We start from the raw sequence: 288,358 nt of genomic DNA, 5'->3' as shown, positions 1-288,358 counted from the left end.
CTTAATCCCTTGAGATCTCTCTCAGAGACTCTCCCCAGTTCTAGCCCCTCAGCAACTTCAAGGACAGCACATAGTCCTTGAAAAGTCAGAGTCCAAATGGTCCATAGAAAGCATTGGGGGCAGGATGAAAGTTAAGTGATTTTCCTCTGATGGGGGATCTCTCGTGGTATTATTATACCATAATTATTATATAATTATGTGGAGATACCGACCAGTGTAATTGCAGGGACTAGTACTAGCTGAGTCCTTGCTTTGGGCCAAGCACTGTGCTGTGGTGCTAAATGTTTGACTAGAGTTTTCATTTAACACTATCAGCAGCTCTCTGAAGCAAATATTAATATCATTAATTAATTATTAATATCAACTGTATCATATATAATAACCTATATTATATTAATATAATATGTTAATATACTTTATTAATATGATATAATCATACATTGCCAATTATATAATATCATTATATTATATATAATTTTATAATATATTAATATTATATTATTATATATTTACAGATACAATGGTATATAATATAGTATAATGTATATCATTAATATTGATAATAAATTAACATTATTTTATTAATACAATAATATTAATATTATTTCCATTTCATGAATGAGGAAATTGGGGCCTAGATAGTTTAGATGACTTTCCCAAGGTCTCTGAGCTATTAAATGGCAGGGCTTGAACTCAGGTCTGTCAAAGTGCAAATGCTTAACCTCTGCATGCATTGACCAATTGCTTTTGGCCTCGAATTAGGAGGAGTGATTGAGTCCAGCCCACTAACAGCACGTGGAGGCATCAGTTATACAATAGGAGCCCGGGCAGGTGGTTTGACCCTATTCTCTTCCAGTTCTTAGGGGTGAGCTCATTGCTAAACACTCTCTTTGCCTAAAAATATCAGACAGTCCACACCCTAGAGCCCCACAGCTGCTCACAGCAGATGCTTAGAGCTAGAAAGTGCTTCCTAAAGCCTTTGGAAGGGCTTCTTGAGCATGGTGCCGGTGCGGGTAGTGAAAGCAAAGGGAGGGAAGTGGAAGCAAGAAGACCTGAGCCACAGTGAGATCATGGAAACAAGGCACGGACCCGCAACAACTGCTTCCCTAATGAGATGGGCTGCTAAGTGCCGAAGTCCCTCCTAGAGGGGTCAGTCTAGGCCAGCAAGACCAACCACCTTCCCTCCCTGCTTTCATGGATTCTTTCTGAGTCCCAAGGGAGAGCTAAGGGTGGCCCAACCATCCAACAAATATCTATTAAACTTCTACCATATGCCAGGTGTTATGGATTCTGGAACGACAGCAACAAACAGCCAACACCTCCCCTCGCCCCCCCAAAGAGAAACCAAATCCCAGGCAAATTGCATTCTGGAGGAGAATGAGGAAATCCAACAGACAATAATAATTTGTAAAAAGTACGTATCATAGGTCAGATGTGATAAGGTCTATGTAGAGAAAAAGAGCAGGTAGGGAGGATGGGAAGTGAGGCAGGGGGCAGGGAGGAGAAGGAGCAAATTGCTATTTCAGTGAGGGTGGGGCAGGGAGGGCCTCCTGTGACAGGTAGCCCTTGTGCAGAAACCCAAGGTGGTGAGGAAGTGGCGTACTGCTTCCGAAGAATGTTTGGTGGGAGGGAGCGGATAAGGTGGAGGCCCCAAGGCAGGGACACACCTAGCTTATATTAGGAGTAGCAGTAGGTCAGTGGGTCTAAAGCGAAGTGAGGAAGGGAAAATGAGAGGACATAAAGTAAGTGAAGTAAGTGAAAGCCCAGTTAGGTAGCACCTTGCAGGCCGAGACTCTGGCTTTTGTTCTGAGCAGGTGGAAGGCTATTGAAGGCTCTGGGCAGAAAGGTGACATAGTCTTGGGCTTTAAAGCGACCACTCTGGCTCTTCTACCAAGGGCAAGAGAGACCAGCAGTAAAGGCATTATAATTGTTCAGATGGAAGATGACGGCTTGTGACCAGGGTGACAATGGCAGACGTCACACAGAGTGATGAGATTTGGGCTGTAGCTGGGAGGCAGGGCAGAATTTGCTGAAAGAAAAGCTGTGGGTGTGGAAGAATGAAAGGAGTTAAGAAAAACTCCAAGGTTTTTGGCTTGAGCAATCGGAAGAACAGAGTTGTCATTTGTAGCAGCTGGAGATTGCCAGAACTATTTGAGAATGAAAGAGGAATTTGGTTTTGAAAATCCAAGTTTAAGATGTCTAATTATTAGATATCCAGTGAAGACCTGCAGTAGGTAGCTTGGCATTCAGTGAAGCCTGGGTCCAAGAGCGTTACAACTGCACCCTGTGTGTGTTTGCCCAGAAAGATACCTATTTTCATTCATTCTCACTAGCACAGCTATTGATTAATTTTGTTGCTAGGTGTGTCGGTATAAAAAGATTCATTATTGTTGTATTTCACCACAGAAGAAATATTTCCCGTTTAGCCTTTATTTTTTGCTTGAGTTCAACTTATCTGATAATAGTGTCTCAATCTCTGCTTCTTTTGTTTGTCCACATTCTGAGCACATCTTTTCCCATCTTTGCATTTCCCATTTTTCAGAGTCATTATGCTGTAAAAGTGTCTCGAATAGATAGCCTGTCTGATATTGTTTAAAAAATAAAAACTCTGGGGCACTGGCTGTCTCAGTTGGTAGAGCATGTGACTCTTGATCTCGGGGTTGTGAGCTTGAGCCCCACTTTTAGTGTAGAGATCACTTCAAACAAATAAATCTAAGGGGCACCTGTGTGGCTCAGTCAGTTAAGTGTCTGCCTTCAGCTCAGGTCATGATCTCAAGGTCCTGGGATGGAGCCCCACATCAGGCTCCCTGCTCAGCAGGAAGGATACTTCTCTCCATCTCTCTCTACGCCCCCACCGCCACTCATGCTCTCTCTCTCTCTCAAATAAATAAATAAGATCTTTTTAAAAAGCATAAATAATGAATCTTGGAACAATGAAAAAATAAAATTAAATTTAAAAAAGAAAGAAACACTTTTAAAATCTTTTAAAAAATGAAAATATCAATAAAATAAAAAAAAATAAAACCCAGTCTGTGAGTCCTTTACTTTTACTAGGCAATTTTACCTCATTTACATTAATTGCAGTTAAATCAGAACAGATTCTGGCTAAGATTTCCACTAGTTCATTTGTGATGAGGAACAAGAATTTAACTTCAAACCCTACCAAATATATTTAGGCCTAAAAGAAATAAGATTATATAGTCTCATTTCAGAATACATTAATAATTATCAACCCCTTTGTTTCTTTGTAATATCTGGCCTTCCAGATATTACAATACATACATCTGTGGGTAGGAGGTCACCACGCTGGCCATTGCAGTAAAGGTCCTGGGTCCCAGCACTGGCAAAACCTGGTAAGTAGTAGAATGCTTAGCTGAGCTCATTTTCATCTGGGCACAATACATTCCAGGAGTCATCAGTTAAATCCAACTGGTTGGGAGGGATTTAAGAAGGTTTTCCAAAGGAAAGGGCATTTGAACCAGGGCATGGAAGATGTTGAGACTATGCATATGGAAAAGTGAAGGGGACACCATGAATGAAGGCATACTGCTGCGATCTATTTGGAGAGTTCAGGGTGGCTGGAAAGTGGGGTAATCAGCAAAGTGTTGTGGGGCTACAGCAGGACAAAAGGTTAGATAGGGAAAGCCAGAGTGTGATGGCTCTGAACATCATGCTAAGGTCAGACTTCTTAAGTAAGAACCAAGGAGCCATTAGATGTGTATGAGGGGGGAAAGCAAATATTCCTAACTATTTTAGGAAGACAATATTATGCAGGCAAGAGACTAAAAGTAAGGAGATAGTGGAGAGGTTGTTAAAATACCTCGGCCACGCATGGTACGTGCGTGTACCATGTTGACATACTGGTCCTCCCCCCTTCTCTACAGGAGACCTCATCAAACAATCTTAACCTTCTTTCCCTGGGTACCAGCTCAATAACCTCAGAATCCTTTCCAAAGCAGTTCATTTGAACTGGCACAGGAATTAAATTTGTGTTCTATTCCTGGCGTAGACAAGAGGTATAGAGAGTCTGAGCTGGGCAGATCTAAGATATAACGTGTTGGTAAAATAAAAAAGAATTGCAAGAAGTGGATGAGGAAGGAAATGGTGCCCAGGGTGAGTGGAACGATATTTGCCTTGCAGAAATTCTACTATAAAGCGTACCGTGAAGACATTCTCTCCAGGGCTCTCATTCTGTGTTGTGAATGTATCGGGCTGCGCTGGGGCAAAGAGAATTGTGTTCAAGAGGAAACCAGCAACTCATTTTGAAATTAATTGGTATGAAAATGCAATGTGAAAAAAAATTTAAAATTATTTTTATGTCTCTGCCAGTCTGTAATTGATTCTTTCATTGAGTGTTTTATGTTAAGTGCTTTATGACAGGGGGTATTAAGGATATTGCGTAAAAATAAAATGGACTACACTGGGTAGCCTCATATACATAACCCAAACCCAACTCCATTTGTCATTGATTTAAATTAGCTTCAGCTAGTACAAATTTTCTTTCTTTCTTCTGTAGCTCTTCATTGATTTTTTTTTCTTCCGTCTCCTCTCAGTGACCTTTATTACACAGTCCTTTCTGATGCTAGTCCCTCCTACTCCATTTCATCTTTTCAATTTCTCCCTGATGAGATAACTTATCTTGCTGGTCCTGTTTCAGACAGAGACTGAATTATATAGATTCCCCAGAGAGCCTGCATCGAACCAAGGAAGTGACTGATATTTCTACAGTAATATACCTGCGTTTGTAAAAATAGCCCTCCACTTCTGCCCTATTACTGAAAATTGGCTATCAATTAATTTATTAACTTAGCAAATAATTATTCGGTGCATTCTGTGTGCCAGTCACCACCCTTGGCAATGGAAATGCATGTGTCTGTCCACAAGCTCCACATCACAATTTTTGTGCTATTGACATTTGTAATGGACTCAAAAATCTATTCGTGTTCCAGATCAGATGTGCAAAGGGAATGTTGCTTTGTGGTGTTCTCCGTAACAGATCTTCTTCCTGAGATCCAACCCGCTGGGAAGCCAGAAAAACTCCTACATTTTCTGGTCTTTGGATTAAATCTGGTGTGTCAGTACAATCTTGTAAACAGTATCTTTAAGAAAATGCTTAATTCCTTTAAAACATGTTCTGCCTCTCAGATTTCCAGCTGTCCTCCCCACTTCTCTACAAGATGGTGTCCAGGCTTATGAGGAAGGAGTATGGCTGAGTCACCTGGGCAGCAGGAAAGAAGATCCTAGGTCCAGATCTATGTGTATGTATGGCTCTCTGAGTCACAGCTGGCCTCTGTGGTAACAAGGTCTCTTTCTGGCTCATCTCCATGTGATCCATGAGCCTCCTCTGCCATTGTCTGTGATGGGGTCTTCAGCCAGACCAAGCCATAGTGGTCCTCCTGGATGACTGGCTCCTCACCTCTTATAGGCATCGCAGATCCTGCCTGAGGTTCTGCCTCATTTTCCACCCAAGCCCCAGACAATCTCTTTATCCCTTACCATCACAGGCCCCCCCTGCAGACCCATGAGCTCGCAGCTCAGTGATGTTCCAGACATGCTCCCACTGAGTTGTGTGGGATCTTCTAGGTCTTACCCGTGGCTCACCAAAAGCAGCAGTTATTCGGGAGAACCAAACTCCAGTTCTCACCCTGTTCATCACTCTGCCCAACCACGTGTCTTCTAATGGGACCCCAGAGGCTAGGACAGAGCAACCTTGGAGGTGAGCTTCTTCTAGAACTTGCCTCCTTCCAGACAGGAAGCAAACCAAGATCTCATCTGCCTCCCCCTCTTATTCCCTGTAACCCATCTAACGCTCCTCATCACTTTTGAGCTGAGCCCTCCGTAGAGATTTCTGGGCACACTCTCCATTCTCTCGTCGTTCTCTCCCTTCTTCTTTCTAGACTCCTATGCCAGTGGAGGAGGTGTTTCTTTTACTCCCTCTTCTTGTTTGCACAGGACTCCCATCTCGGGAACTTGGGCCACCTGGATACCCCCTTCCACTTCCTCCATATAATTCTTCCTCCTTAACCCAGCCTCATGGCTAAGCCTTAACTGTAAGTGGGGAAGGTGGGGAGAGAGGAAGACATAATAATGAAGTAACCTAAATTGAGAGGCGTTTTGAGAATACTGTTTTGAACTGCCAAGAGATTGGGTCACAAAAATTTTGCTCTGAAATTCTGGAACAAAGACTATGCCTCTGAGATTTCCGTGTGATTCAGATCCTCCATGATACATATTTCTAAGGCAGCATGGTCTGATTACATATAAAAGCATTATCTGAATTTGAATACTAGAATGTTCCAGTTATAAAATTCCATCCTATAAAAAGGAAAGTGGAACAGAAATCATGAAGTTAGAAGGAACATTAGAGATCATGTCATTACTTGTTCCCTCCAAATAGGAATCCTGACCTTTATCTCTGGAGTCTCTGATAGCACAGAAACTCTAAGAACTAAGACTCATCGGCATTCTCCCTCACAGCTAAACAACCCCTATGGTGAGAAAATCCTGCCTCAGGTTGAGTCAGATTTGTCCCCCTGAGACTTCCAGGCGTTATTGCTGATCCTGCCCCTGGAAGCTACAGAGGCGAATTGTAACATCTTTTCTCCATCGTGCCACTTAAAATATTCTAAATCTAAAATATTCTGCCTCTTTCTCAATCTGGCCTCCAATTCATGGTGTGGGTGTGTTTTCGTTCTTTTTAATTTCTGCCACCTGGATACTCTTCCCCCAGATGCAATTCATTCTCTCGCTGCAGTATCTCTCTTAAAATGAGGTGCCCGGATGGGAGCTCGATGCCTCCGTTGTGGTCACACACATCTGGATCACAGATTTCTGATGTCAGAGTCTATTAACGGAGATTAATAAAGTTTCTTTCCCCCTCTCCACCCTCAAGACCCAGTGCTTCACCAAAACTCCCAGCTTGGGCCCTCAGATGCACCTGCTGTCTCCAACTCTTTTCTCCCGCCCGCCCCTCCTCCTGCCTCACTCTACAGTTTATGAAACTCAGGTGCAGGACCCATCCAGGCTGGTCTGGTTAGTAGCGGCAGAGTTATAAAAACAAATACTGAAACAACAAAGCTTAGGACTGCTGCACTTTGTGGCAAAGAAATAATAATGTGAGGTGCGGTGGGGAAAGGTTAAGAAAAGAACTACAATTTTATCTTTTCCTTTTTTTTTTTTTTTTTTTTTTTTGGTATTTTGTCTCAGTATCTCAGCATCAAAATATCTTTTCATGTTTGTAGGCACTATGCCAAGACTCCTTAAAAAAACTAAGTTCCTGATGTCCCACTAGGAGAAGAATACCGATACGGTACTACATTTCCTTAAAATGAGACATCATTATGGCTAGTATGAACCATTTTGAAATGGAGGTCAGCTCCCCATACCAGGGCAATATTAAGGTGGCCACCGTTAGTAGGCACATCTGTAAATACTTAATTCAAGCCTAAGGAAATATTAACCTACGACTATTGCATTAATACATGTAAAGTAGAAAGAAAGCATCTTAGATTACTACTCTGCCTTTCATGTGACATACCTTAAGTGAATGCAGAGATGGTGATGCGGTATTTCCCCAAGAGCTGCAAAGTTTGCATTTCCTGAATGGGATAGGTTTCTAGTTACATCATTTACTCTGAAAAAAAATATAGAGATGGTTTCTGGGTTAGCATGGCAGCAGAATGCTGTTAAAATGCCACGAGCAAAATGCAAAACTAGCAACCATTAGAAACTATAAATAAGACAATGTCGTCGGCCTGCAGTGGGGCAGACAAAAAGGAGGATTAGGAAGCATATGATTTGATTTGCTTCCTGCATGCTCCATCCTCTGAAGGCAAACAGGGCAGATGGCCCTAGAGAAGGAAGGAATTATTTAGAATCTCCCTTTATTATCTATACATAATTCAGGCACAGATCAGACAATCTAGACAAACGAATTGCCATTTCCTAACTGTGCTGGAGTCAGGGACTGGTTGAGCTAGGCTCAGCCCCCTACAGCTTTGTCAGCATTGCTCCCCAGCTCCCTGGGGACCATCACCCCCCAGTATGCAATAAGACAGGAAGTGGTAGAAAGAAGCTGAGAAGCACCACATTCTAGACGGAGCCACCCCTACCTTGTGAGCGGGAGTGGCAACTAGGAAGACTGTAGGAGGAGTGTGGCCTTCAAGTCGGACACTATTTAAAGAAAAGCCACCCAGGCATTTGCCCTCTTGTTGGCATGGGTTGCAGCTTGATTGGCGTGTATCTTTGGGCCCAGCAGAAATACACCAACAGATGTCTGGTACAGGCTCTTCTATCAGTCCAGTCTTTGGGTTTTGAGCTGAACGAGCAAAGTAAACTTGTAAACAAGTGAAGATATTTTGTCTGTTGGCAACCCCTGAGTCGAATCTATTTACTTCACTCACTTTACCACAAGGTTTATGATCTTGCCATTGATAAAGAAAAAAGGATTTAAGGATTACTTTTCTCAGCCTAAAGACATTAGTAAAATAGTTAAAAATAGAATTTCTGAATTCTAAGTTACCATAGAGAATTCAAGCACATAAAACATTTCTATTATTTTAATAGGACATAGAATATAGAATAAAATGTAGAAAACAAAGGAAATACCTAGATAACACAAAAAGCAGAAAACATAAAATAAGTTGATAGAAACTATCTCTTTGACAAAAGTGTAAATAAATATTTATGTATTTAATTTCTGTGAAGAAAACAACAAACTTAGAGGTCATGGGAAAACACTTGCCTAATGAAGAGTCTTGCTATCTTGCTGATGAGAGAAATTGACTTTAGGAGATACTAAACATTTTTCAAAGTCACGGAAATTAAAATTGTCTGGTTGTGGTATAAAGACAGATAAATAGAAACAGAATTGCAACAAATGATGTTGAGACAGCTTGCTGGCCAGCAAAAAAAAAAAGAGAGAGAAAAAAGACTGGATCCACACTGATCTTCTTTATATCAAAGTAAATGTGTGAGAGATTACAAATTAAGAATGTAAAAGCTTGAACTGTAAAGATACCTAAAGAGCAAATGGAAATGTTCTTTCTGATGCTTGTTACTAAAGGTAGGTAGATATCCTAAAACTAAAAATTTGTAGGATGGGAAAAACACTCCATAATCGAAGTTAAAACACAAATATGTGTTTTATATAATATATGTAACAAGGAACTAATACCTTTAATATACAGTGTTCTTATCAATTGATAAGAAAAAATGAGCACCCAAACATAAATACAAGCAAGGGACATTAACAAACAATTCACAAAATACAAGGGACCATTAACCATACAAAACGATGTTTGCCTTACTAGTAATCAGATATACCAATTGAATAAGCAGTGAGGAAATATTTTTCTAGCATGTTGGCAAAGACGAAAAAGACTAATATTCTTCAGTAATGTCAAGGATGTGGGAAAATCGAATATAGTTCTGTTGCCATCTCTGCCAACATGACACCATGCCTCCTCTGGTACCAGATGCCACTTTTGACCTTAATGCCTCTGGAAACAGAATGCTATTTCTGCTGAAGGAGCTGACCTATGAGACCCCAATATTGTCGAGTGATAGTTACAGTGGGAGTCATCAGAGGAGTAAGATGGAAGGGTGAGAGGTTGTGGCTGGATAGCAGGATATTGAAATTAGTGGCAGGTCAGTGGTACAGTTTCTTAAAAATGACAGGATCCAAATTGAGACCGTGAGAGGAGATGGTGGGGTGGTATGGGAGGGAAGGCCTTTGGTGATGAGGGAGTCAGTGACAGAGAAAGCAAGATTCTGGATGGTTGTTCATGTGGACTTTGAAGTCCCCCAGGATGCTGGCATGAGTTGGGATGCAGAGTCGGGGGTAAATGTCACCTGCGAATGACGGGGAGATACTAGGAGGACAGAATCAAGATGAGGAGAGGGGAGTAGAGCCCCAAAGTGGGGCTTTTAGTTTCACAACAGAGCAAGGAGATAATGATCTAGAAGCAGCATTTTGGAAAAAGGAGAACTAGATGTCAATTTCTGACTCTGAATTACGTGAAACGTATGTAAATGAATAGCCACCACGTAAGATAGAAGCAGAAGAAGTGATGTTCCTGGGACAAAGTTTGGTTCCAGTCAAGACTGCAGATGGAGGAAATAAATGCTCAATGAAAACACTGAAGACACAGAGAAATTTGGTAATGAAGGAATGGGAGCTTCAGAGGTAATGTAGAGCTTGAGTATGAGTAAGCTGTGCAGGGGTGAGGGGCAGGCAGAGAACTTATCCTGGGAAGGAACCACAAACTTACCCCCAGCCCATGTCTTTGGCCAGTGGCGATGGTGAGTGATGGCTCAGTGTGGTGGCATTCACCTGGGTTTATCTCCTAGCACAGCCCACCATGAACTCAGGTATGAAGAGAGGTGGGAGTAAACACTGAAAGAGAGGTGTCACAGTGTGGTAGGTATACTTGGCTTACAGGTGACAGGAACCCAAATTAAATTAGCTTAAGCAAGTTTGACTCACATAACCAAATCATTGGAAGGGTGTAGCTGGGTTAAAATCCAGGTCTTGGCTTCTCTCTGCCTGTTGCTTCTCTCTGCATGTTGCTGCATCTTGTCTCAAACCAGTTCTAGAAATTTCAATGCCAGCAGCTCTCAAGTTCACATTAGATTTACCACTCTAGACGCCAGAGCTCTCCAAGTTCAAGAATTTCAGGGAAGAGCTTTGATTGGTTCAGTTTGGACCAACTGCCCCGTTTCTGAAAACACGACAAAGTGGGGGAGGCCAGCAAGGGAGAGTTTTTCCCCTAGTTTGGAGTAGAACACGGGGGTAACCATGCACCAGCCAGCGGAAACAGCCTCAGTGCCCAGCTAAATGCCAGTGCTGGGGAGACTGGAGCACCTCAATGGAAGGATATACAGTGGACCTAACCTATTCAGAAGGCATGAGAGACACCCCAGGTAAACCCAGAAACACTTGCCAATTGAGAGGCAACTTTGCACTTGGGTCCAGAGGTTACCATTGGAACCAGTTAGCAAAGCACAGGTTATGGTCAAAGCAATCTCCTATGTAACCACAAGTGGGGACGATATCAGGAAACCTATGCTACAAAGAGATGAATTAACATATGAATGGTTGTTAACACACTTTTCTTATAATGAAAAAGACAAGTTATAGGTAAATAAGGAACATTTTCACTTAAACTAAACACCTCCCTCTTGTCCTTTCCCAGAAATGTTTTTCAGATCCAAGCCTTTTTGTAGGTGTAAAAGGGTGCCTGAAAATCAGCCCATTTATTTAAGAGCAGGGTCTATCAGAGAGATGAGCTGTGTATTCTGAATCTCTCAGCTGGTTGTCCTTTTTCTTAAATGAGAAACACACCCCACATCTTACTGAATCTAAAATACCATTGTTTGTATGACACACTATTGTTTCGTGTTCTGCTAAGAAATAATGAAGGCTGCCAATTAAATTCTGATCTCATGCTGTTTTCCCTTGAATTCTTTATACTTATTAAAAGAACTCTTTAAACTTATTTAGACACAGATTCTTTCCCTGCATTACTCTTGTGTGTATATTTTTAAAAAGGTGGGGGGAGAGGAAAAAAAAAAAAAGGAACAACCTGAGCAAAACAAACTGGTTACAGTATTTTTTTTTAAAGATATTATTTGTTTATTTGACACAGAGAGAGATCACAAGCAGGCAGAGAGGCAGACAGAGGGAGGTGAGGGAAGCAGGCTCCCCGCTGAGCAGAGAGCCTGATGTGGGGCTCAATTCCAGGACCCTGAGATCATGACCTGAGCCGAAGACAGAGGCTTAACCCTCTGAGTCACCCAGGCACCCCAAGGTTACAATATTCTTAAAACTTTTTCACATTTAGGGGCTTCTGGGTGGCTCAGTCGGTTAAGCCTCTGACTCTTGGTTTCCACTCAGGTCATGATCTCAGGGTCCTGGGATCAACCCTCATGTCGGGCTCAGTAAGTCCGCAGGAGATTCTCTCTTTCCCTGTCCCTCTGTCTCTCACCCCACCCCCACGAGCTCTCTCTCTCTCAGATAAATAAGTAAATCTTAAAAAAAAAAAAAAACTTTTCACATTTAAAATTTACCTCTCCTAAATCATTTTTGGAATTAGAGTTGAAGGCTGCTTCTTTCCCCTCCTTACACACACACACACACACACACACACACACGCACACACACAATCATCTTTGGTGTTACAACATTTTTTGCTGTTGTTGTTGCAACATTTTTTTTTATTAAAGAGTTCTTTAGTAGTGTCTCCTGGATTTTCTTCCAAGTCCCTGACCAAATTTTGTCGTGCATGTGCAGGCAACGACATCCCCCTCACCAACTGCTACCTGGCCCACACATCCTGATTTCCGAGCTGTTAAAATGTGACCGCCAACAAGAAAGAGTGTTTCAGAAGTGCTGAGGCATACAGCATTTCTAACAGGGTATGCCGGGATGCCACAAGTTATAGAGGGAAGTGCCATGTTAATGTCAAGGGCAAAATTTCTAGTGACATTGAAGATTCCAGACAATGCTGTAGTAACATCGCTTGAGTAGGGACAATGTTCTCCAGCACACTGTTGCGGAGTCTGTGACTTCTCCATAGGCATTTTCTGCGAAGACTAACCCTTCCCATGATATTGGGGCAATAATTCTTGAAAGAAGCTCTTGTGCCCTGAATCAGGAAGACAAGTCGTGCTCTGCATACCTTGCTTTTTCTCACTCAGTAATATACTCTGCAGACCTTCCCATTTAAGCCCTTATAAAATGAATTCATTTTTGTAATGTCTATATAGCCTCCCATTGTAAGAATGTGATTTCTTTTACTACTGCACTACCAAAGGGCACTTCACTAACTTCTAGCTTTTTGTTATTACTAATGCTCCAGTAGGCATCTCTGGAAACACTAGAAACCATTAATGGAGGTTGTCTTTCAAAAAATGGGCCCAGAGATTTGGAACAAGAAGGAGAGTTCTTTCTCAATGTGTATCCTTTTGACTATATTTATTTTTTGCAATATATTGTTTTGATTTATTTTTTAAAGATTTTTGTTTATTTATTTGACAGAGAGCAAGATCACAAGTAGACAGAGAGGCAGGCGGGGTTGGGGGGGTAGCAGGCTCCCTGCTGAGCAGAGGACCCAATGTGGGGCTCGATCCCAGGACTCCAAGACCACGACCTGAGCCGAAGGCAGAGGCCCAACCCACTGAGCCACCCAGGCGCCCCTATTGTTTTTATTTTTAAATTAAAAGTAAACACTAAAAAAATGTGTGCTTTGGGGGTGAGTGTTTTTTCTGGTTGTTGTTCTTTTTGCTTTGGTTTTAGAACGAATGTTGGTCTTAGCCTCCCCACTGATCCTGCTCTGATCTGGGAAGCCACTGGTTCCCTGCTGCTTGGTTCTTTGCCTTGTCGGACTTTTCCAAAGAACAACTGGTTTCTGCAAATCCAGCTGAGTGCCCTCTTCCAACCTGAAGTGGCAAGAGGCACTTTTCTTTAAGAGAACCTCCAGGATGCTTATGGTATCAAATGCTGCATTTTTTTCCTATATTTCCAGATAGTAGAAGGGTTATCTCTGGCCTGCAATAGCTTCTTGATTCTGCAGTCAGTTTTGTGTAGGACTTTATACCTTTCTCTTTCTTTTCTGTTTAACCCTGAGAATTAGTGTTCATACTACATAAGAAACAGTATCGTTTTTGCCCTGAAAGTGACCCTCTGCAACCTTAATTCAGAAGTAATCCCCAGTCCTTAGCAAGGTTCGCTGCGATGGACATCTCGGGTTCAATATCCTTTCTAATAATGAGGACATATTAAAAAGCAGTTCAAGAATCTGTTCTGTTGGTACAGTGCATTTTGATGCATTTTTTAAAAAGTCTCCATTATAAATTTCAAAATGCTGTGATTTTCTAAATTTTTTCTTTAGATGAGTACTCAGCATCTTTCCCTCTCTTTTGATACTCTTGTCTGAGAGTACTTGACTTTATTTCAGACCAGAAACATTGAATTTACAGACTGTGTAATCATGATTTTTAAAGTGCATGTCTCATAAATAAATAGGGGAGAAGAGACAAGTCTTTCCAAATAATATATGTAGATACTCTCGCCTCTCATCCCCCACCACCCAGGATGAGCTGGGCTTAGTGACCCATTTCCAAAGAAAGAAGTATGAGAAAGGAAACATAGTAGCCTTCCAATGAAGAAACCGGGCAGGCATCACCTTAACCACTTGACCAAGGCTCCCATCACCGGTGATGTCATGTGGCTATGGAATGATGAGAAGGGCACATGACCTCAGCAGTATTCTCTCCAAAAAAAACCAAAACAAAAAAACACAAAACAAAACAGAAAGCCTCCATAACCCCAGTTTTTTCATAAGAAAATACAACAGACAAACCCAGATGGAGAGACATTCTACAGGATACCTAACCACTATTTTTCAAAAAATATCAAGGGTATGAAAGACAGGGAAAAGCTAAGGAATTGCAACAGATTAGAAGACCCTAAGGAGATGACAGTTAAGTGTTTTGGATCCTGGGATGGAAAAAGGATATTAGCAGAAAACCTGGCAAAATCTGAATAAAGTGAGAGTTTGGCTAATAATAAAGTACCAATTTGTTAATTTGACAAGCATACCTTAGTAACATGAGGTAACACTAGGGAACGTTGTAACCAGCCAAGGGGTTCGCAGAATTCCCTGCGCTATCTTTGCAATTTTTCTGTACATCTAAAATTATTCCAAGATTAAAAGTTTATTTAAAAATCTTTATGTTTGATTTCCCCCTCTCCCTCTGCCTGCTGCTCTCCCTGCTTGTGCTCTCTCTGTGTCAAATAAATAAATAAAATCTTTAAAATAAAAATGTTTGTATTTTTCCTTTTTTTCTTTAAAAATTTTTAAATTCTTGGGCGCCTGGGTGGCTCAGTGGGTTAAGCCGCTGCATTCGGCTCAGGTCATGATCTCAGGGTCCTGGGATCGAGTCCCGCATGGGGCTCTCTGCTCAGCGGGGAGCCTGCTTCCTCCTCTCTCTCTGCCTGCCTCTCTGCCTACTTGTGATCTCTCTCTGTCAAATTAAAAAAAAATTTTTTTTTTAATTCTAGTATAGTTAACATATGGTGTTGTATTAGGGTATTATAGGTGTACGATATAGCAATTCAACAGTTCCATATGTCGCCCCGTGCTCACACCCTCCTTCACCCCCATCACCTGTGTCACCCATCCCCCATCCCTCCCCTCTGGTGACCCTCAGTTTGTTCTCTAGAGTTAGGAGTCTGTTTCTTGGTTTGCCTCACTCCCTCCCCTCCGTGTCTTTTTTCCCTTTCTCATTTGTTTTGTTTCTTAAATTCCGCATATGAGTGAAATCATATGGTATTTGTCTGTCTGTGACTGACTTATTTTGCATAGCCTGATACCCTCTAGCTCCGTCCACATCACCACAAAAGTACCATATTGTTTTGATCACCACAGCTTTATAAAATAACCTAAGGTCTAGAACTGTGACGCCTCCAGCTTTGCTCTTCTTTTTCAAGATCTCTTTGGCTATTCGGGGTCTTTCGTGGTTCCATATAAACGTCAGTATTGTTTGTTCTAGCTCTGTGAAGAATCCCCTTGGCATTTTAATAGGGATTGCATGAAATCGGTATATTGCTTTTTAATTACGGACTTTTAAAAGAGATTTTACTTGCTTATTTGAGAGAGAAAGGGAGGTGCACTTGGGTGCATATGCACGAATGGGGGAGGGGGAGCAGTGGAGGGAGGGGGAGCCCAACATGAGGCCTCGATCCCAGGACACCAGGATGGTGACCTGAACTGATAGCAGATACTTAACCAACTGAGCCACCCAGGCACCCCCAGAAGTACAGACTTTTTAACAGTCTTTGTTCTCCCAATGTAAGAGTATGGATTGTCTTTCCATTTGTTTGTGTCATCTTCAATTTCTTTCATTGGTGTTTTCTAGTTTTCAGGGTACAGGTCTTTCACCTCCTCAGTTAGGTTTATTGCTGGGTATCTTGTGTTTTCTCTTTTCAAGATCACAAGCCTGTGAAGCTCGGATTTTGTGTAGCTGCCTATGTTTATCCGTAGCCTTGCACTGTAGCATGGAAAGCTATTAACAGCTACAAAACCGAAACATCGTCTCTCCCCTCAGCCTGATGACAAGGACATAACCAGAAGATGACATTAAAGCCAGGGCAAGAGTGAGGGAGTGTGTGTGTTCTGGAAGACCCCGTGTCTGAGCTTCCTGGACGCTGGGGTGCTTGGGTACCACCTCAGCAGCAGCTTCTGCCCCCTGTAGTGCTGGAGTGTCCGCTAATAAAGGGGGTTCACTTCCAAGTCTCCAGCTTTTGCCTTGCTCCCCAGGAGCACAGGCTGCTGGTAACTGTGTTGCCACACAAGGCAGAAGCAACTTCCTCAAGGGCATTTTTAGGTTCATCTTTACTGTCTTTCAGAACAATCATGCTCCTTGTTTGAAGACCATTAAAATGACAAAGATGCTATAAACCACAAAGTATCAGTGACTTCTTTCAAAGGATTTCAATCCACAAATGAGAGAGGGAAACACAAACAGATTTTTATCACTGGGCCACATTTCCAGCCCCACAGCTTGAAGACTGACCTCCCTCTGCAGCTAAGGGGAACGTGCAGGGTTTCTGAGGGAGAAGATTTTGCTTCTCTTCCCTCCATCCTGCAGGAGAATGAAGGAAGTTGTGATGGACCCAACATTCATATGTTGAATTGAACATACAAATGGTCATATGTGCATATGTTCCTATGGCCTCCCAATTCATATGTTGAAGCCCTAACCCTCTGTGGGATGGGACTGTTTGTTAAGTGAGGCCAAGAGAATGGGGCTCTGATTGGGTAGAACTCATGCCCTTGTAAGAGGAAGAGACACCAGAACTTTCTCTCCCCCATGTGAGGACACAGTCAGAAGGTGGCTGCAAGGCAGAAGAAAGCCCTCACCAGAACCTGTGCCAGCCAGACCTCGATCTGGGACTTCCTGGCCTTCAGAACTGGGAGCAATAAATTCCGTTGGTTAAATTACCAAGTCTGCGACATTTTCTTTTGGAAGCCTGAGCAGACTGACATAGTATACTATGAATAATTTCTCTCTTGACCAGAAGGGAAAAATGTTATAGGCAAAACTCAGAATGAAGTTGTTAGAAACAAAGAGAATTACATCAATTTTAATCCCAATAGGGGCCATTAGAGAAGGGACAAGAATGATAAGAGAGCAGGAGGGAGAAAGAGAACCCATCACCTTTTCTGGGTTCCACTCAAACTCTCAGGCACAAAGATAGAGGTCAGCTGGCCAAAACCCTCACTCCTGACTTATTGATAGTGATAATAATAATATGAAAGACTGCTGTTTGGAATTTTCCCACTTTTAAAAAATTTTTATTTTTTTAATCATACTAAGTCAATGACTTGGAGTTTCTTCTTGGGATCTTTAAAAGCATCTCAAAAAGAACTCATAGAATTTCCCTATCTTTTTCCCACTAAAGAGGTCTCCCAAGGCTCTGCTGGGGAATCGCATGAGGTAATGGATGCAAAAGTGTTTTGTAAAATACAAAGAATTCCACCCATGCAAGCTATTATTGGAAGGAAGCAGAAGGATGAATTTAAATCCCAAGATTCCCCTGAAAAATGTGTGAAAGGTGGCCCCATTTAGATTGTCGCCCTCACTGTGAATTTACAGACCATTTAGCAATTTCTCCAAGTGCTCACACCCGTTCCCCCGGTGACATCCTTGCCCTGTGCTCGCAAGAGTAGGGAGAGACCGGGTTCTCCCCAGACCGGCCTGGTGGGCAGCAGCCCAGCAGCGGAGCCTGCGGAGGAAGGGGCTCGGTTGCTAGGAGACCAGCCAAAGTGGGCAGCCATCTCCCAAGCAGGTTAGAATCCGCAAGGAAGGATTTTAAAAGCCTATTTCCGTCTGCTTCTGGGAGAATTGAAATTCTCTTCAGGGTCCAGCCACCAGTGATACAATCTGCTTTTATTACTGGTATTGAGAAGCTCTTGAAAGAGATCTCTCTGGCCATTTCTCGGGTCTCCTCCCTCCCACAGTGCCTAGAAAGACAGGCACTTAAAAAGGGGTGGGGGGGTGGGGGGGTAATAGGGTGGGAGTTGGTGGAGTCCACAGCAGAAGCTGAGAAGTGACAGCAAGAATTAACCCAAGCACATCTGATCACGACCCTTACACCCTAAAGAGGAAAAGATTGTGTTCAAGCCATGCGCCATTGCGGCGCACCTTTCCCGGCTTCCACGAGCATCAAGGTAGGCGGCCGCGGGCCACTGGAAATGGTTTTCGAGTCCACGAGAGGTGGGTCAAGCAGGTCTTTTCTTCTGGAGTTTATCTTCCCAGAAAGGGCCTGACAGTGCGCTTCTGGACTAATTAGATGAGGTGGGCCCTGCCGCTAAGTCTTACCTTTGAGGATTCTGAACAGATGATGGTTCTCAAATAAGAATTGTTTGGTGTGCACGCAGCACACCCAAGAAATCAAATGCTTTTTCAAAGCCCGGGAGCCTTCAGCAAGATATACTGATGCGCACAGCCTCCAAGAACAGAGTATTGAGCTCAGGAGAATCAGCTGGAAAAACAGTGGAATAATAGGTGCATTTAGAGTCATTTATGGGCTGAAGCTTGACAGTCTTTGTGCCTTGTTACTGCCGGAGCATTGAGAGCAAAGAGGCAGTGCTGATTCATCAGGAAGAAAGAAGCTCACCGGCGTATGAAAATAAACCATCTCTGAAGACGTTCCAGTGCCCTCAGCAGACACGCTTTATTTGGTTAAAGCGTAATGTCTAATGACAAAATGCAACAGCGATTTCAGTATTTCCCGAGACGCTCTGGCTTCCAGCCTGCTTTTATAGGCAGGTGGGGGTGGGGTGGGGGTGGGGTACTTCCAGGGGCCACAGTAATTGGCTGAGGAAAGAGAGACTCAGGAAAATCGAGGACATGCACCAGGCAGTGCCTGTTTAATGGGGGTGAAGATGAGGGCAGCCCTGAAATCTGAGAATAGTGTGTATCTAGAAAGACCGAAGACCCTTCGTTGGCTAATTGTAGGATGTGTGAGAAGCATGATGAGGATCTACTGCGGGGAATTCCAGCAAGGTGGGGAGATGCATGTCATGATTCTATGCATATAAATGAGAAAGCGCTGAATCTCATCTGTGCGTCTGCGTCTAACACCCTGAATGAAGTGGGCAGGCGCTGGAGCCATTTCCCCCTAATTTCTCCATTGTATAAAGTGGAGAGAAGTGCTTCGTAAATGGAGACTCTTTTGATGAGCGGAACAGTCATGGGCTTTGGGACCACACAGACCCGGGGTCAGATCCCGCCTCTGCCATTTATTAGTGTGGGACCTCAGAAAAGATGTTTAATTTTCTGAGTCTGTTTTCTCATCGGGAACACAAGGGAGCTGCTGCTCCCCTCCTATGCGACAGTATTTTGGGACAGCTCAGTTCCATCTCTCTCTTGACTCCGTGTTCTGGCTTTAGACTCAAACACCGGCGGGAAAGGGTCTGAGTGGGGACTGTGGTGCATGGGGCAGGGCCTCGTGATTTGTAGCTTTCTACAGAATCACATAGTGTGAGAAAGGGGCATTTTCCCAAAGGAAGATGCCTGGCCGACAAAAGTGTAATTCAAACAAAACGAGTTAAAAGGGATTTTTGGACATCTTAGACTGAAGACCAGGCATGACTCTACTTCTTCAGAAGGATGTAATATGGTGGGGCAGCTTTGCGATTTCAAAGAAACCGCTCTAGGATTTGGGTCACCCCAACAGTATTGGCTACATCTCCTGGGAGGAGAGCCAGGAACCCGCCATCAGGTTCCCCGGGTTGTTTCACAACCAGCCCAAACACCAAGATGCCCTCCCTACCCCTGGGCTCCAAAGGGCAAACTTAATGCCTTCTGCTGAGCAGTGGAACCCATAGATCCAAGTTTCTCTGAGGGCTGCCTTCTCCTCCTTCTTCCATGAATGGACATGGCCCTACATGCGCCTGGCTGCTCCCCTTACAGATTCAGCTTTGGGAGCCGTGGGCACCTTGGCCAGATGGGTGAGTAGGAGCAGATACAGCTCTCAGCAAATGCTGCACTCGGGCCTAGTTAGCAGGTGGGACCTCGGCTCACTTGTTTTTTCCTTTTCAAACAGTCCAGGACCCTCAGGGGAGCAGCTGAGTCCAGGCCAGAAGGCCCCCCAGTGCTGAGCCTGGGGCAAGGCTCTAACTGAAAAAGGAGGAAGGGGGCAGCTCCCCAGCTTTCTGGAGATAGCCACAGGTCAGGTCTTTCTGGCTCCAGCTTCTCGGCCTTGCCACCTGACCAGTGGCTGGGGTTGCTTCTGGAAAGAGTCTCACTTGTCTATCTCCCCCTGCCCAGCATGAACCTGGTGACCTCTTGCCATGTCTAAGGGAGCAGGTTGCCAAATAAATCCTACATGTCTAGGGGCTCGTGAGGATGAGGAAACCCAGGAAGGCCACTGGGATGGTTAATATGTGACAACCTGGCTGGCCATGGGGTGCCCAGCTTAAACATTTCTGAGTGTTGTCTGAGAGAGTATTTCTGGATGAGGTTAGCATGTGTGTTTGGTGGAGTCAGACCAGGTGAGACGAGATGTAGAACTGGTTCAAGGCTGGAGAGGGCTGAGGTGAGGCTGGGTGGGGAGGACGGGGCACAGGCTTCAGCTCCCAGAGGCTGAGCCCTGGGCAGGTGTGGGGGTGGGGGAGGGGGCACCTGACAGACTGCCAGCAGTGGGGCGGCTGCAGGGCTTCTCAGGCTGGGCTACCAGAGTCAAAGAACACCTGCCACGCCTGAAGTTACCTTTTAAGGAAAGCGGCCCAAACCGGTTCTTTCCTGTGTCAATGGCTATTGCTTATGACATGTTTTGAGTGAAACCGACTCAGTGCCCTCACCATAACTGGCTTTACCAGACACCGATGCCAAGCTAAAGGCAGCCCGTCCCCCGTGAGCTGGCCACAGCAACTGCCTCAGAGGCAGCATGGCATGAAATCCGGCCAGGGAGAGAGCACTTCAAGTTGCGGGCTGAACCGCGTCTTCCCCAGATTCCTGGGTGGAAGCCTTAACCCCTGCTACCTCAGAATGTGATTGTATTTGGAGAGAGAGCCTATAACGAGGTGATTACGCTAAAATGAGTTCGTCTGAGGGGGCCCTAAGCCGACTGACTGGTATTCTTACAAGAAGAGGTATTTGGACACGCAAAGAGAGACACACCAGGGGTGTGTGTGCAAAGAGGAGGGACCATGTGAGGACACAGCAGGAGGTGGCTGTCCACAAGCCAAGGAGACTGGCTTCAGGAGGAATGGAACCTGATGACACCTTGATCTTGGACTTCCAGCCTTCAGAATTGTGAGGAAATACATCTCTCTCACACTAATATTCAGTTCTCCCTTTGGTGGAAACTAAGTGCAGGGTTAGGATCCTCATGGTCCATTTGGAAGTACTGGAGTCTAGACAGGGCCCTGCTGAGAAGACATGTCCCTTATGACCTTGCATTCTTAACTCTGTGGCCCACCAGTGCTCATCACCAAAGATCAGCTGTGCTGGTCTTCTGCTTGAAACATGATGGAGATGGGTTAATACACAGGAAGCTCTTGAGAGGGAAGACCGAGAATGCAGGTATTGGGCTCCATGTGGTCGACCAGACTAGGCCAGGCTGGGGCAGGCAGAAGCTGACCAAATCCCAGGCCCTGGCCAGGAAGAGGAGGCACTCTCAGAAAGAGAAACGAGAGAAGTAAAAGACTGAAAATGTATCCTTCTATTTATAAGAACCACTAGGATGTTAATGGGGCTCTTGCTAGACTTCCAGACTTAGGAGCAAGCGAGTGTGTCCCGAATCAGCCCTGAGCCAGGGGCCAAGGTCCACAGAGTGCGGACATTTGAGCCTTGGGGTTGCTGAGGCTCTGGGCTGGTTCCTGGAGGTAGAATTTCTGCATCAGATGGGGGGTGAATAGGTCCTGGCGAGGACAGGGCTTGCCCAGGGGCAGTGTGGATTCCAACCCTTCAGGCTGAATATCACCTATTTGCTTCCCCACTCTTCTGCAGAAAGAATGAAATTAGACTGCTTTTTTCTATAATCAGTTCACACAACAGTGAAGCAGTCCTTTGAGCAGACTTGTCTTTCTCTTTCTTACAGTGTTGTTTATATGTTAAAACTCTCTGTGGGGAGTATTGATATTTTGTTACTCCACAACAGGTTTTCTTCTGGACAGGGGAGGATCCAGGGAAAGGGAGCCAAACTCCAGTTACCCTTCCCAGTGAATTCCGGCTACTGCGTAAAGGAATTTAAGAGCATGCGGAGCGTGCGAGCGGACGGTCAGGCAGGGTGTGGAAGAGCGTCCTCGCGTTCTCCAGGCTCCCACATGTGGTCGGCAGTTTTGCTTTGTCGGCTTTGCTTTGGCTTTTCTCAGTTTGCTCAACGCGAGGAGGGACCAGCAGGAGGACTGGAAGAGGGCGCGGGGAGGGGCCTGCTGGGCTGACCGTGCAGGGTCAAGAGGACCGTCTCCATCACTCCCTGTGCAGTCTGTCCTTCCCCTTCTCCTCTCTCATTCCTTGAGGAATGGGCCAGTGCCCCGGGCCAGTGCTCTGGGGGCCCTATATCTGGGGTGGGAGGATGGGCGGGGAATGAATAAAGTGTAAGAGTTCATCTGGTTTGCAATAGACTATGAGTGTCTCAGTTCCAACTGGGGGCCCAGAAGAGCATAGAACTCTTGCCAACAGCTGAATTTATTTTTGTTCTGCCCTCCCAGAAAACTAAGATCTCTGGAAATGGCCAATGGTCCCATGGACAAGAGGCATCAGGTAGATAATCAGCCTTACCCCTTGCACAGCTGGGCTGTGGTCGGCAAGCACCTGAGGACCCTTGAGGGCAGGGGGAAATGGGCCTGGAGGAAATAGAGTTGGCCCCATGGACTCGAGGAGGGTTTGACAGAGTTTCTGGTCAAGTTTTCTTTTTTCTTTTTTTAGATTTTATTTATTTGAGAGAGAGGGTGAGGAAGTGACAGAGAGCGAGAGAGCGAGCATGACCAGCGGAAGAGGGAGAAGACTCCACACTGAATAGGAGGCCTGATGCCGGTGTGAGTGCTGGGCTGGATGCAAGGCTCAATCCCAGGGCCCTGGGATCATGACCTGAGCTAAATTCAGATGCTTAACTGACTGAGCCACCCAGGCGCCCCATCTTGACAAGTCTGCTAAGATCATATGCCTAGTGCCTACCCTGGGAAGGAAAACAAATATGATCCTCCTTATTTGTGGGAATTCCCAAGGAGCTGTTTGTTTGGTAGTTGAAAAAACAACTTTAGATATGTAAATAAGCTTCATGGCAGAATAGAGATCTTCAATAAGGGAACATCAACTCTTAATTCTGATAAGTTTAGACATTTCCTCCACTTTCAGATAGATAGGTACATTGACAAGATGGATCTCTTGAGAATTCTCTCAGATCTATGGTATCATATTTTCTCTGGATTGAGTAATAGTCCAGTGATCCTGCTTGAATTTATGATAAAGGAAATGAGTGACAAGTATCTTTTTTATTATGTGTTCTGTGTAAATACATGTGCTATGTAGGCGTACTGTATTGTAAATCTGCTTGCCTACACATTTACTTTTCACTCTGGAGGGAACACTGTGACCATGCATTTCAAATGACCTAAATAAAGATAGTTTGGAGGACGTGCATGCATTTCTGTATCAGCATGTGGAAGAATGACCTCTTTAAAAGCACCAGTTCCTCTGGAAGCCATTTATTTCAGGGGCTCCCCGTGGGCTGCACCAGTTCCGTGTGTTACAAGGGACGTGAAAGGCTGTGTAGGGCTGTTTAAATCAGAGTTTGTTAGAGGAATGTTGGGGAAGCAGCAACGCCAGGGGAGCGGTAATCAAAATCCAGAAGGCAGCCAGTAGCACGTCACACTTGAGCACCAGAAGCCAGGGGACTAGGAGCCCATCTGCCCGGATGTCACCACAGCTGCCCTGTCTCCTCCAGGAGAACCAGATTTCACGGTCCAGGGACACAGCTGAGTTTAGGACATTTGTCCTGAACTTCCAAAGAGCATATAAAACACAGCGGAAACTAGCCAGAGGCAGTATGCGCAGAAACCAGCAGGAACACAGCAATGCAAGGGGGCAGACACAGCAAAACAGAACGCCCAGCGGGAAGAAAAAGGGAGCTGAGGAGTTTGCACTACAAAGAAATCGGTAGGTGTGTACACACCGAAAGTGCAGCGAAGGAGGAAGTTACTCTGAGCGGGATGGGAGGATGGGAGCGCACAATAAGCCCTAGAACTGCCGTCAAAGGGCTTGGCCTCAGTTTGCCAACCACTGGCTCTTTGATCTCAGGAAAATTGCTTTACCTCTTGTCACCACTGCTTCGTCAGCAATAAAACAAGAGAGGGAAAGAGGAAAGGCAACCAATCCTGAGCACCTGCCGTGAGCAAATGCTTTAAACACACTTTAGTTCAACCTCATGTAGGGGATATTATCATCCCCATTTTACAGATGAGGACTCGGGAGGCTTAAAAGCGGCTTGCTTAGGAAGGTCAGAGGGGTTAAGTGATCTCCCCAAGTTCACATGGCTCGTATGTCACCGAATGGAAATTTGCACGCAGATCTACCTGGCCGAGGTCCGGGCTCTTGCCACTGTAAGATGCTGCCCTTCCCTACCTTATAGAAATGAGAATTTTGGCAACTGTGAAAAGCTTAGAGATGTAAAGAATTTTTATTATTTAAAGTTAAATCTCTCCAGACAAGCCCGTGATGAGATAGTGGAAAACTGTGGTTCAGAGAAAGGTTCTCACTTGCCAAGTCAATGACACTCCTTCCCAGATCACCAACAGTAATAAAGTGAGTTAATGACTGAATAAAGCTTTTAATGGTGGGTTGGGCTAGATGACCTCTAAGGTCCTGCCAAGTCAGTGTTTCTGAGAATCAGGAATTTTATCAAAGCAGAAACAATGTAGCCCTGTGCTGAATCTGACCTCAGAGAAAACTGGAAAGTCAGCAAAATGTTTCTTTTTCGTCTCTCATTTCATTGCTCTGTTTTTATCCCTTCCATTTCAACCCTCTTGCCAAGCAGGCATCACTCTCAAGGCTATCCTTACTTAGGTTTTGTGTGCCACAGAGGAAAGGAATTTGATAAATGAATTCAGACTAAGGGAGAGAAAGATCACTTTTGACTACTGGCTCCAGCGTTGAAGGCTGTGTGATCTGGGAGTTTGTCATTTAACCTCTCTGGACCCTAGATTCGTCATCAGCAACATGAGAAAGCCTACTCTTAGAGATCAGTGTAGGAAGTAACCAATGTGGCATGTAAAGTGCCTAGCCCATAGTTCAAACCCTTTCAGTGTTAGTTCCAACAATCTAACGGATGCCCTGGCTGTTAGCAGAGTGTGACAATCTTCCAAGAGATGTCTGCATATTTTAAAAATGATACCTAAAGAAGGCAATTCGGTACGGGGTAATAACCAATCCAATGATGATTTTTTTTTTTTTCCCTGCAACGTGACATCCGGGTAGGAGAGAGAGACTAGGGGCAGTAGGGAGAGGAGAATATGGGTAGATGGGACTTCCCTGGCCTCTCCCAGTTACTCCATAACTCGTGCCATTCTCCAGCATTGTACTTCCAGGAACCATGCAGGTGCGACAACGTGAGAAGATCTCCTTACTTCACTTGATTAAGTTTCAGTTACTGAAACTTCCTTTTTGTATGCCAGAGATGTTTAAAGAAGTGTTGTTGCATGAGGACAATCAGACAAACCTGAAAAATTGTTATTTCTATAAAGAAATCATTCCAAGGATACGGATGTTCTTTGTCCAGGAAGGGACCATCTGTGGTTACAACAAATTACTGATGGGTTTAACAAACACCAGCCTGGGAAGAGGAGGAGTTAGGAGATGAATGCCTCTCAGTCCTTCCTCCAGGAGGTACCACCGGAAAGAAATTTACAGTCTGGCTGGGGAAACCTGGATTTCTTTGGATTCTGGCAATCTTTTATGTTCTGTACTTCCTTTTAATAAATGGGTACTGTTAAAGAACCGAGAGTTTCTTCTCACAGCTGTCAAGTGCAGGGATTTTTCTCTATTCTGTTTAATCCTATATGTCCAGTGTCTAAAACAGTGCCAGGCAATAAACATTTGAGGAAACAGGTGAATTGTGAAGGTGATACTTACAAGAAACATTTCTTCAGATTGATGGTCGAGATGCTTTTTCCCAGGCACTTAGTTAACAAATTCTTAGATATATAGTTAATGTGGCATAATTTCTTTGATTTCCTTTTTTCCCCTAGGCTTAGGGATACTTAAATGCTTTTGCTAAGAGCTCATGTGTGTGAAAGAGAGCCTTCTATCACAATCTTTGCCTTTTTTCTTGAGAAATAGTAAGTAATTCCTTGGAAACATCTGCCCTTTATGGGTAATTGGAGAGATGTTTACTTTGGTGAGAGGATGAGAAAGATGCGAACTTGTAACTTTTATTAAATTGGTAAGTGAAGAAAAAAAGGAAAAGAATCATAAACTGAAGAAGATAAATATTCTGACAAGCTTTCAAAAAATGAAAAACCAGGATATACGGTCCCCAAACTTTGTAGGTTCCAGCTCTTTTTGGCAAAAAAAATTTTTAGGTCAAAACAGAGGAAATTGCTAAAAGAATTCACGAGGCTCTCTTAGATATCAAATAGCATTTTAAAATTACCTTATTAAGTGAAAAGAGATGATAATCATGATTGAATGTCCTTTGAAGCCCAAGATTAGGAGACAAATTTTAGGAAGACCACAGTTTGCATTCTGTTGAAAACCAAACATTTGAAAATAGTTCTAAACGGTTGAATACATAGCTCTGCCATTGATATGGCTCCTTAACATACATATATTGTTTTGCAAAACAACACAGCAGTTACTGCAGATTTTTAAATTAAAAGGGGAGGGGGGGGTGGTGCCTGGGTGGCTCAGTTGGTTAAGCAACTGCCTTCGCCTCAGGCCGTGATCCTCAAGTCCCGGGATCGAGTCCCACATCAGGCTCCCTGCTCCTCGGGGAGTCTGCTCTTCCTCTGACCTCTCCACTCTCACACACACTCTCTCTCTCTCAAATAAATAAATAAAATTTAAAAAAAAAATAAAATAAAATAAAAGGGGAGGAGGCTTCACATTCAACAATAATTTAGGTTTCTAGGTTTTTCCTATAAAAGTACCAAAGCTGCTTTTGGGGTGGGACTCAGGGAGTGATATAAAAATTGACTTAAGTAATTTATCGGCCTATTTCAATAAATATATATTAGATAGAGTTCTTTAGCTTTATAACTACTCAGAAATATGTGCTTCCTTAAAAAAATTTTTTGTTGTTGTTTTAATGAGACAGGAAGGTAAAATGTCAGATTGTCTGGTTTAATACCGGACACCTGGTAAGCCTATTATAAGAACTTTTATACGAACTTTGCCAGTTCTTATAATTCTTTCCCTGGAAACTGTGAATTTGTTCTGTGCCACCTTAGCCGGCGGGGGTGGGGGGGATGAGTTGAGGAAAAGCAAGGCCACCAAAGCCAAGAGACCTCTGAAATAGTGGCAAACTTGACAGCAAGTTGCAGAAGCTAGGCCCTAATTCTGAGGGTCAGTATTCCAAAGGCAGAACCAGGTCCAAATGGACCGCTGTCAAACCGGCAAGTGTTAAACTCGCCAAGGAGCAGACAGAGCGCAGACCAGGAAGAACTCCAGAGCTGAGCTGCGTGTGATTGGCCATCTCCCTCTTATGGTCAATCTCCAAGGCCACGATGGTGCTAAAAGCATTGGTGATGTATGGACACTTTTGAGAATTCCTTATGCATTGTGTGAGGACCCCATTTAAGGACAGTGATTTGATGACATGGGACCCACCATGCTTGGAGAGCAGTCCAGGCAGGATGGAAGCAGCGGGGTCTCCCCTAAGGAGGACAGGAGCATGGGTCCCGTCCTAGGGAGATGGGCAGGGCCTGGCTTCAAGAAGTGTATCCAAAACAGGTCACCAAATCTAGGAAGGGCTAAGGTGAGTCTGGCTCGTTTGCTGAGGGGCTGAGAAAACAGGAGGTTGATGAAACAGGAGACAAGAGTATGGAGTATCAGGCTAAATGGGCGAAGTAGGAAGAGGCCTCGGTGAATTCTGAAGATTGGGCTAGACCTGATGAAGAAGATCGTACTGACAAGATTACCTATCAGGGACAAAATTAGATGCTGTTCGGTGACTCTTGGGGTGGGAATAAGAATCCCAGAGAGTGGGCTTCCATACTAACTGGTGGTTACTAACTTGCCTTCAAAAAGGGGTGAGGGGGGACACCTGGGTGGCTCAGTGGGTTAAAACCTCTGCCATCCCAGGGTCCTGGGATCAAGCCCCGCATCGGGCTCTCTGCTCAGCGGGGAGCCTGCTTCCTCCTCCTCTCTCTCTGCCTGCCTCTCTGCCTATGTGTGATCTCTGTCTGACAAATAAATAAATAAAATCTTAAAAAAAAAAAAAAGTGCGATAGGCCCACTAACTGCCAAGCTTTTACTGAGGGGGACTGTGCCACTTGGGGGCAGAGCTGAATTTAGGGGGGCATGGGATGAAGGGTGGAAGAAAACTGGTAAAGAGAGAAACACAATGCTCAGATAACATGAGAAATGATGACTGGTTGGGGGCACTTCTGGGGCTTATAGATTCCTTCTCTCTCCCTAATGAAATCTTCAGCAAAGTGTATATTACTCACTGGGGTTTTTGTGCCAGGGGATGAAAAGGAGGGGGCTGGGAGAACAAAGAAGTTGCTGTAGCTGCACCAAAATCATATGTGGGGGACCAGAGCACATGCATGCTGACAGCAGGCAGAGCAGACAGCCCTCTTAGCCCAAGAGCCCTTTTCCTTGGATGAGGTTGGACTAGGGTTCCACCTAGAAACACAGGTGTTTCCAAATGTTCCCCAGGACAAGGGTCTCACCACCACTTTTCTGGCCCACGTTCCCCCAGCAGTCCAGACAGAGAGCTGGCGGAGGGTCCCTGGGGAGTTAGCAACTTTTCCATGACAGTCATCAGGCTCCTTATCTCAGTTCACTGGGGGACATCTTTGGTTATTGGTGAGCTGAATGCAGAAATGAATGAAAATGAGATGAACGTGCCTGGAGGGGGCAACTGGTATTTTAAAATGTGGGACTTTCCTTACCTCAAAGGGTCTATAGTAGGCTCCTTCAAGTATTAGTTTAGGCAGACCGAATATGCTGTGGCTTTTGTTTTGTTTTGTTTTGGGGTTTTGTTTGGGGGTCTTTCTGCTGCAATGAGATTATAATCTCTTCTGGATAAAGAGAACAACCTGGTGATAATAGCTTCCAGACAGGAGTGCAGTAAGTGAAGAGCCAGTCCTTGTTAAGAAGTAGACGATCCAATGCTAGGGAAGTGGGTTGTTTGTGCCCATGAGTTGTGTTCAGCCATCAAGGACAGAACACATTTATCCCCTCCCCCACAGCCTCCTCCTCAGTCCATGCAAAACAAATTGGAGTGAAACAACACCATCTGCTCATTTCACACTCAGTGAAGAAGCACGTCAACTCCTTCTCAAGGTTAGGAAGTCCAAACTCAAAAAGACACTTCTAGTTATGCAGTAAAAATGCCTCCTGAAAGCAGGAATGCTGCAATCTTGGAAGAGTCCACGGTTTCCCCAAACACAACATGGAAAGGGCTGAGCTGATCAGGGCTAAGAAGCTTTCTTACAGGAGTGTCACACGGAGCTTTACTTAGTGGCACAAAGTCCTGTTTCGCTGGCCAATTGATTTCCATAATTTGCAGCCTCTGATTTCGATGAGAATAGCAGTAGACAAGACCATCGTAATCACCCTGGTTCTAGCATCCTGTGGCAGGAGGAAGAGGAGGAAGTAGAAAGATAAGTCTTGCTCAATCCGAGATCCTATTTTGTTCTGATATTTCCCTTTGGTGTAGCAACTCCCCACACCTTTTTTCCCCCTTTTTTCTGCAATCACTTAAAAAAAAAAACTAAATCCCTAATTAAACTCTGTTATTCAACCCAGACATGATGCTTTCAATTAGAGAAGAAATTTACTCGTTTGATTTTACCCCTATTTCCTTTACTCAATTAAACTCTGGGTTCAGAAATAAAGATAAGGGAGGGCTCTTGGGTATACGAATGCCTTCAGAGATTAGAAGGAGGGCAGCCCTTCGGCTTTTGCAACAAATATTAAATTCCACACAGTTCTAACTGACCACCAGTAAATAATGTTTCTCCCAAGAGAACCCCTGGGACAGTAAGTGACTGGACTTGTCTTAGAGATCAGACACTCACAACACAAAGTCTGAAAGACTCAAGTCTCACGTTACATACAGCACGCCTCACTGGGATGTGTGTCGGCAATTTACAATCTCCTGGGAGAAACAGGAAATTAATATAAAAGGATCAATTGTGACATGCCAAGTACCAAATAAGTGTACATTATGTAAAATTATAGCTCTTTTTATTCATAAAACTTTTGTACCAGACTTTTGAAATTTGGTGAGCAAGACTGCATTAACCTGAATTCATTCATCCATTCAACCATCTGTTGGTGTGTCCATCGGTCCAACAAACGTTACCCTGGTGCCTACAGTGCCAGCCCTCCAAGTTACCAAGACAAATAAGGCATGGTCCCTGCCCTTGTTGGGGCTCAGACCTGCAAATCATAATACAGCAATAAGTGCAATCACACAAGTGTGTTCAAGGTGTAAGGTAACCAAAAAGGAGGAAACAGTTGGCTATATGAGGGCGGGATTGTGTGGGCATGGGGTTCCAGGCAAGAGAAACTTCTCAGAAGAGTTGAAACATAAAAGAGGAATTGGAATTTACCAGGCATATTCTAATCAGAGAGCATAGCTTGAGCAAAGGCATGGAGGCACGTGAAAGCCTGGAGTATCCAAGGAGCTAGAAGCCATGTAATATGGTGGCAGGGTTTTGTGTGGCTGTGACAGATGAGCCTGGAGAAGTAGACACAGGCTAGAAATAAGACAAACCCTACAGGTCATGTTCAGACATTTCCCTGCCGACAATGGGCTTCGCGGTGGGATTTCAGAAGGACATGTATTTAGAATAAACTTTATGATGGCTAGAGGGAAAATAGAAGAGAGTGAGAACAGGACAAGAAACCCAAGAAAGGCAAGTTGTCACTGTGTTCACACCATGCTTTTTTAAGAGCTTTGTTCCTTTAAAAAAAAAATAGATTTTCTTTTTTAGAGCAGTTTTTGAGCAGTTTGCAGTGAAATTGAGGGGAAGGTCCATGGGTTCCCCACATACGTCCTGCCCCAGACATGCACAGTCTACCCCCTTACTGACACCCACACCAGAGTGATACAGTTATTACACTCAACAAAGCTACACTGACTCAACAAAGCCCAGAGACCTTGTCTATCTAGACTGAGAAATGCCACTGTTAGTGAACCCAGTATTTTTTAATATCATGGATCTTGTAGAAGCTGGTCTTATTTTTACCATGTCTGGTGTTTTTGCCACAAGCGTTTTCTCTGCAAACATTTTCACTGCATAACTAATTGGCCATAAGGCAATTCTGCCATAAAAAATTAAAAAAAAAATAACTGGTTAACAGTTTGGTTTGACAGTTTGTTGGTTTCATCAACTGGTTGACAGTTGGGTTTCATGTCTTCATTGACATAGGACTCCCGTTTTTATAGTACAAACATCTGAGTCCTCATAACGGTCTGAAGGACAGTGCGGAGTTTTGAACCCACATTTCCCATAGAACTCGGGAACGTCTGTCAGTAGACTTGTGACAATATGCCAAGAACAAACAACAACGTAAAAGGCTTTCACAACACAATGCAAGGCTCAGTTACAAATATGCATTCTAGAAGGATGAAATTTTAGTGAAAAAGGAAAAAGTGCAGCGTTGAACGAGCAAAAAAAAAAAAAAAAAGAAAAGAAAAAGTGTATAGTACTAAGAATGAAAGACTTTGAAGATATGTGATTAGGTACCACCCATAAAAGAAAATCAGCTATCTGTGCACTATTGCCATGACTCTAAACTACACATTTTAAATATATCAAATATTTGGTATTTCAACAATCAAGTCTTTTTAAATTTGCTCATTTTTATGATTCATTATATCCCTTTGAATGAATGTCCTTTTTTTAAAAAAGATTTTATTTATTTGACAGACAGAGATCACAAGGAGGCAGAGAGGCAGGCAAAGAGAGGAGGAAGCAGGCTCTCTGCTGAGCAGAGAGCCCGACGTGGGGCTCCATCCCAGGACCCCAGGATCATGACCTGTGCCAAAGGCAGAGGTTTTAAACCACTGAGCAACCCAGGTACCCCTCTTTTATTTTTTTATGATTTTATCTCTTATGGTACAATGCCTTGTAGCCAATTATTTATGCAGCAAAAATGTGACAAAAATGCTTGTGGCAAAGATGCTTATGGCAAACTTATGTAGAACCATGTTCACTGCATACTGGGGTTGAGCATGCTAACTGAGCTGGCTTGTGGCCACTCGGCCAGTCCAAAGGCTGAGGGAATCAGCAACAGGACCCTGGTATCATGACCTGAGCCGGAGGCAGACACTTAACCAACTGAGCCACCCAGGCACCCTGATGACTTTCTATATTGATTAGACCCACACTGTTGTTCATAGTTGAAGTATCCCTGGGAACTGGCACATGTAGACAGAGGGATTTTGGATACTCTATGAGGAACTAAACTACTGAGTAGTAAAGCTAGGAACAAAAAAATGTCCAATTCTTTCAAGTTACAGCTGAAGTACCCTATTTGCCATGGTTACCCTTTCTTTCTCTTTATTTAGAATTTTTGTGTTGGCAAAAAAAAAGGATCATGCGATAATGTTATTTTTAAGTTGCTACTGGGTCTATGAATAATTCATTTAAAGTAAAATCTCAATATCTTGTGAGCTTATTTTTGGGGTCCTAAACATTGATTAAAATATCAGCCTGTTTAACATAACAGCGTGGCATGGTGCATGGCAATCTTTAGGAACACGTCTTCCCTCTCAGTGCTGTTACACACTTCTGGTGGATTCCTTCTGCATTATATCCCATTGCATTCTATTACAAAAGTTTCTTCTTGCCATTATCTTTACAATCCAATTATCAAAGGAATTTTCTAACTTCTTGCCTTAATGTTTGTTTCATTGGGATTAAAAGAGTTAAATAAACTGTGGTTTTTTTAAAAGATTTTATTTATTTGACAGAGAGAGAGAGAGAGATCACAAGTAGGCAGAGAGGCAGACAGAGAGAGAAGGGGAAGCAGACTCCCTGTTGAGCTGAAAGTCCGATGCAGGGTGATCTCAGGACCCTGAGACCATGACCTGAGCTGAAGGCAGAGACTTAACCCACTGAGCCACCCAGGCGCCCAAATGTAATGTCTTTAAGGTAACTGTCAAGTTGACAGAAATCATAAAAGTTATTCGTCCTCACCTCATTTTTTGTCTTCAAATCAACAGATCGAGCTAGGAGTAAGGAAGGAGTGTACGCTATTGGTAACATTATACCTAGTTGTCCTGCTGACTGCCAATACAGTAGCCAAACAACCGTAATAATTTCTGGAAGTCACTTGTGACACTGACACTCGGCCCGTTATGAACTGCACCAAACCCCTGGAATCATTGCATATGGGTCTGAAAGCTGCTGTCAGGCTATAAGAGCTCTCAATTGTTACTGACTTGTGCTAGATTTGCGTTCTACTTACAAACTTCTTTTTGGTGTGTCTGTTTGTGTTTGAATCAGGGCAGAGTACATTTGGACCCTTAAAATTTATTCCGTATTTCTTTTAATCAATACAAATCAAAAGCAGTCTCAGAAATGCCTCGTTGTCAATTACATCCAGCCACGTCAGAAGTAAATGTCATGTTTTCTGAGGGTTGCATTTTCTCAAGGAAGCAGTGTTCAGGCATATTTGTTACCTCAATTAGTCTGATTTAGTGGCTCAGTCAGTGAGCTAGTTACTCTGGCAGTCAGCAGAGTAATTCAATTTCTAAGCGGCTGGTAAGGGACTAAAAACCATCCAAAAACGCTAACTCCACGTTCTGAAAGCAGATGTACAGATCCTGACGTTCTTGGTGGCACAGCTGTCAGGGAAATGTGCTGGTCCCTGATACAATCTCCATCTAGGGCTAGAGCCCCTTGATGTCACATGCCTGGAGATTCTGCCAGGAGGTAACAGGAAGGGTGTTCCTTTTTGAAACCTAGTGCCTGAAGTGATTTTTTTTCTTCTCCACTGTCTTTAGCTGGCAAAAGGTGGAGGCTGACAGCCCTGAAGATAGTACTGGAGGGTCTATTTTAGAAAGGGAGCATGTTATGCTCTAAGTCTATCAATCTCGTCTCTTTCCCCCATACTCCAGAGGCCATGAAACTAATCTTCTATTGCTCAGATAGGTGCTTTGGAGAAGTGGTCACATTGTGACTGGGACTCCTTAGGACCTCAACCCAGTGGCAGAAACGGTGGCCTGCATTATCTAGATAAGAGATGAGGGGCGTGGCTACCAAGATAACCTTACCCAATGTATTGTATTTTCCCCTCTCTAAATTCCCTGCCGAAGTGATCCAGCCAATGTAACATCAAAAATAATTATTTATCACCGCTAGAACTTAGAATGCTATCTGGCCTGCATTCCCGCCTCAAGAGTAAATCTCAGCTGTTTACAGAAACATATATTATATTCTGGGAATCTTTTGGTTGCAAGTGACAGAAAACCAATGCAAATTCCCCTGAGCTAAAGAGGAGGGTTTATGGGATCAAGGCTGAAGCATTTCACCAAACCCAAGGTATAGCTGAACAGCTGTGGGTGCAGAGAGGCGGCTGGGTCTCAGGAACACTAGAAACTGAGGACTTGGGTGACGTTCAAATACTGTCTCATTCACTGCGGCTGGGATTCTGGGCGTGGCTTCATCCTCCTGTTGGTTGCTAGTTTTTTCTACGGGTGGGAAAGCAAGACCTTGTACACTTTCTGGTTTGAACAGTTTAGACTTTAAACCACCAGAAAGAAGAGGCTCTCTCTCTCTCTCCGCGCATTCTCCAAGTCGAAAAGTCTTCCAGGCTCAGCTTGCAGCCGGCATTCCTGACCCAAAGGAGGGTGGCCGGAGTGATTAGGGTAGCGTGATTGGCCAGTCTCAGTCCCGTGCCCACACCAAGCCCAGTCAACTGTGGCCAGGAGGTGAGATGGCCCCGCAGGAACAGACTAGCTGCAGTGGGAACCAAGGGGTGGCTGACAGCCATTCCCACAGGTGTCCACCAACAACAGCTAAAACAAAAAGGATGAAGTTGAAAAATAAAAGCAACACGAAGGTAGATTAAACACAAACCAAATAAACATAAAGAAAGTAAAATTTAAGACCAAAGCCTTTTAGCAAAGAGCATTTTATTTTGATAAGAGGTGTATTTCAGAATAAAAACACAACAGTAATAAATCCTAAACTGTCATGTAACATGCAGTAAAACCTGTTAGAAATCGTGTATGAGGGAAAAGAAATGATACATCTCTTAAAATACATGATACGTCTCTAAAACCAAAGAGATGCCATTAAAAAGCTATTTGAATTGATAAAAAGTTCAATAAAATGGTAGAATGAGATAAATACACAAAAATCAATAGCTAGCCTGTATAATGGCAATAACATATTAAAAATGTGATGAAAAGGGAAATCTCATTCCCAACAGCATCAAAAATACAAAAACGGTGGGCAGCAGACTGGAATGAAAATTTGATGAAATTAGCATAAAATTTATTTAGAAGAATAAATCATTAAGGATAACAAAAAGAATATATGTTAAAGGTAAGCATAATGAGGGAGAATTAGCTCCAACAGGTATTAGAGTGTCTCATACTTAAGTAATTACATAGTGCGGTATTGATGCAAAGTAGACAAATGAATGAACCAGATAAATAACTTTGACACAGATTCTGATATACTTTAAAATGTTAATACATAATAAATGTAGCTGCACAAACCGTGTGTGAGGAAAAACTCATTCAGCAAAGAGTATTGGGACAACTGGTAGTTATGCAAAGAGAGGGGCATACCACCAAAGATAGGAGTCAATCAAGAATCTGGAAAAGTGATTTGTAGCAAATAGGATAAAAGTTAAATTTTTCCTCTTTTATTTTTTATTTTTTTAAAAGATTTTATTTATCTATTTATCTTCGAGGGGAGAGGGGCAGAGGGACAAGCAGACTCCCCACTGAGCATGGAACTCCGCCTGGGTTTCCTGAAGAGGCTAGATAAGAGGCTCATGGGAGGTTGGAACTCCTTGTGGGGCTCCATTTCACAACCCTGAGATCATGACGTGAGCTGAAAAACCAAGAGTCAGAATCTCAACTCACTGAGCCACCCAGGTATCTCTAACTTTTCCTTTACTAAAAGCTCATTCAAATCAATAAGAAATTCAAACCAGTCAAGATTACAAAATAATGTAAATACCCCTGAAGCTAATAACAAAAACCCTGAAACTGATAATACATTATATGTCTAAATTTAAGTAAAAAATCTTAAAAATAGTATAAATACCCAGTGATCCTACCTCAAAGGTGGGAATGCAAATTGGTCCAACTCTTTGGAATGTCATTAACAATATGTATCAGTGAATATATTCATACTCCTTGATTTCATAGTTCTTTCTCCAGTGAAGTATCTTGGCAAAACAATTTGAAAAACTTAAAAGATTATGAATCAATGTACTCATTGCAGTATTATTTGTGTTAACCACACTATATAAAATAGCAGCCCCATCATCCTTTATCCCTTCCCTGCCTTTTTTTGGGGGCCGGGGGAGGGGGAGCATTTATTATCACCTGACATTTATTTACTGTTAGTCTCCCTTTCACTAGAATGTAAGTCCTGAGAGAATTTGCCTACTTTCTTCATGACTGTATTTCTAGACCTGAGAGCCCTGTCCAGCACATAGTAGAAAACTGATAAATATTTGCAGATGGGAGCACTTGGGTGGCTCAGTGGGTTAAAGCCTCTGCCTTTGGCTCAGGTCATGACCCCAGGATCCTGGGGTTGAGCCCCACATGGGGCTCTCTACTGAGTAGAGAGTCCGCTTCCCTCTCTCTGCCTGCCTCTCTGCCTACTTGTGATCTCTCTCTGTCAAATAAAAAAAAAAATAAAAAAAAAATTGCAGTATGAATGAACAACATCAAACATCCAAAAATAAGAAAATGATTTAGGCAATTATGATTTATCTACTCAACCTAATATTGCAAGTAGTGCGTATATTTTTAAGAATAATAATTTATAACATAAGGAAGTATTTATGATAAGTTCAAGAAAGCAGGTAATAAGTTTAAGAAAGTAGAATATATATTTACACATATACTATGATTGTAAATTTTCTTACAAGCAGTTTCTTACAAAGTTACAAAGTTAAAAACTAGTATAAGAAACTATGTATAGAAAAAATGACAACTTTTTTTTCTTTTATAAAACTGCAAATATAGAAAAAAGCTTGGTGGAGAGAAATAAAAATGGAAGGAGATACAGCCAAACATTAAGAATGGTGTGGGAAGAGAGAATACAGGTAATTTTACTCTTCTATTTACTTTTGGGCATTTTCCACAGGTTCCATAACATGCATTCCTTTAATATTGGGAAATTTGATAAATGCAACATCGAAAGGGATGGTTTTCAAAATCACCAATGACAAGAGGGTATGATTTCAAACACAAATAATGACAAGAAGGAAAAAGAGAGGAGGAAAAGCCAAAGTGTTAAATATAGTGAGTTACAAGGTAATGTTTTGGTTTATTTTAATGTAATTAGAGAAGTTTAGGTTTAAGAATATGAAAATCTGTAAAGCTGATTATACTTTGAGTCACTGCTTACTTCTGTTAACTACATTACCACCCTTAAGTACCTTAAGTTAGATAGAAACTCCGAAGCCATCTAGCGATTTCTCAAAAACACGTATCCCTGGGGCCACCCCTGGGAGTTTCTAGTTCAGGAGGATTGGGGTGGAGTCTAGGAATCTTTCATGTGTTCAGCATATTCACTGGGTGATTCTATATTTGGGAATCCCTGCACTAAGCATCAGGGAAGCTTTCTGTCTTGAGAGCCCTTGAACTTCTTCAGGAAACTCTCTCTTACCTGCCCTTGTGTCATTACTGTTCCCGAAGTGTTGCTCTAGCTGCTGTGGTTGTGGCGGTCCCCTGGAGGGTTTGTGCGCAGAATCTAGAACCTTCAGAATCTAGAACCCAACAGACTGGCCCTTCTCCTCCCTTAGGCTTCCACGGACTTACTAGAACACCACAAGCTGTGCCGCGCTGAGCTGGGTTCCTCACAGGCCACAGTCTTCACCGTGATACATTGGCTTAGTGTCACCACTGATTCAGAGCCTCTCATCCAGTGGTCATTGTCATTCAGCCTCTTTTTATAATGTTCTGCACTTGCTCCCCATTGATGCAAGCTCTCAGAGCTTAACTTCTATTCTGAGCATTTCCTCTATTCCCCTGGAAGTCCCACCAGGTTGTAAACAAATGCCTCTATGTACCCTTCTCTGCATAGGCATCCCTTCTCTCTCCTCTTTTGTTTTGTTTTTTAAATCTGACTCTCTCCTGAGGCTACTTCTGTGGACCTCATATGTTCAGATCTCAAGTGACCAGTAGGTGGTGTTAATATTCATCTGGAATCCCACCATCATTTCCCACCAGATCACTTACATTTTGGAGCAGGGAAAACAAAAAAACAAAAAAACAAAAAAACCCAAGGAGAACGAGAACTCTGATTTTGGGAATCATGGCATCTAACTCAGTGTCTTTTTCGTTGTTGTTGTCATATAATGATTGACTTATAAGATATTTCTCAGATATCTTAAGTGTCAAGTGGCTTATATTCTTTCTCTCCATTCCAACATCTCCATGCCTGCCATCCTGGGTGACTTCCTTGGCTTTGTGGATGACCCATCTCTTAGCTACACTGATCCTGCCCTCCTCCTTCTCCATCATCCTACGGTTCCTATTCCAAGCTACAACCCTCCTACCCACCTTACCACCATCACACACAGCCAGTCTGCTCTCCAACACTAAGGAGCTGAATTTGATAACATAAAAACTTCAAGAAGCTCATTTATTCCTTTAGCTTAAGTCCAATATAAGAGCTACCCATATTTTGGTCCCTTTCTATTAGCCCTGAGAAACTCCCAAGCAGGAGATACCCTCAACCTCAAATGCGCCAAAAGATAATGCACCAAACATGTTCCAGTATGTCAATACTCTCATTTTACCCTAGCCATTCTAACCATTCTGGATTTATTTCCTTCCCTAGCTAGACTAGAGCACATGGTTTACCAGTTTAATAATTCACTTCTCGGCATGAGTGCCTCCATCCCTTGTCTTTTACTGTCTTGAGTGCCTCCATCCCTTGTCTTTTACTTCTTCACCCCCTCTTAGAAATTTCCACCTCTGGGTCAGTCCAACCATCCACATTCTCTCCTCTTAACTATGTATTGCCTTAGAAATACTAGATCAACAAAAATCACAAGTGTGTCATTAAGAATTTCAGCTGGACCCATGTCCACTTCCCTCTCTTAATCCCCTCTGGCTCTTCCACATATATGCTGCTCTCCTTACCAGACCCCTTCTCTTCGTACAGGAGAAGTTCTTGCTCCTACTTCGTGGAGAAGATCAAGACCCTCAAGAATGAATTTGGTATCCTCTTGCCTATGAACATATCTGCACAGTTGTATCTTTCCTTTCTTCTTTTCTGGCTCTTCTCCCCCAAGCAAATACCTTGACCTATATGTAAACTTCCTTCTGTAATTTGAAAAATCTTCACATCAACATCAAATACATTAGATCAGATATTTATTAAATACCAGGTACCAGGTGGGGCAATTGGGATATAGTGATAAATGGAATCCAGCTGCAATTGATGCCTCTTTTCCCATGAATTACACATTCCTCTTTTACTTACTTAATTACAGTGGGAGCTGCCACGTTACTGCCTGAATGGGTTAGAGTGGGCTAACCCAAGACTGACTCTCGGTCCTTTCACTGGGAAGTTCATAACTAAGACTGACAGTCAGAAGCAGACTGTAACAGGGTAACTGGGAAGTTTCTGGCAGTGGCCACTTTCTGCCATGTGGACTAGGACACAGAGCCATTGTGCAACAGATGTGAAATGGAGGCAGATTCAGAAAGATGGGCACAGACACGAGACTCTCCAAAAGATGATTTTCTGGGTTCTATAAAGCTTTCCAGTTTCTAGTTCCATTCCTGCGGTCTGACTGCATCCTCGTCCTGAGATTCCAGGGTCCTTTCCATAAAATTTCTTTCTGCTTCAGACAGTATTTTGTGTTGGGTTTCTGTTGCTGGCAACCAAAAAGAAAGATCCTGTCATTCTTGCTGGAAAGCTGGACTGCTTCGTTTGGTGACTGCTTCTGGTGGGACCCAGACATGTGTCCTTTGAGAAGAGAGAACTGGGTAGCCATTGTCAGGATGTGGCTTCTTATTTCCAGTCTTCATTAAGGTGTTACAAGAACGACACATGCTCAAATATAGCGGAAAGCTGCCTGAAAACCACAGGGCCAGGGTGTAACTCTATTCTGTGAAGTCCTTTTTGCATATTGCCGGTTGCTTGAGACTACTGAGGTCAGATAATCATGGGCCTTGCTGAATGACAGCTGCCAAATTATCTACTACAGTGTTTCAAAGCTATCAATTATCCCCTTGCTCTCTTGAATCTTCAACACTTCCCTCTCTATTGGCTCCTTGGATCAGCAGTTAACTTCACTCCACTCTTAACAAAATCCATTCTAGACTTCCCAACTCTTTCTTCCTATTATAAGTAAACACCTTGGGGAAGTTGTTCATACTCAGCGACAAGCCATAGCAATCAGGTGGCCTTACTCCCTGCTGCAACTGCTCTTGTTAAGGTTGTCCATGACCACCTTAGCAGGAAATGTAACAGATGTTTTTCAGGTCTTACCTTACTTGACCTCTCCATCACTACGGACCACTCCTGCATTCCTGAAGCACTTTCTTCCCTTGGGTTCTGTGACACTACATGCTTCTGCTTTTCTTTTTATACGTCTGTTTCTTTGCACGTTCTTTTTCTTTTCTGTACCTTAAATGTTTTGGTGTTCCCGGGTTTAATCCTAGTCCTAAATCTTCCTCTCTGGTCTGAAACTTTCCCAGGGCAATCTCAACCACTTCTTGGTGTTACTGTATATATTGGGGTATAATCCCAGCCCTCTCCCCACTATAATTAGAAGAGACAGAGTCATCTTATACTCTGACCTTTAAAAAAAAGTCCTTCATATTACTGGATGTTCTCTCAATTATTTTGAACATCAGAATGCTCTTTGGGGGAACATGCAGCAGCATGAAATAAATCCATTTTGTGTTCATATAGAAGCCACCTGACAGAATTGGTAAGAAACAAAGAAATTTTACACAGATTTAGAAATAAGTTCCAAGGAGATACCTTCAAATTTTCAAGTGTTGGATGTGCTCGAAAACAAGCTGTTAAGAGTCATCATGGAAAAAAAAATATATAGATGAATATGGGTATAGGATAGATGATGTAGTGTCATTAGATACTGTAACCTGGAATAAAATTCTCAGTGACAATGTCACATATCAAGTCAAAAATTGAGGTGGAAGTAAAGATAATCTGTCTTGGGAAACCGTGTCAGAGACTCAAAATGTAACTCTGGTGATGATAAAAAGCCTGTGAAGAGTTTCTAGAAAATCATTTTTTAAAATTATATTTCATTAATAGTTTAAAGTATATAAGTATAATTAAGTTAATGCATTAAATATTATCAGTAGATCTCTGATTATTTCATCTTCATCTCTTAAAGTTCATAAATTTAAGCTGGCTACAAAGTTTTATTGCGGGTGGATTTTAATTGGGAAAATGGGGCACGCTCTGTACTCAAAGGCGTCTTATATTTAGGCATAGATAGGATATGCTGATGACTCACCTCCTGTCCAGTTCTCCCTGCTAAACCCCAGACCCAAATAACAAACAGTTTACTGACACTTCTACTTAAATGTCCCTTAGGCACTTTAAATTAAACTCGTCCAAAGTTAAACTCACATTTCCTCGCATCTGCTCCTCTTCCTAATTCCCCTCTCAGTGAATGTCACCACCTTCATTCCGATGCCTAAGCTGAAATCTGAGTCACCCTCGCCTCAGGTCTCCCACACACACCTCTGTGGCTTCTATCTATCTCCTAAATCTCTCTCTTATCTGCTCACTCCTCTTAACTCCCTCTGCTTTACTCCAGGCCCCCACCATCTCCTCCCCAGACTACTCTGAACAAAACCGGAACTGGTTTCGTAGGTCTTGTCTCCTTCCAATCTACACTTCATGAAGCAGCCTGCGTGATTCTTCTAAAATGCAAATCCGATGTCAGTTCTCACTGCAGGATAGCTAACTCATCTTTGGCTCAGTTTAGAGACTGATGCTTCTTCTCTAATTCCCCAACCCCACCCTCCCTCTGCCCCCACAAACAATTTAGTCAGGTTAGATGCTCTTACTGTTTCCCACACTCCTTATCTTTCCTTACCATAACATTCTTCACACTTCTTTGTTACAACTCTTTCCTGCTAGACTGGGAACCTTGTCTATCTGGCTCACCATTGCGTTCCTTGAACACAGGGCAGAGCATGAGACACGGTGTTTTATAAATATTAAATGAACGAATGAATAATTTTATCTCAGCACCCAGCACAATATCTGGCAAAAAAAAAAAAAAAAAAGATTTTCAATAATATTTGGTGCATTAAGAGGTTGTTGTGGAACTACAGATATATGATTAATTAAGCAACATGTAATGAGCAAAATTAATATTGTGTAGGCTTTGTCCTTAAGGAGCACATAGCCTTCTTAATTAGGCTTAATTCAGAGACGGCTCTCTAGAACAGGTGGCTTTGGGAGGAGAAAGGGAGAAATAAAAGTTCTTACCTAGGGAAATGTAAAGGGTGAGTGTAAAAATGTCAACACTTGGGTAGGAGAAAATCTTGTGCCTACCACATGGGTAACTCCTAGTTAAAATTTTCTGTGTCTAGGAAGTGTTCTATATTCGGACCTACTAGTCAGGGGGCTAGCTTTCTTCTTCGCTACCTTGGATACTGGTATTTGGCCAGGGAATCAGCTGCAGAATCTAATTACTGCCAGCAATTAAACACTGAGATATATTGCCTCTCTAAAGTTGGAAAATAATCCTTTTACTACAGAGAATAAGATTCTTACCAAGTTTTATATTCATTGGCTTTATTAATTTTTCATTTAATTTTTATATCAAAGTACGCTTAGAATAAATTTCACAAGAATATTTGGTCTAGTTATTTTTGGCCTGCACTTTGATAACTTATACCAACATACAAAGGCCAGTCTGTTTTCTTTGCTCTAAAACTTTCTTTGTGCTCTATTCCTTGAACATGGGCCTCATGCTCTAACTTAGATGAAAAAAGTGTTAATTTCACAAATGGCTTAATATATCTCTGTAGATTAATAGTTTAGACTACATAAAATATGTTGATTAGCAGTATAAATGTGAATTGAAGTATTAGTTGAAAATCTTGTTGGGAGGATGAAAATGATAAATAAGAGTCCTAAGGAAAACTCTCAGAGATGCCTTATTAGAGAGAAGAGAGGTTAACGAATACAAATGTTGATTTTTTAGAGGGACTATCTACAATGTCAGTTACATTGCAATAAGAGGAGGAATCTGAATTCAAGTGTGTGCCTGGGGTTACTTTTCTTGAACTGATATAGGATCTATAACTTTTCATTTGGGGTTCCATCTATTAGTGGTTTATTAAAGTGAGCTTAATTAAAATTGTGGTTTAGTCACAAGTCAGAAGTACATGATTTAGTCACCCTATTTTACAGAAAGTGCTTTAAACTTTTTGACTTAACTCCAGTGTACATGATGGGCTGAGAAGTTAGTGGCACAGTTCACAAAAATGAAACATGAAAATCAGTCTGATATTTTACTAGCCACAACTCATAGTTCTTCTTTAAACTTCATTTTGGAAGTCACATACATTTTACAATTTTAACAACGAAAAATTTTCAGACTTAAAAAAGATATCTGAAAATTAACATTTGCAAGGCAATTTATGGTTTCCAAAGGGTTTTTCTCATTAATTATCTCAGAAAACTGAATAATCACATTATTCATGATGTGATTATTAAAGGTTAATTAAGCAAATACTTGTGAAGTAATTGGGAGGTAATCTATTTCTAATTTAACAGGTCAATCAGGGGTATTTAGGAAATATTTTTTCTGGTTAACAACTCTAACCAAAACAAAAAGATATTTAAACGGTTTCTCTGGTGGAAAACAATAAGCATGTTTGTTCTTTTAGGAGTCGATTGTTTCAAAGAACTGGGATGAGGGTTCCTAATTCCACCGTTTGGATGATCTAAGAGGTTTTATGAGGAGTCTGAGCTCTTCCCTCCTAATGTTAACGCAAACCTTATATTGCTTATTTTGGCGCTTCCCAATAAAAGAAAACATTTGAAGAAAATAATTACGAGAAGGCACGCAGGGATGTGGAAATCAAAGAAGTAGCCATCTTCTCGTGGGAAGCAACACATTTTGGTTATTGACTATGCAGAGCAGTGAACAAAAATCCAACTCGTGAACAAGGCAGGCTTGACTCTTCGAGCATTAACCACACAAAGAGATTTTCTTAAGTCTTCCATGGGTGCAGTTTATAAAATTAGCAGTATTCCCATCAGCAGTGTAACTACAAACTGCTTTCCCCTAACTCTGGGAAGCCTGGGTGCTGCCTCACGATGACCAAGGGTTCAAAATCACATTCCTCTCGCTCCCGGTTTACCGGCGAACCGAGTCATCTTCAGATTCGACAGAGCGAAGTGCCCCGCAGAGGCATAGGTAAAAGGTCTGCTACAGCTAGAGGATCAGCACCGGGACGCCCTCGGGCTCAGGCTCGGCCCCCGTTCGGGCTGGAGGGGTGGAAGCCGGGCACCTTTGTCTGCGCCCTGCTTCCCTGGACCGGGGCCGAGCGACGCCGGTGGGCGCGCGGGCCCGGCGGTCCGGGCGGGCCCCGGCCCTTCCCGGGGAAGCGCGCGGCGAGGGCGGCCCGGCCTGGAAGCCGGAGGTCAGAGGCGGCGCGGTGGGCCCCCTCCCACGGGAGCCGCGCCAGGTCCCAGCAAGAGCCGGGCGGGATCGCTATTGTTTTTGGCGAGCACATAAATCCCCGCGCCGACCCTCTGCGCACCCAGGTTTCCTCCCGGAGGCCATTCGGTTTCCTCTGAGGCCCTATATAGAGGCCCTGGGCCCAGGCTGAGGAGAGGTGCGATCCCGCTCCGGCCTCCTGGACAAGCCCGAGCTTCGAGCGCCTCTCGCCCCCAGTCTCCGCAGCCCGAGGTGTCAGGGGAGGTGAGAAAGGGAGCGATTTCTCCCTGGGGCGAGGAGCCCGCGGCTGGGGCGCGCATGGACTAGGGGCTGCGGCGAGCCGGCTGCCGCGGCGAGGAGGAGGAGGATCCGCTTCTCCGGGGTTTCCCTGACGCCAGCAGCAGCGCCCGGCGCGCGCGCCCCGCTCCCGTCCGCGGCTCCGGGGGGAGGGGGAGGGGAGCGCCGCCGCGGCCGGCTAGGCGGCAGCCGGGATTGGAGCAGGGGCGGGCCGCGCACGGAGCCGAGGGGGTGCGGGCGAGGGAGGCGCGCGCTTGCGCGTGCGCGGGTGTGCGCGCCCCGGGCCCCCGCCCCCCACCCCCGCCGCCTGCGGTCTCCGCCCCCCTCGCGCTGGTGTGTGGAGCCGGAGTCGGCGGCGGGTGGCGGCGCCTGGAACCTGGAGACCGACCGCCCCCCACCCGCCCCGACTCAACCCGGGCCCGGAATGTACTGACTCTCCCCCCTCTCTGCTCTCCTCCCCTCTCCGCCCCCCTGCAGGAGGGAGGCGCCCCCGAGTCTCCCCTCCCGCGAGAGGGGCCGCGCGGGCCGGGCCGGGCGGAACAGTGGCGGCTGCGGCCGCGGGAGCCGAGCCTGCAGCGAGGGACCGGCTGAGGCGCGCGGGAGGGAAGGAGGCGAGGGCTCCGCGGCGCTGCCGCTGCCGCCGCCGCTGCCGCCGCTCGCGGGGCAGAGATGGCGGCGGAGCGGGGAGCCCGGCGACTCCTCAGCACCTCCTCCTTCTGGCTCTGCTGCTTGCTGCTGCTCGGGCGTCCGGCGCCCACCGCGGCCGCCAGGAGCGGCTCCCCGCCGCAGTCCCCAGGTAAGCGGGGGCGCGGGCCCCGGAGGCGCGGGGTGGGGGCGGGGGCGCGGCACCCGAACCGCATCGGTGGCTGCGGTGTTTTTGTTTAGGATCCTGGAGGAAACGTGCAGGAACTTCTCTGCCTCGGCTCGGGTTGCCAAAGAGAAAGGGGGTAGCGCGGGGTGGAGAGTGAAGTAGGCGGGCGAGGGTGCCGCCGGGGGAGGGGCGGCCGCGGGGGCGCGTCGGGGGCTCCCGGGTCTAGTTCTGCGCTTTGTACCCGGAGGCAGGTTCACCCCTCGCCTCCCTCCCCTCCCCCAGGCTCATCCCACTTGTAAGAGTGGGACATTCTTGTGCTCACACAAGCACCAGTAGAGGCCACTACACACCTCATTAAATAAACAATCGCACGGCCAATTCATTAATTTTCAGGAAAGGAAGGGGGAGGAGGGGCTCGAACTCCGCATTCCCTGGCTAGGGATTTCCCTGCCGAGGTCCCAGGGAAGCGCTGGCAGATCTCGAGGGACACCTCGTGAGGGGATGGTAGCCCCGAGGCTGCGGAAGAGAGAGGGTGTCTGAGGGGCACAATTGCCCCCTCACAACCGCTAGTGTTGACTTAACGATGAGGGCGCCTTGGAGAACCGCTCCAACTGATTATATCTGTTAGTGTTTCCGTTATGAAATGCTGCTGCTTTCCTGGGGATTACAACTCTATTTACAGCCTGGTAACTGCTCTTAACCTAGGGAATTGTCTGAGCACCGGATTTTAAGTACTCTATGTTTCCGAGTGGCAATGTATGTATTCAGCCCGAAAAGCGCTTTTCAGGTGTTATTTTTAAATATCATAGATTATTGAAATTACCTGCGTCCCTGTTTAAGGAGGCCAATGAACAGACGCCAAGCCTGCCTGTTAGAAGACCTTACAGGGTAGTTGAGGAGCGGGACACACTCAGCAGTTGAAGGGCAAATTAGCATGTAATCTGACTAAATTGTTTGACCAAGGTGGTGTATTGTAAAACTTGACAAAACTCTCATCTACTAGTATGAGATCTGAAATTTTTGCACTTGAACGTCATCTGTTCAGGCACAGTGGCAGCTTTTAACCCCCAAGCCTTTACTTGTTTTTCGGATTCATACTGAATAATACTTAAAATCACACTGCAAATGTAACTTGACTGATAAACTTTCTTTTGATTTTCTTGCAGAGTGTTATTAGCTCAAAAGAAAACCTTTAAACCTGAATACCAGTGAGCTTTATCTAAACAGCCATATATAAACAATAGCGTTTTAGTATCAAACCTACCCTTGCACATTCAGCCTATACCTGGGTTAGAATACACATTTTGGGCCTGAAATGGAGGTTTACTGATCCACCCTTTCTAGTTTTGTGGATGGGCAAGAGAAATGTAACTATTTTGGAAGACAGATACCTTCATACTCATAATTTTATATGTCGTTCCTATTATGTTTGTTTTAAGTAATTGGTGGAGATTCTTTAGAATTTTGTCAGGAATTCTGTAAGTAAATAAAATGCTAATAATTTTATTAGGTTAATAAAAGTCATGTAAGCAGTCTCTTAGAAGTGGTTGAAACATGTATTTCAACACTGATTCAATTGATGGCTTTTATTTTGTGACGGTGAGGTGCAGGCATTGCTTAAATGTGTGTCCTGCTTTCATGGAGCTTCCAGTCTGGTGAACGGGTAGAAAAGATCTGTTAAACTACCAATTATGTAATTAAGCACTAGAAAGGAAAAGAATGGGTTTTGAGAAAGGGTATACTGCCAGGACCCAATCTAGTCTGGGTGTCAGGGTGTTGGAAAAGTGAGATCCGAAGGGGGAGGAGGTCTGGAGGTGGGGAGGCTCATAGCTAAGTCTGGAGGCTTAGTGGTATAAGTAGAGACTAGAGCACGTATCTTGATTCCTGGTTCAAAGTACTTTGCATATGCCATCCTGCTTTATTTCTCATTTCTGCAATAAGAAGGGGCTGGTCAGTTCTGTTATAAGCTGCAGGGAGATGGAGGAAACGGAGAACTGAGTTAAGTGGCAACTGAAACAAGGGGTCGGTAGATCCCGTGTCATTTGTCAGTGGTTTTAATTTTTTATTTTTGTGAAGGGGTAGACGCAAACCTTTCTGTGGGGGATTACAGTGAGTAGGTGGTAGGGTGATGGAGGTATTTGGTAGAAAATGGAGAAAATTAGGGTGTGGGACAGTGGGATAAATGTAGTGGTTTTCCAGTTTAGGGTAGACTTTGAGGAGGACAAAGGAGGGAGATGAACTAGTGATGAAAAATGGTCAGCTGTAGAGGGTTGGAAATGATTAGGCACACTGGCTGGTTTTAGGAAGGAAGGAGGGGAAGATTTCTGAGAATGAGTAGGGACATTGGGAAAGAAGTCAGGACAGAGCAGTCTGCCTGTGCTGTGCAAGGCTTCTCTAATCAGAGTGAGGGCTAAGGAATGGTGATGCGGTAGAATTGAGATGCAAGAATGGGAAAAGTAGGGAAGTCAGTATTGAGAGGTCAGATGAAATCAGTTTGAATTTAAAGTAGACCAGATGGCACCTGGGTGGCTCAGTTGGTTAAGCTACTGCCTTCTATTCAGTCCCAGGGTCAAGTCCTGCATCAGGCTCCCTAACGTTACCCCTCTCATGCTCTCTCTCCCTCATTCTCTCTCTCAAATAAATATATAAATAAAATCTTAAAAAAAAAAATGAAGTAGACTAGATGAGCTATTTCCAGTTTCTTCAGTAACTTTCTATATGCCAAGAGCAGAATTAGTGAAGTTTTAATCTTGTGTTGGTTTTTTTATGAGTTACATGAAATATGTAGAAACCTTTTAAAAAACTTTACTAGAGTAATTGAATATTCTATTCCTTGGTCAGAATGCAAAAAAGTGTTGGGGCAATGTCGTAATGATGGTGAGGCTAACCTTATTCTAGCCTTCAGGGGTGTACTGTAGCTACATTTCTCCTTTATGGGAACAATCCTCTTGTCAACATCCCACATGGATGTCACTATCTGTCTGAATCATTGACTTGATGATGTGATTTGTTACCTCACAGGGTGGTCTGTTCCTGTTTTGAATAACTTTTGCCAGTAAACACCGCTTTATGCTGCACTTTTAACTTTAATTTTCAACCTTCCCACTCTTCTTGATTTTTTTCCCCCCTTTTCTCACCTTTTTCGGCATCACTCTATTAATTCATCTTTTGTGATCAGTTCATTATTTGTTATTCAGGTTTTTCTTTCACTCCCTTCTTAAATGTTGGCATCAAAGATGATCTCCTGTCTTGTCTTTATTGCTGCCTGTAAGCTAATGACTGTCCTGTCCACTCTTCTTTATGTGCCATTCAGTAGCTTCTCTGAATAGGCACCTTACGTTACACAAGAACAAAGGTAAACTCATGTTTGCTCCCCTTCCCTCCTCCTTCACTCATCCCCTTTCTGTAGACAATAACAAACCAATTCCTGGCCCTGGGCTCTCACATTTTTGAATGATTGCATACACTTGTCTTCCTGCATTACCTGTTTTGGGCATCTCTGTGCGCCATTCACCCAAGCTGAGATCTAGAAGTCATCCTGGATCCTCCCCTTTCTCTCATTCTTATAGCCCATACTTCTATTTGGTTTTTACCTCCTAGATATTTCTTGAATCTGAATCTTTTCATCATCATCCCCACCTAGACTAACAATAGTAGCTTTGTAATTCATCTCTTTATCTCTGCTCTTACCCTGCAGACATCTGTCTTCCCACCGGAATGAGTTTTCCTATGTCCTTTTCTGAGTATGCCATACTTCTACTTAAAATATCTTATTAGTGTTCCACAGCTTGAGTGTCAGAGTCCTTGGCATGAGGATCGTGAGGCCTTTTGTGTTCTTTACCACTGGCCTCTCCCATCCTGAATTTAAAGCCTCATCTCTTGGCACCTCTAATGTGTATACCTGGTGTTCCACCGCTTTGGGTTTATTGCAGAGCTTCATGTCCCCATGCCTTTGACATGCTGTCCCTCCTCCTTTTCCTCCTCTTCCTCCTCCTCCTCCTCCTGCTGCTGCTTCTTCCCCCTCCTTCCCTCCCCCTCTCCTTTTTCTTCTTCTTTGTCCTTTCTTCCTGTTAATGCCACTTCTCACCTTGTCTACTTCTGAGATTCCTGTTCATTATTCAGTGAGTTTTTCTCTGCTATTCCCCTGCCCAAAGAGAGTTAGAGTTGTTATTAGCTGTGTTCTCATAGCTTTCCAAGTACTTGTCACTTTGAAGTCTCACGTCACTTACTTTCTTGACTTCTCAACTTTTCTGGACCTCTTGACGATTGGGACTTCTCTTATTTACCTTTTGTGTACCTGGTGTAGCAGAAGCATCTGGAACAGAGTGGATAACTGGTAAATGCTGATTGAATGTTGAATTGGCTTTGTTTTTATCCTTTAGGGCCATATATATGCACAAGTCTGATTTCTTTGTGTGATGGCCTTTCACACGTTTAATGACAACATTTGTGTATGTGCAAGTATGCCACTTTCCCTTCCTTATCTAAGTGAGTTACCCTTTGTTCCTTCAGCCACTCTTCACATTACTTACTTTTCTGATCCTTTGTGAACTTGGCCATCCTCACCTGGATATGCTGCAGTTTTAATGTTTATTAGTTTTGTCGCCTTTGGAAAGATGAGTGATTTTACTGAGTCTTCTGTAGACAGAGACTGATACCCTGCTCTGCTTGCCTAACAGGATGAGGTATAAAAGAATTTCTAGATTTCCAGGCAGAATGTTCAAAGGACATAAGAAATGTGGCTATTCTTACCTAGCACACTGTATGAAAATTAGTATGTGATGTGGGATAGTGAAAAAAGACCTAGGATATGTGGCAGAGGATTTGGGATTCACTCATGGTCCATAGCTCCTCTTGTATCTGTTGAGGGCTGTAGGTAACCTTGCTTACCTAAATGGATTGTCAGCAAAATGAAATATAAAACTGCTTATAAACTGTAAAGTGCTGTATCTTTGTGGGATGGTTTTATCATTTCTTTTTGAAACTTCAAAAAATACTATAATTCTATTAAACTTTTTGGAAGTGTAGATTTTTTTTCTGTTGGCTTAATTGATCATTGTTGGTTTATGGTTTTTCTCTACACTAATAAATGTTGGGGTAACATTAATCTCATTATATATGGTGCTCTAGGCCCTATTTAATAGTCATTTCCCTGGGGTGCTTGGGTGGCTCAGCCATTAACATCTGCCTTCACCTCAGGTCAAGATCCCAGGGTCCTGGGATCGAGCCCCACGTCAGCCCCACATTGGGTTCCCTGCTCAGTGGGAAGCCTGCTTCTCCTTCTCCCACTCCCTCTGCTTGTGTTCCCTCACTCACTGTCTCTCTCTCTCTGTCAAGTAAATAAATAAAATCTTAAAATAATAGTCATTTCCCAAACACTTTATTTTATTAATGACTTCTGCGTGATTGGGAGGTATTTATCATGTCATTGGTAGGGGTTTTGGCTTCTAGGTAAAATTGTATGACTAATAGGAGAACAGAAGATATGACCATAGATAAGATCAAGTTGACCAGATAGCTACCTGAGGTAATGAAAAGTCTAGTGTTGATGATTTTACAATATTGAATTTGTCATGGAACATAAGCCAGTGAAAGATATTAAAATATAACCCCAATTTTGGATTCATTAAAATGAGTTTTTTGATTAAGAAATTTTGGAAATAGAGACTAAAGTCATTTAGACCCACTAGTGTAATTTTGTCATATTTCTTTCTAATCTCTCTTAATATGACACATCAGTGTTACATTATAATCATAATGTATATCGACTTTAAATGTAGATGTTCTGTCTTAACATTATGCCAGCTTTTGGTTACTATATTATCTTTAAATTATTTTTAACATTTATTTTAAAATATGTAAATATATGTTTGAAGTAAAACGACATGGAAGTAAAGTATCACTTCTAAGAACCAACAAATACCTTTTTACCCATAAATAACCACTTTCAGTATTTTTTTCTCCTGCATATACGGATGTATGTATAATTGTATTTTTTACATATAAACAGGAACATACTATTTACTGCTTTTCAGCTTGATCTTTGTTTTAAACAGTGTGTTGGAGATCTTTCCAGGATGTATAGACTTTTCTATAACCATTATTGAAAATGTCTGTATAATACTGCAGTGAATGAACATGGGGTTAACAGCGACAAATTAGAGTAGTATTTATTGAACATTCACTGAACTCAAGGTACTGTGCCAACCTCTTCTACATGCATTAATTCTTTCACTTTGTGAGGGAGATGGTAACATACCCCCATTCTACAGATGAGGTAACTGAGTCTCACTTATTAAGTGACCAAAGGTCCCACAGCTCTCCTGTGGAGAAATTGTCATTTGAATCCAGGTCTTTTCAGCTCCAAAGCTTATGCTCTTTATTTTACTGCATGCTGCTTCTAATTATTTATTTTCCTGTTATGGGTGGATGTTGAAGTTGTTTTTGGTATTTTGCTATCATAAAAAATGCTATCATGAATATCTTTCTGCATATGGTGTTTCCCTTCTATTTTTTGGATCCCCACATAGGGAATTACTGGTGAAAGATCATTTTTGTGTGCATATGAGAGTCAAGTATCCATTTATTATAGACGAGTAATGATACCATTAAGAGTAATACCATTTGCTAGTACTTCTACAACTTTTTCAAGGTATATTCACCTTTAATTGTGAACTTTGAATACTTCAGTCCATTTTTAAAATGCAGGTCCTTAGCTTCTCTGCTTCGTCTATTAACTGCAGAGGTTAATTACCTAATTAATAGGTAATCTCAAAGGTCCCTTCTCCCTCCAAGTTTCTATAACTCTGAAGTCTATAATCTTGAGCCGTGGCTATCTAATTGGCGTCGGTTCAGTTCTTGTGTTTGAACACTGCTCCTTTCTGTTCTTGGATGCAAGAATTAACCTTTTGTCATTCTCTGGAGCTCCAGTTATGGCACATCTTCTTTTTCTGACATGAAGTTGGACGTGATTAGGGAAATCTTTTAAGTTGCTTGTAAACAGGATTGTGTATGATTTTGTATAAAAATAACTTTGTGGCCGATTTCAAGAAATAAAGATTTAAGTGTTGCGAAATTGTGAGATATTTTAAGTTGTAGGGTTCCTGGAAATAGTACATGCTTACTCTCAGGCTTTGTGAGTGATATATGTAAATTGCCCAGGTTATAGATGCTGGAATGAGCAGGTTGTGATTCCTTCTTTTGATACCCTCATGTAAAGAAAGGAGAGAGAGAGAGGTAGTAGTTATATATGTTTAACTTTATGGAAATCAGTGCTTGAATTCTCCTTGAAAGGAGTTAGCATTTGGGCAGTCCGAAAGTCAAATGTGTGGTTTTTTTTTTGCTTTTCCTCTTAAAAATAACCATGAAAATACCTTCTTTAAAATGGTTTCATAGCAAGAATTTTTTTTAATAGCGAGAATTTTTAAATTTAATTTTCCAGTCAGTTTATCTATAGCCAAAACCAAAAATTTAGGTAATTTTGGCTAGTTGCAAACATTTTATCAATGGTTAATTGTGCACAAAGCTATAAACTGTGGAGATACTAAGATGAATTGGACATGGTTTCTATCCTTAGTATGCCTTGGTCTAATAGCGGAGATAAGACATCCCCACAGGTAATAGATACCTTGATTTGGAGGGAGAAACGGTCATTACTGCCGTAGGTGGAAAAACAGATTCTGGAATCACTGCGTTCCTGTTAATAGAGTAATAGTTCTGCTTTCTTTCATAATTTTGGTTCGTAGCTTTTGAGTATTCCTACCTTAGTTTTACCAAGTCAGTAGACTAGAAGTCCAGAGGAAGTTGTTTTTCATTTCTTCTAAGTGAAATGGTTACTGGAATGTTTGAATATATGAGAATTCTAATAATGGCGCCATCTGAGGGGGCAGCTACTTCCATGTCTGTGGGAAATGTGGAGATTGATTATACTGGTTTTCAGAATTTATTATTGGTCAGTAATAGCCAGTAAAACTTGGTGATGAGTCCTGAGCAGAGTGAATTTTTAACATGATACTACATGGAAACTGGATACAGAATATTGTTTTTTAGCTGTAGAGGAAGTGAAAAAAAAAATCACCTGGGGGCGCCTTCATGGCTCAGTCAAGTCAGCATCTGCCTTTGCTCAGGTTGTGATTCCAGGGTCCGAGATCAAGCCTTGCATTGGGCTTCCTGCTTATCCGGGAGCCTGCTTCTCCCTCTCCCTCTGCCCCTCTTCCTGCTCATGCACGCTGTTTCAACACTCTCTCTTTCTCTCAAATAAATAAATAAATAAAATATTAAAAAAAAAAAAACCCAACTAGACTTATTTTGTTATATAAGGTCTAGTTAAGATAATAACATTATAATTTATAAATTTAGGGACAGAATCACAAATGATGTTCTATTGATAACGTTTTATTCATAGCATAACTTTTAATGCAGCAACTAAAATTTAAGGGATTTTTTGTTAATTCTTCAAAACATTTGAAATTTGAGGTGGCTTTTCCTAAACTATGTGTAGTATTAATATCTAAGGGATTGTTACACTTCTTATGGCCATAACCCCCTTATTAATAGCCTCCTCACCTACATAGAATTCACCCATATGCACCCTTACCTTTAGAATACAACTGAAGACTAGGGAATGAGAGAAATTAGTTTTCAAAGTCCGTGCACCAAAGTAAGTTTCTCGGAGTCCCAAAGGTTCTGTTTAGAGCCTATTTCTCTTTAATTCATGTGGATTTCTAACAGATTGTACTATCTGATTTCTAAGCCCGTTGCTGATCAAAAGTGGGTAGAGGCTATCTTGGGAATGCCCCCTAACAACAGCAAGTTGTGACCTTTGTAAGGAAGGAGATTTAAAATAAACATAAGAATGCACAGATCTTCCCTTAAACAGAAATAATTGTCTCAGCCATGTTGAAGAAAGTTTCTTTCCCTCTCTGTCACTGCTAATGGATTTTGCCTGCCCTTTGCCCTTTCTTTGCCCGTTATACTATAGATACAGTTGCTGTTTGGGAGATCTGTCCAACCTTCCAAATATCTGGAGTCTCATCTCACCTCAAAATAGTATGGGCCAGGTTGACACCTGAGGTGGAGAATAGGAAATGTGAATAGGAAGAGAGGTGAGGTGGCAGGACATGAAAATGAAAATGAAAACAGTATAAAACTTCAAACAATATGTAAAATAAAAAATGAAATCATACATTTCAACCTTCTCCCCAGGGATAATTACTTCTAATATCTATGGACTTCTTTCTTTTTTTCTTTCTTTCTTTTAAAGATTTTATTTAATTATTTGAGAGTTGAGTACGGGCAGTAGGAGAGGGACAAGCAGACTCCCAGGTGAGCAGGGGCAACACAGGGCTCTATCCGAGCACTCTGGGATCATGACCTGAGGTGAAGGCAGACACTTAACCAACTGAGTCATCAGGTGCCTTGGAATTTCTGTTTTATATGTACAGTTAAATATTTTAAACATATAATACATATATAACAACTAATGCATATATAAACTGACAGTTGGGTTATACTGTCTTCAAGCTTGTTTTAAAGACATCTTTCCATGTAAGTACATACAAATTTATCACAGCTATTTTGATAGCCGTATGGTATTTTATAAGACATATAATACTTAATATAACCGGTTCCAATTTGATGCTCCTAATTTTTTTATTGCAGACATATGCAGTCAACCCATTTTTACAAATATCTTTGTGTACATGTTCAAATATACTATAGAATGAGTTTGTAGATCTAGAATTGTAGGGTAAAAGAGCATGTGTATTAAAATATTTGATAGTTATTTACAGATTGTTCTCCAAAAGGCTGATTTACTCCTTTCAACAGCGAGTGAGAGAGTGCCTGTTTCCCCACACATTTGCCAAATAGTAGTTACTTTCAGACTTCTTAGTCTTGACAGTTTGATAGACAAAAAAAGCGTATCTCTTTGAATTTTATATTTTAAAATTGTTAATGGAATTGAGCATCTTTTCATATTTTTATTGATGGTTTGTTTCTGAAAACTGTTCAGGTCTTTTGTTCATATTCTTATATTCATTCTTGAATCTTAAGTTCATTTATAAATATAAATTAAACATACATAATTAAGAATAGGAACAATTTTAAATTTTATAATTTTCAAAACACTCATTGTTTGCGATTTTTAACTTAATGAGAAGCGAACTGAGTAGTTAAGTCAGTCTGCTTATCTGACTTCTGCTAACCACTGCTCGTGTTCACTTGATATGGATTCATAAGCTTTCAAGCTGTTCTATTTTATAGAACACTGATTTGAGTGAAAAATAGGAATTGAAACAGGTCCAATACCTCTTTTAAAACAGGATGAGAAACTTCGGCTTAGAGTAAGTTCAGTTAATCAAATACTTGAATGCCAGTTTGGCTCAAGGTACTGAAGTGGTTTCAAGTGGAAAATGGATGAAGAATGTAGCAGAAGAAACAAGTTCAAGGGACAGGATATTATTTCCATTCTGGACACCTTGAGTCTGAGATGCTAGCAGAACAACTCTGTAAAGGCCTCGCAGAATTAGGCTCAAGTGAGAAGTCTGACTAGCTGTCTTGGCTAGAAATATAGGTTCAGGAATTATCTGGATAGATGTTCGTCATGAGGGTAGATCATATCACTAAGGAAAAAGGAAACAGAGGGCAAAGACTGGAGCATACACCCATAGTAGGGTGTCCTAAGGAAGGGAAATACTACCTTGTCTACAGAAGAAAAGTACCTAGAGTCAACATAATAAAGCTGACTCCACTTACGGATATCTTATTCACAAATCTCGATATGAATAAATGGGATAGTGCCAAAGTAATACTGATTCTTTTCCTTACCCCCATGTGCATGGTGTGGCCCTAGGTTAGAGTGCTAGAGAAGGAAAGGGGAAACTTACAAGGACAACTCTGAACAACTTTAAGTTAAAAAAACCACAAACACGCATATTCATTTACCATCCTTTTGGACTGAGGTACGAGATGAATGAGTAGATACGTGTTCGTCTTAGAGCCTGGTTTATCTGAATCACTCATTAAATGTAAACCATTGTTATTGTTTTTTGTATTTTATAAACGATGAAGAGCCTCGCTAAAAATATATGAAATTAACTTGTGCTTATATAATTTGTTTTATATTTTTACTTGATGGATGTGTATAAATGTTAAATTGTTAGATTGTTAAATGAGGGTGCATATGTTGAGGATGATGGAAGATTTTAGTTTTGAGCAGTTGGTTAAATTTCTTAGAGGAGGTAGGACTTGACCTGGTTTTAAAGGCACGGAGAGGCATTTTAGATGGGTCGGGGTTTTTTTGACAAGAAGGTTGAAGTGAAGAGCAGTAAGAGTTGAGGCAAATTCAGTTGAAATGTTCTTGATCAGTGACCCATTTCTTGAAAGGTTCATTTTTTTATTCTGAAATTTATCACTTGTTATGAAGTGGAGGGGTGATTATTAGATGATGAAGTCATAGGCCAGATCATCTTTTAAAGATTGCAGTGCTGAGAAAGAAGCTGGAGACGGTGCTTGTTGCAATTTTTAATGCCTGAAAATTAACCTTATCATTCCATGTCTCCTTCTTAAGATTTTGTTTATTTTCTGCAAGACGTTGTGGGCATCTTTTGTGAAACATTGATTTCTCTGGAGTTCGTTCAAAGTCACAGAAAGAAGCTTTGGAATAATGGGTCTTATGGCGTTCTGAGGAGTTAATTTTTGCCACTTTTTGAAGAAATCTTTGCTTTCTAAAAAATTTTGTGGCAGTTTTGCGGAAGAGTGAATGTCTTTCTTCAGAGTAGCTGTAGTCAAGTAGAGATTTTGCAGCTTCAGAATCAGTCGTTAACATTTGTGGGAGGACATATCAGATGACTTGTGCTACTAACACAATTGTGCTGCTAGCTTGGTAGTTCCATTTTGTTCACACTTAAGTTTTAAAATTTGCCTCTGCATATGCATATTAACTTGACCTTGACATAAAATTCCTGTATCACAGTCTTTTTCTTTCAGAACTCAGCGGATAGTTCTCCCTATATCCCCCACATTCAATATTGTACATAGTTAATAGTATCTACTACATCTTTTTAATTTTTAAATCTGTATAATTGTAGAATTTTTTATTATTATTTTTAGTGTTGTGGACTTTGAGATACATAATTTTCACCAGGGTGAGACAAGGTGGGAGTTTATTAATTGATGTTTTTTTCCAACCTGGTACAGTGGAGCTGCATTTTAGTTAGGCATTAGATTTAAAGTCAGCAAATAATATGAAAACCACATATTATCATATTTCCCTTCAACATACGTTAGGAAAGTCCCACATTGGACTTTTGAATGAAGGGGAGCACTTGCATTGATATTGTTCAGAAACATTTTTTTAAAACTCTGGAATTGTGGTTTGATGAGATGGTCATACTAAGGCACACCAGAGCTGAGCTCAACTGGGAGAACAAGTTCATGTCTCAGATTGCGCGCTCCTACTGAATGGCAGGGAGAAGAGCTTGTTCTACCTAAATTGTTTCACATTTTCTCCTCATATATGGTTGAATTCTACTAACTTAAAATGTCTGTATGATGTGACTTCTCTGTTTAGTGAGTCTTTTGTTTTGAATGTACACGTCTCTATTAGGGTAGGACAATTTTCTTTTATTTCTTTATTACCTATACTCTGTTTTCTTTTCTTCAATTTCCAGAGATACTTGCTCTCTTGTCTCTTTCCTCTGTGACACTCTGTTTCTCCTTTTTTTCTGCATACACATTGAGAATTTTATTTTTCTGGTGAATGGACTCATCATTATCTCTAGTCATGCTATTTACCTTAAATCTACTTTTTCTGATACTAATATAGCTCTATCTGCTGACCTTTGGTTTGTGTTTGTTTCCATCCTTTTATTTTCAGCCTTTTATAATCTTATATTTATGTTGCTTATGTAGCATATCATTGGGTTCTCTTTTTGCTTTATTCTGACAGTTTTTGTCCTTTAATTAGAATGTTCAGTCTATTTATATTTAATGATATATTAATGATATATTCAGTTGTTATATTTGGCTTTAAATCTTCTGTTTTATTATTTACTATTTGTTTTGCCTGTTCTGTGTTCTCCTTTCTCTCCTTTCTTGCCTTCTTTTGATTATTTTCAGTTGTGCAGTTTTTTCCTGCCTTTTAGCTTACCAGGTGTATATTCTTTTGCTATTCATTTAATGGTTCCTAAATTCATCTTTGACTTCTTTTACTTTTTATTGGACAATGCAGAACCTTTTAGAATACCTTAATTCTATTTGTCCTTCTCCTCTGGTTTTTGTTATTCTCGTTAATGTATTTTAGTTCTCTTTATACTTAAGATTTATAAGATATTATTATTTTATAAGTCATTCATTTAGATCTACACATACTTTCTTAGTGCTTTTCATTTCCTTCTGCATCTCTGAACTTCTCTCTGGGATCACTTCTTAGGCCTGGAGTATTTAGTATTTAGTATTTAGTTGGGAGTTAGGTTTGTTGGAGGTGAATTCACTCATATTTTATCTGTTTGAAAACATCTTTATTTCACCTTCAATTTTTTTGGCAGGGGAGGCACTGGGTGTAGAATTCTAGTGTATAGAATTCCGCCCTTTAAATATGCTATTCCATTGTGTGCTGTGCTCCCATCATTTCTAATGAGAAGTCAGCTATAGTCTTAATTTCCTCTTTTTTAGATAATGTGCTTCTCTCCCTCCTTCCCTCTTTGATCACTTTTAAGATTTGCTCTTTCTCTGTGGTTTTCAGAAATGTGACTGTGATGTGCTTAGTTGTGTTTCTTTGTATTTATCCTGCTTGTTGAGCTTCTTGTATCTGTGGGATGATCACTGTTGTCCGTTTTGAAAAGTTCTTGGGCATTATCTTTTCAAATATTTCTTCTTTCCCATTGGAGAAGTTCACTTAGGTCTTTGAATCCTCATCACACTGAAGGGATCAGAAGGCCTATGGGTTTTTGTAGCTTCTCTGCCCTGTTTGGGTTGTTAGGTTAAGAGCAACAGTCTCTTGTGACTTTGTACATTTTAAACAGTCAGGACTCTTTTATTGATTTTACTATATTATTAGTTATAGAATTTCCATTCCATTTTCTTACATAGTATCTAGGTTCCTGCTGAAATTCTCCATCTTGCGTCTTTATTCTTTTGATCCATTCTGTCATAAATGTTTCCATTGAAGGTTTGCTTTTATGTCCTATTTGTCCTGATTGGGGAGTTGCTTTGTCTTTTTTTTTTTTTTTTTTTTTAAGATTTTATTTATTTATTTGACAGAGAGAGATCACAAGTAGGCAGAGAGGCAGGCAGAGAGAGAGAGAGAGGAGGAAGCAGGTTCCCCGCCGAGCAGAGAGCCCGATGCGGGACTCGATCCCAGGACCCTGAGATCATGACCTGAGCCGAAGGCAGCGGCTTAACCCACTGAGCCACTCAGGCGCCCCTGCTTTGTCTTTTTATGTACCTGTTTGTGACTGAGGGCCAGGAATTATGTATGAAAAGTTTTAGAAGTAGTCTGAATGATGCTCTTTTCTTCCAGAAAAGATTTACCATTGCTTCTCTTCTGGTAATGGGGTTATACTAGAGGCATAACAGTCTCTGTTCACTTTAACCCATTCAGGGATGGATTTGAGATTATTTAAAATTGGGCTTCAGACCCTATGAGTTGAAATGTTTTAGGTTTACCTTTACTTCGTGGATGTAGCCCTTTGAGGTCCTGATCCACAGCTTAAGGAGTTTACCCGCCCTCCTCCTTGGCGGGCCCTCATTTCGTTTTTGTCCCCTCAGGGCCTGAGTTTGTCAGAAGCTAAGCTTATCTTCTCAGGCTCTCCAACAGTAGTAACTTTCAGAGTCCGCAGACAGCTATAGACAAGAAGCCCCTTCGAATACCAGATCTTCTCTTTGGATTTTCTCATGTTCCTGGTATTGGTCCTTTAATTCCTCATCACTTTGGTTGCCTTTACACAGATATTTTGTATTTGGTCTAGTTCTTTTTTTCAGTTCCAGTGGAAGATTTGGTCCGAACCACCTAATCTGTCCTGGGAACTGAACTCTCACAATGCCCCTTTCATCTTTTCTCTTATTTGTGTTTTGTGAGAAATATTCAAGATTGTCTGTTTCTTTTTTATCATGTTCACTCTCCAGTTTATTGCTCCATTGTATTTTTAAAAACGATTTAGTTGTTTTGTTAAGTATTCTCTTAAATTTGGGGGGGGGTGCAGATTTCTACAGTTGGGAATTCTAATGATACCTCTCTCAGTGAGTGTTCCAGGGAAAAAATTTGCTCCAGTTAATAGAACAATCACTCCTTTAGCTTTTGGGTCTTTTCAGGTATCCATTGGAGCATTATTGTGATGATGGGATGGTGTCTATATGTGCTCAGTATTGCTGGTAGAGCTGGATTCTTTTGAACTCGTATGGGTTTCTGTTCTAACGTTTCAGATCCAGGTGAAAAAATGGAAAATTTTGGATTTGCAATAATTTTACATTGCTAGATCATGGTTTGCTGGTTTTCAGAGATTAGAGGTAAAGAATAGACAGCTATGAAACAGGGAGATTTACTGAGAAAGCATTTGTTTCAATGCAGAAATAAAAAATTTTACAATTCAGCATTAGTGGTTCGTTGTGGAGTTAGCAGTAGTGCCTCTCCTCTTTTTGCCTCATCCCTAAACTTTACCCAGCACATTATCTGCAACATGAATGCTTTGTTAGCCTTTTTTCTTGGAGGCTTTCTACTCCATTTATGGTTGGTACACTACTGTGATTTTCTGTGGGCCTCAGATTTTTTCCCCCAGATGTTTTGTTCTTTAAAAAAAAAATTATTCCTTTGGTTATTTCAGTGTACATTGGAGTGGAATGTCAGGTGGGGATTGGTTACATTTAAGAGCTTAGTTTTGCCATCTTGAATTGACAATCTATGCTGTGTATTGTTTTGTCTTTTTCACTTGGATTAGTTTGGTGTCTGACCCAATTAAAAAAAAGAATAGTTTTATTATTTTCTTTTTACTTTTATGTACATATAGGTTATTATTATGCAATTCCTGAAGGACTCTAATAGACTAGCTCTTATCTGATAGGAATTTTTTTGATAGACTTTTATATTGCCCATTTTTGCAGATGCTGACTTTGTTCCCAGGACTGTGCCAGGTTTTGGGATTACAGACATGGGCAGGTGTCTTAATCTTACATACCTATTCTTGAGACAGAGATACCTTTTTCTGAGGGGGAGAGACTTTTTTGGGCAGGGGTGGAGAATGAATGCACCAATGTTTAGTTAAAATTTTGATTTTTTTTAACCCCTTAGTTACATTGTTGAATATAAATGAGTATTTATAAAGATGCTGATAATTTTTATGTATGTAGGAAGTGTTCTGGTAAAATCTTATTTACAATTCCAGCTTTGTTACCTGTTTTATATATATACAGTAAATTTCAGTTTATTCTGTGACCAGGTGATCAAAAAGCAAGGCCTTATGCTATATATGTGATTGAGTTTACTCATTTGTTACACATATATGGGAAATAGGATGGCTTGGCTTTTTTTTTTCTTTAAATAAGGAATCTAATTCAGAATTCAGTAAGGTAGGACATGAAACAGAAAAGTAGAAGCATTATATATTCATTATGCAACTTTTTAGGGAAAAAATTAGGAATTCACTTTAGCTTAAATCTAGAGTTTGCTAGTCTGGAAACCATGCTTTGGAAGTAGTTTGATAGATTGGATATAGAAGGAATTAGGAAAAGCAGGCAGTTGGGGCCAAAAGGTGGGCTGGAAAAGGAAATAGCTAGGTTTGTTGTACTGTTCCAAGAGGAATAATGTTAGTTCCATTGTAGATATAAAATACATTGTAAGGCGAGTTGGCTCTCTTCTTTTTACTCTTTTAATTGTACTCTAAGAATAGTACAATTTGGTCTTCCTGACTAATGCTTTGTCATGATATGAGTTCATTTTCTTTATATGTTCATATTAAGTTAAATACATTTATTTATATTTTATTTATGTAATCTTAGAAACTTGATATGACAAAGTACACTTGCTGGTCAGATTTTCAGTTTTTAATGCAGTAGCTTTCACACTTGTATAAATGTTGGAACATCTGGAAGTAGGGGAATGCTTTGTGAGATGTTGTAAACTATTAATACCTTTAATTACATTAAGAAAATGAAATATAATTTTATAAGTTGTAAATATGACTTATGTGAATGCAGTCCATCTCCGTAGCTCAGTTCAGGAAACACTTAGTGAACATTTGTTGTGTACCATAACAAAGGATAATTTCATGATGAAAATGAATCATGGAAGAGGTAGAAGAAAAGAGAAGTGAGGATCCCCCTCCCCCCCAAACATCATTGAGTTACAGTGTCTTTTAAGATTAGTTTGAGATCTTCACAGGGGCTGGTTGTTGCTTCAGCTAATGGTGGCTGACAGAGTGATTCTTAAAGTGTAGTCCTATTTTCAGGGCATCATTATCTACTGAGATAAAATTTGTGGTTTGAGACCTGGGAAATCTGCATTTTAAGAAGCATCTGAGTGGTTTCTTATTCACAAAGCTTGAGAAATATTTTCTAAATTTGACTGAGGAAAAGCTCAGAATGTTGTTTCTGAATTTAAAAGTAATAGAACCTTAAGATGAACTTTCTCTCCAAGGAAAAACACAATGCATATGATGGGGTAGTTGCTATTTATTCATTTGTATTTAAGAAATGCCTTTTTATAGATAGGAGCATTTGGAATATTGAAAAAGAATTCCATTTCTCAGGAAGTCTTTTAGTTGTTTTTCCATGGAAATAATCACATTATCTTCAGTGACTTTCAATGGTTTTTCAACTACAAAATGTCATTAGAATTTGGTTCCATTAACATAATATCTGGAAGATTCAGAATTATAGTCATTTTTTTTTTTGAGAGGGGTGGGGATAAAAGAGAGTGAGAATCTTAAACAGACTCCTAGCTAAGCACAGAGCCTGATGCGGGCTTGATCTGGTGACCCTGAAATCATGACATGAGTCGAAATCAAGAGTTAATTAGATGCTTAACTGACTGAGCCACCCAGGCGTCCCTGAATTGTAATACATTTTTTAAAGTTTTAGTTTTGCTTTATTGACTGCTTCAGCTTTTGGTAGCAGGAACACAAATGAAAAGTTAAACTGGAAGTCTTAGGTATGTAAACTTTAAAACATTCTTTTTCCAAAACAGTGAAATTCAGACTAATTAACTCAGTAAAGTTTTATCAGTACATGCTGCATGCCAAGCTCTGTACTGGGGCCATGAGGATGATTAAAACTTAAACCCTGTCCTGGTAGAGTTCACACTATAGTGGGAATACGATAGGAAAGGACCATATATGAACAGGTGATTTGTGCTTTGCTTAACTGTAAGGAATTTGAAACTCCAGTAAAAGGTAATTAAATAACCTAATCATTATAATACATGCAAGGAAAAAAAGTATGTTTATGTGTATAGAGATGGTGATGGTCATGGTGGTGTTTCACACTTAGGCTGTTATAGTAATCTACGTGGTGTACAAAGATAACTTGGGTTAGGATGATGGAGGTGGAGAAAAGTTCATGGAGTGGGAAGATATTTAGGTGATAAAATAGAATTTGGTGATGGGTTGTATATTGTGGTAAGAGATGTACCCAGGATGGTTCCTAAGGTTCTTTAGGGTTTTTGTAGTGGTATGGATGGTGGTATTTTGGGAAAAAAAATTTGGGGGGCAAAAAGAGCATGAGTTTAATTTTTGACTTAATGAATTTAATATGTGTTTGAGTTATCCAGGGGACTCTTGGTTCCAATCTGGAACCAAGCAGGAGATGTGGGCTATAGATTTTTGTCATCTGCTTAGAGTGTGGTTGAGTTGAGGGGATGGGCTGTTAGGCAGTGAAAGGAATGGAGAAATAGGAAAACCAGGGGAGCGTTGTATCTTAGAAGTCAAGAAAGGAGTCTCAATTTTGCTGGAAGAGGAGAAAACCTTTGCATTTAGCTATGCGCAAGTCATTACTAAGAGCTTTAAGTAGAATTTGGAAGCAGTTTGAGGGATAAGTGGGAAGGGAAGAAATGAAGATTATGGAAAGTTCTAGAAATTTAGCTGTGAAGGACAACTACATGTAGTGGTTGAGGTCTAATGAGAATGGGGTGTGTGTTTCATGCGCAGGATTCTTGAACATATTTAAAGGGCAATGGAAGACTGTGGAGAGTAGTTTGAATATACAAGGAAAATGATGAAAAAAATTAATAGTGTAAGTTTCCTGGGGAACATGGGGTTTGTTCTGAGCACATGTAGAAAGATTTGGGATTAGATCCAGAGAGGAGTGATAAGGCCACTCTTTAACTGGAGGAAAGGAGCATGAGAATAGGTGAATATTCTTTGTAAGAGAGCAAGGCTTTCTGCTGTGCGAGAAAAAGGATTGGTAACTAAGAAATAGTTTCCAGGAGAGTTGGAGAGTTAGTTGATCAGAGAGGTAGGCTTATCAATACTTTTAAAAGTATATAAGAATACACCAGACAGGAAGATTTAACAAGATCTTGAGTTTTGTGGGGATAGCATTGTTTTTTCTTTTCTTCTTCTTTCTTCTTCTCTTTCTTAAAGATTTTTTGTTTATTTGACAGAGACTTCGGGAGGGAAACACAAGGAGGGGGAGTGGGAGAGAGAGAAGCAGGCTTCCCACCCAGCAGGGAGCCCCCTGCTGGGCTTAATCTCAGGACCCCCCGGGGTCACAAACTCACAAGCCAAAGGCAGATGCTTAATGACTGAGCCACTCAGGTGTCCCTAGGTAGCATTGTTTTCTATGCCTCCCCCCCCCCCCCTTTCATCTGCTGGGGGTCCATGAGCATCTTGGCAATAGTAGGTTCTCAGTAAATATTTATCCTAAACTAGAATCTTAAATGAAAAATGCATAAACAGTAACTACTCTTGACTGACAATGATAGAATTAATAAGTGAAAAAAGCCTCTTCCTATAACAGTGTTTAATACACCATTTCAACAAACCTCTCCCTGTAGCCTACTAAGCTTTTCTCTTTAATTAAGTACCTGATTTACACAACAGATTTTGCTCATTTGAGGACTCAATCCTTGTCTAAACAGATAAAGGTAACAGCTCAGGCATAGTTAAGATACATTGTAAATGCAATCCGAATTTCACCTCAGGGCAATTCACTTCAGACATCCATCTCTAAAACCTGTTGTGTCTAAAAGTGGGGACTTTTATAACCAATTCCCAGTTATTCAGGGGCTAATTAGCTGTTTTATTTGTCTCAAGATTAGGCAATCCCTTTGCTTCTAGCTCTCTTTTAACCTAGCCTTCTCTTTGGCCATTTTGTTATTCTAAACTCATGAGTAAGATAGGGAGAAGTAAAACAGAAAATGCAGATAAACTAATGGCTAAAATGAAGTGCTCTTTGGCTTGTTAGTTTTCCTTGTGCCTTATTTCTGTGGTTCTTTGGAAGCTGTCAGAAATGACTGTAATATTCAGTGTAATAAAATGGGGTTTCAATGTGTCAGGAAACCCTTATGTTATTTAGATTATAAAGACAGCTAACGGTTCCAGGCAGATATAATTATTTTCTTATGTTTGAAGCAGTACAGGCATATGGCCCTTTGGGGGGGGGGGGGGATTAGCCCTTTTCTCTATGTCACTTTCATACCACTCCCATTGTGACTGTCCCCTTTCTGTCAGTCTTTTCCATGGCCCCAGGCATCCTCAGCCTCCTTTTTCTTGTCCTGTTTATACTCGTTGCTTTGCAAGCATGTGAAATGCTGGCATCTCGTGACCTGGGCAAGCTACAGCCAAGCTCAGGCAAGGTGGCCAGGCTAGATGGAGGGATGCAAATTAGGATCACTAGACTATAGCCCTGTAGGTAATGGCCATAAGTTTGACTTCTGTATCTGCTGGACCTAATACAACAATACTTGGCATGTAATTTCTCCAGAAATATTTATTGTTGAAGGAAGAACTTTAGAAATTATAGAGTCACAGGAGGAATCATTTATCTTGCTGCTTTTATAGGTGAGAAAAGTGAGGCTTAGATTCAATAGCAGTTATTTACATTCTTGTGACGTGGCTAATTATACTTTAGACCATACATAGGGATAAGTGAATGTGATACACAGGCCCAGCCTTCTAGGAATCCCAAGTTAAGTAAAAAGTCAAGCAGCCATTTATCTTAGCAGAGTTTTTTGGTTTTGGCGTGGTTTTTTTTTTCTTTCTCTCTTTTTTTTTGCTCATGAGAATGGTTTGTGGTGGTTGTGGTGTTTTGTTTTGTTTTGTTTTTGGTGCCTGTATTTGCTGGCTACTGTTATGCCCGGTGCAGAGTTGCTTAAGATATAGCTTTGCTGTAAAGGAACTTGTCTAATGTAACAGGAGATAACATAAGAATCCATATTTCTCAAAGCAGTATAGGATTAAATATCAAATGAGTCATCCACTTACATATGCCAACTTCATAAGATGAAAAAAAAAAAGCTAATGATCCATCATCAGGTTAATGGGCATCTTTAGTTACTTTTCTAGAAGTGGGCACAGATTTGAGTTGGGAGAACTCTGTATCTGGAAGTACCTATTGGTGAATATTGCCTACTTGACAGAGATGAGGGGAAGGTGTTTCTTAGTGTAACTGTCAATCAGGAGAGAGAGCCAGTTGATGGCTGCTCTTGTGCCGTCTGATGCCTTGTTGGCAGCTAAGGAATTCATTTAGCCCATTCAGGTAAGTTGAATAGTGCTGACAGTTGTAAAATTCTTTCATCCCCGTGTATGTGCATTTGTGAGAACTCATAGATCCTAGAATTTTTTTTTAACTGGAAGGGGACCTTTAAGATCCTCTTCCCTCTTCTCTGGTCCAGAGAGGTTGCATCACTTGATTAGGTCACACATTAACTTGAGTTGTAAATGGCCCAGTGGCATGTCCTCTTGTTAAGTTGTAGCTTATTTTTCTGTTGAATTTCCTTTCTTGCTGTATTTAGCAAGACGTTCTCCAGGTATAAAATGAGTATCTCGTATTTGCACAAATTTGGGGAAGAGTTGAGTGTGGGGAGGGAAATGGTGAAATGTTGCTTCCAGTAAATTTTGCAGAAGTACAGAGAACCAAGGGTACTTGTACAGTTCCTGCCTCCCTTTTGGCTGCTTTGGTCTGTGATGGTTTGTTTGCCTGCAGATAGCCTTGGTGAATATTTTCCTTTTTATCAGTGGCAACATGGAGGTATGAATAGATCTTGTTACAGATCTAGATAAAAGAAGCTGTGAAGATAATGACACTTAGTTTATATTATTTACCCTGCTTTAAAGGTATTTGTAACTTAGTTGAGAGCTACCGCTTCCAGAAGGTTTGCAGTCAGATGAGGGGCTAGAACACCTGAAGAAGTTATGTAACAATTCTGTGTATCTTTGTGCCAAATGAATGCTCATTACACTTTTCCTAGTGCCTAAAACAGCGCCCAGACACATAACTTACTATCAGCATGTATTGGTTGGATGGATAGACAGAGGCACTGACAGTAAACATAGGGGAGCTTCTGAGGGCTATGGCAGTTGGAGAAGGCCTGGGATATTGTGCAGCTTTGCGGCAAGGTTAAGTAGTACACCATTCAGTCTGATCTTGTGTTTCTAACTTCTCCTCACCTTAGCACTTCCCTCTTACCTCTTCAGAACCTGAAGCAGTCCCTTCTTTTTGATAGCTGATTTTTTTCTTTAGAGACAAGGCTGACTTCTCTCACTTTTATTTTGCCACTGCATTGACCACCTCCTTAAGTCTTTCTTTTCTTCTCAGGTCTGCTTATCTCCTAAGGTTTAGAAGGATCATGTCTTGGTTTCTAAGTCTGAGTGTGTTTTCTTTGGTTCTAGTTCCTTGTTCCCCTGAAGAAGTGCCGTACTATCTGGGAAAGATCTGAGTTATCAGAAAAAGTTCAGGAGCATCTTCTATGATTATTAAGAGGGAAATTTTGTAGGATAGGTGATATCTTATAATAACATAGTATTTTCTTTGAGCCACGTTTTCAGGCTGTCATAACTAGATTCTAATTGGCTGCATTAAAAAAAAACAAACTAGTTATGTTCTCCACCCTCCCCAGTTTTGGCAGTATAAAGGCCTGTTTCACCAGGAACACATAAACAAGTAAGTACAAGGAAGCTTGTGTGAATGAAGTTCTGCTGTATAGTGTAGCGACTTTCTCTGATTTAAGATGTAGCTCTTGGCAACTTCAAATAATTTGTGTTCTCTGAGGGAGAAGTCCAGTCTATTTAGCTGTGTTTAAGGAAAACTGATTATGATTCTCCAATGGGAAATAGACTCTCAGACCCATTTCTTCTCTTAATATGCATTTATGGAGTTGCTACTGTGGGCAAGGCACTGTGCTAGGCAGCTTGGGAGATGGGAGAAAAGAGAGTTACCAGTCTGAGGAAGGGCTTATCATGTATAAAAATGATAATGCTATGTAGAAAGTCATGTATTCTGCGAAAGGGGTACAGAGAGCTCTGGGAGTTCTGAAGATGGAGAAGGTGCTTCCAGATGCAGTCACTCAGGGAGAACTTGGTGGGGGTGGTGGAATTTGAGGTGGACCTTGAAGGCTGAGTATGTGGTCCTGCATGGGCAGGTAGGGCAGAATGCTGCCCTGGCTGGGTAGGGAATGTGGACCTGCGGAGATGGGAAGGAAGAGAGGAAATGAAATGAGCAAACATCTGTGAACAGGAAAGCATTGGTGATACAGACAACAGAAAGTAGTGTGCTTTGAGGTGTGGCATATTACTGTGAAGTGGCATAAGATAGGGATGGAAAGTTGGGTCCTTGATCTGGCAATTGAGTATATTAGAAATTGGAGGAGTGGGTTGAGTCTGGGCTGTTGACCAAAAATTAGTGTTTTGTGGACCATTCATTGCTCTATGGATTTTATGAGTTGAAATTTGTTGTAAGGATGATGGAAGAACAGCAGTGTACGTGATTGGGCTAATCTCATTCTTCTCTTCTCACCTCACTGAGGGCTGTGGTAGATTGTGGCAGTGCTTCCTACCTTTCTGCTAAATAAGAAGTTCGGTACATAGTGAAAGGGTCTTACATGGTTTTAGGGACACTATGATGTAGGGTGTGCCCTAGGCAGCTGTTGGTTACACAGGTACAGTAGGTGCCCTGTTTTCCTGCTGTGTTAAGATCTAGGTGGCTATATTTTTCTTATGTCTTTCTGCAGATCTGTACCTCATGCCCAACTCACTAGCATTGTTCGGTGTTTCCAAGGTTCTGGGGACCCGAGGCAAGTTAGTTAACTTGTCTATGTCTCAGTTTTCTCATGTGGAAAGCACAACATATTGTAAGTCATTTAAACTGGGGTTCTGTACCTAGTAAGTGACAAGCAGGAATTTGAACCCAAACCAGGCTATTAACCAGTTGGCTTTACTACAGGATCCTAAACAGTGTGGTTTTCTCTCCTGGATTGCTGGCTTTTTCCCTCTCTAATGTGTACTTATTCCCCTCCCCTTTGTTTAGTCAAACCTACTTCCACTGTTAAAATGAGAAAGGAATGCAGATGTTTTTACTTTATTTTTTATTGTAGTGCCCACACAATGTTACTTCAGTTTCAGTGTATGACATAGTGTGCTTAGACAACTCTGTGTTATTATGCTGTGCTTACCACAAATGTAGCTACCATCTGTCACCAGATAACTATTACAGTACTACTGACCGCATTCTCTGTTCCGTGTCTTTTTTTTTTTTTTTAAAGATTTTATTTATTTATTTGACAGAGAGAAATTACAAGTACACTGAGAGGCAGGCAGAGAGAGAGAGAGAAGGAAGCAGGTTCCCGCCGAGCAGAGAGCCCGATGCGGGACTCGATCCCAGGACCCTGAGATCATGACCTGAGCCGAAGGCAGCGGCTTAACCCACTGAGCCACCCAGGCGCCCCTCTGTTCCATGTCTTTTATCTCCGTGACTTAATTCATTCAGTAACTGGAAGTCTGTGTCTCCCCCTTCACCCATTTTGCCCATTCCCTCTACCTCCATGCCTCTGTTCTATTTATGGGTCTGTTTCTGCTTTTTGTTTGTTTTGCTTCTTAAATTCCACAGATGAGGGAAATCCTATGGTATTTGTCCTTCTCTGCCTGACCTATCTCACTTAGCTTTATGCTGTCTAGAACCTTCTATGTTGTTACACATGGCAAGATCTCATTTTTTTTTATGGTTGAGTAATATTCCATTGTGTGTATATACCATGTCTTCTTCCATATCTTGGCCATTGTAAATGATGCTGCAATAAACATAGGGGTGTATATCTTTTTGAATTAGTGGGTTTTTTTTTTTTCCTTTGGGTAAATGCCCAGTCGTGCAATTACTGATTTGTATGATATTTCCATTTTAAGGAACCTCCGTACTGTTTTCATTCAGTGACTGCATCACTTTACGCTCCCACCATCAGTGCATGAACATTCTTTTTACTACACATCCTCACCAGTTCTTTTTTTTTTCTTATCTTTTTGAGACTAGCCTAGACATTCTGACAGGTGTAAGTGGTATCACTACGTGGTTTTGATTGGCATAAGAAACTCTTTTAAAATTGTTCAGAAGCACTTATGACAAAGAGAATGACGAAATAGATTTTGTTCTGTAGTCTTGTTATGAGTTATTTAATGCCCCAAAGCCTTTGCTCCAAAGAGCGGAAGTTATACTCGAAAATTTGGCATGTATTATATGTTGTTCAGCCATACAGTATGCCCATAATTGTGACTCTAGGAATACAAATGATGTATTAAAAAATCCTGAAGTTAAAACATACAAGGTAATTTCTATAAATACCTTCCCCAGAAGCCAGAGGTAGAAAAGAGTACCAATGATTTTTCTTGTTAGTGGGGCAAATTACCTAATCTTATTCTTGGAGTTTCTTTTTAATTTTATTTTTTTAATTCAGGTATAATTGAAATATAAATATAGTTGAAATGAAGATGTAGACCTCAGGTGTACTATTCAGTCAATTTTTGATGATTATGCCTTTTATTAATTTTTTGCATATTTTAATTGGTATGTGAAAATAGAAATAAGTTTAAATATTTAAATTATTTGTTTCAACAGTTGTCTTCCTTTGCTTTGTTTCTGTGTATTAATAAAATCCACATGTATTTTCAACCCATATCTTTTTTACTCAGATATGTTCTCAAACAATAACCTAGTAGTGGAGGTAATCTTTTATATGAGCTTCTGGTGTCCTTGAATAATTTCCCTTCAGAAATGGACTGTTAGTGTTGGAGCTACATGGAGTGAATAAATTTCCTGGGAGGAAACGATAATAAAATATTCAGGAAGTTATTAGGAAATGAGAACTTGTGTTCTTGTTCATTCAGATAAGCTACTGAGACCTTTTGTGTATATCAAACAATTTATATTAGAGCAAGGACTGAGAGGTTTGGCAACTTTTTTCTAATAGTGTTAGGGACTTTGGACAATAGAATGATGGAATGTATAATGCATAATTGAAAGAAAAATTTCCCCAAAGCTAAGTTGTTTGAGAATTGTTTTTTCTGTATTTGAGTGTTTCTGTCAGGGAAGAAAACTGAGAGCTTTCTGGAGCTGGGTTATGTGAGTAAGAACCCAATGGGGAACAGTGTTCCTGGGGGAGCCTGATGGCAGCATGCTTTTTAAGAGTATATACAGGAAGTGGATGAGTATACATTCCCCCCACTAACAGTTTTCTTCCCTGTGTTCCCCTCTCATGTCATCATTAGACAGTTTGGCTCTGTCCTTAATTTTAGCCACTTTGTGCTAAAGTAACTGGGATCACTATAACTCTCTAGACAGTATTTTTCCTTTTACTGACTGGAATTGGTGAACCATTTGTTTTGTTTTATTTAACAAACCATGTTTAGAGGTTTGTTTTTTTCCTCCGCATGTGTTCATGGCAGGAAGGATTTATCCTTAAGTTGATGAGTCTGGATCCCCTCACTTGGAGAGACCCCCTTCTAGGGCCTGGGAGATGCTCTAGCAATGTGTGCCATATTTATGTATTCTGCAAAGTCTGTAAAATTGAATTTTTTTCTTGTACTCTTTTTCCTTAAAAAGGATCCCCGAGTGATATATTCTTTAAACATCACAGAACTCACTTCAGCCCTGGTTCATGAAACAGGTTGAGTGTTAATTTCTAGTTGTGGCTGAGGTTGATTTGAAGGATACCAGGAAGGAAATATTACTGAGGAAGTGGAGCTATTGTCTGGTGTTTGTAGTAGTCAGGGGTCTTTCTGGAGGCAGAAGTAGGAATAGGAATGGTGGAGTGAGAAGTGAGAGTGAGATGATCAAGTGGTCTCCTTAGATTGAAAGGATGTGTTTGCAACTAATTTTCCAGTGACATTTCTGATAAAATAATGAAGAGTCATCCCAGGATAGTATATTTCATCTTAAATTTAATAACACATTTTTAGAATTTTAGAATAATTTTATTGAAAAATCTGAAAAGTCAATTTCTTAATTAACTTGTTGACTTGAGATTAAGGTCTTTATTGATTTGAAAACTACTTTGCTGGAAACATAAAAATGTCACTGGTTCTTTTGGGTTGCTCTTAACTCGGTTTACAGCTTCTAAGTTTGAGAAGTGCTTCTTCTTTCCTTTGTCCTTTTTTCTTTTCCCACTGTGTCTTTTTCCATACTTCCTTTTTATTTCTTTTCTTTTTTTTTCTTTTTTTTTACTTTTGTATTCGAAACTCGCTTTTACACTTCTGAGGATTTTGAATAACTGGACTGTGGATAACCACATTTTAAAATTGCATTTTAGTGTTTTTTATTTAAAGATAATTGTGTGCTCTACGTGGCCTGGAGACAGATTAAATAAATGTGTCATGTCGTGAGAAGTAATATGTAATATGTTTACAATTATCTCCCTTTTTCTAAATTTCTTTCTAATTGGATTTCTCAGGACTGATGAGAGCATCTCTCGAAAATTGTATGGATCTGCCACCTGGTGGTGAAATTACAGCAAGTACTGGATGTGTGAGGAGTTCAGTAATAAGACTCTCACCTTTGTGGGCATCATACTTAGATTAGAGTCTGCTTAGATTCTTTAGACATATAATGTTTTCCTCTCCTAAGTTTTTAAAATTAAGAACATGTTACTTAACTGTGATAGAATAGGGAAATTTTGGCTAATGTGTTTCTGTCTACTGTATTGTATAGGACTCTTCCTTGCTCATGAGGTGTGTTTATTACTGAGTTGAAATAAACTGTGAGCATTTTGAGAATGTACTTTCTTAAATTCAAAAGCTTTTGAGAAGATTGTTGTCAATTCTAAATCTTTTATAGGGATGGTCATTGATTTATAAGAAAAACAAAGAACATAGGACAAAGGCAGTTTTTTGGAGAGAGAAATAAAGCATTTGTTTATTCCCTTTAAAGACCAGCAGCAGGCATTTTAAAGCTTTATTTTTTAGTGAATAGAAAGATTAACAGTGTATTATAGCCCTCAATTGGAGTATTAATACAAGTAAGTAGTATATACTGAGCACTGTGTTAGGTATAGAGGAGAAAGTAGCAACACTGAATGTATTTTGTCCTTATGGAGTTTATGATCCTAGCTAGAGGCAGATTTTAAGTAAGTACTTACAGAAGTAATTGATTACAGTGTTGATAAGTGCTGTCAAGGACAGGTCCATCACAGAGAGACCTGTCTCTAGCTAGCATGTCAGGGAGAGCTTCTATAAGAAGGTGACATTTCAGCTGAGACCTGACAGATGCTGATCCCGTCAAATGTGGGTACGTATCCCCTGAAGTGGGAAGGAAGTTGGCAAGTATGAGGAGTTGAAAGAAGATCAAGACGGCTGGAGTAGTGAGAGAGAGGGATTGTGGTGTGAAAGAAAACAGGAAATGTAGGATGGAGTAGACCAGGGCCTTGCGGGTGTGCCTGGGGCTTTGGATTTCGTCATCAGAGTAATGAGAAGCTCTTGAAGTGTGTAGGCAAGGAGTGTTAGAATCAGGTTAATGCTGAATGAATTGGATAGGCAAGACTGAGGGGAGGGCCATTGGTTAGAAAGCCATTATGGTAGTTCTGGCTTGGACCAGAGAGTATTACTGATGTGGTGAGAGGCATTTAGGATGCAAGTGAAGTAGAATAGATAAGACTTGGTGAATGATTGGATGTGGTGGTCAGTTTTTGTGTCTTAGTTTCCTCATCTGTAAAATGAGGATAATAATATTACTTGGATTATAGGTTTGCTGGGAGGATTAAAGGAGTGAACTTGGGTAATATGTTCTATTTTGAACTTTTTCCCTTCTATTCAACATGGTGTTTTCAGGATGTATCTGTGCTGTTACATGTGTGCCTAGTTGTTGCTTCTGATTGCCATGTAGTTTTCATAGTATGTATCTATTACATTTTACTTACCTATTTTGCAAATTGTGATTCCTAGCTTTGCCCCAGCTTCCACTGCCACAATACAGCCATGCTCAGGTTTTATATGTGAATCCTTGCTGACCTTTGCATATGTTTTTCTGAGAAATCCAGGAGTGGGATTGTTACATCAAATGACATGTTATAATTTAATTTCACAAAATGCAGCCTGTTTTCTAGAATGTCTGCAGTAATTTATACCATCAACAATACATGTGAGTTCCTGTCTTCTCCATCCTAGCCAGTGTCAAATAGGACTTACCTTCTAAACTTTGCCATTTTGACTTGGGTATAAAGAGTTATTTTACTATCAGTTGAATTTGCATTTTTCTGATTACTAATGAGGCTTGCAGTGATTGTAGCCATTTAGCTGTTTGCTTCTCATGGCTTTCCTATTTATATCCTGTATTCATTTTTGTGTCATGTTTCTAGTCTTCCTTGTTGATTTCCAGGTCTTTGTATGTTCCTGATACCATTCCTGTTGGTTCTAGTCATTGCAAATCATTTTCACTGTCATTTGTCTATTTTGCCTGTTGTGTTCTTTGAACAGAGAGCCTTAGTTTTAATGTGGCTAAATCCATTGATTTTTTTTTTTAATTTCACCATACTTTTTTTTTTTTTTTAAAGATTTTATTTATTTATTTGACCGAGATCACAAGTAGGCAGAGAGACAGGCAGAAAGAGGGGGGAAGCAGGCTCCCTGCTCAGCAGAGAGCCCAATGCGGGTCCCAGGACCCTGGGATCATGACCTGAGCTGAAGGCAGAGGCTTTAACCCACTGAGCCACCCAGGCGCCCCTCACCTTACTTTTTTATGCTTCTTTGTGCTAGTGACCCTAGGTCTCCTTTGTTTTCTTCTCTCTTAATGTAGTTTTAGATTTCACATTTAGCTAACAAAAACAAGAGCAAAAGCTTTAAGTTTGTTGAGGCTCCATTTATCAGTTTTGTCTCTTTATGAATTATGCTTTTAGTGTCATGTCTAAGAACTCGGTCTGATCCAGATTTACAGAAACTTTTCTCCCTGATTTTTTGTAAGGAACTTTATAGTTTACATTTGTTATTAGATTTATGATCCATTTTGAATTAACTTCTCTATCAAGTCAAGGTGCCTTTTCTCTTTCTTCATCCCTCCAACCCTGTCTCTGTCTCTCTCTTTTTAAAAATTTTTTTGGCATATGAATGTCCCAGTTATTCCAAACCTTATTTGTTGAAAAGACTCTCCTTTCTTCATTGAATTCTTTTTGCACTATGTCAAAAATCAATTACCATAATTGTGTGGGTCTGTCTCTGAATTCTCGGTTTGGTTACAGGGATCTTTGTGTCTGTCCTTTTGCCAATCCAACATTATCTTAACTCCTGTAGCTTTGTAAGTCTTAAAATAGGGTAGTTTGAATCCTCCAACATTGGTTTTCTTTTTTGAAATTCTTTATTCTGCTTCATTTGCTTTTTCATAAAACTTTTAATTTTTTTGTCTTTATGTACAAAATTTCTGGTCAGCATTATGATTGGAATTGTATTAAATCCATAAAACAATTTGGGAAGAATTGGCATTTCATCTATATGAGACTTTAAATCCAGGTACATAATGTCTTTTCATTTATTTACATAGCCTTTATCAGAATTTTGTAGTTCTCAGATACCTAAGTATTTCATGTTTTTGGAGCTTTTGTAAATTTTTTCCCCCTAATTTTGATTTCCAATTGTTGATTGCCAGCATAGGAAAATATGACTGATTTTTTGTGTGTTAACATTTTGCCCTATGACCTTGCCTAACTCACTTAAAAATTCTAAAAGCTTTTTTGTAGACTCTTGACTTTCAAAGTAGGCAATCATGTTGTCTGCATTTGTAATGGTTTTCTTTCTTTCTTTTTGATCTGTATGCCTTTATTGAATTTCCTTGCCTTATTATTTTGGCTAGAATTTCCAGTACAGGTCTGAATAGTGGTGGTGAGTGTGGATATCCTTGCCTTGTTCCTGATGTTAGGGGGAAAGCCATTAATTTTTTCATTATGAAGTATGATGTAAACTTAAGGTTGTGGTTGTTTTTTGTTTTGTTTTGTTTTTTAGAAGGCCTTTATCAAGTTAAGAAGTTTCTTTCTGAGGTGCTTGGGTGGGTCAGTCGTTAAGCATCTGCCTTTGGCTCAGGTCATGATCCCAGTGTCCTGGGATGGAGCCCCAGATTGGGCTCCCTGCTCTGTAGGAAGCCTGCTTCTCCCTCCCCATTTCCCCTGCTTGTATTCTCTCTCTCACTGTCTCTTTCTGTCAAATAAATAAATAAAATCTTTAAAGACTTAAAAAAAAAAAAGGTCTCTTAGGGTTTGTCTCCCTCCCTGGTATCATTCAAGCAGACTTCTTGCTAAGCACAGAGCCCAATGCTGGGCTCCATCTCAGGACCCTGAGATCATGATCTGAGCCAAAATCAAGAGTTGGGCATTTAACTCACTGAGCCACCCAGGAGCCCACATGGGTCTTTTTTTTTTTTTTTTTTAAATTAACATATAATGTATTTATTAGCCCCAGGGGTACAGGTCTGGGAATCATTAGGCTTACACAATTCACAGCACTCACCATAGCACATACCCTCCCCAGTGTCCATAACCAAACCATCCTCTCCCTAGCTCCCTCTCCCTCGCAACCCTCTGTTTTGTGAGATTAAGAGTCTCGTATGGTTTGCCTCCCTCCTGATCCCATCTTGTTTCATTTTTTCCTTCCCTACCCTCCAACCCCACCACGTTGCCTCTCAGATTCCTCATATCAGGGAGATCATATGATAATTGTCTTTCTCTGATTGACTTATTTCACTCAGCATAATACCAAATGGGTTTTTAAAATGTAAAAACATTCATTATCAGAATAGTAACATTTCTATTGTAGAAAACTTAGAAAATATTGTTTAAAAGTTAGTAACTATAGAAACAAAGAGAATAAAAATCACATATCTCGCAATTCAGATGATTTTGTTAAAATTTTGGTGTTTTTTTTCTAGTTTTCCTCCTCTGCATATATACTTATACATCTTTAAACTGCGTGTGTGTGTGTGTGTGTGTGTGTGTGTGTATGTGTTTAAAACACAATGAGGGATCATATTACAAATACTGTTTTATACCTGCATCCAGTATGGCTACCTAATTTCACTGTGTGCCATAATTTCACATGAACATTACTCTAATATTAAAAATTTAAGTGTCTATGTTCTTTTTTATTTAAGATTTTTTCCTGAAAATTTACTTGAGATATATTTCTGGAACTGGAAAGGATTTGACGTATTGAAGTCTCTTTATACATATTGTCAAATTGCTTTCTAGGAAGGATATATACATTTTTACTCACTAATGGATACTTTAAAAACTGTGCATGTATTTATATTTTGTACATTTATATATAAATGCATGTAAAATATATTAATATATATCTATCTCTGTATGTATGTACATGGTTTATTTTAAGAAATGTTAAGGAGTGGAGTATATTATTCTTAAAAATTTAGTTTTCCAAATGAGTATGACTGTATGACTATACACACTTGCAGAGTCAGTTTTGATATAGAGTTGAAAGCTTTTGAATTATGAGTGTGCAAAAATACTGGTAAGAGGTTATTCTTATCAAAATAACAATGTGACCTGTGTGATTCAGTCTGTAAATTTATTCTCTGTTGATTTTTTATCATCAAATATAGTTTACACAAAATAATTTTAATGAAATCATGCTTGAAATTATGTGCTTTAAGTTTTTCACAGGAAATATTTATATAATTTGTGTCAGAGAGACATTTTGATTTACAAGGTTAGCGAAATAGAATTTTTTGGTGAAGAAGTATGCAAGATTCCCAAAATAGAAGTAGCCAGGAATTTTTAGGTGTATTTCATTAAGGTCACATATATGTAGAGCTACCATGGGTCCTGGTTTGCTTGTTGTTCCTGGTATAATTATTTTTAGCATGCTCTCTTGCCCTCAGAAATGTCCCGATTTGGATAATAAAGTATAAGTTAACCCTGTGTTAATGATCGATTGGGCCTTTCCAGAGTATAAACTTGTCAGAATCCTTGAACGAAGTTTAACTAACCAAGGACTTTAAAATTAGTGTTTAGGAAATTATGTGTGCTCAAGAAAAATAATATTTTCGGACTTCAGGTAATACTTTATCAACTTTTAGTGGGAGTTCTGAAAAAAATCTGGTTTTGTATTTGTATACATTTTAAAATTTGCTGTCTCAAAGTACGTTCAGTTCTATTTTTTTCCCTTTAACAAAGTATCAGGACAGCAATTACCACTTCGTCCCACTCACCGTAGACTGTGTTTTCAGGTCTTTGAGGTAGTTCAAAGAGCAGAGATTTTATTTCCATGACAATCTTGGTATATGTACAGATAGACTTCTGGACTCAGTAAATGAACTTAAACCATGCTGAATTTGTGACAGGCATTTTGCCAATATTTGCAAAATGAAAGAAGAGTCCAAATACAAAAAATGCTCTATTTCAGGACAGTAAGAAAAGAAAGATAGTCTGTATAACAAAATTATGGGACATTTAACAAATTTACTTTATGCATACTATGTTCTAGGTCTAGGCTCTGGGATAAGCACTGAATAAGACAGACACAGTCTTTGCCCTAATGGGGCATGAAATCTAGTGGGTAAGTCTGAACATTTGAACACAAAATTTTTTTATTAACATACAATATTTTATTTGTTTCAGGGGTACAGTTCTGTGATTTATCAGTCTTACACAATTCACAGCACTCACCACAACACATACCCTCCCCAGTGTCCATTCCCTTCCCACCCTTCTCCACTCCACTTCTCCAGCAACCCTTAGTTTGTTTCCTGAGATTAAGAGTCTCTTATGGTTTGTCTCCCTCTCTGGTTTCATCTTGTTTCTGTCCCTTCTCCTATGATCCTCTGTCTTGTTTCTCAAATTCCTCATATCCATGAGATCAAATGATAATTATCTTTATCTGATAGACTTATTTTGCTTAGCATAATACCCTCTAGTTCCATCCATGTTGTTGCAAATGAAGATTTCGTTTTTTGATGGCTGCATAGTATTCCATTATATATATTTTCACACACACACACCCCCCACATCTTCTTTATCCATTCATCTGTTGATGGACATCTAGATTCTATCCATAATTTGGCTATTGTGGACATTGCTGCTGTAAACATTGGTGTGCCCGTATCCCTTTGGATCACTACATTTGTATCTTTGGGGTAAATACCCAGTAGTATGATTGCTGGGTCATAGGGTGGCTCTATTTTCAACTTTTTGGGGGAACCTCCATACTGCTTTCCAGAGTGGCTGCACCAGCTTGCATTCCCAACAGTGTAGGAGGGTTCCCCTTTCTCTGCATCCTTGCCAACATCTGTCATTACCTGAATTGTTAATTTTAGCCATTCTGACTGGTGTGAGGTAGTATCTCTTTGAGATTTTGATTTGTATTTTCCTGATGCCCAGTGATGTTCAATGTTCATGTGTCTGTTGGCCACTGGATGTCTTCTTTGCAGAAATGTCTATTCATGTCCTCTGCCCATTTCTTGATTGGATTATTTGTTGTTTGGGCGTTGAGTTTGATAAGTTCTTTATAGATCTTGGATACTAGCCCTTTATCTGATATGTCCTTTGCAAATGGCTTCTCTCATTCTGTCAGGTGTCTTTTGGTTTTGTTGACTATTTCCTTTGCTGTGCAAAAGCTTTTGATCTTGATGAAGTCCCAATAGTTCATTTTTGCCGTTGCTTCCCTTGCCTTTAGTGATGTTTCTAGGAAGAAGTTTCTGTGGCTGAGGTCAAAGAGGTTACTGCCTGTGTTCTCAGGGATTTTGATGGATTCCTGTCTTATGCTGAGGTCTTCCATCCATTTTGACTCTATTTTTTTGGTGTGTGGTGTAAGGAAATGGTCCAGTTTCATTCTTCTGCATGTATCTGTCCAATTTCCCAACATCATTTTTTGAAGAGACTGTCTTTTTTTCATTGGACCTTCTTTCCTGCTTTGTCAAAGATTAGTTGACCATGGAGTTGAGGGTCCTTTTCTGGGCTCTCTGTTCTGTTCCACTGATCTATGTGTCTGTTTTTGTGCCAATACCATACTGTCTTGATGATTACAGCTTTGTTATAGAACTTAAAGTCTGGAATTATGATGCCACCAGCTTTGGTTTTCTTTTTCAACATTCCTCTGGCTATTTGGGGTTGTTTCTGGTTCCATACAAATTTTAGGATTATTTTGTTCCATTCCTTTGAAAAAAGTTGATGATATTTTGATAGGGATTGCATTAAATGTGTAGATTGCTCTTGGTAGCATAGACATTTTCACAATATTTGTTTTCTAATCCATGAGCGTGGAACGTTTTTTCATTTCTTTGTGTATTCCTCAGTTTCTTTCATGAGTATTCTATAGTTTTCTGAGTACAGATTCTTTTCCTCTTTGGTTAGGTTTATTTTGAGGTAATTCTCTGGTTTTGAATGCAATTGTAAATGGGATGAACTCCTTAATTTCATTTTCTTCTGTCTTGGTGGTGCTGTATAGAAATACAGCTGATTTCTGTGTATTAATTTGATATCATGACACTTCACTGAATTCCTATATGGGTTTTAGCAGTTTTGGAATAGAGTCTTTTGGGTTTTCCACATAAAGTATCATATTATCTGCAGAGGGTGAGAGTTTGACTTCTTCTTTGCTGATTCGAATGCCTTTTCTTTCTTTTTGTTGTCTAATTACTGAGGCTCGTACTATGTTGAATAGCAGTGGTGTTAGTAGACATCCCTGTTTTATTCTTGACCTTGGGGGAAAAAGCTCTCAATTTTTCCCCATTGAGAATGATATTTGCTGTGGGTTTTTCATAGATGGCTTTGATGATATTGAGGTATGTACCTTCTATCCCTACAGTGTGAATAGTTTTGACCAAGAAAGGATGTTGTACTTTGTCACATGCTTTTTCTGCATCTATTGAGACTATCATACAGTTCTTGTTCTTTCTTTTATTAACGTATTGTATCACATTGATTGATCTGTGGATGTTGAACCAACCTTGAAGCGCAGGAATAAATCCCACTTGGTGGTGGCGAATAATCCTTTTAATGTACTGTTGGATCGTATTGACTAGTATTTTGGTGAGAATTTTTGCATCCAGGTTCATCAGGGATATTGTTCTGTAATTCTCCTTTTTGATGGGGTCTTTATCTGGTTTTGGGATCAAGGTAATGCTGGCCTCATAAAATGAGTTTGGAAGTTTTCCTTCCGTCTGTTTTTTGGAACAGCTTAGGAGAATAGGTATTAATTCTTCTTTAAATGTTTGGTAGAATTCCCCTGGGAAGCTGTCCGGCCCTGGGCTCATGTTTGTTGGCAGATTTTTGATGACTGCTTCAATTTACTTACTGGCTATGGGTCTGTTCAGGTTTTTTGTTTCTTCCTGGTGTAGTTTTGGTAGTTTATACATCTCTAGGAATGCATCCATTTCTTCCAGATTGTCTAATTTGCTGGCATATAGTTGGTCATAATATGTTCTTATAATTGTTTGTATTTCTTTGGTGTTGGTTGTGATCTCTCCTCTTTCCTTTTTGATAAGTCTGGCCAGGGGTTTATCAATCTTATTAATTCTTTCAGAGAACCAGTTCCTAGTTTTGTGGATCTGTTCTACTGTTCTTTTGGTTTCTATTTCATTGATTGCTGCTCTGATCTTTATTCTTTCTCTTCTCCTGCTGGGCTTAGGCTTTATTTGCTGTTCTTTCTCCAGCTCTTTTAGGTGTAGGGTTAGGTTGTGCATTTGAGACCTTTCTAGTTTCTTGAAAAAGGCTGTATTGCTATATACTTTCCTCTTAGGACTGCCTTTGCTACATCCCAAAGATTTCTTTTCATTTTTATTTGTTTCCGTGAGTTTTTAAAATTCTTCTTTAATTTCCTGGTTGACCCATTCATTCTTTAGTGGGATGCTCTTTAACCTCCATGTATTTGAGTTCTTTCCAACTTTCCTCTTGGGACTGAATTCTAGTTTCAAAGCATTGTGGTCTGAAAATATGCAGGGAATGATCCCAACTTTTTGGTACCGGTTGAGACCTGATTTGTAACCCAGGATGTGATCTATGCTGGAGAATGTTCCATGTGCACTTGAGAAAAATGTGTATTTTGTTGCTTTGTGATGGAGTGTTCTGAATATATCTGTGATGTCCTTCTAGTCCAGTGTGTCATTTAAAGCCTTTATTTCCTTGTTGATCTTTTGTTTAGACGATCTGTCCATTTCAGTAAGGGGGTGTTAAAGTCCCTTACTGTCATTGTATTATTATTGATGTGTTTCTTTCTTTGATTTTATTAATTGATTTATATAATTTGCTGCTCCCATGTTAAGGGCATAGATATTTTAAATTGTTAGATCTTCTTGTTGAAGAGACTCTTTAAGTATGATAAAGTGTCCTTCCTCATCTCCTATTCTAGCCTTTGGTTTAAAATCTAATTTGTCTGATAAAAGGATTGCCATCCCAGCTTTCTTTTGCCGTCTGTTAGCATAGTAGATGGTTTTCTAACCCCTCACTTTAAATCTGGAGTTGTATTTGGGTGTAAAATGAGTTTCTGGCAGACAGCATATTGATAGATCTTGTATTTTTATCCAGTGTGATTTCCTCTGTCGTTTGATTGGGGCATTTAGCCCATTTACATTCAGGGTAACTATTGAAAGATAGGAATTTAGTGCCATTGTATTTCTGGTAAGGTGCCTGTTACTGTATATTGTCTCTGTTCCTTTCTGGTCTTTGTTACATTTTGGCTCTCTCTTTGCTTAGAGGACCCCCTTCAATACTTCTTGTAGGGCTTTTGGTCTTTGCATATTATTTTAGTTTTTGTTGTCCTAGAAGCCTTTTATTTCTCCTTCTATTTTTTTTTTTAACATTTTATTTATTTATTTGACAGAGATTACAGGTAGGCAGAGAGACAGGCAGAGAGAGAACGGGGGGAGCAAGCTCTCTGCTAAGCAGAGAGCCTGATGCGGGGCTTGATCCCAGGACCCTGGGATCATGACCTGAGCCGAAGGTGGAGGCTTTAACCCACTGAGCCACCCAGGCTCCCCGTCTCCTTCTACTTTCAGTGACAGCCTAGTTGGCCATAGTATTCTTGGCTGCATATTTTTCTTGTTTAGTGCTCTGAATATATCCTGTCAGTCTTTTCTGGCCTGCCAGGTCTCAGTGGATAGGTTTGTGGCCAATCTAATATTTCTATCATTGTAGGTTACAGACCTCTTGTCCCAGGCTGCTTTCAGGATTTTCTCTAGTAAAATTTGTAAACTTTACTATTAGATGATGGGATATTGACCCATTTTTATTGATTTTTGAGGAAGGTTCTCTGTGCCTCCTGGAGTTTGATGGTTGTTTTCTTCCCCAAATTAGGGAAGTTCTCCCACTATAATTTGCTGTGAGATGCCGTCTGCCTGTCTCTCTCTTTCTTCTGGGGTCCCAATTATTCTAATGTTGTTTACTGTTATGATATCATTTGTCTCTCGAATTCTCTTCTTGTGATCCAGTAGTTGTTTATGTCTCTTTTACTCAGTTTCTTTATTCTTCATCATTTGGTCTTCTGTATCACTAATACTCTCTTCTGCTTCATTTATCCTAGCAGTTAGAGCTTCCATTTTTGATTCCACTCATTAGTAGCCTTTTTGATTTCAACTTGTTTATATTCCTCCAGAAAGGGATTCTCTAGTATTTTCTGTGCTTTTTTCAAGCCCAGCTAATATCTTCATAATCATCATTCTGAACTCTAATTCCGACATCTTACCAGTATCTGTATTGATTAGGTCCCTGGCAGTTAGTACTGCCTCTTGTTCTTTTTTTTTTTTTTTGAGGTGAGTTTTTCTGTTTCATCATTTTTTCCAGAGAAGAATAGATGAATGAGAGAACAAAATGCTGAAAGACAACAATGACCCCAGAAAAATATACACTAAACAATTCAGAAGAGACTTGAAACTGGTGGGGGGTGGGGGCAGAAAGGAAAAAAAAGAAAAAGGAGTATGATCAGGCTGGTGAACAAAACAGAGCCACATAGTAGATTCTGGGTATATTGTGGTCTGTTAGAAGACATTGCTTCCCATAATTTTAAAGAAAGAAAAATATTTTATACAAAAATCAGGGTAAATATGTTGAAGGGATGAAATATGACTGTAAAAATAAAAAAATTTTAGAAATGGAATTGATACGTTGATCGAAAAAAGAAAGAAAAAAATTTTTTTTTAAAAAGGGAGAGAATGTGATCAGGCAGGAGACTAGAACAAAGCCACACACTGGATTTAGGGTATATTTTGGTCTCTTAAAAGAAACTGTATCCCAAAATTTTAAAGAAAGAAAAACTTATATGTATACGAAAAATAAGGTTAAATGCAATGAAGGGATAGAATATGACTGTAAAAATGAAAATTAAAAAAGATCTAAAAAAGGAATTGATAAGATGTTGGTTGAAAAAGGAAAGAAAAAATTTTTTTAAATATTAAGAAAATTTAAAAATTACCTTTAAAGTTATGAATTTTATGTGCTGCCTTCCCCTAGTGCTTGGATTTTTACAGTTCTTATTGATTGGTAAATTTGGTCTTGGCTGGATGTTCTTGCTGATCTTCTGGGGGAGAGGCCTATTGCAGTGATTCTCAGATGTCTTTGCCCAAGGTGGCATTGCACCATCCTTGCCAGGGGCCAGGCTAAGTAATCTTCTCGGGTTTGCTCTTGGTAGCTTTTGTTCCCTGAATGCTTTCTGTACCGCTTTGGAGGGTGGGAATGAAAATGGTGGCCTCTCAGTTGCTGGCCCCATAGTAGCCGAGAGCTCGGGGCCCCACTCCTAAGTGCACCCTCAGAGAAAAGCAGTCAGTCCCTTCAGTCTCCCTGGTATTCACCCGTGTTCCGTGCTTAGGCGGTCTGTGACCAGCATTTCTATCTCTAGCATATGGCCCCAATTGGAGTCTCCAAACCCAGCAGATTCTGCGGTGCGCTATTGCACCATCCTCCTGGGGCAGAAAGGGTAGTCTCCCCAGATCTGCCGCTTTTTGGGGTCCCTGCTTGAAGACTGGTGGCCTGACTGTGCAGCAGATAACAGTTTTTGGCAGCCCCCAGCTGAGAGCCCAGTCCTTGCCTCCGTCTTTGCAGCCAGCTTCCCCACTCTGATACTTGGGAGCGCTGCCACATTCAGGCACCAGTGGTCTTCCTGTGACTCTGAGGGTCCTGAGGCCACACTGTCCCAGTGAGGGTTTTACCCCCAGCTTAGCCACTGGAGTGATGTCCCACTACAGAGCAGACTTCTAATAGTTCTGATTTTTGTGCTCTGCTGCTCTACCACCTGCCAGGAGCTGGCTGACAGAGGCTCCCTCCCTTCTGATATATCTTCCCAGAGATCTCCTCGGATTTGCTTCTCTGCAGGTCCTACCTTCCAGAAAGTGATTGCTTTTCATAGAATTGTTACTCTTTATTGTGATCTCCTGTTGAGTTTGTAGGTGTTCAGAATGGTTTGATAACTATCTAGCTGAATTCCTGGAACCAGATGAAATTTAGGTCTCCTCCTCCTCCTCTGCATCTTGCCAAAAAGTCAACACGTAATCTTTTTAAAGGATTTTATTTATTTATTTATTTATTTGAGAGAAAGAGGAGAAAAATAGAGCTGAGTGTGGGGCCTGATGTTGGGCTCGATCCCATGACCCTGAGATCATGACCTGAGGTGAAATCAAGAGACCCTTAACCAACTGAGCCACTCAGGTGCTTGTCCTAAACACATAATTGTCATGAAATTGTAGATATTTACGATGATGGTAAAGAGATACTCAAAATGCCCAAACACTAATCATATACTTAACTAAAATTAGGCATTAAGTACCCAGAACTTAAGTCCTAAAACCCTAATATCATGGTGTGAGGTGTTACACATTCACTCATTCTTATATAATTTAAGTGAAGCTGTACAGAATAGAAGTGCCTAAGTCCTGGAATTTAATCAAGCTAGATAACATTTTTATGGTTGTTCTTGCTTACGCATTTTATGTAAATTGTTATATAGGTTTAAATGTAATTAAAATCCTGGTATTAACAACTTTTCTTATCAATGACAATTTATAGTGTTCAGTTGTAAGTCCAGTTACAGAGAAGTTTTATTCTGGATCTACTTAAAAGCAAGTTAATCTGCATGCACAAAGCAGTTCATTTGTCATTTAAAGATTTTTTTTTTACTGTGACATTTGAATGTGCTTATAGTTTGTTGCAGTATACATTTTATATTTAAAGACTACTGAATATTTTAAGAATTCTTGAGGCTGTGTTTAGTATAGTAGTCACTATCTGCTTATAGCTTTTGAACACTTGAAATGAGTCTAGTTCAATTTGTGATTTACTGTGAGTGTAAAGTATACACCAGATTTCAAAGACTTAATGGAACAAATGTAAAATACCCCACTAATACTCTTTATTGATCACATGTTTAAGTGATTTTTAGATACAGTTGAGTAAATATTATACTAACTAATTTCATCGGTTTTTTAATGTGACAACTAGAACATTTAAAGGTATATATGTGGCTTTCATTTTATTTCTGTTGGACAGCACTATCCTGAAGTATCTCCTCAGGGTCTCACATTCTTTAGAATATAATGTTTTTGGGCCGTACCCTCTCAGTTTACATTTCGTCTCATGAACTGTCACGTAGGAAGTGCAGTTGGGTTTCACATCAGATTGGAACAGAAATATGGTACTGTGAGACTACCTCTGTAATTTTATTTAAAAGTTTTTGTCTTTTTTTTTTTTTTTTTTAAAGATTTTATTTATTTATTTGACAGAGAGAAATCACAAGCAGGCAGAGAGGCAGGCAGAGAGAGAGAGAAGGAAGCAGGCTCCCGGCTGAGCAGAGAGCCTGATGCGGGGCTCGATCCCAGGACCCTGGGATCATGACCTGAGCCGAAGGCAGCGGCTTAACCCACTGAGCCACCCAGGCGCCCCTTAAAAGTTTTTGTCTTAAACAAAACAGGGGATCATAGGAAACGAGAGGAAAAAATGAAACAAGATGAAACCAGAGAGAGAGAGAGAGATACACAAACCGTAAGAGACACTTATTCATAGGAAACAAACTGAGGGTTGCTGGAGGGTCGGGGTGTGGGAGGGATGGGTTAACTGGGTGGTGGACATTAAGGGGGGCACATGATGTAATGAGCACTGGGTATTATATAAGACTGATGAGTTATAGGCCTGTACCTCTGAAACCAATAATAGTTAATTGAATTTAAATATTAAAAAAAATTTTTTTTTCTTAAGTGAATTTGCATGCAATTCTGTTTTTGTAATCAAAAGTGCCTTTTGCTCCATCACATAAGTGTAAGACTTACTTGTCAAACCGCGTTGTAAACTTGAGGACAAAGATGGTCTTGTATTTTTTGCAAACAGCCAATTGCCTTATAAAAGCGGTAAGTTATTGTTGAGCTGAAGAAGTGCCGACATACCACCACCGTCTGTAGCAGTGATTTTCAGAGTTAGAGGAGATAGGGAACATTTGTGGCTATATGGTGATCTGTGAAAGTGACATGGAAAAGGTAGAGTTTGAGCTTTGACCTATTAACAGTCATAAAATTACCTAGCATTGCAACAGCTGACACTTTCAGAAGGCTTGAATGGGGCCATGATACATTTGCCACCACAGTGAAGATGGATGAAGCTGCCCAAAAGTCTCTTTCAAATAAAAGTGACACAAAGAGGATCGACTGCCCCTGAACTAAAAAACTGAAAAGCCAGCACATGAAGTTCACCAGACTTATGATTCACCAGCATCTATGAAGAGAATTTCATCTTAGAACATGGTTTTTTGTTTATGTGAGGCCAGAGTTGTCTCAATATCATTTAAAGTCTTTGCTCATGAAGTTAAAATAACAGTTCAGGAGAAGGGCAAGAAGCAATAAGGAGGGCATAAGCCCTGTATCAGTTAGGATCCAAGCAGATACAGAAGCCATACCAGTAATTTGAACAGGGAAATTTTAATAAGAATTGTTATTCACGTTAAAGGCAATTAACTACTAAAAGGAGTAAGAGAACTCTAAGGCGTATAGAGAGGTATGTACATCCCTTTAGCACCTTTGTCTTGGCTAAGCCTGATAACAAGTCAACTTGGAGGAAGCACAGTCTAAAGAATTCAGTTCTAGTAGAAAAAAGCAGGCCAAATAAGGATAGATTTAAAACTTAGAGGTAGGGGCATCTGGGTGGCTAAGTCCATTAAGCTTCTACCTTCGGCTTGGGTCATGATTCCAGGGTCCTGGGAGCCAGTGCCACATCGGACTCCTTTTTCAGCAGGGAGCCTGCTTCTCTCTCTGCCTACAGCTCCCCCTGCTTGTGCTCTCGCTTTGTCGCTCTCTGACAGATAAATAAGTAAAAATCCTTGAAAAAAATGAAACTTAGAAGTAATAAATTAATAACTGGTACAAGCCTTGAAGGAGAAGGAGTGTTTATACAAATTTGGAATAATGTTTTGGAAGTATCAGAAGGTTAGGAGAGTGCTGAGCTCACTTTCTGTTCTTTGGTTTCAGGATATAGAAAAACGGCCCTTGGGTTTCAGGACAGGTTTCAGGAGAGGAGAACTATGAACATTTCAGGGTGGATAGGAGATTTGTTTACAGAGAGGTGTATTTAGTAGGATACTACAGCATCTTCTCAGAAATTATTTTGGTAGTTGAGGCCAGAAAATGTGCACAAATTACCACGGGAAAAGAGTATAGAAAAAGAAAAGGGGAAACTAAGGGATGGTCTTTGTGAAATAGTTTCTTTTAGAGAATGATAGAAGGGTCGGGAGGTAGAGATAAAGGAGAGATTTAAAGTGCACTGTGACAGGACAGGAGGGTGAGGGGAAGGTCAGCATGAAACACTCAAAGACTTCAGAAGTTAAAGGCTTTGATTTTTGGTAAAATGTTGATTGTTGGTAGCTCCAGAAAAAAGTTTCAGTAGAGTGGTTGAGTGGATAAGCCAGGTTATTGTTAAGGAATGGGAAATAAGGAAGTGGAGGCCAGAGTGCAGACAATTTCAGAAAGTTTGACAGAGAAGGGAAGGCGTGAAAGAAGTGTAGCGAGGATAGGGGAAAGATTTTAAAAAGTTTTTGTTTTTTTTTTTTTCATTTGATAAGTGGAGATCAAAATCAAGGCAGAGAGACAGTAGGAAGAAAGAAATTGAACAGGAGCAATGGTGCAGGAGTTGTTTCAAATGATAAAGTAGGGTCTAGGTGAAAATGTAAGGGGGAAAGTGATACCAAGGAGAGAAATGGAGAGATCAAAGGAATTGGACCTCTTTTAGGGTTGAACCATGTGAAACTGCTGGTACTGACCAGTTTTTACCTAACTTTTGTATTTGAAATGGTTTAACCTGATGTTTGTGACACTAAATAGGAAGGATGGAAATAAAATTTGAAGTGTGAAGACAAGTCCAACTTATATAAAAGGGATTGCATTTTATCTTCATAGAATGGGCTCAGGGCAAAAAGAGTGAAAAGTTTTGGTGTATATACTTTAGAGAATGTGAAACTAGAGAGAGACAAAGATGAGTTAAGAGGCAGTAGTCTAGGTCTAATGAAGACTAGGGTTAGTGGAGAGACTCTAGGAATAGGATGGGCTCATTCACAAGAGGTCACTTCAGTTAATTTGGTAAATTCACTGGGTCTGAGAGTGGGTGATGTTTTGAGACTAGAGGAGTAGCAAAACAGTGATGCTTTGAAAGAAGATCTAGACAATAAGGAGAGAGAGATGTTAGGTTTTAATTGGTTGAGCTTGAGTTGATATGAAGGAAGAAATTCAGATTTATGCATCATTGTTGCAGCTAATAATTGGGAGTCTGGACGAGGAGTAAATGGTTTGAGGAAATAAGTACAGATAAAAGGTAATTGTATTTTTATTGGCTAATAAATCAACAGTGCCTGATATTTTCAGACTACTTGCTATGCTTTTCTTTTTTTATTGAGATTTAATTGACATATAACATTTCTTACATGTTTAGCATAATGGTTTGAGATATATACCCATATATTTTTTATTTTGCAGAGTGATTACCAGAATAATGTCCATCTACATATAGTTAGGTTTTTTTTTCTTGTGATGAGAACTTTTAAGATCTCTTTTAGCACCTTTCAAGTATACAATATAGTATATATTGTAGTCCTCATGTTGTACATTACATCCCAAGGACTTACTTGTAACTGGAAGTTTGTACCTTTGACTACCTCTATCAACTTAACCTACCCGTGTTCATCCTCCTGCATCAGTCTCTTTCCTGTATCTCTGAGTTCAGTATTTAATTTTAGAGTCCATATATAAGTGAAGTTGTATAGTACTTGTTTTTCTCTGGCTTATTTCACTTAGCATAATGCCCTCAAGTTTCACCTATCTTGTCTCAAATGTCAGGATTTCCTTCTTTTTATGGCTGGGTAATATTGCATTGTATGGATTCCACATTTTCTTAATCATTCATCCATTGATGGACACCAAGTAGGATGCTACAGCATCTTCTCAGAAATTATTTTGGTAGTTGAGGCCAGAAAATGTGCACAAATTACCATGGGAAAAGAGTATAGAAAAAGAAAAGGGGAAACTAAGGGATGGTCTTTGTGAAATAGTTCCGTATAGAATAGAATGCTCCTTGCTAAATAATATAATTTTATTTATTTATTTATTTATTTATAAAAAGATTTTATTTATTTATCTGACAGACTGAGATCACAAGTAGACAGAGAGGCAGGCAGAGAGAGAGGAGGAAGCAGGCTCCCTGCTGAGCAGAGAGCCCGATGCAGGGCTCAATCCCAGGACCCTGGGATCATGACCTGAGCCGAAGGCAGAGGCTTTAACCCACTGAGCCACCCAGGCGCCCCATATCATTTACTTTTTGAGGTATTTTTTTCCAGTGTTTTGGTATTGTAAATAATGCTGCATTGAACATGGGGATTGAGATATCTTTTTGAAATCGTGCTTTTATTTCCTCAGGATAACTGTCTGGAAGTAGAATTGCTGCATCAAATAGTAGTCTGTTTTTAAATTTTTGAGGTAACTTTATACCATTTTCCATAGTGGCTGTACCAGTTTGCATTCCCACCAACAGTACACAAGGGCTCCCTTTTCTCTACATCCTCTCTCCCACACTTATTTCTTTTCTTTTTGATAATAGCCATTTCTGACAGTGTGAGATGATAATCTCATAGTGGTTTGATTTGCATTTGCCTGATAATTAGTGATGTTGAAACACCTTTCATGTATCTGTTGGCAGTCTGTGTTCTCTTTGGAAAGATGTCTTTTCGGTCCTCTGCTTTTAGTCGATTGTTACTCATTTTTTTTGTTATTGAGTTGTGTGAGTTCTTTATATATTTTGGATATTAACCCCTTACTATGCATGTGCTTTGCATATATTTTCTCCTGTTTGGTAGGTTGCCTTTTCATTTGCTGATTGTTTCCTTGCTGTGCAGGAGCTTTTTAGTTTGATATAGTCCTAGTTGTTTTGCTTTTGTTGTCTCTGTTTCTTGGTTATGAGTGGACACTAGATTTTATATATGATTAAAAATAATTTCTTTTGTCCCCTCATGCTCTTTTCAGAAGTGGGGAATTTTGCATTTTTAAAAGACTGAGCATAATTGTAGGAGTTGGAGTACAGATTAAAATGAATTTTCAGAGTGCCTGTGTGGCTCACTGAGGGTTAAGCCTTTGCCTTCGGCTCAGGTCATGATCTCAGGGTCTTGGGATCAAGTCCCACATCGGGCTCTCTGCTCGGCAGGGAGCCTGCTTCCTCCTCTCTCTCTCTCTGCCTGCCTCTCTGCCTACTTGTGATCTCTCTCTGTCAAATAAGTAAATAAAATCTTAAAAAAAAATAAAATTAAATTAATTTTCAGTGATTTGTAAATAGCCTGATAAAATATTATCATTGTTTTTGATATCTTAGACAAAAAAAGTCTGTTAGGCAAGACAGGTTTTTTTGGATATAAATGAAAGTGTTTTGAAATATGATAGAAGTCAAACTAGTGGACTAGTCACTTCATTTTTTTTTCCATAGATTTTATTTATTTATTTGACACAGAGAGAGAGCTCACAAGTAGACAGAGAGACAGACAGAGAGAGAGGGGAAGCAGCCTCTCTACTAAGCAGAGAGCCTGATGCGGGACTCGATCCCAGGACCCTGAGATCATGACCCAAGCCGAAGGCAGAGGCTTAACCCACTGAGCCACCCAGGTGCTCCAGTCACTTCGTTTTTTAGATATCTACCTCACCATAAGGGTGTAGCTAAGGTTCTTTCCTGTCCTTAATTAAAAGAATTTTTAATTCTATAATTTTTAACTTTTGAAGTACTTTTAGGAAATAGAATAAAGACTATGACAAGCAAATAAAAATACACAATGCATGGAAAATGACAAACATGGTAAAAAGATAATTGACTTTACCCATGTTGAGGGAGCTGCAAAGTAAAACAATTTGATATCATTTTTTGCCCATTATCTTGGTAAACATTTAAAAGCTACCCAGTTTTGACAAAGAAAAGGGGGAAAGTCTATCTTATATTCTACTAAAGGGAATATAAATTGACACAGCCTTTTTGTAGGTGGTGGTATTTATCAAATAACATTTGTGTTATTAGAAAGTCTTTCATAAAAATCAGCAGTGAATTCAGCACTGTATTTGGTGCCTTCAAAAATTCTGCTTCTGTTGATAGTGAGCTATGTTCTTTCATATGACCTCTGTAAGACAAGCAATTTAAGTGAACACTTAACATGATTTGTGAATACTCAATCAAATTGCATGAAGTTGAACTTTATGTTCAAATGGAGAAATGTGTGTGGATAATCCCCAAGTTCCCTTGTTTGCCTTTGGCATATGCATTTATGCTTGTATTGAAATAGAGTAAAATTACAGGTTCATAGAGAGAAGTCACATTAGTAATTTAGGAAATGTTGGATTGCTTTCTTTTTGGACCAGTGTTAGTTACTGCTCTTTTATCTTTGGGAGATGGAGTTTCAATTTAATAGATGAACCTAAGTACTAGACTAGAGTCAGCTGTTAAACAGTTGTGTTGAGGGAGGCAATTAAGAGCTTTATTTTAGAGCTCACTTGCTGGATTTGATGTCTGTTAAAATAAGAGCAAAACATATGGTTATTTAACAACTTAGAATGCTCCTTGCTAAATAATATCATTTATTTTTTGAGGTACTTTTGATCTTTCTACAAAATTTTGCATTACATATAGCATTTATTTGGTGAGTTTCATTGTAAATGTTCATTATTCCATTGATCTTGAACATAGTTGGTGTTTGTTTACTCAGGGTAATTCTGTATCTGTTCTTTTTCATTGTTTATATTTTTTAATTGTTTGTTTCAAGTTTTTCTTAAAATTCTAGTTAACATATATAGTACAGATGGTTTCAGGTATAGAATTTAGTGACTCATCACTTACATAGACACCCAGTGCTCATCACAAAAAGTGCTCTTCTTTACATTTTATGTCAGTCACAAAGATTTTCACACATTAAAAAATGACAAATGAAAATAATTACTGTTTCACAAAATACCCCGTTAGTGTTTATATTTCCAATTGTTTCAAAGATGTCATAACTACTTTTTAACAAACTTTAATTTTTTTTATTTTTATTCATTTATTTATTTTATTTTTTAAAGATTTTATTTATTTATTTGACAGACAGAGATCACAAGTAGGCAGAGAGGCAGGCAGAGAGAGAGAGAGAGAGAGAGAGAGAGAGGGAAGCAGGCTTCCTGCGGAGCAGGGAGCCCGATGCGGGGCTCGATCCCAGGACCCTGAGATCATGACCCGAGCCGAAGGCAGCAGCCCAAACCACTGAGCCACCCAGGCGCCCCTTTATTCATTTATTTTTAAAGATTTTATTTATTTATCCGACAGACAGAGATCATAAGTAGGCAGAGAGACAGGCAGAGAGAGAGGAGGAAGCAGGCTCCCTGCTCAGCAGAGAGCCTGATGCGGGGTTGGATCCCAGGACCCTGGGATTATGACCTGAGCCGAAGGCAGAGGCTTTAACCCACTGAGCCACCCAGACACCCAGACTTTAATTTTTAGATCCGTTTTAGGTTTATAGAAAAATTGCAAAGATAGTACAGTCTTTTCATATACTCTATACCTGCTTCTTTTATTATTAACATCTTACATTAGAGTGATACATTTGTTGCAATTAGTACACTTATATTGATACATTATTATTAACTAAAGTCTGTACTTTATTCAGATTTCCAGTTTTTACTTAATGCCTCCCTGCCCCCTTTTCCCCCCCATGTTTTAGAATCCTATCCAGCATACCCTATTACATTTAGTTGTCATCTCTCCTTAGGCCCTCTGGACCTAAAGTAGTTTCTCAGACATTCCTTGTTTCTGCTTTTGTTTTTAATTTTATTTATTTATTTATTTAGTGTTCCAAAATTCATTGTTTATGCATCTCACCCAGTACTCCATGCAATACATGCCCTCCTTAATACCCACTACCAGGAGATATTGCTACTTTTTGATGACCCTGACAGTTTGGAGGAGTATTGGTTGGGTGTTTTATAGAGTGCCCTTCTGTTGTGATTTGTCTGATGTTTTTCTCAGACGGGGTTTATGCCTTTAGGTGAAAGACTACAGAGGAAAGATGCCAGTTACAATTATCAAATCATTCATTTCCAGGGTGTCTAATATTAACATAACTTTTCACTATCAATGTTGATCTTGATCAACTTGGCTGAGTTAGTGTTTGCTGAGTTTCTCCACTGTAAAGTTAGCATGCTCTTTTCCTCTTGAAAGGAAGTCACTGTGCACCGCCTACACGTTAAGACACCCACCTTGAGGGTGGGTGTCTATGCAAATTCTTCTACATGGGAGAGTTCTCTGTTTTTAAATTTATTCAACCATTTCTTTCTGTATGAACTCATGGATATTTATTTTATACCCTGGACTATAATATAATACTTTTATTTTGTTGCTCAAATTGTTCCCAGCTTTGGCCGTTGGAAGTTTTTGGCTCATTTGTCCCTTTGGCATAGTTCCATCTAATTTTTTTGTTTTGTTTTTGTTTTTGTTTTTAAGCTCTTCCTTACTTTCTGGCATCACAATATACTCCAGACTTAACCTATTACATTTCGTGCCCCAATCCTAGAATTAGGCATTTTTCCTTGGAGTCGTGTTCTTTTCATAACTATTATTTTTAAATACCATCTTTATTGAGATATAATTTATGTACTGTATAATTCACCTATTTAAAATGTGCAATTTAATTTTAGTATATTCACAGAATTGAGTAGGTATACCACAATTAACTTTAGAACATTTTCATCATCCTGAAAGAAACCCTGTGCCCATTAGCAGTCACTTCCCATTCCCTGTGTTCTCTCCCTGCCACTGCCCATCTGCCCTATAGAACACTTGTTGTCTCTGGATTTACCTGGTCCGGACATTTCATATAAATGAAATCATACAGTATGTAGTCTTTGGCACCAAGTTTCTTTTACTTAAGAATGCTTTTAAGGTGCACCTGGGTGGCTCAGTGAGTTAAACCTCTGCCTTAGGCTCAGGTCATGATCCCAGTGTCCTGGGATCGAGCCCCGGATTAGGCTCTGTTCAGGGGAGACTACTCCCCCACCCCTCTCTGCCTACTTGTGATCTCTGTCAAATAAATAAATAAATCTTTTAAAAAATGCTTTTAAGTTTCACCCATGTTATAGCTTGTATCAGTACATTATTCCTTTTTAAGGCTGAGTAATACTCTGTTACAGAAGAAGGCACGTCATATGCAATTGGATCTGTTTTGCTGTTGCTCTTAGTCATCAGTGTTCAGCAAACTATAGCCTATGGGTTGTATCTGGTCTGTGGCCTGTTTTTGTATATCCCATGAGCTACTGATAGGTTTTACATTTTTAAAGTATTGTTAAAAAAAAAAGAGAGAGAGAGAAGAGTTAAAACAAAAGAGAATATGGGATGGAAACTGTATGTAGCCTGCAAAGTCCAACATATTCACTATCTGGCCCTTTTAAGAGAAAGTTTGCTGATTCCTGGCCATTGATGTTTATTACCCAGAGCTGTCAGTTCATTAGGGGCTGCAAAATGGTGATATTGTATTGTTCCCTTATTATTAGGTGGAATATTTCTGTAAGTAGAAACTATTATCAACCATTTAACTGCCATAGAAACAATTTGATTATGAAAAATACTTATTTTACTCTTATATGCCATTTTTCAAAATAATCTGGTTTTGTAACATTCTCCAGAAGTGATCAGTTTGTTTTGTTTTGTGTTTTTTTGTTTATTTGTTTGTTTTGTTTTGTTTTTGAGGTTATTATAAAGTAATGGAATTCAACATATTCAGATGTTTCAATTTATTACTGTCATTGTTAATGCTTAGCTGTTCTATATATGGCCAGTAAAAACCTCCTGAGTCATCTTTGATGACCCTAATAGTCATTTTGATAGCTTTTTTGCAGTTTCATCTTCTATTCCAATTGCAGGCCTGGAATTAACCAGTTTTTTTTATCCTGTTTTTTTTTTTTTTTTTAAGATTTTATTTATTTATTTGACAGAGATCACAAGTAGGCAGAGAGGCAGGCAGAGAGGGGCGGGGGAAGCAGGCTCCCTGCTGAGCAGAGAGCCCGATGTGGGGCTCGATCCCAGGACCCTGGGATCATGACCGGAGCAGAAGGCAGAGGCTTTAACCCACCCAGGCGCCCCTAGCCAGTTTTTTTTAAAGGTTCTTTTGTGTGGAAAGTGAAATTTAGAGCCAAAGTCTTATTGTGGAGAATACTTAATCGCACTGGTTTGGTCATTGTTACTAGACCTTTTTAGTCAAGTGAGCTAGGAAATACATATTTTTTAGACAAGTGAAATACAAATTCATATTGGTACTTAAGATTAAAACTGAAGGAGGGAGGAGTCAAGATGGCGGAGAAGTAGCAGGCTGAGACTACTTCAGGTAGCAGGAGATCAGCTAGATAGCTTATCTAAAGATTGCAAACACTTACAAATCCAACGGGAGATCTGGAGATCGAAGAGAAGAAGAACAGCAATTCTAGAAACAGAAAATCAACCACTCTCTGAAAGGTAGGACTGGCAGAGAAGTGAATCCAAAGTGACGGGAAGATAGACTGAGGCGGGAGGGGCCGGCTCCCGGCAAGTGGCGGAGCGACGGAACACAAAATCAGGACTTTTAAAAGTCTGTTCCGCTGAGTGACATCGCTCCAGAGACTAAACCGGGGTGAAGCCCATGCAGGGTCAGCGTGGCCTCAGGTCCCGAGGGTCACAGAAGTATCGGGGGTGTCTGAATGTCGCAGAGCTTACAGGTATTAGAACGGGGAAGCCGGCTACAGAGACAGAGCCGAGGAGTGAGCTCCCAGCTCGGGTTTACCTTGAACCGGTCGCAGGCTCGGTGAGCTCGGAGCATGGCAAGAGGCCAAGGAGACAGGAGTAATTAGGCGCTATTCTCTGAGGGCGCACTGAGGAGTGGGGCCCCGAGATCTCGGCTCCTCAGGGCAGGAGACTGGGAGGCCGCCATTTTCATTCCTGTCCTCCAGAACTCTATGGAAAGCGTTCAGGGAACAAAAGCTCCTGAAAGTGAACCTGAGCAGATTACTCAGCCCGGCCCCTGGTAAGGGTGGTGCAATTCCGCCTGGGGCAAAGACACCTGAGAATCACCACAACAGGCCCCTCCCCCAGAAGATCAACAAGAAATCCAGCCAGGACCAAGTTCACCTACCAAGGAGTGCAGGTTCAATACCAAGGAGAGCAGCGGAATTCCAGAGGAGGAGAAAGCAAAGCACGGAACTCATGGCTTTCTCCCTATGATTCTTTAGTCTTGCAGTTAATTTAATTTAATTTTTTTTTTATTTTTCAATTTTTTTTCTTCTAATTTTTTTAACTTTTACCCTTTTCTTTTTTAACGTTTTAAACTAGTTTATCTAATATATATATTTTTTTTCTTTTTTATAGTTTTTCTTTATTCATTTTCTTTTTTTTAGTTGTGTTTTTTTTTTTTTTTTTCCTGAACCTCTTTTTATCCCCTTTCTCCCACCCATGATTTGAGATCTCTTCTGATTTGGTTAAAGCATATTTTCCTGGGGTCTTTGCCACTCTTTTAGTATTTTACATGCTCCTTCATACACTCTTATCTGGACAAAATGACAAGGCAGAAAAATTCACTGCAGAAAAAAGAACAAGAGGCAGTACCGAAGGCTAGGGACCTAATCAATAGAGACATTGGTAATATGTCAGATCTAGAGTTCAGAATGATGATTCTCAAGGTTCTAGCTGGGCTCAAAAAAAGCATGGAAGATATTAGAGAAACCCTCTTGGGAGATATAAAAGCCCTTTCTGGAGAAATAAAAGAACTAAAATCTAACCAAGTTGAAATTAAAAAAAGCTATTAATGAGATGCAATAAAAAATGAAGGCTCTCACTGCTAGGATAAATGAGGCAGAAGAAAGAATTAGCGATATAGAAGACCAAATGACAGAGAATAAAGAAGCTGAGCAAAAGAGGGACAAACAGCTACTGGACCACGAGGGGAGAATTCAAGAGATAAGTGACACCATAAGACGAAACAACATTAGAATAATTGGGATTCCAGAAGAAGAAGAAAGAGAGAAGGGAGCAGAAGGTATATTGGAGAGAATTATTGGAGAAAATATCCCTAATATGGCAAAGGGAACAAGCATCAAAATCCAGGAGATGCAAAGAACCCCCCTCAAAACCAATTAAGAATAGGTCCACACCCCGTCACCTAATAGTAAAATTTCAAGTCTTAGTGACAAAGAGAAAATACTGAAAGCAGCCCAGGAAAAGAAGTCTGTAACATACAATGGTAAAAATATTAGATTGGCAGCAGACTTATCCACAGAGACCTGGCAGGCCAGAAAGAGCTGGCATGATATATTCAGAGCACTAAATGAGAAAAACATGCAGCCAAGAATAGAATATCCAGCTAGGCTATCACTGAAAATAGAAGGAGAGATAAAAAGCTTCCAGGACAAACAAAAACTGAAAGAATTTGCAAACACCAAACCTGCTCTACAGGAAATATTGAAAGGGGTCCTCTAAGCAAAGAGAGAGCCTAAAAGTAGTAGATCAGAAAGAACAGAGACAATATACAGTAACAGTCACCTTACAGGCCATACAATGGCACCAAATTCATATCTCTCAATAGTTACCCTGAATGTTAATGGGTTAAATGCCCCAATCAAAAGACACAGGCTATCAGAATGGATAAAAAAACAAAACCCATCTATATGTTGCCTACAAGAAACTCATTTTAAACCGGAAGACACCTCCAGATTTAAAGTGGAAAACAATTTACCATGCTAATGGACATCAGAAGAAAGCAGGAGTGGCAATCCTTATATCAGATCAATTATTTTAAGCCAGAGTATAATAAGAGATGAGGAAGGACACTATATCATACTCAAAGGAACTGTCCAACAAGAAGATCTAACAATTTTAAATATCTATGCCTCTAACATGGGAGCAGCCAACTATATAAACCAATTAATAAAATCAAAGAAACACATCAACAATAATAGTAGGGGACTTTAACACTCCCCTCACTGAATGGACAGATAATCCAAGCAAAAGATCAACAAGGAAATAAAGGCCTTAAATGACACACTGGACCAGATGGGCATCACAGATATATTCAGAACATTTCATCCCAAAGCAACAGAATACTCATTCTTCACTAGTGCACATGGAACATTCTCCAGAATAGATCACATCCTCGGTCCTAAATCAGGTCTCAACCGTCATTAAAAGATTGGGATCATTCCCTGCATATGTTCAGACCACAATGCTCTTAAGCTAGAACTCCATCACAAGAGGAAATTTGGAAAGAACCCCAATACATGGAGACTAAACAGCATCCTTCTAAAGAATGAATGGGTCAACCAGGAAATTAAAGAAGAATTGAAAAAATTCATGAAAGCAAATGATAATGAAAGCACAATGGTTCAGAATCTGTGGGACACAACAAAGGCAGTCCTGAGAGGAAAATATATAGCGGTACAAGCCTTTCTCAAGAAACAAGAAAGCTCTCAAGTACACAACCTAACCCTACACCTAAAGGAGCTGGAGAAAGAACAAGAAAGAAACCCTAAACCCAGCAGGAGAAGAGGAATCATAAAGATCAGAGCAGAAATCAATGAAATAGAAACCAAAAAAACAATAGAACAAATCAATGAAAGTAGGAGCTGGTTCTTTGAAAGAATTAATAAGATTGATAAACCCCTGGCCAGACTTATCAAAAAGAAAAGAGAAAGGACACAAATAAATAAAATCATGAATGAAAGAGGAGAGATCACAACTAACACCAAAGAAATACAGACAATATAAGAACATACTACGAGCAACTCTACGCCAACAAATTTGACAATAGGGAAGAAATGGATGCATTCCTAGAGACATATAAACTACCACAACTGAACCAGGAAGAAATAGAAAACCTGAACAGACCCATACCAGTAAGGAGATTGAAACAGTCGTCAAAAATCTCCAAACAAACAAAAGCCCAGGGCCAGACGTCTTCCCAGGGGAATTCTGCCAAACATTTAAAGAAGCACTAATTCCTATTCTCCTGAAACTGTTCCAAAAAATAGAAATGGAAGGAAAACTTCCAGACTCATTTTATTAGGCCAGCATCACCTTGATCCCAAAGCCAGACAAGGATCCCATCAAAAAAGAGAATTACAGACCAATATCCTTGATGAACACAGATGCGAAAATTCTCACCAAAATACTAGCCAATAGGATTCAACAGTACATTAAAAGGATTATTCACCACGACCAATTAGGATTTATTCCAGGTCTGCAAGGTTGGTTCAGCATCCGCAAATCAATCAATGTGATACAACACATTAATAAAAGAAAGAACAAGAACCATATGATATGCTCAATAGATGCCGAAAAAGCATTTGACAAAGTACAGCATCCCTTCCTGATCAAAACTCTTCAAAGTGTAGGGTTAGAGGGCACATACCTCAATATCATCAAAGCCATCTATGAGAAACCCACCGCAAATATCATTCTCAATGGAGAAAAACTGAAAGCTTTTCTGCTAAGGTCAGGAACACAGCAGGGATGTCCATTATCACCACTGCTATTCAACATAGTACTAGAAGTCCTAGCCTCAGCAATCAGACAACAAAAGGAAATTAAAGGCATCCAAATTGGCAAAGAAGAAGTCAAATTATCACTCTTCGCAGATGATATGATACTATATGTGGAAAACTCAAAGACTCCAAAACTGCTAGAACTTGTGCAGGAATTGAGTAAAGTGTCATGATATAAAATCAGTGCATTTCTCTACATCAACGACAGAAGAAAGAGAAATTAAAGAGTCAATCCCATTTACAATTGCACCCAAAACTATAAGATACCTAGGAATAAACCTAACCAAACAGGCTAAGAATTTATACTCAGAAAACTATAAAGTACTCATGAAAGAAATTGAGGAAGACACAAAGAAATGGAAATATGTTCCATGCTCCTGGATTGGAAGAATAAATATTGTGAAAATGTCTATGCTACCTAAAGCAATCTACACATTTAATGCAATTCCTATCAAAATACCATCCATTTTTTTCAAAGAAATGGAACAAATAATCCTAAAATTTATATGGAACCAGAAAAGATCTCGAATAGCCAAAGGAATATTGAAAAAGAAAGCCAAAGTTGGTGGCATCACAATTCCGGACTTCACGTTCTATTATAAAGCTGTTATTATCAAGACAGCATGGTACTGGCACAAAAACAGACACATAGATCAATGGAACAGAATAGAGAGCCCAGAAATAGACCTGCAACTCTATGGTCAACTAATCTTCGACAAAGCAGGAAAGAATGTCCAATGGAAAAAAGACAGCCTCTTCAATAAATGGTGTTGGGAAAATTGGACAGCCACATGCAGAAAAATGAAATTGGACCATTTCCTTACACCACACACGAAAATAGACTCCAAATGGATGAAGGACCTCAATGTGAGAAAGGAATCCATCAAAATCCTTGAGGAAAACACAGGCAGCAACTTCTTTGACCTCAGCCGCAGCAACATCTTCCTAGGAACGTCGCCAAAGGCAATGGAAGCAAGGGCAAAAAACGAACTATTGGGATTTTATCAAGATCAAAAGCTTTTGCACAGCAAAGGAAACAGTTAACAAAACCAAAAGACAACTGACAGAATGGGAGACGATATTTGCAAACGACATATCAGATAAAGGGCTAGTGTCCAAAATCTATAAAGAACTTAGCAAACTCAATACCCAAAGAACAAATAATCCAATCAAGAAATGGGCAGAAGACATGAACAGATATTTCTGCAAAGAAGACATCCAGATGGCCAACAGACACATGAAAAAGTGCTCCATATCACTCGGCATCAGGGAAATACAAATCAAAACCACAATGAGGTATCACCACACACCAGTCAGAATGGCTGTAATTAACAAGTCAGGAAATGACAGATGCTGGCGAGGATGCGGAGAAAGGGGAACCCTCCTACCCTGTTGGTGGGAATGCAGGTTGGTGCAACCACTCTGGAACACCAGCATGGAGGTTTCTCAAATGTTTGAAAATAGAAACTACCCTATGACCCAGCAATTGCACTACTGGGTATTTACCCTAAAGATACAAGCGTAGTGATTCGAAGGGGCACGTGCACCCGAATGTTTATAGCAGCAATGTCTACAATAGCCAAACTATGGAAAGAACCTAGATGTCCATCAACAGATGAATGGATCAAGAAGATGTGGTATATATACACAATGGAATACTATGCAGCCATCAAAAGAAATGAAATCTTGCCATTTGCGACGACGTGGATGGAACTAGAGGGTATCATGCTTAGCGAAATAAGTCAATCGGAGAAAGACAACTATCATATGATCTCCCTGATATGAGGAAGTGGAGATACAACTTGGGGGATGAAGGGGGTAGGAGAAGAATAAATGAAACAAGATGGGATTGGGAGGGAGACAAACCATAAGTGACTCTTAATCTCACAAAACAAACTGAGGGTTGCTGGGGGGAGGGGGTTTGGAGAAGAGGGGTGGAGTTATGGACATTGGGGAGGGTGTGTGCTATGGTGAGTGCTGTGAAATGTGTAAACTTGGTGCTTCACAGACCTGTACCCCTGGGGATAAAAATTATATTACATATTTATAAAAAATTTTTAAAAAGATTAAAACTGAGGGATAGGGGCGCCTGGGTGGCTCAGTGGGTTAAGCCACTGCCTTCGGCTCAGGTCATGATCTCAGGGTCCTGGGATCGAGTCCCGCATCGGGCTCTCTGCTCAGCAGGGAGCCTGCTTCCTCCTCTCTCTCTGCCTGCCTCTCCGTCTACTTGTGATTTCTCTCTGTCAAATAAATAAATAAAATCTTTAAAAAAAAAAAAACTGAGGGATAGATGGTTTTTACTTTAGCTCATTGATTTTTTTTTTAAAATAGTTATTCAGAACTTTCATATAACACCTGGTGCTCGTCACAAGTGCAATCCTTTATCCCCATCACCTGTGTTACCCATCCCCCCACCTACCTCCCCTCTGGTAACCACCAGTTTGTTCTCTGTAGTTAAGAGTGATTTTTGGTATGTCTCCCTCACTTTGTTCTCCTTTGCTCATTTTTTTTTTTTTTTAAATTTTGACTGACTGACTTTGCTTAGCATTATATTCTGTAGCTCCATCCATGTTGTTGCAAATGGCTAGATCTTATTGTTTTAATAGAGCTGAATATATATATGACTTCTTTATTCATTCATCTATTGACGGATGCTTCGGCTGCTTCCTTATGTTGGCTGTTGTAAATAATGCTGCTGTAAACAGAGAGGTGCACATATCCCTTTGGATTTGTGTTTTTGTATCCTTTGGGTAAGTACCCAATAGTGGAATTGCTGGACCAAAGGGTATTTCTATTTTTAACTTTTTGAGGAACCTCCATACTGTTTTTCTGAGTGACTGCACCAGTTCTCATTCTCCGCAACACTGCACAAGGGTTCCTTTTTCTCCACACCTGTTGTTTCTTGTGTTGTTGATTTTAATCATTCCAACAGATCACCTCATTGATTTTACATCTATATTGCTTTTCTTCCACACTGAGAATCCTGGTTGGTTGTTTGGTTTGCTTGTTTTTTGAGAATCCTGTTCTTCATGACCATAATGAAATTACTCATTTGCTTTATCCTACAACATGCACGTACCCCCACCAATCTCAGAATAACATTACCAATAGTAACTACAACAAAATGGCTATTAAAATAGTTAAAATTTTTTGCAGTTCTTTTGGTCCTTAGGACATATTCCACTAAGTATAGTTTGGTTATTGTGTTCTTAAATTGTCTTATGATAGTTCCTGTCTGGATGGTCATAATGACAACTAGAGATTTAGGCTTGTTTCATCACCATTTTCAATATTTAGGGATTTCTAAGATTTAGTTTTGTATTTTAAATTTATACGACATCCGATCCCAAACTTCTGTGTACAAGTTCTGTTCAGAGTCATCTAGCTTCAATTCCTGTCTCCTCTATTTCATTCCCCTGTATGGGTTAAAAATTACATGTGTATCATCTATTACTATCCCATCTCTCTTAGATAAATATACCCACTTCTCTCCAGTGTTGCTTTTCCACTTAATTTATTCTAGGGATCACTCCCTGGTAGAAGATAAAGTTACTCTGTTGCCGGGTTTGTAGCTGCACAGTACCTCACTTATCCGTGAACCACCATGTGTTCAGGGCTCTCTCCCTGCTGCTGCTTTGCATAGTGCTGCAGTGGTTTCTCTTGCTTGTACCTATTTTCGTATTTTGGTCAGTGTATTTTCGGGATAGATTCATAGACATGGGGATTACTAAGTCAAAGGGAAAATGCAGTTATAATTGTGCTAGATATTGCAAACTTTCCTCTCTAGTGGATATGCCATTTTGCATTCCCCTTAGCCTATTCCCCTGTACTTTGCCTACAGAGTATGTTGTGAAAAATTTGTATTTTGGCCAACATGTTAGGTGAATAGTTGTATCTCAGTGTAGTTTTAATTTGCATTTCTCTTATGAGTGAGGTTGAGTATCTTTTAAAATGATTAAGGACCATTTGCATTTCATTTTAGTAATGAATTCTACATCTGTGTGAAAATGGTATGCAGTTATAGCATGGAGAAGTCTTATTTTACTCTCACAGATGTATTTACAACTGCCTGGTTAATACATACATGGTTTCATTGTGAGTATTCTGGGGTTTATGTCTTATCCTTCTGATACTGTTAACAACTTTCATGGATTTTTAGGTCTCCTTTTCTCCTCCTCCAAGGATTATTTCCTATCAGAAATATGTTATCAAGAGAGTAAGAACTCAGTGAATGAAATGTCAATTTGTGACTTAATATGACAGCTTACTAATGTAGGCTTGAATTAGCTTTAGGCTAATCAGGCTTTACCAAGTTTTTGAATTCAGTTTATTTCCATCATTAAATACACAGTTGAACAGAAGAATTCCAGAACCTGGTCTACAGACCTTGTGAAACAATGACACGATCTTTCTGAAACATCTGTTTACTTTGCATTGAGAGCTTATGCACACACAGCTTTCTTTGCAGAAAATAGCTCTGGTATTGAAAGATTCATTATTACAGATTCTTAGTCTTGTGTTCTTCTCTTTTGCATATATTTAAGTTGTTAGATTGTCCTGTGGGATTTCATAAATATTACTTCTGTTAGTAAAGCTGCTGATAGCAAAAGCTTCAATAAATTATTCATGTGCCATTTGTTTTCTGTGTTCGAGAATTAGCATCTTTACTCAGAATTTTTTTTAGCTGAACTCGGTAGCAATTCGTAAACATATGGTGGTATAGTCACATAAAATCTGTAATGCTTGTTTTCCATATGAGAAAAGTACTCTATTAGCAGTATTTAGAGCAATATCAGCTCTCTAAAACATAGCTGATTACTGAAAAATAATGGAAAATCGCTTTAAAAAATGTGAAATAATTACTCAAAAAATTGCTGCACTTTCAAGATATAGACCACTAAATTTTATGTTTTGCTTGTTCTTTGTGTACTTAATGTTCACTTTCATTCATCAAAAACTTTAGGTCTTGTTTTACAGTCTTCTCTATTGCAAGTCTGTCATTGTTCTGGAAATGTGAAAATCTGCTTGACTTACTTTCTAGTACCATCTTCAGTTCTTCACTTTCTTTATCTCCAGTGGCTTCTCTTTCATGCCAAATACTAGCTTCTAGAATTGCACCCCAGCCCTTGTAATCACTCGATAGTGCTGAAATATCATTAAAATAGTATCATGGTCTTGCCACAGTCTCGTCCTTCCACGATTCTCACATTGTGCCGGCACCACTCATAGCAGTGTTCTGTTCACTCTTGTGTATTTCCTTCCTTGTCTGTCTTATATCTATTGACAACCAGGTGCTGGTGTCTTCATCTTCAGTCCTCTTCATTTTTACTTGCCACTCACTACTTATGAAGTTTCAGTTTTAAATGTCTATGTTCTCTTCATTTTATAGTCTGCAGATCTACGTTCTCATATTTGTACTTCTTTTTAAATACAGTTAGCAACCTCACTGTGCTGTCCCTGTGGGCAGAACAGTAATCCTGTTCTCCTTTTTGGTGTTCCTGTCCATTCTCACTACAGCTCCTTCAGATGTTTACCACCACGTGCAAAACTCTGACCCTTCCTGACAGCCCAGCCTGCCCACACCAGCAACAGTCGTGCTGACCTCCTACTTTAGTGACTGTACAAGCAATTAACTATGACTCCCATAGCTAACACCAGGCTTATTCATATCCTCATCTTTCCTTCTTGTTACAACGAAAGAAGTGTCCTTTCTCTGATCCAGAATTAATTGTTTGTTTGTTTTTATTTAATTATTTTTATTAACATATAATGTATTATTTGCCCCAGGGGTACAGGTCTGTGAATCATCATGATATGCTTTTTTTAATATGGACATTTAACACTTGAAATTTCCCTCAAAGCATTGCTTTAGTCACATTGCACAAATTTGACATGCTGTATTTTCATTTTCATTAAGTTGAGAATAATTTGTAATTTCTCATGTGATTTCTTCTTTGATCTGTGAGTTATTTAGTAGTACATTCCCTAATGTCCAAATATTTTAGAATTTTCCAGCTATTGGTTACTGATTTCTAGTATAGTTCCATTGTGGTTAGGAGATATACTTTGTACAACTTCAGTCTCTCATGTGTACATTAGTGGTCATCCACAGATTCAAGGGGACTCTTATTGCTAAACTCCAGAGGTCGTGTGCATCTCTCTCAGCAGCTCCTCCTTTTTTCTACTCTGCAGATTGTAGTAACGTTGGCCTCCTCAACTCTGATCTGTTTCTTTAACTGTGAGATTTCAGAGGTCTCTGTGCTTTCCCTTTCTCATGCTGAGGACTGGAAGGGATACCTGCAGGGTAAATGGGCTAATTTTATGGCTCATCTTATTTGTTTCCTATCAGGCGTCACAGTCCTGCATTTTATGTTGTCCAGTGTCTGAAAAAAACAGTTTCATTGATTTTTGTCCAGTTTTCTAGTTGTCAAAGGCAGGGTGGTAAGTCTAGTTTCTGTTACTCCTTAATGGCTAAAGGCCTCAATCACAGTCTTAACCATCTTTTGGCCTGAATATTTGATTTCACCCTCTGTACTGGTTCTTTCCATCTTTCAACATGATCCAGTCTCTCTTCCTTTACAAAGAATATAAAAGAAGACCAAGCTCGGGTTTTCTTTATTTACCAGTCTCTCTCTCCTCTGCCTTTTCTAATGAGTCTCTTTCCCTATTCTTGGTTTTATTTTATCCAGTTTTCTAGCCTTCTGCCAGGGAAAGCAGGCCTTAAAAAAAGAGAGTGAATTGCTGGGAAGAGCATATAAAAGGTAGGATTAGGAGACTAGAACCTTCACAGAGCTAGTTGTCAGGGACAGCCTCTGTACAAGTGACAGTTGGTAGAAACATGGAAGGTGAGAGGAAGCTAGCTAGCTGTGTGATGGAAGGGTAGGTGCAGAGCCAGTGTTCAGGCAGAGGGGATAGCAGAGGCAAAAGCTGTAAGATGGGAAAGAACATGGCTTGTTCAAGAACTTGAAGAATGTGACCAGAGCTTGTTGAGTTGGAGGGAGCATGATGGGAGATTAGGTTGTAGAGAGGCAGGGACCAGATCCTTCAGCCCCTTTTGAATGTCATGGTAATGGATTGGATTTTACATTTACAGTAATGGGGGAGCTGTTGCAAAATTAGGCAGAGGAGAAAGATGTTTAGACTTGAGTTTTAAGATCACTTAACATTATATGTAATTGTCAAAATGTGATTAGAAGTAAAAAAAAAATATGGGCCATATTTTGCATAGCAGTTTCTAAAGTGGGATTGGTGAAAACTAAGGTGCTAGGTATTAGCAGTTTGGGAGAAAACATTGTAGGCTTTTGAAGTTTTTCTTATGGACTTGTTATCTGCCAAGCAGTAGGATAGGGGCTTTATACCCGTCTTCACAGAGATTTCCTTGAAAGGAGGGCATTTTTTTTCCTGTTTCACAAGGGAGAGAATTTTAGACACAGAGAAATTAGCTAGAATAGCAGAGCTAGAATTCAAAATTATGTTTGCTTGACTTCATTTTACAAAAGAGTTTTCCACTGTGGCTGTTTTTTTTTTTTTTTTTTTTTTTGGAAGAGGGGAGAGGTGGGAGGCTGAAAATTGAAGAAAAGGAAAGCATTCTTACTATAACAAATGTTTCTTGAATAAACAATTTCAGTTATTTTTCACTTGGGGGAAATGGTTGGGAAAGTAGATGCTATAAATTAGAATAATCAAATTGAATTTCCCTAATAGGGTATTAGTAGCCTGAAAAACAATTTCAGCTCCAGCTTTGGTTAGAAGTTGACATCTCTGTTTTATACCTGTACCATGACAGTTTTTCATGGTATATGTATATCACGCAAATAAAACCATCCATGTAAGATTAACAGCTAACCACATGACTTACTTGCAGTTCCAGGAAAGGAGTTCTGCGTCTCTCTAGATTCAGTCTTTGGAGAAACTGGCTGTGCAGGGCAGAGGGGGGCTGAGCTCTGGAGCTGGGGGCCCTAACTGTTATGCAGCAAAAGAAAGTGGAAAACATTTAACTTTAAAGTATTGCTTGTTCTTAATCAGGAATGTGAATATATTATCTTTTTGAGTACTTTGAATTGATTATTATTTTAACTTTCTAATTTTTAGACTTTTTGATTTTAAATTGAGAACTTGAAACCAGGGACAGTAAGCTATATGGCAAGAGTGGACACCAAAGGCTCAGGAAGGATAAAATGTAGAATTTACAGACTGAGTGGATAGGATAGGGTAGTCAAAAGTAAAGTTATAAAGGAGTAAAAGAGGTATGAAGTCCTCTGGCATTAGTTTCTTAGCTTATATTGAAGACACGATTGTTAAAGGATGAGTAACATTATATATAGAATGCTTACATTCATAAGTATGTAAAAAGGCTGGCTTATCTTTCTGTCCTGCATTTCTGATGCTGTCAAACTTTGAACCTCTGTGGGCAGTAAGACAGATTTCATTTTATTTCTGCCAGTATTCAAATACTGTATGTTATTTTTTAACTCTGGGCATGATAAAATTTAGAATTATTGGCCATGTTGGTGTGCAGTGAGTGATACAATTTGTTGATATTTGGGGGTGGGGGAATTACAACTGAGATAAGTTCCCTGTGGATATTTTCCTTTCATAAGATGGAATTCTATCAAGAAGTGTGAAGTATTTTATCAAAAAGTGAGGAATAAAAAAAAAAGTGAGGAATAGTCTATCAAGAAGTGAGAGCTATTCCATTAAAAAGTGAGAAATTTGCAGAGACCGGGGAATGTAGAAGAGATCAGACAGGATTGTTAAGCCTGTTTCAGGATAGTGGGTATCATGACTGTGGTCATAGTAAACTGAAATTAAGCAAATTTAAGTGGATAGGGAATTAGGAACCTGGTGGGAAGTATAGGCCAGTTTTTATACAAAGTCAGCCAAGGAGTGAGTGTCTGATAACTTTTCTACTGTGACAAAGGAAAAATGGTTAAAGAAGCGGAGATAGATCTGAGCACTGGGTGTTGTAAGTGATAAATCACTGAATTCTACTCCTGAAACCAATATTGCACTGTAAGTTAACCAACTAAAATTTAAATAAAAATTAACAAAGAAATGGTGATAGATCTTTTTTTAAAAAAATCTTCTGTCCCAAGAAAGGATTATTTACTACCAATAACAAAAAGTTACTTTGTTATTAAACAGACATAGATGACCAGAGGAATGCATAGCAGTTGTTCATATTTTAAGAAGTAAGCAGTGCAGAAATCCATGGAGCAAAAAGCCTCCACGCCGCCCCTGTATGCTCTCCATCAGTAGCTGAATCCCACTAGTACCCCAGAAAACATTGTTAAACTATTCAGTGTTTATTCTTTTAGCCCTTTCCCTATATTATTATTTTTTAAATATTTTATTTATTTAATTTTTAAAAATTTTAAGACTTTCATCATGATCCTTTTAATTAATTTATTTTTTATGTTCAGTTAACCAGCATATAGTACATCATTAGTTTTTGATATACGTTCAATGATTATTTTAAGAGAGCGTGGGTATGAGCAGGGAGGGGAGGGAGTGGGAGAGGGAGAGAATCTCAGACATACTCCTTGCTGAGCTCAGAGCCTGATACGGGGCTCGGTCCCACCATCATCCCAAGATCATAACCTAAGCTGAAATCAAAGGTCAGACTTAACGTACTGAGCCACCCAGGCACCCTTTCCCTACATTATTTACATTTAAATATATGCATACACACATATATGTGCATGTGTATATGTTTTTATGTAAGTGGGGTCATACTATATGCTTTTTGAACTTGGGTATTTTTTATTTAACAGGACATCTATTCTAATAATTTTTGAATATTGGCATATGAATATGCCCCAGACTTTTCATATTGTCCCTCTCCTATGCAGACTGTATATGGAAATAGCTTTATTTCTGCTGAACAATACTGTGTTTCATGTAAAATATTCACACAATAGCAAGGTGAAAGAAAAAATTAAACGTCAGCCAAAATCTCACCACCCTGAGATAATCTACATTTTAATGACTAGTATTTTAAAAATTTACCGTTAGGTATTTGCACAAGTGTGAACACACCTACCATAAACACGTGTAATATTTATAAAGGGGATTATACACACAAATTGATTTTTGTTATGAAATTATATTCTATGTGCTTGAAGATTTTTATCTACCCACCTCCTCCATCTCCTCCCACTAAATCAGTGGTAACAACCTGGTATACTTCTACTTTCTCAGTGCTCAATCATATGCACATGACATTTTATTATTTATACTTGTCTGCATTGTTCATTTTTCTTGGAGTTCATTCCAGATCAGCTGATATGCGGCTCGTTTATTTTTTCCTGGCTAAATATTCTAAGGCAGGAGGAGTCAGTAAACCATAGTCAATGGATCAAATTCTTCATGCTGCTTGTTTTTATAAATAGAGGTTTATTGGAATATGGCCGTATCCATTTTTTGTGATGTGACTTTTAAAATTCTTTGTTGTGTGTGATATATTTCCTCTCAGTCTTGTCATATTTTGCTTTGTTATGATATTTTTGCCTTAAAGTTTTAAAAATTTAAATAGAATGAAGTGAAAAATGCCTTTTCTAACTTTGAAGTTCCCTATTTTGATTTGAAAGGTTACCTGACTCCAGGGTTATCCTTGTATTTTCCTAAAATCTTTATTTATTTATTTATTTATTTTTATTTTTTATTTTTTATTTTTTAATTTTTTTATTTTTTTTTAAAGATTTTTATTTATTTATTTGACACAGAGAGAGATCACAAGTAGGCAGAGAGGCAGGCAGAGAGAGAGAGGAGGAAGCAGGCTCCCTGCTGAGCAGAGAGCCTGATTCGGGACTCGATCCCATGATCCTGAGATCATGACCTGAGCCGAAGGCAGCGGCTTAACCCACTGAGCCACCCAGGCGCCCCCTAAAATCTTTTTTTAAAGATTTATTTATTTATTTATTTATTATTCATCTGAGAGACAGAGAGAGACTACAAGCTGGGGGTGGGGAGGGTGGAGGGGCAAAGGGGGAGGGAGAAGCCGACTTCTTGCCAATCAGGGAGCCTGACTTGGGGCTCCCTTCCAGGACCCTGATATGATCTGAGCTGAACACAGATGCTTAACCAGCTGAGCCACCTGGCGCCCCCTAAAAGTCTTTTACCTAGTTTTTTTCTTTTTGTAGGTCTCAAATGTATTTTTCTATATGTATATGAATGGCTTTATAGTGTAGTGTGGTTAAGATCACAGCCTGGTTCTGTTACTTACTACCTGTGTGACCTGGGACAAGGTATTTAACATTTCTGTGCTTTAGTTTTCGCCTCTAAAATGAGGATCATAATAGTACCTTTCATTAGATTGTAGTGGAGATTAAATGAGTAGTTAGTATGTAGAGAATGTTTAGAGAAGTCTCTGATACATAGAAACATGTTAAGTGTTTACTGTTATTACCTGTTGTAAGTAGGCTTCTGTTTTTTCCCTCATGTGGATAATCAGTTGTCCTAGAAACATTGAGTAGTTCATCCTTTTCCCCAGTTGATGTAAAATGCATTCTCTGTTGCATATTAAGTTTCCAAATATATGTATATCTATAGATGTACATATATTTTTGAATCTTAAGCTTCCAAATATATATATTTGGATATGTATTTATAAATTATATATATTTATAATACATATAAATTTATATTTGGATTTATAGTTATACATTAAATATATATATTTAAATATATATTCTATATCTATCTATCTATGGCTCTATTTCTTGGCTCTCTAGCTTATGGAGCTCTGTTTATCCCCACTCCAGAGCCATAGTGACTTAATAAATACTGAAAACTGATGAGTGCAGTCCCTTTACTTTGTTCTTCTAAATTATTTTAGCTCTTCTTGGCTTTCTTTGGTCTTCTATATAATTTTTTAAGGACTCATCAAAAATTACAAACACCTGTTTGTTAGTTTTATCATAGAAGAAAGTGATACCAATTGGCTAGTATTGGAATGGAACCTGTGGTCTCATTGATATACTTCAAGCAGTGGAAGTTCTTAGAGGTTTTCTGGTTGTATCATCTAAAGATTAATACCATCCTTTCCTAAACTCTATCTCAAAATACCCCAAGGCACCTCCACACAACTCCCAGGGATATGTTAAGCTTTCTAAGGAAATGAAGTGACACCTGCTGGACACTGTGCGAACTTTGAGGTGAAGGTAGTTTACAGTTTCAACATTTGATTGTACTACCTTCATTTGAGTGCTGTGGTGTTTATGAAATTGGGTTTTGGTGGTTGCTTGGATAAAAACCAAATACCATGCAAAAATCAGGAAATGAGGATGGCAGTATCCGATTTGATTTCAAGGTTTTGAGAACTGATGCAGTGTCCAGTTAGTGCACACATCCCATAATAACTAATTGTTTAAAAGTTAAAATATTTTTCAATTTGTCTGCATTATTTTTTTCAATAAGATACTAACTTGTTAGGTTCAAACAAATGAGTCAATATTTATGTCCTAACTATAACATAAAACTGTTAGGTATTTCTTTTAGCTTAGGGAATTCGTGAAAATTTTTAAAAAATAAGGGCTCTTGGAGCCAAGAAACTTTGAGAATTTCTGTGCCCTAACAAACAAGTTAATACAAATATTTAAAGATTAAGAACATTTGAAGTGCTATGTAGGTACTGTGTGCCATGCTGGCTTGTAACAAGGTGGAACTAATCTTGTCTGGGCACAGAGACAGACAGCATTTCTGAGAAAGTAGTATTTAAGCTGAGCTTGAAGGAAGACTCGGGAGTTAACGGGGGAGGGATGGTGGGAATAGCTTGTGCAAAGAGGGCAGGAGCTGTGGAGGCGGGTGACAGATGCAGCAAGCCTTAGAGGGTGAGGGGAGAGTGATGCTCAGGGGAGGCTGAAGAGTAGGCAGAGGCCAAATCACACAGTGACCTGCAAGTTCTCTTAGGGAGTTTATTTAGTTAGTAAATGACGGTGGCAAGCCTTTGAGGGATTTTAAGCAAAGGAACAGTACCTTAGGTCACTGTGTATTTACTGAGGGAATAAAATACAAAGATACTATACATAAATATTTAAGTAATGCTGTATTCTAAGTAATATAGAGTGTATATTTGTGGTCAAATTTTGAAGGGCCTTGATTTTTCAGAGGCATTTGTAAACTTCCCTGTAATTAAAAAAAATTTTTTTTTGAAGGCATATACTCTTGTTCAACTTGCTTGATATGGACTTTTAAAATGCAAGAAAGTCAGGGTGGCTTGGTTGGTTGGTTAAGCATCTGCATTAGGCTTGGGTCATGATCCCAGGGTCCTGGAATGGGGCCCCACATGGGGCTCCCTGCTCCGCGGGGAGTCTGCTTCTCCCTTTCCCTCTGCTCTTCCCATGGCTTGTTTTCTCTCTTGCTCTCAAATAAATATAAAATCTTAAAAAAAAACCAAAAGCAGGATAGAATAATACTAAGTTGTGAAACATTTACATTTATGTACTTAATATTTTTTAAATGACAAAAGCTGTCAAATTTTAAAATGAATTTTTTTATTAATAATTATTTTAAGTTGATAATTTGCATTTTTGATTGCCAGTCTAATACATTTATTTCTTAAGTTCCTGAATTGTTTAATTTGGGTGGTATAATAAAGATATAGCATTATACAGGAATGGTATAAGAGTAATTTCTCTTAGTTTAGCTATTATTTTGTATTGCCCTGGAGTTGATATTTTTATTTATTTTACTATAGTATCAGTGTAACATTTTTTACAGTAATAAGCAAATCACGTCAGGTTACTTCTGAAAAATTCCTAAGCTCATTTGCGTTTTAAGACTCAAAGAATCCATTTCATAAGCATCAAATAGGGATGGAACCCACTTCGTGGTGTTTGGAAAAGGAAGATTAGTCTGTTTGGAATTTGATTCTCATTTTTAGAAACATTTTAAACAACTGATTATTACTCTCCTCCCTCTGCCAATGTATTTCATATTTATTTAGAACCACTCTTTCATTATGTAGTAAAGAACTAGTGTCATTCTTAAATTCATAGTGTAAATAAATTATAGGTAGGGGGTGTGTAGATATATTTTAAAAACAGCCTTGGTTTCATCTATTGGATTAAGCCTCCCTAATTGTTCACATGAAGAAATCGCATTAGAACTGATTACAGTGTGATTACAAGGGAGTTGGTCGGTACTCTTCTTAAAAGAGGTAAAGCTTTCATTTGGAAAGTTTTATCTGGCTGAGAATATAAGATTTATAGAAATTTTTTTATTATGTTCAGTTAGACAAAAAATAGTACATCATTAGTTTTTGATGTAGTGTTCAGTGATTCATTCATTGCATATAACACCCAGTGCCCATCACAACACCTGCCCTCCTTAATACCCATCACCTGGCTACCCCATCCCACACCTCCCTCCCTTCTGTAACTCTCAGTTTGGTTCCCGGAGTCCAGAGTCTCTCATGGTTTGTCTCCCTCTCTGATTTCTTCCCATGCAGTTTTCCCACCCTTCCCCTATGGCCCTTTGTGCTATTCCTTATGCTCTGCATATGAGTGAAACCATATGATAATTGTCTTTCTCTGGTTGACTTATTTCACTTAGCATAATGCCTTCCAGTTTCATCCATGTCATTGCAAATGGCGGATATTCATCCTTTCTGATGGCTGAGTAATAGTCCATTCTGTATATGAACCACATCTTTATCCATTCTTCTGTTGAAGGGCATCTTGTCTCCTTCCACAGTTTGGCTATTGTGGGCATTGCTACTATGAACATTGGGGTGCATATGCCCCTTCTTTTCACTACGTCTGTATCTTTGTGGTGAATACCTAGTAGTGCAATTGCTGGGTCACAGCAATTCTATTTTTAGCCATTGGAAATACAAATCAAAACAACAATGAGATACCACCTTATGCCAGTTAGAATGGCAAAAATGAACAAGACAGGAAACAATAAATGTTGGTGAGAATGTGGAGAACCTATTTACACTGTTGGTGGGAATGCAAGCTGGTACAGCCACTCTGGACAACAGTATGAAGGTTCCTATAGCAAATTCTAAAAAAAATTATGTTCTTCTCATGTTCAAGGAACTGGCCAAGGACTTAGAAAAATTAAACTGATCCCTTTTGTGCTCTTTACAGCAAAATGAATTCTAGGGGCACCTGGGTGGCTCAGTTGGTTAAGCATCTGACTCTTGATCTCAGCTCAGGTCTTGATCTCAGGGTTGTGAGCTCCTTACTTAAAAAATGGGTTACAGATGAAGATTAAATGTAGAAAATGAAATCACGGAAGTACTAGCACAAAACAAAGCTGAAATTTTTTTATAATCTTGGGATAAAAATCTTTTTGAGTATAACATTTAATTTTATGAGTTAAAATTTGCTTTCTTATAATAAAAATGAAGTCATAGTGGAAAAAGGAATATTTGCAAAACATGGTAGCTAGGCCCAAAGATTGCTAGGTCAATAGAATGAGTAATCCACTAGAAAAATGGACATAGTGTATTTATGGTAAATTTATGAAACAAATACATACCTTATTAATAACAAAGAATCATTTCAATTTTGTGCTTCTTTTATGTTTCATAGAAAATTTCACTTTGAATAAAATAATTTTAAATATTTGTAAATCCCATTGTAGGGTTTGAAATCTTTCATTAGATATTCATGTAATCTAACAAATTTGGGTTATCTCATCTGTCAGGGTCTTTTTTTCATCTTTTAAAGGGGTTGTATTTTGATTTCCTAGTAAAAGAAATTTTATCTATTGGATACGGACAGTGAAATGACTTCCAAGTATCATATCCAAACAGCATAATTATTTAACAATAACTTTTATACAAATTATATTTTCTTACAGAAATAGAAGAAGAAAGCTTTGCTTAACTTTGTTCTTTTTATTATTTTTGTAGGATCCAGTATTCGAACATTCACTCCATTTTATTTTCTGGTGGAACCAGTGGATACACTCTCAGTTAGAGGCTCATCTGTTATATTGAACTGTTCAGCATATTCTGAACCTTCTCCAAAAATTGAATGGAAGAAAGATGGAACTTTTTTAAACTTAGTATCAGATGACCGACGCCAGCTTCTCTCAGATGGGTCTTTATTTATCAGCAATGTGGTGCATTCCAAACACAATAAACCTGATGAAGGTTATTATCAGTGTGTGGCCACTGTTGAGAGTCTTGGAACTATTGTCAGCAGAACAGCCAAGCTCACAGTAGCAGGTACGTTTTTAAAAAATAATTTATTTGAATTTTTAAATTTTTATAAAAGGTATATCTTCATGAAAAGCAGTATTATCCTAGAGTTTTCATTTAACTGGTGACAAGAAATGTACTCATTTAACAAGTACCAGTTGAGCATCTGCTAGGCGCATGGCATTATGCTAAGACTTGCTTAGTGCCATAGGGAATGAACTCTTTCCGTCATTTAGATGGCTTATAGTTGCAGTCAGAAGTATTAAGTCCATTCTTTTCTTCTTTTTAACTTGGAAATGACGGAGGAAGTCATATAGGAAAATTGATTCCCTTTGATTGCTAACTTTTATCCCTCCCCAGCATAACCACTTAGTATGGCTTTGTAAAGCTTGCAGTGTCACCAGAATCTTGGTTCCCTTATGTCCCAGCCAAGGAAATGATGTTTAATTCGATTAATTATTTAAAAACTTGTGGGATGTGGGTATTAAGGTGAAGAGCAGGAAGTTGTAAAGAGACAAACATTCACTCCCTTTTAGAGCACTCTTATTTGAAGAATAATGGAAGTGTAAGCGGAATAAGTCATACCTGCCTTATAGTAGACACTGGTCTTCTTCGGGTCAGTGTTTCTTCACTCGAGTACTAGAGGAAGTAGTTATTGTTAAGGGTCACACTGTACAAAAATGGTCTTATGTTTAAGTCTCATATTTATATTCATCTTGGTAAAATGCTGACATGTAAAAAAAGAACATGCGGGGGGCACCTGGGTGGCTCAGTGGGTTAAGCCGCTGCCTTCAGCTCAGGTCATGATCTCAGGGTCCTGGGATCGAGCCCCACAGGGGGCTCTTTGCTCAGCAGGGAGCCTGCTTCTCTCTCTCTCTCTCTCTGCTTCTCTGTCTACTTGTGATCTCTCTCTGTCAATAAATAAATAAAATCTTAAAAAAAAATAAAAAATAAAGAACATGAGGAACAGAGTAGTTTCCCATCTCATTGCCACTGTAGGGTGATGGTTCCCCATTTCCCACTCACTCCAGGCTGTATCTGCTCATTCATTCAGAATATGATTCATTCAGAGAATGATCACCAGATACTTGAAGCTGGATTTGAGTGTGATATAAAGCTACTATAATTATTCCCTAATCACAGACTGAGGATGGAAAAAGAAAAGGGGAAAAAAGTCACTTCTTTTGATTATTAGTCTTTCCTCCCCCCCCCCCCCAACCCCTTTCATCTTTTCTTTCTTTCCTTCCTTTTTCCCTTCCTCTCCGTCCCTCCCTTTCTTCCTCTAATCTACTTGCCAGGCTTTCTCCAACATGCTGACAAATAAGTTAGCGTTGTGGCTGCCCCTACAGTGTCACTTAGGTAAGCTGTTTATCATTTATGTTCTTAAGCTTGGCTTTAATCGTGGCTCCTTCCTTTCAGCAGTCTTCCACAGCCATTCACCAAATCCAGTGAATTCTGCTTCCTGGTTCCCGTGTATGTAGTCCTGAGGCTTGTCCTCACCATCCCTCACCACACACAGCCTGTCACTGTCCGCTGCCTCATTCTTTCCCTCTTCCAGGCCAGTGGTCAGGCTCTCTCCTCACTCTTCAGTAGCTCCTCAGTGACAACATCAAGTAGATGACTAAACTCTTGAACAGGCCTCTGGGTCTTTTCAGGAGCTGGCCTTCACTTCTACAGCTTCCTGACTAACTGACTTCCTCTCTCCCTCCCTTCCTCCTTCCCTCCTTCCCTTTCTCCCTCTTTTTCTCTTCCCCCTCCCTTTAAAAATATTTATTTATTTATTTATTTGAGAGAGAGAGAGGGAGAGGAGTGGGGAAGGGCACGGGGAGAGGGAGACAATCTAAGCAGATTCCCTGCTGAGCACGGAGCTTGATGTGGGCCTATATCCCAAGACCCTGAGATCATCACCTGAGCCGAAATCAGGAGTCGCATGCTTAACGACTTAGCCACCCAGGCACCCCTCTCCAGCTTCATTTCTTAGCACTCTGCCCTGTCTCTGTCCCTGCCCTCTTCTATCAACAGCAGCAGGACCACTTTCATCACATTTTAAGCTCTGCCAGTACCGAATATTTTCAAATCCCTTTATTCTCTGTCTCTGGCCTTTGCTCAATGGCTTCCCCACTGCCTGTTACACCTGTTGTCTGCTTTTTCCTCTCTTTCTACTCTGCTGGGTTTGTCCATCCTTCTTTTTAACTGTCATATCATTCAGGAAGCATATTTTGGTCTAATGTCCTAGTAAACAGCCAATTTTAATACAATATAGTCAGTTCTTTGGCTGCAGACAAGATTCTGTAGGAGAGTTATTTAACTCACTCATGGCCTGAGTATCAGGAGGGAAGAAGATCTGAGCTAAGAGATGAATAAAATTTCTTTTAATAGTTGCATAATGTCCATTGTATAGATATACTGTGATTTATCCAAAGATTCCCTTTTAGATTAACAGTTAGATGAATAAAAATTGTATTATGTTAAAGGTAGTAATATAGTAAACAGTCTTTTATAAATCTCTGTAGAAAAGATGATCAGAATTAGTAATTATATTAATTGCTGGATCACAGAATATACTTTGTGTGTGTGTATATTTCAAAAAGAGCACTGGACTGTTTGGCTGCTCCTCAGAATTTTAACCATCAAGTTACCTTATGACTGAGCAATTCCATTTCTAGGTATCAACCTCAGAGAAATGAAAAGACAGGTCTGTACAACAATTTGTACATGAATAATTATAGCAGCATTATCCATGATAGCCAAAAAGTGGGAACAGTCTGTCAAGTTTGGCTAACCAAACTGTGGACTATTCATACATGGAATGTTATTCAGCAAGAAAGAGGAATGAAATTCTGATATGTACTTCAGTGTGGACCAACCTGAAAAACATGATGCTAAGTGAGAGAAGCCACATATCATATGACTTCATATACATGAAATGTCCAGAAGCAGCAAATATAGGGAGCCAAGAAGTAGATTGGTGGTTTTCTAGGGCTGAGGTAAGGGCCCAAGGGGTTGGGCGGGTGAATCCAGGGAATGGGGGATGACTGCAAGTGAGTACACAGTTTCTTTGGAGGATGATGAACATGTTCTCCAGTTAGATTACGGTGATAGTTGCACAACTTTGTGTGTATACTAAAAGCTATTGAATTGTGGACTTTAAATGATAAACGTTATGGTATATAAATTGTATCTCAATAAAACTATTTTTTTTTTTCAAGGAGATACTGCCACATAGCCATTCTAAAAGAACATTGGTTAGTGTTCTTTGCTTGCAAGCGATAGAAGCTGATTCTGGCCAAGTCAACTAAGAAGGGAAATTTTTGAAAGAACACAAAATAGGTAGTAGCTCATAAAATTAAATAGAAGTGTCTTCCCTGCATTCATTTCTCCACAGTAGAAATTTTTGTTTTACTGCCTGGGCAGGAGCCTGGCTGGAGTGTTTTGTGCCTAAAGGTGGAGGAATGGGATGGTCTGAATACAGACATAGTTAATCTCTTCTTGTGAAGCTGGTATCTGGCTCCTCCTAATCCCTCTCTTTTCCGTAATTCTCTGGAAGCAGCAGGACAAACTGACCTCTTACTTGTGAGCAGAGGAAGCTGCAGCATGGTATGTCCATACTGGTTCCTCCATCTGCTTTCCCTGGTCAGAAACTTGGAGAAATCTTTTGTCTGCCAATGCCACATATGTTGTTGTATCCCCTTGATATAAAAAAATGAGTAAAATTTGTAAGAAAGCTAGATAACTTGCATGTTATTTCTATACGGACTAATTCACCATCATAAAGCTACAAAACCTGGAACTGTCTCTCATAATTTACTATGTTTGCTAGTCTTTAAAGAAACATTTTGTTGTGTTCTCCATATCTCAGAGTCACCTTTTAGATGTTACTGCTAATAATAATAGCAGTTACCATTTGAATAATTTTTTTTCCACATTTACTTATTTATTTTAGAGAGGGAGAGAGAGAGAGAGCATGAGCGGGAGGGGCAGAGACAGAGAGAGCGTCACAAGCCAGCTCTGCACTGACTATGGACCCAGACACAGGGCTTTATCCCAACACCCTGAGATCATGACCTGAGCCGAAACCAAGAGTCAGATGCTTACCGATCATGCCACCTAGGCACCCCTACTATGTGAGTTTTTATATGCCAGGCAGTGTGTTATGTATGAAGTGTTTATGTTAAATATTAACCTTTTTAACACCATAGGAGGCCTCGTATTGCTCTCATTTTACTGATGGAGAAACTGAGGCTTCGAGGTTAAGTAACTTGCTGATGTCACACATCCATGAAGTGGTAGAGTTGGGATTCACATTCAGGTTATGTGACTCCAGGACTTAGGCTCTTAACCACTACATTCTGTAGCATCTGCATTTTTCTTAATATTTTATTTTGAAATAATTTCAAACTCATATAATTATTGCAAGAATGAAACCAAGAAATCGCATATATTCTTCACTCAGATTACCTAGTTGTTAACATTTTACTCTGTCTACCTTATAACCCCCACAAACATACCCAAATCTTTTTTTTTTTTTCTGAATTATTATGGCTAAGTTGGAGGAATTACCCCCACCTAAATACTTCCATGTATATTTCCTAAAAACAAAAATACTCTGCTAAAATAACGATCCATCAATTTTAGGAAATTAGCCTTAATACACTACTACCATAGAGACCATTCTGATTTTACTGGATGTCTCAGTAAAGTTCTTTTTTTTTTTTTTTTTTAAGACTTTATTTATTTATTTGACAGAGATCACAAGTAGGCAGAGAGGCAGGCAGAGAGAGAGGAGGAAGCAGGCTCCCTGCTGAGTAGAGAGCCCGATGCGGGGCTCGGTCCCAGGACCCTGGGATCATGACCTGAGCTGAAGGCAGAGGCTTTAACCCACTGAGCCATCCGGGCACCCCATCAGTAAAGTTCTTAATATAAGCAAAAAACAAAAGCAGGAATTTGCCGCTCTGCCACTCCTTTCTGGTCCAGGATTACATGTTGTGTTGAGTAGTTTAGGCTGTTTTGGTCTCAAACCATTCTTTAGTTTATTCTTGTCTCATTTTGTGTTTTCTGAGTTTCCCCTATGAATAGACTCCAGTTTTGCATTTTGGGAAGGAATATCACAGAAGTAAGAGATGCTGTGTTCTTCTTAGTGCGTAATATCAGGAAGTGTCTGATGTTTTGTTTCCTGGTGATGTTAACTTTTATTACTTTGTTAATATGGTCTTTGCTGTGTTTCTTCACTGTAAAGTTAAATATTTTGTACTTTTATTAATTAGTAATAAGTATTTTGGGAAGAGCTAATTTGAGACTCTCTCTCTATCCTATTCCTCATCCAGCTTTCACCAGTGAGTTTAGCATCCATTCATTCTTTTCTGCATTAATTATTATTATCCCAGTTTTAGCCAGAGGAAACTCCCTTCAAATGACTTCTGTGTCCTTTTGATATGTCCATATTGCAAATGGCATTGATTTTGGACTCTCTCTGGCCAGAGCCAGGAGATTTATACATGTATATATATATGTATATAATGGCTGTGTATGAAATGTATATATATTTTACATATACATTTATATCTGTATATGTGTTTAGCTGTATTTTTGTAATTATATAAAACTAAGTTTATACTGATGCCTCAATTCTACCAGTACTGTGGGTTTTATTCTACCCTTCTGCTTTTCCACATTCGTACCTTGCTTCTCCAACTGTGAGCAATGTGACTCCAGTTATCCTAGTACATTTACTTATTTGACCTGTATCCCTGTTGTAGCCAGTTTCCTGACCCATGGACCTTCTGCTTGACCATACATATGACCACGTGGGCTGACTTGCTCCTGTTTCCTGTGACTACATTTTAAAGTAACATTTAACTACATTTTATTTCTTCTTTTCCTTTATTATCCAGGTCTTCCAAGATTTGCCAGCCAGCCAGAACCTTCTTCAGTTTATGCTGGGAACAGTGCAATTCTGAATTGTGAAGTTAATGTAGACTTGGTCCCATTTGTGAGGTGGGAACAGAACAGACAGCCTCTTCTTCTGGATGATAGAGTTATCAAACTTCCAAGTGGAACACTGGTTATCAGCAATGCTACTGAAGGAGATGGGGGACTTTATCGCTGTATAGTTGAAAGTGGTGGGCCTCCAAAGTATAGTGATGAAGCTGAATTGAAAGTTCTTCCAGGTATTTATTATCAGGACTTGTGGTTTTATGGTTATTAATGGGTAAAAATTGTACTGTTAGAATTATCTCTTTTAATAAGCACTGTTAAATATGTGGTGTGACAAATTAATGTCATCATAAGAAGTCTCAGTTTCTCACAGGCAGAGAAAAGAAAAAGTGCCAGAAAGATTCACTCTTAGGTGAATTCATTAGTAGAAATTTATCAAGCGGTAAAGTGTGTTTAATATCTGTGGCATTCTTCTTGGCCAAAGACACACTAAGTTTGTGTTTTGTCTAGTCTCTATCTGTTCCTTCCCTGTAATGGGGTACTTCATATAGTTCGATCTCTTGTCAGAATCCGGACTCACTCGGGCTAGCTCATGGAGGGCATGGCAGAGTAGTGATACAGCAGCTCTGGAAGACACCGGTAAGCAGGGTTCTCAGATCTTTATAGCACTCCCCATTTTAATGTAAACTCAGCCCCTTCCTCCCTCTGTTTGTGGGTTCTCACTCTTTCTGCCCCTGCTGACTCTCCTTCTCTGTTTCGTGTGTCTTTTCTCAGCTGTGTACCTTCTGCTTACTCACAACTTCCTCTCACGTGTTGCTCACATGACAGCCTATTGCTGTCTCCTGGCCTTTCAGCTTCCGATCCCACTGTTGGGTGCCAGAGTCCATATTTCTTCCTTCAAACCTGAGTTTATGAATATAATGGGGCCATCTTTACATTGTTTGGGCAAACTTTTTTTTTTTTAATATTTTATTTATTTATTTGACAGACAGAGATCACAAGTAGGCAGAGAGGCAGGCAGAGAGAGAGGAGGAAGCAGGCTCCCTGCTGGGCAGAGAGCCTGATGTGGGGCTTGATCCCAGGACCCTGGGATCATGACCTGAGCCAAAGGCAGAGGCTTTAACCCACTGAGCCACCCAGGCGCCCCAAGGGCAAACTTTTTTATAAACATCTACTTCATAGGCTAATTTTTTTTAGTCTCTGGCTTGGCTTGCAAGGTGAGCCCAGTGTTGTGAGCAGTGATGCCTAAGGGTGTTCTTGATGGGCTTTGAACTGATTTTTTTTTTTTTTAAATGTAGTTTCTTTCTTTGTCATCATCTTCCATGCCTTTGTCATTCCTGTCCCTGTGTGTTTTCAGCTTGGCAGCCACAATTATTTTTTAAAATGTTTATTAGATCATGTTACATCTTTGCTCAAAACCTGATGGTTTCTCATCTTAGAGTAAACATTAAAGTCCTTGGCCTGTCAGGCTTTGTATAATCATTTTTTTTAAAGATTTTATTTATTTATTTGACAGACAGAGATCACAAGTAGGCAGAGAGGCAGGCAGAGAGAGAGGAGAAAGCAGGCTCCCTGCTGAGCAGAGAGCCTGATGTGGGGCTCAATCCCAGGACCCTGGGATCATGACCTGAGCTGAAGGCAGAGGCTTTAACGCACTGAGCCACCCAGGTGCCCAGGCTTTGTATAATCTTAATGCCGTCTCCCTCCCTATCTTTCTCCTTCCATCTGGTACTCTGCTCTCCCTCACTCTGTGATTGTGGCCACCTTATGTCTCTAGAACACTCCAGACATTAGTAGAAGACAGTATCTTCTACTCGCCTTTTGCTCTGCCTGGAATCCTCTTCCTCAGATACCAGCCTGACACAACTGTCTTATTTCTCTGCTCAAATGTTACTTCATTGTTAAACCTTCCTTGGCCACTGTTTAAAACAATAGTCTTCCATATCTCTCCTGATACTTCTTTTCCTCTTAATTTTGTTTCAGAACAAATCCATTGTCTGATACACAATGTCTTTTATTTCTTGTCTCTCTCCCCCAGTGGTATATAAGGTCAGCAAGGGTAGGGAATTTTGTCTACTGCCACGAGTGGTAACTGGCACATAGAAGCCAGTAAATATTTGTTCAAATTTATTTGTTTCTATCAAAATATGATTAAATTTAGCTAAATCCCGATGGAAAAAAAGGAAACTATTGCCATATTGCAGTGTCCCCCAACCCACTTCCCGACTTGCGTATGTATGGCAGAGGTCCTATAGAAATAGGACCTGGGGTACCATTCAAGGAAATCCTCAAAACCAGATCCAGGGAAACATGATTTTCAGTGTCAGAGGATGAACCACCATATCTGATGAAACAACCATAATATGGTTGTTTCCATATCTGAAACAACCAAATTACTGAATGTTTTATTTACTTCAGTGAGGGAAAACCATAGTTACTAAGCATCGCTTTCCTAATGCAAACTGCTGATTGCATAAAGAATTTGGGGGAAGACACATTTGGTGTGTTGGTTAAGGGGCAAGAGTGGGTTGATTGTCAGCCATAGAGGCATGTTTTATGGTTGGTTATAGATGTGAGAGCAAGTTAATGTCCACTTTAGAAGCAAGTGATTCCACTGCTGAATGACGGACTGTTAAAGCCTGAAGCTGTCACTCATTGGCTGGCTTTCAAAGGCTTGTTCGCTGAAGCGAGTTGTCACTCATCCATTAGACAATGTTTTCTTGTTACCGTGGCTACAGAACTGTCATACGTTAGTTACACATGTTTAAAGCCAGATCTGGTGGTTGTTACCATGGCTGTAGAACACCTTTTTCTGAGAGTATGGGGACAAGAGTCCTATCTCTTTAACTGAGAACAGACTTTTTCCCTCAAAACTGAACCCTGGAAATACCACTCCATCAAAAAGGAACCCTGTCTTCTAGCCATTGGAGTGTGGCCTTCTCAGATGTTCATTAGAGGAGTAGCTGTATAAAGTGAACACACACAGCGGCAGCCTAATAGTCGTACCATTATAAAAATCAAGGGATTGACAGACTGAGTGAGTTAAAGAGATGAAACTCAAGAAAGATTTTCAGAAGTAACACACAGATGTAGGGATGGAAAGGAAACATCTTATGAAATCCCTGTGAATGGAGAGGGTGCTGTTAAGGATCCTGAGCTTGCACAGTCTTTTCTGTCTTTGTACCACTCATGAAACATTTACTTCATTCAATGTTTTTAATGTGAGGGGGATTCTTTTTTTTTTTTTTTTTAATTTATTTGACAGAGAGAGATCACAAGTAGGCAGAGAGGCAGGAGAGAGAGAGAGAGGAGGAAGCAGGCTCCCTGCTGAGCAGAGAGACCGATGTGGGACTCGATCCCAGGACCCTGAGATCATGACCTGAGCCGAAGGCAGCGGCTTAACCCACTGAGCCACCCAGGCGCCCCCTGTGAGGGGGATTCTTGTTAAATATCCCTCAGTTGACCAGTGAGCACCCTGAAGTTAGGAGCTACAACTTCTACATCCTTGAGGTCCCCAGAGAGCCTAGCACAGTGCTTTAAGTGACTAAGGAAATGTTTGCTAATTTATTTTTTAAGATTTATTTATTTAATTGGGGGGGGTAGAGGGAGGAGGAGAGAGAGAATCTCGAGGAGACTCACTGCTGAGCTCAGAGCCTAAAGCAGGGCCCAATCTCATGACCCTGAGATCATGATCTGAGCCAAAATCAAGGGAGTCAGATGCTTACCCAACTGAGCCACCCAGACACCCTGAAATGTTTGCCAATTTAAATGGACTTTTTTTTTTTTTTAAAGATTTTATTTGTTTATTTGACAGAGATCATAGTAGGCAGAGAGACAAGCAGACAGAGGAAGGGAAGCAGGCTCCCTGCTGAGCAGAGAGCCTGATGCGGGGCTTGATCCCAGGACCTTGGGATCATGACCTGAGCTGAAGACAGAGGCTTAACCCACTGAGCCACCCAGGCGCCCCTTAAATGGACTTTTTTGTGTCACTTTCACTTAAAATATTTTGTTATGCAAAACCACATAGGGTGCCTGGGTGGCTTAGCTGGTAAAGTATGCAACCCTTGATCTTGGGGTCATGAGTTCAAGCCCCACATTGGGGATAGAGTCCACTTAAAATAAAATAATAAAGCCACACAGACTGAACAGGAATTTGCCATCCCTCATCATTAAAGTAGTAAAGTGCTTTCTTAATTATTGTCTTTCATTTTTTAAATTTTTTAGATCCTGGGTTCACTTCAAACTTGGTATTTTTGAAACAACCTTCTTCCTTAGTCAGAGTCATTGGTCAGAGTGTGGTGTTGCCATGTGTTGCTTCGGGACTTCCTACTCCAACCATTAGATGGATGAAAAATGAGGAGGCACTGGACACAGAAAGGTAATGTCTGCCTAAAAGCCTTTTTAGCCTTTGCTTGAGACTTGGTCTAATCTAATTGGGGACTACTGATTAATAATGAAAAAAAAAGTATCTATTTTTATTTAAGCACATTATAATGCTCATTTATCATTCTTGAAATAGTTTATATGGTATATATGATTAGGATGTTTAAAGAAAAAATTGCTTCCAAAATTTCAAAATAAGGAGTAATTATTCTGTTTGTTCTTTCTAAGCTACAGTATACTTAGCTTAAGGCCTCATGACCTCCTTCCCTAAATTGTTGCAGGAGTTTCTGGTCCTGACTAGCCTGACTTCTCATTCCTTTTCATGTGCTTTTTTGCTCACAATAGTTTTTTCCTTTATTCTAAGAATAAAAGAGAATGCATTCCTCATCCTTCTGTTTTTGCCTTTTAAAATCATACCAGCCTTCTTCGATGATCATAAATCCTTCCTCTTCCACAAAAGCCATTTCTCTTAACGTCAGCCATCCTGTCATCCATCCCTCATTACTTCCGTGTGTAATGGATACTTGGCATATGTAATGGGTGCTTTTCTCTGTTGTATTCTGATAAAAGAACCAAGGTGGTGGTGGTGGTATTTAGGTATATTTTGTTTCCAAAGCAAAGTCATTTTGTGTGTTGCAGGATGTTCAGTATCTTCCTTGGCCTTTATCCACTATATGCTAGTAGCTCTCCCAAGTTGTGACAACCGAAAATATTTCTAGATGTTGACAGATGTCCCCTTAGAGGACAGAATGGTCCCCATTTGAGGACCATTGTTGCATGACCTGAGACGAAGGCAGAGGCTTAACCCTCTGAGCCACCCAGGCGTCCCTAGGGTAGAAATTTAAATTGGCTACATGTTAGAACAAAATCTTTATCAGGAGTAGGAAAGCTGAGGCTCCTGGGGGGCTCAGTCCATTAAAGGTCAAGCCTTGACTTCTCCTAAGGGCATGATCTCAGGGTGATGAGATCCAGCCCTGCACTGAGCTCCACACCCAGTAGGGAGTCTGTTTGGGATTTTCTCTCTCTCCCCCTTCCCCTCCTCCTGCCCTGCCCCTTTCCCTGCTTGTACACATGTGTTCTCTCTCTCTCTCTCTCCAATAAATACATCTTTAAATTACTTTTTAATTAAATTTTATTTATTTGTGAGAATGCAAGTGGAGAGAGGAGCAGAAGGAGAGGCAGAGGAACAACTAGATTCTGCACTGAGTGCAGATGCTGACATGGGGCTTGATCTCAGGATTCTGAGATTATGACCTGAGCCTAAACCAAGAGTAGGTTACTTAGCCACCTGAGCCACCCAGGTGCCCCAGAAATAAATAAATCTTAAAAAAAAAAAAAAGGAGTAGGAAAGCTGAAATAGGTTCTTTTTAAAGTTTTTGTATTTTATCATCATAGAAGGAAATTGTGAAAATAAGCAGATCACAGGTGCTGCAGAGGGTAGGGAGCCCTGATCATGGAGAGAGGTGAGAGAGAGAGAGAGAGGAGTACACAGGAGATTGCACAGGGAAAATTCTTACCCCAAGTGGGAAAACTAGAGGGGCTTATTTTTGTGAGTTTTTAACAACGAATGAGGCTCAAAGATTGGAGTTTGAGTCCGTGCCATGGTTGGTATGGAGCCCTGAGGGCATTGCAGTGCTTCTGTAGAGAAGGAGGACAGATAGCCAGGGGCAGATGGTGAAATCTGAGAGTGCACTGGGAGAGACGATTCCCTCTTCTTGGAGTGCATCTGGAAGAGATGGCATTGACTCTCTGGGAACAAAAGAGCCACTTCCTGTGCCCCTCAGCATAGGTGCGGAGCTACCTGCAGAGGGTGGCTAATTTGGATACTGACTCTTCACTGTGCTTCTCTCCAAACCCACACCCCTGTGCTTTTGTACAACTGCCCTTCTGGGACAAACCTGAATCAGTCCCAATGCAGTGAGACCCTCCTTTAGAGGACCAGTGGGGGCTTCTACCATGTCAGGTCCCAAATATTTGGAGTTTTAAAACTTAGCCTGCCTGAGATAGAACATGGGTTCACTGAGCTGCCAGGCAGGCAGATGGCCCAGACACAGATAGGGTGAAGGCAGTGAACTGAAAGACACCTGGGACACATGAGGGAAGATTGTTCATTCTTCTGGGAGGGCTTCCCAGGCAGCATTGTTTGAGAACTCCCTTCTCCAGGGACAAGGCGGGCACTGGTACCATTTCTCTCCCCTACTCCTCAGCATAAACTAACTTCAATAAGTAGCATAGCACCAGCAGTGGCAGCCTAATCCAAGCGGTCTACACCAAGTCCCACCCCACTGCACTCTGCACGTGCTGCTTTTCATAGGCAAGTGTGTCTGAGAACCAGAGCAGCAGCACTCTCCCCTAGAATACCAGCATAAAACCCCTGCATGCACCAGGTTTACTGACTATAGAGCTCTGCAAAGCTTCAGCTCTAGTGGAAATAGCATTAGGTCTCTCTTAATAAGCAGACAAATCAGAGCGCACCTAGTTAAAAACCACCACACTCTGGCCAAGGTCCAAACACTTCCCACTGCAGGCAAGAAGAAATTCTGCAGAGGGCTGACCTGAGGGAAAAAGCAGCCAAAACATAGCAGCAGAGTGTATACAGCATACACCAGAAACACTTCCTGAAACACCAGGCCCTGGACAGTATATGACCTCTTCCTCATAAAGCCATTAATCTCAGCAGCAGGAAACAGTACATTCTGGCTTTCCTAACACACAGAAGACAGACACCTAGACATAATGCCAAGATGGAAGAATTCATGCCAAAAGAAAGAACAAAGAAGAGGTCTTGGCCAGGGATCTAATCAAAACAGATAGAAATAATACGCCTGATCCAGAATTTAAAGCATCAATCATAAGGCTACTAGTTGGGCTTGAGAAAAACATAGAAGATACCAGGGAGTCCCTTTCACAGAGATAAAAGACATTAAAACTAGTCAGGCCATAATAAAAAAAATGGTATAACCAAGTTGCAAAACCATCTGGATATAATGACGACAAAGATGGAAGAAACAGAGGAATGAATGAGTGGTACAAAAGATAAAATTATGGAAAATAATGAAGCTTAAAAGAAGAGGGAAAAAAATTTGGGATCGCAAATGTAGTCTTAGGGGACATGGTGACTCCATAAAGCATAATTTAAAAAAAAGCACAATAACATTTATATTATAGGAGTCTTAGAAGAGGAAAAAAGAGGGTTTATTTGGGGGAAATTATAGCTGAAAACTTAGCCAACCTGGGAAAGAAAACAGACATCTGAATCCAGGAGGCACAGAGACCTCCCATCAAAATCAAAATCAAAACCAACACCCAGATGTATTGTAGTTAAATTTGCAAAATATAGAGATAAAGAAAAAAATCCCAAGAGCAGCAAGATAAGAGAAGTCCCTAACTTACAGTGGAAGACAAATAAGGTTAAGAGCAGATTTCTCCACAGAAACTTAGCAGGCCGGAAGAGAGTGGCGTGATATATTCAACGTGCTGAATGGGAAAAATATGCAGATAAGGATACTCTATCCAGCAAAGCTGTCACTGAGAATAGGAGAGATAAAAAGTTTCCCAGACAAACATAAACTAAGGGAATTCATGACCATTAAACCAGCACTGCAAGAAATATTAAAGGGGCCTCTAGTCTTCAAAGACTAGAAAGAAACAGAAAATCTCCAGAAATGACAGAACAAGCACTAAATTCATATCTGTCAGTAATCACTCTGAATGGGTGTATGGAGAGAGTAGTTGGATTATGGACATTGGGGAGGGTATGTGATATGGTGAGTGCTGTGAAGTGTGTAAACCTGGTGATTCACAGACCTGTACCCCTGGGGTAAATAACATATTGTATGTTAATAAAAATAATTAATAAAAAATCACCCCAAATGTAAATGGACAAAATGCACCAATCAAAAGACATAGGGTGTCAGAAATGGGAAAAATTTCTATATGCTGCCTACAAGAGACTTATTTTAGACCTAAAGACAGGAGCAGATTGAAAGTGAGGGGATAGAGAACTATTTATCATGCTAAGGGACATCAAAAGAAAGCCAGAGTAGCAGTACTTATGTCATACAAACTAGATTTTAAGCTGAAGACTGTAACAGGAGATGAAGAAGGGTACTATATCATAATAAAAAAGCCCTAGTCTTCCAGCAAGAAGACCTAACAATTATAAATATTTATGCTTCCAATTTGGGAGCACCTAAATATGAGTAACAAACATAAAGGAATTAATTGATAATACAATAATAGTAGAGGACTTTAACACCCTACTTACATCAACAGACAGATGATCTAGGCAAAATCAACAAGGAAACAGTGGCTTTGAATGACACACTGGACCAGATGGACTTAAAGTTGTTTAACTTCATTAGCCATAGGGAAATGCAAATTAAAATCACAGTAAGATACTGCTACGTACCTATCAGAATAGCCACACTTTGTAAAAATTGAAAGTATCAAATACTGTTAAATGGGATCAGTCTGACATTGCTGGCTGGAATGTGGAAATGGTACAGCCACTCTGTCATTGGCCTTTTCTTTAAAAGCTTACCATGTTGGAACTACCATATGACCCAACATTAACACTTTGGGGCATTTATCCTGTAGAAATGAACTTCATGTTCCACACAAGTCTGCCTATCTGTATTCACAACAGCTTCATTTGTAATAGCTCCAAACTAGAAATAGCCCAGATGTCCTTGATTGAGTGAATGGTTAAACAAACTAAGGTATAGCCACACTGTGGAATTCCTGCCAAGCAATAAAAGGAAGGAACCATTGTTATATGCAACAACCTGGATGGATCTTTGGAGAATTATGCTGAGTGAAAAAAGCCAATCCCCAAAGGCTATATACTGTATGGTTTTATTTATATAATATTCTCCTTGAAATGACGAATTTACTGAAATGGAGAACAGATTGCCAGGGGTTCAGTTGCCAGGGGTTGTGAGGAGGTGGGAGGAAAAGGAAAGGGGTGTGGCTATAAAAGAGCCACGGGAGGGGTCCTCGTGGTGATGGAAATGTGAGTGTCTGGTTGTGATGTTGTACTCTACAAGATTACCATTGGGAGAAACTGGGTAAAGACATACGTACAGTAGGTCCCTGTATTAGTTTGTTTGTTTGTTTTAAGATTTTTATTTGTCAGAGAGAGCACACATGGAGGGTTAGCACAACAGGCAGTAGAAGAAGCAGATCCCAGGACCCTGGGATCATGACCTGAGCCCAAGGCAGATGCTTAAATGACTGATTCACACAGGTGTTCCCCCTCTGTATTATTTCTTAAAACTGCAGTTACCTCATAATAAGTTTAATGAAAACAACAACAACAACAAAAGAGAATAAGTATTGTTCCCTTCCTTTCCTGCTGTTTTAAAAGAAGAGATGGCCTTTTGTGCTCTGGATTTTACTACTTTCCACTTTCTCCAGCACTTTTATGAATCTTCTTTTCAAAATTTTTTCTCTCCATTGGCTCCTTCTCTTTTTCCTATAAAAAGGCCTACCTTTCTCTCACTCAAATAACAACACATAAGAAACTAAATTAAGCAAATTTCCTTTTGTTTTTCCCTTTCACACATATTACCCTAACCTTAAGAATCTTCCTGGAGAGGGGCACCTGGGTGGCTTGGTGGGTTAAAGTCTCTGCCTTCAGCTTGGGTCATGATCCCAGGGTCCTGGGTTGGAGCCCCGCATCGGGATCTCTGCTCAGTGGGGAGCCTGCTTCCCCTTCTCTCTCTGCCTGTTTCTCTGCCTACTTGTGATCTCTGTCTGTCAAATAAATAAAATTAAAAAAAAAAATCTTCCTGGACATGAAATTCTTCCTCAGCTTCTCTAATTCATCTATAAGATCTTTCATGGAACCTCCTAACCATCTCTGAAAACCACCAGTTACCACAGAACACTCCAGTTCTTCCCATACTTACTCTGGCTTCATTCCAGATACATCTGGAGTGATCTTTCCAAAGCTCAGATCTCATGACATCGTTGTCAACCCTCTCCCCACTTCTAAAAATATTTAATGAATTTTCATTATTTTTAAGTTAAGGACTCAAATTTTTAAAATGACTTTCAAAACCTTGTATAGTCTGGCTCCATCTCATCTTTCTCTTTCTTTTTTCTCTCTTAAACTTGGCCACACTGGTTATTTTCAGATCCTGAAACACTGTGGTACTTTCTGCCACCATTCTCTTGCATATGCTACTCTTTCTTTTTGAAATCTTTTTCTCCTTCTCATTCTTTAGATCTCAGTTCAAGGGCTACTTTGGTCAGAAAAATTTCATTCCTAATTTCCTGGTAGGTTCTTCTGGTATAGTATTTTTTGAAATTATTATCTTTCATGTGTGTCTTTCCCCCTGAGTTGCACAGAAGCACTGGTTGTGTTTTTGCTCACTGTTGCATCCCCAGCTGCTATCTGACACACAGAGGCACAGCAGTAAATATTTGCTGAGTGGATGAATCCCTCTCCTTACCTTCATTGTCCATTGTTTTTAAGAGTTGTCAATAGTTTTTGCCATCTTTTTACCTCTGTTATTACTGCCAGAGTTCATCTTTTTCTCTTTAATTCTGGACCATTAAAATGATTTCACAATTGAAGTTTCTGCTTTGAGTCTTTTTCCCATTCCTCTTGTCCTTCACTAAATCGTGTGATTTATCTCCTTCAAGGCCTTTCCTTTGGCAAAACAAGCAAACATAAAGTCTCCTTAGCACACCAAGGTCTCCTAGACTGACCCCTGACTGCCCAGGGACACACATACTTCTTTGTCCAGCAGCACTCAACCTAACTTGGGTCCAGTGACCATGTTTACTTTTTAACATACTGTTCCTTTTGCTATATCTTTGAATTTTGGAGTTTTTAAGACTTGGTTGCCATCTTACTGGAAGCTATCACATCATCATGTGAACAGGTTTAATGAGTTCTGTCAAACTAACAGCCATTCCTCCTCCCTGGCTTCTTTCAAGGGAGTAAAGATTGACTTCTGTACTGGCACTCAGTTATGGCAAATTTGAAACAAAGCAAGTATCAGGAGTATTTTTTAGTATAATTATTAAATAGAAATTACTGTATCTCAGTTCAAAAGTACCCTACCAAATAGTATTTCAAATTATATTCCTCTCAGCTGGGTATCATGTGTGTATATTGCTGATTTTCCACTCGTGGGCATTGTTTTCCATTTCTGAAGACTAGTACTAATTTTTTCTCGTGAAATAGAGGATTTTAAATTTTGTAAATTTTTCTTATTTTGTGAGGCATGGAAATCGTGTCTTATCTCTCCATTTTATCCTAGTAGTTCTTGCTCTGTTCCGTGATATGTTCATTGCTTCTCTATCTCATCATGTTCAGTTGGGATTTGAGGTAATAGAAGGCCACTTGATAAAGTTGAGTCAGGATCTCTTGCAGGGTATTTCATAGAGAAGCCACCAAACCTGATTCTGGTTTTCCTCTTTCATTGTCCAGAAACTTAATCATGTGTATCAGTTTTGGGAAGCTTAATTACTCAGGTTCAGAGCATACTGAAATTTAAGCCAGAATAGCTCTTTAGTTAGGATGAGAATTATAAATGTGGCACAGACCAAATAGTCATTTCCTCTCTTTTTTCCCCATCAGTAATTCTATATGAAAAGCCATGTTTTTTGTTAAGCGTAGATACAGGTACGAAATGTGACAATATTAAGATTTGAGAGAAATATCTGCCTATGAAAACCAGTTTAGACATAGAACCTCCAAATAAAAATAAAATTATAACTCCACAAACTTGGATCCAAATCAACTAAACTTGTTTACTTTATAAAAACTTGATGAGAATATTGATTTCTGATTTTTTTCCCCTTAGTGTTATAGGATCACTTTTTTTTTTTTCTTTAAATAGTCTCTTTGAAAGATTTAAATCACTATACAGATTTGGGTTATTGTGGTCAGTGTCCTTGTTGATAATGGCATGATAGCATATTCTTACCTGGTAACCACACCCAGGTTGCTGCTCTCTGCCAACTCTGTTCTCTCCCTTCCCTGTCCGTTTTTCTCCCTTTCCTAGCCAAGCCACCATAGGAAGCATTCAGTAGGCAGGGTGGTCTCACAACTTTGTGTTTCTGATCTGACATTTTACCTTCTCCAGTAGTCCCCTCAGTGTGGCATAGCTGTAGTGGAGTGACAGATTGATTCCAGACTTCAAAATTAAAATATTTGCAGGAAAAAATGGGGAGATCTGGGAGGCAGGGATGGATTGTGGGGAGTGGAATTGGCTACAAAACTTGTATACCTTTGAGAATAATTAGATGTGTTTAGAGATAGGGGTGCCAAGTGGCTCAGTCGGTTCAGCATCTGACTTTGGATTTTGGCTCAGGTCACAATCTCAGAGATGTGAGATCCAGGCCCGCTTTGGGCTCTACACTTGGTATGGAACCTGCTTAAGACTCTCTTTCTCCCTCTCCCCTACCCCTCTCCACCCCAAGTTTGCATGCTCTTCCTCTCTCTCTCAGAAAAAATACGTGTTAGATATAATTCATTATAACATTTTGATTTGTATTTATGATTATTTATGCATGTTAAATATGAGCAGAGTAAATTGGACCAAATTAAATTCTGCTAATTTTGTTAGACTCTCTGGAGCCATGTAAATAATAATGCATTTTAAGTGTTTTCTCTGTTTTATGTGAAGAGTTTCCCAGTTATTGTTTTCCTAGTTCTGAAATGTGCCAATATTTTTTTATGCAGCTCTGAAAAACTGGTGCTGCTGGCAGGTGGTAGTCTGGAGATCAGTGATGTTACTGAGGATGATGCGGGGACTTATTTTTGTATCGCTGATAATGGAAATGAAACAATTGAAGCTCAAGCAGAGCTTACAGTACAAGGTATGTCATTATTTCCTGTATAAATAAATTCTGTGGGTTTGCTAATTGTTTAACATTAAAGTAGAAGAGACAATGCAGCGTAATAGTTAAAACCCTGAGCTTTACACCAGATTGCTTAGGTTCAATTCTTGGTCTTATATTTCCTAGCTATATAACTATAGGAAACTTACTTACTTAACCTCCCTGATGCTCATTTACATCATCTGTAAAATGGAGATAATAAGAGTACTTGCCTCATTGGGGTTAAGGATTAAAAGAGTTAATACTTGTAAATTCCTAGAATATGTCACTAGAATATGATAAGAGCCCAGTTAATTATTGCTATTATCTATAGTAGTAGTATGGCGAAGGCTGTGTTCTGGGGCATCTGGAAGGTTCAGTTCAGTTTTCTTAGTTCACTCAGAGAGACTTCTTACACTCTGACCTTGAACCGTTTATCTCCTAAGCATTGGTGTTCCTTCCTTTCAGGAGAATAGATCACCCAGGATGGAATGCACTATGTCTCTCAATGTAACATGGTCATCTCTTTGATGACTTGGTTAGGTTATCTCTTCCTGTTCAACTAATGTTGGTCCTCACAGCATCTTCCCTTATAGGTTCTCTGATTTAGAAGTCCGAGAAAATGAACATGGCATTATCTCTCCTTTATCTCTGTGTCCCTTATTCTTCCTCCATATTGAAATGTACCATGAGAGGACTATTTGCTACCTTGCCTATAATTTATCTACACCGTCATTTTATCTTTGTTTCAACTAAAAAATTTTAAGACCTTTCCTATTACTTTCAGGAAATCCAACTTTGCTTGGATATGTAGAAATGTATTTTGGCTCATAATATTCATTATTACCTTGTCTCAAATTGTATTATGTTTGATATAATACTTCCTAATCTGTGGTTTAGGGTTATTCCGTATTTTTATGAAAGTTTGTTTCTCTTGGCTCAGTGGTGGGTTTCAGAGTAGGAGGTGTGATAGCCACACTTATACTTCCAGTAGTCACCAGAGGACTCAAATTTGTTTTGTTTTATATATAACATATATATTTGTTTATTTTTGCTTATCTCTACACCCAGCATGCAGCTTAAACTCATGACCCCGAGATCAAGAATTGCATGCTCCACTGACTGAGCCAATTTGAAGGGTTCAAATTTGTTTCTGATAGGAATTGGGGAATAGACTGCTTGGGGTTCTCCTATGCTGGCAAAAGCACAGAATGTTTATGTTCTCTGTTGCTATTTGTGGATGGATTCATCATCTCTGAAAATCAAAAGAGCAAGCCTTAGACTGTAATTATTACAGTTAATTACATAACTTTTGCCTCACTTGAGCTCAACCATCATTCTTGGCTTGGTCGAAGGTTGGCTATGACCAATTGTAGAATGACCAATTTCTATTTCTATTTCTATTTTATTTATCTGTTTATCCATTTTATTTCTTTACCTCTGTGTGTGGGTGGGATCATACAAGTAAAATATTAGTGAACTCCATCCATCTTACTTGGTCCTGGTGCCTCCCTTACTAGATGTTTTCTCTTTTTGTTTTTACCATTAGTCAGATTCTTAGTCTAACACTCTCTTCTGTTTCTTACCTGTGCCTCAGTTTCCTCCACTGTAAAGTACCTTGTTACTAACCTCAGATGTGAGGCATAGTGTCTGCTGTATATGTTGGTTGCATTTGTCCATCTGGTGATTTTCTGCTTTTTAACTTTCATTTATTGTTTGGAATTGAATTAAGACTCTTTTAGTAACTTACTATTTTTTTTTTCGTTATAAGATAATGCATACATATTTACAGTTTTTACCTAGTTCCATCTTAATCTATGCCTCTAATTTTCGAGAAAGTACCCTTTAAATGAGTACATTCTAGAAAACTAAGGAAAGATTAAGAGTAAAGAAACCTACATATTAAAAATTACTACAACCTTCTCTAATTAAACAGCATGGTATTGGCCCAAGAGTAGGTGACCAAAAGGAATAAAATCCAGCTGTTATAAGTAATTCTAGAACTTAAAACTATTATCAAAGTAGCAGTTCAGTTCAGAGGGGAAAAAAACTTTTATTTACTAAAGGGTATTGGTAGAATAGATTTTCAAGCAGGAGAAAATAAAGTTGGTCAAAGTATGAAAAAATGAAGAACATGTTTTAATGTTTGTATTATCTGTGCTGGAAGAGACAGTCTGAGAACAGGAAAGAACATGTCAAGCAAAAACCAACAAATGTTGACAACATACAATTTTTTTTTTAAAGTTGCACAGAAGAGCCCCTGTAAATAAAGGCTAAATGCAAATGATAGACTAGGAATAGTTGTAACACATAACTGAGAAAGGGTGAGAATCATCAAAATAGAGTTTCTAGAAACTGATTATTAAAAAGAAATCTGAGGAAAATTTATAAAGAATATGAACAGGAAGTTCACAAATAAGGGTTTATTAATGTTTGCATTTCTTTATTGACAGTCAACCATACTACTAGTGAGAAAAATACAAATTTAAAAGGTGACATGCTTCTCAACCATTATATTGGCAAAAATTGAAAAGATTTTGACCTCCAGAGCATGTGGCGAGGTATTGAGAACTGAGAATTATTGTTGTTAACATATTACCAGTCGAAAACATTGCCTCGTTGGTACTAGATATTGTATTCCTCAGTGAAATTTAGTTTTTAGTTGAATTAGCTTTTTTGATATCCTCCTTATAGGGAACAACCAAATTCATTTCTTAACCAAGTCTGACCAGCTGTCCACTGATTCTCTTCCTCCCCAACCTCACTTGTTGGGTCCTTTCATTTCTTGCCTCCTGGTGAAAACACATCCTATCTGCTAACTTTTCTATTTCTGACATAGTTTCACATCGGCTTGAGGCTAATAGTTGTGCACGTGTGTTTGAGGGTGCCTGCCATGGTCTTTCATCTGCAGTAGAAGACTGGGGAGTTGTGGTGCTTGAAGATACTTAGAGGTCAAAAATGTTAAGCAGAAGAACTATAGAGGTGTTTTTTTTTTTTTAAATTTACTCAAAAGTTTACACAGTGCTTTATAAATCCATGGTTAATGAAAAGTAAATAAATAAATAAATGAAAAATAAATAAAACGTATGAAGGTAAGGGTTGTTAAGCGTGTCCATGAAAGAATTAAGAAGCACTTATCATTAACCAGATGTCCCAGGGTAAATTTTATGGTTATACAATATTGTACTAACAAATTTTAATTTTTCATTTGCATCACATTTTTTTAAAGATTTTATTTATTAATTTGAGAGAGAGAGGGAGAGCAAGCACAAGACAGGGGAGGGTCCTGTCTCAGGAGAGGGAGAAGCAGACTCCTTACTGAGCAGGGAGCCTGTTGCGGGACTCAATCCCGGACTCCAGGATCATGACCTGAGCTGAAGGCAGACACGCAACTCACTGAGCCACATTGGTGCTCCCTGCATCACATTTCTGAACTGGATTATGAGTGGTTGAAATTGAACAGAAGTTCTGCGCCACTGATAAAGAAAAGAGTTTCTAGGCCGGTTTGCATTTTCTATCAAACTAGTCCCAGCTCTTGACTCCTTCACCCAAGATCAGCTCTGAAGAAACTAGAGGAGTAAGAGGGAAGTGTGGGGAGACTAAGGCTCTCATTAATCTGTATGTGTCTCGGTGGAGTATGTGTGGGGGTGGTGGCTATAGCCTGGGACTAAGGACTGCATGAGGAAGCAGTGAGGAAATAGATTGGAGGGCTATTAAGTTCTATTGTTATTCCTCTCTGGTGTTGCCTGATACTGTCTTTCCCTGTTCTTTCCCCACAGAAGTGAGCAGCAGTGGCTCAGGCCTCCATGATTATTCAAAAGATCTGCTAGGGCTCTGATGGCATTAATATAAATGGGGATGGCCTGACTAATTGCCCACTAGGGATAACTACCTTTTTTCTCCCCTCCCAAACTCCCATTGGTGTGTTTCAGCCTAGCAAGACTCTGTGCCCAGTGTTGTTTCTCTGAGTTTAAATGAGAGGAAACATATGTGGAATGCCCAGCAAACTGGAGTAAACAGCAGTAATTCTAAGGTCCCTGGGGCTCTTTGCTCTGGGGATCATGCTCCTCTCTTGTTAATTTCACCAGGTTGGCTACAGTGAGGTCTGTAACCATATGTTACTAGACAGAATGACTGGTTCCTCAGGAAAACATTAGTTTATAACCAGACTAGTCACCTGGACACAGGTACAGTACAGTTACTCTCAAAGACAACTAAGTGAATAACATATACCATTGATGGAGAATTTTTGAAAAAGATTGATCAGGAATTAAAAATAAACTTAACAAATGTATTTCAGGAGATCAGCAGTACTATGCAAAACAAGAAAACATAACAATGTAGAACCAAGTAGAAATATTAATTATGAAAAATGTAAAAGTAAAGAATAGAGTAGACTGGATGGTGGTCGAAGGTGGACAGTTGATAAACTCATGAGTTGGAAGATGATGCTTTTGAAAAACTCTTGAGAAGACAGTATTAAACGACAAAGAGAAAGAGAACACATAGAATAAAAATCAAGAGGTAGATGTAGAAGAGTTTCTTTCCTGGTAAATAGGAATCCTAAAAGAGAGAACAGAAAGGGAGGAGAAAATATTTGAAGAAATGATTAAGATCAGTTTCTCAGAATTAAAGAATAATGGAAGGCCTTAGTCTAAAAGGGCTTAAAGACTTCTGTGTGTAAGTGGGAAGGAAACCCCAGCCTTGGATCCATATAGTTACAGATAATATCAATGACAAGGACAGAATTCTTAAAGATTCCAGTGATAAAGAGCAGATCACCCATAAAGGAACAAGAATGATATTGCACCTAATATTAGTTTTGAGAAATCTGATTTTAAGAGGAAAATGGAGTAATGTTTCTTAGAGTGTTAAAAGAACATTGATTCCACATGGAATTTATATCCATTCAAAATGTGAGTTATAATAAAAATCCTTATCACATAAGACCTCAGAGGGTTTGCTGTACAAAGATACACACTGAAAACACTTTTGGAATACATACTTAAATTAGAAGAGACACTTTCAGGAAATGCTACAGGAGATAGAGGAATTTTAAGATGTAGCCCTCAAATTCTTTGGCAGTCCTCCTATGAGTAGTGAGCTTTATATCCCTTGCCCTTGAATCTCAGTGGACTTGGAACTATTTACATAAAAAGAGTATGGCAGAAGTGGTGTCATATGACTTCTGAGGCTTATAAAAGGCCATGGAGATTCCTCCTGATTCTTTTGGAATTACCACTCACCAGTCACTTCTTGGGATCTACCTCTCAGAACCCAGCTGCCATGCTGTGCAAAGCCCAAGCCACAAAGAAAGACTGCATTGTAGGCGCTCTGGTAGACAGCTCCACTAAGTCCACCTTGCTGGTCATCTAATCAAGGGGCCAGATATGTGAATGAAGAAGTCTCCAGTTGATTTGAGTCCCCAGCTTTCTAAGTCAAACCTACACATTCAAGTTTTTATAGACATTGGGGAGCAGAGATAAGCCATTCCTGCTGGGCTGTCTTAATTCCTCATCCAAGGATCTATGAGCATAAGAAAATGGTGATGGTTTTATGCCACTAAGTTTTGAGCTGGTTTGCTGTGCAGCAGTAGTACTTTGGGAAAGTGCAAAAAGTTTTTTTAAAAGGCTAGAATCAAAGTAAAAATATATCAGTGATAACCCAGAACTAAAAACTTTGGCCATAACAAGTGTGGGGATAGAATAAAATACTCCATTTGATGGAGAATTAATCGAAAGAATAACCAAGAATTAAAAATAAGTGTGATAAATATATTTCAAGAGATTAGTAAGATATAAGCAATATAATTGATATTTATAGGATTACTGCACCAAACAAATGAATAAACTGTTTTTTTAAAAATAGGGCCTGTGAAACAGTTACTAAAATATGCCACATATACTGACCACAGAACAATTCTTAGCAGATTTTAGAGAATTGAAGTTCTACAGATTTGACTACTGTGAAATTAAGTTTGGAACTAATTATGAAAAAGTAACTTTAAAAATTGATCATTTGAAGATCTCCTGGTGTTTGGGCATTAAGTGAATCACTTTGAAATAATCCATGAATCAGAAAAGAACTAATGATGAAAGTTAGGAAATAGTTTGAACTAATAGAGATATGACCTATCAAATCTTATGGGATACTTAGAAAAAATTTATAACCTTAAGTACAGGTATTAGTAGAGAAGAAAGACTGAAAAAAATCAGTGACTTAAAGCATCTATCTCAAAAAGCTAAAAAAAAAAAAAAAATAGAGAGAGAGAGAGGGAAAAAAAAAAAAATAGTGAACGTACCCCGAAGGAAATAGAAGAAAGGAAGTAAAGACAAGAGCAAAATTAATAAAATAGGAAAAACCATTCAAAATACAGAGTTTCAGCAAAGCTAAGGGTTGGGTGTCCTTGTAAAGCACAACAGCATTGTTAAACACCTGACAAGACTTATATGTAAGTCTTGACGAAGGTCCTTATTTAGATAAAGGGTGTGCAAACTACAGCTCATAGACCAGATCTGTCTGACTGCTTGTATTTATATAGCCTGTGAGCTAAAAATAGCTTATACAGTTTTAAATGGTTGAAACAGGAGAATAATATTTAGTGATATATGAAAATTTAATGAAATTCAGTTTTATTGTCCATAAATGAAGTTTTATTGGCACACAGTCATATTCATTTATATATTGACTACTTCATTTATATATTGACTACTTCTGTGGAGTTGAGTAGTTGTGAGAGACCTCATGACCAACAAATTCTAAAATATTTACCCTTTCAGGGTACCTGGGTGGCTCAGATAAGGTTAAGCGTCTGTCTTCAGCTCAGGTCATAATCTCCAGGTCCTGGGATCAAGCCCCATGTTGGGCTCCCAGCTCAGTTGGGAGACTGCTTCTCCCTCTCCCACTGCCTCTGCCTCTCCCCCTGCTTGTGTTCTCTCTGTCTCTATCTTTCTCTTAAATGAATTAAAAAAAAAAAATCTTTAAAATACTTACTCTCTGGTCCTTTTCAGAAAAAGTTTCTACTCTTGATGTATACCCTGTAAAGACTCTTACAGACCAACAAGGTGAACAAAGGCAGATAAACCAGTAAAATATCATCAAAAGACTTGAGCTGCTACCTCACGGATATCCAGATAGCTATTGAATAAGTGGTTATCATCATTAGTTTTCTGAGATATGCAAATAAAAGCCACTCCACCAGAGTGGCTAAAATTAAAGAGGCTAATCACAGAAGTTGGTTAGGAACGCAGTGAAGTACTGCTGTTAGGACTATACATGGGCAGAACCTACTGAAACTACAAACAAGCATATTTTATGATATAATGGTTGAATTCGTAGGAGTATGTGTACCAGAAGTGTATAAATATATGCATCAAAAATTATACAGTAATGTTCTCACCAGCTTTATTCACAGTAAAACAAAACTGGAAACAGTTAAAATATCCATCAGCAGTAGAACTGATAAGTAGTGCTCTAATCCTACAGTGGCATATTATCAACAGTGAAAACTGACAGACCTTTGCTACATTCAACCACAGAGATCAAACAAACATCATTGAAGGAAGGAAGCCAGTTACAAAAGAATACATACTGTATGATTCCATTTTTATAAAGTTCAGAAATAGGCAAAATTAATCTATGGTTTGAGAAATCAGGATAGCGATTACTTTTGGACCAAGGCAGGGTAGTGACTGAATGTGGAACAACAGGACTTCTGGTGTATTCTGTTTCTTAATCTGGGTGGTAGCTAAAATAATTGAACCTGTACTGTTAATGTGTCACATGAGGTCTTTTCTTTTTTATTGTTTACAGATAAGAAGTTACTATGTACAATGAAAGTTGGAAAATTTTACTTTGAACTTTGTCCCATAACTGAAAGTATTTTCTTTTTAAAATGGGGAAAGCAATTTATGAGAAATAGTTGGAGATTATACACACACACACACACACACACACACACACACACAAAGTGTTTATATAGTTATTTCTGTATATGTGGTCATACCTATCTGACTTCTGTTATTTTTTTTAAGAAGTTAAAGCCACAGGAAATGCCATAGTGAGTGTTAATGCAGAAAAAGGTTATAAGTTCATTCTTCATCTGTTAAATATTTCAAATTTATTGTTTTATCATTAACTCCTGGGATTTCTACACATGCTGTGACGTGAATTAGCCCACCGTGTATTTCCTGTCATCTCAGATTGCCGATAACACCCACTGGTCATGAGTTTTTTTTTTTTTTAAGAGGAATTTTTCCTTTTCTCTTATAACATTCATAACAGTCTGTGAGACACATCTCCACTCCCTCCCCACACACAAAAAGGAAGAAAAATTTCCATTTGTATTCTTGTGGGATAAATTGGTAAATTTGAATTGGCCACCTCCTTGACTTTGTCAGTATTTGTAACTGATGTCAGATTTGTAACTGATTCTACAGTCTTCCTCTGAAGTCAGAGCCCAATGTCATTCCACATTAACCCTTCTACTCTGTCTGATCTCTACTTACATTAAGACATTGATCTCGCCTTTTCTGCCAGTCTTCTGCTTGATTTCACTTCCTTTTCATTCATGATGAATTACAATAGTCTTCTCTTATTTGTTAGAACTCTCAGTTCTCCATAGACATAGGAAGAGTTCTCTGTATGAGCTTCTGCAGGTCTCAAAGCATCTTGTCACAGGGGCATAGGGTCGCTGGCTGGTGGAAACAGGAAGAAACAAGGCCTCCATAGACACCGAATAGTTGCCCTTCCTACTAGGGAAGAACTATGCCCTTCACTGCGTGCTGGGAGATCTGCTGTAAACATCTGTAACACTGGGACTTTTACCACCAGTTATAAGGTCTTTGTAAGAAGTTAACTGGAAAAAGTAGCATTCAGTTAATAAAGTTCCTGGGACCATGTAATTCTGTTTAAGTTCTTATTATGGCTATTTGTGGGTGTGTGTGGGGTAAAATATACATAAGATTTACCATCTTAAATAAAAAGAACTCTCTGTTCTCTTGGCTTAGGATAAAAGAAACTCCTATGGCTTATGTATAAAACATAACCAGACCCTTCAGATAAAGGCAACTTTTTCATTGTTTTAAAGATTTTATTTATTTATTTGACAGACACAGCAAGAGAGGGAACACAAGCAGGGGGAGTGGGAGAGGGAGAAGCAGGCTTCCTGCTGAGCAGGGAGCCCAATGCTGGACTAGATCCCAGGGCCCCAGGATCCTGACCTGAGCCAAAGACAGACACTGAACAACTGAGCCACCCAGGCGCCCCACCTTCTTCATTGTTAACTGAGAACCAGAGCAGTCTTTGGACCCAGCATGCTTGGGTCTCTTTATATGAACATGAGCAAGTTATATAACTTACCTTTGTCTTGGTTTTTTTTTTTTTTTTTTTAAATGAGTTTAGTAAGTTGTTATAGGGATTAATAAAATAAACTGGCACTGTTCCACCTGAATCTGGGATAGAAATGAAAGGGATCTTTACCAAATCATATATACCTTTCTGAAGATACTGTGTTATTTGATGGCTCTGTTCCACTGATATCCTCACACCCTCAGTGAAAATTTTCTGATAGTCAAAGATTAGTTCTAATCTTAATCTTGCTATGAGGCTTTTTGTAACCATCCTCTCACTCTCAGATTATTATGATGTCTTTCAAAATAGGTCTTCTTTTTTTTACCAGTAGTGTTTCTCATTGATTTGTTTATATGTCTTTTCCCACTACTAAGGAACTGAGATTCTTACCAATAGGGACTGGTACCAGGGCACCTGCTTGGTTCAGTCAGTAGAACAGATAACTCTTGATCTCAGGGTCATGAGTTCAAGCCCCATGTTGGGTGTAGAGATTATTAAAAATAAATAAACTTAAACCAGGGACTGGTATTAACTATGATTTATCATAATAGATTATTAGTAAGTAGTTATTAAGTGAGTGAATGAAACTTTGTAGTGAAATTGTGAACTGTGACAATAGGAATGATTTAATGTTTATGATTACTTTATTACTCATGTTTTCCTTTGCACCTTGTTTTTCATAGATTTTTATGTAAAAGAAATTGGGATAAAAAAAATTTTCTAAAAAGTTATTTTGGAGGAAGATGAGTCATTACCCTAACATATAACTGAGGCCATAATTGCTACATTCATATATACGTATGTTTATATAAAGTGCTTTTTCATCTTCATTAATTGCCATTCTTGACCTTTTGATGCCTCCCATAACCAACATAAAGCTTTAACAAAAGTACCGAAACCATGAAAGATGAGCTTTCTTCCAAATGGCTGAAAACCCTTACGTTCCTTGTTTGCTATCGTAGTTCAAGACTTTGTGCATTGAATTCCTTCATCTTTACCTCCAACCCCACGAGATGCTCCCCTATTTTGTCTTGATGCTCCACTATATTTTCCTGTTTCTCCTTTTATTTCTGTCCATTCCTCTGCTTTTCTTTTATGAGGATCTTTTCTTCAACATGCTCATTAAAATATTCTGTCTTCAACTGAAAGCTCTTCGTGCTCAAGGTTTCTGGTATAACTTACACAGTGATAACTCCCAGATTCCTCAAGCAGACCCATTGCTGAGCATTAGGCATTTCCAGCTGGGTGTCCCATAGGTCCCTCAAATGTCACATGTCCAAAGTTGAACTTAACTTTCTTCCTTCAAAATCTTTTTCTGGTTTTCTGTATCTTAGTGGTGTTACTGTCTACTTCTTCCCTTGTGCTCGAAACACAGGAATCTTTTTTTATCATTTCAGTCTTTTTTAATTCTTCCCACTTCCAATTCAGGTTCTCTTTCTCCTTGTCTTTACTCCCCTGGTTCAACAGTTTAGTTAATCTCCTTCCTAGGCTACTTCATTAGTGTCCTAATTGGTGTTTCTTGTTCTAACCTGGTTTTTCTTCAAACCCATTCTTCAGAATGGCAGAAATGAACAAAATCCTTCTGTTAAAAAATTGAAAAAAAGGGGCACTTGGGTGGCTCAGTGGGTTGAGCCTCTGCCTTTGGCTCAGGTCATGATCATGGGGTCCTGGGATTGAGCCCCGCATCCTTCTCTCTGCTGAGTGGGGAGCCTGCTTCCTCCTCTCTCTCTGCCTGACTCTCTGCTGACTTGTGATCTCTGTCAAGTAAATAAATAAAATCTTTAAAAAAAAACTTGAAAAAATAATTGGCACAGATTAAAGTTGAGTTTATAAATTAAAAAGACCAAATGAGTGCCTAAGTTGAAAAAGGGGGAGAGAGAGAATAGACTGTTCACATAAACAAGGTAAAAATGGAAAATTGACCTGAAAAAGTTCAACTTCATGAATAGTAGAAGAAATGCAGATTAAAGTAGCCCTTTTTTTGGCTCATAGGTAGAGTTTTAAAATAATAAACTACTCTTGGCAAAATTACGGTAAAATGAGGATTATTACATCGTTTGCTGGTAGTACAAATTAACGTAACCTTTTTGTTAGGGCAGTTTGGTAACATAATCAGAAGTCTTAAAATTTGCACATCCTTTGGCCCACAATTATGCTTCTAGTAATTTCTTTTAATGAATTATCCAGAATATGTGCAAAGATTTATGCATAGAAATTGCAATGATACATATTTGTTGGAATGGTACATATTTTTAATGAGAAAAATTATGAACGATCTAAATGGCCAGCAATAGGTGATTGGTAAAAATAAATTCTGTCCTATCCATATATCAGAATACTATGCATCTAACAAAAGTCACATTTTAGAAGACTATTAAATAGCAAGATTAAGTGCTTTGAGTATATTAAATAACATTATTTGTGTCACAGAGTTATGGTACAAATTGGGCCATGTCCTTTGACTTTCTTTTACAAATTACCACAAACTAATTAGCAAGAAGCCTTCTATGTCTTCCTTTTGAAGTCTTATCTAAAATTCTCAGAATACTGGATGTTTACTTGTCTTGATGGGGTCATTTTTCTTCTAAATGTCAAGCAGAGAGAGAATTAGAGTCTGAGTCTGATCAGTCCAATATAGCCATGGCATCTTTTTTTAAAATACAAATTTATTTATGTATTAGAGAGAGAGGAAGAGAGAGCACGAGTGGGGGTAGAGGAAGAAGGAGAGAGAATCCCAAGTAGACTCCATGCAGAGCCTCATGTGGGGCTCGATCTCACAATCCTGAGCCGAAACCAAGAACTTAACCAACACGCCACCCAGGCGGCCCTTTCCATTGCTTCTTAAGGTATTTTAATTTAATTTCAGCTGGCTTCTTAGAAACCTATTTTAGTTCTTTTGTTTGTGCTGTCCCTTCTGCCTGGAGTCTCTTTTGACCTGCTTGTCTGGCTTTCCTGAGAAATCTCTGAAGCTCTTGCTCCCGTTTACTCCTGTTGCTTATACCAATCTTCTCCACACCTTCTTTGATTTTGCTGATACACTTCATATATCTTTCTTGCTTGACTTGTCATCCTTAAGGTGTTTTTGTTTTTGTTTTTTCAATTTGTTTATCTTTCCCTCCTACCAGACGGAGTTCCTTTAGGACAGGCCTGCATCATGTCAGCTTTTTGATCCATAGCACCTAATACAGGGCCTGACACTACATTTTTGACAACAAATGGATAAGATATTTGGACATTTTTATAGTTCACTGTCTATATCAGGGTATTTCGCAGTTTGACTTCATAGATGTTTCATTTTTTAAGCCATTGCTGTAAATTGTTTTACAGTTGTTTTATAATCCTGTATGGGGACCTGAATCATTTTAAATTGGCTTGCAGTTCTTCTTATATTTTTTATCACATCAGTGGTCATGTTAGCTTTCAGGTAAATCCCACATTTTATGAGCTTGAAATAATTTTCTAATAGTTATGTAAATTTATTCTGACATACAATAACCTCATTTCCATGGTAACTAGCCTCCTTCAGGAGATAACCTACAGGTATTCTAGAAAACATGAAGAGTATCCGCATGAAATAAAATGAAATATGATATAAGGTTAGAACCTAGATTTATGTGGACTACAGATACATAGTTTCTGACCATGAAAATGCTGCAAAATATAAGAGCCATTCATATGCCTGAAGATCCTGCCTGTTTGTTGTTTGTGCATTAGTCAAAGTAGAGCATGAGAAAAAGTCAGATGACCCTAATCAGGAGGAAGCTCTGTGGGACAAATAAGCAGGAATCATGGAGTAGAAAGGGATCCCTGGTTTCTCTAAGACCACTAAGAGATCAGCTTTGCACCTTGTAGGAATATGGTATGATGAAGAGAGCTCTGTTTTTGGAGGTGTGTCCCGGTTTCCTAGTCTCTGGCAAGTTAATCCATTTACTTGAGGTTCATTTTTCTTATTTCTAAAATGGAAATGAGAATGCCTTATTTGTGATGATGATACAAGATGCCTAACACAGTGCTTGTGCTCTGTGGGCATTTAGTAAATGTGCCTCAGCTTATGTCCCTGGGGTTCAAAGAATCTATTCTTTCTATTTAAACCCTCTTCACTTGATTCTTTCTTTGATTTCTTTTTTGCCTATTTAGCCCGATTCTGCTTCCTCCTTGGATCCTTCAAATGGACATCTCAGATGACATTCTGTTTTGGTTTTGTCGCATGCCATAACCAGCAAATATCCTTGGCTCCATGTTACGTTATCTGTGAGGCAGGCCAGCCGTAGTCTACTCTTATGCCCAATCCAGCTTCTTCGGCTCTCACCTAAATCCATGCATGCTGTGCTCCTGCTTGTCTGCTCTGGAGATTGGGCGAAATATTAGTAAACACTTCTCAGTATTTATTTGAGAAATAAGAGGATAGCAGTATGGGCAAAGTCATGCTTTTTCCAGCTCAGAAACCAGCAAGAAGGCTTGGAAGTCATCCTCGGCAGTAGTCTCCTTCCTAGTAAAGTTACCTGTCTTGACCTCAGAATATCAAGCTTTACTCGGTGTCTCTTATTCATTAGTTTTAGCTGTCTTTTTTTGACTCTATTATATATTCAGTCATCGAGGAAATGTAATATCCATATAATATTTACTGTTTTACTTCTACTAACTTTATTTCTTTTACCTCAAGGGATGTTATGGAATTTTCCAGATTCGGTAAAGAGATTCATGCCAAAAAGTATTTTAGTAATTTTAGTCATATTGGCTCTAAGTCTCATAATAAATATATTGAATCATTTAAACTTCCCATTCTCTTAATTTTAGTTATCTTCCTCTTTCTTCATTAAAGAGATGATAGCCAGAATTAGGAATGGCAGGAAAAGAGGAGCAATTTTGTGAATTAAAAAATGTCACCTTTTCACTAAAAATTGAACTCAGAAGCTCCAGAATGGTCAATGGAAAGATAATCTCCTAGTGGGAAGAAGATAAGTTTCTTCTTTAGTATAGATTTCTTCCCACTCCCACCCCTTCCCATGAAGTAGTTATTGATGTAACACTTTCAGGTAAACTCCGTATACACACAGGAATGGGATCTTGCCCCAACAAGACTATCTTGTCAATACAGCTGTTACCCTCAATGTAGATGAAAGCTAACTGCCCTGCATTGATCTAAAGTCTGAGCATCGCTGACAAAAAGCTAAATGAAACTAAATCTCTTCTGCTTTTTTCCAGTCCCCATTGTAATGATAATGAACAATTTATTGGTCTTTTTGTCCAGAGAAATTTCTAAAGGTGAGATCATGTCACCTTTAGACTTTTTTGTGTGTAGATGGTGGGGTAGGGGGAGGCAGGGAACTCAGGAGCTTACTTTGTAAGCAAGAAATGTAAAATAGATAAACGTGGAACTAGTCCGATGGAAGCTGAGTAGGATGGGACAGTCTCCATTCCCCTTCTTCTCCATTCCTTGGGTTAATATTTTTCTTACCTATGATTACAAATACAGCATTTCAATGGCTATCTTAAAAGTGATACCAGAGATAGTTTTCAGTAAATATTTATAAATATTATTCAGTACATAGTGCAAGTTAAGCAGAAGGCAGAATCTAGTATTGCTGGACACAGAATGGCAAATAGGGTGCAGTCTTCATCCCCAAGGGTACAGGAGGTGACACAGTGAAGTAATTAGGTATTTTTAGCCCAGGATGATAAAAGCTCCACTATTATGTGTCCACTTTGTCTCCAAGACTCATTCTTTTCTAGTTGATTTCAGTGATTCTTGGTCAGAAAGTAGAAGAAGAAAAATGATACTAGTAGTTTTTAACAGATAAATGTATACCTTGAATTCTTGACATCAGAAATAGATAATCAGCAGACTTTATTTAAACATTTTTTTTTTTTTGCCATTTTCAACATAGATGAACCCTGAGGGGATTTTGCTAAGTGAAATAAGTCAAAGAAAGACAAATACCATATGATCTTACTGATACATGGAATCTAAAGAAAAAACATCAAAAACAGAAAACCTGAATTCATAGATACAGAGAATAGATTGGTGGTTGTCAGAGGGGTTGTGTGTGTGAAATGGGTGGAGGTGGTGAAAAGTCACAAACTTCTAGTTATAAATAAACCCCTAGGGATATAATGGATGATAGCATGGTGACATAGTTAATAATGCTATATTATATATTTGAAAGTTCCTAAGAGCAGATCTTAAAAGTTGTCACCACAAGAAAAAGATTTGTAACTATATGTGGGGTTGGATGTTAACTAGAATTATTGTGGTGATCATTTCTCAATAATACATATATCAAATCACTACCTTGTATACCTGAAAATAATACAAGGTTATATGTCAGTTTTACCTTAATAAAAATATTGTTTAACAATGGCATATATATGTAAAAAATAAAATTCAGTAATGATAACAGGCCTAAATTGTTTTTATAGTTTTGAAGCAGAACTTTCTTGGACAGAATTTGTCTTATAAACTTTGAAATACTGAGAAATGACTACAGTCAGCTAGGTGTTCTGTGTCATTGTCAAAATCATTTGTCAAGATGCTGATCTTTTTTTTAAAGATGAATTTATTAGAGAGAAAGGGTAAGCACCTGAGTTGGGGGAGGGGTAGAGAGAGAGATTCTCAAGCTGACTCCTTGCTGGGTGTGGAGCCCAGAGTGGGATTCCATCCCCCTTCCATGAGATCATGATCTGAGATGAAATCACAAGTCAGACACTTAACCAGCTGAGCCACCCGGGTGCTCCAAGATGCTGATCTTTACCACCCATTTCTACTTCTGTCTTAAAATGATAGTACTTTTTTTTTTTTTCAGTACTCTTAATCATAGTAATTTCCTTGTTGTATGAGTGATGGGGTGTTGAAGAATATATTTTTCCTAAGGAAAAAATCTTTTCCAAGTTTTGCAACATTTCTGTGTGTTGGAAAATTTTTATAAAAAAAGTTGAACAAATTTTACAGCAAACACCCACCACTTGGAGTATTCAATTGACATTTTACTGTAATTGCTACATCACATGTCTGTCACTCTATCCTTCCATCTTAATTTTGATATGTTTTAGAATAAGTGGCAGATGTACCCAGATACTTCAGTGTTTGTATCATTAACTAGAGCACAATATTTGTTTGCAGTTCTTTTTGAGGTAAGATGTATATACTGTGAAATGTACAAGTCTTAGTGTGCTATTAATGTGTTCTGACAGATACATATTCCTCTATAACCAAAATCCCTATCAAGATGGCTCAGTGGGTTAAAGCCTCTGCCTTCGGCTTGGGTCATGATCCCAGTGTCCTGGGATCGAGCCCCACATCGGGCTCTCTGCTCAGTGGGGAGCCTGCTTCCTCCTGTCTCTCTGCCTGCCTCTCTGCCTGCTTGTGATCTCTCTCTGTCAAATAAATAAATAAAATCTTTAAAAAAAAAAAAAAGATACAGAATATTACCATCACTGCAGAAAATTCCCTTATGTCCCTGCCCAGCAGATCCTCTCCTTGCCACCCCAAAGGCATCGCCTTTTTTTTCCCACAGGGCATATTAGTTTTGCCTGTTCCAAAGCTTCATATAAATGTAATCCTGTCATTGGTTGGTTTGTTTATATAAGGCTTCTTTTATAAAGCCTATTGTTGTGTGTATTAGGAGTCTTTGTCTTTTTTTTGGTAAGGAGTATTCCTGTTTTGCCTGATCTTTCCCCAAAGCAATTGTACCAGTTTATATTCCTGCCAAGGGTATATGTGAGTTCTTTTTGCTCTACATCCTGGCCAGCACTGAGGGTTGTCAGTCTTTAATTGTGATCATCCTGTGGGTTTGTAATGGTATTTCTGTTGTTTTAATTTTCATTTCCCTGATGATTAATGATGTTGAATATTGTACTATCTGCTTATTGGTCATTTTTGTATCTTGCATTGTGAAGTATTTTCTAAGTTTTCTCACAGTGTTGATTTTATATGTAGATGATGCATCTGCTTGTCAGTCATATTAGAGAATTCTTTATTGTGTTAAGGAATTGTCCATTTATTGGTACCAGAAAGACATGGGAAATAGAAAAATTAGAATACCAGAGCGCCTGGGTGGACCAGTTGGTTAAGCATTTGGCTTGGCTCAGGTCATGGTCTCAGCATCATGAAATTAAGCCTTACATCAGGCTCTGTGCTCAGTGTGGAGTCTGCTTGAGACTCCTCTCCCTCTCCCTCTGCCCCTCCTGCCCAGTAAATCTTTAAAATATTTATAATAGGGGTGCCTGGGTGGCTCAGTGGGTTAAGCCTCTGCCTTTAACTCGGGTCGTGGTCTCGGGGTCCTGGGACCAAGCCCCGCATCCTTCTCTCTGCTCAGTGGGGAGCCTTGCTTCCTCCCTCTCTCTGTCTGCCTCTCTGCCTACTTGTGATCTCTCTCTCTGTGTCAAATAAATAACTAAGATCTTTAAAATATATATATATATAATAAAAATTTTATAAAGAAAGTTTTAAATTTTAAATTTTAATATAATTTCCAGCCTTTGCTTTTACAGGTCTTTAGGAATAGTTAAATTTTAGCTATCATTACTACTTCCATTATTTTTGGATTTGAAATTTTTCTCAATGTAGGTATATGAATTTCTCTTGAAGGAGCAAGAGAACAAATGTGCTATGAAATATCAGTAATTTACAGTTCAATCCCAAGTATATTTTCCTCTATAACTATTTCATGGTATCTGTTACCTAGTGTAAATAATTTAGCCTAGTATATTAGTCTTCATCTAATTATAAGTATTTTTAAAAAACCTAATTATAAAATCTAGTCACTATATTAGCAGAAATAAAATACCATTTCTTCAAAACCCTTGAGAATTTTTTATTTTCATATTTGGGTGGTAAATTGTTTGTGGAGCATTGGCCCTGAGCTCCAGACCCAAGAGAACTGTAGGATTTACACCAAATTACACTAGTGTGTTACAGTGAGAAGATAGTATGTAAGCAAGTTGTTACATTGGCCAGAATTGTTATTGTCAGCCCTTTTCAGGGGAGCATGACTGATATGTAGTGATTGTATAACAGAATTATACTAACATATAAATGCACTTTATATTTTGAGACTCTAAAAAGACTTTATAGATAAAGTACATGTTCTAATACCTGACTCATAGCTAATACTCCACAAAGTGTAGTTCCCTTTTCTCTTATAAAACTCTGCAGGAGATGGTTACTAATCTACTGATTGATAAAACTTCTGAAAGTCCCCAAATGATATTTTCCTCTTCTGCCTTTTCCTTGGGATACTGAAAATAGCTTTCTGGTGAATTTTTAAATATTGGCACAGGATGGTGGAATTATGAGATATTTTATTTGCCAAGAAATTTTATTATAGTAGAAACATCATCAAGCACCTTTTATTTTATTCACAAAATATGATCTGTACTTTATTACATTTCCATTGTATGGGTATATTGGCAAATTCTTTAACTATCTTTTGTATTAACAGATTTTTCACATACATATGTCTTATATCCTTTGAAGGAAAAGTAATTCCCTAAAATCACAAAACATACTTGAAGGCAAAACTAAAATTAAAAACTCAGAACCTCTCTTCCTAGTTGAGTATTCTTCAAGCAGCGTATGCCACTTCATGAGGGTCATTATTCTCTCCCAGTGGTTTTTAGACATTTTTAACTACTACAGATAGTAAGAAATAGATCTTATGCCACAATTCAATATATGTATATATTGAATATAATTATATATATATATATATATATATAATTGGATCTTACATCTTTCTATTTATCTGTATCTATAATCTCTGTATAGAGATTATTATCTCCAAAGCAAGTGTTTTACACACTATGTGAGATGCACTATTTTCTTTTCACCCCACCCTATCTCTTCCTATTCTATATTTTTAAAAATTGATTTCACGAAACATCACTAGGTCAACTGACAAAGGAGGAATAGTCTGCTCTGTTGGGGAGGAGTCTTTGTCACTGACATTGTTGAGATTTCCTGGCATATGGGGGTAATAAAAAGCAGACCAATTTTAGCTTTAAGTCCGTTTGCTTATTGTTTTTAACCTCTAGAGGCAGTGTCCTTTTTATTGCCTGCACCAGAGTTGACTGTGCCCACTGGACTGCCTTTGGTACACCAGTGGGTCAACAGTTTGAAAAACAAATACTCTGCTTTGTACTGAACTGCTGAAGCTTGTGATTTACTGAACGTCTACTAATAACTAAAATGCTTATTTTCAACTGCTGTGTGGAATTTTCAAATAAACATGCTTTAATTTGCATATGGACAAAGTATACAAAGATTTTTCTAAGCTAGGCCAATTTGGAGCATTTTCATGACTAGTAAGGAGTGAAAAATAAATATGCCAGTAGTAGTTTGATAGATCAAGAACAAGTTTAAGAACAAGCTTTTCATCTTTGGAGGTGAGGAATTAGTTCAGAATAAGCTTAATGATCATTTACTGGGTTTGATTGGGTTATTCTTCGGGGAACTGTTTTCATTCATTCAAGTTTTCCATAATGAGATTACAAAATTACTTCTTCAGAATGTAAATTGATACTACAAAAATAATTTTGTCACTTTTTTAGGTTATAAGGAATAATTGATATTTATATTCCCTCTGCAAAAGCAAAAGAAATCTGGAAAGTATAAAGAAGAAAAAAAGTTACCTCTATTTTCATCCACAATTAGCATTGTGGTTAACATTTTAGTTTATGTATATATTTCAAACTACTTCATGAAGTGATACTATTCACTCTGACTTTTGCATTTTTTTAATTGGGTATAATGATCACATATTTCTGTATCAGGATATACCCATGTATATTATACATAGTAGCCTTTAGCCATCAGCAAACTTTTTCTTAAAGGAGTAGATAATAACTGTTTTAGTCTTGTGGGCCTTTTGGTCTCTGTCACAACTACTTATTTTTGCCATTGTAGCAGAAAACAGCTGCAGACTGTACCTAAACTAATAAGTGTAACTGTGTTCCAGTAAAACTTTATTTGTAAAAATGAAACACAATTTGCTGACCCCTGCTGTATAGTATTCCAGGGTTTGCATTTGTTTATCCAGGCCCCTACTAAAATATCTAGGTGGTGTCTAGTGCTTTACTATCCTAAATAACACTGCTGTGATCATCTTTGTACATACACATTTGTACACTTTATCTTTTTATGATAATTGCTAAAATAAAAGGTATTCATGTTTTAAATATTGATATCTCGTTAGGTTGCCATGCAGAAAGGTGGCATCACTTTATCTACTCACCAGTAGTATGGGAATACTGGTTTCCCCACACCTTACCTTGTATTGGAGCCATCAAGTTTTATAGTCCGCAAATAACGATGGGGAAAAAATATTTTGCCTTTTTTAATTCATTGGAAGTTTGTCATCTTTCAGATTTTTATTGACTGTTCTTATTTTCTTTAATTGTCCCTTCTGATTGGACATTGTTTGAATTATCTTTAATTGACTTGTAGAATTTTTAAATATATTCTGAATATCAGTTCTTTGACATATGAATTACAAATAATTTATTCAAATATTTCACCTTTTTAAACAGCTTTGTTGAAGTATAACTGACATAAATGTACTGCATGTATTTAAAATGTACAGGTGATAAAGTTTATGTTTACACAAGCATGAAACTGTCACTGCCATCTAAATAATTAATTTATTTTTCACTCCTGAAGTTTTCTGATGCCTCTTGATAATCCCTTCCACCTGGCCCTTCACACTCCCTTATCCCCAAGTAACCACTAATCTGCTCTCTTTTGTTACAGATTCGTTTGCATTTTCTGGAATTTTATGTATATGGAATTGCACGGTATACACTCTGTTTTTGTCTTGCTTATTTCATTCAGCATACTCATTTTGAGATCAGCCATGCTATTGCATGTATCAGTAGTTCATTCCCTTTTTTGCTGAGTAGTATTCTGCCGCACAAATATACCATAACTGTTCATGCATTTTGAAGGACATATAAGTTCTTCCCAAATTTTGGCAACTTAAAGCTGCCATGAACATTCCTGTCTTTTGTCTTTTAATTTTAAAGTGTGTTTTATCATACAGAAAATTTTTATTTCTAGGGAGTCAAGTATGTTGGGATTTTTCCTTTTGGAATTGTATCTTGCTCCCCCTTATTCAAAAAAATCCTTTCCCATTTTCATCTCTTACTCTGTGGTTTATTTTTACTTTTTGGACTTTGACCCACCTGGAGGGTTTTTTTTTTTAATGGTACTATTTCCCCAAATGGAGTACCCTTTGGCCCAACATTCTTCTTACCCCCCCCCCCCAGTTATTTGAAATACCACCAGTTTATAATGCAAATTTCCAGAATTGTATAGGTCTTATTTCTAAACTGTTTTACTGATCAATTTGTCTATTACCACATCAGTAATCTACTGTTTCACTTACTGTTTTGTTACTTTGTTAGATGATCCTCTGGTTTTTTCTTTACAAAAAATAATTTTTCTCAGCATTTTGTTCTATCTCGATTTACTGTGGAATCAGCTTGTCAGATTTTCTTAAAATTCTCTTAGGATATTAGATGGCATTTGAATGAATTTATAGATTGACTTTAAAAGAGTTAGTACTGAACTTTTTGCACCATCAGGTCTGCCTAGCCAGGTGTATGTATGTCTCCACTTCTATTATTTTTAGCTAAAGATTTTTAATAGGTAATATATGTAGAAGATAAAAAATGATAAATGATGAAGTATTACCCAGTGGCCTAGTCTCCCTTTACAGAAGCAACAGTATTAATTTCCTTTATATCCTTACAGCGATATTCTGTGCCTCTTGAAGCAAGTATGTGTACAAAAATCGCATTAATTGTAACAAGTGAATCTAGCTTCTGTGGGGCCTGAAGTCAAAACTGAGCCCTTGTATAAGAAAATGAATGTCTAGTTAGATACAGAATGAATAGTTATTTGAAATGAGAAAAGAAACCACAACAAATAAGTTTCTAAGAGAACTGATGAAAGTACAAACAACCCAGGAAAATAACACTTCTTTTTGAGTGTCTCATATATACTTATATTTGTTTTAGCTGTATTTTATCGGGTTGTCTCCTCATGTGACAATGATTTTTAAAAGTCATTCTCTGTGGCACCTGGGTGGCTCAGTCGGTTAAGCTCCTGCCTTGGGCTGGGGTCATGATCCCAGGGTCCTGGGATCAAGCCCTGCATCCAGCTCTCTGCTCAGCAGGGAGCCTGCTTTTCCCCCCTCCCTCTGCCTGCCTCTCTGCCTACTATGTGATCTCTGTCAATTAAATAAACAAAATCTTAAAAAAAAAAATATCATTCTCCGTAAGAATAGAAAGTTAATTTGGTCTTTTTCCTCCAGTGTTTGGAATGGGGTCCCGTGATATGACTCTTCCCCTTTGTGTCTCAGCTGTTTGTTTTTGTAGTGTGAATGAGATTTTTTTAAATTACATTTTTTTTAGTTGTATAAGAATATGAGTGACAGTGAAAAATACATTAACAATTTTTCTGTTTATAAAAATTTATATTTCTAATAGCTTTTCAGTTTATTAGTTTGGTTTTTATTTTTCTTTTTAAAATTATATAAGTAATAACATTATTAAAGCATCAAACCAATCAACGAAGTAAATCTCCTCTCTCATTTCCCCTTTCCCATTCCTACCCCCTGTCTCAGAGGTAACCTTTATCATTAGTTTATTTACTATTTAATTTTAATTTTTTATTTAAATTCAGTTTAGTCAACATAGAATGTATTATTAGTTTCAAGGGTAGAATTTAGTGATTCATCAGTTGCTTGTAACAACCAGTGCTCATTACATCAAGTGTCCTCTTTCATGGCCATCCCCATACCCCCCTCCCCTCCAGCAATCCTTAGTTTGTTCCCTATAGTTAAGAGTCTCTTACATTTTGTCTCCCTCTCTGTTTTTATCTTATTTTACTTATATTATATATTATATTTATATCAAATATTTCATTTCCTTCCCTTTCCCTATGTTCATCTATTTTATTTCTTAAATTCCACCCATGAGGGAAATCATACGGTATTTGTCTTTCTCAGCCTTTGTCACTAGAGTGTATACTTCTAGATGTCCTTTAAAAGCATTTACATACAGATACACCTAGAAATATATTGTTTTTGTTAACAAATAGAATCATACCATCTGTGTTGCTCTGCATATGCTTTTTGACTTCTTAATCTTTAGGTTTTAGCATGTTTGTATGTATAAGGCTATATCAGTGTCTTAATGCCTGAAAGCATTGCTTATCAAATTTTTTTTTAAGATTTTATTTATTTGACAGACAGAGAGATGAGGAAGCAGACTTCCTGCTGAGCAGAGAGCATGATCCCAGGACCCTGGGATCGTGACCGGAGCCAAAGGCAGAGGCTTTAACCCACTGAACCACCCAGGCACCCTGCTTATCAAACTTTTAATGTTCATGTAAATCACCCCCTGAGAGTATAGCAGTGAACACTGAAATTTCCTCATGAGAGAAATTTTCTTGAATGTTCTAAGTAGACAGTCATTGCCATTGTATACTGGGGGTGGGGTAGGGAGAGTAGCAGGGGACAATTTCTCCCACCCCACCCCTGTATTTATATTTCTTTTTTTTCTTATTTCATTGCATTATTGGAACTTCTAGTAGCATGTTGAATAGTCTCATTGATAATGATTCTCTGACAGGAATGTAAAAGTGATACATCCATTGGTGGTATTTACAAAATTTTTAAATATGAAAACACCTTGAAGTAATTATTCCTTTCAGAAATCTAGTCTTCTGAAACTCTTAGACATGTGTACAAAGATTTATGTACAAAGATGTATAAAAATGCATATTAAACACTGCTTGCTTGTAATGGAAAAATTGTAAGTAACCTAAATGGCCATTAGTAGAAGAATGAATAAATTGTGGTATAGTCAGACTATGGGCCACTGTGCTGCTGTCAAAAAAGAGATGGTCATAATATTGCTATGTCATGTTATTAAGAGAGAAACACAAGTTGTAGAAGAGTATTTATTGGCTGATTCATTCTGTATTTTAAAGTTCATGTGTGTGTGTGAGAGAAGTGTGTTTGAAGTACACAGAAAAAAGTTCGGGAAGCTTACACACCAAACATATTAATAGTGTATATCTCTGGTGAGGGTAGTGATATTGACAGGTATTTTGCGGCTAAGTATAGGGGAGGCTTTTCTGTTTCCTGTTTTCAGTTTCTTTTATGTATTATTTACACCTTCTGTACTAAGTACTTAGCTTTTAAAATTTGAAAATAATGAAAGTAGAGAGAAGGAGAAAAAAGCAAAAGACACTCCCAGTCAACAGAAAGAATTAGCGGAAAGAATACCAGGGAGAAGCAGGGAGCAGACAAATCCAAATCATCCAGTGGTCAGTAAAATTTTCTTAAATAGGCAGTCTGTGAACCTGGAAAAAATCAAATGGTACAAAGGTGTATATGGTGCAATAAAATACCATCTCACACCATTTAGGATAGCTACTCTCAAAAATAAAACAAAAAATAACAAGTTATAGATGAGGATGTACAGAAATTGATTGGAACCCTTCTGTACTATTAGTGGGAATGTGTTGCTGCTTTGAAAAACAGAATGCTGATTTCTCAATAAGTTGAAAATAGAATTGTCATATGATTCAGTAGCTTCACTGCTGGATATACACTCAGAATTAAAAGCACAGTCTCTAGGAGTTAACTATACATTCATGTTCACTGCAGCATTATTCACAGTAGTTAAAACACTAGAAGAACCCAGGTGTTCATCTGTGGATGAGTGGACAAGCAAAACATGGTACATACATACAGGGAAATGTTACTCAGCCTTGGAAGGAAGGAAGTTCTCACACACACTTCTTAACATAGATGCCCCTGACTTTATGCTTAGTGAAATAAGCCAGTCCCCAAAAGACAAAATGCTATATGATTCATTTCATATGATGTGCCTGGAGTAGTCAGAATCGTAGAGACAGAAAGCAGAAGGGTGGTTTCTGGCGGCTAGGAGGGGAAGAAGGGAAGGGGTGTTACTGTTTAATGGGTATAGAGTTTCCGTGTTACAAGATGAAAAGAGTTCTGGAGATGGATGGTGGTGATGGTTGCCCAAAAAATGAGAATTTACTTAATATCACTAAACTGTACACTTAAAAATGGTTAAGATTGTACATTTTCTATACTGTTGATTTTACCACAGTTTTAAAATTTGAGGGGAAGAGTCCAGCTCTCTTTATTTGCCAGTTTCCCAGTTACACTCTTGTGAGGTAACCACTGGAAAGTGTTTTCTGTATATTTCTCAATGCATCAGTAGTTAGTTACAGCTCTTTCTTTTGAATTCCCATCTATAACACTTATTAAGCATATCTTTATTATTGGTCTCCCTCACAGCACCCACTAAAGTGTCTTTGTATTAGTAGCTGCTTACTGAATATTTTTTTAGTGATTGAGCCTGTGAAGGAATTGAGTGATCCCAGAAGGCACAAGAATCGGGGAGCTCTCTGTGTATATGGACTGAGATGTATATAGTCCTCTCTTTTAGTCACCCAGTGCAGTCTTCTCCCACTTCAGTGTGGCTGAGAATACTCTGAGACAGCTTGTTCAAGTGCAGAGTTGTGGCCTCATCTTTTGCAGTTCAAGCATGTGGTGAGAGCCCAACTATTCAACATTTTTCGAAGGCCCAGTACTCAACTTTGTGTATCTCTTCAAATAGTCTGTGGATCTGACTCAAAGAAGCCTCATCCCAAGTCATTTGTATGCTCCTACAAGGCTTTATGAATTGAATTCACCTATTTAGGGAGCATTTCTAATGTACTTATGGTATCAAGTAAAAGTAGTTGTCCTTGAAGCCTTCGTACTTTCTCTGTTGAGGTGTGGTACAGTGTTCATCATAGTAATATTGGGACACCATGCAGACTAAGTATGTTCAACCTTGTTAAGGAAGGAGAGCCTATATTTAGTAAAGATTTTTGTGAATTCTTCAAAATAAAAAATATTACATGTAGAGCACATTTTCTTAAATTTAAGGTCTTTAAGGATTATAAGACCCCAAGTTTGAGAAACATTGCTTTGGGATTGAGTTCTGTGATTACAGCGGCAACTGGTAAACATGAACATGAATATGAATGCTAAAATTACGTGCTATTAAAACTTCATGTTGTCATAAACATTTAAAAACAAATTTTAAAACTCATGCAGAAAATTTACATATAATAAAGAATGAATTTATGAACTGTTGGAGAAACAGTGGTACAAAACCTTGAATCTGTGAGAAACTTCAGAATCCTTGAAAAAATTCTTATCCTGAACATCTTTACTCTTATAGTGCTGTTTAATGGAAGTTTTAGAATTCAAGTAATCATCTATTTCAACAAATACACATTTAGCATGTATTATGGTTTAGGCCACTAGGGTTTCATTGGTAAATAGGACAGTGATGGCCAAGAATGGGAGGTGAAGTGGGTCAGGAAGTGTTTTTTGGTTAAGATCTGAAGGATGGGTTAAGTTTTAGCCAAATTGAGGGATAGAGTTAAGGAAATGCGATGAACTGGACTTCCCCACATCTCCAGCTTCATCGCAGAAGAACTACAGAACACTCATGAAAGAAATTGAAGAAGACACAAAAAGATGAAAGACCATTCCATGCTCATGGATCGGAAGAATAAACATTGTTAAAATGTCTATAGTGCCTAGAGCCATCTGTACTTTCAGTGCAGTCCTCATCAAAATTCCACTGGCATTTTTCAAAGAGCTGGAACAAATAATCCTAAAATTTGTATGGAATCAGAAGAGACCCTAAATTGCTAAGGAAATGTTGAAAAGGAAACACAAAACTGGGGGCATCACGTTTCCTGATTTCAAGCTTTACTACAAAGCTGTGATCACCAAGACAGCATGGTACTGGCACAAAATCAGACACAGACCCGTGGAACAGAGTAGAGAGCCCAGATATGGACCCTCAACTCTGGTCAAATAATTTTTGGCAAAGCAGGAAAAAATATCCAGTGGAAGAAAGACAGTCTCTTCTATAAACAGTGCTGGGAAAATTGGACAGCTATGTGTAGAAGAATGAAACTTGACATTCTCTTACACCATACACAAAGATAAACTCGAAATGGATAAAAGACCTCAACATGAGGCAGGAATCTATCAAAATCCTAGAGGAGAATATAGGCAGTAACCTGTTCGACATCGGCCACAGCAACTTCTTTCGAGATATGTCTCCATTTTCAGGAGCGAGACAAACCATAAGAGACTCTTAATCTCACAAAACAAACTGAGGGTTGCTGGGGGGAGGGGGCGTGAGAAGAGTGTGGTTGGGTTTATGGACTTTGGGGAGGGTATGTGCTATGGTGAGTGTTGTGAAGTATGTAAGCCTGACAATTCACAGACTCTACCCCTGGCGAATAATAAATTATATGTTAATAAAAATGATAATAAAAAAATATATATGTCTCCAAAGGCAAAGGAAACAAAAGTGAAAATGAACTTTTGGGACTCCATCGAATCAAAAGCTTCTGCACAGCAAAGGAAACAGTCAACAAAACAAAGGGGCAACCCACAGAATGGGAGAAGATATTTGCAAATGACACTGTAGACAGTGGGCTGATATCCAAGATCTATAAAGAACTCCTCAAACAACACACACAAAACAGATAATCACATCAAAAAATGGGCAGAAGTGGGGCGCCTGGGTGGCTCAGTGGGTTAAGCTGCTGCCTTCGGCTCAGGTCATGATCCCAGGGTCTTGGGATCGAGTCCCGCATTGGGCTCTCTGCTGAGCGAAGAGCCTGCTTTCCTCTCTCTCTCTCTCTCTCTCTGCCTGCCTCTTTGCCTACTTGTGATCTCTCTCTGTCAAATAAATAAATAAAATCTTTAAAAGAAAAAAAAAATGGGCAGAAGACACGAACAGACAATTCTCCAAGGAAGACATAGAAATGGCTAACAGACACATGAAAAAGTGTTCATTGTCATTAGCCATTAGGGAGATTCAAATCAAAACCACATTGAGATACAACCTTACACCAATCAGAATGACAATAAGACAGTAAATAACAAGCATTGGAGAGGATGTGGAGAAAGGGGGGAACCCTCTTACAGTGTTGGTGGGAATGCAAGTTGGTGTAGTCACTTTGGAAAATAGTGTGGAGGTTCCTTAAGAAATTAAAAATAGAGCTACCCTATGACCCTGCAATTGCACTACTGGGCATTTACCCCCAAAGATATAGATGTAGTGAAAAGAAGGGCCATCTGTACCCCAATGTTCATTGCAGCAATGGCCACAGTTGCCACACTGTGGAAAGAACCAAGATGCCCTTCAACGGACGAACGGATAAAGAAGATGTGGTCCATAAATACAATGGAGTATTATGCCTCCATCAGAAAGGATGAACATCCAACTTTTGTATCAACATGACAGGACTGGAGTGAAATAAGTCAAGCAGAGAGAGTCAATTATCATACGGTTTTGCTTATTTGTGGAGCATAAAGAATAATACGGAGGACACTGGGAGATGGAGAGGAGAAGTAGGTTGGGGAAAATCAGAGGGGGAGACAAACCATGAGAGACTGTGGACTCTGAGAAACAAACTGAGGGTTCTGGAGGGGAGGGGAGAGGGGGATTGGGTGAGCCTGGTGGTGGGTATTATGGAGGGCACGTACTGCACGGAGCACTGGGTGTGGTTCATGAACAGTGAATTTTGGAACACTGAAAATAAAATAAAATAAAATTAAATTAAATTAAATTTAAAAAAAAAGATGAGTAAAATATTCCTGACAAGGTTAGCAAATTTTAGAAAACAGAAAGGTTATAGAATTTTTTAAAAAAATATTTTACTTATTTATTTGACAGAGAGAGAGATCACAGGTAGGTAGAGAAGCAAGCAGAGAGAGAAGAGGAAGCAGGCTCCCTGCTGAGCAGAGAGCCCAATGTGGGGCTCCATCCCAGGGTCCTGAGATTATGATCTGAGCCAAAGGCAGAGGCTTAACCCACTGAGCCACCCAGGTGCCCTGGTTATAGAAATTCTTCTATGAATGTTATTAAATCTTTATCATATTTCTTATTCTATCTATAATCTTGTCTGTACATGAATATTACTTAAAATATAATGTTTATTTTCCTATTTTGAATGATTCTGTCACTGGAAATAAAGCATTTAAATCTGAAAAAATTAATAATTTCAGTCATTTGGCAACTGTGTTCAGAATGTTGCTTCATAGTTATAATTTCTCCTATTTCCTTCTGGAGACTAAGGAAAATGGATTCACCTTCATTGGAATGAAAAGCTTTCTTAAGAAATGTTGGAGGATGCTAATGTATTTTTGCTTTGTTAGTTGAGCCAGTACTTACAACAGACTTGTGATTAGATTGTCAAACAACATGGTGAAGGGATTTAAGGTTGTTAAAATGCTTAGGTTTTATTATTGTTTTTTTTTTTTTTTAAGGACTTACATGTAATTTTGTAAATTATTGAAAAGAAGCTTAAGAACAGCAAGTGTGCAGTTTAACATAAGATGGGTAGAACTGATTTATTTCTCTACTTAATGAGCTTTTTAAGAATTCCAGTGCTTAAACCTTTAAAATCAAACAATAGAAATTCCAACAATGCAGAGCTAATGTAAATGAAAACTGTTATAATCTTCCAAATAACAGCATAATAAAGTAACCTTGAAACATTGGTGTTGGCCCTACATTGTTTTCTGTTTGAATTGAGTGGCAATTTCCAACGTTGCAAAACAGTGATGGAATTAAGTGATGTTTCCAGTAAAAGAATTTTGCAAGTATAATATGTTTTAGTATTAAATTCTTACTTGTACATTTAGCAATTAAAATTATTCTTGTAATGATGATGGCATTAGAAGGGATAGGGAGCTGTCGAAGAGAATTTGAAGCTTAATTATCTCTTTGGTAACAAAATGCATAATCTTCCATTACAACGCTTATTTTCTTATGGTAATTGACTCATTTACTCTCTGGTTATCAATTTAACTTCCCCAACACAAACATCTGCTCTTACATTGTGTTTAATTGGTGTGAATACTAGCTACAGAGAAGCTAAAATCCCAAGAACATTTTAAAGGCAATATTTTATAATTCATGAAAGGGAAAAGTAAATGATGAATTGAACATTGTTAGCATTTATTTCTAATAGTCTTTGAAAATCTGTTTACTAAAAATGCATACTAATGTTATATTAATTGGATTTTTTTGAGAAGGGTTTTGCTGTATTTTCCAGAATAACTTACTCTGCCTAAGGGGGCATCTCAGTCCTTTATACTCAAGGATATAGCAAGCACTTCCTCAGAAACCTGGTACCTGAGGGTTAAGATCGCAGGCTTTGGAGTTGTTTTTTCAGTATGTTACGATTTAACCTAAAGAAGAGGGACAGGGATGAATTGTGTGTGTGTTTGTTTACAGTCTTTAGAATGAAAAGCTAAACCTTAAAATTTTTATATGGCTACCTATGGGACAGAACAGGCTGGAGAAAACAGGGTTAGAAGCAAGATTTGTTTGAATATACCTTGTTGTGGATTTGAAATTTTACAAAGTAATTCTAGAAAGGGGAAAGTAAAATGGGAACAAATGACTATAAATGTGTATCTAGTTTGTAGTATAGCTACACAGAAAGCTACAATTCCAAGTGGAAGTTATTATTACAAATAAATTTAAAATAGTAATTGAACCATATATATCTAATGAGATATACTCTAAAGACAAAACTGCAAAAATCTTCAACTGTTTTCTCTTATTTTTGGTGTGGAGATATTGGTGTAGTTATTCTGAGACTACTGAATAGAAGGTAAAACCTGGAGGTAATTAAGTTGGTGTCATTGAGAACGGATTTTTAGCATGAGAGAAAAGAGATATAGATGTAAGATTATTAAGATCCAGTTAAAACCTATAGCCCTGAATTTAATTGGATAACACAATGAAATCATGATGAATTTTTTATTTAAAAAGTATATAATTCCTGGTTTTGTCCATAAGTAAGGCCTAAAAACAGTGACCAGAAGATACTAAAGACAAGTAAGGTCCTGTTAAAAAGGACTCAAGCTTCCATTAGTCAGAGATGGGATAGTTTGAGAATCAAAAGAATAATAATTTGCATGGATTAAAACAACTCAAATACATTTTAATCCATAAATTCATAAGAATACTTTTTTAAAAAACCCTTCAGTGATTTCCTTCAGTCAGAATGGTATTAGAGAACCAGACCATTGTTTTGAAAATTGGTAAGTAAAGGGCAAAAAAATCAGGCATTTAGCCTGCACTTTCTATAAGAGGTATATTTAAAGATAACCAAATAATTGATGAGGGGATATTTCTCTTTATAGAAGGGATGATGGAGTAAGAATATTACTATTTGGCAATATCTAAGACTGTTAACTTCACAAAAAGATAGTCACACATTATGAACTCTCCTGAAGGACCATGACACTACTTATGAAGTAGTCTTGAAAAAATAAAAAGAAAGAGCCTAACTCCAATCAGGCTTCTACATTTAACTGTTAAGTGCAGGACTAATATGTTAAATCCACCATGGCATGCAGTCAGCACAGGAAACTTTATAGGACAAATGACTTCTACAGCAAACAAATTGCAAACAAAGACAGGAGATAAAGGAAGAACCTATAGATTAAAAGAAACATAAGAAGTAAATTAATATTAATGAATGTACTTGGTTTACCCAATTCAAATAAATCATTTCTTTAAAATGTAGATTGAAATATTGAGAAATTATTATAGATACCAACCTGATGATGGTATTATAGTTTTGTTTAGAAATGGGGATTTTTCTTTTATAGTGGAACTTCCTTAAAAACTTATGTATAAAATAAAGTAATACTGGGAATTTGCTTTCACAATAATTGGGGAAAGACATGGGTTGGGTTAGGATGTGGATGGAGCAGCACCAGCCATGAGCTGGAAATTGTCGAAGCTATATGACAGGTGCATAGGGTTTATTGTTACTTTCTCTGTAGTAAAAAGTTAGAGAACATAGGGTTTAAAGTCAAACTGCCTAGGTTCAAAATCCAGATCTGTTGCTAAGTTTTGTGACCCTATGGAGCTCTTAGACTCTCTCTGTGTGTTAGTGTCCTTGTCTATAAAATGGAAATAATATAATAATACCTAGATAATAGGGTTGTTGTGGGAAATAATGATAATAAGTTGAAAATATTTGTGAATGTTACCCATTATGGTACACTAAATATGTAAACTAAAATCCTGAAGTTGCTGTTGGTTAGAGATCTTGGTGTGTTTAGGAATAGGACAGTTGAGTTTCTTGTTTAGTGTAGGAGCAGACTGAAACCCATGGCCAGCAAATGTCTACTGGTAGAACCAGAACCAGAACTCAGCTAGAAGTCTCTTGACTTCAGTCATTGTAGTGGCTTCACAGTAAATCATTACTGAATAATATTCAAATAAACTTAAGTATCTGATCTTAACATTTAGGATCAAAAATATATTAGTTTATAGAGGGTATTATGCTTAGCAAAGTAAGTCAATCGGAAAAAGATAGCTATCATAAGATCTCCCTGATATGAGGAAGTAGAGCTGCAACGTGGGTGGTTTGAGGGGTAGGAAAAGAATAAATAAACAAAATGGGCTCAGGAGGGAGACAAACCATAAAAGACTCTTAATCTCACAAAACAAACTGAGGGTGGCCGAGGGGAGGGGGGAGGAGGAGGGTGGGTAGGGTTATGGACATTGGGGAGGGTATGTGCTATGGTGAGTGCTGTGAAGTGTGTAAACCTGGCAATTCACAGACCTGTACCCCTGGGGCTAATAATACATTATATGTTTATTAAAAAATTTAAAAATTAAAAATATATACATATTAGTTTTTTCCTGCTTCTAAAATTTATTGCACTTCAAATGAAAACTCAAGTTTGTTCTTGTTTGTCTGTTTTCTTTGAGAAGGAACAGATATATGTGAACAAAGATGAGTCTAAATTCTTCTGGTATTAAAGAAAACTTAATGAACAATGTTTAGGGAAATTTTGAGGAAATAAAGGAATAAAAGGAGAGTACTTGTTCTACCAAATATATAAAAATATATAGTTATAGTCATTAAGTTTGTGGTTCTGGTGCAGGAATAGACAGATCAGTGAAACCACTTAGTATCCAGAAACAACTCACGTTCATGAGTACTAGGATTTTAATATTAAAACTACCTCAAGGGGTGCCTGGGTGGCTCAGTCAGTTGGGCAGCTGCCTTCAGCTCAGGTCTTAATTCTGGGTCTAGGGATTGAGCCCCACATCAAGCCCCGTGTCAGGCTCTCTGCTCAATGGGAGGCCTGCTTCTCCCTCTCCCTCTGTCTACTTGTGCTCTCTGTCTCCTTCAGATAAATAAATACGATCTAAAAAAAACAAAACCTACTTCAAATCAGGTACTCTTATTGGGACTACTGAGGTTGTTACCATTTAGAAAAATGTAAAGCTGGATATTTAGTAATGTCCAGATTATCTCATTGACATACTACAAGAAAATGCAAGTGAATATTTTTATAGTATGGAAGCAGGGAAAACCTTTGGAGTAAGAATAATAAAATATAGGTGCTAAGAAAAATGGGAGGACTGATCAATTTTACCACATACAAATTGAAAACTTTGGTAGAGTGTGTACCTTAAGTAAAAGACAAAAGAAGAAACAGAAGAAATACTGGCAGCATTATGAGACCTACTCTATTAGTCCAGGGCTGGGCAGGAGCCAGAAATCACACCAGGAATTTGAACAAGGACAGTTTAATATCAAGAATTATTAACTAGTAAAAGTGTTTTAACTACTAAAAAGGACAAAATAGGACTCTAAAGAATACAGAAATAGTAAATATAAGGATCAGATACTACCTCGAGAGCCAAAGAAGGGAATCAAAAAAGTGAACAGACTGGGATGAGGGCCTCCCTGTTTGAGGTTGCAGTTCAGACCTTGGAGAGGACATAGTTCCTACCAGAGGACACAGCCATGGGCCAGGCTGGTCCACAGATTTCCTTCTGGATTCCACAGACCTGAGCGCATGTGTGGAAAGTTACCCACTGGGGTGCCACGGACTGACTGATGACGAGCAGCAAGTTAACTTCTTAAGATTAAACATTCTTTCACTCCTTTGGCTCCTCCCACTTCCTGGGGTTCTACACACTTGCTATACTCTAGCTCTTCATTAGCCCAAATTATAAAGCTTCTCTGGACCTCTTCCCAGGACCTGCCCCACTCTAGCCAGTGTCATAGGCAAGAAAATGAAAAAAAGAGGAAAGCAGATTGGAAAGGAAGAAATGAAACTATCTCTATTCACAGACACCATGATTGTTTATGGAGGTAATCCCACAATTGTCTGTAAAAAGCTGCTAGAACTGATGAGTCAGTTTAGCGTGAGCATAGGGTAAAAAGTTAATATATGTAAATCATTTCACCTCTATGTGTTAGCAGTGGACAACTGGAAACTTAAAATAAAAAATTAAGTACCACTTAACAGTGGCATCCAAAAATGTGAAATACAGAAACACCCAATAAAGTATGAACAAAATTTGCATATTGGAAACTATGAAACAATGATGGGAGAAACTACAGAATGAAATAAATGGAGAGTTAACCCATGTTCAGGATAAGACTGACTCAGTATTGTTAAAATGTCAAGTTGTAACAAGTACAACATAATCCCAATCAAAATCCCAGCGGGCTAAGCACGTTTTAGCTCAACTATTGCTGCGTTGTGATACAGGGAGGCTTATCATTTGAAACTTTGAAAGAGGGATCAGTGAGACCACTTGTCAAGGAAGTCCTATAGGAAATTACAACATTTAGTGGGAGTTTAGACTAGATGATCTGCTCTTACTCTTCTAACTCAAAGTCTTACTCTGTGATTTATAAGTCAGTGTTTTACAACTTAGGAGCAAGAAGAAAGAGAAATACTGGAATATTTAGTCTTTTCAAGCATACTTAGCTTTTCCCCAAAGATCCTGTCACTCTTTCACCCTTAAACACTATTACATGCGATGAGGGATGTTACAAATGGAGGGTGTTATATGACTGAATTCTGTAAGGCCTCTAGTGTGACATTTGTATGCCTTTTTTAAAAAGTTGTTGTTGTTATTTATCAAGCTGATTGAAAAGAAAAATAATGTCAGCTTACTCATTTTTAAAAATTTTGCTTATGGTTCTTCCAAAATGATAGAAGTCTTAGGGAAGTAGTCTTTTAATATTCATTTTTAGACAGCTTAGAATATTCATTTTGTCAATTTCTTTAACATAGTCAATCTAGCAAATATTTACCAACAAGGAAACTCAGAAATTAGAATTATTCTTCCATCTAATTGTACCAGAATATCAATTCTTAAAGATACTATGTTCCTATCATATATTTTTAATTTTTTTAAAAAAAATTTTATTTTAAATAGGCTCCACACCCAGTGTGGGGCTTGAACTCATGACTGAGATGAAGAGTTGCATGCTCTACTAACAGAGCCAGCCAGGTACCCCCTGATATATATTTTAAATATATATTTGTTATATGCTTTGGTAAAAATATCTGAAAGACTTAAATAAATAATAAGTAAAAATCTTTTAAATTCTAGGATTTAAAAAATGCTTGAAATCTGAAAAGCTATTTTTATTTTTATTAATGTCCTAATTTCCTTTCTGTTTTAAAGCCCAACCCGAATTCCTGAAACAGCCTACTAATATATATGCTCATGAATCAATGGATATTGTATTTGAATGTGAAGTGACTGGGAAACCAACTCCAACTGTGAAGTGGGTGAAGAATGGGGATATGGTTATCCCAAGTGATTACTTTAAGATTGTAGTAAGTATTTTTCAAAGGACACTTATCTCTGAAACCTTTAAATGTCTTTAAATATAATCACTAAGAGATCTGTTGTCTTATATATACCAGATTATGCACTGCAGATGAAGACAGGAAAATACACATAGAATGTAATCTCTTCATTAGCTGATGAGAAAGCTGAGCCTAGATGTATTTTGGTAGATTATATAAGATCACATAGCTAGTTAGTAGTTGAACTAAGCCTGATGTCCAGAGCTCCTGACCAACAGTCTGGTATTCCAACTCAAACATACTAGTACTCTTATTAAACACCGTTGTCACTATTTTCTTGGTAATGATTACTCTATGTGTGCACCAGTTATCTTCATAGCTCTCCATTCAAAGAACAGTTATCTGGCCTTCATACACTGATGCTCAGGCCTTTCAAAAGAAGTATGACCTAGGGTTGGACGATTGTTGTGACAGTAGATAAAAAGATTCTAAAGAAGTAAATAATATTAAATGTTTAAGAACATTCAGCCGTTATTGTTTTCTTATTTGAGATATGGTTAAATCCTTAGTAATCCTTATTATTATCATTATCTAAATGCTAGTAATAAAATTATCTAAGTTTTGGTAATAAGGATTAATGTTTTAAGGTGTATACATGGCATTCATAGAAATAATCAGAAGTAATTATGGTTGTTACTGATGTAATGTCTTATAAATTTTTCATATAAGTAATTCATTCTTAGTAGGAATATATTTTCAATTATAAAATGCATAATCTCATGTTACAAAAAGTAATTCACAAGTATATTTAACTAATTGAAAAGCAATGTGTTACAGCTAAATGAGCATTTTTACTCTTACCAATTTCATATTCTTAAAAGTTTTAAAACTATATTAATAACAATATTTGACATTTATATAGTAATTTATAATATAAGGGAAGCTTGTATATATGCATCCTCATTTAACTTCTTGTAGACTAGTCTGTTCGAACTAATGATATTAGAGATAATTTTAAGAAGATACCTTGAATTCACAAATTCAGACTTTTACTATGGTCATGTGTGGTATTGTATGTCAGATACTTTTCCAACTAAACGTGTAAGTCTACAAACACCGTGGGTAGTACTTTCCATAAGGATTAAGTTCTTAATTGGTTGTGTTTCCTGTTCTAGTCAGTTAAATCAGTACCTTTTCAATAAAATTGAGTTTAACAGGTACGTAGATAGATAATACTCAGTAGCTGAATCATACAATTTTACTTACTTTTTCTCCCTAGAAAGAGCATATCCTTGAGATTTTGGACTAATGTTCATCAGTCGAATCATAAAATTTTATTTATGTTTTTCTTTCTCAGAAGGAACATAATCTTCAAGTTTTGGGGCTGGTGAAATCAGATGAAGGGTTCTATCAATGCATTGCTGAGAATGATGTTGGAAATGCACAAGCTGGAGCCCAACTGATAATCCTTGAACATGGTAAGAGGGGCTGAAATAGTAAAATGAAAGAGGCTGACTGTGTTTGAGGAACTCGTATCTATTACAGTACTCTAGGATACCTCATGATTAATAACCTCTTTCTAAAGACCAGGATATGGCATAGCTAAGAGGAAAAGAAAGCCATCTAAGTATTTACTGTTGCTTAAAATGACATAGAAACACAATTTTGGATAATATTGAAAAGAAGAACTGAACTGTTGCAGTCTTACAGAAATGAATGTTCTTCATATTTCAGTCATTTTAATCCCACAAATATATTTCTGCTCTATTAAAATAGAAAAACTTAAAGTACTTTTTGTTTTGCATTGAATTTTTCCAAAATAAAAATAACATGCCTTTTCTAATTATCACATATTTTAAAATGCTTATTATGAATTCAGACAACATTGAAGAATAAAAAAGCAGGGGAAAGCCATAGCCTTTATCAGTCAGAGTCTGTTCTGGGGAAATCACACAATAATTTGAACAGATAATCTTGAATATAAAGAACTATTAACTGTAACAGGATTAGAGTATCAAGGCGTTGCCTGGCAAGAAGTAGAGACAACTCTAGTGAACATAAGAATGGCACATATGGGGCGCTGGGTGGCTAAGTGGGATGGGGCTCTGCCTTCAGCTTGGGTCATGATCTCAGGTCCTGGGATCAAGTCCCGCATCAGGCTCTCTGCTTAGCGGGGGTTCTGCTTCCCTCTCTCTCTCTGCCTGCCTTTCTGCCTACTTGTGATCTCTCTCTGTGTCTAATAGATAAATAAAATCTTTAAAAAAAAAAAAAGAATGGCAAATGTAGAGAGAAGTCACAAGCTGTAAGTCTGAGAGAGAGAGCATTAAGTTCCTCAGGACTGAAATCCAGACTGTGTTGGAGAGGGTGTGGCCATGTTTTACTGGACAACAGAGAAGTTGCTATGCTGTTGGAAACCTGCTCAAAATCCAGGGTCTGGTATGAACAACCAGTCACAAGGAGGTGTCTCCTTGAAGGCATTTGGCTACAAAACCACCAGAGGGTTGGGTATTGGGAGAAGCTTCTCTCCAGCTGATAAAATTTAAAACATACGTCCTCTGCAAAGATAAGATAGATAAAGGGCCCATCTTTATTTCTGCAGAGCAGACAATAAGGAATGGATTTGGAATTGAGGGGCAGTAAATTGATAATGGCACATGCTCCAAACTCTGGTTCCTAAGAGTACTACATATGAACATGCACTGATGTGTGTGTGGTTTGATGATGCATTTTCTTGGAAGTGTCCTGTGAACATCTTGTCATGTCAGTAAATACATAGATCTGTATCAGCTTTTCCATCACTGAACAGTATATTTGCACTTTGTTTTATGTGATTCCCTGTTGCTTAACATTTAAATTGTTTCCTGTGTTTTACTGTTATGAACGGTGTTATGCTGAACTTCTTTTTATCATTATTTTCTCATATTTAATTACTAGAAGTTGAGTTGGTGGATAGTCTGTGTCCCATTGATAAGGATACCTGTTGGATGTATTTTTTATTTGTTTTAACAAGAAGAGTACTTTTCTTTTGTGCAGTTCTCAAGAACACATGAAAAAATCATGCTTTAGGCATGAAGTCTGGTGTCTGAGTCAAATAAAATTCAGGTTCCAGTTCAGCCCCAGCTATATATAGCCTAGCTGCAGAAGCTCATTGGTGCAGATAGTGCCTACTCTGGCTTTCCACTAAGATAACATTTTTGGTTTATAAGCTCTTTCTTGAAAATGTATCTAAACATTTTGGTTTATAAGTTCTTTCTTGAAAATGTATATAAAAAGGAATAAAATACTAGAACTGTTCTTTTTTCTTCTTATGTTTATGATTATACCTTTCCCTATTTATTGAAAAATATTTATAGAAACTTGTCACTTTTTCTTCTTGGCAAATGCCTGAATATGATTGCCAAATCAGGCACTACAGTAGATAGGATTCCTCCTTTTTTTTTTTTTTTTTTAGGATTTTTAGGATTAGGATTTAGGATTTTCCTTGGTAAAATTTGTAGATCTCCTGGGGTGATTTACATGGATAAATAAAGGAATTTCAGTGTATGTGTGTTTGGGATGATTTACATGAATAAATAAAGGGATAAAGGTAATTTACATGGATAAATAAAGGAATTTCAGTGTATGTGTGTTTGGGATTACCATTATAGATTTAACTCTAATATTATAAATGGTTGGCTATGCAAGGAGATCTCTATACTAATCCTAATTGGATTTTTGTCTGAAAATGTTTGGATCATATAATTATAGTTGCAGTATGTGTTTGTTTTTTTTTTTCCTTTTTGAGACAACATTTCAAAAATAGACATTTTGGGGTTGGCAGAAGTTTTTGGTAACTCTGTCAGGGATGAATTAAGAATGTGTAGATTGTAACAGAGTCATTTTACTAATGTTGCTGTTTTAATTTGCAAAATAAATATTTATGTGGGAAAGCTAAAAGGGAATATAACAGTTTATAAGCTCTGATCTCTGTCTTTCTGGAGTTTATAATATTGTAAAGGATATAAGAGGTGTGTACAATCTAATACCCAGTCCATAATAAGTTTTATTCTTATAATACAAATGAGGCAGCATATAGTTTGGGAGAGAGGAATTCTCTTTGTGTGATCAGGGCAGTTTTTTCATAGAAAGTGTAATCCCTTTTGTAACAGACCTTGAAGGATAAGATTTCCAGGTGTTAAAAAAAGGGTTTGGATCCGTATGGAAATAGAACACTATTTAGGAAGTTAGCCTGTGAAGGCTGAATGGGATCAAATTATTCATGGCCTTGATTGTAAAGAGTCAAATACAATACTGTAGTAAGGCAGTCTGATGATAAAGGCAGGTTTAATTAGAAGAAGTTCATTTGACAGGCATGTGGGTGGCTCAGTTAGTTAAGTGTCCAACTCTTAGTTTCAACTCAGGTCATGATCTTCAGGGTTGTGAGAGCAACCCCCACGTCAGGTTCCTCGGGAGTCTGCTTGAGATTCCCTCTCTCCCTCTGCCCGCCCACCCTGCTTGTGCTAACCCTCACTCTCAAATAAATATAAAATCTTAAAAAAAAAAAAAAAGTTCATCTGAAACCAGTCTAACACTAACTGGAATTAAAATAAAAAGTCAAAAAAATAAAAATACAATTATTACACACACACACCCATACACCCACAAAACAAACAGAAGAAGGCAGACTGGAAGAGGCAGCTAGTTGAAGGAATATTGTTACAAGAACCATTGTGAGGTAATTAATTATACTAGAAAAATAGAAAGGATTCTAATAAGATATTAGTGATTTATCTAATCCAGACTTTATGGACTGATTAAATATTAAGCACTGTTATAGAGAAGTCAGGGAAACTTGGCAGGTTTTCTCTGGTTGACTGGAAGAGTGGTAATGCCTTTCCAAAACAGAAAAGGGAGGTGAATTGAAGGGGAGGGGTCTTCTACTCATGTAAAGAGTGGGCACAGAACATCCCACTCTTGCCTACAATGACAAGCTGGATGATCTGCAAAACCCTAATTTCTCTGAGCCCATAAGAGAGCTCAGATTGCAAAGTAGCCAAGTAACATAAATTTGAAAGACTTGCAGACCTCATTGCCCCAGAGAATGGGTCATTAATTTGACCTTTGGCAGATCATGAGAGAAAGAAATGGCTGACATAAAAGTGGGAGGAGAAATCAACTAACGTTTTAACTGATTGTTAAAGACTTTGTATGAACTAGTTTGGAGTACCGGCGGGCCCCAGATGAAAGGGAAATTCATACATGCTTGCAAATGCATTTCCCAGGAATTCCACAGAATACTCACTGTGAAAACTGGTGGCAAGGCAGAAACTTGAGAAGTCATTTTGGTGGTGAAGAGGTGAAAGAGGTAATTTATGGCACCTGGGAGATAGGTGCAAAGGCCCTCTCATTTATTCAGACTCCTTTAAGCCTCAAACCAGTGAGGGAGGACAGAAAGCCTTACTTCATAAGTTTCTGGGAGCGAATTAGAAGCAGACCTTTCTGTTTCTGGAGGGAAGAATCCTCTGGTACATAGGGCCTATCTAATATTGAGGCTGGACAGGGACAACTGAAGATCCTACTTGCCTTATCACCAAGTAACAGACAAAAGCTTTTATGGCTGGGGAGAGGTCAAGAATATAGATCCCTATGTGGTAGAGGTACCCAGAAATGGTTGAAAGCTGAGAGGAAAACAGATAAATTGAGAAAAGCAAAAATAAAAATTATGGCAGATATTTTATCAGAAATGGTGTAAGCCAGAAGACAATGGAGCAGTACTTCTAAAGTCCTAAAAGGAAGAAAAAAAAAGTCAACCCAAATAATATAACCAACAAAAATATCTTTCAGAAATGAACGTGAAATAGAGAACTTTTCAGAACAAGAGCTGAGAAAATTCATTGTCAGCAGACCTGTACTGCAACAAATATAAATTTCTTTAGGCAGAAGTAGTGTGATACCTGACAGAAACTTGCAGGTCTTCACAAAGAAACAAACAGGCCAGAATGGTTTAAAAACAAAAAAGTAAATGTAAAAGTTTTTATTTTCATCACTTTAAGAGATAATTTATTATCTAAACAGGAGAGCAAAGGGCTAGACAGTATATGTTTTAGCTACTCGACTCTGCCCTTGTACTGTCAGATCAGCCATATAAATCAAAATACCTTGTTCCTGGAAAACTTTATTTGCAGGAAAGAGGGGGCATGTCCTTATTTGCTGATCTCTGATCTAAGGAAAAATAGCTTATAGCATATGAAAATTAAAATATATGATAAAACAGTGTAAGTTTTTAATGAAAACTTTTTAACAAAAAATTACTGTAGAATTGAAAATAGTTTATAACAAATATAAAAATACTATCAGTATAATAGTTTCTCAGTATAAATATAGAAAAATATATATAAAGTAGAAAATTAGTTTATAATGTACAAAATTAAAATATATGACAAAACTGAAGTTTTTAACAAAAACTTTTTTTATTATGTTCAGTTTGCCGGCATATAGTACATCATTATTTTAACAAAAACTTTTTTTAATAACAAAAAAATTATAGTTGAGTTGAAAATAAAACTTGTAAGATCCTTATATCACAGATCATAATATTATATGAAGTAGACTGTGATCATTTAAAAATGCATATCATAAAAATTAGGAGACCTACTAAAAAGCACAGAAAGATTTAACTAATAAGTGAATAGTGGAAATACAGTGGAATCTTAAGAATTAATCTAAAAGAAGTAAGGAAAAGAGAAAAAAGGGCAAAGAATAAATGGAACAAATAAAAAACAACTAACAAGATAGTAGATTTGAATCTATATCTTTTATTGCATTAAATGTAAATCATTTAGGCCTTAAGTCTCAGACATTTAATAGCACTTAAATCATCCAAAGTATATTCTTTGACTTCAGTGGCATTAAACTAAAACTTCGTAAAAGATATTGGAAAATCCTCAAATATTTGGGAATTAAACAGCCTTCTGAATAATGCACAAGTCAAAGAAACAAGTCACAGGAAATTAGAAGCTATTTTGAATTGAATAAAAATGGAAATACAACTTACTAAAATTTGTAGAATGCAGTTAAAAGTAGTGTTTTAAAGGAAACATACATTTATTTATTTATTTATTTATAGATTTATTTATCTGAGGCAGGGAGAGAGAGTGCACACGAGTGGCAAGGACAGAGTGAGAGGGAGCAAGAATCCCACGCAGACTCTGTGCTGAGCATGGACCCTGAGATCATGACCTTAACCAAAACAAACAGTCGGGTGCTTAACCAGCTGCACCCCCCCAGGTTCCTTCCCTTGAAGGAAGCTTATAAAAGCTAGATAAAAAGAGCAAATTAAATCCAAAGCATTCAGAAGAAGAAAATGATGAGAAATAAATGAAATGGAAAACAGTAAATGAAACCAAGAGTTGGTCTTTTGAAAAGATCAATTTAATTGGAATATGTTTAACCACACTGATAAGGAAAAACAAAAAACTACCAAAATCAAGAATGAAAGGGAGGATATCATTACAGATCCTATAGACTTTAATACAAGTGAATATTAGAACAACTTTATGCCCATAAGTTTGGTGTTTTTTTTATGCCCATAAGTTTTATTTTTTTTATTTTTTTTTAAAAGATTTTATTTATTTGACAGAGAGAGATCACAAGTAGGCACAGAAAGAGAGAGAGAGAGAGAGAGAGGAGGAAGCAGGCTCCCCGCCAAGCAGAGAGCCCGATGCAGGACTCGATCCCAGAACTCTGAGATCATGACCTGAGCCGAAGGCAGAGGCTTAACCCACTGAGCCACCCAGGCGCTCCATATGCCCATAAGTTTTAAAAAGAAGATAATAGAGCTGGTTTGCTTAGGACATAAAGCATCAGTTTAAGATGTGCTCGGTTTAGGTTATAATAGAAAGCTAGATAAAAACATCTAGAATCAGAGGGCAGTTCGTGTCAGAAGGTCAGGAGAGAGGTTGAAGAAGAAGACAACAGACTTTGATTTTGATAGATTTTAAGAGTTTTAACCAAACTCTTGCTACAAATTAAGGCAGCTAAATATTTTATTTTCTTGTATGTAGAAAATATCGTGTCCCCAATTTTTATGTGGTAGTCTTTTACACAATTGTAAATTAAAACTCCTTAACCTCTCTTTTGTAAGTGGAGTTAAAAGGGATCATATATTATCTAGTCTAATTTCTCTGCCTCATATGATTGTCTTAGCTAGAATTCATCCCTGCATCCTGTCTTGAAGATCTGCATGGATACCATCGCTATAATCTTTGGATAAGTTTTTTGCCATGTATTATTTTCCTTAATGGTCAAAAAATTCATTCTTGTTTCTGCCTTCAATCACCATAGTTTTCTATGGACTTCCATCTCAACCTCTTATTTTATATCTACTTAAAGATAATGTTTATTCCCTTATTTTTTCCTTCTTACCATTTCCAGATATTTAAATTATTTCTAATAGAACCTCCTCTGTCCTGCTGATTTAAAAAATCTTCTGTTTAATCCCATTCTTGTGCATATCAAAAAAATATGGTGGCTTGTAAGAATCTGGGAAAAGAAACTTAAATAACAGAAATAGCACTTTATAATATTTGAATGTGTGAAAAAGTAGAATCACAAATCCATGTGGACTGAAAGATTTCTACATTACATGATATGTGGAAAATTGATAATTTGTAAAGAATTAAATTATGGGGGCACCTGGGTGGCTCAGTGGGTTAAAGCCTCTGCCTTCAGCTCAGGTCATGATCCCAGGGTCCTAGGATCAAGCCTCACCTTGGGCTCTCTGCTCAGCATGGAGCCTGCTTCCTCTTCTCTCTCTGCCTGCCTGTCTGCCTACTTGTGATCTCTGTCTGTCAAATAAATAAAAATAAAATCTTTAAAAAAAAAGAAATTATGTATTACCAAGGTGTCAAAGAGTTAAATTTTTAATTGAATCCATAAAAATGTTGAAAGATGGTAGAAGAGTATTGCCACTTTTACATATGAAAGAAGTAAGAGAGAATACACATGGAAAATTAGTATTTTATGGTATAAAAAATTTAATTCTTCTGTAAATGGAGTATGATAAATACCTTAACTAAATTAAAGAGGAGATAAGGTAGGGAAAAAATTTAATATTCTGAATATATAAGTGTGCACACAAATGGATATGATAAAATAACATAAGAATACAGTTCACAACAAGCAAAGATAATTTCTAAATGTTCCATTTCACAATCAGAGATACAAGATTAAGGCAGTGAGATGTCATTTTTGCCTAATGAAGATTTTATCTTTTTATGAACACTACTTTGTAATGGGTAGTTAGGGTGTGGGGCTGTTCCTTTCTTTCACTCAGTGAAAAAATATGAATTATTACATCATTTACTAAAAACCCTTTTGACATTTATGTGTTAAAAATTACTCAATCTATTAATCTTTTTTTTTTAAAGATTTTATTTATTTGCCAGAGAGAGAGAGAGTGTGTACCTACAAGCAGGCAGAGAGGCAGGCAGAGGCAGCAAGAGAAGCAGGTTCCCTGCCGAGCAAGGAGCCCGATGCAGGATTCGATCCCATGACCCCGGGATCATGACCTGAGCCAAAGGCAGCGGCTTAACCCACTGGGCCACCCAGGCGTCCCTCAATCTATTAATCTTTTGGGTTTTTTTTCTAAGGAAAAAAGTCAAAATTTGGACAGACTGTTGATATCAGCATTTGTAATTTAAAAAGAAGAAGGAATAAATAGAGAAATAATAGGAAGGGACTTACTTGTCCCCAAATAGAGGAAATAGTTAAATAATTATAGTATAACATTGTGATGGAAAAGTTATTTGGCCATTAAAGTTTGGCCATTAAAAAGTCACTTATTTGAACACCCTTTAATGGTATCAGATTTTCAGGGTATAATGTCAAGTAGAGAAGTAAAATACAAAGCTGTATATACAGATAATCTGAATTTAGTTTAAAAAATTATATATGCACATTAAGACATTCCCATACCAAAATGCTAACAGTGGTTCTCTTTGCATACTAATGTTTTTTTCAATTTTCTAAAATAATCATATATTCCTTTTATAATCAGAAAAAGTTTTTTCATAACTTAATACTAAAACTACCTTTCAGTGCCTTAATTTAGAAAATACACCAAACATAATTTTGAGGACTTCCTCCCAAAAGCATCACAGCTGGAAGAATTACAAACGCTTCCCTTTGTAAGAGTTGGGTTGTATTACAGGAAGTAAACAGAGCAGTTTCCAGAACTCACTGCTACCCCTGATTTGGTGGGACAAGTTCGTGAGGCATGAGCAGCCTGAGGGAGGAAGGATGGAAACCTGGCCTACTTTGAGCCCCTTTCCCTTTGCATTCACTACCATTGTGAATCTTCAGGAGTGAAATAGAATGTGTGTGTATAGCTTCCCCAGATCTGTTTGACCATGGAACTTGTCTTTTTTTAAGTAGACCCACTAAAATCTTAAAGAGCACAATTTGGGAAACACTGATGTAGAGATATTCAAAGGAGGATGGATAAAATAGAGGTTGGCAAATAGTGGCCTCTCTATGTATATATACACACACATACACACATATACACATATATATTATATGTAATACACATATTAATATGTATATATTAGATGCATTAAATAATGTATATAATATATAATTTATATGTAATATAACACATGTAATATATGTAATACATATAAATAGTATATTTATATTAAATATATACGACTGTATATATTTATATATATTATATGCTATATATTTATTTATTTACCTTTATTTATGGTAAAGTTTTATTGAGACACAGCCACACTTGTTTACTGATTGTCTATGTCTGATCTGTAGTTGTTTTCACACAACAGTGGCAGAGATGAGTATTTAGACAGAGATCATATGGCCCACCAAGCCTGAAATATTTGCTCCGGCCCTTTACAGAAGGAGCTTGCCAGACACTGGCATAAGTGATAGGAATCTGTCAGCCCTGATAATTTGTGATCCTAAGTTATTTCTGGTCATCGGAAGTCTTTTCCAAGTAAAAGTTTTTAAATGGAAAAAAAGGGGGGATTGGGTGGAAAAAGGCAGAAGAGGGGCCAGGAGAATGACAAATACAAGGATAACAGGAGAAAGTGAGACTTGGTGTGTGAATAACTAGGAAATGTGCAGTGGCGACTGACTCCAAGGAGGAGTTGTTATCAGAACTACAGACCACAGAGAGTTTGCTAGCTCATCTTTGTGGCTGACATCTGAGAGACACTTAAGTACTAGAAACACCATGCAGTAAATTATTGAAAGTGGAAAGAGGGGCACCTGGGTGGCTCAGTCAGTTAAGCCTCCAACTCTTGGTTTCAGCTCAGATCATGATCTCAGGGTTGTGAGATTGAGGCCTGAGTTGAGTCCTTTTTTTTTTTTTTTTTTTTTTTTTTAAGATTTTATTTATTTATTTGACACAGAGAGAGCACAAATAGGCAGAGCGGTAGACAGAGGGAGAAGAAGAAGCAGGCTCCCCACTGAACCGAGCAGAGCCTGATGTGGGGCTTGACTCCAGGACCCTAAGATGAAGGCAGACACTTACTGACTGAGCCACCCAGGTGTGCCTCCCCACGGTTGGGTTCTGTGCTCAGTGAGGAGACTAATTGTACTTCTCCCTCACCCTTTATTCCTGCCCCTGCTCATGTGTGTGTCTCTCTCTTTCTCAAATAAATAAAATCTTAAAAAGTGGAAAGCAGTCTCTTGTGATGGTGTTTACCTTCATGCATCTGGTTTAAAAATAATATCGAAAGTATTTTAGCATCTTTGAGACCAAGTCTTATTTTTAGAGGGAATTTTCTGATTTCTAGTGAATATTGGCTATAAAACTGGGCATCAGCCTGCTGACTAGTACTTGGTTGTAAAAAGGTACTTTGGAGCACCCACAGTTGGCCCGTGATATAATTTGGATGGCATAGTTTTTAAGTTAATTATTACCTTTGAATATAAAATGAAGTTTTGTAATTATAGTTAAATAAAACACTGTTTTTAGTGTTTTATGTAAGCAACAACACTACGAAGCAAAATTTCTAATTGGAAAGTAGAATTTGAGTATGTTTCAAATGTACTTTCTCTTTATTCCTCCAGCTTTATTGAGATACAACCAACATTTATCATTGTGTATGTTTAAGGTGTACATATTATAAAATGTTTAGCACAGTAAGGTTAGTTAACACATTCTTTACCTCACATAATCAGCAATTTGTTATTGTTATGTTAACATGGCGAGTTCAACTCTCCTACAGCTTTTAGTTACACGGTACAGTATTGTTTGCTAGAGTCACATTCTATCCTCAGACCTTAGTCATTTGTAAGTGGAAGTTTATACCCTTTGACCAGCATCTCCCGATTTCCCTCACCCTTCAGTCCCTTGTAATTGTTATTGTACTGTTTCTAGGACTTCAGTGTCACACACAACTTCTTTAAAATATTAAAAATGCTATTTCTAATATTTACTTTTATGCATTTCTAGGAATAGCAGCTTTTGATTTTAAAGATTTTGTAGTTTTAAAAATATTTAACAATAACAGTATTTTTATTTGCTGCCAGTTTAATTAATAATATCTGTCACTTTGTGCTAAAATACTTTCTCTTATAATTGTCTACGGAATGATTTTTTTAAGTATTGGCATTCTAAATTACTGCAGTTAAGAGGAGTAAGAATTAAGTAAAATGTGTTTTGGCCATTAACCTTTTTTTAGTCTTTCCTCCTATCACTTTGAATTCAAAAATAGATTCCAGAATTATCTTGTAAGATTTAAATTTAAAAACACTAGAGTTTTTTCCTTGTACATTCATTCATATCAAGTCTGATATTTGGCAGTTTTTTATTTCCAGTAAGGGAAGATGGGCTGGTGAAAAGGGAGTAACATGAACTTGTTTTTAGTAAAGGAAGTTCATATTTTACCAACACATTAAATGACTTCTAGGATATTATGGCAGTGGTAGATAAGGGTACATATTGAGGTTTACTTTTTTTTTTTTTTTTTGACAGAAATATGTCCCAAAAATTCCATATAATAGCTAAGGTAAATATTGAATAATAGAAGTTCTGGAATAAGTGACTAATGGCCTGGCATGATTAAAAGTTGGCTAGGTAGCAGGAAATCATTAGACCTTAGTGGAATATTTTAAGTCTGAAATACTAGAATGTGTGGTAGTTGGTGTTGATTTTATTTTAGTTTTTGGTGTTGATTTTAATCAAAGGATAAATTCTAATCAGTTATTTTGCTTTTTTGTAGCAGTAATTATAACTTTAAGAAAAGTTTTAACTCAAGACAGCTGTGATGAAATTTGACTTCTTAATCATGAATTCCATGGCTAGGAACTTTCTGTGATTGAAAATGCATCTAATGTCAATGCCTGCGTTCTAATTCTCGTCTGCCCTTATCTTGCTGAGAGATTGGTTCCAGTATTGAAATGCTCTGATTTTTATTTTCTGTAAAATGAAGGATTTAGATTATATGATTTCCTTATCACTCAAATATTCTATTAAATGCAGCTGTTTCAGAAATATATGCGTTAGGGGAATCTGGGGACACAGTTGGTTAAGCATCTGCCTTCGGCTCGGGTCATGATCCCATCCAGGGATCAAGCCCCACATGAAGAGTTTCCTTGCTCAGTGGGAAGCCTGCTTCTCCCTTACCCTCTGCTCCCCACTCATGCTTGCTCTCTCTAGTGCTTTCTCTCTGTCAAATAAATAAAATCTTTTTAAAAAATTTAAAAAAAGAAATATATGCATTAAATATAAGATGAATTTCAGAATGTTTTTCCTGTCTAGGTATTGAAACAGATACATTGTTTGCAGAAAGATAAAGGCATTTCCTTATCTGCCACAATGTGTGTAATGAAACAAACCTTACACTAGAGATCTGAATTATTGGCTTCATGTCCCAACCCCACTATGGATGAGGTAGTTAATCTGAGTATCATTTCCCTTATCTCTAAGTATAAACAGTAATCTCTGCACAGCACACCTCTGAGAGGCAAATAGAATAATAATGTTGACCTTTGAATGACCCAAGAGCACTGACCTCCCTGCATAATCAAAAATCTGTATATAATCTGATTCCCCCAAAACTTAACTAGTAATAACCTACTGTTGGCTGGAAGCCTTTACCAGTAAGGTAAATAATCAACTAACACATATTTTATACATATATGTATTTTAGACTATATTCTCAAAATAAAGTAAGCTAGAGCACAGAAACTGTTAAGAAAATAATGAGAGAAAATACACTCGTAGTACTATACTGTATTTATCAAAAAACAATTTGTGTGGAAGTGGACCTACACAGTTCAAATCCGTGTTGTTCAAGAGCCAACTATATATGTAAAACATTTTGTAAATTGTAGGTACTCTGTAACTCTAAGGTAATAGTAATTTGAAACAATGTACGACTGCAAAAGTAATGACTGGAATTTTAGTAGTCAACATTAAATTAAAATGAAGATAAAAAGTTTACTTCACAAAGCAAAGTTTGAGAACTTTTTCAAGTAGACAACCGTAATCCATTTAATATTCATTTAGATCATTTGGGATTGCAAAACAAAAAAATCTTATGTGACCAGATTGTAAGGCATCTGAAGTGGCTTGCTTAAAACTAAACTTGCACAAAATAGTTTTAAATAAACATAACACATGGTCATTGTCAAAAATAAGATTGTGTAATTGACTGAAATAAAAGTAAATGTACCTTTTAACCCTTCCCTTAATCTAACTTTCTAGAGATAACCCTTGTTAACAAACATTATCCACGCATTCATTGAGTATTTGTTGAACAAAATTCCATATGCTATGAGATTATATATTCATTGTGCTAAGTGGTTGGGATGAAATGGGCCTGAGTCTTGGCCCTCGTAGTGCTTATGCATAGGCGGACATTGAGCAAGTAAATAAATAAATAAAGTAATTGTAGATTTTATGTCTACTTAAAAGAATGGGCTGATAAAGAATTATTGAGTTAAACAGGATAGGCAGAGAAGACCTTTCCTTTTTTTTCTTTTGTCTGTGCCACCCAGGCACCCTGGGGTCTTGTTTTATTTTTTATAATTAATTATTTTTATTAACATATAATGTATTATTTGCCCCAGGGGTACAGGTCTGTGAATCATCAGGTTTACACACTTCACAGCACTCACCATAGCACATACCCTCCCCAATGTCCATAACCCAACCTCCCTTCTCCATACCCCCTCCCCTGGCAACCCTCAGTTTGTTTCGTGAGATTGAGTCTCTTAGGGATTGTCTCCCTCCCAATCCCATCTTGTTTCATTTTAGAGAAGGCCTTTCTGATAGAATATGTCAGTTGAGGGGCGCCTGGGTGGCTCAGTGGATTAAGCCGCTGCCTTCGGCTCAGGTCATGATCTCAGTGTCCTGGGATCGAGCCCCGCATCGGGCTCTTTGCTCAGCGGGAGCCTGCTTCTCTCTCTCTCTCTGCCTGACTCTCCGCCTACTTGTGATTTCTCTCTCTGTCAAATAAATAAATAAAATTTTTTATAAAAAAAAAAAAAAAAAGAATATGTCAGTTGAGACCTGAACCTTAGAAGAAGCCTGTGTGTGTGTATTTTATATACTCACACATGTGTAGACACACATCATGTATAACCTTTTCATTTGCGGCCATGAAATCATATTTTTCTGTGACTTTACTGAACAGTGTTTTATGGACATGCTGGTACTCACTGGTTTACCTTTTTTTCTTTTTTTACCTGCTCTGTTACCATCAGACTGGAGTATGAGGAGACCTATGTTTTTGTGTTCTTGATGGTGGTGTAAATTTTTTTGAAATGTAGCTTAATAATTTAGAATTCATATACCCTTTCATCAAAGAACCCTATTTATAATAATGTACCTTGCGTGTATAGCTACCAAATATTTGAAGATACTTATGTTAGACTAGAATAAATCTGGAGACAGTGTGATCCATGCAGTTAATAAGGGGGCTGATTAAATAACATGAATACAGTGGAACTCTAGGTAGCTGTTAAAAAATAAAGTAGGTCAATGTAAGGTAAATACAGTAGATGTGGAAAAATATCTGAGTTACATTACTAAAGCAAGTTGCAGAAAAGTATATATAGTCTGATTTCACAGATAAGACAGAAGGATAAATAGTTGATCCTTGAACAATACCTGTGAACAGGAGCTAGGGGCACCTCACACGAGGTTTTAAGTGGATACTTGCAACACCTTAGCTCACCACAGTGGCAACAGAGGTGGCTACAAAATTATTATAATAGTACTGTATGCACTATAGTTAATTTTATGCAGTTAAGATTTAATACTCTCTACATTTGCTTACGTTTCTCTCAACTGTAAATGGCACCATGAATAGTCTGTATGTGCATAAGTTTTGATAAATTTTAACTTTGTGTATTTTAAATTTGTGTATATTTTTTGGTAGTTAATGACAAAATAGGCTAGTATTTACATATATGTTATGTATTCATGACATATACCTAGCTTTTTCTTAATTTTTTTGTTATTTCTAGGCTGGGAAGTTCATCTGTGAATTATTTCAAGTTTTTTCAAATCGTTGCAAATCTCCAAAAAATCTCTAATATATTTATTGAAAAAAAATCCACATATTAAGAGAACCATGCATTTCCAACATGTGTTTGTTGTTCAAGGATCTACTGTTGGTGTATATATGCTTGTATGTTTAACAAAGTTTTATAAATCTACACAACAATCTGTTAATCGTGCTTATATCTGAGAAGTGAGATTGGAAATGCCTGAGGATGAAGAGGGAAGGACAATGTATTATAAATATTTGAAAAGCCAAATAAAATTAAGTTTTTATTTAAAATTAAGAAATTAAATTTGAAATATTGCAGTCAGGTCTGTACACACAGTGATATTTCCCTTGTTCAGGATAGTTTAAAACTTTTTGAGTTTTCATTTCTTGAAAACAAAATGGTTTGGGAGAAAAAATAAATAGTTGTTTAGAGTACTGGGCAACAATCTCCAAATATTTTCTTGTCTTCAAATGTAGTATCTTCTATTATAGCACTTTTTTCCTGGAAGTTGAATCATGTCATATAAGTGCTAGGGCAGTTAGGTATAGTTTATTAATATATTAAAGCAAATTTGTTTTAACCAACAAGTATTTTATTGAGTGTGTGTACCATGTAAATAAAGATTCCTAGTTGCCTAGCAGAGACCCCACAGTACATACACTAGATGGAGAGGGGATGTAAAATCTTAGCGTCTGGTTAGAATGGATCTTAGAGATCCAAGTGTCTAGCTGAACTGAACACTCAGTTAAGTGACTTGCCTTATATCACATCACTAGTTAGCATCAAAAGACTGCTGTGTTTTCAATTTCAGTATTCACTGCACCACTTTAGCAAGTTTAATATTTTCAAGACAAAGATCATTTACAGTCTCTTAATTTCAAGTGCAGTCCTTTGGGTCTACTATGGCTACCCTCATTTGACAAGTTTGGTCATGTGTACCATTTTGCAAGGGTGACCGTGCATTTCGTGTGCCTGAGACGGTCCTAGTTCATGTCTGTTGTCCCAGCATAGTTACCAAGAGTGCTTTCTTGTCATCCTCATAGTTATCTGGTGGTGGACAGTATATTCTATAATTGTTCCAATTATTGCCAATTTATTGGATGTGAAAAGTACCAGGGTAGAGATTTGGATTATGAATCTAAAGAGTTGCTGTGTAAGCTGTGGTAAATGGCCAAGCGCTGCTGTAATTCTGAGTAGGAAGAAGTGATTGCTGTTAGGTTTGACAGATAAGAGTGGCTTCTCGAAGAATATGGCATTTGAGCTGAGCAGCTCAGCTCAGCTGAGCTGAGGATGAGTAGGATTGTAGATTGGTCAGGTTACACAGAGATGAAAAAGGATGACATTTCTGATGAATAAGTAAGAAGGCTCAAAGTGCATTTGAAGAATAGCAAGGAGCTGAGTTTATCAGTGTTCAGAAAGTAGGAATACAAGAATACACGTCCTGGAAGGTGTATGTAGACCAGATTATTTAATACCAGGGCAAAAGGCTGGGTGGGATTTGCTAGCTAGACTACCCCAGCAAATTTTAGGTACATGAAGAAACAAGTAGCACTTTGTGTACAAGTAGTACACAAAGATTAGTCTATTGGAGATGTGTTGAGTGACTTGAGAGAGGAAAATATAAAATCTGTGATACTGATTAGAAGAATCGTGTGCCACATCAGATAGGATGTTTAAGACCCTCAACTGAGTATTGACAGTGGAAAGAGAAACTCTTTATCCTGCAGTAGCTCATACATGGTTAGATGTTCTAAAAGGAAGAGAGGACAAGTCATAATTTTTTTGGATACTTAAGGGAGAAAAGGAGATTTAAGTCTCACACTAAATACAAGCAGAGAGATTCTCTGTATAAGCCGAAGGTTATGATCTTAGTCTACTTAGGTTAAGAAAGTTTGTCCCCATTACTGTTGAGTTATTCTGTAATGACTAATCTGTTTTTAGAGAGCTTTGGAGAGGTAGAAGTATAAAATATGATTTGTTTGTCTAATGTTTAACATTTCTTCTTTGACGAAAGTCATAAATTTTGAGGCCAGAGCTTGTGAGGCCCAGGTAATAACTTAGTGCCCCAATTATGAATTTTGGTTTTAAGCAATCAGTCAATGACCTTTCTGGACACAAAGATGGATTTAGACATTATCAGAGAGCAAGCTTGAATTTTAATTTGGTACTGTTATTTTGCTATAAAGAAAGACTCTATTATGCAGTGCTAAAACACCAGAAGGAAGATAGTATGTCTGAACATCTTTTAATTGGTTACTATATTTTAAGAGATGATTAAATTATACAATAACGTCATAGTTGGCAGAATATCATTCGGGTCTAGAACACATCACTGACAATCTGGCTGCTTATAGACTTTATTTCATGTAGTTTCAATGCTGGATCAGTGTGTTTTTCATTTTGGGTTATAGTGTTATTGATGTTGAGAATATCTCCCATTTGATGCATGCTTAAGAGATCATCAGAAATTAAAAAGTATAGTATAATTTGATACATATTTTGAGTTATGCTTTCCTATAGTGTTCACATTTTAAATGCTATTACTGCATCATAACTACTATAATGTTGTCCTCATATGTATGAATATTTTTAAAAAACTACCTTTGTTTACCACCAGAATCACTCTCTGAGTTTCCTCATCCACAGTGCGTACCTGAGCACTGTAGACCTCAAATGATGAAAAAATGTGAAAGACTTTTTAGCTGGATTCTAGTATGATGACAAATTTCTTCTAATTTTTAGGATTCCTCTGCAGTTTAGATTCCTTTACAAATTCAAGTAGTTGATGTTTCTTGTCAAACTTAAAAAAGATCTGGATTAAGTACTACTTGAATTTTATCACTTTTTATATAATCTGAGGAAATAAAAACTGCTAGAATTTGGGCTTCTGAATCTGAATCTTAAAAAATGCTAATGCTCTTTATCTCTCAACTATGTCTTAGAAAACTAGTTATGATTAGAGTTAATGTAAATCATTAAATACATTGGAACAAAGTCAGTTTTCTCTTTTTATTGGTCTAACTGGGTAATGAGCAAAAATATCTTTCCATATTTGTCTTTCCTTTTTTCTGGGGTGTTATGATCTTGTATTGAGGAGACACCTTTTTGGTTGAGGATGAAAGGAGAGAGGGCTGTCCTTTTTCTGGGCTCACTGCTGTGGTAGGTGCGTCACTAGCATCTGGCACACCTATTTTAATGAGTGCTTTTGATGTCAGGAAAATGTCAGATGACTTCCTTAAAATTGAGACATCTCTCCTGCACATAAGAATGGGAGGAGTATTTTGTGTTCATTTTATTTTATAACTTCCTTCAATTGTTTATATAAGTCCTTTATTTAAACCAGCAGTTGACTGCAAGAGCTGCTTATCAGAGCACACACCCACCCAAACTCTCCACTAGAGTGTGCGCCTCTGAGAGCAGATGTGTTCTTCTCTCCCTTGGGATTTAGTTCCTCAGAGGAAGAGCTCTAATGTCTGTGGCATGACCACATGCAACTTTTATTCCATTGTTTTGAAACTATTTGGATACTCGAAATAGGTATTGGTACATTGGTTTAAAACAAAACAAAAAAAGGCCTTGGTAAAGTATTTTTATGAGTTTATGTTCACATTGCATTGTGCCTCTAACCAGTCTCCTAGCTGTGTAGCAGCCATGCTGGCGGACTTTTCAGGTATTTACATAGTTTGGACTTACTTCATTTTGGAGTGTTCTGCACTCTCATGACCCTGAAATTATAAATTTACTGAATTCATAAGCACCAACTTCAGTAGGGTCTCAGACACCTGCAAGATCCCGTTAGGTTTTTCTACTCTATTTCTTTCCCCTTTCTTGCGTATCAGTTATTACAAATCTCTACGCTCTTCAGGCCCACTGCCAGCACTTGACCACCTTTCTCAGTCCATTGGAATTTGAGATTCTTTTTGTGCTGTAATGCATGGTCCGTTTTTTGGTGTTATGTTTGCTAGATAGTACAGTTTGTGAATGTCTATTACATCAAACTTGTTAGTTGTGTTTATAAACTCCTTAGAGCCTTACCTAATTTTTGTCTGCTTAATCTGCCAATTTTTAAGAAAATCGATTTCTGGAGGCACCTGGGTGGCTCAGTAGGTTAAAGCCTCTGCCTTCGGCTCAGGTCATGATCCCAGGGTTCTGGGATTGAGCCCTGCATCAGGCTCCCTTCTTGGTGGGGAGCCTGCCTTCCCCTCTTTCTCTGCCTGCCTCTCTGCCTACTTGTGATCTTTGTCTGTCAAATAAATAAACAAAATCTTTAAAAAAAAGAAAATCGATTTCTATGAAAGGTATGATTGCAAATTTATTCAATTCTTGTATTTCTAACTACTTTTGCACTGTTTTTCAGAAGCTGTTAGTAATTATGCCTCACTTCCCTTGTGGATTACCATGTGTCATCAAATCTAAGAAGTTAAGATGCATCCTGATTTCAGAGATTTTAAAATGTGAAAAAGTGTATCATAGAATCTAGAAAACATGGTATTTATTTTATCAGCAGGAAACATTCACTTTTCCCTGATTAATTCTTGTTATCTTCAGTTATGTTTTGTTTGATATTGACATTACTATACCTACTTTCTTTTTAATGGCATTGCCTGATAAATATTTCTTTTAGTTTTAAACTTTTGGTATCCTTTTGTTTTATTGACTGTGGACACTTGACACTTACTGTTTTTATGTCCTAATGAGTCCTGCCAACCCATCTTAATTGGTTTCTATTTATCAAATGTTTACTTTAAAATTTTTATGTACCTATTTAGCCACATTTTTTATTAGCAGCACTTAGGGTTAACCATGATCTCTACACCCTCACCAGATAATTAAATACTTCATCATGCTTTCACTGCTTTCTTCTTCAAACACTGTGCCTTTCCCCTAAATACATTCTTTGGTCTACAATTTCCACTTTCTTGGGTTTATTTTAATTTACTTTGCTAGAGTATACATGGTAGTAAATTTCTCAGAAAGGATGTGTAAAAAGTAAATTTAAGACCCCATATCTGAAAATATATTATTAGCTCTCATATAAACCTTCATTATCTTTTTAGTATACTCTTTGGAATCTTCTTAAGAATCATCTCTTTTATTCTCTTTAAGCTTTGGGATTTCTATCTTTCATCCTTTGAATTCTGCATTTTCATGATACAGATTATTTTCTTCCTCCACCTCCAGTTCATACTATCTGGCACTGAATGGTCCTTTAGAAACAGACTTCCATCTTGGGGTGCCTGGGTGGCTCAGTCGATTAAGCATCCTACTCTTGAGCTCAGCTCAGATCTTGATCTCAGGGTTGTGAGTTCAAGCCCCATGTTACACTCAGTGTGGAGCCTGTTTTAAAAAAAATAAAAATAAATACACACAATAAAACATTTATGTGTTTAGTTCCAGAAAAAATTTATGACATTAAATATTTGACCATTTATTGCTCTTGCTGCTTGTTCTTTTCTCTCCTCTTAAACTTGTCCTTTATGTGTCACCTATACTTGAGGGCTCTGGCAAAATCCCTGAAATTAACTTCACAGTCTACTAATTTGATCTTTATTTGGGTCCAATTTTCTCTTTTGTCTATGTTTTTAATAAACTTTTAATTTTAGAATAGCTTTTTAAAAAAATTTATTTATTTGACAGACAGAAATCACAAGTAGGCAGAGAGGCAGGCAGAGAGAGAGGAGGAAGCAGGCTCCCTGCTGAGCAGAGAGCCCAATGCGGGGCTCGATCCCAGGACCCTGAGATCACGACCCGGGCCAAAGGCAGAGGCCTCAAGCCACCCAGGCACCCCTAATTTTAGAATAGCTTTAGATTTATAGAAAAGTACGAAGACAGTACAAAGGGTTCTTACATATTCCACACCACTTCCCCTATTATTAACATCTTGTATTAGTATGATATTTTTTGCAGTTAATTAAACAATATAATGTAAGCATACTTTTTTTGTTAACTGAAGTTCATACTTTATTCATATTTCCTTAATTTTTATCTAATGTCCTTTTTGTATCCCACAGTCCTATCCAGAATACCACATTATATTTAGTCATCATATCTCGTTACCTCCTATTGGCTATGATAGTTTCTCATACTTCCCTTGTTTTTGATGACCTTAACAGTTTGAAGCAGCATTGGTCAGATAATCTGTAGAATGTCCTTTTATTAAGAGTTATCTGATACTTTTCTCATGATTATACTGGGAATGTTGTTTTGAGGGAGAAGGCCCAAAGAGGTAAATTTCCATTGTCATCACATGTGATGAGATCACACATTCTTGCTAACACTTCAATATGACTGACCAGTGTAGATGTTGGCTCCAATCACTTGGCTGAGAGTGGTACTTCACACGTGTCACCATTACGAAGTGACTTCTTTTTTACTTTTCTGTATCATTTGCCTGCCCCTCTGCAGAGGGAGAGGGGGAAGCAGAGTCCCTGCTGAGCAGAGAGCCCGATGCGGGGCTTGATCCCAGGACCCTGAGATCATGACCTGAGCCAAAGGCAGAGGCTTTAACCCACTGAGCCACCCAGATGCCCCACTTTCCTGACCATTTTTAAGTGTACAGTTTTAGCCTTAAGTACATTCATCTTGCGGAACTGTAACTCTCCTAGACTATTTGTGACTAGCTTATTTTACTTGGCATAAAGTCCTCAGCGTTCTTCCATGTCACAGCATATGTCAGAATCCCCTACTTTTCTAAAGCTAAGTGATCTTTGAATGTATGTATATATCACATTTTGCTTATCCTTTCATCCATCAGTGGATGCTTGGGTCACTTTCACATTTTAGTGATTGTGAATAATGCTGCTATGAACATGGGTGTATAATTCTTTTGGATCTAGTGGGATTGCTGGATTGTATGAATTCTATTTTTAATTATTTTGAGGAACTGTCATGCTGTTTTTCATTGTGACTGTACCATTTTACATTCCCACCAGCAATGCACAAGGGTCCCATTTCCTGTACATTCTTGCTAACACTTGTCATTTTCTGTTGTTTCTGTTGTTGTTGTTGGATAGTAACCATACTAATGGATGTAAGGTGGTCATCTCTTTACTTTTAAATGGGTTTAAAATGGGTTGGTTCTGGTCATGATGCCAGGGTACTGGGATTGTGTCCCACAGTCAGGCTCCCTGTTCAGTGTGGAGCCTGCTTCTCCCTTTATCTGCTGCTTCCCCTGCTTATCCTCTCTCTCTCTCTGACAAATAAAAATAAATATTTTTTTTAGTTACGTTAGTCACCATATAGTTCATTAGTTTTAAAAATAAAATAATAAAGTGGGTTTCTTATAGAGAACATATAGTTCTCTCTTTTTTAAATCCATTCTGACCATCTGCCATTTATAGACGTATTTAGACTATTTACATTGAAACTGATTATTGATGTAGTCAGATTTAATAGCGACTGTGTTTGTAACTTTTCATTGAATTTGTTTTTTCTTTCTGCTCTCTTTTTCTGCTTTTTATGGTTTTGAGTATTTTACATGATTCTATTTCATTTTCTCTCTTAATGTCAGTTATACTTCTTTTCAAAAGTTTTTGGTGATTTCCCTAGGTTTTACAAATACTTTTTTAACTAAGTTCATCTTTAGATAACACTATGCTTCCTTCCTTTAGTATAAGTACTTTGTAGCAGAATATTTCCGATTCCTCCGTCCCATTCCTCTGATTGCAGTCATCTGGTTCATTTATCCGTATTACTGCTTTAAGCAGTTACCTTGTAGATTTATTAAGAATATGAAAATCAGAAGACGTTTTCTTACAAAAAAATTATTTTTCATTTATTCCTTCTGTGACACTCTTTTTTTAAATGTAGATCCAAGTTTTTGACCTATTTAATTTTTCTTCGCTTGAAGAACTTTTAACCTTTCATTCAGGATAGATCAATTAGTGGCAAATTTAGTCAGTTTTTGTTTGTCTGAGAAAGTTTATTTCTCCTTTACTCTTTTTTTTTTTTTTTTTTTAAGAATATTTATTTGTCAGAGAGAGCAGGGGGAGGAGCAGAGGGAAAGGGAGAAGCAGGCTCCTTGCTGAGCGAGGAGCTCGACAAGGGGGTCAGCAGGGTGCTTGCTCCCAGGACACTGGGATCAAGACCTGAGCCAAAGTCAGACACTTAACAACCAACCGAGCAAAAAACTTTTGGGACACTCAAAAAGTTCTTCACTCTTGAGGAATAGTTTTAGGATAGAGAATTAGATAGATACAGAATTCAAGGTTGGTGGTTATTTTTTTCTTTGAACACTAAAGATTTCTTTTCAGTCTCTCCTTATGTATCTTTTTGACAAGAAGTTTATTATATAATCTTAACCGTTCCTCTACAAACAAAGTGATTTTCTTTTCCCTGCTGAATTCTTTCAAGAATTTCTCTTTGTCTTTGGTTTTTAGTGGTTTGAATATGGTATGTTTAGGTATAATTTTCTTTTTTTAACATTTATCTTATTTGGTGTCCTCTGAGTCTCCCAGATAGGGGGTTTGGTATCTGTCATTAATTTGGGGAAGTTCTCAGCCATTATCACTTCAGATATTTTATTTTCTGCTCCATTGTCTCTTTGTTCTCCCTCTGGTATTTCAGTTAGACATATGTTCTACTTTTTGTGTGTCCCAAAAGTTTTGGATGTTCTGGGTTTTGGTGGTGGTATTTTTGTTTGTTCATTTTTTTTTCCCCATTCTTCTTTTCATTTCAGTTTGGGACCTATCTTCAGACTGACTGATTCTTTCTTAGCCATGTCCAGTCTACTACTGATGAGCCCATTGAAGGCATTCTTCTTTTCTGTTAACTGTGTTATTTGAAGCGTTTTGATTTGATTCTTTGGAGTTCTGTCTCTTTGCTTATTCATCTGTTCGTATATGTTATCTACCTTTTTCATTAGAGCCCTAAGCCTATTAATCATAGTTAATTCACATTTCCTATCTCATAATTCCAACATCTGTGTCATAAGATATTGTTCTGATGGTTGTTCATTTCTTCAGACTGTTTGTGGTGTGTTTTTCCCTTGCCTTTTGGCATACCTTATAATTTGTTGTTGAAAGTTAGGCATCTTGTTTCAGGTAATGGAAACTGAGGTAAATAGAGCTCTAGTGTGAGGATTTATGTTAATCCAGGGAGGAACTGGTTTGTGTTTAATGTTTATTATAGCCGTAGATACCAGAGGTTTCATATTTCCTTGTTGTACTTGATTTTTTGGCTTTTCCTCTTGACTTTGGAACTTTCCTATATTCTGTTCCTCAGAGAGTGTTTCTTATAGTTCTTTCACCTGTAACCCATTGTTACTTTCCTTGAGCCTCATTGTGTGGTGTTAAGATATGGACAAGGAGGACTATTTTATGATTAAGTCTCAGATTTTAAATGGCCATATGGCTCATGACTGTGACCATCACAAGTGGTAGAGCTTTCCCCCCTACTTCCTGTTCCCTTCCTTGCTGATAGTGTTTCCACTCTGTTCCTTAAAGCCCGTCCTGTGCTGACTGTATGTTGTTATATTCTGCCCTCTCTTTGCCCATCCACCCCACCCCCCTAGCCCACCCAACACCTCTTAGGTGAAACAGGAAACCTGTAATTTGGAGGGTAGAACTTCCCATTCTCTAGCTGGAATAAGGTTTCAAAATGGTGCTCTAGCAAATTCTTTTCTTCTGGAAAGTAGGCCTTTGTTATAGAAAACGCTCTGGGCATTTTTCACAATTGTTACTCCCCCCACTCCCTTGTACAGGAGATCTTTTTTGGATCCTCATGGTGAGAACCTGGTGGGGTTTCTAGAAAGAAAACCCACAAAAAATATAGCATCATCAGTAAGACTGTGGCCTCCAGGAATTTCTTATTCTTAAAGTAGTCCATACTCAACCTCCAGCAATTCATCAAAATTACCATTTAAGTGTTCCTGTCAGTTTATGTCTCCAGTGATTTTGACTTCACATAAACAGATCTTGGTTGCTGTATCTCTGCGGCTGCACTGTCTCTCCGGATTTGAGGGTGGCACGCTTACTTGTAATCTTAGTACTCTGAAGAATCCAAGAGAAGTTGTTCATTTTAAGTTTCTTTCTTTTTTAATTTTGTCTAGCTTTTTCCTGAACAAGAATGGTGACTTTCAAGCTCTTTACATACCAGGACTGAAAACAGATATCTCTCCTGTCTATATTTTTAATTTCTAAGATCTCTAAATGTTTTGTAAATTATGGGCTCTTCTTGTTTTATGGCATTCAGGCCTCTAACATTTTCTTTTTTCCTAAGTTTTTATTTAAATTCCAGTTAACATACAGTGTAGTATTAGTTTCAGGTGTACAATATGGGGATTCAATTTTTCCATCCAACACTCAGTGCTCATCATAACAAGTATACTCCTTAATCCTCATCACATATTTCACCCATCCCCTACCCACTTCCCCACCCCCAATAAAAAGAAAAGAAACTCTCAAAAACATATTTAACATCTTTTTTTTTTTTTTTTTTTAAAGATTCTATGTATTTCCTTGAGAGAGAGAAAGTGCACAAGCTTGGGGTGGGGGGCACAGGGAGAGGGAAAAGCAGACTCCTCTCTGAGCACAGAGCCCATGCAGGGCTCCATCCCAGGACCCTGGGATCACGACCTGAGCTGAAGGCAGATGATTAATGACTGAGCCACCCACCCACCCCGATCTTTAACATCTTTTAAAGTTTTCTGACATTTGCTTTTTCTGTTCTCTTGGTTATTATTTCCTTTATTGAATTTTGTGCCTCTTTTTCATTGTGTAAATTCCAAATGCCTTAGCTTTCTAGACATATTTATCTTTATCCTTGCTTGCTTGTTATTTACCTATGTAGTCTATTCATGAAAGTTTGCCCTAAGTACTCTTTTGGGAAAAGGGTTTTAGGTGCAGGGTAACACCAGGGCATGTATGACTCAGTATAAGCAGAAGGTGAAACATTTGACCCAGGTATCTCGAAGATTGTTCTTTACTTAATTGCCCATGTGTTTTCTCATGTCTTTAGTCTGTGAAACATGTCTGGGCTTGCTCTTATCTGCTCTTTTGAAAAATGTTTTCTTCTTTTGTCAGATGGGGCTGTAGATTTACTGTATTTTTTTGTTTTCACCAAGCCACTTCCTATTTTTTATGAAGTCCTCAACATTTTAATTTTAATGATGGCATCTTTTATTATCCAAGTGTTTTTTCCTGCAATTTCAAGATTTTTTTTTTTAAGATTTTATTTATTTATTTGACAGAGCAATCACAAGTAGGCAGAGAGGCAGGGAGAGAGAGAGGAGGAAGCAGGCTCCCTGCTGAGCAGAGAGCCCGATGCAGGGCTCCATCCCAGGACCCTGGGATCATGACCTGAGCCGAAGGCAGAGTCTTTAACCCACTGAGCCACCCAGGCACCCCTCAAGATTTTTTGATTGGAGGAGAAGGCAACTTAACTAGATTTAACTGTTACCATTGTTAATAATAAATTAATATTAATTAAACAGTTACTCTTACAGGATTCCTGAACTGAATTCCAACTTGAGGAGAGGTGTCCCTCCCCACAAACACCAAAGTCATTCTTGGACACCAGCAAGGGTGTTCAAGAGTTCAGCTCAACTCTGACACTGCTCAGAGACAGTATCAGATTCCATAGGTTAAGGGCTCAGTCCTACAGTAGTCCTCCCCCACCTCTCCTGATACCACCACCACCTTCAGACATCAGTCCCAAGCCTCAGGCTGTCTGTCACTTGTGCTTCTGACCATCTGGCTACAGATTACAGTTCCAGTGACCTCCTTCTTAGGTTCAGTTAATTTGCTAGAGTGGCTCATGGAACCTAGGGAAACACATTTACCAGTTTACTAGAGGATATGATACAGTATATGAATCAACAACCAATGAAAACATACATAGGTCAGGGTGCCAAAGGAGCTTCTATCCTCATGGAGCTTGGGGCCTGGCTTGTTGATGTGTGAGGGTTTTTTGGTTCCCCAAGTGTAGAAGCTCCCCCAAAAAAGGTAAAAAAGCGGTCTTCATTTTTTTTTTTAAAGATTTATTTATTCTGGGGGCCCCTGGGTGGCTCAGTGGTTTAAGCCTCTGCCTTCAGCTCAGGTCATGATATCAGTCTCCTGGAATTGAGCTCCACATCGGGCTCTCTGCTCAGCAGGGAGCCTGCTTCCCCCCTGTCTGCCTGTCTCTCTGCCAACTTATGATCTCTCTCTCTCTCTCTCTGTCAAATAAATAAATAAAATATTTTTTTAAAAAAGATTTATTTATTCTGAGAGAGAGCATGCAAGTAGGGGGAGGGACAAAGGGAGAGGGAGAGAAAGAATCCCAGGCAGACTCCCCACTGAGTGTAGAGCCCAATGCAGGGCTTGATCCCATGACTGTAAGATCATGACATGAGCTGAAACCAAGAGTTGCATGCTGAACTCACTGAGCCACCCAGGTGCCCCTGTCCTCTTGGGTTTTTGTGGAGGCTTCATGATATAGTCATGATTGGCTAAGTCATTGGCCATTGGCTAATTCAACCTTCACCCCTCTTCTGGTGGGAGTTGAGAGGTGGACTGAAAGTTCCAGCCCTTTATCATATGGTTGGTCCTCCTGGCAACCAGCCCCCACCTTTCAGTGGGGTCCAGAAGTCACCTTCATTACTAACAAGGTACCCATTTTACCTTTATGGCTCTGAAGCATTTTCAGAAACTTTGAAGACCAGACAGAGTTCTTAAAATATATCCCAGTATGTGCCAGGGAACTTGATAAATGCCTCTAGTATATTCTCTCTTTTCAACTTTACATCACCACAATAAAATGGATGCTGTTATTTGTATGTCTGCTAAGGAAAAATGAAGTTTAAAAACATTAAGCTGCCCAGGATCCCGCAGCTAAATATGTGTCTGAGCCAGGATATAAACCTAGCCTGTCCAACTGACGGACAAACAGATCTGTTTATATGTAATCCTGTGGATATGTCACTTCTACCCCACCAACCCATTAACTTCATTTCCTCACCCACCTTATGTTTTTATCACTTAAGTTGTTGCACTCTTAAAATCAGTTCCCTCCTACTAGGACCAAATCTTGTACATCTTTCAAGGCCCAGTTTTAAATGCTACCACAGCTATAGCACTGTTGGCAGTCTTCCACCTGGAATAAATCTCTTACTTTTTACCTCATTTTACATTTATTTGATCTCCTTTCTAGGACTGCCTACTTTTCCTTTAATGTAGCCATTGGATGCATACAGTTCTTCCCTGATAAACTGTAAGGTCGCTGGGAAAAGGATTTATGCCTTTTATTATTTGTGTCCTGTATCTGTATGATTCCTAGCATTGCCTGACATGTAGCATTTCAGTAAGTATTATTAATAAATAATGTATATTTAGTCAGTTTAATTTTTGTCTTTATAACTGCATCCTTTTAAATCAGTTTCTGCATCAAGGTTGTTGACTTATAAATATTTGTGTGGATTTTATTTAAATATGAATAGGGATCTGGAGCATATCTGTTTTAATCCTGCTGATGGGATTAATATTTATGAATATCTAAGAAATGGAAAGTAGTTTTAGAGCTAATTAGATGGAGACTGGCATCAATAAAAATATCTAACTTTGCATGAAAATTTCAAGGAAATTCAAGATATTTGGGAGTTATTTGCATGCTAAATAAACATTTGATTTCTTCTTTTAGAAGTTAAATAATGTGACTTGTAATATGGAAGATGATTCCCAAATCAAAAGTAGGCAACAGATCATTGTTTCTGTCACATAAACCTAGAAGGAAAATAGCATGTATCTGCCAAGGTTTTAAAATTCATGTCACAATTTCACAAAGCAATTTGGTTGTAAACTATCTTTATTTTTAATAGTACATAGCAATGAGAGTTGTGCCACCTTATTTTTTTTTTAAGGTTTTATTTATTTGAGAGAGATAGCGAAAGAGGTATGGGATTGGAGGGAGAGAAGCAGGCTCCCCACTGAATAGGGAGCCTAATGCAGGGCTCGATCCCAGGACCCTGAGATCATGACCTAAGCCAAAGGCAGAGGCTTCACCCACTGAGCCACCCAGGTGCCCCAGACTTGTGCCACTTCAAACAAGTGATATATTAAGCATAGAATAGCTAAGATTTATTAGCAAGGTCATTTTTTTCTGTTTCAGAAAATAATAGAATTTGAGAATTCTAAGTTTTACCTATACAACGATTATCTTAAGAATAACCCTTATCATTTTCCAGTGGTAGGACATTCTTTCTCATAAGACATCCCATTTTACTGTTGGATAGAGTTTTATGTTTTAAGTTATTCCCTACTTTAAACTATAATGTTTTTAAAATCTCTGCTTTTTAGAGCTTCTTTCTTAACTGTACTTTGAACCTTTAGAATCTATAAAAACCTTAGGATTTTTAACACTGTAATTCTCATGTGGAGCATCCAGCAGAATGAGATAGAGCGTAGGCTTTGGGGCTATAGCTATTTCTTTATAGGAGTCTCCTGAAAGCAGATGTTTATAAAGCAGATTGTGACAGTCTAAGAGGATGCTTAAGCCTAAATCATCACCGTGTAGCATTATTCCTCTGCTTTGATTTTCTTAATTCAATATCATTATATTTGAAATTTCAAAATAGTCATGAAATTGTATTAGTTTGAGAAAGGGGAAGGAAATCTGTCTTTTTCTTATGCTTCTCACTTAAAAGCTTCCATGAAATATGCCTAATCTGTTGAGAGACACCATTGGGAACAACCAGTGCGCAGCTTTGAGCTCATTGTAACTGCCACATATTTTTCAGTGGCTCCTTTATGTGATAGATTACTCTCAGGAGCAAACAATTTGCAGCTCTTCTCACATTCTGTTAGAGTTTTTATTTTTAATAAAGTGCTATGATTAATAGCCTAATGTAATTGTTGTTTCCCCGTTGAGTGTAAATACTTCGTTTGAATGTCTTTAATCTGAAGGAACAGTTGTTTTATTGGACTCTTGTTGTTTTTCTGTGCTTCTCAAGGTTTTTTGATTGCTTTCTTTGGGCTGTTTATAGTGGGAGGAGAAAATGAACTTCTCTATCAGAATTGTGGAGTAGGGCCCAGTAGAGAAATGTTAAGGATGAATACTGACATGCTTGAACATTCATAAATATATTTTTATGATAATTTTGGAATGGGACAAGCATCTAGTGCAATTCTGATTGATTTTCCAGTGGCAATTATGAAAATACCTTGTCTCTTTGGACTACTGGCATTCTGTGATATTACATTATAGATGCTTTCTGAAATGTCAGCGTGCTTTCACCAAGTTCTTTGTTTTGTCATTGTTGTTTTGGGGAGGTTGATTTTAAAAAAAAAAAAAATTTATTTTTGCAAATTAAAGTATAAGGTAAGACAAGGTAGAAAGGAACTATTGAAAAGTTGAGAAATTACGCATCTAGTTCTTACAAGGATCTGGTGCGCCACTCATCAATAGACAGTGGTTCATTGTTCTTTCTCTTGAAGTGGTGATAGCCTTCAGCCTGGTCATTCCTACATCCACTCTCAGGAGCCTGGCTGGGAGCAGAAGTGTAGGAAACACTTCTGTGTAACCACAGAGCAATTTTCCTTTTGTTCAGAAATCCAGTTTCAGGTCAGGCTTCTTTGGCACTAACCACTGAGTGCTTCATTAATGAGCCCTAACCAGAAGCCGGCTACATTTGTTAATAGTGTAGTAGGGTAAGAATTCAATACTGGATAAGAAAATTTGAAGGCTTATCTTGTGACATTGAGTATTGAATGCATCTGACTTTTATTAGGAAAGTAAGTTGGGTGAAACTTTTACAAAATAGAGAAAAATAGTTTAATAGCATATGTGTTAAATAGCATATGTGTACTTACATATAAACAGACATCATTCTGGCCCTTTTTTGGCCAATAAGGGTATTACTTTTACTTTGTCTTAGAATTTAGGGAGAGCTGCTTATTTTTGTATTTTTGAAAGTCTTTCTTTTCGGGGCCCCTGGGTGACTCAGTTGTTAAGTGTCTGCCTTTGGCTTAGGTCATGATCCCAGGTCCTGAGAGCGAGTTCCTCAGCTGGCTCCCTGCTCTGTGGGGGGCCCGTTTCTCCCTCCTCCACTCCGCCTGCTTGTGTTCCTTCTCTAGCTGTGTCTCTCCCTGTCAAACAAATCTTTAAAAACAATATTGAAAGCTCTGTTTATATGGAGACTTTTAAAAAACTTCTTAAAATAATTTTAGAATTGCAGAAGTGTCACAACGAGCAGAGAAAGCCTTGTAGTATACTCTTCACCCAACTTCATCTAATGTTACCATCTTAAATAATTATGATATAATAAACAAAACTAATAAAACCACAGACTTCATTCTGATTTTACCAGTGTTTCCATTAATGTCTTTTTTCGGTTCCAGGATCCAGTTTTGGATCCCACATTGCATTTAGTTGTCACGTGTCCTTAGTCTCTTCAGTCTATGGCTGTTCTTTTGTCTTTAATTCCCTTGACACTTTGACACTTAGGAAGAGTATTGGTCAGGTATTTTGTATAATGTTCTCAATTTTCATTTTGTCTGGAATTTTCTCATGATTACATTAGGTTAATGGATTACATTAAGGTTATGGATTTTTTTGGACAAATATTACAGAATTGATGTGCCCTTTTCAACACTTCCATATCAGGGTTATATATATTACATATATCTTGTTATTTGATAATGTCAGCTTGATCATGTGGTTAAGGTGGTGTCGGACGGATTTCTCCCTTGTGAAGTTGTTTTTCTTTTTGTAATTAATAGATACTTTCGGAGATACACTGTGAGGCTGTACAAATATCCTATTTTCCCTTAAACTTTTAGGGGTGAAGCTTTTTAGTTGCTGGGCTTTATTATAGAATAATTGGGTAGTCATTCTTTTCTGTTATTGTTGCTAGGACCATACCAGAGAGCAGTATTTGTCAGTCTTCTCAGCTGCTCAGCTTATCCTGAGAGGAATGTTTCACTCTCCTGCTTGGTGATAGGAAGCTTGGTTGCCAGCCTTCTGGAACTTGCTGGGGAGAGTGATAGGGAGTTTCACATTTCAGTATGTGGTCTTAATCTCCTCTGAGATTGGTCACCTCTGAGCCCAGAGCCTCTCTGATTTAGTTTCTCCTGAGTATAAATCTCTTGTCTCCAGGGGTGAGGCGAGGTTTAAGAGCTCCTAATTCCTGTCCCCCACATCATTCCTGTCTCCTGAAGTGCTCACAGTTCCTCACAGTCAGTTGGTTGGAGTCTCCTCAGTCTGTCCCTCTTGGTGTACCTGGAACAACTCTGCTCCATTAATTGTCCACTTTTTTTTGCATGTATTTTGGGTTGGGATTACAGATACCTCTTAGTTTTGTCCAAATGGAGTTTGTGTTTGTATTCCTTGTTGTTTGGGGGTATTATAAAGTGGTGTACCCAGAAATGTATTTAGCCATCTGTCCTAAAACCAAAGCCAAGATAGGTTTTCAGAAGACTATTTGGCAACATCTCTGAAGCATTCAAATGCACAAACCTTTGGGTCAGCATTTCACTTCTAGGAACTCATCTTACAGAATTATTTACACATGTGCACGAAGATAACATGTATAGGAAAATTTACAGAAACATTGTCTATAGCAGCCAAAATAAATAAATAATGGAATCAGTCTAAATGTAAGTCCTAATAAGGGGATGATTAAATAAAGTGTGATATGTTTGTATTATAGACTACTATGCATCAGTCGGGACTAGTGAGGTTTGTTTTTGTATACTGATGTGGGAAACTCTTAAAGACATATTACACCATAGAGCAATTCTCAGAGCAGCATTTTTGGTATCATATTCTCATATTTTTTTGTGTGTATATATAAGTACATAATTGAAAAGGAAAATATTTGGAAGAGTATAAGCCACACCTTTTAACAGTGGTATTTTGGAAATGATGAAAAGTAGAACTTTAATCCTCTTGCTTTGTCTACTTCTTTATTGTATACATTACTTCTGAACATGATAAAAAGGTGAGGACTTAAAAAAAATTAATTACTTCTGTAACAGGCTTATTACATTTTGGTTTTTAAACAAAAATATGAAATAGACTGCCTACAAAAGTAGCTGAACAATGACTGGTTTTCAGACAGTCTCTCTCTCTCTTTTCTTTAATTAAAGATTTTATTTATTTATTCGACAGAGAGAGACACAGCGAGAGAGGGAACACAATCGGGGCAGAGCGAGAGGGAGGAGCACGCTTCCTGATGAGCAGGGAGCCCAGTGCAGGGCTCAGTCCTAGGACCCTGAGATCATGACCTGAGCCGACGAAGGTAGATGCTTAATGGCTGAGGCACCCGGGTGCCCCCAGAGTCTCTTTAAAGAACTCTGCCAGACACTATCTCAGGTATCATTGAGGATCGCCCAAACTGGGCTACTGTTTGGGAAAAGAGATTTCACGGTCATATAGGAATGGGAAATTCTAGGTTAACAAACTGAACAAGTTTTTCTCCTATAGAATTGCTGGGAGTCTTTAACATGCTAAAATGTATGGCGGATCTGCACAATCTCACAAATGTAATTGTTCTCTCTCTCTTTTTTTATGGCATACTTGTTAACATCTTCCAAAAGAAATGCTCTGTGGAACTATATGTTTGTTGACATTGCTATTATGTTTAGAGTAATAAAGGTCCATGTTAGTTTAACCAGTTTTGAACAATGAATTTTGAATAATGCCGCTATGAACATTCCTAGGAAATAATCACTTTAGTATATTCTTTTATGCAAGGAAATGAAAGGATAGAAAGATAGAAATTTTTCCCAAGATACCTTCAAAATCTTCTGAACTCCTTCAAAAGGTGAGAAAGAAGTTTTAAAATTACTGTGTTTTCAAAGGAAGATTATGAAAAAGGAACAAAATTTGGATTTCAAGAGAAAACTTTAATGTGCCTACTCACAGCTCCCTTGGCTGGTGTGAGTGGGTGTCAAATTAGGATAATTGGATCCACTTAACTGAGGGCAACATGCCCAGCACAGAACTTAATGATCTCTACCTAGAAACTGTTTCATATGCATAGATGGATTGGTTAAACTCATAATTATAAACTACTAAAAGTGACACTTCATCAATCACGAATCTAATGTATGATTAAAACCAGATCTATCAACCACAATGTAGCTGGAGTTGGAAAGTGATTTATTAGAAAAATGAAAATAGTTCTGATGATTTCCTCAAGGAGCACCAGGAAGAATACAGTCCTTCTTTGGGGTCTCACACAAATCCTTTCAGTTGGTTCCACTTCAAAGCCTATCAAGGTCTTTAGGTTTCTGCGAAAGTGCTGGTATGAAGCTGCTGCCAAGGGTTTGGGCAGCAGGTCAGAGCTCATAGCATTTTTGATGTTTGGATTTTGAAAGTTTAATAACTTTTCTCAGACATATTTCCCAGTTATGTTTGGCTTGATTCAGATTTATGTGGTCCTGGTTGCTCCAAATACAGTAGCAGTGTGCCTGTAGGTACCAAAGCTGAACCGTCCATTCCTGTTAGTAGCCAGGCAGACCTCGAGCACAGCATGCAGGACCCTGACCTCTGCACTGGGGTGTTTGGACTTCATTCTGTAGGTAGTTTTGGGGAGTGATGTGTTCAGATCTTTTATTTTCAGGAGGCAAAAGAGAAAGGGAGCAGCATAATTCTTTTTTATTATTATTATTTCAGTTAGCCAACATATAGGACATCATTACAGTATACCATTAGTTTTTGATGCATGTTCAACAATTCATTAGTTGCGTATAACACCCAGTGCTGATCATAACACGTCATAACTCTTAATATAATCAGACTTAAGAAAAAACACCAAGGTTTCATTTGGGACCCTTGATGACTAATTGGTATTTGTAAAATCATTGACTAATTTCTGGATACTTCATTTTTGTGAAGACTTCAGATAGATTAGTTGTAAATTCAGGTGTTTTGAGCCACAGGAATGTCCTAGGGTTCTGTAACTTGCTATTATAACTCTAACTGTCTTAACTATACACTGGAGAAAGTATGTTGAGTAGTTCCAACTAGCCAAGTTAAGCCATTTCATTCTTCTTAATTATTTTATTTAAGTATGATTTACATACCATGAAATTCATGCAATGTAAGTGTACATGTCAGTAATTTTTAGTGGATATTTAGAGCTATGTAGTCATCATCACAAAATAGGTACAAAACATTTCCATCCCCCCCAAAATCATTTATATCTGCTTGCAGTCAATACCTCCTTTTGCCTCCAGCCACAGAGAATCAATGATTTGCTTTCTGTCGCTTATAAACGTGCCTTTTGTAGCTCTTTTATATAAAAATGAAGTCATGGTAATATGTAGTCTTTTGCAACTGGTTCTTTCATTTAGGGTAATATTTTTGAAATCATCCACATTGTGGCATCTATCAGTATCTTCTATATTTTTATTGCTGAGTAATATCTTTTATAGAGATATACCTCAATGAATCGTTGAACACTACATCAAAAACGATTGGTGTACTATATGTTGGCTAACTGAACATAATAATAATAAAAAAAGATGTATACCTGATAGTGTTTACCTGTTTACCAGTGGGTGGACACTTGGATTGTTTCTAGTTTTTAAAATTCTGAATACTGATACTGTGAACATTTGTGTAAAAATCTTTGTATGGACATTTGTTTTCATTTCTCTTGGGTAGATTCCTAGGAGTAAAATTCCTGGGTTGTATGCAAAGTCCATGTTTAACTTTTTAAGAAACTACGAGTAAAACTCTCTGTTCACAGATGACATAACCTTATATGTATAGAAAATCATAAGGAATTCACAAATAAACTATTAGAACTAATAAATGAGTTCAGCAAGAGTCAGCATCCATATACAAAAATCATTTGTATTTCTGTACACTTAATAGTGAGTGATCTGAGATTAAAATTAAAGTAATTTCATTTATGATACTGTCAATAAGAATAAAACACTTTGGAGTAAAATAACCAAAGAAGTGTAAAACTTAACATTTTTGAAAGAAATTAAAGATCTAAATAATAAAAGACAGTTTGTGTTCATCAGTTAGAAGACTTAATACATTCCCACCAAAAACGTATGAAGATTCCAGTTCCTCACTGCCCTCACTAACACTTATCAGTACTGTGTTGGTACAAAACTCAGAACCCTTTTTGATTATATCCATTCTAGTGAGTGTGTGGTAGTATGTCATTGTGGTCTTAATTTACATCTCCTTAATGACTAATGATGTTGCACTCATCTTCATGAGTTTATTAGCTGTTCTTATGTTTTCTTTGATAAAATGTCTGAGTTTTTTGCTCACTTTTAAATTGTGGTGGTGTTCTAATTGATTTATAAGAGTTCATTTTATCTTCTGGTCCTGAATTACATGTTCAAGTCCTTTATCAGATGTATGATTCAGAAATATTTTCTGCCAGTCTGTGGCTTGTCTTGTCATTTACTTAGTTGTGTTTTTCTTAAAGTGCAGAAGTTTTTATTTTTAATAGAATGCAGTTTATCAGTTCTTTTCTTTTATGTCTTATGCTTCTGTTGTCCTCTCTAAGAATGTTTTTCTAACCCAAGACATGAAGACTTCCTCCTATATTTTCTTCTAGAAGTCTTAATTCTTCCATTAAGTCTGTGAGGCATTTGGAGTTAATTTTTGCTTGTGGTGCTAAGCAAAGGTCTAAGTTCATTACTTTGCATATGGATATATAGTTGTACTCGCACCAGTTGTTGAAAAGACTGTTCTTCCTACATTAAAATTTCTTGACGCCTTGGCCAAAAACCAGTGACCACAGACTTAGGGGTTTATTTATGGACTCTTGGTTTTCTTCCATTGATCTTTATGCCTATCTGTATGCCAATACCAGACTGTCTTGATTCCTGGAGCTCTGTTATAAGTTTTGAAATTTGGGTAATGCAAGTCTTCCAGCCTTTTTTTTTTCTTTTTCAGAATTGATTTGGCTATTCTAGGTCTTTGGCATTTCTATTACATTTTAGGAGCAGCTGTCATCTTAATAGCATTGTCTTCCAATCCATGAACATTTATTTATTTAGATCTTCTTTTTATTTAGGTATTTTTTATTTAGATGTTGTTTAATTTCTCTCCAGCAATGTGTTGTAGTTTTCAGGGTACGAATTTTACATTTCTGTTAAATTTATTCCTAAATATTTTGTTCTTTTTGATGCTATCATGAATGGAATTGTTTTCTTAATTCCATTTTTGGGTTGTTCACGCCTAGTATGTAGACATTGAGTTTGTTTTTGTATATTGACTGCATTGTGTGACCTCACTAAACTTATCAATTCTAGTAGCTTTTTTTTTTTTTTTTTTTTTTTTTTTGGTAGATTAGAGTTTTCTACACAAATATAATTGGGTCATCCACAAATAAAAACAATATTCCTTCTTCCTTTCTAATCTTTATTTACTTTGTTTCTTTTTCTTGCTTTCCTGCACTGGCTAGAACTTTAAGTATAGTGCTTATTAATACGAGAAATGAGAACTGACACCCTTGCCTTATATCCAACCTTAGGGGAAAAGTATTTACTTTTTAGCCATTTAGTGTAATTTTCACTGTATGTTTTTCAGGATGGGGAACTTTGCTTCTATTCTTTGTATGTTGAGAGTCTTTATCATGAATATGTAGGTGTTTGATTTTGTCAGATGCTTTTTCTGCATCTATTAAAGTGATCAGTTATTCTTTTTTTCTGTACTGTGGTATATTATATTGATTTTTGGATATCAAACTAGTCTTGGATTCCTGTGATAAATCCTGCTTGGTCATGTTGTATAACCCTTCTAATGTGTTACCAAATATGGTTTGCTAGTATTTCATTAAGAGTTATTGTATCTGCGATCAGGAGGGATATTTATCTATAGTTTCTTTGACTTTGATATTAGAGTAGTATTGGCCTCACAGAGTGAGCTGAAAGTGTTTCTCTTCTGTTTTCTGAAAGACTTGTAAAGGATTAGTATTATTTCTTATTTTAAATATTTGATAGCATTTACCAGTGAAGCTGTCTGGACTTGGACTTGTCTGTGTGGGAATATTTTTTTTAAGATTTTATTTATTTATTTGTCAGAGAGAATGAGCACAGGCAGATAGAGTGGCAGGCAGAGGCAGAAGGAGAAGTAGGCTCCCTGCTGAGCAAGGAGCCTGATGCAGGACTTGATCCAAGGACACCGGGATCATGACCCGAGCGGAAGGCAGCCGCTTAACCAACTGAGCCACCCAGGTGTCCCTGTGCAGGAATATTTTTAATTACTAGTCAAATGTCTCTATTTTTTATAGATCTACCCAGATTTCGTGTTTCTTTGTAAGTAGGTTTGGTAATTTTTTTTCTGGGAGTTTTTCTGTTTCCTCTGAGTGACCTGATTTATTGGCTTAAATTTGTTTATAATTTTACTTTGTAACTTACCAATCTATATCGTTGGTCATATTGTTCATTCTCTGATTCTTGATTTAGGTAACTTATGTGTTCTATTAATTTCTTGTGTCTTTTTTTTTAACTGGCTAAAATATTATTCAATTTAATTTTTCCCAGCTTTATTGAGGTATGATTGATAAATGGTAATATATTTAAAGTGTACAACATGATGATTTGATATATGTATATATGGTGAAAGGATTCCCACAATCAGGTTAACAGGTTAATTAAAATACCCATCACCTTACAGGGTTACTTTCTGTGTGTTTATGAGAATGCTTAAGATCGGGGCACCTGGGTGGCTCAGTGGGTTAAGCCTCTGCCTTCAGCTCTGATCATGATTGTGATATATCTCTCTCTCTATGTCAAATAAATAAATAAATCTTAAAAAAAAAAGAATGCTTAAGATCTACACTCTTCACTAAGTAAAAGATTGAGTAATTCATGTGAAGCTTCTTTTTAAATAAAGGTATTAAATTTCCCTTTAGGCATGGCTTCAGCTGCATCCCATAATTTTGAATTTGTTGTGTTTTTATTTTCATTCAGTTAAAGTTTTTTTTAAAAGATTTTGTTTATTTATTGGACAGAGATCACAAGTAGTTAGAGAGGCAGGCAGAGAGAGAGGGGGAAGCAGCCTCCCTGCTGAGCAGAGAGCCCAATGTGGGGCTTGATCCCAGGACCCTGGGATCATGACCTGAGCCGAAGGCAGAGGCTAAACCTGCTGAGCCATCCAGGTGCCCCTAAAGATTTTTTTTTTTTTAATTTTTCTTGTGATTTCTTCTTTGATCCTTGGGTTAATAAAGAAGTGAATTGTTTAATTTCCAAAAACTGGGGGTCTCCCCATATTTCTTTGAACTTTGTATTTTGGGGCTCTGTTATTAGATGTATATGTATATGTTATTAGATGTATATGTAATTTATAATTGATATGTTCAAAGAAAAGATACACAATTTAGTGATAATAATTGGAAATTTTAATATTCTCTCAAAAATGAATTCAAACAATTAGAAAAAGGTAAGAGTATAGAAGACTTAACTCTAACAACCACTTTGCCCTGACTGATACTCTAGAATCCCCACCCATCAACTACAGATACAGGTTTTTTTCAAGCACATACAAAACAATCTCCAGCTTAGACCATATGCTGGGATGTAAAACAAGTCTCAGGAAATTTTAAAAGACTGCAGCCATACAATGTGTGTGCCTGATCACAACAGAACGAAATTAGATATCCACTGCAGGCCTCTTCTTTGTGGCTTGCTGTGGAAGTGGTGGATTCTTCAGGCTCAGGGGTCTTTTCCTGTAGCAACCTGCTGCATGAGTACACATCCATCCGGAGCCTTCGATTTGCCTTTGTGCAGCTTGTGGGGCATGGGAGCTGATGAAAACAAACAAGAAACTCTAGCTATTGCTGTTGCCTTGAGTAATAAAGTTTTGTCTCTGATGCAAGACTTGTGTTTCTGCCAGCGCCCGTGACACATAATAGCCTGTCTTGTTAGCTCATCAGTAAGGTAATCGCAGACCTGTGTGTTTCCTGACAGTTTTCTTTAGTTCCTGGAACATATTTTTAACAGTTGCTTTGAAGACTTTGTTAAATCTAATATCCAGAGACCCCCTGAGACCTTTTGTATTGTCTGTATTTTTTACATTAGCCTCTGAGTATAGGCCACACTTCGTTTCTTTGTATGTGTCTTCATTTTTTGTTGAATATTGGATATTTGGGATAGCGTATTGTAGCAGCTGTGGGTTCTGACTCCTCCTCCCCTCCCCAGAGCTGTTCTTATCTTGTTGTGGACTAAGCTTGCTTGGACTAAATCCTTGACATCCATCTTCCCCACACTGCAACACTGATGTTTCTCCTTATTTTTTTTTTTTAATTGTTTTGTTTTTATCCTTTAGCCTGGCTTTTAGGGGTAACCCTTGTGTCTATATGGATTAGTGTTTAGCCAAAGATCAGAAGTTGTGCTCAGACCCCTCAAGCCAGTAGCCTTCTACTCTGAGCTGATGGATCTGGTGTGGTTCAGGGCATGCGTTCAAACTGGGGGTTGTTTTTTAGTCTGCCTCAGCTTTTGTTTTCTGCGGGGCTCCCTCACTGGTCCTCGCAATACACACATAGGTTCTGCTGGCCAGAGATATGTGGGTTCCCAGGACCTACTGCTGGCTCTGCTGCACGTCCTTATGGCCTTTGAGCCCTCTTAGTGTTCTTCACTTTTCCAGACTCCCTCTTAAATCCTGCCAATCTGTCGCCCACTGTTTGCTCCAGAAGATCACAGCCTCCAGCTGGCAGAGACCCTGGCCCTTCCTATTCCCTTGCCACTGAGATTACACTCCGACTGACCATACTCACATCAGTGAGCCCTCTGACAGCCACAGCAGGACCACCAGCTTCCAGGGCCTGCTCTGCTGTGTTGACAACTGCTCACGCAGAGCTGGGGAGCTTGGAGCAGCTGCAGGCCGGAATGGCGCCCACTTGCTGTTTTTACCTGAACTGCAGTAATTTTCACAAACAAATACTTCTTGGTTTGTTGTATGCCTTTGGCCAGTTTCCAGTCTTTGACAGTTTTGTCCAGCCTTGTAGTTGTTTTGGGGAAGAACATCTGTTGACATCCTCAAATGGTCATGCTAGAAGTCTGAAGTCCCAATCTGTATCATTTGCTGTTGATCCTGGTGACTGTGTGTTTGATTCTCTGGGGTCACATGAGACTTCCCTTACCCACCCAACTAGAACCTGGAACAGCAGAAAAAGAACCAACTTGGGGAAAGTGGGTGTAAAACACTAGGACCAGAATGGACATGCATTTTTCCCATAGTTAATTAGGAATCATTTACGATGACCTGGCATTATTAATACTTTTATTCTAGGTATAACTGATAAAATACACTTGCAAAGCAAATGATTATATAACATAATTATATAGTTATCTATATGTGCTTTGAATCAACTAGAAAGATTAAAATATCGTGTATGATGATATTCTAGCAACACTGGTCTCCATTGCACCAACATTCTCTCTGAATTTTCTTCCACTTATTAATTCAATAAATACACATTTGTTGATTATGTAGGGTATACATAGGCACAATAAGTGATGCCAAGAGGAGGCAGGTACAGATTTTGTCCTCAAGGAGCTTATAGGTTAGCATGATTCATCATGAACATGAAAAATACACATGGGAGTGCTGATGCCTCTGAGAACTTACAGATGTGTGCTCTAGGTCCGTAAGCTAACTAAAGTTTCCCTGTCTGACGATTATCACCCATTACGTCTGTCCCCTGGTCCTTCCTGCTTACATTCCCCTCTGGTTGCCTTTATACTTACCTTCTCTTTTTCATCCATTCAAGCGAATTGTGGTGATAATGTGTACCTAGTGCTTCCCACATGCCTTTTCTTACTGATGTTCATGTGGTTCCCATCAGCCCGGGATGTGGTTAGGGAGTGTTTCCAGTTCATACACAAGGTAACTGAGATCAGAGAGACTAAGTGACTTGCCCAGCTTCATGTTATTAGGAAGTGGCAGAGTCAAGTTTTGAACACAGGGTCTTTGTGCTTGAAATCCTGGGCTTTTCCCAGCATGCTATACTGCCTCTCACGTTAACGAATTTCCTCTCCACTCCAGCCAGCAGATAGGTGGGAAACACCTAGCTTAGTAAGTCAGGTCAGACTTGGAAGTGGCTTTTCCTTAGTGTGTTTCTGGATAGGCACACAAATGAGGCAACAAAGCAGGACTGTGTTAAGGCTACTCTTTGAACCGTTTCCCTCTAAGGGTTTTTAGTGACTTAATTTTATAATCAGAGATTCATATTTCCAGTGGCTTCTCACACATTTTTCTGGCAGATATCGGACCATTACTCTGGATCCAGCGTGTTCAGAACCAAATTTGCCATCTCTCCGTCAGTCTCTAGTCTCTTTTAATGTTGTGGTTCTCCATGAGTGACACCGCCAACCAACCATACGTTCTCCCAAGCCAGAAACCTGGGAGTCATTGATTCCTTTCTAACCTTCACCCCCGCCTCCAATCCTGTCGTTCCCACCCTACCTCATGGGGCTGCTGTGTGAATTACCGACATCACTGATGAAAAAGAACTCTGAAAGCTGTGAAGGAGGTATTTTCTCTGAAGCAACACATCTGTCAAAGCATCAGGAATAAGCATGAGACCTCACTGGCCATTCACATGTAACTTCCTTACAACATGGACACTTGGGTCAGTGGAGTGTGGACTTGTGTCTTCCAGGACTTCATAGTCTTATATTCTGATGGCACTCTGTATTCTTTAGTGTACTTTCTCATGAAGAGAGGAAAAGAGAGAGTGAGTGAGTTGCCCACTGTGGCACCGCCTGAGTAGAACTCGTGTTGGCTAAACACAGAGGCCTCAGGAACTGAAAACCAGTGTTGATTTTAACAGTCTGTCATTTGCTGTCTGTGACCTAGGATGAGCGATTTAGCTCTTTTAAATGTCAGTCTCTGCATAGAGGACAGAAATAAAATGACTGCTTTTTTCATAGAATTGTTGTTAGGATTCGGGGCATCCACATGAAGAGCCAGAGTGCCATGTAGAAACTGTAGCTGTTGGATGACTCTTGCCCCTCCCCCACTGAAGTAACGACTTCAGCTTGATCCTCTCCGTACTCTCTTAGAGAACTTACTTGGTCTGGCAGAGTTAGTGGACTGCCTCACTTTAGATCCCCTCAGTTCACAGGCCTTTCCCGGAGGTTATTGACCTACAGTTTCACTGAAAATTAGGTCCAGAATTTTCATGTTTTCCTCTCTGCCTCTCTTCTACTAATTTTCCCATTAAGGTTATCACACAACTCATTTGAACTCCTTTAGTTAAAAATTGTGAGATTAGGGATGCCTGGGTGGCTCAGTTGGTTAAGCGGCTGCCTTCAGCTCAGGTCATGATCCTAGTGTCCTGGGATCAAGTCCCACATCAGGCTCCTTGCTCGGCAGGGAGCCTGCTTCTCCCTCTGCCTCTGCCTACCACTCTTTCTGTGCTAGCATGCTCTCTTTCTCTCTCTCTCTCCCTCTCTCTCTCTCTCTCACAAATAAATAAATAAAATATTTTAAAAAATTGTGAGATTATACTTCTACTCTCTGGCCCCAAGATGCAGGAGATTCTGGGTTCAGTACTGAGAAAATCCGAAGTGTCCAGCAGCAGAGTGGACTTCCTTACGGAGTAACACAGTTACCCATTACTGCAAGTGTACAAACGGAGACTTCTGATGAGCGGGGCTCTGACCTCCCGCCGCTTCATCTCCGTCCGCTTCCTGAGTCTGCAGGCCGTGCTAGTATATACTGCAGGGAGCACTGTATCGAACAGATCAGCTTCCTAGAAGTACTGTGGTTTTGGAATTCTTGATTCATGTTTTTATGTTTTTGTGGTTAAACGAATTGAAAAAGTAGCAAATGAAATATTAGTGACTTGAGGAAGGTTGTCAGACTTGCCTGGGTCTTGCCGAATTACAGAGAACAGGGTTTAATACGAGATAAAGTTAAAGATGTGGCTCCTGTGTCTCCAGCAGAGCTGAAGACACCGGCTCTGCAGGGAGGTCATGACAGCCTGGGCCCGTGTCCAAAGCAAAGTCATCCAGACTGCACATGTTATTCCATATTTGATCAAGTAGCTGAAAGTACTGAGGTGTTCTCACAGGGGAGACTTCTATGTGCAAAGCTTAATAGATGTTGCATGCTGCTTTCGGAATTAAAGAAAATTACTTGGTCACTGCTGTGTCCTTCTGTGAGATGTTTTATTCTCAGCCGTCACCCTCCCTGTCCCCTGCTCACAACCATGATAGTGACCAGAAAGTCCACTTGCTCTACAGTGATGTGTCTGAATAGTGCCCATTAGTTTTCAGTAGTTAACCCCGGCCTGCATGTTAGCCTTCAGTTTAATGGCCTTTTTTATGTTCATTCATTTTATTTTATTTCCCATCGTGGTTTTGTTTATTTCTTTTTTGTTTTTTGTTTTTTCTGTTCTCTTTTTTAAAACCGTCGTGGTTTGCCCTTCATATTCCCCAATGTTTGCACATGACAAGATGTTGCCATCCCAACATTACCTCCCACTTCACTGACCAGTGCCACTACTGACCATCTAGCACCAGCCACAACGGGACCACTGCCTTCAGCTCCTCGGGATGTCGTGGCCTCCCTGGTCTCTACCCGCTTCATCAAATTGACGTGGCGCACACCTGCATCAGATCCTCATGGAGACAATCTTACCTACTCTGTCTTCTACACCAAGGAGGGGATTGCTAGGTAAGTGTCCATATTCCGGAGTCGGTTGGTTGCGTTTTGGTCAATCCCAGGCCGGTCATGCTCACCCTGGCTCCTTTTGTGCAGAATCTGTACCAGTTTTTGGTCCAGAAAAAATGATCACAAAGATGCATATTTCCCAATTTTAGGTCATTAAAATTTATCCCAATCAGACCGAAGTCCTGGTATTCATTCTTTCCTGCGTCTCTGGAACAACTTGGGGCGCGGGTGTGGTATAGATAGAGATGTTTAGGTGGAAGTATTGGTGTATAACTAGGCTCCTCTCTTTTCATACGGTTTGGTCAGCACAGCCACTAGGACGTGGTTTATACTTAGAACATTCAGATTCTGGAAATTGAGGTGGACTTAACTTAGAGCAGTAATCGTAAATGCATATTTGCCTGCGCCCATATGTGGATATGAGCCGCTGAGCTCGCCGGGGAGTCTCCTGGATGACACAAGAGTGATAGTAGCTTATTTCTTTAACTGCATTTTCATTAAGTTCCTCTCCATCTCCACCTCTTTCAGGAGCTCACATTGCTTCTTCATCGCTTACTGGACATTGTCCAGAATCCCCAGGTCGCTTTACTCATCACCCAGCTTTGTGGCGTCTGTCCAGCCTTCCACCTCTCTCCTCCCACTTTACTTCCCTTTCTGATGAACTCGTCTGATTCCTGTCCTGTGTGCTGTCTTTCTCCCAGTGTGTTCTCCTCAGTCACTTCACCCCTTCCCAGCTGAAGTCAGTTTGTGGCCCAGATTAAGCCCCAGGACGCCCGCACACATTTTTCTCTACCTTTCTCAGCAGATACAGCCTTTCTCTTTATGTGTTCATGCCACTAATATTGGCACTTAATTATGATAACCCGTGATCTCTTACTGCCATAAGTTGTTACTCTTCTGCTATTTTATGTGTATTTGTGTTGTTTTCCCAACCCAATTATAAAACCTTCGGGAGAAACTTGCCACACGCTATGTATTCTTAGCATTGCCAAGTAGATTTCTTCAGACCAAAATAAGAAAGCTAAAATACCTGTTTTGGTTAGGGCCCTTGAGCATGAAATAAAGCTTGTGTCTCTCCCAGGGTGCTTACATCTGATAAGCTTTGTATTTAATAACTAGACTGTCGAGTTCCACAAGGATCGGAACCTCCATCAAAACCACTTGATTTAACCCTCTTGAGAAGTCTGTGTGACCTCATTTGAGCCAGATAGATGGAGCTACTCACAGAACAATGTTTTTTCTGAACATTGTACCAGATGTCTTGGGAATTATAAAGATAAAGAAACATAGTTCTAGACACAGAAAGGCAAGACATTACTCCCAAATGGCATCTGTGTTAAAATGTCTCCAGTAATCTTTCACATCGCACTGCTAATTCTGTAGTATTTCACAGAAGGAAAGAACACCTAGTAATTCCTCAGATTAACAAACTTCTTTCCACTCCGGTTCCTTTGCCTTTGCTGTTCCTTCTATCAGAAATGTATTTCCCTCACAAACAACTGTTTTTAGCTTTGCATCTGTCTTCTTCAGATCACACATCCATAGGCCTTCCTTGAAGACCCCCCCCCCCAACTTAGCCCCCTTCAGTCCTATCACACAGTGGTGTTCTGGAGCCAGTTTGTTCCCAAGCCAGTTTTTAAAGTTTCAGGAAATTTTACAGACCCGATGACAACATGGTAGCTCAAAACAGGGCATGGCATGAGTATTTACTGGGACAAGTATTACAAACCAGGGCTGGTTATTAAACATTTACCAGAAGACCACTGCTGTCACATCACCCTGTTCTGGGTGGTTTTCTGTTTTGTTTTGTTTGGCTTTTATTTTGTTTTCACAATGCTTTAACACTCTGCAGTCTTCTCTTTTAATTAACCTATTTCTTATGTCTGTCTTATTCAATAGAGTATCACCGACACCTGGAACAGGGCCTAGCATATTGTAGGACTAAATAATTACTTGTTAAATGAATAAATTCATTTCAATCAATGGAAAAATAATAGCTTATTCAAGAAATCATGTTGAGATAATTAACTCCATTTTGTGGAAAGAATGGAAGTTATATCTCTGTCTTATATATAGCAATAAATTATAGGCAGATTAAGAGATTGTAAGGCTCATAAATGTATTAGAAGAAAATGCAGAAACTGTTTTATCACTTGAGTGTGAAAAGCCTTTTAACAGAAGACAGGAAATCCAAAAGCCACAACAGGAGAGATTGACAAAGTTTATTACATAACAGTGTAAAATTTCACGTGATAAAATATCATAAACAAAAGCTATCAAGTGATGAGCTGGGAAAAAGTTTGTAACATTTATAAAACATTGTGCTGCTATCTAGTCTATATAAAGAGCACCTACAAATCATAAGAAAAAGACAATGTCCCAGAGGTGAGTGGTACAAATAGATTGATTAGCAGAGGTTAATGGAAAACCCATTAAAGTTAAAAAAGGTTTTTTCTGTTGCTCATGGTCTGGGAGATACAAAATAATACAAAAAGTGAAACTTCTTTACTTTTAAGGCTGCAGAAATTTTAAGTTGATAATATCTAGTGTTAAGCAAGTTAAAATAATGGGAAGAAATCCGCTCTTGGCTTTTGGTGGCAATATAAGAGTAGCCCTTGGAGAAAGTGATTTGGCAGATTTTTTTTTTACCTTCTTAATGCACACGTCCATCAATAACAATAACAATAACCCAACAATAACACTTCTAGATGTTTTATAGAAAACAGATCTACAGGGCACCTGGGTTGCTCAGTTTGTTAAGCAACTGCCTTCTGCTCAGGTCATGATCCTGGAGTCCCGGGATGGAGTCCCACATCCGGCTCCCTGCTCAGCAGGGAGTCTGCTGCTCCTGCTGACCTCTCTCCTCACATGCACTCTCTTTCATTCTCTCTCTCTCTCAAATAAATAAATAAAACATTTAAAAAAAAAAAAAAAGAAAACAGATCTACATATACATAGGGCACTCATAAAAATGTTTATTCTAACATTATTTGTAAGAATGAAAAAGGAAAGTCGGTGCCCACTGATAGAGGAATGGTCACGTAATTAATACATGTATATCCATATGAAGGAATTTTTTAATGACATATCTGTATTTTGGTGTGCATGTAAATGCCTAAAACAGTGATTCTCAGCCAGGGACGGTTTGCCCCCATCCCTCAGTGGACACTTCGCCATGTCTGCTGACATTTTGGGGTATTAAAGCTCAGATGAGAGAGGGTGCCTACTGGCATCCAGTGAGTAGAAGCCATAGATGCTGATACACGTCCTGCAGCCCCTTACAAAAAAGAATTATCCCACTGAAAGCGCAGTTGTGGTTGAGAAAACCTGACATGAAGAGATCTGGTAAAATACTGGTCAGTTAGGTGTCAGGGAAGGACAGGTTTTGAGGAGAGACAAAACTGGGACGTTTGGATTTTTTAAAACTATATGTAATTTTGTTTTTAATGAGAATCTGTCACTTTGATTTAAAATTGTCAGGCAGGAAGATAAGGCATGGATGTATAAGGGAAGAGGAGGTACAAGGAAGATCCAATTTAATTTGCGTGTCTGGTGTTTGATGAGTGGGAAAAGTAGGAAAACTTAACTGGCCCAGAGAGCTGGTAGGAATTAGTAAGAGATTATAATAAAGTGGAAGCTTGGAGCCAAATGTCATAATGCCAGTAAGAATTTGGACATAATCAGTTAAGAAAGGAGCATTCTAGACTACTGAGCAAGTGTGCACTGTGATTTTATTAAATGGCTTTTCTTAGTAGTTTATGAGCACTACATAAAGACAAGAAAAATGAAGTCAGGGAACAAATCTAGTTAATCTAGGCACGTGGTAGGTATGGCGAAGACGAAGGTGAGAGCAGTGACTTGGAGTGGACAGAATAAATCTAGGGAACAGTCAAAGGAAGATTCTTGGAGACCGTCATGTTTTTGTCCTTTCACTTGTGAATGAAGTTTATGATTTCTGAATACAAGCCTTGAAGGAGTAGAAAGAACACTAAGTCAGAATACTAGACTCTGCTTGTTTTGTAAACAGAATTTATTTAACCTTCATAAGCTTAAGTTTTCTCGTCTAAAAGAAATGAGAGTAGTAAATTTTGTCACAGATTTAAAATGAGAAATCAGTGTGGGCATGGAGGCACTACCTGGATTTACAAATCTTACTACTTCCTGCACTTGAAAAATCAGCCACAAGGTGGCACTGTGTGTTTTGGTCATGAGGTGTAATTCTTCCAGGTGCCTGAGTTCCTTGAGATTTCAAAGGGTCCTTTGCCTTTTCAACTAGGAAATGTTCACCCCTTTTTAGTATAAATTTAGTACTTTTCTGATATTAGCCACTAAATGGAAAATTCAGAGTAAGTTCTTCCAGAAGTAAATAACATTTTAGAGATGGATGAAGCCCCTTAGCTATCTTAGTTAAGCCCAGGAATTGGCAAGCTACAGACTGTGGGTCAAATCAGACTTGTTATTTTTATGACCCAAGAGCTAAGAATATTTTTTTGTGTTTTCCAATCATTACATTTTAATAGACTATGTAAGTAACTACATAATATATTCCATTTTGTCTCTTAACCTGTAAATATTTACTATCTGGCTCAGAAGGAATTAGCTTGTCAAAACTAAAACGGAGCTCTTAGCACCTGGCCCAGCACTGTCTTAATAGAAAACGTAGCTTTTCCTTTCTGCTTTGACTCTTAGTTTATACATTCTAACCCAAGTTCCATCATAACCTCACACAGCTGTGAGAATTGTACTTTTATAACTCACCCTGGGTCTTGTCCTGAAGTCAAAGTTTTTTCTAGACAGGCTCTTGGTTCTGGAACCTCAGTCCAATCTAGAGTTAAAGTGTTTGCAGGTACTGGCTATTTGTTCTTCCATCTTAAGGAATCATACGCATTACTGATTCTTTTTAACTGTAGGATTTCTGTAGAAATCTGTTCTAAGTTTTTCATTCCCTTCACTCATTTCTCCTGTTTTTTTTTTCTTTCACATAGGAATGAACAAAAGATGTACATGATATTATTACTATACAAGGTTTATGTAGAGAAGCCAAATTTCCATTCATGCATTCTTCACATATCTGTGACGCTGCTTTCCGTGTCTGAGCTTTCTGCTAAGTTCTGCTGTAATATGGGAACACTTCAGTTTAACGTAAAATAGCACCCCCCAACTACCTTTCTCAAGATGGTCTCAACTTTTGTTTAAACTGTTATGTACAGTGAGCAAAACAGACCTATTCTGTGCTCCTACACGGACCTTGTAGTTTGGTGAAGTGTCAAATACCATACTTCCTTTTAGGCAGCAATCAGTTGCCATCAGAGCAACTGTCAGAAATTTCAGAGTGTAAGAAATCCACTGATAACCCCTTTTAAATCTTGTGACTTAGAGGGCTAGCTGAAGAGAAAATATTTGTCAATACCTCAAGGATCTTTGAGTAATAACTTCTGTTGCCATAGTACTCTTCTCTGGTGGAACAAGCACTCTCTATGAAGATGGTGTGAGTACTGTTGGTTTGGTTTGTTTTAAATAAAAATAAGGTAGTTTAAAAAACTAGGAAACTACTGAAAAACACTTAAATCTCTGAAATGTAAATATTCACATATAACCAGGCAAATTGGCATAAGTTCATGTAGAACTAAACAAATTTTATCAGTGATTTCAGGGAAAATAACCAATATCTTTAAAATTTTTAATTCGGCAGATTATGTAGTTTCAAGTAATTTTGTCCACAGAGTAGTTTGGGGCCTTTTTATTACTCTGTCAGGATAGATACAAATCTCTCCTTACATGATCGACAATTCTTAAAGGCCAACGATTTGTCTAAAACAAATGAATTCTTCCACAATATTTGTTGAAATTCTTGTGTAATATTAACTGGTTTTTATTCTAGTATGTACAATAGACTGACTGTAATTATGGGCCCAGTTGTGGGACTCTCAGGTCCCAGGTTAGTCTGGGAGCTTTTAAAAGAAGCCAGATAACTGCATTATCTTCTCAGTTCATAACGCTAGACTGCTAGATTCTTTTGTCCTGTTGTCATAAAATTTGTTAAATATTTCAAATCAATTTAGATATCATTCTAAGAGTATTTGCCTTAACAAATAAATTATAAAAATAAGTATCAGGTTTTACTTTTTTATAGATTGGGTTATTTTAGGATCATTTAAATTTCTAATGTTCCCAACTTTTAAAGTAATAATCTCTAGCTTTGTTTTTATTGAGTCTTTTGTCCAAAAGGTACACAGAATTCTTTGATACTTTCCTTGAAAACTGGGTCATGCTTGCAGTTACCTCTGTCTCCCTGAAAAATCACTCCTTAAAACTCAGTGATTCCTAAAGCCTACAGAATTGATGGCCAGCTTCCCCATTTGAAATGGCAATGAGAAGACCCTTGTTTGTTCCTTCTCTGAAAGGAAGGTGTGGTTATGACCAGAGAGTCAGTGATGTTTAAGCAAGGACATCAGCAAGGTATCAGACATGTGTGATATTGCTCTTTGCTACTCTCCATATTCTGTGCACTGTTCCACCCCCAAAGGCTTGCTTTCTGAAGAGTTAATTTGACTTAAATTAAGATTTTTAAAATTTAAATTCAATTAGCCAACGTACGGTACATCAGTAGTTTTTGATACAATGTTCAGTGATTCATTAGTTGCATAGAACACCCAGTGCCCATCACATCACATGCCCTCCTTAATGCCCATCACCCTGTTACCTCGTCCCCCCACTCACCTCCCTCATCCCCCTACCCACCTCCTTTAACTCAACTGTGTCTGTTTCCCGGAGTCAAGAGTTAAGATTTTTATATGGTATTGTATCTATAGGAATTGCAATGAAAATGAAACTGCACATTCTAGAAGTATTCCTAATCAATGCTGTTTCTTTCCACACCCTTCTTTGTCCAAAGGGAACGTGTTGAGAATACCAGTCGCCCAGGAGAAATGCAGGTAACCATTCAAAACCTAATGCCAGCGACTGTGTACATCTTTAGAGTTATGGCTCAAAATAAGCATGGCTCCGGAGAGAGTTCAGCTCCACTCCGAGTAGAAACACAGCCCGAGGGTAAGTCTTTCACCTGTCCATCAGCCCTACATGTAGGCAGATGATAAGAAGGTCTACCTTCTTGGTAGGCTTGTGTACCATGGCAGTGCAGAAGGTACAGCTCCTTGCCGTCAAGGACCTTATAAATTGGTTAAGGGAGAGCAAATTAATTCACATCAAACTGTGGCAAATCATGTAAGGCAATAGGACTTGGATGATACACACTCAAATTTTATTGATTCTTTAAGACCTGGCTCAGATGCCTTGTAGACTTTTTCCTCTGATCCTATCTACCTAATATTATACCTCTGTAATTCTAAGGAAAGTAGGCAACACAGTCATTTTTTTCCAAGGAGCTTGATAAGAAGAAAGAGACTAAATAAGAATGTAGATGGAAGGGGGACCTGATTCTCTTGAGAATATTTTAGGGATGGAAAGTGGCTATAACATGTCTTGGCAAAAGATGAGGTAAAGGGAAGAGATGTGTACTCCATCTGGAGGTATTCAGCCTGGGCCGGGAGGTGTAAATGTTGGAGGCAGCCCTCCAAAAATATTTTACACACTTAGCTGAACAAACCAACTTAAAATTTTTTCCATTTATTATGCCACTGTGCAGGTGAAATGAAAGAATTTCTTAGTGCCTTTTTAGGATCATGTTTGCTTATGTGTATCCAATGAATATATTGAAAGTATTTTCAAGGGAATTGGAGGATTATTTTGTTTTCCTTCCTCTTTAATAACTTAGAGGAAAGTTTTCTGTAGCAGCAGAAGTGTGACAAATCCCACCTGTCAGGCTGCACAAAATCATGCTCTCAACATTGAGTGAATAACATGATTCATGACTAAATAAAGCAAACAACTGTCAGAATAACCACATTCAGGTTTCTCTGCTTCGGTAGCAAAACCGTCAAGCTGTGGTGCTGTTCCTTAAGAAAGCTGGTTTGTTCTACCTTTTGCCAGGTTTTTTTCCTGCTCATCAAATGTAATGGATTCTGTTACAGAAACACCGGCACCAGAAAAACGGTTTTCAAATATAGAATGTCTACCAAAGTGTAGACATGGGTAACCTCTGGAATTTGTGTATAAATTGGGGCTGGAACTTGTCAGTCCATCAGTCAGGCGAAAAGAATACAGTAAAAAGGTCCGGGAGCTGTTGTAGGAGTTAGAGTGAGACGGACAGTCAGTGAACAAGCCATCAAGTCTTCCCGTCACAAACACCCCATGCAGGGCGTCGTGTCTCCTGCCTGGTCGGCTTGAGTCCACGTGTTAGAGTCAGAAGGTGTGCAGCTCCGGGCTCCACCACTAACTTGCCCATCACACAGAACAGTTCTTAGCCAACCTCATCTGCAGACTGGGATGATCATAGTATCACTCTCGTGTGGGTTAGTGCAAAGACTACGTAAGACATAATTTAAATACATGTAAAGCACTTTCAGCTGGGCTGATTGTAAGCATTCAATAAATGGTAGCTATTTTAAAAATCATTATTCTATAGTCTTACTCCCTTACTGTTTTTCTTCCATGCATACGTTGACATGTCCTTTCTAAACCCGATCTGACATGCTCCTGCTCGTACCTGTTCAGTGATTACTGACACCTGCATGGGATGAGGCAGGCTCCATAGCAGCACGTTGGTCTTTGTTACCCGGCTGTGTCCTGCTTCTCCACATTCTCCCTCCCTTCTTCATTCAGTATTTGCCCTGAACCATATTACACCGTCTCCTCACGTATCCCACCCACTGACTGGAATAATTTTTCCCTTGGTATCTGAGGACACTGTTCCTTCTGGCTCCCCAGAAGTCTTCCCCAGTCCTTCCCTTGCCTACACACTCCCCTCTCAAAGCTGAGTCGTGTATTCTCTTTCTGTTTTCGTTAAAGTCATTATGAAATCTGTTGGCACTTGTGACTCTCGCAACTATTTATATGTCTGACTTCCCTCTAGACTGGGAATTCTTTGTGGGCAGGGGCTCTGTCTGTCACTGTATTCACACTGTCTAGCAAAAGAAGGCTCTCTTTTTTTTTTTTTTAAGTTTTTTCCTTTAATTGCAGAATAAGTAGCATACAGTGTTATATTAGGTTCAGGGGTATAGAGCAATTCAACAGTTCTACACATTACTCAGTGCTCATCATGGTAAGTGTACTCTTGAATCCCCTGAAGATTCTTTTTTGTGATGGCTACTTTTATGTGCTGCAGTCCTGCTCTAAAACTAGGCTTTTATAAACCACAGGAAAAATTTTGCAATGTTTATTTATTCCTTTGAATACATTTAAGATACTTCACAGATAGTTTTTGGTTATAATTTGAGTCATAGAAAGGGAAATGCATTTATATATTATCCTAAAACCACTTCAATCAAATCAGTTGTTTTCTCAGTTTTTATTGTTTTTAAAAACATGGCCAATATGACGTTATTGCTGAGACTGGTGATTGAAGAGTTCAGTAAATTTCATTCCTATCTTGCTATCTCAAAATTTTCTTTCTAGTTCAGCTCCCTGGCCCAGCACCTAACATCCGGGCATACGCAGCTTCACCGACTTCTATCACTGTCTCCTGGGAAACACCATTGTCTGGCAATGGGGAAATTCAGAATTACAAATTGTACTACATGGAAAAAGGGACTGATAAAGAACAGGTAAAAGATGAAGCCTTTTTTGGTAAGATTTATTTATTTATTTTAGAGAAAGAGAGAGCACAGTGGGAGGAGCAGAGGAGGAGAGAGAGAATCTTAAGCAGGCTCCACACCTAGTGTGGAGCCTGACGCAGAGCTCCATCCCAGCACCCTGAGATCATGACCTGAGCTGAAATGAAGAGTGGGATGCTTAACCGAATGCGCCACCTAGGCACCCCAAAGCCATTGTTCAGTCCATTGATTGGAATAGTAGAATTGAAATTTATTGCCCCAAATCAATACTTGGTTGTCTAGAAATCTCAGAATAAAAAAAGTTGTATACAGGAAATGGAAAGTCAGCAGACTCTATTTCTTTGTACCAGGTTATATTCTCTAGTTTTTATCAGGAAAGGTCACTAAACATCAAGCAATATTTCTTAGTAAATTGTGAGTGTTTCTCATTAATCTGCTTTGATTGTTAAGTAGAATTTCTTAAAAGGGATAAAAATCTGCATCATATCAAATGAAGAATTTGTGTAGTTAATTCTTTATTTTGCAGCATTTCTTTTGGCTTGAGTTGCATACAAGTAAATTGTTTTATTTTATCCAAGGATGTTGACGTTTCAAGTCACTCCCATACAATTAACGGGTTGAAAAAATACACGGAGTATAGTTTCCGAGTGGTGGCTTACAACAGACATGGTCCGGGAGTGTCCACAGAGGACGTGGCTGTTCGGACGCTATCAGACGGTGAGTCTTTCTTCTTTGGATCACATACCATGCTTGGGGGCCCTGGTCAGATCATGGGCTTTGATAGCAAGAAGATTCCATTAAATCCCAGTTCTACCCCTTTTCTGGACTTTAGTCACTTATCATGTCTGAACATGCTTTTTTATGCGTAAAATGTAGATAATACCAACTTCATTGGGTCTAAAAGATTTACTGAGAGCGGGTGGGACATGCAGTGCCTGGTACTGAATAATTTCTCATGTTTTCATTTTTAGTAGGAGCTTTTGTATAAGTAAGTCTTACTGCTTGTTCATAACACAAACCCTTATCAATCATATTTTTATACTGAATAGCTCTTCTTAATTCCTCGCTATTTTGTGACAGTTTCATTTCTTACCTGTGGCTGAATTTCTAAGCTAAGTTGTATTCATGTAACTATGACCTAGAGCAGTATTTTTCAAACTATAGCTTGCCAAGGGGATTGAGTAGGTCAAGACTGGGATTTTCTGTTTTTATTTTTTACTATTTTTAAATTTAAATTCAATTAATTAACATATAGTGTATTATTTATTTTAGAAATAGAGGTCGGTGATTCATCTTTCTTCTATAACACCCAGTGCTCATTACATCATGTGCCCTTCTTAATGTCCTCATCACCCAGTTGCCTCCACCCCTCCAACCCCTCTCCCCTCCAGTAACCCTCAGTTTGTTTCCTCTGATTAAAGAGTCTCTTAAAGAGTCTTTTGTGGTTCGTGTCCCTCTCTGATTTCATCTTGTTTTACTTTTCCCCCCCTTCCCCTATGCTCCTCTGTTTTGTTTCTTAAATTCCACATACAAGTGAGGTCATACGATAGTTGTCTTTCTCTGATTGACTTATTTCACTTAGCATGATAACCTCTAGTTCCATCCACTTGTTGCAAATGGCAAAATTCCTTTTTTTGATGTAGTATTCTATTGTATATATACCACATCTTCTTTGTCCATTCACCTGTCAATGGACTTCTTTCCACAGTTTGGCTGTTGTGGACATTGCTGCTATAAATATTAGGGTACAGGTGGTCCTTTGGATCACTACATGTGTATCTTTTTTTTTTGGGTCATAAAAAAATGGATATTTTATTCCAGCTCTGGGGAATGAAAGAAGGGGGGAGTGGAAACACATCTTTCTACACACCATTCTAATTTAGCTGACATTAATTTGAAAAAGCTAAAGCAAATATGTGTATGTATCTGTATAAATATTTATATATACACATACATATTTCACCAGTGTTTATATATTTACTCTATTTTTCATAAACACCCTTAAAAATCATTAAATGCATCCCAATACTTCGGCTTCTTCATCAATCATTTAATATTGTTTGGATTAAATTCACAGTTTGTGTTTTAATCCCTTATGTGTGATTGGTCAAACTGTACATTATATTAGAAGATATGAGAGAAAAACTTTGTTTAGAAGTTATACTCTGGAAAAAAAAAAAGTTATACTCTGTGTCAGTTACCCTTTACATGATTTTTCCATCATTGTTTTCAACTTCATACACGTTGTAGTTCTCTACGCAGAGCATTTCAGCTTCTAGTGCTGCAGGCATCTTCTAGATGGAACTGCCTGGATCCATGAGCTGGGGTCAGGCAGAAACTGTGTAGCCCCAGAGGTGGATTCTGATTGTGACTTTGTTTCAGAGCTGAGTTCCGTGGGCAAGGGCACTGAGTATTTCAGCTGTCTGTTGTTTTGGCAGGTAGTTCTGTTGCAGCAGAATTTCCTAACTTAGATTTTTCTTTAGGGTTAGGAAATGACTCTTTGTTGATTTTTGTCCACAGTGATTTAACTGCTTCATAAATTTGCTGGCTTGTAGGATATGCCTTTTTCCCAGTTACCTTTGCAGTTATTACTGACTGAACTGGGTAGCAAACAGTTGCTCCTAAAGAGGCCAGTCCCAGTGGGTAAGCAATTTTCTTAAACCTAGAACCTTTTCTTGCTGAAACCACACCTGCCAATCCTGAACTGTAATCTCTCCAACTTTTGGGAGAAGATCTTGAGGTGGATCCTTCAGATAGATATATGTATCTTTTCCAAATTGAACTGTACCCATTATTCCATTTTTCATAAACACTATTGCACCAGCCAATATAATGACCAGTTGTAGTGCAGATGGATGCTAAGCCCATTTGTAAATGACCAGGTTGCTCTTCGACAGGTTTAAATTGCAGAGGTAGTGCAGTCTGTGTGGGGAGCTGCTCTGGCTGTACTAGCTGCTTTTTGTATTCTTCTGTAGCCGCAAGCACAGTTACAGATGCACATATCAGACCTGCAGGTACTATCGTCAGCTTTCCCACCCTAACAGCCGCCATGTCTGTGACCTTCTCCACCTGAGTCCTCATATGGTGGGCAGAGAGCCCTACATTGGTATCTTTAAGACGAGCATTAAAAAAATATATATATATATCTGTAGTAGAACAGAAAATAACAGTGTTTATTGCAGTTAATAAATATATATAGTTTCCTGAAAGTTGTAATATTTTTCAAGAATTCAGGCCTGTTTGTGTTATTTGTAGAATTTTCCTCAGTTTGGATATGTCTAACAGGGAAATTCTAATAAAAAATATATATATATATAAACTGGCCTGGCTTCTTAAAAAATATTAGTCTCATGAAAGAAAACCAGTTGGGGGGGGACAATAAAAAAGTAAAAGAACAATTCAGAGAAAAAAATGGGACATTATCATTCTAGAATCTAGGTTAAAGAAAAATAAAGACACATGAAATAAAATAAAACATGTATTATCTTTGACTGGCTTCTGGATCTGGGGGTAAAATTAGCTATCAAGGACAGTATTAATGTTGGGTAGATGTACCGTTAGGCAATTTTTTTTTTTTTATTTGAATGGAGGGTTTTGTCGTTGTTGTTGTTTTTTAAGGTTTTATTTGACAGACAGAGATCACAATTAGGCAGAGAGAGAGGAAGGGAAGCAGGCTCCCTGCCAAACAGAGAGCCTGATGCGGGGCTTGATCCCAGCACCCTGGGATCCTGACCTGAGCCGAAGGCAGAGGCTTTAACCCACTGAGCCACCCAGGCACCCCTGTTAGGCAATTTTAAGTATTAGGTATGTTATTAGTTATGTTACCTAACTTTTTAAAATTTTGACATTTAAAAAAATTGTAATTCTAGTATAGTTGCCACAGTGTTATATTAGTTTCAGGTGTATGCAATATAGTGATTCAGCACTTCCATACATTGTTCACTGCTCACTGTGATAAGTGTGCTTTTAATCCCCTTCACCTGCTTCACCCATCCCCCGCCTGTCTCCCTTCTGGTAACCACCAGTTTGTTCTTCATATTTAAGACTCGGGGGGTTTTTTGTTTGTCTCTTTCTTTGTTCATTTTTAAAGTTTAACATGAGTGAAATCATGTGGTGTTTGTCCTTTTCTCTGATTTATTTCACTTATTAGCATTGTATGCTCCAGATCAATCCATGTTGTTGCAATAGCAAGATTTCATTCTTTTTTTATGGCTGAGTAGTAGTCTATTGTGTGTGTAGGGGGTGTGTGTACACATACCACATCTTTATCCATTAATCTATCTTTGGACACTTGGGCTGCTTCCATGGTCTGACTATTATAAATAATGCTGTGTAAACATAGGGGTGCATGTATCTATTTGAATTATTTTTTTTTATTCTTTGGGTGAATGTCCAGTAGTAGAATTACTAGATCATATGGTAATTCTATTTTTAATTTTTTGAGGAACCTCCATGCTGTTTTTCCCAGTGGCTACACCAGTTTGCATTCCCATCAAGTGTACACGGGTGTTGCTTTTCTCCACATCCTTGTCAACAGTTGTTTCTTCTGGTTTTCATTTTAGCCATTCTGACTGGTGTGAGGTGGGATCTCATTGTGGTTTTGATTTGTATTTCCCTCCTGATTAGTGATGTTGAGCATCTTTTCATGTGTTTCCTGGCCATCTGTGTGTCTTCTTTAGAGAAATGTCTGTTCGTGTTTTCTGCCGTTTTTCATTGGGTTATTTGGGGTTTTGGTGTTGAGTTGTAGAAATTCTTTATATATTTTGGATACTAAGCCTTCATCGGATATGTCATTTGCAAATATCTTTTCCCATTCAGTAGGTTGCCTTTTAGTATTGTTGATTGTTTGCTTTGCTGTGCTGCAGGAGTTTTTATTTTGATGTAGTCCCAGTAGTTTATTTTCGCTTTTGTTTCCCTTGCCTCAGGAGACATACCTAGAAAAATGTTGCTATGGCCAATGTCAGAAATTACTGCCTATGCTCTCCTCTAAGATTTTTATGGCTCCAGGTCTCACATTTAGGTCTTTAATCCAGTTTGGTTTTATTTTTGTGTATGGTGTAAGAAAGTGCTCCGGTTTCATTCTTCTGCATGTAGCTGTCTAGTTCTCCCAAAATCATTTGGGGAGTTGAAGATGTTGAGTTTTTTTCCCATTGCATAGTCTCACCTCCTTTGTTGAAGATTAATTGACCATATAATTATGGGTTTAGTTTTGGGCTCTCTATTCTGGTCTATTGATCTATGTGTCTGTTTCTGTGCCAGTACCATACTGTCTTGATTACTACAGCTTTCTAGTATATTTTGAAATCTAGGATTGTGATACCTGCAGTTTTGTTCTTCTCTTTCAGGATTGCTTTGGCTCTTCGGGGTCAAATTTTAGGATGATTTGTTCTTCTAGTTCTGTGGAAAATGATGTATTTTGTTAGGGATTGTAGTAAATCTTTAACTTGCTTAGGGTCGTATGGACATTTTAATAATATTTGTTCTTCCAGTCCATGAGCATGGAATGTATTTCCAGTTGTTTGTGTCATCTTCAGTTTCTCTCATCAGTGTTTTATAGTTTGTAGAGTACAGGTCTTTCACCTCCTTGGCTAAGTTTATTCCTAGGTATTTTATTGTTTTTGCAACAACTGTAAATGAGATTGTTTTCTTAATTAATCTTCCTGCTAGCGTATAGAAATGCAGCTGATTTCTAAATAATATTTTGTACTAAGATTAAATTTTCTGAATGTGATTGTTTTGTTATAGTTTTGTTGGAGAAAGTCCTTGTTCTTAGGAATATATAGTATAGTATTAAGGAGTGAAGAATGATGATGACTGTAGCTATCTCTCAGGTGATTGAGAAATAGTATGTAGACACATAAATATGTGTGTCTAAATAATGTGAAGGAAATAAAGCAGATGTGCCAGGACATAAAAAATTCGTGAATCCAGGCAAAGAATACGTAGAAGTCATTGTCTTATTCTTGCCACTCTTTTCTGTGTCCTTGACATTTTGCAGGATTAAGCATTGGGAAAAATAAATACAAACTGTAGTTTGGTTAGCTAGCTGCATAAGCCATTGGCCAAGACTTTTGAGAAAAATTGAGGGAAAACATGTAAGTTGTAAAATCTGTACCTGAACCAGTTCTAGCTGTACAAAGTGGGTTGGCATGCTGACTGCAGTGCCGGTCATGGGATCTGAGTCCGTGTGAGCATGGTGGTTACGGCGGTTCTGCAGAGTAGGACACATCTTGGTTCCTCCATTAGCTGAAACAAATAGCTCAGTCAGCTTCACTGCCTTGAACCTCCTTTATAGTTTTCTCATCTATAAAATGGGAATAATTATAGAACCTCCTTCATGGAATTGTTGTAAGGATTAAGTACCTGCCATTTAGGAGCATGCAGCATATCTTAGCTAGGATGATGGTGATGATGATGGTGGTGGTGGTGATGATGAAGACACCAGCAACAGTCTGTGTCAGCTGCCTCTGCAGCTAAGTCAGAAGTTCTGAACTGGAACCATTCATAGACTTTTTTCAAAACGCAGCTGCATAAGTCTTACTCCAGATCCTCTGTTCATGAATCTCTGGGTTGAGGCCTGATGCTCTTTGATAGCACAAGATACAACAATGAGCAAGACACAGTCTCTGTCCTCCAGAAGCAGATAGCGCAGTGGGCACTTAGTCAATATCTGGTCGCCAGATGTCAGAGAAAAGGAGAGAGAGGTTTCCATGGATGGACTAGGAAAAAAGAGTTAAAGTCAACATTTTGTGAGTGGAGGGGAAATTAATCAGGTTTACTTACATTCTTTTTGCTTGCTATAGTTACTACAAAGAGGGATGCTGGAAGGTGTGTGGATCATAAAATTTGAGATAGCCCTGTCTTGTGTTCTCATATGTGAGAAACTAAAGTAATGCAGCTGTTTGTTTAACCAGTACTCCCAAACTTCTCATACTGAAATGAGTGTTCCCTGCTATAAAAGTGGCCTTGGGAAGTCAAATCGTTTCTTTACTGAAGCTGTCATTGTAAATACCTCTTTATTCTAATGGGAATTGCCTTCAAAACCAGGTTAGGAACCCCACAAGAATGCAGTGCTCACTGATTTATGTACCTCATATTGTGGACTCGAAACAGCGTTACCCAGTATGTTGACTTGCCGTTTTCATTAGAGCTGTTTTTAGAAAATTTGTAGTTCTTCCCCAAGATAAAGATATGCCATCAACAAGGATATTCAAAAGAATATGTTGAAGGTTCAGAATATGTCTGGGTTCTAGAAAAGTCTAGAGTTACTGTCATATCTTTGAAATAAGTATCTGACGTCCGAAAGTTTCTGACTTTGAAATAAGTACCTGACCTGGATATGGTTGCCGTTATAAGAATGTCTCTCTTTTTTTAAGTGAATCAAATGTGGCCACACCTTATCCACAGACTGCAATCAACATGAGAGGCATTGGCAGCTAGCTTTCGACCTTCAGGTTGCAAATTAGTGTTTGAGATACGCATTTGTGTAAAGTCTAGCCAGGAATATCACATGTTGGGGTGATTTGTGGGTGACTGAAAAATATTTTTTTTCTTTTTTTTTTTCCTGTCTAGTTCCCAGTGCTGCTCCTCAGAATCTGTCCTTAGAAGTAAGAAATTCAAAGGTAAACTTTGTATTGCTATTCATTTTTACTGGCATATTGTTAAGTCTCAGAAAGGCTTATGGAGAGGGAAATTTGACATCAGTAGAATCATGATCAAGCAGAGAAGTAAGGTGTCATAGATATTACCCCTGCCAGTAAAGTTGGACTTAGAAACTGACTCTATGTTTTCTGTTTAACTTTACTGCCTTTCTCTGATGCCAAGATTACTTTAGTCTTTCTTCAGATACATTGTGGTTTTGCAGATTCTGACATTATAGATCTTAGCAGTTCAGAACACTGGTGATAAGATGGGAAGAAGTAAGTTGTTTATGATACCATAGCCCCTTAGCGCTGTGAGATGAGCCCACTGTGAAGTGAAGGTGGACATCCGTCAGAATGGTGCATAGGCTCAGACTCCCTCCTAGTCAAGTCCATTGTACACTGAAGACCAGGCTCAGACTCCCTCCTAGCCAAGTCCCTTGTACACTTAAGACCATGTGTACCTCTCACAGGCCCAGAGCCACTTCTGGACTACATTGACAACTGAGACACTCAGTCCTTTCAAAAAGTACCATGGGAATCCTTGTCCTTTAATTAAAAACCAGCTATTAATTAATGATTCCTTTCTTGAAGAGTTTTAGGCAGAAATTATCTAATTTAAGCCATTTCACAATAGAAATGGAAGAGAACCTTACACCTAATCATAGTTTACTTCTAATCTATGTGCCTCTGACCTTATACGCTCCTTCTGAAAGCTTTTCTGAGTCTTTTGCCTAGTGTCTAAATACCCAGGAGAATAAGGGCCCAGAGCATACTGCCTACAAATGTAATCTTCCCATTTGATCATTGAGGATTTTAAAATTAAAAAGAATTTTGAGTGATCCCTAATTAAAACTCTGTCTGAGTACCCTGCTACTTCTATGTCAGTGAATTCAGGATAATGATATATAAAACAGGACCAAGCTTTTGACATATTCAGTGTTTTCCCTGTAATCTTGTCTTTCCCAGAGTGTTGTGATTCACTGGCAGCCTCCTCCTCCAGCCACACAAAATGGTCAGATTACTGGCTATAAGATTCGCTACCGGAAGGCCTCCCGAAAGAGTGATGTCACTGAGACCTTGGTACCTGGGACACATTCGTCTCAACTGATTGAAGGTAAGCTGCCTTGGTATGGCTGAAGATAGGAGACGGCATCTTTCTTAGGCAGTGAGTTATGCTAGTCTAATGACTACTCTGAGCAGCTGACTTGAAGTGAAAACAGTTCAAAATAATTTGTAATGGTTCAGTCTACTTCTGACTTGATAAAAATTAATGGAACACAATCTTATAGGTTCTGTCATCTCTATTGAGATTGTGTTTGAGTTTTATTTCTTTACTTGTTGTTTTCTGTATTTCCCATATTTTCTTATATATATATATATATATATACACACACACACACATACATATGTGTGTGTGTGTGTGTGTGTGTGTATACATATATATACACACACGTGTTCCTCAACTTACACTGGGGTTATGTCCCAATAAACCCATCAAAATTTGAAAATACCCTAACTCAAAAATACATTTAACACACCTAACCTACCAAAATCATAGCTTAGTCTAGCATACCTTAAACATGCTCAGAATACTTACATCAGCCTGCAGTTGGGCAAAACCATCTAACACAAAGCCTATTGGATATCTCATGTATTTTATTGGATACTGTACTGAGAATGAAACACAGTGTTTTAAGTGTATAAGGAGTTTACCCTCGTGATCTCAAGGCCGACTGGGAGCTGTCACTGCCCCTGCCAGGCATCACAAGAGAGGATTATGCCTCCTATCGCTAGCCTGGGTAGGAGAAAGTCACAACTCAGAATTTGAAGTACAATTTCTCCTGCATGCATATTGCTTTTGTACCATTGTAAAGTCAAGAAATAGTAAGTTGAACCACCCGAAGTCTGTATTGGTTTTTTGCCATCTCAAAACAAGGTAAAACAAAAGCCAAAAATCTCCTCAATGTAGCTGGTAGCAGAGGTCTACAAAATGATTTTTATAACACTGATACCACTCCTGTATGTATATGTGGCCTGAAACATTTGTGAATAGCTATAGGAATGCAGTAATCTTTCTTAGACTTGCTACTACTTGCTACATGATAAAGGGTTAGAGAATTCTGTCCGGGATAGCTACTTTTGTGTCCTTTTCCCTTTGTGTGCAGCAGAGCAAGTGGTGTACTTGGTAACAGTGCATTTCCATCATGGGCTTTCTCTATAGATGACAGAAGAGCCGCATCATCTTCCCTCAGTAGGGGGAGTAGACTTGGCTCTGCAAGGGCCAGTTGGCTTTGCAGGAGGAGCATGGGAAGAAAAAGAAATGCTTTTTGCTCTTTGGATATTGGGACTGTGCTTATAAAGAATAAAGATAAATGCCCCTAAGAAATTATTTTGGGGGTTTCTAACAGAACTAGTAGAAGAAAACTGCAAGAATTGGAGATATTGACATCATTATCTAAGCCCTGAGAATGAATTTCATCACCCTTGGGGAGCTCTCAGCTTCCCTTACGTTGCCCCCTTCTTGGTAGAGAAGCTTGACATCAACCACTTTCTTATGCCTCCAGCGGCCAAGTTCTTGAGAGGACCAACATCTAGGGTCAAAAGTGTAATGGGATGAGTGTCTAAGACTTGAGTGAGTCTCTTGACAGTGAAAACATGTACTCCAGTAATCCCACAAGCTTTTCTCCTTACTCCTCACCTCGAAGATGGGATTGGCTTCTTTCAAAATAGGTGAATGTTTGTCTCCAGGGGTAGCTTTCAGTCCTTGAGTTTCTTCACATGAACCCCACAGCTCTAAGCTGTGACAAGCAGGCATGGTTGGGGTGGTGTTGCTGAGATATCTCACTAAAGGAGTGTTACAGTACAGTCAGGTGTTCTTAAAAATCAGCTACCGTGAGAGACTCAACTCCAGGAAACAAACTGAGGGTTACAGAAGGGAGGGGCATAGGGGGAGGGGTAGCCAGGTGATGGGTATCAAGGGGGGCACATGTCGTGATGAGCACTGGGTGTTGTACACCACTAATGAATCGTTGAACACTACATCCAAAACTAATGAGGTGTACTGTGTGTTGACTAATTGAAAATTTAAAAAAGCAGTTGCTGATTTGACTCCAAATATGGATAACATTTCCCATCCGCAAGTCTTTTATTTTGAATATTTAGTAGTAGATATTTACGGTATACCAGGCACTGTCTTTGTTGCTAATAATGTGAAAACAATATAGTTCTGGACCATAAGGAGACTGTTTCATATACATGTTATAGATATGTTACATAATGTTTCATATACGTGTTACATATACTACTTTCATATACATCTTATAACAGTTATAAAGTCTGGTTTGAGCTGATAACTTCACTGTAATTGCGTAGAAATATTTTACACGTTACTTTCCTCCCACAGAGGACTGTTCATTTTCTCAATGAAATGTTTGATGTGTAAGCAAAATAATCACCTTTAATGTAAAAATAGCTTTTTCTTTATGGAGAAAATCTTAGTATTTTAAAATCATATTTAGGTTCATTTGCTTAACAGACTTTATTGAACTCGTATTAGCATGTGCTTGCATGAGGTATATGATGGTGAGCAAAAATGGACATCTTTGCTCTCTTGAAGCATTAACCTGAAGCTTGATCAGTATCAGAGAGCAGTGTGGATTACAAGGATCCTTAGCCTCTCTACAAACGCATCTCTAGCTCACACGTGTGTGCACGCATGCTCACTCTTACTTGCTCTCTTACACTGTAACTCCCCAGAGGGGAGGGAATGATAATTTGATTGGTTGAATTCTTTTAGGACCTCAGTGGAACCATATTTGCCAGTGGCCTATGTTATTTGTCTGTTAACAATGACAAACATTTGACAAACAAATGACAAACACATGCATAACCCTCTCTGGCACTTTCTGGTCAGTGTATGCAGGAAGGTGACAGGTAAACTGATTTGGGTCCAGCCATTTTGCTTCTGCTTCTGCCTTGCTTGTTGCTTTCTCATGGGCAGACAGCCTCAGGATGGGCCTGCTAAGAGCAGAACCACCCATCTCTTCTCTCACCACGTGACAGGATTCAGTAACTGAGCCATCCTGCATCCTGCCCACGTCCTCTCTGCCCCTGTGGTTCTTTCTTTAGAGCTTTTGTGCATTGCTACTGGCCAAAGATCCCAATTTTTCAGTATGGAGAGGTAGAATCATTTCTCATATCCTCATAAGATGTAATGCGATGTCTAGTATTTAAGTGCTCTAAGATGTATACATGTGAACTGTATGCTGAAAAATAGTTAAGATGGTAGATTTTGTTATGTGTTTTAACATAAAAAAAAGAAAAACTGGATGCATGAATATCTGAGTAGCTGACTGTATTATTGGCTGTTGCCCTACTTCGTAGGATAGACTTTTACATGTGGATTTTGTTGCCTTCCATACACTGGTAAATTTATTACTGATAATACTATGAAAAACTGCATAGAAGAAAGGTTTTATTCCTCCTTTACTTTTTATATATACTTATGGGTAGGTAGGCTGTTTTGAAATATATTTGTAGACCATATTTGGTGTTTAAAATTGTTCTATTCTTGTTACGGGTTGGCTCAGAGAACAGAAGTAAGGTAACCCAGCAGGATTTACAGCTTTTAATTCTTTCCAGTCTTTTCCAGTCTTCTGAGACCAACTGACTTTGTTCCTTTGTTATGACTCTTTCATTATCCTCCACCTCTTTTTGACATTAGCTTCCTTAGTAACAAAATGAAGAGATTACATTAAATGATCTCTGAGTGGACTTCAAGCTCTTAAAAAAAAGGCCGGGGGATGGGGGGGGGGCGGTCTGTAAGCTCCTGGGAACTCTGCTCCTCGGTTTTCCTGTTGATGTGGTCTTCAGCCTCTACTGGGGACCTGAGAGCTCCTCTGTGCTGTGCTCATGGGTTGTTTGTGCTCTGTTAACTGAAATTTTATCAGGATAGTGGCTGTGTGCTGACTTGGCAGATGCGATATTTAATGAGGTGTTAATCTTTTGTTTTCCGAACTCTTATTTCAGCTTGTCTTTTTTTCTTTTTCTTTTTTGTTTTTTGTTTGTTTGTTTGTTTTTGTCATTTGGGTCTCAGGTCTTGATCGGGGTACTGAGTACAATTTCCGAGTGGCTGCTCTCACAGTCAACGGTACCGGCCCGGCTACTGACTGGCTGTCTGCTGAAACTTTTGAAAGTGACTTAGATGGTAAGAACAACAATCCACAAGACTGGGAGGAGCTAGGTACTAACTGTAGTCAGATTAGTAAAACTGGAAGACCGCAGATGTGGGGGTGTGTCTGGCTTAAATCTGTGAGCTTTAACTTCAACTGCATTCCACTGCTGTCATTACTGTAGGGCAGGAGGTCTCTGGGAGTGCTTCCCCACCCCCACCCCGGCCCAGTAGTTTTTGGAGACCTGTCCCTTTCCGCAGAACCAGAACAAATAAAAATGTTTAGGTGTTTATCTATTTTTTAGCAAGGCTCTTGAACAGATGAATGATCTGAGGTTTAACACTGAGCCACATTATCCCTCCTTTTTCAGCCGCAGTTTGCCTTTTCCCTTAGTTCTGGACACTTTGCCCTTTTTCTGCCTCCTGATTCAGTGGGTACTTTGGTATAGGTGTGTATATGCCTTTATGAGACACAGGTGCTGCACTTGGGAGACCAAACACCTGGGTCCTTATTCTCACTCTTGGTTTACTAATTTTTTGTAAATTAAGACAGCAAGTAATGTCTTGAAGTAACAGAATTGAAAGATACTATAAATTGCTACCTTTTTTAAGCCTCTTGTCTCCCACTATTTAAATCAGTATGTGGTTCTTAAGTTTCCTATTTTCTGACATATTACTCTGGGGAGTACCATGAGATACTCGATCTTCCGTTGACAACAGGCTTCTAATTAGATGGTGTTAGGCCTTTCTCATTCCACCTAGGTGAGTCTGGGTCTCAGATGTGGGACCACGTGGGATGAAGAACTACTGAAAGGCAGTTTATTTGTTTCTCTCCCTTGGGCAGAGGTTCTTCAATCTCTCTGTCTTCCCTTCCAAATTAATACTGCATTGTCTTATATTTCATTTGTTTATGTTTTGCTCTCTTCTTAGAATGTAGTAAAACCATGAGCCATACCTACTATACATACAGATTCTCTGTGACTTCTTGGGCATAATGAAAAAATCTTAGCCCCAGATAATTTGGCAGGAGGCTAAACACCGTGGCCCAAGGATGGTAAATATTCTCAAGTCTTGCTTTTCTACTCTCCTTCCCAGAAACTCGTGTTCCTGAAGTGCCTAGTTCTCTTCACGTCCGGCCGCTGGTCACTAGTATTGTAGTAAGCTGGACTCCTCCAGAGAATCAGAACATTGTGGTCAGAGGTTACGCCATCGGCTATGGCATTGGCAGCCCTCATGCCCAGACCATCAAAGTGGACTATAAACAGCGCTACTACACCATCGAAAATCTGGGTACGTATGCTGAGTAGAAGAAGGAATTGCAAGAGGGATTTCTTTCTTTTGACTTTTTATTGTATGATAATTTTATTTTTACAGAAAACTTTAAAAATAGAACAAACAGGGGTGCCTGGGTGGCTCAGTCAGTTAAGTATCTGACTTTTGATTTTGGCTCATGTCCAGCTCTGCAGTGGGCATAGAGCTTGCTTAAGATTCTTTCTCTGCTTCTCTCTCTGCCCCTTCCCCACCCTGCTTAACTCCCTCCCTCTCAAAAAAAAAAAAAAAAAAAAAATATATATATATATATATATATATATATATAATTTCTATATATTCTTCACTAAAAGTCCTCATAAGTTAACATTTTACCACATGTGCTTTCTCATTCTGTCTTCCTGTACATACATATTTTTTTCTCTGAACCATTTGAGAGTAAGTTACAGATGTGATGCCCCTCCACCCTCTGATACTTTAATGTGCATTTCCTAAAAATGAGGGTGTTTTCTAATATAACTACAGTACAGTGTTACAGAGTCATTAAATTAACATTCAGACAGTATCTGTAGACTTTATTTATATTTTAATAGTTTCTTCATTAACATCCTTTATAACAAAAGAAAAACATTGTTTTCTGGTCCAGGACCACTTGTTGTATTTAGTTACCATGTCTCATTAGTTCTCTCTGTTACAGAACATTTCCGTAGTTTTTTTTTCTTGAATTTTATGACTGTGACATTTTTGATAAGAACAGACCGTTTATATTTTATAGAATGTCTCTCAGTTCAGACATGTCTAGTATTTCCTCACTACTCTCAGCTTATGCCTTTTTGGAAGGAATAGCAGATACACATTGTGTTCTTGCCAGTGCATCTTACCAGGAGGCACATGAAAGTCTGATGCTAGCGATGTTAACTTTAATCACTTGGTTCAGAGGGAATCTGCCACATTCCCTAAAGTTATTGTTTTCTCCTTCAAAATTAATAAATACATTGTGAGGTGGGATACCTTGAGTCTTTGTAAACATCTTGTTTCTCATCGAACTTTCGTTCACTAGTTTTAGCATCTTTAGTAACAGTTATTACTGTGGTGTTTCCCCAGTGAGTTTCTAATTCTCTAATTTCTTTTACATTTATCAGCATTTTTTTTTTTTTGTATAAAGAAGAGCGTTCCTCCTCTTCCTTACTGAAAGAATGGTGAATGGGAGTCTCTTTATGATTGATTCCTCTATTTGACATCTTCTATCTTTCTTTGAGCACTTTCTTCCTTTTGATGCAGCAAGATATAGTGGTCTCATCTGATATTTTCCTACCCTTAGCCCTTGAATCAGTCATTTCTCCAAGGAATGCTGGTTTCTCTTATGGAAAATGGCATTTAAAAACCCATCCTGAGGCATCTACAAAAAAAGGCTATTTAGACTTAAAAGTGAGTTCAGCAAAGTCACGGAATACAAAGTTGATATACAAAAATAGTTATAGTCCCATGTACTAACAATAAGCAGTTGGAAGTCGAAATTAAAATAATAGTACTACTTACATAGCATCAAAAAATATGAAATACTTAGGGATAAACTTTTTAAAAATATGTACAAGGTCTGTTCACTGGAAATTAGAAAATTATTGCTGAGGGTAATAAATTAATGACTTAAATAAGTAGAGGTACCATGTTTATGGATCAGATAATATTATTAAAATGACATTTCCCCCAGTGCAATTCCAAATAAAATCCTGGCAGGCTTTTTTATAGAAGTTGATAAACTTAATTTTAAAAAGCAAAGGAAGTAGAATAGCCAAACAGTTTTGAAAAAGAGGACTCAGGTAGTGTGGTCTTTCAACATTTCTTCAGATATCTTCTAAAGAGCCACATTATCTGATTTCAGGACTTACATAAAACTGTAGTAATCAAGAAACTGAGGAGGTGGTATGGGTGCAAAGGTAGGTATTATAGATCAATAGAACAGAATGGAGTCCAGAAAAAGACCCGTGTGTGTGTGTGTGTGTGTGTGTGTGTGTGTGTGGGTGGGTGTGTATATATAATCAATTGATTTTTGACAAACACACTAAGATAATTTAGTGGGGAGAGAGTAGTCTTTTCAAGAAACAGTGTGGGAAGAACTGGATATCTGTATGAGAAAGAAAAGGAACTTTCCCTGACTTTTATTTCACATCATACACGAAAACAGACCTAAGGTCAAGAGCTAAAACCATAAAGCCTCTAGAAAAAGACAGGAAAAAACCTTCATGGCTTTGAGGTAGACAAGATTCTCTCAGGATGCATAAAGCATAAGTTATAAAACTAAAAAATCTATAGCACTTCATTGAAATTTAAAACTTCCAACTTTGGAAAAGACACCAATAAAGTGAAAAGATGAGCTACAGACTAGGACAAAATACTCATCATTCAAATATCTGACAAAGAATTTTGAGTCCAGAAAATACGAAACTCTTCCACCTTAACAGGAAGATGGTAATTCCATTAAAAGACTAGGCAGTATACCAGAGAAGATACATAAGTGGACCATCAGCACATATGAAGGTCCTCTATGTTATTAATCATCAGAGAAATGCCAGTAAAACCACAGTGAATCACCAAGTTCCACCCGTGGGCTTACACCGCATGAAAATCCTTTTACTTCTTCTTGTCCAAGCCCTCCACTGTACGGTAACATCACTAAACCACTGGTTAGTTGAGGCCAAGAGAGGATTCGGGCACAGCCAGTCTCTCACTCCTGGGACTGACTCCGAGACATTGATCCCAGAAGTTTCTCTGTGCTGTGTCTGCTGCCATCACTGTGTTTCCCCACAGCCTGGAGGAATCCCACATACACATTTTAAAATCCTCTTAAAATCCTCCTTGACTTCCTCCGCACTTAAGTTCATGCACTGTCACCCTTGAATTTTTTAAGTTCTGGAGAATTTTTTCCTAAGTGTTTTCACTTGTTTCCTTCCTTCAGATCCCAGCTCTCACTACGTGATAACCCTGAAAGCCTTTAACAATGTGGGTGAGGGCATCCCCCTGTACGAGAGTGCTGTGACCAGACCTCACACAGGTAAGCCATCCTGTCCATCTCTGGTCTTCAAGCACTTTTTCCAGAAGCTCATGTGGAATGTTGGCCTGAGGTCTGTCCCACAGGTATTGGTGGAAGGAAGAGCATATGCCAGCATAAGCTGCAGGCTTCATATAGGAAAGCAGGCTTTCGAAACAGAAATTTCCATTAATTTCTGTTTTGTTTTTTAGAAAATATTAACAATCCAGTCATTCATATAAATAATTCCATGTAGATATGTAGCACATGTTTTTAATATGTTGGGATCTAGAACTATAGTTGTGAGAGAATTATTAGTGATTTGGGGGGCACCTGGGTAGCTTAGTTGGTTAAGTATCTGCTTCATGATTTTGTCTCAGGTCATGATCTTAAGGTTGTGAGATCGAGCCCTGCATTGGGCTCCATGCTGGGCATGGAGCCTACTTAAGATTTTCTCTATTACTCTCCCTCTGTCCCTCCCCATCCCTAAAAAAGTGATTTTTGTCTTTTGGTCATGTGAGTTATAACTAAAATGAGTGAAAAAAAAAAAAAAAAAGAAAAAACCACTTCTCCGTATCTCTAGAGGATTATATAGGTTACTGATGGTCTCAATAAATGTGTATGATCAGTGAATCCAGCATTTTCTTCACTAGTCACCTAAGTTGATTGGGAGTTTTATTTATATAGAGAGTTTATAAAGTCAGCAATGGAATACTGTGCGGCCATCAAAAAACGAAATCTTGCCATTTGCAATGACATGGATGGAATTAGAGGGTATTATGCTAAGTGAAATAAGTCAGTTAGAGAAAGACAATTATCATACTATTTCACTGATTCTAGGAATTTGAGAAACAAGACAATGGATTATGGGGGAAAAGGGGGGAAAATGAAACAAGATGAAACCAGAGAGGGAGACAAACCATAAGAGACTCTTAATCTCAGGAAATAAGCTGAGGGTTGCTGGGGGCTTGGGAGTGGGAGGGATGGGGTGGCTGGGTGATGGACCCTGGGGAGGGTATGTGCTATGGTGAGTGCTGTGAATTGTGTAAGACTGATGACTCACAGACCTGTACCCCTGAAACAAATAATACATTATATGTTAATTTTTTAAAAAGTATAAAGTCAGTTGTACTATCCATTTGATCAACTGTACATTTATTATTATTATTAATTATTATTATGAGACCAAAATGTTATTTTAAGTAATAAAGGAATATCCATATAATGTAAAATTTCTGTAGATAAAACATCGAATATAGAGCTGAGTGATAAGGTGTATTGAAATAAATATGTTAGACTTGTAAATTTTTCTAAAGGGTCCCCAAAACCCAAGAAATTATCATTTTCAGAAATGCTTTTTCCATCTGTTTTCCAGAACTGTGTATCTCTATTGCCTACTATATTTTCTGGATACTTTGTATAATGATGCAAATTTCACATTATTCTTTCTAAAAAGATCACCTCTGCCCCCTTTTTTTTCTTTTATGCTTTTACTTAACAAGACCAGCATCATCACTCATGTTTGGTAGTTCTGTCTTCTCTTCTCCTGTGTGCTTACAATTTAAAAGTTCTTTTGCAAAGAGCTTTGATATTCCAGAAAGGGGGGCGGGGAGTAAGGTGAAAAAGAGAGTATTTAAGTAAGTGATTTGCTACTTTCTTAAATTACCTATAATAGAAAAAAATTTTTTGAAATTATTTTCTTATGTGACTTAAAAATATAGTCTTCTGGCTAGAAATATACAAGGAACTGTTCCTAAGTCATGTCACCTTGTTACCTTTTCAGGAGTTATTACCAATAAAAAAGAATTCTCAAAGAAGTCTAATGACTTTTGCACCCAAAGGTGCATTTTCTATAACTAATTGGTTTGTTTCTTGATCTTTGAACAAAGCCCTTGACTATAATGTTGGCTGTTCCTCAGTTACTTTTAGTGCTCATTGTGCAGGAAATACACAAATGGAGACTATTATGTTATTTTGGCACTTACTCATAAACAAGGTCCATGCCATTTCAGGTTTTGAGTTACAGGAAGGGCTACTCTGCATAATCATGTGGGAAACCCATTTTTAAACCTTAACTTCAAATCAGTATGTGCGTATGTAGAAAACCTAACCAAGAGCTGGTAAAGCCCAGGGGATCCTGCTGTGCTGCCCTGGGCTCATGGTCCTTGTGTGCACATTCTAGCCTCTGCTTTGACAGTGAGCTTAGAGAAGGTGTCACCTGCATATGGCACAGGACATACATGAGTGTAGATTTCCTTTCTATCAAATAAGTACTCTGATTTTTAGCATTCATAAAGGCTGTCACTTGGACCCATGTTATGTCATTTTCTATAACTGATTGGGATTCATTAGGTGGGTTATTCTCTGATTCTAGGAGAAAGCATAACAGATATTCCTTCATGGCATCAGCCTACCTTTTCCTCAGGAAGTGCAATGCCCTTGAGTTCTTTTTGCTTTATTTGGATGTGAGCCATTTTGTTGTACTGCTTCTAGACCCAGGACATCAGCAAATCTGAACTGGACCCTGTGTGGGTATCAGATAACCCTAAAACCAAGGCCAGGCTAAGTTGCCATTGGCTGACATTCAGGACTCAGGCTTACATGTCCATTGACCTGCATTGGTAAGCCGTGTCCCCAGAATTCAGTCACATTCACTGAATTATCAAAATAGATCATGAGCTTTTTGTTGCTTGTTCTGAAATTACACGCTTGATTTTAAAAATAGTTTGTATCTTCTCACAATCCTTTTTGGAAAAGAGAGAATTTTCAAATAGTGTAAGGAAAATTCAAGTATGAATATGTTAATATAATCACTGGATTATCAAATGTTAATATACCTACAGAATACAGTAGAGAATATTGTTAATTATTTCCCTAGACATTTTTTAAAAATTTTTCCTGAAAGAACACACGTGGAAATACTCTTTTTATTGAATGGTGGTTATCTATTAACTCCAGATTCTCTTTCTCTTTCTCCATTTCTCACCTTTCATTCCATTATATTACCCTGCATTTTCCTTTTCTTTTATTTTTGTTTATGTTAAAAATGCCACTTCCCTTTTTTAATTACTTTTTACCCAGACACTTCTGAAGTTGATTTATTTGTTATTAATGCTCCATACACTCCAGTGCCAGATCCCACTCCCATGATGCCCCCTGTGGGAGTTCAGGCTTCCATTCTGAGTCATGACACCATAAGGATCACATGGGCGGACAACTCACTGCCCAAACACCAGAAGATCACAGATTCCCGGTACTACACAGTCCGATGGAAAACCAACATCCCAGCGAACACCAAGTACAAGGTACCGGCACATTTGCTCTGGGTGGGAAAAGCTAACTCTTGATATTTCCTAATTCTAAAGTTCTTGATTCCTCTACTTCCAGAATGCAAATGCAACCACTTTAAGTTACTTGGTGACTGGTTTAAAAGCAAATACACTGTATGAATTCTCTGTGATGGTGACCAAAGGTCGAAGATCAAGCACATGGAGTATGACAGCCCATGGGACCACCTTTGAGTATGGTATGTGTTATCTGAATCTTAATACATGGCATTTCTTTTCTTTGTAAGACGTGAAAGCCAGTGGAAGAAAGACTAGTGTTGGGCCACATTCCTAGTCATGAGACTTCTCATCACCTGCTTCTACTACCTGAGGAAAGAATCGAAGGTGTGAATTAAACCACTTACAGAACATAGTGAGCAGCACAGCTGGAGTTCCGTGTTTGCTTTTCCAGCTGATGAATTATGTTTTCTTCATGACTGAACAAGAACATTACCAAATAATGGGATGATCGAATACAAAGGATGCTAGATTTTAGAAATCAGGGGACTTGAGTTCAGTCCTAGGTCAACCAAGTACTGACTGCGTAAGTCATCCAGCCTGTTGTTTCTTCCACCTGTAAAAGAGGGGTGACAATAACATCTGCTTTTCCTACCCTATAGGCTTCTTGTAAGGTAAAATGAGCAGATGAAAAAGCAGCTGGCAGTAAGAAAGCACTGTGCAGATGTAAAGGATTAATGTCATTAATCCTGCTTTATTGCTAAATTGCGGTAGAAGAAACGTGAAGTGACCTGCTCTTGACCAGCTGCCAACACCAGGCTGGCTAGAGGCTCAGAACCTTACCAGAGAACCCCAAAGCTGCCCTAGCAGCTTTCTTATAAGTAGTATCTACTAAAATCCCATTGGGGCAGCCTAAGGGATTTTGTCTGTAAGTAAACATGAAAGATAAAAGACACGGAAGCAAATTAAGGGGAAAGCAGGCCATCCAAGTTTGTAGTTCTCTTTGCCTTTTGCTCTTTCGTAGGCCTGCCCTTCTCCCTCTTGTACTCTTTCTAGCATGGGCTTCTGTGTAACCATCAGGAGTCTCTGTCCCTTCCAGCCTCATGTGGCCTTTTTTTTTTTTTTTTTTTTCCGCCTATATATAAATAATGAAAAAGTGGAGCTATAAGACTTCTGGACTGGGCCTGACCCTAATGTCTTTGTGTCTCCTGCACAGTTGATGGACTTCCTACAGAGAAAAGGATTGCATCTGGAGAGCTTAGAAATAACAAAAAAAGTTTAAATAGACCTTGGGTTTTGAGTTTGCCTTCTTTGCTAGTTTTAAGAATATCTTTTTGCTTCATTCCAATCCGTTAGTTAATAAATAATGGTATGTATTCTCTCAGGATGTCTGCATTTCACCAGGCTTTCTTCCATTTTATGCTAGGAAAATTCCAGTATTTTAGGAAAAGTAAATTTGAGGATGTACTTAATTTACTCATTTCTCTACTAGTACATTAAAAGTTATCCTATATGGATATCCATAACATGGAAATACAAGAAATGCAGTGTTGTTTTTATTCTATTGGTGGTGTTTCCTAAGTAGCTTTACATTTCAGAGCAATAATCTCAATAGTTGAGATTGAGAGTGAAAACTTAAAAACAGCATTTTTTCACTCCACACCTAAGGTGAGTCTTTGAGGGAATAGGGGGTTTCACACATTATATTTTGTTTGGAGAGACAACTGTAAGTGAAAGAGAAAATTATTTTACACTAGAAAATATTCTAATAAAATAATCTAAATATGGGGAGGTGGGACAGAATGTCATCTTGAGCAAATTACGTAACGTTTTTCATTGTCAATGCCCTGATCTGTCAAACAGGGATAGTGGTAAATTGCCTTTCAAGTTGCCACAAATATTAAGTGAAATACTATTTATAAAATGCCTGGTATAATGTGGATACTTGGTAATTAACTACAAAGGTCTTTTGATATCCCTACGTAAGAATCCTATAAATTCTTGACCTCCAGCCCAAGGTGACAGTTCTATAGCCTCATAGTATGGTGTTTTTTTCTTTGGTTCTTTGCATATTCTTCTTTTTATTGGATCTATTTTATAGGAAGACTATGAGTTCTTTGAGCCAGGAGGCTTTAGCTTTTTTGCCTTACACCTCTTATTGCACCTTTTAAAAGGAAAGTGTTGTAGAAATGGTGAATGAAACTGGAATGGACAAGAATTATTGACAGTCTTGTTATTTTGTAGCTCCTACTTCTCCACCCAAGGATGTGACAGTTGTGAGTAAAGAGGGAAAACCCAGGACCATAATTGTAAATTGGCAACCTCCCTCAGAAGCCAATGGCAAAATTACAGGTAAGATGCCTTTGAGTGTGTATCTGTTCTCTGCTGGGCAGAAGCACTCCAGCCCAGGACTGTGTGGTTGGAAGAAGTGGGAGTCCAAACGTTGGCTTGACCATTTTATGAGACTCAGGAAGTCAGGGTGGTCCTTGCAAGTGGACCAAGGGGGTGTTTGCTCATAGTAATGTAAAAATGAATTGCCAGTTGATTGTTCCAACTCACTGTGTGAAAGTGTGATGGGTGATAGTACATTAGACAATCTTTGGCTACAGTGGAGCCTTACGGACATATTTATTTTCATCGGAAAAGCTGTTCTTCTCTGCCTCTGACTAGATGATTTTTAGAGTTAAAAATCAGAATGCCTGGGGCGCCTGGATGGCTCAGTGGGTTGAGCCTCTGCCTTTCGGCTCGGGTCATGGTCTCAGGGTCCTGGGATTGAGCCCCGCATCGGGCTCTCTGCTAGGCGGTGAGCCTGCTTCCCCCTCTCTCTGCCTGCCTCTCTGCCTACTTGTGATCTCTCTCTCTCTCTGTCAAATAAATAAATAAAATCTTTAAAAAAAAAAAAATCAGAATGCCTGATTCTACAGGGTAATACCCAGTAAATACAGATCCAGCTCTTGTAACCTGAAGCCCCCAAAAGCCCATTAGACTTTTAATTCCATTTTTCCCCCAGGCCTGCTACTTCAGCTTCCTGTGCTCTAACACTAGAGTTAGAAGTTTGAATCAGCCTAGGTCTTTGAAGGGACCTGGGATTTTTCCTTGGTCTTCCAGAGAACTTTCCACAGTAGAGGACACTATGCTTTCCTCAGCTTCATCAGGGAGGCAAGCCTGACTGGATTTAGCTGTCATTTATTCCCCTTGGAACCTCTGCTTTATGTTGCTACAGCTTCTTAGGATACATCCTAAGGAGCAGGCATTTGCTTTCTGAAGTTCCTTTGTATGAATAAGGGGGCTGAAAACATGAATAAGGAATGAATAAGGATGAATAAGGAAACTGAAAGCATTTCTTAATATTGTTCTGCTTAGACTTTCAGTTAGAATTCCTTCCCATAAGGTATCTATCTGTACCATTTTTTAGGTTTTTGATCTTACCTCTTCCATAAAAGAATGAAGCATGACTTGACCTGGATTACATTTTATTTTGTCTTTAAAAACCAGTGCATTTTTGCACTGTGTAGGTCAGGTAGGCATGTGGTTGTCTCTTCTTGCCTCCACCATAGAGAGTGACTGCCCCCTGGTGGGAGTCTCGGATCATGTTTCCCTGTGGCTTCACTCACTCCAAGTGTGGGAGAGCTTTAGTAAAAGGTACCGCCCACACCTCCCAGGTCTGCCAGAGTTTTTCTCCGGGGAAATCATACTGGTGAGGGCTAAAGCAGCACGCTGGGCCAGTGTTGGTTTTCAAAAGTGCATTATTTGAATCGTAGACCCTTGGTGGGTACATTTTTCAAACATTAAGACGTTGAAGTGAAGTGATTGTTTTCTTAGTTTCTGAGAGTTCTTAACCCTCTTTTATTATTGTAACTACTTTTATTGCTTTAACTGCTAATACAGATGTTAACTTACAGCCTGGCAGTGTTGAAATTATGGTTTTTCTCTATATGATGTTTAGAGTAGCATTTTGAATGCATTTTACTATTGGCCTTTAATCAGTAACTGGTTCTGTATTTGTATATGCTATAAGATATGTCTTTATTGACTTACTGATTCCAAAAGAAAAGGCAGGAATAAGATATCTTTTCTCATTTCCTCCTTTGGACAGGTTACATCATATATTATAGTACGGATGTGAATGCAGAGATACACGACTGGGTTATTGAGCCTGTTGTGGGAAACAGGCTGACTCACCAGATACAAGAGTTAACACTTGACACACCATATTACTTCAAAATCCAAGCTCGAAACTCAAAGGGCATGGGACCCATGTCTGAAGCTGTCCAGTTCAGAACACCTAAAGGTAAAGCTCCACTAAATAGTGTTTTATTCCGTGTCTCGTTAGTGGGGCCATGCTTGCACCTATCACTGTAGCATATAGAGACTATAGAGAATATAAGAAGCCCTGATGGTGAGCTTATGAACCAAAGTGTGAACATTTACCTCAAAATGATCCCTCACCCACCCATTGACCACAAGTCAGTGCTCCCTAGGTTACTGGGCTAACCGTGTCACATACAAGGCTGTTCAAGGCAGGTGAATGGCAGCGATCTCAGAGTTTTTAACCAGTCAGATCAGATGCAATGCTCTTGGTTCTCAGGTAGCGTAATAGCATATTATTGTGATGGATATTTCCCTTTCAACACATGCAGGCTCTTAACCTGAAAGTCTTACTTGTGGAGAGAAAGACACTAATGAGAGCTTTGAAGAAAACTCTAGATGAGACAGTGAAGATAAAGTACTAAACCAAGTGAGCCTAGGAATAAAGTTAGTTGGGGACTGAGTCTGTGGAAATGTGGAAATCATGTATGGATTTCTTTTCTGTTAGCACTGAAACTAAGACTCGATTTGTTTGGAAGTTTGTGGGGTTTTATTTTTTTTCCTTTAAAAGTTCTGCTTGTCCCACCTTCAAAGCTTGTGATCCTTGCTCTTGTTTTTTCTCCCCCTGTGCTTGGCCTGTTAGCGGACTCCTCTGATAAAATGCCTAATGATCAAGGTAAATCAGTAGATGGCCTCTCTCTCCTTTCCTCTCTTTTGTGACCTACTCTTACTAGCATTTTGTTGTTTTTGTTCCTTTTTTTTCCCCCCTGAAAATCAGTACTGTGTGTTAAAATCCACATTATTCATTGGCCAAAGTGGAGTTGAGTCCATGTTTGTGGCACTTGGGGTATCTGAAAAGCTGGGAATTGACTTAGGAACTAAATAGGGGGAAACTGAGGAGAGTAAATGGAGTTCTGCAGCTGTAGGAGATTGGCCTTAAGTTTGGGTCCCTTTGTCCTCTGTGCTATGATATTGAAATTCTGTAACCATGATAGGCATTTGGACCAGTATGACAGCAAACATACCAGTTTGTCATACTCGTAGCATCTAAGATTGCATTAGTATCTCTAGATGAAAAGTGGTAATCAAATTCCGCAAATACCCTATTTTCCTCCCCCACCCCGACCAAGAATCTACACATTTACCCTACTGAATTGTGTGATAATCTGTGACAGAATTAGTACTATTTATTCTGTTAAATAAGCTTAATTCAGAGCTCTTTTTCTGTTTCTTCCCTTAAATACATCTGCTCATTTTAAAAGAGATAGGAACAATTTAAAATGGAAAGTTAGAAAGTATAGGCCTGAGTGTCACCATTCTCGAAATTGTCTGTCAGCATAGTTTTTCCACTGTAATTGAGATGGTGAAGAGGTAACTGAACTGTGGTTTTCATCTCTGAGGAGTCAGCTAAAGTTGGTATCTGTTCTCTATACTGAGAGCAATGGAAGTAAAGTTGATGGTTGCTTTCAAGGTTTAAGAGTAGTTTTTAGAAATAAAAAGTCTTGGGGTGCCTGGCTGGCTCAGTTGGTGGACCATGTGATTCTTGATCTTGGGGTTGTAAATTTGAGTCCTACATTAAATGTAGAGATTACTTAATAAAATCTTTTATTAAAATATTTTTTAAAAAGAAGAAGAAGAAAGAAGTTGTCTTTGGATCTTGTTAATGGCAAGGAAGAGTCAGACTTGAGGCTGCCTGTTTCAGGGCTTTGGAAATATATTTGCACTCAATGAGTCTTTTGTTGTATGTTGGATGTGTGTATGCGTAAGGCACCCTAGTGATGGTGGACATTTTGACTCAAGTGTGAGAACAGGAAAGTAACTATACTGTGTGCACATGGAGTACAAATGTGCTCATTGTTCTCCCCCCACTCTTATCCCCACTGGATAAGCCAGAGTCTTGCTTGTGCCACTCCTCTGGCCTTTAAAATTCTTTACCCGTAGTTCTTTTTGGTGTTTGGTTAATCCTTGGAATTTCTATTCATAGGTTATATTTAAAAGAAAAAATACTGGGAAATAGGGGAATTAAACCAACCATTTTATTGGCAAAATATACTCTTTGGCAATTATTTACATAACATGATACTCTGGATAGTTGGGCTCATGTGTGGGCTCCCTGAAAAGTAAGCACACTTAAATCTGAAGAACCTCATGGGGGCTAAGCCATCTCCTCCAGCTAGACTTCATCCCAGTGAAAAGAGCAGCTGGACCCCTAACATACGGTGTGTACCATTTGGGAGCAGTCATGGCCACGGAAGTCAGGGGATGAAGGAACAAGTATGGACAACAGAAGAAGAATCAGGGACTGAGTTTAATATGCCCTTTTGGGTACGCAACAACTTCTGTTCCTTTGGGAGTTTTGAACTTCTGGAAACAGAAAACATTGTTTTCATCTCTGTATTTATTCTGTTAAGTGAACTATATACAGAAATGTTCAGATTTTAATTTTTCATTTAGTCAACTCTGATATGACATTAGCTGTAATGTTTTATAGAAACGCATCTAGTTTGTGTATTTCTAGTAAAGCTTTATTTGTAGAAATAATTATTTATAAGTGTTTTCTGAAGCTTCATGCTCTGTGCCTCTGCAAAGGGAAAGGTGATGTTCTTCCCTAAAACTTTATTATATATGTGATAATAGTAGCTAACATTTGTTGAACATTTGCTGTGTGTCAGGCAGTATTCAGAATATTTTATAGGAGTAAATTTCCATTTAATCTTCAACACAGTTTTGTGAAGTAGATACCATTATTATTGCTGTTCTGCGATGAAGAAACTGAGACTCAAGAATAATGAATAACTTGCCAGAAGTCCAGTACGTGGTAGACCAGTATTCAATGCAGGCAGTGTGCTCTGTTAACCATGAGCAGCTTTGACTTCACAGTTCTTTCACACCTTCTTCAGGAGGAATCCAAACGTTGGATTGACAAATGCCTTTGCTGTATTGGGAAAGGATTCCTTCTATTTGCTTTTCCCAAGCAACTTTTCCTATAAATGTGAAGCATAAAGTTCAGGACCAAGAATACAAATTACTAAAAAAAAAAAAAAAAAACCTGATCTTTGTGTTTTATGAAGTCTGTTTGTGAGGTGGTCCCAAGCCCAAGATCAGCAGCCTCACTCATTATATTTTATGACAGTGAATTAGGAGATGGTATCTTGGTGAGCAACAAGACGGAAGACTTTGTTTTTCCATCCTTGTGTATTTGGGTAACTGAGCAGGAACCAAGAACCGATTTGAACTTCCACATACCTTCCTGCTTCTGCTTAGGGTATCCTTATATTGGAAAAGGCAGCTTTATAATGTGGGGGGAAAATCCAAACACTACTGACACCTACTAGGAGATCAACATAGCCAAGTCCTTTGGAAAAGTCCACTTCCATAATGCAGAAGTCAGCCTAACTGGTCCCTTGATTCCTTTTCTGAGAGAAGCTACTTTTGCCATAAGTGCTCTGAGTGGTCTTGCAGGAACTGTTTCCTGGGCGAGAGAAATGTGTGTGCTCCCACCATGTGAATAGCAAGTGGCAGTCTGTTTCCACACTAGATACAGCCATGGCCCAAGGGATACAGCCTTTCAGATGCCTCATTGCATAGAAAGCTATACCTTAGTTTGCTTTGCACAGCCCATTTTGTGCCCTGTTGTTTATGTGCTACTTCATCTCCTCATGGACAGAGTAGACTGAAAATAATTTTTTTGTAGAAAACATTCACTAGCTGTGAAGTGGACTCATCCCACCAATGGCTTGGGTCATTACTGACATGATTTCTTCTCCTTCAGCCTCAGGGTCTGCAGGAAAAGGAAGCCGGCTGCCAGACCTAGGATCCGACTACAAACCTCCAATGAGCGGTAAAGCTTTTTTGCCCCTCTGTGGGCATGACATGGTTTTGCTTGAATTTCGAAATGTCTTTTGTAGTTTTCTCTGTGGTGGGTTATACCATGTTAACCTATTTTCTTTTATTAGGTAGAATTAACTTTAGGCATTTTTGGGCAAAAGTCTGCTAAACTACTGTAAACCCATTCATTATCCATAAATAAGATCGTTTCCCCCACATACCCAACTTAAAGTAAAATTAGTTCTAAACAAATGAGTCTTCCTTTGTGCCCACTGCCTGCCTCTAGAAAAGAATTAGAATCTTGTTCTCAAAAATAAGCCCTCTAATGGGATTATCTATCACCTAGAATAAGCCAAAGAAATGCTTCATGACTTTCTATCCACACTGCTTACCACAGTGTTTTAATTTGGGAATTCTAAAAAATTCTTCCCACTCTCCTAGCCAGCTTAAGAGCTGGTGCCTTCTAACTCCTTAAATGATGGCACCTACTTCTCTACAGAACTTCACTATTTATAAGTTACTTTCACACCCGAAATTATATTTGATCCTCATAACACTGTAAAGCACAGAGAACAGATATTCCCATTTTACACATTAAGAGACTCAGTGGAGGGGCGCCTGGGTGGCTCAGTGGGTTAAGCCTCTGCCTTTGGCTCCAGTCATGATCCCAGGGTCCTGGGATCGAGCCCCACATCGGGCTCTCTGCTCAATGGGGAGCCTGTTTCTCCCTCTCTCTCTGCCTGCCTCTCTGCCTACTTATGGTCTCTCTCTCTCTCTGCCTAGTAACTAAATAAAAATAAAAATCTTTAATAAAAAAAAAGAGAGACTCAGTGGAGAAGTAATGTGCCTGAACCCACCCACTAATTATGGAAGTCCTAGAACCAAAATCCAGGGCTTCCGACTCCTGATTGTGACGTTTCCACGGTCACACACAGCCTAGTAGGCCTGGGGTTCTGTACCAGATATGGGAATCTGAGTCCTAGGCTGAGTTCTAGAACTCTACACTATTCCTCCTAGGATGCATGTGTTGTATTTATGTGCAGTCCATGGTATAATATTCAAGGCTGTGAGGAAAGCAGCTGTTTCCTTGTTTTTCATTTATACATTCATTCATTCACCCATGTTTATGAAGGTTCAGGTTCAATGTAACAGGCTATGTATGGGAGCAAAAGCAGTGAGTAACAAAGCAACTAGAAAGGGAAAGCTTCATAGAAGAGGGGAAGTCTGACCCAGATATGAAAGGATGCGTGGAAGATGGCTAAATGTCACGGGGCGAGGGGTGTTGAGCATTTCAGGAAGCACCAACAGCATGTGCAAATGCATGGCAGCCAAAACCAGCCAGCTCTCTCCAGGGCAGGCTGGAGATTTTCACATTAGACGAGGTGGAGGTTAGAACCAACCTTCCAGAAGCTCAGGTACCATTGCTGCAAAATGTGGGCTTCACCCTGCTCATAGCATGTGTAAGACACCTTGTACTACGGGTGAGCTGTGATCTCCGTTCCTTGAGTACCGACTGTTACGACTCTGGTGAATGAAGAAAGATTTGGGGCTGAGATAATGAAGTCAGAGAGAGTGGTTAAGTAGCTATTGCAGTAGCCCATATGAGGCTTGAGAAATGGCCTGTCATAATGTCCCTGGCAGGACCTGCTCCCTCGGCAGCTCGCTCTCACCGTGTCTTAATGGGAGCTTTCAGTCCTCTCAGAAGCCAGAGGGCAGATACAGTTAAGTGGGAATTCATCTCTGGCAGGGGAGAGCTGCCGCCACCACCTCTGCAGGCCCCCGCGCCCCAGCTCCCCAGCTCTGAGTGCAGGGCCTTCCCCACCACACACCCTGCCCAATAACTCGGCACTGTTCTTAATAAAAGCTTTTCAGTTAAAGGCCCAGTATGGTCTAACTTTATTGGCCCCTAGTTCTGTAGTCTTTCCCAAATGTAAAAATGTTTTATTAAAGTTCAGTATGTACAATTTAAGTTGTCTATCTGCTTACTTTTTTTCTCAGAAATGAGGAATAAAAACAATTAAACCAAATGGAGAAGAAGAAGCTCTCAAGCCCTCCTAAATCGGCCCAGATTTTAGCACTGTGCTTAGATGTAGCCTATAAAAGCCATACGACCAGAAGCTGGGAGGTCAGCTAATGCAGTTATGGAAGGGGCTCCCACTCTAAGTACACCTTGAATTAGATAAAAAGTTTATAAACCAGGGTTGTATTTGGGAATCAGATTCCCAAGCCATAGCTTCATGTTAGGGATTTCTTCCCCAGTCTCCCAGACTTGTAGAAAGATTCTTCCTAAACATTTCTAGAAACTAATACTCATTACTTGGTAAGGCAGCTCTGACTGTTAAACAGGAGAGAGAATAGCTGGAAAGAAAGACATCAGCTGTCAATGGCAGCCAGAGCCGTGTGGTGGGATTTCCCATGTTTTATAAATGAGCATGTGTGACTTACAACGAGGTGGGAAGGGAAGAAATGTGTTTCAGAAAATAGAAGAACAAGAGTTCGAATACAGCTAGATTACAAGAGGCCTTGATACAAAACGGCCCTCATCCTGTAAGCAACGAGGAAATAAAACAGGAAGAAAAAGAAGAAAAGCTAAGTTTCCTCAGGGTCTTCAGTGATCTGGCCTCTGTCTTTTCGTGCTCACTCTCTTCCCTCTAACTTTGCTTCTCTCCCCTTGCTTGAGCAACACTGCCGCCTTTCTCTTCCCTTCCCTGCCAAGCTCATTCCTGCCTTAGGATCCTTCCGCTAGCTGTTCCGTCTCTCGTGAACATTCTTCCTCCAGATCTTCGCATGGTGGGATCTTTCTTGTCACTCTAATCTCAGCTCAAATGCCATTTCCTTAGAGAAGTTTTTTCCAACCACTCGGTCTAAAATGGCCACCCACTCTGTATCATATCCCGTCATTTTATTTTTTTCTTAGCAGTTATTACTAATAATTTCTTGTTTATTTTCTGCCTGTACCCCAGCAGTCATATCTTTGTTGTACACTCTTGCATCCTTAGTACCTAGAACAATGCCTGGCACATAGTAACTACTCAGTTAATATTTGTCAGACTAATGCATATGTACAGATCTACTCTTTCCTGAAACTGATTAAGAGAATTAACTTTGCAAAGACTATATTTATAAAAGCAGACTGTATTTTTCTTTTTCTTTTCCCAGACTGTATTTTTCAAGTAGTTTTTGTGATCTCAGACATCTGAATGTGGAGAAGAACTTAGCTTTCTCTGAATGTACATTTTTTAAATGCTTTTGAAAATCATGATCTAAATGATTTACAAATGATGCTTTATAAGACAAATTTATGCATAATATGACATAAGATACCAGGCGGGGGGCAGGCCCTTCATTTGTCCAAGTATAATGTTTACTTTAATTCAGGAAGCCATCACTAAACACCAGCTTTGTGCAAGGCACTGTGTTAAGAACTGTACATAGCACATAAACTTGGCTCTGTAGATTGCATGAGACACTTGTATCCAAGGCAATGAGTGTATTACAGAGACTCTCACATGAAGTTTCCATATTCTGAGTGTATGCATTTTTTGAATTCTCGAACTCTAACAGACGTACCGGTTTTCCCTCTACAGGTAGTAACAGCCCGCATGGAAGTCCCACCTCTCCCTTGGACAGTAGCATGCTGCTGGTCATCATTGTTTCTGTTGGTGTTGTCACCATTGTGGTGGTTGTGGTTATTGCTGTCTTTTGCACCAGGCGCACCACCTCTCACCAGAAAAAGTAAGGAGCCCCAAATGTGGCCCATGGTTTTTGTTATCTATTCTTTTGTTCCTCTGTGACTTCTGTAATTGGAGTTGTACAAAGAGATTAAACATTCAGTATAGTTGACCCTTGAACAATGTAGGGATTAGGGGTGCTGACACCCCCCATGCAGTCAGAAATCCACATATAAATTTTAAGTTTTGACTTCTGCAAACTACGAGTAGCCTGCTATTGACTAAAAGCCTTACTGATAAACTATTAACACCTATTTTGTATGTTATATATTATATGTAATACATATTATATATCACATATGTAATATATATTATAGACAAAGTATTTTTTTATTTTTACAAAAAAGAAAGCTAGAAAAAAGAGAGTGATTAAGAAAATCATCAGAAGAGAAAATACATTTACAGTGCTATACTGTATTTATCAAAAAGAGTCCACACATGGATACCAAGCATTAACCCTAATCCTAAATCTGGAAAGTGGGTTCCTGAACACATGATAAGAAAAGCTGAGAAGCAGCCCAGTTATTCTGGAGAAGACCCCCAAATATTTAAGAATTGGTGGTATTTCTGAAAATGGACCTAAAGGTAAAGATAAAAACAGAAAGAAAAATTGAATACCTGTTAAAGCATATTTAGAGCCCCAAATCCCTTCTTTGCCTCAGCCCAGTAGATGGCTGCATGTCTCTTACTGCCCAAGCAGAAGTCTGGGGTTTTATTCTCTGGCAAGATCTCTGAACTATAGAGTATCAGGTACATACACTAGCCCAAACCCTAACCCCTAACTGTAACCCTCTAGAGAGGTCTCTCAATTGCAGGATATTAGGCACATACCCTCTTGCTGGCCCCAACTCTAACCCTGGATATGAGGAGGAAAAAAGGAAGATGTAGTGAGTTTGTGTGTGTGTACACACACACTGAAATACGCAGCCATAAAAAAGAGGGAGATCTTGCCATTTGCAACTACCTGGATGGAGCTAGAGAGTATTACGCTAAGTGAAGTAAGTCATTCAGAGAAAGACAAATACCATGTGATTTTTCACTCTTGTAGAAATTAAGCAAAACAAATAGGCAAAGGGGGGGAAAAAAGAGGCAAACCAAGAAAGAGACTGTTAACTACAGAGAACACACTGAGGCTACCAGAAGGGAGGTGGGCAGGGGATGGGTGAAAGAGGTGAAGGGGATTAAGGAGGGCACTTGTGAGGAGCCGGTGATGTATGGATGTGTTGAATTACTATATGGTATGCCCAAAACTAATATTACACTGTATATTAACTGGAATTTAAGTAAAAACTCTTTTAAAAGTCTGCGTGTAAACGGACTCCCCAGAGTTCAGTCCCATATAGTTGAAGGTTACCTGTGCACGAAAAGTGATGTTTTAAATATTTGTAAGTGAAATGCAGAATGGCTCTTCTTATAAATGTGTATTGGTGTTCTGGCAGGAAAAAGGTGCACACTCAAAATGGGGGAAGGAAGTTTAATGAGGGGACTGTTTACAGAGTCACAGGTGGGGCTAGGAGATGAGGCAGAGATGTTCAAGGACCAGCAGCCATGATAGGCCACTGTCACCCTTGGGCCTGAGAGGGCAAGAGGTCTTTCTGAAGAACAGAGAGCCATGTTCAGACATCTGAAGTAGTAGGAAAGGGCTTCTTGACAGGAGCTGGGTGTGGTGGGAGGAAGGTGTCCTCTGCCAGCCTCTAGTGCTGTAGGGAGGGGACAGGATAAAAACACCTGCTACTCTCCAGTCTCTTGCCTGTCTTCACTCAGCCAGACCCATCAGAAACCAGGAGCAGGTTGCCAAGTAAGGCAGGTAGAGGTCATTTAACTCAACCTCTTGAGTCACAGAGGGGAGAGGAGAGGTCTGGAGAGGGAAGTGGACCGTGTCCAGCCTTGCCGGTAGCTGCTTTGGAGTACTGTTTGTGTAAGCACATGGTGAGCCAGACACCCAGGAGTTTAGGGGCATTCTTACAGGCTTTTTCATGGCACAGATGCCACCTGAAATGGAAGAGGACCATAGACCTCTTATTCTACATCTAATTTAAGAATATTTTTCAAGGGGTGACTGGGTGTCTCAGATGGTTGAGCCTCCGACTCTTAATTTCAATTCAGGTCATGATCTCAGGGTTGTGACACCGAGCCCCACGTCAGGCTCCACAATCAGTGCAGAGTCTGCTTGAGTTTCTCTCTAAAATAAATTTTAAAATCCTTAAAAAAATTTTTTTTCAAGAAGTGCTACCAAGTGTGAAAGCTTAGGACTGGCAGGGACAGTGGGGGGAGAATACTGATTTTGTGAATAAGATAGTCTCATTTATAATTGGCATATCAAATTAGCAGAGGGGTCAAATGACTGTGAGCCCTGAACTCCTCTGGGATGTTGAGAGTTGTGGTAATTGTCTAGAGCAGATAGCAAGGTGAATCAGTTATAAGACTGTTTGATAACAGCCTATGCTCCTAAACTTAAGAGGATCCCTGACCCTAGACAACTTTCACCTAACATACAGCATCTGGCCAGCGAGACAGAATACCAAAAATAAAAAGATTCCTGAGTTACCCCTAATAGCAAAAAACACGTGTGGGCAATAAAATGACTTTAATTGGTGGGTCCTAAAAGATGATAAGATGGAGATATTGCTCCATAAAAGAGAAAGGCAAGTTCACGTCAGTGTTTATGATTATCCCTCAGACTTGGTCTGCCCAAGGCAAGACAATGCATGTGTTTAATGACAATAAATATGTTTGTTTTCAGTATAGAGGACAAGTACAGATTGCCCTGTCATTGCCACTGGATATGGCTTTATGTCACTTTGTGTATGTTTTTGTGAGGTTTTTAATTTTTCTTTTGCCCAAACAAAATAGCTTACCATAGATTGCATTGCATCTGTTTTCCAAGGGAGCAGGGGGCTCCTTTTATAAACTTTCTGGTCACTGCCTCTTAAACCTCTCCCTGTCTCCTTTTGATATGGAAAACTGTTTCCCTTAAACACATCAGCAATGATGTTATTTCTATTCTAGAACTTGTCTGCAGGCTTCTTTGTTCAGCATTTCAAATGTATCTACTTTTATGAACTTGGTTTTATATCTAGTTTCAGAAATCTTGATATCTTTATTTAAAAGAATCTAAAAAACAAAGTGATGGAATTCCTTAGTGCTTTGGGGATTTAAAATTAAAAGTAAATTTAAAGAAGCACTTATTCTTTAGATTGAGAGGTAGAAAAGTGAGTTAGTAATAGGCTCTGTCCTTTGAACCTGCAAATCCTACAGATTTGGGTCCTTTTGCTTAAAAGAATTGTGTCGAGTCTTCATGGGGCTTCTCCTCTCCCTTTCCCAATGACCATCTTTGCAGCCATTCCATGAACCACTGAAAAATATGTATGAGCTTTTCTTCATACTTGTTTTCCCCTCTGAGGAAGTATCTCCCATTTCAATTATAGCTGCTTATGGACACTTAAAACTCAAAGCTGACCGAGTATTTATGGCCTAGCCCCTTAGTGCTTCTCAACACATTCCTCATTAGCTACTTCACCCTTAGCAGATGAGAACTACCTCCAGGTACCACCATATGATCCAAAACCTCCTTCAGTGTACTTCCTCCTACCGGAAGCCAGTTCTCCGTTAACCCTCTGGATCTCAGTGGCTCTCATCTTTCTAAGAACTTATACTTGCTGTTCTCCCCTCCACACAGCTAACCTTTCACTCTCTTGGCTTTGTCTCTTCAGCAAGTAAGTGTGCTTATACCTCTTTTATCTTAAATCATTATAATTACAACCCATATTCTACTCCCCACTAGCTGTTTACAAAGCCATCCTTCCCATCACCACAGAATCTCTTGATTACTGTATATACTCGTGCATTCTTTCATTGCCTGCTGATGCTTCATTTCTTGACGATCTGGATTCTGCTCCTACCACTTCACCGAATTGCTTTTGCTGAGGACCGATGACCTCCATATTGTTAAAGCCAGGAGACATTTTTTTCGTCCTTATCTTAATCTCTCAGCAGTATTTTTAACTCAGCTACTCCTTCCTTCCTTCATGAAATACTCTCTTCTCCTGTATGTCATGATTGTATGTTCTTTTTCACATCTCCTCATTATCTACCCAGCCATCAGACCTTCCTCGGGACCTGATCCTAGACTTACTTCTCTATGCTCCCCGCCCAGTGCTGTCTACTCCCATGGCTTCATTTACTGTCTGCATTCCAGTTACTTCTGTGTTTCTGTCTCTGGCCAAAGCCACTCTCTGAGTCTCAGACTTGCACACTCTGTTGCCTCTTCTACGTTTTCTCTTGAATGTCTCAGGGGCACTCACCATGTTCAAGACAGAATTTATAATCTTTTCTGTCAAGCCTGCTTCTACTTCCATTAATTCCAATATGAGTAAATGACTTAGCTTCAAACTCTTGCTTCTTTACTCCCGCCCCACCCCACATCATTTATTCACCAAGTCTTGTCATTTTTGCCTCCTAAATTTCTCATCTCATAGATGGAGGTCAAACTCTTGGCAGGTCTCCAAAAGCTCTTCATGATCTAGGCTACCTTTGCAGCATCATTTCATCATTCTCCACATTGTTCACTGTGCTTCTGCTACTCAGGACTTCTTACGGGCCCTCTGATATATCAGGCTGTTGTGTTCTGCTTCAAGGCTTTGACATAAGCTGATTTAATCACCTGCAAAGCATCTTCTTCCCTTCCTCCTTTAAGTCTTAACTTCAGTGTCACTTCTTTCTCCAGCGTTGTCCTGGCTACCTTATGCCAACTATTAAAAAATAACTATAACACTTGGCATTTCATTAAGCTCAGAATATTTTAAAATAATGAGATCAACATCTGTCTTCCTCACTTGACCAGAAATGCTGAGGGCACAGCAGTCTAGTACAGGGATTGACTGACATACAGTGGGTACCTAATAAATGCTTATTGAGTGGATAAGTGAGTGTGAGTGAGTGAATAGAGAAATTAAGGCACAGAGAAGTAGGCGCTGTCATCCATTTTTCATTTTTATCCATTTGGTAGTCCTAGATTTGGGTTCCCTGAAATGTTCCCTTCCTCTTTTATGAGCCATAGACTCCACCTGTACTCCAATGTTATATTTCTAATTAGTTTTCTCTCTGTATTAATTGGAAGTTGAGAAACCTTCTGCTTTAGAGACAACTTAATTTTAAAATGCTGTCTAGTCTGTTGATAATAAAAAAAAAGTCACAATGCAGTAGTCAAATATGCGCTTTTATGTATCTTGAAATATGTGTGGACAAAGCAGAGATACATTTACTGTTCACAAAAGTAAACTTCTTTCCCGTCTTCTGTTGTTTTGTATGTGTGTTTTTAGTTTCTGCCTTTGCTTAAGGCATCTCTCAGAAGGGCGGTTTTAATCATTCAAGCCTTTTCACAAATAAGTTCAAAAGAGCTACTTAAAAAAAAAGAAACCCTCAGGGCACCTGGGTGGCTCAGTGGGTTAAAGCCTCTACCTTCCGCTTGGGTCATGATCCCAGCGTCCTGGGATCAAGCCCCGCATCGGGCTCTCTGATCAGCAGGGAGCCTGCTTCCTCCTCACTCTCTGCCTGCCTCTCTGCCTACTTGTCAAATAAATAAATAAATAAATAGAAACCCACGTGGGGCACCTGGATGGCTCAGTGGATTAAAGCCTCTGCCTTCGGCTCAGGTCATGATCTCAGGGTCCTGGGATTGAGCACTGCATTGGTCTCTCTGCTCAGTGGAGAGTCTGCTTCCTCCTCTCTCTCTGCCTGCCCCTCTGCCTATTTGTGATCTCTCTCTGTGTCAAATAAATAAAATCTTAAAAAAAAAAAACCCTCTTAAATTTTTGCCTAGGAAGCGAGCTGCTTGCAAATCAGTGAATGGCTCCCACAAGTACAAAGGGAACTCCAAAGATGTCAAACCCCCGGACCTCTGGATCCATCATGAGAGACTGGAGCTGAAACCCATCGATAAGTCTCCAGACCCAAACCCCATCATGACTGATACTCCAATTCCTCGTAACTCTCAAGATATCACACCAGTTGACAATTCCATGGACAGCAACATCCATCAAAGGCGGAATTCTTACAGAGGTGCAGGTTGTCCCCAAATGTGGGAGAACTATTTCCATTTAAATCATTTTCCATTTCCTACAGTTGCCTGAATTTGGCGATTCCTATGTGAGGTTAGGTTTAAAGAAATGTGTATTGTGAGATTTGGTCAACATCTGATAAAGAATAGATAGTTTGGAAGAACATAGCTTGTTACTGGGGAGAGGTTCCGTGCCCAGATGAGACAGCCTTCTAGATCCGTTAGGTCTCTTCTCAGGTGTCAGCAAGTTGATACCGAAGCATTTGAGACAACCTCGCCTATGTCTGTACGTTTCATCCTCTCCCTTCCTTTAGAGTCTGCCTCTCTTTGTGGTGGTCAGAATGTTTTTGGTCTGGACACTCAAACTCCAGACTGAAGCACGGTAGGCGACATTATGTCAACTGCACTGACTCTCAGCAGAGACTCCTCTAATGGGCTCCTGATCATTTTCCTTGTTTTTCACTTCCTGCAGAATCATCCTGTCCCCATTATTTTGTTCGCGAGTTCTGACCCCTCCACTGGGAGTGTTTTACCACTGAGGCTGCTTAGTGGCCTGGGGCACACGCTTATAACTAACATCCATATTTGCTGTCTAGGGCATGAATCAGAGGACAGCATGTCTACACTGGCTGGAAGGCGGGGAATGAGACCAAAAATGATGATGCCCTTTGACTCCCAGCCACCCCAGCGTAAGTGAAACCTCTCATTTCCCCTGTGCTGCCAGTCTACCCAGTTGTCCTGGGGAGCCACTACGAATGATGTCTTTGACTTCATGTGATCCTGACACAAAAGATGACCCACTGAGGCTTTGGCATCTTGGCAAGAAATACCAGACACTTTTGTATTTTGCAATTTATATCTTTCTTGAGATAAATAAGCTAAAAAGCCAACTACCCCAGTCTCCCAGGAACAGAGAAGTAACCAGTCTCCCTAACAGTAAGCATGGCATCTGTACAGGAGGATGGAGAAGCGTCATTCCAGGCTGGAGCTAAGGATAGCTGGATGTCACAGTATTCCTTAGACTTCCTGACACACATTCAGTGTTGATGGACACCTGTTATTTTTTTAATTAACTGACTTTATATTTTAGAGGATTTTTAAGTTTACAGAACAGAGTTTTTGAAACAAAATTTTTCAACCTTAATTTACCATGCTTCACTTTGATAAACATAAAAGTTACTTGGCCTCCTTTAATAATATTTGAAATTCACAGTAAGTTTGAAAACCAAAAAACAGTGGAACAAACCAATGCTTTTGTTCAAACTACTGTGTCTTCTCCCTTGTCACTGTTTTCAAGGTAGGGAGGCCATTCTGACCGGCTAGCACAGTGGGGCTTTCAGATGAGGGTCCCCTGTGCCATCCTACAGTGAAAAAGCCACCTACCTACTGATAACAAGTTTTCCCAGTTCTGTACCAGAAGCATTTGTTGTAAGCTGAACAGATACCCAGTAAGCTATAGCACTGTCAGACACCTAGATTCAAATCCTGAAAGCATCTACTTGATCACTTTTCAGTTTAACCTAAATGAGCTTTTGAGTTTTTTATTAATTTCTTAAGATGTCCCATTTCAGAACTCTCAGCCACCTCTCTGTCAACAAGTGACAGAGATCTGAATAGTCACAGATACCCTACACACCAAAGAAGTAAACCATGGCTCCCTATACTTGGAAACTGGTGAAACATCCAGGTGTGTAAATGCACACACACTGTCACACTCACTGTGCACAGACATGTAGATGCTAGATTCTAAAAGTCAGCTTTGGAAGAGAAAGGACTGATTGATTAGCAGGTCATTTCTGCACAAAGTAGGGACCATGATGAAAAAAGAAGGGCCTGAACTTGGAAGTATGCAGGGAAAATCATTGTCTCCCTCTTATGAGAGGTGCCCTGGCTGGGGTCCCAGGTCTAAAAACGTAAGTGTCTGAAAAGGATAAACCCATTGCAGTTGTGTTTGATGTATAGCAGGATGATAGCAGGACTGCTTGTTTGTTTTGTACAAGATTTTAGTTTTACCCAAACTGGCTTCTTTTTAAATGCTAAGGAGAAAAGATATGTTGTACCAGTTGGTATCAGGTTGTTTTTTGTTTTTTTTTTTGTTTTTTTTTTTTCATTTTCTTTTTTGGGGGATGGGCAAGGAGTACCCATAAATATACAGTATTATTTAATTTGTGGCTCGGTAGGTGGGTGAGTGAGTGGATTCTTTAATTCAAGATTCTGAAAACAGGTATTCCAGTATGCTGTGACATCTCCTTTTCCCCACCTGGCTCCAGTCCTTTTTCTCAGGCTGCATCCCCTGGAGTCTGCCCCACTAGCCACCCACCTGGCCTTCAGCAGCTGAGCACTGCTGGGAAGCACTTGACTACACTGGGCAGAGGTTCACTCAGCCTTGTACAAGGCCTTGCTCAGAAGCACCTTGACAGCTAGTGACTGCTGGCTGTGTTCTAGGGAGGTGCTTTCACATCATCTTCTTTTTTATATACCCAATTTGGAAAGACTGGAAATGCCTTTAAAAAGAGAAAGTCACTTCTGTTTTTCTGTGCTAGAGTCCAGCATACTGAGAATGCTTCTCACATTGTACTTCCTAGGTAAAAGCCAGGAGGTTTCTTCTGTTCCCCCTGGCCTTAATTCTAGAAAATACTGATGCTGAAGCTTCCTTTCGGAAAACCACCTCTCTTCCCCTAAAGGAGGTGCTGCCTCCCAGATTACCCTGAATCTCCTCTGCTGGCTTTTCCAAGTTGTGTTTTGTTCCTAAGGACCATCTGAGCCTTCTGGCCTCTGAGTGCAGGGAACGCCCCTGTTTTTTCCCCAGACCTTAAGGAGGGAAGGAGCAGTGACACTTCAGGGCCCGTGGTTGCTTGTGCCATCTGCCTGTCTGGCAATTGGCCAGGGCAGAAAATAGCTGGAGAATAAAAGTGTCTAGAATTTTTCGTCACTAGAGTAATGTTGAGTGGCCCTACAAAGATCTACGGAGATCCTTGGTGACAGAGACATTTAATAGACTCCAGAGGTTAATTAAGTTTTATCACAGTTCGGGAAGCCCTTGCTTAGAGGAAAAAAAAGGTCCCCTGTGTTCCTAGTCAGCCCCACCTCTTTTCCTATTTGAGGGGTTTAGAGCTGTCCGTGCTGGTCTTAAACGTTCTGTTTCTAAAACTACTCTAAGGGAGTACCTAAGAGAAGCCCCAACTGGGCTTCTGATTTTGTTTGCATCTCTAGGATCGATAATGAAGCCTCATTAAAGGAGTGTTTTGTCTTCATAGTAAGTTATATATGGAATATCTGTGTGGAAATTTGGATTCGTTAGCAAAATGCAGCAAATTTAATTCCTTAGCCAATATAGAAGGAAGGATTGCAATTAGGAAAGAACCGTTTATATTTTAAAATGTGAATGGATGTGGCCGAGCTCCCAGACTAGAAGCAGTTAAGAGACGGTGCCATAGAGCTGTGTTTCATGCTTTTCATGCTAGACGAGTTCAGTTCTATTTACATTCCTTTTAAGATAGGAAAAACTGATTAACTGATTAAACTGCTTAAACTCGTCTATTCAGCCTAAATACCTATTGCATGCCTCATTCAACAATAAGAAAAAAACAGAACGTACTAGGAATATACTCAAAGGAAAAGAAATTTCTATTTTTTTAGCAGGAGAAAAAAATGATAGAAACCTAAATCATCATTTGTTTGCATATGGATTTATATTTTGTAACATATTCAAATAGATATTTTTAATAACTCATGCAATCCATGTTTATTGTAGAGGAATTGGAAATACAAATAAACCAAGAGAAGTTGTTTTTTTTTTTAACTCCTAACCATGCTATCCCCCAAGATAATCACATTAACATTTTAGTGTGTATTCCTCAGAGGTGTGTGTGTGTGTGTATGTAGATAGATAGATACATGCATAGGAGCATGTTGATTTTAAAAAAAAAGTGAAATCCATGGCTAATTGTTCACACCAGCCAGCTGCCCCCCAGAAGCCAAGGGAATGGTTGTACTGCGTGGGAGGGGCAGGGGTGGCTTTGCTCTGGAACGGTGACTTGTGTGTGTCTGTGCAAGCATGTTAAGCACTTCTCTGTCTTGTGTTCATCCACAGCTGTGATTAGTGCCCATCCCATCCATCCCCTCGATAACCCTCACCATCATTTCCACTCCAGCAGCCTCGCTTCTCCAGCTCGCAGTCATCTCTACCACCCGGGCAGCCCGTGGCCCGTTGGCACATCCCTGTCCCTTTCAGACAGGGCCAATTCCACAGGTGAGAGATGAGGCTCGAGCCCCAGATGGAAAGCATTCCCAGAGTTGGCAAGCTGAACTGGGAAGGACTTGCCCTGCCTAGAAGGATTTGGAATTTTTCTGTGTTGTTTATGTATCATAACGTTTCTGTTACTGACTCAGATTGATTTCTATAAAATTCACCACCCCCCATTTTTTTCTCCCTAAGTTGATAAGTGCTCGGTGCAAGGTGTCCTCTTAGTAAAAACGTAGTAACTCAAATCACATAACCATGTCTTGTTTCATCAAGTTGCATCTTGATTCAGTCATATTTTGTTTATTTTTTAATCTTCTAATCTGAACGGAAAACTCATTCGGGATGATTTTCAGACACGAGATGTGGCCTTCCCCCCACCTTGAACAGTTTCAAGGAGGAGTGGAACAAATACTGTTAGTCCTCATTAGATGAAAATTAACTTCCATCCTGTCAGTGTTAGGTGCAAATCTAGTAACTTTTCGTATGTACAGTATGTTCTTTCTCCATCATTTGAAATGTGTCTGTTAATAGTTACAACATGAGTAGAACTAAATTTTGCTCATTCTGGAAAATAAGGGAATTTCAAGTGAATTCCACTTCAAAAGTACCTCAAAACCTCATGCTAGAAGTTTGGGTTACCAATAACATTCCCCCTCTCTAAGCTTTGATCAATTTGAAACATACCCAAAACATCAAATGAAGATCACAGCTTTATTAAGGGGATGCCTACCCACCCCCAGAGTTGCCACTCCCAAACCTTTACTTGGTTTGCACTCTCCAAACCAAATGGAGAATGCCACTTAAACTTGTGTCCAAAATGGGCCTTCCTGCTCTGTCCTTCCAGATCGAGGTTTGGGGCCCTTGCTTTAGGGAAAGACAGTCCACTGGCCATTGTCTGGAGAACCAAATTCTGCCTCATAGAGCTAGCCTCAGACAGAACAGAGACTGGAAAGCAGGCTTCCAGATCTGCTCTTGGAAAGCAGTTTTTGTGTCCTATCTTTCTCTATTTTTAAGGCAGAAGAATCCCACCCACTAGGATGTGGGCCTGCCTGAGGGCATGTCAGGCTCTTCTCAATCAGATTAGCCCCCTCTTCCTTCCTCTCCGACTAGGAGGGGGTTGAAGGTTGGCAAGGAGCAGAGCGGCCCTCACCGCCCTGATCCAGGTGGCCTAGTGCTGCTAAAATTTCTTCTCAGTAAACTTGGGCAGACAGTGAAGAGAGGGAAAGTAGTGATTTGTATCACTATAGGGTTCCTCCCTTTAATGACCAGAGGGACATAAAGAAGGTAAACTAATGACAGGGAAAGTCACTGAAGACAGCTCAGGAGCACAGAGCAAGTGTCTTGAAATGATCCACATTCTTTCACCGTTATATTTTCCTGGGTCGCTGGAGCTCGGTGCTGCCACCAGCCCTATGCATGTGGGCTAAGCTTGGCTAGGGCTTGGCCAGAGTAGGGCTGTCACTGCCCTAGAGAGCCACCACTTGACACAGGAAGAGCACTTTCCACTTGTCCAAGACCTCGGCCAGTGTAAACTTTGTGGCTTAAACCCTGAGAGGGAAGTCATTCAGGAAGCAGGCCCTTAGGCAAGGGAGAAATCTTAATGACCGGATAGTTTTCCTTGTGGGGCAGCCGTGTGACACCCTTTACTGGGAATATAACATGGCCAGTGCCCTCTCCAGTTACATAGCAAGGTAGCTCTGGTATGTGGCAGCAGGCCAGGGTTCTGACTCAGGTAGGCAACACTATTCTCCTTTTTCACATTTCCCACCACCTCTTGGACCCTGAGAAGCTTATACATCAAAGTCAGGCAGTCGAGGTGACCTGTGTGCCCAGAGCTGACCTGACCCGTCTCCCAACACAGGCTGACATGGTCCAGGCTGGAGTCTGCTGCTTCTCTCCTACCCCCTACTCCCCTTTCTAACCGGCTTCTCCCCAGCCCAGGATTGCACAGAGTAAGACCAGCAGCTCCCTAGCTGTGGTTATCGCTGACTCTAGGAAGCAAAGAAATGAGGTCCTCAGTGCACCTCTTGAGAGGATGAGAAGTGACATAGGCCTAGTAGGGTTATCACAGCCAGGCTTTCCACACTGGGGGAAGGTGTGTGAGTCCCTTACCCCTGGGACCCAAGATCTTTAATCTGAGGTTAAGTTAACACTCATGACTGGGGCATCCTGTCTCCTGGGAGCCCAAGGGAATAGATTCAATGTTACCTCAGTAACAAGGGCGGGGAGAGGTTGGATTTCTACAGGCTCGTTTGCCCTGAGCTGGTGTCTCCAGACCCATCCTCAGGTTAGCGATGTGGGTCCACACCAGCTCACACTGTTTACAAGGGCTTCCTTTTAAAGGGGACCAGTAGTATTGTAAATGGAAGGGCAGTGTAATGTGGGAGTTCTGAGTATGGGCTTAGGAGTTGGGGCGCAGGGATTCGGACTCCTGCCCTTGCCATTCTGAGTCCATGAGCAGCACCTAACATCCCGGTGCCTTCTGAGTTACTGTGAGCATAGAATGAGCTCATGAATGTGGAGCACACAGCATAGTGGCTGGCTCAGAGTAAATGCTCAGTAATTTACAAAGAAATGAACCTTATCAATTATTCAGGTCCCGTGTTCAGCACATTTCATACATCATCTCAATCCTCACTGAATTATGTTGTCCTCCCTGTTTTGTAGGTGACGAAAGAGACCCAGATTCAGTGCCTGCCAAGTTAACCCAGATTGTATGCCAGATTTATAGCCCAGGTTTATCTGACTCCAAAGCCAGTGGTTTTTCTATCCCACCACGCTGCCTCTGGAACAACTCTGACCCCTCTTCACGTATTTGGAGACTGTCATGTTCTTCCTTAGTCGTCCCCCTCTCCAGGCTGATCGCCCCCTATTTTTTTCCCTCTGGACCCAAACACCTTTATGTGGCATGTTCTTAAAGCTATTTTCAGACCTCTGGACTCTTTGGTTGTCCAGGCCTCCCTTGAGCCGTGGGGCTCTTGCTCTAGTGAGGCCGTGCACAGTCCCCCAAAGGCATGCAGGTCCTGTGGCATTGCCTCTTCTGTAGTAACTGGCAGGCCTTCTGGGCACATCTGGTGCTTGTCAGGCAGACATGTTATCTATGACAGGCCAGTTTCTAAGACCATCGGTCAGTCAATGAGTGATGTTTTTAATCTCCTTTTATATTCACATCTTAATAGACAGTAGCCCCGGGAACCTTTATGTCTACTCCCTACTAAGTACTCAAGAGAATGCTGTAAAATTTTGACCACTTAGCTGTGTGGGCGAGAACATTTCAGCAGAGCAGCTGGTTGGCAAAGTTGTTTGGGACGCTTTTGAATTAGTCCATTCTTACCTGGCCTTGGCAGTGGTGCTAATCCATGTTCCCTTGGACTAACACTGGTCCTGAGTGCTTATTGAGCTGATTTCAGAGGCCCTTAGAAGTAGCCAGAACCCTGGTATGTGCGTGTGTTTAATGGTAGAAGAAATGCTAACATTTAGACTTTCCTGCTGTAGAGTCCGTTCGAAATACCCCCAGCACTGACACCATGCCAGCCTCCTCGTCTCAAACATGCTGTACTGATCACCAGGACCCTGAAGGTGCTACCAGTTCCTCTTACTTGGCAAGCTCCCAAGAGGAAGATTCAGGCCAGAGTCTTCCTACAGCCCACGTGCGCCCTTCCCACCCATTGAAGAGCTTTGCTGTGCCGGCAATCCCACCCCCAGGCCCTCCCACCTATGATCCCGCGCTGCCAAGCACACCGTTACTATCCCAGCAAGGTGAGTGAGGACAGCAGCACCACTGGCGGGACCCTTTGGCTCTGGCTTGTGGCACAAGTCACCTCTTTGACAATAGCAAATACCTTCCAGGCTTATCCTAGTAGTTCAGAGTAGCTGGAAGTCATTGCCCCTTTCAAGAAGTATGTGGGCTCCCCTCCCTGGGCAATGCATATGAACTAGAGAATAATATTGTGGGGGTGAGGGCTGACTTTCTGAATCGTGTTTTGGGTGCAGAATTCTTGGTGGTAAAATCCAGTGGCTATAGGTGTGGACAACAGATGTAGTCCACTTAGCCTCCCCAAGATGCCTCCCTCTGTAGGGTTCCTACAAGGTAGGGAAGGATTGGGGAGGACAAGACATGGAAGTAAGGGGACCCTTCAGATGGGACGGAAGTCAATTGCTCAAGTTCATCTGGTCCCCACGAAGCACCTAACCTGAAAAGCATGCTTATCCCTACTTCTCCACATCTGTTATGATGGTCTGTTTTAGAGTAAGTCAGTGGTTTTCAAGCTTTTTGGTCTCAGGACCCCTTTATAGTCTTAAAACCTATTGAGACCATGAAGGATCTTTTCTTTACATGGGCTAGGTCTACCAATATTTAGTGTATTAGAAATTAAAACAGAAAAGTTTAAGCTTTTTTATTAACTCATTTAAAAATAGCAAATCTATCATGTAAAATAAATAGCATATTTTTATGAAAAATAACTTGCCAAAACAAAAATATAGAAAGAAAAGTGACATTGTCTTGTATTTTCACAAATCCCTGTAACGTCCAGCTTCATAGGAGGGAGCTGGATTCTCAAACCTGCTTCTGTACTCAGTCTGTTGCAAAACGTTATTTTGGTTGAAGTGTAAGAAGAAAACCTGGTCTCACAGATAGGAAGTTGGAAAGAGAAGAGTATTTTTGTAATCTTTTCAGACTGGATATTCTTTTTTTAATACTATAGCAAAACACAAGAAGTTGTATTTTCTTATAGGTTTGTTTGTAATGTAATATAGCCATACCCATGAACTGCTTGTACTCTGTTTCATGAAAATCCATCCATCTTGTACTTTGAATGCATGATATTGGACATCATTTGGAAAATACTGATTCACTAAGTTATACAGATCCTCCAAAACTTAACACAGTTCGTTATACAAAATGTAAAAATACATTTATTAGTATCACCAAAGTCTGTAAGTGTTGGGAGTCTCTCAAGCTCTTGGTGGCACATACAAGTTTTTTAAGATTCTAATTTTCACTTGAAACTTGTATTTTATCATTGGAGATAAAAACTGTCCATTGTTTTACTTGAAGCGACTGGCTTACTTTATTTACCATCTAGAAAATGTCTGCCCAGTGCTCAAGTCTGAATAACTGGTATGTCTGTCATTCTTTCTTTGGACTGACATTGGTGTTTCATGACAGAAGCCACAGTTCCTCTGGTAACTCAAGCTGTCACAAAAGTCCTGAGCTCCAGTCAGACACCGTCGTGTAGTAGACGGAAGTACTTTATACATACTTTCCATTTTGTCACATAGGATAAAGGTTGTATAATCAAGGTGGAGATTTAGTAAAGTAATTTTTATTACTTCATTAAGGATGATCTTAAGTTAAACCAGCTTTTTTTTTTTTTTTTTTAATGTTAGGCATGTCCGTGAATGACTTTGCAGTTTGGTGCCACTGCCCTAATTTATGCTAAGGCTACAGCGGTTTTACCCACTGTTGCTTTCATACCATCAGTGCAGAGGCAAAAATTTATTATTATGAAAGGAATTTTGACCTTACTTCTAATTTTCTAAAGCCAGATGGAACTGTTTCTCTGGCCACTTTCGCCCTCCTTCCCTTGAGTGCAGTGCCTTTTCAGAGCAAGAGCTGCACACTGGGTCTGGGTGCATCCCTCACCCTGAAGCAGCATCTGGACCTTAGTTGCCTTCATGAGATCTGGGGGAGCAGCTCAGCCACACCCCTAATAGTACCCTTTCCCCTCAGCTCTGAACCATCACATTCACTCGGTGAAGACAGCCTCCATTGGGACTTTAGGAAGGAGCCGGCCTCCGATGCCAGTGGTGGTGCCCAGTGCCCCTGACGTGCAGGAGACCACAAGGATGCTGGAAGACTCCGAGAGTGTAAGTTCCTGGGCCACCAGCCCAGCCAGGATGTCGAGTGTGTGTCCCGTGGCCTGCAAGTGTGCCGGTCACACTATGTTGTGTGCAGGCCCAGAGGTGTGAAACAGATGCACTCATACTTTGAGCAGACATCCCTGAGCATCTCCTCTGCGCCAGGAGCGGAGCTGATGGCTTATGTGCCTTCTCTTTCCCCAGAGCTATGAACCAGATGAGCTGACCAAAGAGATGGCCCACCTGGAAGGACTAATGAAGGACCTAAATGCCATCACGACAGCATGAGACCTTCCCCAGGACCTGACTGCAGACCTGGGTCGAGAAGTCTTGGGACAGAGCCTGGAAAGCAAGGATTGTACAGAGCACGTTAAGACAGCACTTAAGAACACAGAGCGAGCGAGCAGACCAGCCAGCGCCCCTGCGTGGGGCCGGCTCCAGGCACGGCCACCTGCCTTCTCCTGGTCGGCCTGGAAGAAGCCCGTATCAAGGCGGCTTCCCTTTGCCTGCTGATACCCTGCAGGACTGGGCACCATGGGCCAAAATTTTGTGTCCGGGGAAGAGGCAAGAAGTGCACCGTACATTTCATTTTGTGGTCAGGCTGTGTCTTCGTACTGCGGCCGCATCACCTTCATGGAGTGTAGACATTGGCATTCACGTACAGTTTTATTTGTGTCCTATTTTATTTTACCTTCGAAAGAAAAACCAAGGGAGTCCATGGTGTTCTCCACAAGTGGTTAACATTTGACTACTTGTCTGAATTACGTATGGAAAGTCATTGACAGTGTGGGTTGTTCCAGGGGTTGGCTTGTTTTTTGTTTTAATTTTTGAATTCCGAGTCATTGCATCCTCTACCAGCTGTTAATCCATCACTTTGAGGGGGGAGGAAATGTTGCATTGCTGTTTGTAAGCTTTTTTATTATTTTTTATTATAATTATTAAAGGCCTGACTTTTCTCCTCTCATCACTGTGAGATCACAGATCTATTTGAATGAAATGTAACATTGAAAAGACTTATTTGTTGCTTTCTGTGCAGTTTCAAAGTATTGGGGTGGGGGTGGGCCGGGGGGTTGGGAATAGGAAGTGGAGGGGCTGCTGAGGTCTGTGAATGTTTCAGTCGTCGTGCTTTCTTCCAGAAGCCTGCAGAGAACGGAAGCATCTTCTTTTTCGTCCTGTCCTGGCATGTCCATCTCTATTGTCACTAAGTTGCAACTGGACTTTCATTTGGGTCTTGTTAAAAAATTCTTCTGTGCAATAGGTGAGTTCGAGGACTTAGCTGCCCTGATGAGTGGGTCACATCCTGGTGAGAATGTCCATGCTGAGGAGCCAGTGCTGCACTTCCGATCTCTGGAGTGACGCGGAGCAGGCCGAGAGCCCCAGCCGTTCCCGGAAAGTCAGGGGGCAAGATGGAGTCCTTTCCTGCTGTCTCCATGTGTTCCCTGGGGGTCGCGGGAGGTAAAGAAAGGCACTTGGTTTCCTCACAGGACTCCTTGCTTCTCTCTAGTTCCTGTCCTTGGCCGGTCTGGCTCTCGCTGCCGTGTTTCAGAGCCCCTTAGGGAAAGCACTCACAAGAACGAGGCCGGCAGGGGCTGCAGCACCCCCAAGGCTCTCCACTCCTTTCTGAACATTGTTCTGGAGGTAGCAGGGGTCAGGGACAGCAGAGGTGACCACCACCTCTTCCATCCCAGCAGCTCAGCGAAGCCCCTGATCAGCACGGGGTAGCAGGAAGCTCCTGGGACATGCTGGGAGGCCCTTTGCCTTTGCAAACAGCCCTTACGTTCTTTGTCTTAAAAAGGTAAGGAGCTGAGGTGGGTTATTTTTTTTTTTAATATTGAGAATATTAACAAAATCCAGGACTGACCATCAGGCATCTTCCCCTACTCCCCCCAGCTCCCCAGAAGGCAGTGTGGAAGGCGCATCAGGCTTTGTTTCTGTAGCCAGGAAGAGGTCAGCCGCTGAGACCACGGGCGGGTACCCAGGCCACCAGCCCCAGGGGCCCTGGGCTCTTCCCTGGCCCCACAGACACCCCACTTGCCTTTGTACAGTCGTTATTTCTCCTTTTGAGGTCTTCACACATATTGGTTTTGTAGATGAACTCTGTATTTATTATTTTGGGGGCAATGAGAAGTGCAATGCCGGGAGTCCCGCCGCATGCCAGCCGGTCACAGAGGACTGTGCCAGGTGGGATTCTGGAAAACCAGTGCACTTAAACTGGTCCTGAGGAGAGCACTCTGGACACCAGGAGGGCTAGATTCCCCAGAAGCTGTCTTACCTTTTGCCCAAAGAAACGTGCTCGGTATTCGGGGCGTTCCCTCCCGCGAACCCTGACACTCGTGTTACCTCAGGGCCTCGGCACCTGGATACTGCCGCGGAACGGGGGCGGGGGGAGGGGCCTATTTTTAAATAAAATAACTGTTCAAAGTTGGGGGATTTTTTAAAATTAAGAAAAAGGAAAGCTATTCTGTATTGCACCTTTTCACAGTTTAATACATTTTCTTACATATTCCTGTGATTTTTGAAATTAAACCATTGTGTGTCTTGTAATGTCCTAGTTGCGCTGCTGCTCGGCAGCTTCCTTCAGGAGGATTTGGAACAAACGTGTCTGTTGCCTTGTTGCCTGCTGGAGGGGGGCCTGGAGGGCTGCTGGGGCCTGGTTTCTGTACACACTTGTTTGGCCTTTTCTGTAGTTGATGCTGTAAACTCTATGGCTTTTTAAAAAACAATTTCATGTTTTTATTTAGTATTGGAAATCCAATACACTTTTTTAATCCAATCAAACTCCGGTGTGGTCAAAGAGTTTGTTTACTTTTTCCTTAAGAAAACAAGAGCTTTGGCGTTCCTGGTTCCCGGCCTTGACATGACTTCACTGTTGCCCTCACAGTCTTAAAGGCAGGAGTTCTGAGGGGCCCTGAGGGAGGTGTGGCGGGTGAGCTGGGAGACCGCAGGCCGCAGTCAGGTAGCCTGCGGTCAGGTCGGCCACGGTCAGGTCGTCTGCCAGCCCTGAAGATGAATCCTGTCCCCACCCCCCATGCCACCATCGCTGCCCTGTATGGACGGAGCCACCCCAAGGAACGGAAGGTGGAAAGAACCAAGGGACCCTCACAGAGAAGTGCAGGTGCTCCTGGAAGGTGTAGAGGCCAAGTCCCTGGTGTGGCAGCATCCTGGCCGCAGCTCGATCTTTCGGCAGCCGTGCAGATCCAGGCCTTCCGCTCCCAGCCCACCTCTCTGGGGTGACATGTGGAGCAGGTCTGCTCTGGGCCCCACCTTTGCCAGGCTGCCTCACTTCCTGTCCACCTGCACTGTCTTAGCTTGGGCTGCTCTAACAAAAATACGATAGCCTGGGGACCTCAGACAGCAAATAGTGATTTCTCAAAATTCTGGAAGTCCAAGCTCAAAGTAGCAGCAGATCTGGAGTCTGGTGAGGACCTGCTTCCTGGTTCTGAGATGCTGTCTTCTTGCTGTGGCCTCATGTGGCAAGAGAGATCTCTGGGAGCTTTTTCTAAGAGCACCGATCCCATTCATGGGGGCTCCGCCCTTGTGACCTAATCACTTCCCAAATGTCCCACCTTCCAATACCATTCCATTGGGAATTAGGATTTCAGTATGTGAATTAGGGGATACAGATATTCAGTCCATAACGCTATGAGATTTCTTATAGTATCTGAGGGTCTAGACTTGGAATAGTGGTGAGCACAGCAGCTGTAGGCCCTCCCCTCCACAACTGGCAATCGAGTAGGGGACAAGGAGCCCCATGTCCTTACCAGTGGCTCCCTCAGCCCCAGCACTTCATCTGCTTTGCTGCTGAATGTACCTTCTTAAAACCAAATCTCTTCATTCCCATTAGTGACCTCGGATGGCATCAGAGCTTTCAGTGCTAACATCTGTGCTGGTCTGCGGAGTTCTCCAGGCCTAGCCTCCCAGGGCTGGGTGCACCCAGCATTCTAGCCGCAGAAAGTGATGGTGAAACAGACATCATAGTATTGCACATGGACCCCCCCTCTTTTTTTTTTTAAATTTCAGCGTAACAGTATTCATTGTTTTTGCACCACACCCAGTGTTCCATGCAATACGTGTCCTCCTTAATACCCACTACCTGGCTCCCACAACCTCCCACCCCCCACCCCTTCAAACCCCTCAGACTGTTTTTCAGAGTCCATAGTCTCTCATGGTTCACCTCCCCTTCCAATTTCCCTCAACTCCCATCTCCTCTTCGTCTTCCCATGTCCTCCATGCTATTTGTTATGCTCCACAATAAGTGAAACCATATGATAATTGACTCTCTCTGCTTGACTTATTTCACTCAGCATAATCTCTTCCAGTCCCGTCCATGTTGATACAAAAGTTGGGTATTCATCCTTTCTGATGGAGGCATAATACTCCATAGTGTATATGGACCACATCTTCCTTATCCATTCGTCCGTTGAAGGGCATCTTGGTTCTTTCCACAGTTTGGCAACCGTGGCCATTGCTGCTATAAACATTGGGGTAACGCCGTGCCTGCTCTAACAGCCGGACAACCTGCCAGTGCTCATGCTCCTCTGTATCCCTAGATGGAGCTCTTGGCACGTTTTATAGTGATTTGTTGATCTGAGTCCCTTTCCACCGGACTGTGGACTGTGGGGTTGTGTTAATTCCTCCTCTCCAAACACCTGATGCTGGGGCAGTTTCTGACAACAGCAGATGTGTGTCTCCTGGATGGTTGGACAGTCATGAGGACTCAGGACCAGGAGCGTGTTGGAAGGTTTCCCACACAAATACCACCCCACCCCTCATTTGGAGGGATCTTAATAGGTCTCTCTTGTTGTTGTGCCAGGACCCTCCCATTCCAGCAGCCATGGCCATTTGGTGTCCTGGGGTGAACTTGAAAGATAACAAAGACCTGTGTGCCTGGCAGTCCTAAGAAATGATGCTGATGCCACAGTGACCGACTTGGTGCTGGGAACTAGGGCAAGGATGTCCTCCAGATTGGTTCTAAGATGAACATTATGAACGAGGCTCTTTCCCCAGTCCCTCCGTCCCTCCTCAGCCATTTTCCCATACCAGGGGTGTGGTATCACCAGGAGAGACTGGAGAACATCGCTGAACACGCCATCAAGTTGATGGGGAAGGGGACATGGGCAGGGAGAGAGAAGCAGGGAGCCACAAGGGCCCCCAGAGAGCAGGTGCAACTCTTCACCTTGGGTTTCCAGCTACCAAAGGAGGGGGTTCACCAGGAGAACTATGAAAAGAGGTGGGAGAGACTAATTGAAGGAAAAGAATACTTAACATTTTTCGTAATCTTTGAAATTACGTAATGTTGAAAAAGTGCTATTTAAAACTGCAAATATTTTCTAAGCAGAATGGATGGTATTCATCCCAAAACACTTTTTTAAAATGTTTTATTTATTTATTTGACAGACAGAGATCACAAGCAGGCAGAGAGGCAGGTGGGCAGGGTTGGGGGGTAGGGAAGCAGGCTCCCTGCTGAACAGAGAGCCCAGTATGGGGCTTGATCCCAGGACCCTGGGATCACAACCGGAGCCGAAGGCAGAGGCTTTAACCCACTGAGCCACCCAGGTGCCACCCAAAACACTCTTTTACTCAACAAGGAGGAACTTGATGGGTTTTGGAAGTGAAAAGATGGGCCTGGAGCTGAGCTGAGAAGGGTTAGAAGGAGCTCTTGCTGCACTATGGAGTAAGAGGAATTCAGAATTTCCTGAAATGATGTCAGGGGTGAGGGTATGCTGGCAGCAGGTATAAGCAAGATGGTGAGAGAGTGAGGGGCAGGGTGGGAAGGTAGCCCCAGCAGGAAATGGCTGCCCTTAAGCTACCCAAAGTGTGTTTTCAAATGGGATGGTCGGAGAGTAATTTAAGGCTGTCTGCTCCTTGCACAACTAGAAACAAACCCCCTCTGACTCCCCAGATCTTGCACGAAGTCTGCCATGTCCACAAGGCCTGGCATGAGTTACTGGCTTCTCCCCAATAAAAAAAAAGGAGCAGGTGGACCAATATGGGGATGGGCAGACTACAAATCTGGCGTGAGGGCGACCATAAATGGGATTGGATCACCAGAAACAGGAGCCCAGAGCTGGAAACGACCAAAACAAACAAACAAACAAACCTAAACCGGAGAATTCACAGAAATCCAGGGGGCAGGGGCAAGGGTGTGAGACCTTTCACAGGTCAAGGAATGTGAAAACCAGTCAGCTTTATTCTGATTTTAAGAGGCAGGCTGACTTCAGCTAGTGTCTCGGTTGCAGTCGTAGATGTCCACCCTCCCCATCCCAGTGCCCTGGAGCAGTGGCCCGCCACCTGACAGGTACATATGCTACATGCCTGTCTCTCATTAATGGGTCTGCCTTCTTCTCCGGACCTGGCCTCCCAAAGGAGAGATCTGAGAGCCATTCTAAACTCTCCCCTCAACACCACAGCACACCTCTCAGCAAATCCTGCAGCTCTCTCTTAATCATTGTGGGGCAGACTCCTTGCTGACCCCCTACTTCTGTCTCTCCAGCCTCCACACAAATACAAGGGTGACTTTTCTATCTCAGATCTGGCCTCTGTCCCGTGCTTAGCAATCACTTCTCCATCACCTGCCCTGCGGAAAAGAGATCAACGCAGCCCCTTTTACCTCTTGACATTTATTTGCAATTTGCACTTACAGCCTAAGCTGTGATGTCTGACCTCTGGACCCTTCTCTTTGCCTCACATTGTCACCCTACCCATGACCCTCATGACTGGCTTTCTATGCCCAGTAAATTCCTATCCATCTTTAAGGACCGGTGGTTTTGGATTCTCCATCCCAGTGCCTAGTACATTATAGGTGTTCACTGAATGAACTTAGATGAGGAAGATGGACTTGAAGATACCATGGCCCAGTGCTGGGAGACTTGGACAACATCCTAACACATTCCAGGAGCACACACTCCGGCAGGCTTCTCGGAGGAGGTAAGGCTGAGCTGAGTGTAGGAATTACTATGAGTGTAGGAATTACTATCTGGAGTGGGGAGGAGCCTCTGCAGAGCTGGGAGGCTGCTCACTTCATGTGGCCATCAGCATTGCTTGAAGAACAAGTCTCAGCCACCCCTGTTCCTGCTAAGACCAGGGCCTCTAGGACTGTGCTCAGCCTGCTGTCATTGGATCAAGCCCTGGCATCCCAGTGGGCCAGGTCAGAGGACACAGAGGGTGTACAGAGCTGGTGCTATCCTCCCCAGAATCCCTGGAACAGTGCAGCAGTGGTTCTAGGCCCCATCATGCTGGGTTTGGTTGGCCAGGTACCACCGGGGGAGGGTCCATCCTAGAGAGGTAAGAATAAGCTGGGTTCTTTTAATAAATCCAAAACCTAGGTCTTCCTGAGAATTCCGGGCAGCTTTTTGAAAGAGGCCAGGAAGGCAGACCTACTCTTGAAGACAAAATGATGGATCAAACTCCCATGGACAAAGTTGCCTAGGACATGGCAGGAGAACCAGCTGATGAACATTCTAGACTAACACAGAGAAGGGAAACTGGCTGGAATTGGAGCCAAAGAGATCTTGCCCATGGGCAGCTGATGTGAGAAGAGGGATATTTGGGACCAGTCAGAAAAGGGTCTTCTTTACCCAAGAAGCTGGGAATCATTCGTGGCTTCACAAATAACCCCAAGGCTTCACCTTGCGCCAGACACCAAGAATACAAAATGATTAAGACTATCTCTGTTGATGTGTTCACAGTCTAGAGGGGAACACAGACATTTCACAGACAGAAATGACCACCCAGCACAAGTGCCGAGACCCAGCAGAGTGATGATCTGGTAAAGGAAGGAATGTCCAACCCTGACTGCAGCATGCAGGGGTCACAGAGTAAGTCAACACTGAGGACAGTGAGGAATTCACGAGAATTCCACTAAAAATTCCTGCTTCCACTAGATCCGTAGAGCAGGGCAAGTTCAGATACCGGCTAAATTACAACCAGGTTACTTAGAAATGATTGGCTCAAAAAGAAAGTAAGGGATTTCCCTCACAAAGGACCAAAAACCTGACCCCAAGTGGCAATAGAAAATGGAAGCTGGTGCTTCCTCCCCTAAGCAGGATCCTAACACCAGGAACCTGGAAGGCAGGAGATGCTGGAGGGAGCAGCTAACACTGCCCACAGCCAGAGCGCTGACAGGGAAGCTTCCAGGCTGTCAGGAAAACTGACTGGCACTGACGTATTTAAAAAGCAAGTAAAAATTGTCATCTCCCCTGAGAATTCGTTGAAGATTTTTGTGTCCATATTCATAAGGGATTTGGGTATGTAGGGTTTCTTATATATATATATATATTTTTGTAAACTGATTTTGCTTATCAGCATTACGAGGCCGTGTAATACTGGCCTCGTAGAGTAAGGGAAGTGTTCCCTCCTCTTCTGTTTTGAAGGATTGGAGTTAATTGTTCTGTAAACATTTGGTAGAATTCTCCAGTGAGGCCATCTGGTCCTGGACTATTTTTTTTAAGGGAAGTTTTATTACTAACTTAATCTCTCTGCTTGTTCTAGATCTATTCAGATTCTCTATTTCTTCTTGATTCAGTTTTGGTAGTTTGTATGTTTCTAAGAATTTGCCCCATTTCTTGGGGTTATCTAATTTGTTGGCATACAGCTGTCCACGCTTTACCCCTCTGTTCCTTTTTCTTTTAGGTAAGTAGTAATATCCCCTCTCTTTTTCCTGTTAGTATTTCGAGTTTTCTCACTCATTCTCTTCTCTGGTTTTTTGTTGTTGTGGTTAGTTGGTTGGCAGCCTAGATTTTTTTTTATTATTTTTTAAAAGATTTTATTTATTTATTTGAGAGAGAGAGAAGGAGCATGGGCAAAAACAGAGGAAGAAGCAGGCTCCCTGCTGAGTGAGAACCTTGATGTGGGGCTCAATTCCAGGACCCCTAAATCATGACCTAAGCCGAAGCGGCCACTTAACCAACTGAGCCACCCAGACGCCACTAGATTTTTTTTTTTAATGCCAAGTTATGAGTCCATTTTCTCTATATAGCATTAACAGGGTTAATTTGATGTCACAAATGAGGTAAAACTGTAATATTTGCATATGAAAGCTTCCTTGAAAAACTCAGATCTTTGTTAAAGTTATTGATTGTCAGATCAAAGAAACTACAATTCAAGTTTGTTCACAAAAATTAAAAAAAAAATTTGCTACTTGGGAGGTTCCAAATTGGCAATTTTTGTCAAAATTACCAGGGGGAAAAATACTCTCTCTACTGAGAGTGTCAACAGCACGTTAATGCTCTCTCTAAATCTACTTTATACAAAATGATGTGCATTTTGCAAAGAGTACGTAGGTACCTATTACCTCATTTTTGGAACTGGACTTGATTGCCTTACAGTCTCCAACAGGGTCAGCTGTCAAACTGTCAAAATTTGTCAATTTTGTTGATCTTTTCAAAGGAGCAACTTTTGGTTTTGCTGATTCCTGTATCATTGTTTTGTATTTCTGCTCTAATCTTTATTATTTCCTTCCTTCTACCTGATTTGTTTAGTTTGTTTTTCTTTTCCAAGTTTCCTAAGGTGAATGTTGAGGTTATTGATTTAAGGTCTTTTTTAAGCTATGGTAGCTTATTTGCTATAAATTTCTCTCTGAACACTGCTTTTGCTGCACCCCATAAGTTTTGGTATGCTGCATTTTGTTTCCATTCATCTCATTTTACTTTCTAATATTCATTGTGATTTCTTCTTTGAGCCTATTGTTATTTAGAAGTCTGTTGTTTAATTTTCATACAGTTGCAAATTTTGCCGATTTCCTTCTTTTTTGTTTTTTTAAGAAATTTATTTATTTGTTTGACAGATAGAGATCACAGGTAGGCAGAGAGGCAGGCAGAGAGAGCAAGGAAGGGAAGCAGGCACCCTGCTGAGCAGAGAGCCCCATGCGGGGCTCAATCCCAGGACCCTGAGATCATGACCTGAGCCAAAGGCTGAGGCTTTAACCTACTGAGCCACCCAGGCGCCCCTGCAGATTTCCTTCTGTTATGAACTTCTAATTTCACTATGTGGTCATCAGAGAATATTCTTTGTATGATTTTAACTCTTTTGAGACTTGTTTTGTGGCTAACACCTGTCTTTCCTGGAGAATGTTCCATGGGTACTTGAGAAAGGTAACGTATTTTGCTGTTGTTAGGTGGGGTGTACTAGATGTCTGTTAAATCTAGTTGGTTTGGGGCACCTGGGTGGCTCAGTGGGTTGAGCCTCTGCCTTCGGCTCAGGTCATGATCTGAGGGTCCT

At 39.3% G+C, this 288,358-nt stretch overlaps 1 protein-coding gene and 1 pseudogene across 8 annotated transcripts; one reads left to right on the top strand and one right to left on the bottom strand.

Annotated features, from left to right (window-relative positions):
- Positions 1–45,244: 45,244 nt before the first annotated feature.
- Positions 45,245–279,285, top strand: NEO1 (neogenin 1). 8 transcript variants are annotated; one of them, XM_032342518.1, is made up of 30 exons: positions 45,245–45,330; positions 45,841–46,159; positions 118,446–118,763; positions 124,628–124,903; positions 128,895–129,048; positions 137,755–137,891; positions 173,835–173,989; positions 175,320–175,440; positions 219,826–220,045; positions 226,938–227,092; positions 229,556–229,704; positions 230,292–230,430; positions 237,286–237,335; positions 238,323–238,470; positions 242,452–242,562; positions 243,622–243,816; positions 246,752–246,847; positions 249,905–250,128; positions 250,211–250,349; positions 252,352–252,459; positions 254,204–254,398; positions 255,059–255,091; positions 258,188–258,256; positions 261,831–261,978; positions 267,796–268,034; positions 268,629–268,721; positions 272,126–272,284; positions 275,774–276,037; positions 278,013–278,149; positions 278,345–279,285. In XM_032342518.1, exons 2-30 carry the CDS (start codon positions 46,033–46,035, stop codon positions 278,426–278,428), a joined length of 4,443 nt encoding a protein of 1,480 aa, XP_032198409.1. In that variant the 5' UTR covers positions 45,245–45,330; positions 45,841–46,032; the 3' UTR covers positions 278,429–279,285. The 8 variants fall into 8 exon arrangements, with proteins under 8 accessions (XP_032198409.1, XP_032198412.1, XP_032198411.1 ...); XM_032342521.1 differs by lacking the exon at positions 45,245–45,330 and having other exon boundaries at positions 45,668–46,159; positions 219,886–220,045; XM_032342520.1 differs by lacking the exon at positions 45,245–45,330 and having other exon boundaries at positions 45,668–46,159; positions 249,953–250,128.
- On the bottom strand, positions 231,989–232,803 carry LOC116591976 (annotated as a pseudogene).
- Positions 279,286–288,358: the final 9,073 nt, after the last annotated feature.

The sequence above is a fragment of the Mustela erminea genome, chromosome 5 (assembly GCF_009829155.1).
Source record: "Mustela erminea isolate mMusErm1 chromosome 5, mMusErm1.Pri, whole genome shotgun sequence".
Taxonomy (NCBI): domain Eukaryota; kingdom Metazoa; phylum Chordata; class Mammalia; order Carnivora; family Mustelidae; genus Mustela; species Mustela erminea.
Note: the sequence above shows the minus strand (reverse complement) of the source record. Positions and strands in the feature narration are given on the sequence as shown.

Excerpts from the sequence above, each read along its gene's own strand:
- NEO1 (XM_032342518.1), top strand. The coding sequence starts at position 46,033 with ATGGCGGCGGAGCGGGGAGCCCGGCGACTCCTCAGCACCTCCTCCTTC. Across the intron at positions 238,471-242,451 it reads TTCGTCTCAACTGATTGAAG|GTCTTGATCGGGGTACTGAG; the intron begins GTAAGCTGCCTT and ends TTTGGGTCTCAG. Across the intron at positions 268,035-268,628 it reads AAGGCGGAATTCTTACAGAG|GGCATGAATCAGAGGACAGC; the intron begins GTGCAGGTTGTC and ends TTTGCTGTCTAG.